Genomic DNA, 225,720 nt, shown 5'->3' on the forward strand with positions numbered 1-225,720 from the left:
CTCAAAAGGTCCATAATGACTGGAATGTTAAACAGTAGCACAAACCACAACACATTATTAAAAATATCGGCTTTGTGTACTTTATCGCTAAGAATGTAATTGATGTGTCCATTAATAATCAATGAAAGACAGTGCATTTTGACAGAACAAAGCTATAAAGAAGGAAAAATAAAGCCATGTCTTCAGAGACTGAGCAGCATTTAGAATGCAGTGGATTCCGACTATACTCACTGGCTCTCCGCACATCTTGCACCACAAATGTAATACGTGCTTGAGATGCATCTGTGTCAAGCGAAAATTGGTGCAGATGTGTGTGTATATGCATGCTTTCACTTTAGGTCAAAGCATAAATAGAGCAACGCAGTTGGTGCACAAGAAAAGCACTGTCAGGCTGTAATAAGTGATGCGCCTGTTGCCTTGAGGGCACGCAGGTATTGCTACAAGCAATAAAAATCCATTTGTACTGGCAACCCTAAGTCATCTTGAACTTAGTCAGGTACAAACTTAAAAAGTAAAAAGGGTGAGTAAGCAATGCAGGTAAGTGAACAATGGAGCGAATGGGACGGCATTTATTATATACTCCACAAGGAGTAACGAAGTAATGCCAAAAAGAGCTCTTATGGCAATACCAAAGTGGTTCCGAAGGAGGTTCCACAGCTGCTGCTGCAGAGGACCCTACATAATATGCAAGGGGCCGACATTTTGTTACGTGGGATATAACATTTAAAACTATCTTGGCTCTTTTTATCTGAAATGTAATTCAATTTGGGTAGCACAAGCAACTTTTTGTGGTAACACCTAAATTTACCTTTCCATTAACAAGTTCACAAATACATATTTTAAGCAATGAAACAATTATTTTATTCTTGTGCACTTAGCACCATTTTACAGCTAGCCTTATTCCACAAGTTGACAGAATATTCATGCCTACAAAGATATGAAGTATTTTCGTAACGAGCAAGATTGGAGTGCTTTATTGCACCCAAACTTCTCAAGGCACATTTACAATAGATTGGAGCATTTTATTACTATTCGTTAAATATATAGGAGTTCTAACATTGTAAAGCAACTCAAGCCACGAGGGACACCGCAGTGGAGGGCTCTAGTTAATTTCATCCAGCTGGGGCTCTTTAATGCGCCCGACTTCACACAGTGCAAAAAAGAATGGTATAGTGGAGGGCTCCAGAAATTTATACCAACCAGGGTTCTTTAACATGCACCGAAACCGCACAGCACATGGATGCCTTGTGTTTTGCCTCCATCGAAATGCAGCAACTGCGGCCAAGGTCGAACCCGTGACTTCAGGATCAGCAAATGAGCGCTGCTAAAGCCTCAGCAATGTGATGCCATGATGTTTAAGTCGAGCTTCTTGTACCAGAAGGCTGTTCCATACAACGTGCACACCCATGCACAAAAGTGGACAAATCATGTGCTTTGACAGAACTTCATGCCAGCTTTTTCTGACGCCGAGGCGGACGTTTCTGAGATATGCATAGGGCACCCAGTTTAATATGCTTGCTATCTTGCCCAAGCAGTTTTGTCAGGTTCATCTTTTCATGCAGAACAACAGTAATCGTAGCGGTTCGTGTGGTCTCTCCACTTTTATTAATGGGTGTACATACCGAGCTGCTTTGTTTCTAAATCTCACAGCTGTCCACAAAAAATGCCAGGAATCAAAAACAACTCGTGCACTAAGTCAAACGTTTAGACTAATTTTGTGTGTTAATTTGCATATCCTCCTTTACAGAGAAAGTATGCACCAGCCAATAAAGCTTCTTAAATTGTTATAAGCATCACAAATAGGTGTGTACCCTTGGTGCTTCCATTAGGTTAAGACTCAATGATTGCTACCTGTCCGCTGCACTGCAGTGTTTACCTATGAGGATCAAATGTCCGATTGCAAAAGATTGCTTACTATGCTAGAGGACATGAAGTGAATTGGAACACACCAACATCTAGAGTAACTGAAATGATCTACAGTATTCTACACATGTTGTATGCTGCAAGCCGACTGCAGTGTTTACCTATGAGGATCAAATGTCCGATTGCAAAAGATTGCTTACTATGCTAGAGGACATGAAGTGAATTGAAACACACCAACATCTAGAGTAACTGAAATGATCTACAGTAATCTACACATGTTGTATGCTGCAAGCCGTGCCTGCGGTGGTGTTGTATGTTCTATCAAACACACTAAAAGTATAGGCATGCTAGAAAATGTCTGCATGCGTTTGTATTTGTAGGCTGTTCCCATTCAATAAAAATGTGATGGAATTATGTCCGTATTGCATCTTATTACTGTTCTGCCTTTAGTTTTTGAGCACATCAGAAATATGTGTTGGGCAACAATTTATTTTCGCGTAAAGCATGTACACCTATAGCAGATGACATACAATGTGTTGAAGATGCTACAAAAGCACTGCACACATGTGGGACACACATCACTTTTGTCTTCCCAGGGAGAATCGCATACATAAATGAACACACCGGAGTCATTCCGCAAACTGATACAGCAAGTTGCTGCATCATATATGGTCATAACCTTGAACATATGAAAGCAATAAAGAAAACTTCACGTAAACAAATATTAATGCAATATATTCATAAATGAGATCACTGTCAGCCAGCAACAAAATTTAATCTTATGGCCTGCTTGTAACAGGCATTATGAATTCTCTAGATATATCCATCACAGTAATAGCTTGATTGCTGATGTAAAGCTCTCAAATAAAACTCTGAACACAGATGAAAATAAAAGCAGAGGCATACAGCAACCATGACTGACGTGCCATCCACAGAGCTGCACGCACATAGAAAAAGCTAAAAGCTGGTGAATGCAGATCAGGTGTTGTTCAAATTTGCTCAAACAGCTGCAAAAGGTACCTATGGGGGTGAGAAGCTCCACTTCCTGCAGCGCAGCACTCCTTGTATAATTATTGTATCCGCTGAAAACAGTGCGCGCCTGCCTTCCTCTACAAGCGCAAATGCTGCCAAGCATGCAGTTGAGGCCCTGATGCAAGTGTTTTAATTTAAAAGCCAGGCTTAGCTTGGAAAGGACGTGGACTAATCCAAGCACCCTTCATCGCCCTTAGTCCTTACCACTTATTGTGCACAAAAGTGAGAAATGAGTGCATATAGTACACTAAATTGACTCCGGTGCTAACAGCCATCAAACCTCGCTACTGCATTCATCAGATGCGCCACCCAGTGACTCGACAGCGGCTCCCTCACTGTCACTTGTTGCCAGCCCTTCTTCAATGACCAGGTGTGGCATGTCATCGGGGTACTGGGCACCTCCGCAGCTCGCAAGGTCAACGTCATCTTCAGCACCAAGAGCCACACGAGCGTAGTCGTCAGTGTCAATAGACTTGCAGAAGTGAATGGCATACTTAAGTTTCTCACGAAGCACAGCACGACAGGAATAGCGCGGCATCTTCAGCAGGAAGAAGCAAGTGTAACTCTCGGGAAGGAAATGGTCTGCAGGGCTGTATTTGTCCAGAACCTGAAGATTGAAAGCATAACTGGTGTCAGATTATAAAAGACCCTGACACAAATGGTTGCTGTGATTACACAAAGCTGCATAAACAACGCTACCACCCAAAAAAAAAGCAGCATTTCTGAATGGCGATGCAACAAGCCTATTGAGCTGACTGCACACTTTCAAACTCAAATGTTGCTTGTGCTCGCTAATCAGTCCGCTAAAAAAGAGTGCCTGATCCATATTAATGTCCAATCTTCTAATAAAGAAAGAATATAAAGGCAGAAAAGACACGAATCAGGTAAATATAAATGGTTTTGTTTTGGGGGTTTTAACGTCCCAAAGCGACTCGGGCTATGAGAGACGCTGTAGCGGAGGGCTCCGGAAATTTCGACCACCTGGGGTTCAGTGACGTGCACTGACATTGCACAGCACACGGATGCCTTGCTTCTCGCCTCCATTGAAAATCGATCCTGGGATTCAATCCCGCATCCTTGGGCACAGCAGTCAGGGGATAAATATAAATGGATTTCCTATGATAGAGAGACACGCACACACACACTAGGCATGGAGTAGCTGGAAATAACAGTGGGGATCAGAGTGCCATATCCGTCTCTTTTCTCCCGGTAAAATGCGAAGATTTTCTCTTTTCTCGTACATGCATGTAGACGCTAATGAGGTTCTAGCCCAGCAAATGAAGCGCTAAACATTTTTTTTCCGCTCACAATTGAAAAGTAGAACCGGCTGCAAGCATTAAATGTTCTGTGTTGTAATGTAAGTTCCTTTGTGAATTTATTTTACTGCACCTGATGTAAGTCTCCCCTGCTAGGGCAGCAGTGCTGCTAACAGTATTTGTAAATAAATAAGGAAAGTTGTGCAAATAGTACTTTTCCCGAACTGAATCGAATAACAAATAGTGTACTCTACTACTCAATCAAATATGAATAGTGCAGCTTCCGTACCTAATCAAATACAAATAGGAAGATTCCAAGGATGCACATAGTCTCCCGCGCATGGAGAACGTGTAAGCATGCCAGATTTTGGGTGTGGGCCACCTAAATTTGGAGGTCACCTCCCAAGGACGCGGGATCGAATCCCGGCCTCGGCGGCCGCTTTTCGATGGAGGCGAAAAGCAAGGCGCCCGTGTGCTGTGCGATGTCAGTGCACGTTAAAGAACCCCAGGTGGTCGAAATTTCCGGAGTCCTCCACTACGGCGTCTCTCATAGCCTGAGTTGCTTTGGGACGTTAAACCCCACAAACCAACCAACCTGGTGGTCTGGTGGGCCAAATTTTGTGGGTGGCCACATTACTGAGTTGGCCATCGTTAAATTAGGTTGGACGCCATTTTTGGTCAAATTCAGATGAAGTCATATTTCAGTGTTCTGGTGGGTCAAACTTTGAAAGGCACCACTGAGTTGACCCGGCTCAACACTAATTTTGGTCATGCTCGGACAAGTTTAGGTGTAGCCCATGTAAATTTTGAGGTCGAACTTGAGTTGACTGCATTCAAATTAGGTTGGACACCAAATATAGTTATGTATATCAAATTTAGGGGGTCCAGAGCGACAATTTTGGGCTGCACAAAGACACTTTATGTATACACTTTCTGCGGAGACATTCTTCGATCACCCTTTCTAGACGCTTTTTTGCACTGTGAGCTTATTCTATCGATGCTTTCGTGAATAATTGTACGAAACAAGCAAGTAGTGCCAGACTCAAGCTTTATCGGTAGTGCTTCAATACAATGTTAACTTGTGGAGTTAAATTTACGGTTTTTCAGCACCTGAAAAGATGCCACACTAGTCTACACTAAGTAGTTGCAACATGAATTCAATGTTAACTCTGAAAACATCAAGTTATGCATGTAGAAAACTTTCTTATCAATGGTGAAGGAGGATAAGCTAAAGCAACATTACAGGACACGAGATGGGTGACAGTGCATATGAGACATGGCCTCTGAGATCAGGCATCAAGGTGAGGTTGCTAAACTTGCCTGCATGAGATGTCATACAGTCTTACTAAATGGTGCGTGCTGACATCGCAGCAGGATAAGTATGCAGATTTGGTATGAGTTATGTTCTTCAAACAATCACTGAAGAATACCACGGCAGGCTTTATTCGAACCTCATGCCATTTATTCGGGAAGTATTTGAAAAGTTGATTACATATTCGATTCGGTTTGAATAATTTCCAAAATACACTTGATTCATCTGAGTAATCGAGTATGAGGATATTCGGCTGGCTACTTAAAATTTTCAAATATTTGCACGCCCCTAATATGTAATAACACTAAACAAATGCCCACCTGTTCTGTATTTAGGTGACACACTGAGGAATCAGTGGCCTGCAAGTGATGTATAATATTGTATATAACATTATTTTAGTTGTATCCATTACAATAACATATGCTAAATTTTGGTTTCAGGCAGTGAGTACAGAACATTCCAGAGCTAGACCGCATGCTTATGCCCATCCTGAAGTGCTGCAAAAGAAATCACAGCAGCGCGCATAGTGTAACAGTGCACATGACACGCTGACCATGAGGACTGTACAAAAACTGTGGACAGGCTTTTCTTTTGATAATCGACTTTACTATGGCTTCAATGGCACTACCTTTCATCCCATGTGCATGAATGAACATCCGTGCAGAGAGGGAGAAAAGAGTGCCTTCAATACTTGCAAAGACTGTGTCCTTCTGTTCATGAAAAAAAAAAAAATCTGTGTGCAAAGGGAGCTTAACTGTCTATGTTGCCACATATGCACATGACCACACACAATCTAACATCAATCACTGACTGAGATCAGACAACAAAAACATGGAAACATCTAAATGAAGCATTCTTTCCCTCTAAAAGGTAGCGGCAAATGACTGTACTACAAATTAAAAAAATTCAAGGGGTACAATTTTGGATTGGATTCATGGCTATGGCTTGGATTCAGGCTATGACTAATGTGGCTCGTCATTATGGAATGCCATTAAGGCATTATAGCCAAATAATCATGACTGAATTCGAAATTGGCTTGTTATGTGGATTTTGGATTTTTGGCTATGACCTGAATTCTGGCTACGACTAATGAGGCTAGTGATCATGCAATGTCGTTACGGCATTAAGCCAAGTAATCATGACTGGATTCATTATTTTGTCTTTTTTAGCTTGTTATGTGGACTGTGTTGGATTGGCTTTGGATCTGTCTTTTGGTCACGCATTCCACGGACAGTCCCTTTCTGCACATGCCACTAATGAGTCAAGAAAAACTTTCACCTTAATATCAGCTCTGGTAAGACCCTTCAGAATGCAAAACTGAATGTAGCAAGCAGGAACATACATACATCAGAGTGCTCAAACAGGCGTGACTGGGCCAGGGCCTCACCTGTAGCACAAAGTCCCTGCCCCGGAAATCGGCGATGGCTCTGGGCAGTCGGGTGCGCCCCCACACAAAGCGCAAGAACAGCGACCGCTCCGCATTGGTGAACTCTTCCATGACATCCCAGAACCACTGTACAAGCAGGCTGTCTGGTTCCACACCTTTGTACGTGGCCACAGCCTTCAGCAGCTGGATTGGAATGTCCGGGCTGCCACAGATCTGCAGGGTTCAGGCCATGCAAGAAGACTTCGCACATTGGGAAACCAAAGGATTGTGATAGGTTCGTTCACTGATGGGCATTTACGTAGAGCCGTAAGGAAAGCTGATATGCTTTTTGTTTTGTATACAACACCCCATACTATGTAGAGCATATGAGATGTTTGTCACAATGTTGCTAAGATGGATGCCAGAGCTTGGCAGTTCATCGTCACTGAAACTGTGTAGTAAAAGACACGGAAAAAAAAAACAACAACACGAAGGCATGGCAACCGACTTTCTTAAAATCAAAAGCAAATCAAACTGAAGAAATATCAAACCAAAACGTGGTTTGTCATAGCCACAATGATGTTCGCATATCTTCATTGTGACTAAGACAAGCTATATATTTAACAAACTTTCTAATAAACCTTAATGGAAGTCAGTGTGGATGTTGTAGTGCTCTTATCTTTCTACCATGTTTCGTCAAACTAAATTTTATTAAACTAAATTTTATGTATCATTTCTGCATTGCTGAATGTGCAGACTTCTTGAATGCCATCCCTAGCTGAAGCTCTTTGTCCTTTAGCAAAAGACATGCATCAAGCCTTGTAAAACCTGTTCTGCATTCCGAAACTGGCTTTTCTTCTATTTTAAAAAAGTAGAGAGTTATCTGATAATTTTTTTTTAATAACCTTTGTTGCTCATTTCAACACATATTCATGCAGAACTGACAGCACGACTGCCAAAGACGGTATATCACTACATTCTGCAAATAGGAAGTCACACACACACGAAAAGTAAAGAGACAAAACGAATGCTACACACATGCATACATACACAAACATGCTAATGTGACATCTGCCAAAACAAAATGTACATTACTGGCTCCAGAAAACTGAGTTTTCTGAACAGCATTGCAACTTCTCCACCCTTTTTTACCATGTGGATTCAGTGCAGCAGAGTATAGTTAACGGACACAATAGCATGGGGGCACACAAAATAATTACGAGACGGCTCAGCACAACTACAGAAAGAACAGATAAGCACATCCACAAGGCTGCAGTGAAGTGCTCCTTATTACCCTCATTAGCAGAACTGGCCCAGCTTAGTGTTAATGCTTAGCAACCACACAAAGGAAAAATGTCTCACCATGGTTTCCAGTTCGTGACCAGTGAATAAAGAAAGCATTGGGACAGGGATGACCTTCGACATGCCTTCTCTCACGGCTGCCACCTGCTCATCAAACTCATGCAGCCTGAAAGTAGAAACAAGGCGCATAATACTTCTGACATGCAATCCTCTACAGTATATAGTGTACACGACCACACAAATAGTGATGCACACTCCTAAAGTTATCCAGACCTCAAAATCCCGCATTTTTTTTTTCTGTGGTGCTAAATTTCGGTGATGACAGGTTTACAATCAAGGAGGAAAGCTTGAGAGTAAAGCGTGCTGACAAAATTTCTGTCCACAGGGTGAAAAGTTTGGCAATGGCAGTAGTGACAACACCATCCGTCAGAAAGTCGCTGCCCTTGGCCATGATCTTTTTATAAGTATGACTCAAAACTTTGCAAATATTCCACGTGCGTTACAGATTTCCAAGCCTCGCAGAATTTTGTATGCACTATTTCAATCCTTCATTAGCGCGCATAGTGTAAGAGATAACTTGAGATAACCCACACGGCATGGCAGAATTGAAAATGACAAAATCATTTGCTGGCAGCAAAAGTACTGCTGCCGGTAAGTGCGGTACCGATCAAAATGACGGACTGCCAAGCAACACACTCCAATACTGTACTTACACTTGAGGATTGGCTTTTGTGAGTAATGCTAGAAAAAATACACACCGTTTCGCTCTTGGTAAGCAGATTTACATTTCACTAATATTTCAGGACTTCTAGTAAAAAATGCTAGAAGTGAGTTTTGAAGTTTCAACTCCTGGCAACCCGAACCAAAACTGTTCCCGCAGAATGCAAAAAGGAGCAGGGTTAAAGCACACACAAACAAGACTTGCCTGTAGTTGAGAGCAAGCCGTACATATTCAGCACGATTCTCCACAGTTGTTCTTTGATATTTGGCACTGAGGCGCACTTCCTGGCCTGTTGCACTGTGCGTGGCAAAAGGCATGTCCAGCTTTTGGAAAGCCTCTGGCTCCATGTCCCGAATGCACATGAGACCTGTTGCATAGCAGAAAAGGACCATTAGCGTGCAACCCAGGCAACATGGTGGACTGCAGGTGGTCCGTACACCAGAGCGCACATCCACACCTGGCACGTAGTCTCTGTCCACCTCGTTGAGATCAGCAGGTGTGAGAGGAAGGCCAACCAGCTGCTTCCACACGGGTTCTGCCAGGTTCAAACTCAACGGGCTGCCAGTGCGGATCGCAATACCCATGAGTATTCCTGAAAAACATTGTGCCCCGTCACCAAAGAGCCAAGTAGAAAAAGTGGCTTTCGGCAGGAACAAAAATAAAAGGTAAGAACAAAATGTACCTAGAAAACGAAACATGTTGAGGTGTATTGGCAATGTCGCAGCTGGATTAAGCAAGAAGCAGTCGCGGTTGGTTCCAGCTTCATCACGGCCGTTTGGAGTCAGGATCAGCAGCGGAAGCGAGCCATTCTGAAGTTCATCACACATCTCGGCAATAGACTCACTGTAGCCTCCTCCACAGTCATCTACACTTTCACCAATAAACTTCACTTTCCAGACACGATGAGGCAGCAGTAGGTTTTCTTGGGTCAGTAGCGACATTTTTGACACCATCTGTCCAAAGACTGACTTTGTTCCATTTGGCCCTGCTAGGCCGTTTTTGGACCTTGACCGCTTGACTTGGATTCGATTCAGCTCCACCACGGGGCCATGCTGCCTGTCTCTGACCATAGTGGCCTGGACTACTTTACGGAAGGCAGCCTCTTTTCCAGAGAGAACAAGCAGGCCTCTGAGCTGGTTCAGTCCCTCCTGCTGTATTTCACTCGATCCAGAGAGGTCGAACATTGAAAGCGAAGGGCAGAACAGCTCAGAAAAGTGGTACAGCAGTGCGTAGCGATTGCGAAGTGTTGGGATAGGAATGTCCTGAAGCAGGTCATACTCCAAAGGAACGGCAGGTGGCATTCTGCCAGAAGCACCAGCTGAACTTGGGTTGCAGGTGGACCAGGCCACAGTGTGTGCAGAACCACAAGACACTCTGTTGATCTTCTTTCCCTGCAAAGCAGCGACCAGACGGGGCTTGTGGATGGCATTGACCGTGCCGTCACCCAGTTGGCCCTCGTCGTTGTCACCCCAGGTGTAGACCTCCCCAGTGTCAGTGCACGCAACACAGTGAAGTGAACCAACAGCAATGCAGATAACCTTCTTGCCCTGCAGAGCAGCCACCCTCTTGGGACGGCGCACGTGGTCATCAGTGCCATGTCCGAGGCGATGGTAATCACCTTTTCCCCACGTGTACACACTGCCCGAACTTGTAAGAGCCACCGAGAACTGAGAGCCACACTCAACTCGCACCACGCCCATGCCTTGCAAGAGATCCACACGGACTGGCACTTTGCAGCCATCAGAGCCACCTCGGCCCAGTTTTCCATAGTCACCATCACCCCACGACCAAACACAGTCATCGTCCGTCACGCACAGTGTCTGGGCGTCACCACTGCCACATGCCACACAACGCACCCGCCATCCTGAAAGAGCTTCCACCTGCAGCAACAAGCAACGGATTAGTGGAGGATAATCTTTTAAGATGAACATACAAAATAACACAAAGGTATATGCACTCTGACAATCCCTCCACTTAAGCTAGAGCCTGTTGCATGTGCATAGCCCCAAAAGAACTAAGGCAGTTTGCTTTGGGACAAGACGAAAGAGACATACCTTTTTTGGCCTCAACTGGTCATCGCTGTCCCCATGACCAAGTCGTCCATAGCGGCCTTTGCCCCATGTGTAAAGTTCTCCACTTGCTGTGATGCACGCACTGTGGGCACCTCCACAGGCAACATCGACCACTTCCTTGCCTCGTAAAACTTCAATCACTCTGGGCCTCTCACATGAGCTTTTGTTGCCATGGCCAAGCTTTCCATCGTCACCTTCGCCCCAGGAATACACTTCCCCCTCAGCAGATAGCGCAAGGCAGTGCTTACCCCCCGAGTTCACCACCACTTTCTTGATAAACACATGCTGCAAGCTCTCCAGAAGTGTTGGGCACGACACAGAGTCTGTGCCGCCAATGCCCAGCCGTCCTCCTGCGCCATAACCCGTGGCGTAGACCTTGCCATCGGCCGTGACAGCAAAGAGAGTCTGTTCACCTCCGACAACCTGCACGGGCCGCAGAGCGCTCAGTGCCTCGCAGGGCATCGGCAGCTTGACCTTGGCCCCTTCGACACCACCCAGCTGGCCTCGATGGTTGTGGCCCCAGCCTAGAATGGTGCCACTCCAGCCCCATGAGAGGGTCCAGTCTTCAGGGCGCCTATTCACCCAGTGAATCAGCTGCTCATCATGCTCCTGCCTGGAAGTGGCACAAAAAAAGTACTTGTCTACATACAGCCCTTGTTGCACTGTGGGAACAAGCCCCTTGGTTGAGGTGCACACAATGGCTCAGCAAACTAAAATATGTGATGTATCAAGTGGACATTACAGCTGCAAGTCATATCCTGCAAGTATCATGAGAGCCCATGCAGTGCTATCAAAAAAAAAAAAAAAGTATTAATATCAATTCAGCACATGAAATTCACCAAAAGCATCAAGTCTACGCAGAAAGGTGAAAAATTCTTATTTTTATCACAATCAGCTATGCAAAATATATAGCTCGACTCCTACTCTTTTCTAACTACAAGCAAAAAATACAACTGAATTGACAATCGATGCCTTCTTCTTCTATTTTTTTTTAACAGTAGCAGCATAGATTACAAAAAAATTATCTCTGTTGTTCTAAAGATAGTTGAGGACTGATAAATAAGATTGCACACACATATTCTGCACCACTGCCAATAAAACATCCCGCTTTCTGGATAGTAAGAGTGAGCAAGACTGAAGCAAATGGTTGATTTTATTCGTGTCAACAGCCCACTGCACAAAATTCAGAACCTACAAACACAGAAGCTCGCGCACATACTTGAACACTGTGTGATCTTCGTGGTCCCTAGACGAGGACCCTTCGTCTTCTGCATCCCGGTCAGCTACAAAAGCTGCATCCGATGGGTCCTGAGCCAACTCCTGGATCCGCTGGCGCACCTCGATGCAGAAGGACACTGGCAGAGGTGTGCGGTGCACAAGAGCCTTGGCGACGCGAGAGGCAGCGCAGTAACGCCGGAACCACGTCCACCGATGGGTGTCACCAAAGCAAGGCAGCGAGTCAAGGACAAGGTCACACGCCAGTGCTGTCAGCACCTGAAATGAGGATGGCTCCCTCTAGTTCTTCCTGTTCTTTTTAAAGCCACAATTACAGTCACTTTCGCGCCTGTTGACTGGGCACTTGAGACTTTATGTATGTGGTAACCCAACACCTAACAGCTGCGAAAGCTACACAAGACTTTTGCTCTCCGTGCTTACGATAATTGGTTCAGTTGCATGCAGACCACTAATGTAAATAGTATAATTCTGAGATTGATGTCTTTGAATTTGAGCTTCAAACTGCAAAGGCCTACCAAGATTTTCATTACCATGACACAGTGTTCAGGTGCAACACATAGCTTAGTTATTTAGCATGCATGACCGCCAATAACAGACAGCGCTAGTCACAGCTTTATTGGTCAATGTGATGTAGTTTTATGCTGCAGGCAGGCTTACAAATCCATCACACAAAGCTTCATGTGCCCATCGATCAAAACCAAAATTTTAGTGTCTAATTTCTGTCAGAGTCAATTTTATATCAGGGACTGAAGAGTGATGAATATAACTGACACTACTCTGCTGAGAAACTCTCAAATAATCTGAAAGGACAAAATCACTACCAAAAGTTATTGTGCAGTCACCCTTTAGTGCATAATTGTAAATGCTTTATGATGTCACAAAAAGTGTTAGATTGGTGCTCTGCATTAATTATTAAGCCAAAATTTCTGAAAACTTAATTGCCTCTGAATGCCCATGCAGATCAAAAAATTGAATTGCCGGTGATTACATTAAATTTTTTTTTAACAATCGGAATCCTTAAATATCTTAAATTGAGTTTGAATGTAATGGCAAACACATACGATTTTCATTCAAGGTTTAAAATATTTGCAAGCCCCTAAACTAAAATGATCCCACAACTAATTTCTTAATCTGATCAACACCACAATTCAAATAAATAAATAAATGTAAAGCATTTTCTCACGCACTCTTTGCTCCAAAATATTGTTGGCGTCATTCACACAGCAATATTCGAGTCGTACTTCTGCCAAGTGAGCCCCATACCTTGAAAAAGTTGCTATGCATTAGGTGTTTCCCGCCACGAACGATGGGATCCTCATACTCAAACTGTCGAAGCAAAGTCTCTGGAAGGGCCTTGAGCAGGCACACAAGAGCTGTGTCACTGGAACCCTGCGTCACAGCAAAAGATTGACAGTGCTGAAGAATCCCCACGGAAAATTCTGAAAAACAGAAAGGAAAATCTAGCACGTACACTTGGGTTCACAGCAGGAAGTTCGGGTGACAAGTCTAGGTTGCTGGGCGTTTGCACAAGAAGTTGAGACACGTTTAACGATCTTCCAACTCCAGCTGTCATGAGCTGCCTGAGCTGGTGAAGGATCCACATCCTTTGTGAGGGAGCTGCAAAATGATGCGTGGTCACCATCCAGACTCACCAGAATTGACATTCTGACAAGCCACGGCTGTTGGTACACCAGACAGACACACACACACATATACAAAAATGTTTTTCAAGCAATGTGACAGCAAAATGCGAAGAACAATATGTATGCCTGAACAAAAGAGGAGATGTCCATCTGAAGCCAAAAGACCTCGGAGGAGGTTTAAACAGTACTCTTAATGCTGGATGTCGATTCTACCATTTTTCCTTTTTGCGAATCAATACATAATTAACAAAAAAAAAAAAAAAAAACATTAGAAACCAGCTGATTTGAACCACTGCTGACATCCAATGGAAAGTGCTTTGCTGTCACTACTACTGTGCCATAGGAGTATGGCCCGTAGCTCACATCACTCGTTTCGTGATCGAGAGCTGCCCGCTCCTTTGGCGGTAGCGATGAAACAGAGTCAGCGTTAAAGAGATAAACAAAAGGCGTCTTTATACACTATGTACTATCAGGTACAGAAATGCCCAGCACGCGGCTCCGCCGACAAGAGCGAGAAATACTGCACTGTTGCGCCATCTAGTGGCAGTTCACCTGGTTCGAGATCAAGGAGGGGCGCATACGCGTCCTAGCTTGAATGTAAGCATGTATACTGACGGTGCCTTCATGCGAGTTGCTTTTCGCCCAGGAGTCATCCGCCAGATGCGGCTATATGAGCATCGCTGTGATCGTCTACTGAATGTGCTACTGAGCTAGAATGACAAGACACTTGTCATGTCTTTCGCCAATTGGACGCAATATTCTCTTGAACAAACGCACATTGAATGGCGGGCTATTTTTATCCGTATTGTTTCCAGCAGTAGCTCTCTTCTCCGTTCTGGGACGCCAAAGCTAGATGGCCGCTGCCTCGTGGAGCAGCACCGAGACTTGCGAAGGGGTGTTAGCAGGAGAAGCTTGACGTTTCGTTGAGCGGAATTCGGGTGGCTTGCCCGGGCAAAACACTACACTAATTCTGACAACTGAAAATAGGCAAAATAACTTTTTTAGAATTAAGATGTAGTGCTGTGATTTTTGTTGTGCAGTAATTACTAATTATGCCTACTTATGATGGTTTTAAACCACATTTCATTTATCCCCCCCCCCACCCCCCTCATCACCTCACTATCGTCACCCCCTATCACCTCACTATGAAGTGAGGTGACGGAGGTGAATGCAAGCTTGAGAATGTTTTTGTGTGGAAGATTTGTACTCGATTCCTTAAGCATAATCGGCACTGTGACTAACGGAAGTCGAGCACTGAGTGTGGAAGTTACTTATGAATACGAGCAGACTAGATGCACTGTATTGAACAATCATGTGCTCACTAGAATATGCAGAAGATAAAGAAAAGCCTTTATGCAAGATAATTCCAACGTGCAGCAGTTGTCAGTGCACTGGCAACTGAGAAGCACCTTCGTGCTTGCACAGTGGGCAACACAATGCATATATTGAGTATTTTCTCACCATACATTGAAAAGTGATCACCACATAATAGAACAACTGCAAGGACTATACTTGGCCAGGTAAGTGCTAAAACAGGCAGAAAACTTGCAATGGCACCAACTCGTGGTATCAGCACAGTTTTCGAGAGGAACTACATATACATATATATGTTATCAGTCAAAATAAAACACCATATAGAAAGAACTCAGGATAAGAAAAGGCAAACACAATGATTTGATAATGAACAATAAGAGCCCAAAATGACCCTAACATTTTTCACCACACTACCCTTTGAAAAACACAGAAGCTGCCACAGTGTTCATCTGTGTGCCCTTTAGACCTGTCCATTTTGCACATTTCCTTGAAATGTCTGTTAACTAACTGGCCCACAGTTCGCACTGCCACAGGAAGAAACGACCATCCGGATGGGCTACTGGCGAAAGCTTGTGACGAGAGCACATGAAAGAACTTCGTGATTTTCTATACTTCACACAAAGACATCGATTTCATGACACTTGTGGGGATTCACAATCCCCTTCCTCCATTGTAACGCCCGCGCGTAATTAACACGCGTGATTACGCGCGCTGGTAGAGAGGTTGGCGGAGGAGAGGGCATGCTGGCCACCCCCCACCGCCTCCCGGGCCTGCGGTGACGCTGCCGCGGGCTTCCCTCTTTCCTGCCGGCGTAACCGGGAGACCTCCTCTCCCGTTTTGTGTCGAGGAGCGCGACTGTAGCAACTCGCTCGGGTTTCTTCGGCGAATGGGCGCGCACGCGCGCGGTTCATGATTTCCGCCGAGGAGACCACCGCCGTCACCGAGAATCGCCCACTAACCGTAGGCACTTACCGCAACGGGATGTGAGCGCGAAGCCGTGTCAGGTGAGAAGACTTTTCCTCTCACCTCCTTGGCGCGCTTCCCTATTAGGTGGTTTTTATTTCACCCCCGTACGCAGCGTTCGCTCGCTACACGGTGGTTGTTTGTTCTTAATTGCTATTCCTTTGCCGTGTACTCGAGCACAATAAACTCTGTTCGAGTACGTAACTCGGTGTTTGTCCCCTCTGGCCCGAACCCGCCGCAGTGGCGATTTCTCGCACCGCGGGTTGGGGGTCACAGCTCTGTCTGCTAGGGCTGGCACGTCGGGGCTAGAAGGTGACTGTAGCGTCTAGCCCCCCCGTGGCGCATTTTCTTGCAAGAATTAAGCCCCCCACTGCACTTGTCACGAGACCGTTAAGCAAAGCGGAGGCAAATTTTAACTGCTCGACGCAAACCCCGAAGAGGTGCAGGCCCAAAAGCCCAATTCCATCGGCCATAAGGGGCAGGGACGCAATGATCACCACCGCCCGGCCAGTACGGGACCCACTGGAAAGAGGCGCTATTATCCGGAGCACGGAACACTGGGAGGCCCCCCGAAGAAGAACGCCCGCCCGGGACCGACTACCCTCAATGCTGGGGGACGCTCGGGCCGCTCCGGTACTGCGACAGCGGTCGCCGCGCCGGAGACCCGCTCGGTTGCAACCTGGACACACCAGAGGGGCACGGAGGCGCCGGTGAGTTATTTCTCGGACCGGCCCTGGAGAGTGCAAGAACGAACGCCCCGTAGCAAAAGCAACCACAGGCTGCTGAGCATGTTCCAGGGCCGGACCGTGGAAGACGAAGATCGCCGCGCTAACGGCGCCTCTCTGCCTCCGGTGCCCGGCTCCGTGTTTTGTGTATGCGGAGGCCTGGTGTTGTCCCGTGTAAGTCACCGTGGCTCCAGACTTCACCGCGGCTGGGACGAGAGGAACCGGGCGGAGCCTGCTGCGCCGCCGTCATCATTCGCGCCACAGCTCGGCCCCGCGGCGGCGGAGATGATGCGTCGGCTCGCCGAGGACCCGGCATACGCGCAGTGGTTGCTGGCGATCGCTCGCACCAGTCCTGGGGCGTCGGCGTCACCGCTGCCGGGGCCGAGCCAGCTGAGCGCCACTGGAGCAGCGGAGGAGCCTGCCTGCAGCGGCGTTCCTGGTGGCCCTTCCCCCGCGCGGCCGGGTCGGTCCCGACTGTCCCTGAGCGCGCCAGAATGGACCCCGTCATCGTCCTCGACGACATCATCGGCGGACCCGCTGATAGATTTCGCGGAGCTGATGGGAGATTAAGAACCAACAGCCCCCGACTTCGGAAAAGGTGATACGGTGGTTTTAAGGAGGGGGGGATTCATAATCCCCTGCCCCCATTATAAAGGGCCGCGCGTAAACACGCGTGACTATGTGCGCTCTTGGGGAGGACCGCGAGGAGAGGGCACACTGGCCACCCTCCCACCCTCCCAGGTTCCCGCGGCGACACCGCACGGGTTTCCTTCTTTCCTAATGGCATACCCAGGAAACCTCCTCTCCCCGAGCCGAGGTGAGATGCGCGTCTGTCGCAGCTCCCTCGGGGTCTTTTGACGGTTGGGCGTGCACGCGCACGGATCAGCATTCCCGTCGGGAGACCGCCGCCTTCATCCTCTGCTCCCGGTCCAGCCCGCACTGACTGCCATGGGCCGTGAGCACGAAGCCGCACGCAGGTGAGCAGACTACCTCTCACTCCTCGTGCGTGCTTCTCCCTTAGGTGGTTCTATTTCACCTCCGTACGCGGCGTTCGCTCGCTACACGGCGGTTGTTCTTTAGTGTATTTTCCTTTGCCGTGTACTCAAGCACAATACACTGTTCGAGTACGTAACTTGGTGTCTGTCCCCTCTGGCTCGAACCCGCCGCAGTAGCGACTTCTCGCATCGCGGGTTGGGGGTCACAGCTCTGTCTGTTAGGGCTGCACGTTGGGGCTAGAAGGAGACTGTAGCGTCTAGTCCCCCCATGGCGCATTTTTGCGAGATTAACCCCCATACACTATAAAGCCAAGTTTTAAGACAAGGAGTAGCCACACAAAGTAACAAAATTAAAGAAAAAAAGAGAGCAAGGACAAGAATGGTCATGATGAAAACAAATGGCAGACATGACAAGACACTAACTCCCCACTCACCAAGGTAGCTGAGCTGTGCACAGGCTGCGAGGGCTGCTGCCAGGCGGGAGGCAATGGCCCGATCTGCACAGCTGCGCAGGTCTAGCAGGCAGACCACCAGCTCCACTGAGGGACGCGACAGAAAGGCCCGATCCGAGAGGCTGTCACCTGCCGAGCCACCGGGGGACACCACTGGGTGCACGGTGAAGCGCCAGCCCCAGCCGTTCACCGAGCTGTCGCTCGTGAACTTCCAGTGGAGCTCGTTTCCCGGTATTCGCACCTCGGCAGACCAGTTGCACCATTCTCGGCCTTCAAGAGAAGATGATACGAACCAGCATTAAGAGGCAATAGCCTGCACATGAACCTGAGTGTTAAACACTTCAAAGCGCCTGTTCGTAACTTAACTGTTCAAAGAGCTATAAACATCAGAACAATAACAGAAAAAACATGATGGGGGAACAGGAGCACATATATTAAATCTTAATCAGCAGAATAAAAAGAAAATGTGTGAAACAAGTCTAAATAAAGCAGCATTATCAGATTACAGGCTCCCCTCACCATTTTCAAAGTATGGCAGTGAGCCCAAGTATTTAAGTAGGAAGTGCTCTTTATGGAGGGAGATGTAGGAAGTTTTGTGATGACTGCAGAATTTGTCAATGTACGCACTACAGTGCTCCTTCCAACAGTCAAGGGGTAATATGTTTACTTAGTATCCATGATGCACTGATATTTTCTGTCAAAGAATAGTTATTTTTGTCAAGGTAATTAGCCCTCAGAATATATGTGCCCCCCAAATTTGCCTTAACATTTTGGGGAAATAGTGTTTGCTTTGAATACAGTGAAAGCTCATTAATTTGAACCTTGCTAGTTCAAATTTTTGAACCATTCGAACTACACTACTTGGTCCGACTAAGCTCCATAAAGGTCTGTGTATAAAAAAGCCCGTTAATATGAACACGAGTCAGTTTTGGTACGAATCATTCAAACTATGCGCCGCCGTGTCAGGGTGGCCTGGCGCTCAGCATATGGCCAAAGAAATGCCTCCACGATTAGGGAGGCATAGTTAGAGGCTGCACACATCCAAAACGAAAACGAGGTAGAAGATGAAACCAGGCAAAACCATAGAAGAGTAGATAAAGCATAAATGGTTCCATGACCGGCGCGGCAGCCGGTGGCGCCAGAGGGTAGGGGTTGGCAGCCGTAGTTGCCTGCTCTTCTCTTCTGCGCAACCTTCAAAACTGGCAACTAAATATTCATTAATTCGACCACTGTTTAGTCAGAAATGTGGATATTTCTGTCGGCACAGTCCCGGCCAATGACCATGAAAGGCGTTGGACTGGCGCTACAAGCTTCAAAAAAAGAAAAAAGGAAAGCAAATCATTAGGCGGGATATTTTTTTTGCGACAGTCATCCGTCCTTTCACCCATCAGTCATCAACCAAAGCATGCAGTCAGCCACGATCATGATGCCGGCTTTTAGCGTCGTTCACTATCACGTGTTACAGTGATTGTGTGGCAGTGGATGGCGCCCGTCCTGAAAGTGGCATAATAAAGCTAACACACTGTAAACGAAGCTTGCAAAACTGAATGAGCACTGGCACTGTGCCAAGTCGCCCCCCCCCCCCCCACCTTCCCGCTAGAGCTAATGCCAAAAGGTAAACACACTGAGGCTATTGCTGCGCAGCATCTTGACGAGCTGCCAAGAAATTCACTGTGGAATGAGACGGCGCAAAACAAAGGGACGCACTATAATACTTTTTTTTTTCTTTAAATTCTCAGCGGCAAACAAAAGGGGAGGGGGGGGGGGGTAATTATGCAAGTGGGTCGTTACGCGGGTAAATGCAAATTGTTCCAGTCAGTTTTTTCGAGGCCAAACGATAATTCTAACATTGGATAATTTGAACTCTTTTCCCGGTCTCGCGGAGTTCGAATTAACGAGCTTTTATGTACTATATGTGCAGTATTGCTTGAACTGAAGCAACTTACAGCCCGTTATTCTTTTCAAATAACCAGAGCAGTATCAGTGCTAGAAGTACTCTGTTAAGCATATGTTCTAAGATATGCATGTTTGCAGATGAATGTGCTATGAAGCAGACACCCAACTGCTGGTTTACTGTGCCTCTGCATATCCAGCTGCACCCAATGTCACTGGCTGTGTATAAGCCATGATGTCAGCTTAAAGGATTTACATTAAACGAAAACTGGGTGAAGCCAGCATTCGAAAAACATTATCCGTTTGACACGAATACTTTGAGATTTGGGATACTAAACACTCAGATAGAATATTGAATACTTCACTATGTGACCAAATATTTGAAATTATCGAATATCTTTACTTAATAGCACCACTATAAGTCAACACTGTTACTATCATAAAAGCATTAAAAATGCTGACCTGATCTGGTGGCAACCGTTCTCCCTGCACCATCCATGATAAAAAGCGGATCGTTGCGCCGTTCTGTGGAGCACTGTCGATCGAATTCAACCTGAAGACTTTCAGCACCTGAAACGGATATCAAAAACGCTGTCAGTACACCGAAACATCGGACTGAAACCCTGCTAGGGAATCACTGCTGAGACCTCACCTGGAATCCTAACATGGCCAGTCAGTGTGGTGTCATCAGTGTAGGGGTGGCTTGACTCCTGTACTACGGGGAGGGGCACTGAGCGTCTGGACTCTATGTCGGAGGCCACGTCCTCCAGCTCAGTTACGCAGATCTCAAGCAGCATTTCTGCAACCTAGGAGTCGAAAAAGCGGAGGGAAGATTAAAAACCGAGTGTCACCTTTACAGTCCTCTCGGTAGGAATTTGACGATGTTACGCCCCTGTTGGCTCTACTTGCTATAGAGCAGTGAAAAACAGTGCCATTTATCTGGGATTACTGCTGCAGTTTATACGAAAGCAATTTATGCATTTTTATGGAGTGATAAATATATCAGTCGCATATATCACAGCTACTATAGCAAGAAGCAAATAGTATGACAGGACTCAAATAAAAAAAGGAACAAAAAAAAAATGATTTCAGTGCGATACAGGTTACCTTCCACAAATGCAAGCTTACACAACTAAGAAAGCCTTACTGGTAATGCTTATGCTGAGGAAAAGGATTACTGTACGAATGGTACCAATGAGAAGAAAACGATGAAATATCCTATAAAATTATAAGCAATGCACGCACTAATCAAAAAATCACGAACCCCACGAGCTGCAACTGTTGTATGTTGTTTGCTGCTTAAGCAAAGGAAGCATCTGCCCGTCAGAACCCTTGAGGCTGATTCCGCGTCATGGGAGGCCACAGAGTTCTCAACTGGCTCTAATTTGTTTTTGTTTTTTTTTTGTTTTTTCACTGTTCTTGAAATATCTACTGTCCCTCTGTTTGCACTGTACTAAGCTGCAAAGGATCTTATTATCAATGCTGAGGAAAAACAGCCAAAGCCCCCCCTATCTCTCCAAACGCCTTCAAATAAAAGCAAAGAGAAGACTCAAATAGCTTGGATACATCTACATACCTGTGGATTTGCCTGCGCCATTGCTTTCAGGACATCTGAAATGGCATCCTTGGCCTTTTCACCAGCACGCCCTGCCACCGCCAGTTTCAACAAGTCAACCAGGGCCCGTGCATCTTCGGCCGTCAACTTTGCCGTGAACTCATCAAGGAGAGAGTGGATAGCTTCTGGTTCTGCCGGTGTCACCTGCGTGTAAGATCACAAGTCTTGTCCATATTAATGCTCCAAGGCCAGAGGGCAGAAATGCTTCGTCAGTTACCTGTTCCGATGAAGAGAATGTTGCTGCAAACACACTGGCAGCTGCAGATGACATCCGTGATGACAAGCTTCCCGAACTTGGCAGCGAAGGGACCGATGAAATCATCTCGGCTGCACGAGTTTCACTCTCATCTGACCCTGAGAGGGCTTCCTGCACACGTAAACAGGCTGGGTGAGGCAATCTGCTCAGGATTCAGCCCTGAGGTGCTATCAGATCACGACACCTGAAAGCATGCAGTTAGGATCTTTCTCCGTTTACATATCAGTCTGTATATTGTAGCATGGCAACACTTTCTGTGCACCAAGAGAGGCCAAAAAGAAGGGCCAAAAAGAAGGACCAAAAACTAGAGAAAGATCGAACAATGAACATTCACGCACTACCAACTAAGATGACACAAGCATCCCACTGTGCATTATGGCTACGATGCGAAATCTCAGAAGGAACATCTACGGACACAAAAACTCAGTTAGGGCAAAGATGCATGAGCCAGAAAATAGTGCACTAGGGGACACACTGTACGGTCTTCAATGCACCCCTACATGAGCACAGATAACGCTTTCGTTTATTGTGCAAAGACCATGGAAATGGGGCTGGTTAAGTGAAAAATATATAAAGACAGGACAAAACTGAAGAGAGTCTGTGGCTGGTGCACAACATTACCTCGGCTATCATGCACCTTGAAGGTTACTGCAAAGCTTGCCTCCTTTAGAGAACAACCTCATTGCGCAAAAAAGCAGAGGAAAGCGTGTTGTCAACTACCTGCATTCCCATTCTGATGCAAGATCTCAGGAATCTTTTTATGATGGGACATACAAAAAAGGAATTGCGAGGGCCACTTAAGCTCCACCTTTAAGAGCATGACACGACAGCGTAAGCTACCAGCGCACATATATAAAGCGGCGTTTTAACCAAAGCTTTATGACCATGCCTGCGTGGCCTAGAAGTAACGTGAATGCAAGGATGCTGGCAGGCTTGTTCCGATATCACTCTCTCATATGAAATGAGAAGCCCAAGTTGGCAGCTCCTGCCATACGTAATGTCAGGCAACCCTACGTCAGTGCGTGGCCATGTCAGCTGCCAGCTATCGCCTGCCAGCGTCATGCCCATGATTTTTCGCTCACAACACCAACACCGGTGGATTTTTGGTGAATGGCGCCTTAACCGTTATCGCATTAAAACACAGACTGTGCCTGAACTAAACTAAGAAAAGAGGTGCAATTTCATTCTATGCAGTAGCGGGTTCGTCACTGTCACTAGTTTTTTGTCTGCGCCGCACACATTGACCAGTGGTAATTATAAGCCAGGTTAAAGGTATCAAGTTGAAAATACTCAAACGCCTAGTTTGCCAAGTCTGTGTGCTGGTATGGCTCTGGCCAAGAGCAAATAGGCAGTTGTGCTTTGCAGTTATATTAGCACTCCATAGGAGTTTAAAAAAAAAGGTCCTTTCTCATGCAATGTGCCTGTGTTAATCTCAACAAGTGCTTTGCACTTATGCGGCCCAAAAGTTGACTCCAGGAGTACAATGCAGTTTGGGGTCATCGCAATGCAGATGCAAGCCATGCTTTGAGATTTGGGATGGGAATATGGAGTGTAATTTGCCTTTATTTGCTCGCTATTCATTGCAGCTACTAAGAAAAATTAATTATTTTCACTATCTTGTTTCACTTGTTCAACAATGCTTGAGCATAATGCATGCTTCAGTTAAAGACCTGGCCTTGATTACGCACAATGTGAAGCAAATTCAGAAGCATGTCCACACTGCACATTTCCATAGCCAGAAATTGTAGCAGCGCCAACGACAGAGTGAGAAGACCAAGCACGACCACCATTTACCGTCGTCAAAAGCTCCTTCCTACTGCGACAATACAACAGTAGCATCCTGCTCTCCCATGTTGAACTGGCTATTAGCGGAGGTACTAGCTATGACCTCTAGCATTTGCAGCCGTCTCTGCCTTCTGTGCATCATCATTTTCTCCAGGACCTCACGGTGAGTTGAATACCCACTGATGAAATTTTAGACCGTACAGCCTTATTCTTCATTGGAAACATAATTCTTCATGACATTTTTTGCGAACAAGACTTACCTCTCTTCTTACATTTATGCACATCCCAAAGTGTGTGGTACCATTCAAGTCAGCACTCCGAAAAGCCTATAGTATGCCCCATTTACAAGATGCAACTGCATTCATTATAAGTGGCAAGTATGCCTTTTAGATGACCATACACGGGAACAGTCTATACATAGAGGAGTGCCGTACCTGTGCGGCAGGTGGCTTGCCAGGTGGCGGGCTCTCATGCACATCAGCTGCAGCTGCTGCAAGGTGGTCCCCTGAGCCAGCAGCAGACGCCCGTGCAGGCTCTGCTGAAGCGGCCACTACCCGGGGCACGAGGTCTTCTTCCGCCTGGCTGCCGGTCGCCTCACAGGATAGCGGCCTGCCCGAAGACAGCTGAGCCACTCCCGTGTGGGGCAGAAGGGCGCTCACTGCTATGCTCCTGCAACGGAGAGTGCGAGGTGGGGAGAACCCAAAACTCGCATTAACCATGCGCACCCAAGAAGTAACAAAAGCTGGCTTCTGGTGGTAGAATGCAACAAGATGGTGTGGTTTGGTTTGTGGGGTTTAAAGTCCCAAAGAGACTCAGACGATGAGAGATGCTGTAGTGAAGGACTCCAGAAATTTCGACCACCTGGGGTTCTTTAACATGACTAACATCGCACAGCACATGGATGCCTTGCTTTTCGCCTCCATCAAAAAGTGACTGCCGCGGCTGGGATTCGATCCCGTATCTTTGAGCACAGAAATCGAGCGTCCTAACCACTGCACCACCTCACATCACAAGACTGTGTGATTAACACGAACTACAAACACCCAATCAAGTGCAAGTGTCACATGCACCATATGCACCGAGAAAACTCAGTTCTTTCTCTCCTAGAAATCTGCATATGAGATCAAATTTATGCTTTTAAATACCACATCTGCTAACCGGAAAGTGGAGGGAAAAAGCAGAATTAATTATCCGCCAAAAAACCATCACTTTTTAAGCTGTACCATAAGTAAGTCCCTGTCAGTAAGCAGATGCACACAGATTTTAGACATTGTAAAAGAAAAAAATGAAACAAGGATGAGAGACATCGAGAAGAGATAAACACAAGTGCTGTGCTACATTCCCCGGTCAGCCATCGAAACATCTTGTTCATTACTGTGGGACAATGAATCACTCTCTCAAGACATTTACCAGCAGCACTTGTAATGAACTGCTCCTTGATTGAGATATGTAGTATCAACAAGGTAAAGGAAAACGGCTCATATTGTTGAAGCTGCTGGAGGGTGTAGTACAGTCGAACCTGGATATATCGAACTCGAAGGGGATTGCGAAATAGTTCGATATATCGATAATTCGATATACAGAAATCAGCTTGTGACGGCACTTACTATGCGAAAAAAACGATACCAAATTTGTCGCGTAATCAACCCACTCGCATAATGAACCCACCCTCCACTTTTGCACCCGAGAATTAAAAAAAAAAAGTGTTAAAGCCAGCTTGCTTACATGCAAGCGATTGAGCGATCTCAGCGGCGAGCGGCAGCGACAGAGTGAAAGATTTCAAACTTGTTGGAACTGCGTCCCTCTCGCCACTCCAGCCACCGCGGCAGCTCAAAACAAGGTTTCTGTGTCGCCAGAAATTGCGCGGCAGAAATCGCGAGCGTTTTTCGCTTGCATGTCGATGGCGCGCGTCACTCCGTTTCGGTCGTCTCATCTACAGCTCATTTCTTGGCAGCGTGCCAAGACGCTGCGCAGCGATAACGTCTACGGCGTTATCTTTTGATAGCTCCTGCCGTGGCAGGGAGCGAACTTGGCAGTGCCCGCGATGGCTTGATTGCACATGCCTGTTTCGATTTATCGAGCCGCGCTTGGGGCGGGCGTCATGATCGCAGCAGCTGACCGCGTGCTTTCGTTGATTCATACATGCAAGGATAAACGACTCCCGCAAAAAAAAAAAAAAAAGAGGTTGCTTCTTAACGTCCGCAGCCGCCATATCTTACGCCACGCCGCGTGTACAGCACAACAATAAGAATGAATGACTCGCAAAAAAAAAAAAAAAGAAAAAGAGAGAGAGAGATCTGCCGCTTCTTGACGTCCGCAGGCGCCATAGCCACGTCAGCCGCCGCGCGCAGAGGGTTCGCTACACACGCTGGAGAAAGCGTCCTACGTCTGAAAACGGGCAGAACTGGCTTGGCGCATGCGTAGCGCGTGCTGAAGGAGAGAGATAGCTCGACAAAAGAATGGGCACACCCACGCAGATGGCTTGCAAACGTCATGTGCTGGCACGCGGGAAACGATAACTGCAGATGCGCGCGCCTTTGGGGAATGAGCACGGCGCTGCCCAGACCAGCCGTCGCCGAACTGTCCCCTCTCATTCCTTCCGCGCGTGGCTTGAAAACGTCACGCGGCGAACGGCCAAGGGGGATGCAATCGTCTTTGGGGAAGGCACACTCTCCAGTGCGTGGTGCGGAGTTCAATATATCGAACGACCGGTGAAATTGAGTTCGATATATGACGCGGCTTTCCTATACTTTTACATGGGATTTTCAAGGGGATATACCATGAGTTCGATATAACCAAAATTCGATATATCCGGGTTCTATATAACCGGGTTCGACTGTATCTTATGAAAAGTTTTCCTCTTAAATGTGTGGACACACTAGACCTTTGCTCTGAAATGATGCATATGACATTAAGTGAACATGAATGATAATGTAGGAAACTAACTAAATGAAATTTAAATTCATCACTGGGTGTCGGTGAATTTCGTGCGGTGGTCCGGTGATCTACGTTTACTAATGCCTTACGTAAAATTACAAAAGTCGAAATACAAAGAAACATGCAAGAACCATTGCAAGGTTTTTCTGTTCTACTGAAATCCCCACAAGTACTGAGCCCTAGTTTCAATACAAGGTTTTCTCCAAAAATATGCACAAATATTGTTATCTGTGCAAGTTAAAGCAAAAAGCAATCGTGACACAAACCATATCAAAAACACTATACTCCTACCTCAGGCTTTTTGTAGATCAAAAATTGTCTTTGCAAACTGACAGGTAAAAAGAGTGAAATTTTTGTTGTACTGGTCCATGGCAAATGAATTACATCATCGACTACACAACCTAGGTAGGAACAGTCTTTGCGTGGCACTAAATTTGACCTTCAAGTGACCTTGACCTAATTAAGTGTTGGTGTCCACGATCCCATGGTGTCCATCCAAAAGTATACTGCGCTTTTCTTCCCCCAAAACCTAACTTTAAAGGGAGGCAACACTGTGCGATGTCAGCACATGTTAAAGGCCCCCAGGTGGCCGAAATTACTCTAACCCTTCACTATGGGACCTCTTTAACTCTTTATGCTTTCACTCTCCCCTTCCTCCCTTCCCTCAAGTCTGACAGATACTGTGCCTTTCCTTTCTTATAAGCCAATGCGCAATCTACAAGCAAAACTATGAAAACATGACCTTGACCTGATTAGGTGCAGGCGTCCACCATTCTCCGGGGTCCAGCCAAAAGTATAAGGCACCTTCCTTTCCACAAAACCTAACTGCCCCAGGGGTCTGTCCTTGGACCCCTTCTTTTTCTCATTTTTATTAATCATATTGTTCTTGACCTCACCTGCCAAGTTCGGCTATATGCTGACGACTGTGTGCTTTACCATGTTGTGGAAAGTTCTTCAGACGCATTAAAACTTCAGCGAGACTTAAATTTTATCCAGTACTGGTGCTCAAAATGGCAAATGTCTTTGAACATTTCAAAATGCAAACTTGTCTCTTTCACTCGTAAGCGTTCCCCTCTATAGACCTGTTACTCATTAAATAATGTTCCCCTGCAAAACGTTTCTGAATATAAGTATCTCGGCGTATATTTCACATATAACCTTACATGGACGAGACAAGTTGAGCATATTACATCGAAAGCCTGCAGAATGTTTAATTTTTTAAAGCGTAATTTCAACAAAGCGCAGTCAAATGTCAAGCAGCTTCTGTATTTCACTTACATAAGGCCAATTCTTGAATATGCATGCCCTGTATGGGATCCCCAGTTTATTTACTTATCTGACATGCTCGAACGCGTCCAAAATAATGCTGTCAGATTTGTGTCTAACAATTACAACTTTTCATCTTGTGTCACATCTATTAAACATCATCTTGGTTGGGAATCTTTAGCTCACCACAGAAAACATTTTAGATTGCAGATCATGTATCGCATTTATTTTGGAAAGCTCAGCATTGATCAAGAACGGTACCTGCTTCAACCTCACTTTTTATCTAGACGACTTGATCATCAGTGGAAGATCCGAGAAATAAAATGCCGGACAGATGTATATAAAACCTCATTCTTTCCACTGACGATAAAAGAGTGGAACCGACTGCCAGCTGGCATCACTGAGTGCTGCATGGAAAATTTATTTCGGGCTTTTTTATCAGATGTGTGACGTAGCGCCCAGTTCCCTTGCGTGTGTTTCCTTCGTCAATTTGTTTTTGAGTGTTTTCATCACTTTGTTCGTCGCGCAGTTGCCCCCTTTAGATGCATGTTTCTCATTCTGCATTATCACTTGTGTCGTGTTATTTTCTTCATTTTTATGTATTTTTATTGTACTACTGCCGTTTCTAGCAATGTTATTTGTCATCTCCCCCCCTGCAATAATGCCTTCGGGCGCTGCAGGAATCTGTAATAAATAAATAAATAAATAGCTTAAAGAAAAATTATGAAAAAAAAATGTGGTGTTACAGAGGCTATCACTGAAAGTCATAGCTTTTGCTTTGTCACTACAGGTTCAAGCCATGCTTAAACCTCCCCAATTTTGTTCTATCATGCCCTCTGTGCTGGCTACATTATTCACAACGCAAACAGCACATTAATGAAACCACACAAGTGGCGGAAGCTTTGTGCTACCAATAGCTCCTCGTACCAAAACAAAAGCAAAGGCCATTTGCACCCCATGCAGCAGAACAGAGAACTGGGTACCTTGCGTGCGTTATCTGGAGAGCCTGCAACACCTGGTGCAATGCCTGTTGCTTAGCCTCGGTGCCATCAAGTGAGAGGAGGATCTTTGTGAGCGATGGTCTTGTCGTTTTGCTTCGCTTTGACTGGGCACTAGAGTCCTGCGAGCTCTCAGGCTCTGCAGCTGTCTCCGACATGGCATCAGAAGAGCCTAGTGGCAATAGAACATGCGCAAATTCAGACCATTTGCCATGCTAAAAAGCAACAGGGAAGGGACAGTCTGGCAGTGCCACGAGGTAAAGGTAAGCGCACAATGAAAATTTCAGCTCAAAACAAGTTCCAACTAATGGCAACTATGGCATAAAAGACTTAATTTAAATGCAAGAACTGAATATGAACTGAATGTTAAATGCACCTGTGTGTAAGCTGCATCCCACTGCAGACTAAAGTTTATCATAAAAGAAATTATCATAGATATGCTTCCCCAATGTATAAGAAACACCTGTTCATTTAGTAAACATTATACAAATGTGCTCAGAATTCCTTTGTTAGAGAGTGCTACAGGAATATATACATTTGAAGCAACCACTGTGCATGATAATCCTAAAACTCTGGCCAGTGTGCCTTCTTGCGCCTTTCTTGTTTTCGTTGTTGATTTCAATGACCCGAACATCATTCTGGCTTTGTGCTAGTCTTGTATCATTTTTTTCGCGTTCTCCTGTACATATTCAAAGGCGAGCAACTTGAATTTTGTGTAGTATGGCACAGCTGTTCCATCACTGCATTTGTGTTTTTTTTTTTTTTTGCAAGTACAGTTGAATCCCGCCACAACGAATACCTCCACAACGAAATTTCCGCGACAACGAATAATTTTTTATTCCCCGTGAGTATCCTATAAGAATGAATGGCCTAAATTTCTCTGCACAACGAACCATTTTTGCAGAGCGTTTCCGCTTCAACGAAATTTTCGCGTTCAAAATCGAAACCGAAACTAGTTTTATTGGCGAGAAGTCCAAGTCAAATCCAAAGCCACATTAAGCATGAAATCACGTGATTGCAGTTCCGCCATTTTGGCTTTGTGTCGTGGTCGCGTTGTTCACTCGCTGCCTTTCTCTTCGACAACGACGAGTTTTCATCCGCAGGACACGATGGCAACGCAAGTGAAAAAACGCAAAACTCTTTCCCTTGAGCAAAAAGCTCAAATAATCGCCCAAGCAGAAAGCGGAAGGAAGAAAGCGGCAATTGCTGAAGACTTCGGAATTCCTGCAAGTTCGCTGTCAACGATTCTAGGCAATAAGGACAGCGTGAGAATGGCACTTGCTTCAGGCACATCCTCGAAGCACAAAAAGGTGACGCGGCCCCTCCATGAAGAGTTGGACAAAGCAGTGCATGCGTGGTTTGTGGAAGCACGAGCCAGCAACGTCCCCCTGTCCGGAAGCATCGTCCAGCAGAAAGCCTTGAACTATGCATGCCTACTTGGCATTGATGATTTTAAAGCCAGCATTGGCTGGCTAAACCGTTTCAAGGCCCGCCATAACATCGTTGGAAAAGTGTTGTGCGGCGAGTCAATGTCAGCAGACGTGGACGGAGCAGCTGCTTGGAAGGCGAGTAACATGGCCGGAATTTTAAGCAACTTCGCGCCTGCAGACATTTACAACGCCGACGAGACCGGGCTATTCTACGAGATGTTGCCGGCTAGGACGCTCGACTTCAAGGGGCAGCGCTGTCATGGCGGCAAACACAGCAAAAAACGCATCACAGTGCTGCTTTGCACAAACATGGATGGCTCGGACAAGCGTCCGCCGTTAGTCATAGGCAAAAGTGCCAAGCCGCGCTGTTTTAAGGGAACTCGTAGCCTACCTGTGCAGTACAAGGCGAACAACAAGTCATGGATGACCCGCGCTATTTTCACCGAGTGGATGATGGCATTCGACCGCGACATGAAGCGGCAGGGCCGTAAAGTTTGCTTGCTTTTGGACAATTGTTCAGCGCATCACTCCGACGAAGTCAAGCTCACTAACACGGAGCTGAGGTTTTTCCCTCCCAATTGCACGTCTGTCTTACAGCCTCTCGATCAGGGCGTGATTCTTAGCCTGAAGCGCGCTTACCGTGGGAGGTTAATTCAGCGGCTGCTTTTTAACACTGAAACCGGCCGAGACACGAAGGTGGACTTGTACGTGGCACTGCAGATTATGTCTGCTGCCTGGAGCACACTGGGGCGCTCAGTAATTGTGAACTGTTTCAGGCACGCCGGACTTGCCGAAGGTCGACCCGTACACTCTGCTGGCCTAACACCAGGCGTTACAGACGACGACGAAGAGGCGTCACCGGCTCCGGGGATCGCGGCCGCCTGGAAAACGCTGGGAGAAATAGGAACCGTGCCGCCTAATCTCGAGCTCGACGAATACATCGGCGCTGACGCTTGTGTTGTTGTTCACGAAGATGTGAGTGATGAGCAGATCATAAAAGCTGCCCGGAATGATAAGGACTCTTCCGATGAAGAAGACGACGACGTACAGGAAGCGCCGGCTGCGGCAACCGCCGTACAGGTGATGGACGCTTTTGATGTCATCAGGAATTTCGTTGCTGTCCGAGACGACGATGTTGCAATGGGTTTGCTGACCGAGTGCGAAAATCGCGTGACGGCGTTGCTCGCCGTGAAGCGTAAGCAAACCAAGCTTACAGATTTTTGGCATTAAACGCCTTTGCTGCTGCTTGGGCAATTCTTTCTGCGTTTCACGTCAAATTTTTGCGATAACGAAGTTCCGCGAGAACGAATTTTTTTTCGTGCACCGTGAATTTCGTTATAGCGGGATTCAACTGTACGCCACTTCACCACAGTTTGTTTTCAAGTACAAAAATGTAAAGCAGTTTTTCACTGGTGAGGCCACCAATAAACATAATGCAAGACAAGACATAGAAGCGTGCACTGTACTTCCAGTGTACACTAACCTAGTGCAGAGGCTCCGAGAGGGTCCTTAGCCACAGCAAAGAGGACGGGGTTGTGGCCGTTGCTTCGTGTCGACTCTGAGGTCATCCAAGCGACACTGTGCGATGAGCCACAAGCTACCCTTGTCACCTTGATTCCATCCAAGCCATGCACCAAGGCGGGTTTGCGATTCACAGTCGTGTTGCCATTGCCTTGCTGCCCATGGTCATTGTCACCCCAGGCATACACCTGTAAGAAGGAGCAACTTGGCCATGAATCTGGATGAAAATATATGCAAAAGCCAAAGCCTGCTACAATAAAACTCGCAGGACTAGTAGTAAAATTCAAATAAATTCCAATGAAGAATTTTTGGTTCTAAAATCAGCCCAGAACACTACCACATCTGGCTTTCGGTGCACGAAGAACACTTAAATATTTCCAAAAATCAGTCAGCTTTGGTTGCTTTTACTGTTTCAACCCCAGTGCTGTGATTTTTGCACTCCACTGGAATTAAAACCATGCTCTCTAAGAAAACTCATACCACTTAACGCCTTGCAGGTAGTTCCTCACACTAGACAAGACAAGACTCTTTCAAGCACATTAAAAAAAAAAAAAAAGAAAGTTCTACCAGAAAAAAAAGATGAAAAGCACATTAAAAAAAAAAAAGTTCTACCAGAAAAAAAGATGAAAATTATTAGTATTAACATTTATTTGTGCCCTGTCGAGGTGGCTCAGTGGTTCGGGCGCTCGACTGCTTGAGCCAAGGACACAGGATCAAATCCCGGCCGCAGATGGCCGCTTTTCGATGGAGGCGATAAACAAGGTGCCGTGTGCTGTGCGATGTCAGTGCACGTTAAGGAACCCCAGATAGTAGAAATTTCCAGAGCCCTCCACTATGATGTCTCTCATAGCCTGAGGGGATGTTAAGAACCGCACGAACTATAAACCATTTATTTGCCAAGCACTTGCAGGAAATAGAAAAATGTTTCCTGGTGGTTCTTGGATTTTAAGAGGCCAAATCATACAGGATATCCATGAATGTGACGCTAACTCTGCACATGGACAGCAGCATGACAGCCGCTTCCATGCACGCAGAACTTGATGGCTACAATGCTTCACGGTCACTGGCATGCGACCGCAAAGTGTATGTGAAAGTATAAGCTCGAATTAAAAAGCAAACAGTCCAACAATGAAAAGTGCACATCATGCCCGCCATATGGAGGGCACAAAACTGAAAAAGAAAAAATTTGCCGGGTTTAACTTCGCATAAACCAACTGAGATGTGCGAAAGCACTGTTTGGCATGGTTTGCTTGGCAGTTTGGCATTGAGAGACTGGCACAAAGTTTGGCAAAGTGTTAAACTTGTTTAGTAGGTTTGATTTTGGGGGAAAGGGCAGACACATTATTTGCCCACTTCTCTGTTGACACCTATACTTAAAACGAACGTCAGTGGTTTCAAATCGCTACTGCAAACTAGCCTGCAACTTGACTAGCAGATGGACGTTAAACGGGAAGCGAAATGATATGCCCTGAACGCTGCACAAAGAAAGTCTGAGTCACAATTTAGATGCAAAATCACGTATATATGTTTTGTCGGAAATACAAGCGTTTTCGATGGACCTCTGGATTAGTGCTTTCACACTAAAGAAATAGGAAAGATGGCCTACAAACCTTTTCCATGCGAGCATGCACTCCATCAACACTATTTTGTTTAGACTCTGCTAAGATGAGAAGTGAAGCCCAAATTATTGCTAGTAACAGAATTAAAGTTTTGAGTGCATAGTTCTGGTTTGGCGAGCACCACTTTTTCATTTGTCCATATTTTTGGCAAAACTGTATGCTTCTTATGTGCTTCAATGCTTCCCCTTCGTGCACAAAGAACAGAGGGACTTGGCACCGCAATATGCAAGTGTCAGTCCATGTGCAACACAATAATTGGTCGTTAGAGAAACACAGCTTTGGAATCTTCCATGGAAAAATTCATGGCATTGCTCTCAGGACTCAGTGGCTCACAACGCCCTAAAGCGGCATGCACTGGCCTCCACAAAAGCAAGATCACTTCTGCATTACTCTGTCGTCTCTTCCCCATGATATGCAATAGGCAAACATTTTTAAACATGATCAGATTCATCAGGTTTATCATCAGCTGTAGATGCTCCTCAACCCAGCAAGCCACATCACATGTCCTGCGTCAGCTGTGCTGGGTCAGAATAGAAACTTGCTCACCTGGCCCTGATCAGTCACTGCAAGGCAGTGCAAAGCTCCAACAGACACGTGGATGACCTTTTTCCCCTGAAGGCCTTCTACAAGTTGTGGTTTCCTAACATGGAAGTCCGTTCCATGGCCCAAGCGGAAGTAGTCACCTTTGCCCCTGAGCAACATAAGAGACAGTTGCAATGAACACAGTTCTTTTTTTTTCCACATTTGCAAAAGCGTAGACAAAAATTTTGATGATTTAAAAGAAAAAAGAAAAAGAAAGTTTTTGAAAAATGTATTGCCCTGGAAACTACATGATCAAAATGTCTAAGATTTAGAAAAATGCAACAGCTGAATGAAATACACAAGGTATCTTCAGGCAGCAAAATAATCTCTAGAGAGAGAGAGCAGACGGAATCCAAAACTGTGCAGATTTGGCACAAGCCATTCGAGCCGCACTGAAATGCGGGAGGGCAGGGTGGAGCACTGTTCCGCATTTGGTCGCTGCTGGAATTGTAACGCACTTATAATTTATTATGTACTGGGATACAGGCAGACATTCTTGTGGAGCAGTGAAGAAGGTAGATGAAGTGCAGCTTGGGACCTGCGTGATGCCCGAGAGCGTGTCTGTCGTGAGGGTCCTCAACCAATGTCTACCGGCCTAAGCTTCAGATAAACAATTTCACAACTGCTCGAAGTTGCGCATGTGCCTTGATGCCATCCAGTGGGAAAGCACAAAACAGAGTGAAGCGGCGAGACAAAATGGGAGTACGCCCAGCACATTCTCGCAAAAATGTTTTTGGCCTCACCCTCATTTTCTGGTTTTGTTTGGTTAATTCGAATGTTTCTGCACTTCCAATGACTTCAAATCAGCGAGGTTTTACTGCACATGCCTAGAGGAAATGCAAGGCTGCAGGACACCTTGGATGCTTTCTCTTGCACTCAGTGAAATCAAAAGAGAAAGTAGAAGATTAATACCATGAAAAATAAATCTGAGAATACCAGCCTCTCACCACAACTACTACTGCACTGCCACTCACCACGTCCAGACTTGTCCAGACCTTGTGAGTGCAAGCGAGAACTGAGCCCCACACTCCAGCTGACAGACGCCCAAACCCTGCAGACGCTCCACGGCATGGGGCAGACTGCAGCCCTCACTGCCGCCGCGCCCAAGCTTGCCAAAGTCCCCGTCACCCCACGAGTAGACAGTGCCGTCTTCAGACAGGGCCAACGTCTGAGCATCCCGGCTGCCACAAGCCACTTGCACGATGCGTTGCCCCGACAGCGCTGCCACCTATTGGTTGAGTGGAAAGCCATCAGAGTCGGGGGGAAAGAAAAAACATGTCTATAAGGTCGTCCAGTCTTGGTGCGAACATGCGAGCAGGTAGTCACTCTCTTCAAAGCACCATCACATCTGATGCAGCATGTGCAGAGAGGCGCAGAGGCAATGTTTCGTATGGCCTGCCCCTGTACTTCAATGCGCGGCTGCGTCAGGCACGACGGCGGCTCCTTGAAGACAGTGACCGCCTTCTCGTGTGTTTGAGCATAAGAGTGGATGACCCTGTACACAGTCCAAATGCTAGTACATGACATTTTAGCGGTAATGTGGGACCCGCAATTCTGAACCAAGCAGGGCAGCCTGCTTTCAAAACACCACACTGGCCACGGCAACATATTTTTCGTTCACACTAACAGCCCATATGATAGGCACAAGAAAAAAAAAAAGAACCCTGTGAACCCAAGAAATATTCAGGCTAACCAGCCCCTCACTGTGCCTATATACAAAGTGTGAATGACAGCAACCAACTTTAGGCAGTAAAACTTTAAATGTGCATGTCTATCACAGTCAATTTTAACAAAATTCACCCAGCTAATTATAGTCAATAAACAACATATAGTAAAACTCAAATTCATCTAGTTTACTGTTTATTTTTTCAACCCAAAGAAGGCCCCCTATTTGTGCAGTAAATCCCGCACATTCCTTTTTTTCCTTTCTGGTCCTTCAGTCTTGCTGCTTTGTGCATGCTTCCTCCTGAGTTATGAATATTTTCATTTTCAAGGAAACACAAGCATCAAAACCAAGGCACACAGTTCTTTTACTTCACACCAACAAAGCTGTGCAATGTGCATTTTTAAGCGTTAATGGAGAACAACCCACACACAGCTGTAGAAGGACAACTTTTCCCGAAGTAAAAGAATATAATGCCGACAAGGTTTTTTTTTGGCACATGGCAACACAGATTAACAACATTTTAAAGCTGTTGTCAGTGGCGATACTGGCAAAACGCAGCAGAGCGGTGGTACAGCTCTCAACACAGATACCCTCAACATGCACTGACTAACCGTGTTGAGAGAGTTCGTCACCTGTTTGGGCCTCAGCTGGGTCAAATTGTCGCCATGCCCAAGCCTCCCATACTCGCCCAGTCCCCAAGTGTAGAGCTCTCCACTGGAAGTGATGGCTGCACTGTGGGAACTCCCACAGGAAATGTCCCTCACACGTTTAGACTTCAGAGCCTCAATGAGACGGGGCCGTTCACAGCTCCTGCAAGGCATCAAAAAGGCGTGGCACAACCTACAACCTTCACGGCACTGCATACATATCACCGTTAAATGAACTACACACTGAAGACTTTTTCCAGTGACATCCGATAGCTGCTGCACTATATCGGTCACGACCGCACCGCACCAACAAATTTCCTAAGCCTGTCATGGCACTCCAGAGCAACTTTTTGCAACCGCATGCATGCATAGATGAACACACACGAACATATCCAACACGAAAAAAAAAAAATTAATGTCATATAATGATATAACTATATAATCTATGTTTAAAAAGTTTGCTAGCGAATGAAGCGTGCTTCAGTAGATGCTTACATCCTGTTTCCATGGCCCAGCTTTCCATCATCTCCTTCACCCCAGGAGAACACCTTTCCATCCACAGTCAATGCAAGTGCATGCCTTCCACCTGTGAGGAAGTTAAATTCGTGGTTGAACATCTGCATCAAGCGGCGCTACTGTCTAGCACTCACCTGAGTGTACGGCCACTTTACGAACAACATATTGGCCCAGTGCTGTCAGCTGTCTTGGTACAGACACGTTGTTACAGTGACCAAGACCAAGGCGTCCATTAGTGCCCTCGCCACAGGCATAGACTTTCCCATCGTGAGAAACTGTAAGATATTTGAATGACAATGCAAGGATCATGTAGCAAAATCTTTTACTAGCTGTGAAATCCAGTAAGTACAACAAAAGGGCCTAGGCTGGAACGGTTAACGTGGGTTTCTTAGGTTTGTAGTACTCCAAGCATAATAACAGTCTTAACTGGTTAGTTTCCAAATTCACAAAAACTGTGGTGTACAAAAAGAAGAAACATGACAAATGGGGGTCACTTGAAGAAATAGTGAAGAAAGCAGGTTACTCTTGATAAAAGAGAAGAAAATGCTTGGTCAACTTTGCTAGCTCTTAGTTTCATTAAAAATATCATGAAAATGCAGACATGTAGGCCTGATAGAAGTAAATAAGCTTTTCTTTTTATTTCAGCTGGCTACAAGATGAAAAGAAATCTTACCAATGAAGAGACTTTTTGAGCCTCCGGCTATATGCAGTGGCTTTAAGCATGAAATGGCCTCTGAGAATTGAGGTAGTTTCACCTGAGAAAAAGGAAAAATAAAAAGCGTTTAAATATTGCCTACATTAGGTTATAATAGAAAGCAATAACGGGTTATTGGCCAATTTTTCATAGTGCAGCTGTATGTATGCCATCCTCCAAGGATTCTCCTAAAGAAAGAAAGCGCAAGTGGAAGTGCATAATAACAGAATATAAATGTATGAAATGTACAACAAGGTCACACTGCATACATCAGAACAGGCTGAGCAATACACGTGCCTTTTGAAATAACACATAGTGAACTATACTTTCTTTAGCAGCAGGATTAAAGACACAGGTCAAAGTACACTTTCAGCAGTGTCTTCAAGTTGCGAGGTCAACTCAAAAAATAAAAATCTACAAAGTCTTAATGCTCTTAGATTCCACATTAAAGGATTTTGAAATTTCAACAAAATAAATCTGGCTCAATGCTGCGACGCACCTTAGAACCTTTGAGACCTCCAAGTTGATCTTTGTCATTGAGCCCCCACACAAAGACCTTAGTGCGGAAGTCCTTGAAATTCTCAGAGGCTCGGGCAGCTCTCTGTGTCTGCAACTGCACGCCCATTGCAGTATCGTCTGTGTCCTCCCAATCCGAAGCCAGGTAAGGATACGTGGGCGAGAAGTCCTCGTCCTCCCCACGCTGACGTCCAAGGATCGAGAGGCCATGCACTTTGCAGTCAATGCCAAAGCTTCGGCATTCGCGGATTCCAATCTCAATGAACCGATAGTACTGTAAGGTGGAACAAAAAATAAAGAGATCCAATGATTCTGTTCACTTTTCAAAACAATGTCACAGCTTTAGTTTAAACAACTTTTTTCTCATGGAAGGTGAACCTCCCCATCGCTGAACATAACATTACCTTGGACGTAAAGCAATACTTCAGTAACGAACTTTGCGAACTTCACCATGAAAGCTGAAAAGCTAAATTCAAAACAATGCTCTCTCACTTTGTTTACTCTAGGACATTGTGGCCATCTGTCATCAAGACTGGCAATTTTCTTCAAGGTGACTTTGCCTCTGTTTTTATGCTGCTAGCAAAAACTTGAAAGAAAAAAGGGAGGTCATCACATGCAATGCAACTAACAACTCAGGCAAACAAGTAGCACTGCAGCCTGTCTGCCTTTATTTTTTTATTTTTTTGTGAAATCTTGCTTGTAAATGAACATGCCTATTTTCTAATGCAGAGATGCTGGCCTAAACTCATTATATTTCCAGTGATGCCTGAATGAAATAAAACCCACAAATAATGCTTATCGTCACATGTGGGATGACAGAGGTGTAAGGAGAGATCTGAAGCGTTAGCAGAGGTTTCCAGAGATCAGATACATGTTCTGAAATCAGACCTGCTAGCTGTCCAGTACCTCTTGAATTAGAACATATACGACTTGCTCATACATGTTAGCAAATTTATAACATAAGCTTGCTGAGAACTTTGCCCATGCTAACAGACAAACACCTCACCTCTCGCATCTCGGAGAGGAGAGTAATCTGGCTGTCAGTTGACTCAACGTGAATGGTGCGCAGCTCCGACATCCAAGTAAGGCACGGTCCACCGCTCACAACGATCAGAGAAGGCATATAGCTTGAATCCGCTTGGTCAACTGTCATCCACAGACGTTCGATCAGTATGCCAGGATGCAGCTCCAATCGGATCCAGTGCTGTGACAAGACAGTCCCACCGAAAAACAGTGGGGCAATCATCATTCAGCACTGCGCAAAAACGTTACGGTGCCTTCTCAGCACAACCCCTCTTTATCCCATTACATTAACTTGAGCAATCCCCAACCCCGTTCTAATCAAAAAAAGACCCCTCTTACCGAAAATGGAGCTTTTCTAAGGTAGCAAAGACTGAAGAGCAAAGTACAGGTGTTGCCAACATCGGCCGATTTTGCCAGTCAACTATTCCATACAGAGGCTACGGTCAACCACCATTCACTTGAAAATGGTGGCCACTTATCCTCTTTGGTAAGACCACCCAGGTTTAAGCTAAGTAATGGGAAAGTTTCTATATATAATTTTCTCAGTCAAAACTGCGTTTCTTGCTGTCATACTTTTGAAAATGCTTATTGTGCTGATGAATTCTGCACTGCGAAAAAAGCATTTGAAACATTCGGTTTGAAAATATTAGAATATATATATATTCACGAAGAACTAACAAAAATAAATGGTTCTGAAAACATGGAACTATGTTGCCAGGTCAATTGTGGTTTGAGCTATCAGCTTTGAAATTATTTGAGAAAATTTACTACTTGCTTTAAGATAAAAAGAAAACAAAAAAACACTATATTTGCTCTCCCCGTAAACGCTGGTATATCTGTTTGTATCCTTTATCAAAGACACACAAAGATGTATGTACGTGGAGATTTTGCACTCAGAGGGAAGCCAAGTTTTCTTCTCTGCTAGTTAGGCAGACTTAGCACTCAAGAATATGCCACTATCCTGCCATGCACCAGCCAATGAACTGGTGTGTCACCACCTGCCATCAGAAGTTAACTATCAAACTGTCAGGAGTTGCATGAGACTTGCTTTGCTCTTACCTTCCCTCGTGGCCCACAGCTCTGCCAGGCTGAACGAGTCCCATCGATGAGAAAGTGAGCATTGCTTTCGTTTGACGACACAGTCATGGCCTTGACACAGTGGCCCCACTTGTCCAGCAAGGTTGCCGGATCACCGTTACGGCACTCAGAGTCCAATGACCGCTTTTTGCGGGAGCACTCACCAGGGTAGCCTCCATAAGTTGGCAGTGCCCCTGCAAGGCATCACGTGGTCATATTCATTCCTTCTAAGAAGTAGGTTTCAACAGAGGTGGCTATCTAACCACAGGGATGCAGCCATTAGGCCTTGACCGCAGTAGAAATATGAATGATGTTCCGGCATGCAAAATACTAAGTCCAGTGCACAGAAAGAGCTTACCAACTCTGGATATTTCATTGAAGGGGTGTTTGTGAACCTGGTTTGTCTTGAAACACCGTTCACAGAGGTTGTAGTTCCTGCAGAAGCGGCACTTGAATCGAGCTCCTACTATAGGGCACGCCTCACACCCATCGCAACTGTAAAGTCAAGAGAAAAAAAATTAAGAAACAAAGATCTCCATTTGTCAAAAAGTAAGAAAGAAAAATAGTAATTGAGCACCTGAGCTAGTAGCCCCATTGCTCACGCCAACTATGCTAAACAACAGCTTGAGTAGTATGGCTTGCGCACCAGTGCCAAGTGAAGGGGGCAGTGTCAAGGGGAAGGAGGAGAAGGATGGTAGCCACCACTCGAAAAATTTTGTGTGCAGGACCAAACATTTTTGTGAAGTATTTCCTCCAGAACCAAACGATAATATTTAGTTATTGCATTTCTGGTAACCCCATGCCTGCATTTTGTTGTCTTGCTTATCCAAAGAGAGTGATCCAACACCACAGAGTCATCAAGGTTGCCCAAATTTCACTACCCCAAATTCCTCCTCAATTCTCCATGCCATTTTACGACAAACATAGTAGTGCCACTCCAGTAAAGGACACGAACAATGATACATGTGAGTTGCAACTAGACCAAGAGAAGGGTCTCTCAGGAGCGAGCCGGATCTTTTGAGCGGCTCTTTCAAAATAGCGGGTGGGCGGCGGTTCTCTTAGTGAGCCGGCTCTCATTCAGTGATCCGATCCGTGCCGAGCGGTTCCTTGGGAGTCGGATCTTCTCGGTGCCACTTCGGCGCCATCTATTAGCGATGCGAGAAAGCAAACGCCCTTCCACGTGGACTCCAAGATCCCCCCCCTCTTGTGCACATGATAGAAGCGCGCGCATGAGGGATGCCTCCCGCCCTTCCTCACAAGAGTCGCAACTCCATCGTAGCGCCTTCGGCGCAAAAAAAGTGGAATAAATGTGTTTTCAATCAATCAAGAGCCGCAAACATCAACTCGCATCCCCTCGCCTTCGGCTGTCTTTTGAACCACTCTTTCTCTCAATGAGCAGCGGCTCTTGAATAAACGTGTTTTCAATCAATCAAGAGTCGCAAACATCAACTCGCATTCCCTCGCCTTCGGCTGTCTTTTGAACCACTCTTTCTCTCAATGAGCAGCGGCTCTTGAATAAACGTGTTTCCAATCAATCAAGAGTCGCAAACATCAACTCGTATCCCCTCGCCTTCGGCTGTCTTTTGAACCACTCTTTCTCTCAATGAGCAGCGGCTCTTGAATAAACGTGTTTTCAATCAATCAAGAGTCGCAAACATCAACTCGCATTCCCTCGCCTTCGGCTGTCTTTTGAACCACTCTTTCTCTCAATGAGCAGCGGCTCTTGAATAAACGTGTTTCCAATCAATCAAGAGTCGCAAACATCAACTCGCATCCCCTCGCCTTCGGCTGTCTTTTGAACCACTCTTTCTCTCAATGAGCAGCGGCTCTTGAATAAACGTGTTTTCAATCAATCAAGAGTCGCAAACATCAACTCGCATCCCCTCGCCTTCGGCTGTCTTTTGAACCACTCTTTCTCTCAATGAGCGGCTGCTCTTGAATAAACGTGTTTTCAATCAATCAAGAGTCGCAAACATCAACTCGCATCCCCTCGCTTTCGGCTGTCTTTTGAACCACTCTTTCTCTCAATGAGCGGCTGCTCTTGAATAAACGTGTTTTCAATCAATCAAGAGTCGCAAACATCAACTCTCATCCCCTCGCCTTCGGCTGTCTTTTGAACCACTCTTTCTCTCAATGAGCGGCGGCTCTTGAATAAACGTGTTTTCAATCAATCAAGAGTCGCAAACATCCACTCGCATCCCCTCGCCTTCGGCTGTCTTTTGAACCACTCTTTCTCTCAATGAGCGGCGGCTCTTGAATAAACGTGTTTTCAATCAATCAAGAGTCGCAAACATCAACTCGCATCCCCTCGCCTTCGGCTGTCTTTTGAACCACTCTTTCTCTCAATGAGCGGCGGCTCTTGGAGAGCCGGCGGCTCATTGAGTGGCGGTTCTTTTGGAGAGCTGCCCGTTCAATGACCCGTCAGAAACCGTTCCGCAAGTCAGGTTTTCTGCTTGCTGCGACTTCAGCGCCATCTATTAGCAGTGCGAGAAAGCAACTCCAGTGGGCAGGCAGGGGTGGATCGAGCCGGCATACAAAGATAAGGATAACGACTGCCGTCTGCACAATCCTCCATACGCCGTCGGCTGCTTCGCCGCCGTGTCGAGGCTCCGTGCCGGCAACATGGCAGCCGCAATGCTGTGTGTATACTTCGGGTGGTCGCCGCCAGTTTTGTGCGTCTTTTCTTTTGCTTTCCATGCTTGCTATGCATATTTTTTTCAAGCTTCATTACAAGGCGAATGCCGTGTGCATAGCCCCTTCCACAGCCTGCCCAACAAAAAAAAAAATCATGTTCGGTCACACACAAACAGCACCAACTGCAGTGCGTCGTGTGCTCTAAACGGGAAACAGATGCCTTGAAAAATTAAAACCACTGAATGGCGAGCAGTGTGCCTTGAAGTAGACACAAAATGAATGAGTTAATGAACAAAATATGGTCAGTGTATGTGGCGATGAAAACAGAAAAAATGAACATGTTTGAGTTAGGGGACCGGGGAAGAAACTTGTCGCCAAGTAGAAAGGAAACAACAGGAGGAGTCGGGGGCTAAGGGTCGTGGGCCTTGACAAAAACTGCCGCAATGTTGAACAAAAGGGTTCATCATCATCATCATCAGCCTGACTATATCTACTGCAGGACAAAGGCCTCTCCCATATTTCCCCAATTAACCCGGTTCTGTGCTAGCTGCATCCACCTGACCCCTGCAAACTTCTTAACCTCATCCGCCCACCTAACTTTCTGCCGCCCCCTGCTATGCTTTCTTTCCCTTGGAATCCAGTTTGTTACCCTAAATGACCATCGGTTTTCCTCTCTTTGCACTACATGTCCTGCCCAAGCCCATTTCTTCTTCTTGATTTCCATTAGAATGTCAGTAACTTGAGTTATTTCTCTGACCCACTCTGCACGCTTCCTATCTCTTAATGTTATAAGAAGAAAGGGCTATAAGAATATAAGAGAAACGATTCAGAGAAAGCATATGGGGGGGGAGGGGGGGAGGCGGAGGGCAGGGCCAAAAAAACGCAATTTACAAAAGAAGGACTAATGCAGACTCAAGCTACAAAGTGCACACTGCATTAAAAAAAAAAAAAAAACAAAAAAAAACCATGCATTTACATTATATTTCAGGCTCTCCCTGAATTTCCAGTCTCCGGAGAGGAGACACTGGAGCTATTTCACTGGAGGGACCTAGAATCAGTTAATCTGCTTTCTCTATATTTATAATTCACTATCTATACTTGTCTACATCCATCACTATCTGTATTTATTAATATAGTCAGCCCACATGAGATTTTGGGCTATCTTTAGATTGATGGCGCCAAGCATTTATTAGGGATAATCCTCAGCATGGTGCATGATGGTCAATGTTATTCAGATAATTTTGAAACGATACGATAAGAAATGAACGAAATCCTTTCTTGGAGAATGGGTGCACCTCCAGGAAATATAGTGGACTTAAAGAAAAAGAATCGCATCTAAAAAAAATGCGGATATTGCTGTATACTAGTATTTTGTAGTCACCTCGAAAGGAGATAGAATGGCAACACAATTATTTCCATACTTTCGTTGAGGACGGCACGGCAAGGTTCGGCACGGCTCACTAACGATAGTGCTAACCAGCTCTCCAAAATCCAAAAGAACCACCACTAACTTTTGCTAAACTACGGTTCACTCATTCTTTAATAAGAGCGGTTAAAAAGACAGCCCAAAGAGAGGAGGGTATAGTGCTCTAGTGAGAGAGTGGTTGCGACTCTTACGAGGAAGGGCTGGAGAGCAGTTGCTTTGTCGCACCGCTAACAGAAATGCGAAAGTCGCACCCAGCCACCCGGCTGAAACAGAACAATTTATTTATTTATTTTTTTTATTTATTTTCAGTACACCCTGCAGCGCCGAAGCATTATAGCAGGGGAGTGGGTACAACATTAAAGTGACGAGCAGATAAACAACAACAAAAAAATCACACGAGAGAAAGAACAAAAAAAAAGCGGGGGGGGGGGGGGGGGGTAGACAAAGGAGTAATGAATTAAAAAAAAAATACAAGAGGAACAACAGTGCATTCGGTCAACAATAATAGTTTGAAGGAACAGTAAAATCACAAATCATTGATTAGCCGTAAAAATACATCTCGGTCTGCACTCACATCAGCTGGCAACTTGTTCCATTCAGAAATAGTACGTGGAAAAAATGAGTACTTTTTGTAGTTAGTTTTACACGCCATTTCTCGTATTTTAAAACTGTGGTCTGTCCTGTTAGAAATATAGTGGGCTGTTTTGAGGTACTTTTCCTTATCAATGCCTGTTGTGTCGGTGTATATTGAGTGCAGAAGTTTGAGCCTTTGCTTCTGGCGCCTTATCTGTAGCGGTTCGAGTTCTATGTGTTTCTTTATCTGTGTTATGCTGACATGTCTGGAATATTGCCTTGATATAAATCTGGCTGCGCGGTTTTGTATACCTTCTAATTTATCAATCAGGTACCGCTGATGCGGATCCCATACTGCAGACGCATATTCCAGTTGAGGCCTTACCAGTGACTTGTAGGCAGTACTTTTAAGAATCTGAGGAGCAGTTCCAAGGGTCCGTATGAGCAGGTTGAGCATTTTCCCAGCTTTTTTGACGGTCATATCAATATTTTTGACGGTCATATCAATTGGGAGGTCAAACGGGGATGGATCAGTGAATGAGAGAGAAAGAGAGACAGAACCGGCTTTCTCTCTCTCCAATAGAACCACTGCTCGCTCCTGAGTGACCCAGTTAACGGTGAGCCATTCAAATGAGCCGGCTCACTACAGTGAGCTGAGCCGTTCTGAGCCGCTCATTAAAGTGAGCCGCTTTACCCATCTCCAACTAGACCTATTGACCTATGGATGCAGATGGTAAATGTACACTGTTCCAATGTGTGGAATGAAAACCTAAGAGCCATATTAGGGCTGCCTCCTATTGCTACCTTTGTCACTTTCTCATAACATTGTTCATAAATGTACAAAATCACTAAATGACAGTTTCTGTCAAAGCTTCAAGGTACAAATACGCATTGTGCTTTCTAAAAAAAATGCAAAGTTGTCCCTAGTTATTGAAGAAATAAATGTTCAAGGCAGCAGTGGCTTTTGGAATGTTTTGAATTGTGAGAAAAGATCAAGATAGATAAGGCTGAACTTACATAATGTTTTCATGGATGATAGATACACGCTCCATTTCAGATACCAGCCCCATCCAATTTGACTGTTGCGGAAAGTCAACAGCCACGTCCCGACCGTTCCGGCTGATATCTAGAGAAACAAGCACATACACAAAGTTTTATTTTGTTATCAAAACAATAAAAAGATAAACAAAAGTTGTAAAACTGATATTTACATCCTTAACCATCCAATTATGTAAAAAAAAAAAATAAACTGCACACAATACTGATCAATGAAGCTACAGATCAAATAAATTTAGCAAATAAGATTTTTTTTTACTTCGAACAGCCAATAAGGAAGCTAGCTGGAACTCCAGCTTGTTTTGCTTGATATTCCAATACAAAGTCGCGAATCTCATGTCATTCACCTAAATTATTTTCAATCTCTTGCGCTCTCAAGGCTACAATTCCATATCAAAAACGAGGTTCATGAGCTGCATTTGAAAATGTTCACCTGAAATGCTTCAGCAGCACAGCTAGCAAACCCAAAACCTACATATTTACATTCCCTTTGACCAAGACCTAGTGCATGCGCTCAAAATTTAAAAAAAAAAAAAAAAAAAAGGAAGGAAAAGACAATTAAGTGGTTGCAGGAATATCCAAACAAGAGCTTCCATACTTTTTTTTTTTAGGTATAGAGGGAGCTGTTGCAAGAAAGACAGAGGAGAGAGAGAGAGAGATCTGCCAGCAGCACCCCCCGGCTTTGTCTCGGTAAACTCACTCAATGCAGAGCACTCACTGGTGACCGTGCCGATGCTGGACCGTGTCACCGAGCCCCACTTGTACTTGGGCTGGTTGACCGTGGGCCGCACGCGCACCCGGTCCCCCACACGCAGGCTCGGCTGTGGCTGTGGGGCTGGCATGAGGCCGGCTGGGGATGTGGCTGACTGCTGCGACTCACCGAGCAGCTCTACATGGATGTATCGCACCCAGTATGCACCCCCTTTGTGCTGCCAGTCGACCAATACATTAAGGTCGTGGAGGCCATCGTGATCCACCTGCAGTGTGTTTTCGTATGTTCATCGCCATCACCAGCAGGACTATACGCACTGTACAGCGAAGGCCTCTCCCCTATATCTCCAAGTAACCCGGTCCTGAGCTACCTGCATCCACTTGATCCCTGTGAACTTCTTAATCCACCCTAGCCCGACTTTCTGTCCTCCTATGTATGTTGAGCAGCACTACGAACCATAGATGCAAGAACATACTGTTACAGCAATGGTGGTGGTGGGTGGCATTAATACACAAGCAGGATTAGCATTATACAGCACAGTGGTCAGTTGCGTTCACGTGCACTCCTCTCAAAACAAATCTCTGCTGGTATGCATGCAAGCAGGTGCCAATGGAAACACATGCTCTAGCATACCCTAACAAACAAGCAAGACCCTCTTCTTCTGCACTTTGCAGAAGGCAGCCACAGTAAAGCTGACAATCGAGCTCCCTTCAAAGAGCCTGCACCCTGCACGATCATAAATAGCAGCAAATGACAAGTTAAGAATGCATGACACCAAATGCCTTGTGGGAAATGAGTGGTTCAAAGGCACTTGAAGCATCCACAGAGTGCAGTGGATAGAATTTCCTCTCCTGCCCACTACTATTCTTGTTTCACATTCAATAATTCACACGAAATTCAGGCAAAATGTTTAATCACATCCAATATCAGTGGCAAGTGGGACTGCTCTTACAGCGTTGGGACTCTCTCACCTTCTGTTAAACGCCTATTTTTTTCACCATATTTATTGATTCTAAGCACCCCTCCTATCTCCTTTTTTTTTTTCACAATTGTGATGCCCAAGGTTAGCTGGCTGCTTAGATTTAAAAAATCTAAAATGAGCCCTCCCTCCTTTTTTTTAACGGCAATATCTCGGCTAGACGGGCCAAGAAATCACAATTTACTTGAATAATAAACTTGGCAAACATTTTTGGCAAATGTGATTACAGTTCACCTAAACTTCAAGCTGTAGGCAGCCCTCTGCAAACTCATTCTGACCTCCGTTACGTTTCTCAAACACTTGACCCCAAATTAATTAGTACACAACTGCGATGCATGTAAAACCTGCCCAGCACCGTCAGTACCAGGCCTATGCAACAACACACTGATATAGTTATCGGTTGCTTTCAGTCGGTTTTCAGCATTCTGTGCCACCATCTGCTACATATTGTCATAACACAACAACACATGAACCCAGAGGTCACACCTAAAGTGATTATTCATGCCGTGGAGTCCATGCCATCTCCGGACACTGACAGTTCTGGCTCTACGACAGAGTGATCAAGCACAGCTACTATGTGATATGCTACAGTTCAGATGTCCTTATGGCATCAACAAAAAATTATGGCTGCATTTAGTTACTCTAGAGGCCTTCAGTTTCTTGTATTTTTCACAAACATTCAACTTTCTCTGGCAAAAAAACAATCAGGAACAATAATGTACTCATTTGGTCAGGCTTTTCTGATATTTGCCACCTCCAACTATTTTCACACATTTCAGCATTAAGACACTGCATTTCTTTATATGCTTTTCTAGCCAACCATATAGAACTTTTTGACCCAAACCTCAGCATGAGGTTCACCACAGCAATAACATGGCACGGCTGTTGAGCAGTTTGCAATGCCAGGGCTAATTGAGCTTGTTTGGGCAAAGGAGCTGTGTGGACAGCTGCTGTCATACGAGCCGTGGCAGACGTGTTGCTTGAATGCAAAACACTGGATGCAGATTGTTATTAACACATGAAAGCTGTCCTCACCTCCACCACACGGCCAATGTCGCCTTCATGAACTTCCTCATACGTTCGGCAACAATGAACCAACATGCCAGGTGCAATCCGGTTGCGAATGTAAACAGCATAATCATCATTGTTTGTGAAATCTGCTCTGCAAAGGTAGCCTGTACTTGATGCTGCCTGCAACAAAGGGACATGAACATTGTAAGATTTATGGTTAACAGAAAAATTATTTTTGCAAATGTCACAATTTTGTGAAGGCCAAGATTATACCTCAGAGGAGAGAAGCCTTTCTTGGTGAAAACGCATAGCACTACATGCAAGAAAATAATGAAGACATCCACAGTACATATTTTCAGAAACAAAATGGTTTTGCTATATACAGTGGAAAGCTTTAACCCATTTCCTAGGACCTGTATTCTATTCAGTAATTTTCTAACATCACTCCTATGGACTTTACATCGAACAAGATAAATAATAATTTGAGCGCATTACCTTATTTACTCAATTGTAACGTGTCCTTGATTATGACATGAACCTTTCCAGCATCTGCTGGCTTTTACCCCTGTCCGTGTTAGATCTTTTTGCCCCGCCAGCTGAATAGCCTTAACTTTAGACTTCTGACGCTTGTGGTCTGCTCACCGTTGTTGCAAGTTGGCAAACTCTTTTATACTGCTCAAAGCCGGCCCTTCTTAGGTGCGCTAAAACCATTCTGGACCCAATTGCTGATAAAAATCTTGTCTCTTTGCTTCTGCCGGTCACACACACAAGTTACAGGAACGCCAAATGCATGTGAGGTCACCCAATTGCCACTTGCTTCTACACATATCAGATCGCTCTTTTTTTCTTGACATTCAAGACAAGAACTGGCGTATTCGGCATGGTATGGCCGATGTCAACCACTGTACAGGAGTACCTGTGTTTGAACCCGACCGCAGCCGGCTGCGTTTCGATGGAGGCAAAATGGAGAGGCATCCGTGTGCTGTGCGATGTAAGTGCACATTAAAACTCCCCAGGTGCTCGAAATTACTCCGCAGCCCTCCACTACAGCTCCTCTTTCTTTTTTCTCTTTCACTCCCACCTTCTTCTATTCCCTTACTGTGTGGTTCAGGTGTCCACAGAAAAAGTGTGATAGATACTGAATCTTTCCTGTAAACCAATTATTTCTTTTCCCACCCAGTGTCTTATGTGAACTCAGTGTCTTCACAACAGACACTTCCTCACAGGATAAAGTTCAGGTCGAAGCCTTGCTGACCAGAAAGTTCAGACGCCACTAGGCCTATTGTTATTCACAACGGCAGCAGGTGATCGATGCACAAGAAAAGCCAATAGTTTGTGACACTGGTGACAAAAAGGGTGTTGCTGGCATAATTTCATATTCATACTTGATTCTAATGAATTCGCCATGTTTAAGTGAGTTTTTTCAGAAAGGAACTGTGTATTAGAACTGAGTATATACTATATAACAGGTCATATTTAGGTCCTACCCCATGCAGGCATCAACACTAAAGCTGAAACACAAGGAACATTTGCAAGTAATGGCACAATTTAAACCATAACTGCCTAAAGAATAGCAGGCATGCCTCAAGAGGAATAAAAACCGGCAACAATGCTAGAACATTTATAAATTTGTCTATTCAGAAAAAAAAAAGAAAAAAAAAAACTGGGCCTAGGTTATAGCTCGACAGCAAATTTGTTATAGAATGTACAGCCATATTCTGACCAAAACGTGCAACAACCCAGTAAGAATGGCAATGCCAGCAAATTTATTATGAAACCAAAGCAAATATTGTTTGCAATGTACACAAACGTTTCTTAGCTTGTGTAGAGCTACAGTTGGATTAAAGCATGAAAAGCACACTTCCTCAAACAAGGTTACTATAAAGCTATGCTGTGGTTAATCCAAAATGAGCTCACAGTTTTTCAGAAATAACCATAACCCTGCACAACTATGCTCATGCTCTTCATATGCCCACCTCTGGCAAGGAACTCGCACCCTCTGCTTCATAAAGGTCATCCGAGAAAGAATCAGACTCAGAACAATTGTCGAGGGATGTTATGCTCTCATCGTCTGACACACCAGGAACTTCATCTTCGTGCTCCAGAAGCCAGGATACAATGGCCTCAGGGCTGGGCATCACATGGAAGGAGCCAGCTGCAGACAGCGAAGAAAAAGAAACATACATTTTTTTCATAATTTTTATAAAAGCAGGATGCTAATTTAAACCCAGAAAAAAGAATTCCTTTTTTCAAACTAAAATCCTGAATCGTTAAGGAACATATTGAATCTTGATTACTCCACTTAGGCAACAATCACATGTGAAGTAATTAAGCTTGAATAAATGAAGCCCAGCTGCTCCATGCGATCAAGTCTACAAGCAGAAAACTTTTCCAATACCCTCCTTCTAAAGCCATGTCTTGAGAGGAAGCCCCTTTCTACGCCTGCTGCATTTTAGTAACTGAAAGATACAATAGTACATATTACAAAGTAATTTGCATTTTTAGCAATATGCTTCCTTTTGCAGTGGCACATTTACTAGTTTTTTGGCACTTCTAATGTATCTCTAAGGAAAAACTGAAATGGAATGGCTGTGGTGCTGTGCTCTTTGCCATGCTAAGGAATCTGTGGCAACCTCTTTGTGCAGAGGTGTGAAATAGTGCTACTGTTTCTCAGTGCTTTCGAGCATGAACTGTTGTACTCCTATGTAGTGTGATGTTCTAAACGCGAATATTGCTGAGACTGCTGTGTTGGCTACATTGCTGTGCCGAAAAAGCTAGAGCACAGTGCATTGTGTCAACTGGAGTTAATTGTTGTCTTTATAAACATTTCTCTTGTTTCAGTGTGTTTTATCATTAATAAAGCTATCCTGAAGCTCTGCTAAATGTACAGTAATTCAGCACAGGAGACAGACATTCGGCATAGTGAATTCATAATTATACCAAAGTCAAGTAGCCCAACATCTTCATTACATGTAGTTCGCAAATACACGTCCCTCAATAGAGGCAGCATTGGGGAAAAGTGAAACTTCGCATTATCAAAGAATTCACTACATAAAGGTTCACTGCAAACAGGTTTAACTGTATTAAGGTAACAAAATTAATCCAGCACAAGATGTAAATGAGTGGGTTAACCAAAACACAATGGCAAAACAGCCAATTCAGATGGCCCTCTTGAGGGCTACAGTAAGGCTTAGTGCGCAACGACCGCCTATATGAAAATGATCAAACAAAACTACTGTTGAAGGTGTAAGCCTTATATCAGGTGAGTTTTAATTTGCTCCGAGACATCACACAGATTCTAGCAGAAAGGAATGGAAACTATCATGAAACAAAATGATTCCTTATCTACTGGCCAACGCAAGCTCTGCCTCTTCGTAAGCCAGATACCACACCAGATGGCATGAAGTTCCTGGTTAATGCAGATCCCATTATCATAATCAATATGTACTGTGAAGGCACTGAAATTTTAATCTTCTTGTAAAAATAAAATAAGATGCACACCATTTTACTACCATACTCCTCTAACAACCCCCTCACCCCCCTTGTTCTGACTCTCGTGATATGAGGGGTGCCCAAAACACGCGCAGGCACCACACGCACCCAGTGCATTGAGAGCCACCGCCACACTGTGTCTGGAGAAGCCCATCTCCACCAGCTGCTGCACAATGGGCACTGCTGCGGGAGCAGCTGCCACGGGGCCATGGGGCGTGGATAGGGAGGAACGTCGAGATGAGGACCCTTTGGATTTTGCCCTGTGTGATCGGCCAGTGGCTTGTAGGCTTGCTACACTATCATTGCCATAGTGGTCTGCAGCTGCACCATCCTCGCTCGTGGGGCTGTCCGCCACTGGTTCATGCTCTGCTGCATTGGTGGACTCAATTTCAGACAGCAGTTGAGTAGAACGCTTCTTGCGTGTCCCCTCAGCTATCAGGAACTGGACAAGAGCAACGGCTGCAGCCTGCAGAGGGATGCCAGAAGAAAAGTTAACGCATCATCTTTGTGCAAAATAGGTTGTAAAGAAAAGCTAGATACCAACAGAACCAACTACAACATGCGCTAAAGCCGGAGCCGCCGCATCAGTGCAGCTGTGGGCAAGGAACAAAGGGAAGCAATGTCTACTATGTCAAGATGGCTGGTGAGGTGCAGCTTCATTCCGGACTCCAATTTTCAATCGTATCCTAGAATGCTGCCAACGCTTACTTAGCGTTGCTCCTCTGAGCTACGATGCAATTTGAGAGCTTTCCCTGCAACTCAGCTTTTCATCACGCATTTATCAACGCTCACGTGTCGGTTCCTGTTAAGTGGAAGCGAAGGTGTGGCAATGGTGATGCCATTCTTGTCGCTTCCCAAGCATTTTCTATGGGAGCAGCCTGAAGCAACACCACACGAATTAGTTCTATCGTGTGCTGCTAAGACTTTGTGTATGAGCAGACCACTCGTTCAAAAGGCGTATTACATAAAAAAAAAATAAAAAATGACCGCCAATCTAGTGCGCTTAGGTCAAACGGGAATTAGGTGCACTAGCACTTCGGGTTTCACTTGTTTCGGGTTGCATATATTCATTACCATGCCGTCATAATTTACCATACTCCAGGAAAAAAAACGACCAATAGACATAAAGCCCTGCTTTAGCCAAGTTGTATGAATTGCACCTGCATGGTCTAAGATGAGCAAAGTTTGACTCTGAATCCAAGGGTTCCAGTGGGTTTGATTCTCACGTCAAGAGTAGTAATGCTCAAGTTGGCAGCTCGTGCCAATCTGGCCGTGAGCTGTGGTCTTGTGACATCACACAAACTTCTGACACAGACACAAATGTGTTGCACAAGTGTCACTGCTGTATGAGCCTGGAGGCTTTAGAGATCACATGAATGGCGACAAGGCTAAGCGGAAGCTTTAGTGCTAGCACGCTAAAAAAAGAAGAAAGAAGCCAACTCAGCTAGTGCTGCTGGCATCCTGTGATGCGTTGAGAACCCACCTCTAGCTCCTGTCTCCCAAAAATGGGCCTCAGAGGTGATGGCTGCGTAGCTGTGGCCATGACCTGCTCGACAAGGGTGAGAGGAGAGTGCATCTCAGCTGCAACCTCTTCCTCAGTGCCGGCCGCTGCTTGATGCTGCTGGTGCTGCTGTTGCTGCTCCGTGGGCACACTCTGGAGCAACACCTGCCTGAGCACCGACTGCTGCGAGGTGAGCACTTGGGTGGCACAGATCATGCTCAGCAGGAGGTGCTGTTGCACGAGCAGGGACACATTCACACCCGATGCTGCACAGCAGAGAAAGGACCACGTGCCGTTTTACTATCACACTCAACTGTTTACACACCCCACCACAAGAAGCCAGTAAAAAGGCACCAAAGAAAATTTATATTGAGACTGCACATTGTTAGGCTAAGGCAAACTACGATCAAGCTTTATACGTCAGATGCTAGCCTACACTGTCGCGTCATGCCCTTATTAGGCCCCATAATTTTTGCCATCTTCAATGATGATCAGTTTGTGCTGATCATTATGGACAGTTCAGTGCTTTGGCATTTCAACAGCTGCGTTGGTAGTATTAGTGCGTTTGGATATTTTAAAAGCAATCTTAATTCTCACGTTGACTCCTACTATTCCCTTAACCAATGCTTTATATTCTTTCGCTTACAAAAAAATGCCAACATGCAAACAACTGTGCATACCTTCAGCTGTGTTTGGAAACTGATCACTATGGACAGTTCAGTGCTTTGGCATTTCAACAGCTGCGTTGGTAGTATTAGTGCGTTTGGATATTTTAAAAGCAATCTTAATTCTCACGTTGACTCCTACTATTCCCTTAACCAATGCTTTACATTCTTTCGCTTACAAAAAAATGCCAACATGCAAACAACTGTGCATACCTTCAGCTGTGTTTGGAAATTGCAGAAGGAGGTCGGTGGTCAGCTTTGGTAGGACAGTCACTGCCCGACTGAGGAGGAGAGCCCAAGTCGAAAGCATGTCATCATTCAAAGGAAGCTTCTGCAGCTGGAAGAGATTCTCATCAGCCTGCAAGAAATAAAATCACAAAAGTCAACGCTTGAGATGGACATAGGCAAATATTACGCAGTCATGCCATGGAAAAAGTGGACACCTGTACTTGTTGAAGACAGCCCCATAAACTAGCGTTCATACGTGAACGACGGTTTTGCATGAGCTCAAATATCTGTAATTGGAATGTGCCTCGTCATCTAGAAGGTGGCTGAGGAGAAAACTTTTATATGGTTGTTCCTGAGCAGGCTGCAACCCAAAGATTTTTATCTGGAGCTCAATGGAAGCTCAGGAAAAAACATCGAACTCTCATCAGGCTGCACAAAGAAACCGATGTCAAATTTCGTGATTCCGCCACTTAGTCTGCGACGTTTTGTTTAATCAGCTAGCGACCAAAGGGGAGCACCATTTCAGCTATCGCTCAGTCTTGAATATGTATGCATGATCATTGCTTTCATCATTCTACCTCTGTGTGGTAGCGTTTCCACAACCTATGGCAAAGACCTGCTGTTGCTGGCGCAGAACAGCATCGAGTTTTCACTTAGACAGGAATATGGTCTGCAACCTGAGCAAAGATGTGGGCACAGCACTCAGAGCCAGATCAAAGAACTTCTCACTGCCCTGAGTCCCTTTTCTAAACTTTTGCGTGACCTAGTGGATACAAGCTATATTTGTGAAAACACAAATATATAGGTTCATACGTAAATCCCCCAGAAACCAACGCATGCCCATTCCAATGTATCTTGGGAAGAAGCGACTCTAAGTGAAATTCCAATTCCATGGGCCTCGCAATCTATAGGGCACTGTGAAGATTCCTTGGTTTGAGGAAGCTGTACTGGCCTAATAGATTTCACCACATAACATATTAGGTCCCTGATGCTTCCACTTCTCTTCATTTTGCTGGTGTAAAGAGAATAGGTAAATCAGTTGCAACAACCGCCATAAGAACTGAATGGTGCTGAACAACACTGAAAGAAGAAACTTAGGTGCGCAAAGTTTTCCCAGTTAAAAAAAAAGAGGCAATGCGGTACATGTTGCACATTCTAAAGTATGTTAATTGTAGTCTATTATTTTTATATTCATGCCTTTTCTGACTTGTGCTTTTTTCTTTTGCTGCAAGTGGAGAGGGATTTTTCTTCAAGTTATTTATAATGTTTAAACAAAACATATTTTACATGCTGGAAAGACTGTCCAAATAGCTGCGCACCAGGGTATGCTACAGCAGAACCGTGCGAATATTCATTCAATTAACATTTTTCTCAAAGATCCCTCAAAGTCGCGCACTATTTCGGCAGTCCCGAAAAAGTTGCCAAAAAAAAAAAAAGGTTGCATATGCGCAAGCCATATTTTGAAAATCAAGGCATTCTGCCATATTACGTATAGGCTGATATTTCTCTCGTGGTTCGTTGTTTTTATATTCCTGCCTTTATAAACTTTTCCAATGAAAATTTTGCTTTATTGTCCGACATACGCAGTGGTATGACACCATTTTCACTTCCCATTTATCGTCCATCTGCTAGTCAAGTCACAAGCTAGTTTGTGATAAGTATTTTAACCGATGCCATAAGTGCGTGCCATTCATTGTAAGTGTGGGTGTCCACTGCAAAGTGGGACAGACACTACGCCTTCCTTTGCCTAAAAACAAACCAACTAAAGAGGTTTTACACTATGCCAAACTCGGCGTTCATCTCTCAATGCCAAAAATTCGCGCAATGAAAAGGAAAGTGCTATCGCATCTACCCTTAATGCGAAGCTCAAGTGTCCAACTAGATTTGTTTCCTCCACTGAGAAATTTAATTTTTTTTTTTTTTCATATTATGTGTGTATAAAATTTAAGTGAACTATTACTTTTGTGAATTAAAGAACGATCAAATGGCTGCACTTTATTACATGTTATGCTAGGGTTGTTTAAAAACTTCACTTATTAAAATTTGTTTTCTACAGGACCCTCAGAAGATTGTCTACTGTTTAGAAAGAGTAAGGAAGACTGTGACCCATTAAAGGCATATTGCCTGCCATGTATATCTGGAGAGCCATGACATGTGGAACAAATGGATGCATGCTTCATTTTAATAGTATATTGTAACTCAAAATCATAGCACATGAATACAATCTTCTCTAAAAAAAGGGTGTCTCAAGCCCACAGTCGACAGGTTACATGTTTACGACCCACGAGATCTCGTTGTGCACCTCGCAGGCCTTAACAATTGTAACTTTTGCTAAGAAAGCGCCATGTCAGTAGCCTGCACATTTCGTTTGTTTTCTCATTCTATCATCGTTCACGCTTTGAAATCAACCGGCTATTCACTATGTCACGCTTTTAAGTCACGCTTTTAGGCCAACGCTTTGACATACTACATGTGGCCATCTGAAGACAGTAATCTCCTGCCTTCAAGCTATCAGTCAAGATGAATTTTTAGACCTCTGTTATAGTCCTTACTGTAATCCCTCAAGGTGCAATAAATACAAGCCTGCAAGCAGTTTTTCACGTTATCAGCATCTGACGTGTAATTAAGTGATATTCTCATCAGTTACAAATCAAACCAGCTTTGCATTACAATCTTCCGCAACCTTGGCAATTTCAACTGCGAGCTTTGGTAATGACTGACATTACCAAACATATGATCAGCACAATAGCGCAGTAAAAAAAAAAAGAAAAGACACTAAGGGCAATCAATCAAATTTGTTTTTCACATACAGAAAAAAAAAAGTCCACTATGGTTTATTTGACAGCAAAAGATGTGCTTAATGATGAGAAAATTGGATATAAAAAAATTCTGCTCCTCAATTAGCTTGCAACACCAAGACCAAGAAGGATTCTATGGTCACTGTTTAGAAGTGAACCATGATGTAGCCTAGCCTCGGAGATTTGTACGCACAAAAGTCATCACATCATCACAGTTTTCTTGTGAAAATAACCAACAGCAGTGACACCTGTATTTTATTGTGCACCTTTTCTACAGCTATAAAAGCTTAGTTTCAGTGATAATAACCTCTTTGTCACTAGTCGTCTATCGATAAAAGCCAGCTTGAACCCGTCTCGTCTCCAGTGCCCTATGAGGTCTAAGGAACAAGTTTTCAACATTAGCAGAAAAATACTGGCTTCCAAAAAGTGTGCACAAGTTAATGTTGAAGCAATATATGAACTCAAAACTTTCACAAAATAGCAAAAAAAAAAAAAAAAAAAAATGGTTATCTAGCTCGATCCAGAATCCAAGCCAAAACATGGGATAATACTAAAATGACTAGCATTACTATATATATTCCTTTTTATAGTCCACTGCAAAAGTTGTCAAAAAATGAAAAAAAAAAACAAAACAAAATCCAGCCCATTGACAATTCCTAGACTCATTATGAGGCTGAAATAGACTACACAGCCATAATATCTAGCCTCTACAGCATCACGCACATGACCCTTCACGCATTTGCCATGTTTGATGTAGATAGCACTATCCCGCGATGTGCGCGAGTGCAAGAGCAGAACACCGAATAGCGACTCACCGGCACCAGCTGGTCGAGGGAATGCTTGGCGAGGCTGTTGCGTGTGTGACAGTGCACGAGCAGCTTTCCTCCCAGTGAGATGGCAGCCACCGTTCCTTTGTCCAGCGGATGTTCGAGAAAGCTGATGGTTCCCCCGAGGCGCACCCTGCGGTCGACACCTCCCAGGACTGCCAGTGCAGCAAGAGAATTGGACTTCTCCAGCAGGAATGCGTCTGCACTCTGGTGACACAAAGCAATGGGAACAGAACAGCAGCATCAACTACTGCACACGACCGGGTGCGTTTACAGTGGCGCCTATGTTTGCCAGGGTACAGGATCAGTTAACTACCCTCTAATGAGTATGAAGCATGCACAGCAACCTTGCCTTGTTTTACACAGCGGTCACAAACACAGATAAAATCTCACCAAGAAGGCAACCAAGAAACGAATGTTTTCAAATTAATGACACCAATAAATTAATTTTTTTTCCGTTTTTTACTGCCTGTGAATATATACATGCGTATGTGTGTGTGCCACACATACATGTTCCTGTTACTGTTTTTGCCCTAAACAGTCAGGGATAAAAGACGTCAGACAGCACTATAAAAAGATGACGCCTCATTAATTAAACTCGTCTTTCTTTCTTTCTTTCTTTTTAACAATGCGGCCATAAATATGAAATGATAAAGAAAGAGTTTATAAAGAAAAGAAAAACACAAATTTAAAACAAATAACTTGGGTGGTACATATCTGGTGGCAATACATAGTTGGTGTCAAAGCCTTGCTGCAGAACGTTGCTCTGACTTCTGCACAATTTTACAAATCGGTTTAAAGTCAGAATCCATTACTTAACCAGCACATCATACCTGACACTGGATTGCAATGAACAACAGCACTTGAGCCTGACTGAGGCTGCTGTACCTCTGGGAATTAGCATGTTAGGCGGACACCGACCTGCAAATGTGATCTCCCTGTGCCTACTCGCTCTGCTCTGTTAAGAGGCCTTCAACACTAGCTCCAGATAATAAAGGTTATTCAACTCAATTTACCCCTAATGCTATCTATAATGCATGAAATGACTCTAATTTTCATTGGAATGGCACAACACATCCCTATCAGCTGCTTTAAGTTTGGTGAAATGCATGTTGTAGTCTAGGTAAGGGTGGAGTTTTTAATCAAGCTCTCATAATTTTCTCAGTTGCAACACAGCTTACTGGCAAACACAGGGGAAAAAAAGCGCTTAAGTGAAACTAGAAAGGATTAAGAACATTCATTACAAGCGTGTGGAGTTTTTAATCAAGCTCTCATAATTTTATCGGTTGCAACACAGCTTACTGGCAAACACAGGGGAAAAAAAAGCACTTAAATGAAACTAGAAAGGATTAAGAACATTCATTACAAGCGTGTGGAGTTTTTAATCAAGCTCTCATAATTTTATCAGTTGCAACACAGCTTACTGGCAAACACAGGGGAAAAAAAGCACTTAAATGAAACTAGAAAGGATTAAGAACATTCATTACAAGCGTAAAAACACCACAGAGAGCATCTTATTTCTCTTCTCACTAATTTGATATCCTTGCTCATTCCCAACTCCCTCTTTTCTGGGGCAGACAAGCATTGAGCCTCTTTAGAGGTGGCAATCGCTAGCCTGTTTATTTTGCCATTTGCTATGCCGGTCAGTTTGTTATTATGCTAGGCAATAATAATTATATAAAATGGTAATAGTATTGCTTACTGATAGTTTTGTGTGATTTGGCCTAGTATCGTCACCTAAGCGATGTGGCTACGGTGTACACACGTCTGTAATTTAAATGCCAACAATGAAGGGGGTAAAAAAAAAAAATCTCCAGAATAAATTTTATAAAGCACCAAAACAAAATCAAGGAACAGTTACAATAAGAAGTTGTGAAACGAGCACTTAACTGCACCAAGCAAAACTCGACAACAACAAAAAAGAAATGTTATAACATGTCTAATAAGCACTTTAATTCAGATCATGGGTCCACAAGAAAATATTCATCTGGCAAATTATTAAACACCTTAGGGAGATGCACCCAGCACCTTGCTGCTCTATATCTAGTCGAAAAGTGGTACAATACTAGAGTGCAATTTTTCGTGCAGTAGCCATGCGATGGTGCGCAGATGCTTGAAATAATTCATCCATCTAGAAGAGGTGCAGCGCAATATTACAACTACGAAATATAGGGACGCACACAGTAACCTACCTCAGCAGTTGCAGGTGTGTTGGAGCTTTCAGAGAAGATATTCTTCAGTCCCAGCTGCAGGTGCTGGTTGACCGGTTCATTCCAGGTGGCCACAGCATGAAGCTCACGCAGGACCGAGATGCACTCCTCGGCAACGGTGCTCGTGTGAGAGGCCGTGAGGAGCACACGGGCACGAGCACTCTTCTTGCTCTTCCATGAGAGGTCTGTGAAAGCGCGGTGAAGAAACTTAACACTGATGTAGGAGATGTGTGGAGGTGCCATAAAGTGGCAAAAGAACGAGAACCAAAGTACAAAAAAAAAAAAAAGAAAAGAAAGAAACATGCCGAGAGAATGTGTGCAGGTATAAACAGCAACATAAAGATCTTCTCGCCTTTTGAAATTTGGCTAAACAAAGAACAGTTGATAGAGAGTTACCAACTAACTTCATTTATAGCTGTACTGAATGATTTACTAGTTCTGCCCAAAGTTAGTTCAGACAACGACCTGCAAGTCTGCGTATGCAAGCAAGGCATCAGTTGAAAGGAAGGCAATAAGCCAATGCTGGATTTCGTAAATTGTATAAGAATGACGAAGGCCCGGTGGCGAAGAGGAAAACCTACTGGAGCGCACGAAAGGGAATTCCCATCATAGCAGTCTCGTCGCATCCTGTGCTGTGGTGGTGTGTTCATGACTCATCTTACAATTTATGATTACAATACAACTTTATATTTGCAAAGGAAATCTTTTGAACTGAGTACCTATCAGCGAAATTCTATACTTTATACAATCCATCAAGACAGACCAAATTTCAAAGCAGTCTAAAGAAATACCACAAAAAGAACATAAGAGAGCCTTATACTCATAGCTTTCAACTCGAAGCATTCAAGCAAACTTTTAAAAGACAGAAAAGTATGTGGCAAAAGTAAGGTGCGAAAAACGCTGCAAAAATTACCTATTGCATGCAATGTCGGGTCATGACTGCAAGAAACCAGCACTTTTCCCAGGAGAGCAAACAGCGCTTGAACAAAAGAAAACCTCAGCTTGCTGTAGTCATCAGATGTCCAGGAAAGCAGCAGTGTCCTCAGAACCCTCAGTGCTTGAATCTACGGGAGAATGGGCAACACAGCGTTAACGTACAGAAGCAGCTAGCTACGATTAAGTGGTAGGCACTGCAGAAAATGTATTTACGCTGCTCTAGTCGCGTGTGTAATGATATGCTGCACCAGCGTACAAAATGTGAAAATACACAAAATACAAATGGTGAGTGAAAATGCACAACGGTAAAAGAGCATTTCTTCTACCAAACGTGCCTAAATTACACTGCAGAATGCAATCACGCCAGGTACAGTCCTTGTCAACATTCATTTTCCAGTATTGCTGCCAGCAGCCGCATTGCAATGCTTAGAAGCGAACCTCATGGGCCGTATACTTTTGACAAAGACTGTACATTTTAAGCAGAAGTCTTCGTTTTGCCAACTTTCTCCAACAAGACACAGAGCCGCTTAGTCCTCCCAGAATTTAAGAATTATGGAGCCCGTCATAGCGTGTTTGCGAGTGATCTGAGAGTTCAAATAAATGCTGTTACAACGGTGGCCTCGGTGAACACAGGAATACGTGGAGCTCTTGATATCCAAACAACATAAAAAATGAGGGCTATAATGTGAAAGGGTAGGCACTCATTCTAAAGGGATGGCGTTGGCTTGTCAGGTAACGTAACTGCACCACTCACGTCTGGAGTTACCGTTCAGACAGACCTTCGCAGCAAGTGTTTCCGTGTAAAGTGACGGCTGAGCATTAGGAGTACCTGAGTGGGAAGCACCAGGGGGGAGGCTGGCGGCAGCTCACTGGGAGCTCTGTTGCAGGGTCCTGAAGCCACATTCAACAGCAGAGCGACCCAAGGTGGTGAGCTGAGGGCCTGGCACAGGGCTGGTGTGGCACACACACCGCGCAGGAAGCCCAAGGTGGCCCATTCGTGATGCTGTTCCGCCAGCATCCACTGCGGTGCACTTGAACTCGCCAGCAAAGAGGACGATCCGGGACCATCTTTAAAGGACAGTCGGTTGCCAACTAGCAGCACAAGTAGGAAAAACTGAGGCGCGCAATTACGCTCCCACAACAGGTGACAGCAAATATCGAATTACATAGTGAGTGTCTCCATTGTCACCACACAAGCTTGAGAGATTGGGGAAAAAAGAAAGAAAAGAAAAGGAAGTGAGAATGGGGCTTGCAAACTTCCCCAGCATTGGTCCTTCGAGCTGAAGAAAGTCAGTGATCAGTGAAAGTCAGTGGCTAGTCATCTGATCATCATGCACCTCCCACCTCTGCTATCCTTTTTACAGGTTCGAACTGTGACACCCTGAAGAGCATCACATTTATTCACCACGTTACAGCTTACAAATCGGGGCCGCGTCTTTGCACTTCTTTCTGAGTCCACACTTCGGAGGCCTTGTGAATGAAATGTTTTCAAGCGTGTTCATCTCAGTTGTGTACTGCGTCCCATGCAGGGGCAGAATGACATGGACAGGGCATTATTCTGCCATGTATATATGACAAAATGTTTGGTAGCTTCCCAGTTGGAACTTCACGCTCAATAGGCATGCAAAATGCATCACTATCTATGCCCATTCCACTCCTCTCCCAGCTAGCGTAGTGCCTTTGTGACAGATATCACCAACCGCTTTTTAGCCTCTGATGCGCCACAGTATTCATGCCCTTCCCCTCGATGTCCTCCCCTACACACCTTTGGTGCAATGTCAGTGCGCATTTAAAAATTTCCAGGCGTTCAAAATTTTTCCTGAGCCCTCGAACTACATCTTTTCCTTCCCTCCTTCACACATTACCTCCCAGTACTGGCTGAGTGTCCACCCAGACCACCAAATGAAGCAGCTACTGCATCCCTTTCCTTTCCTCAAAAAGAAATTTTCCTCGTTGGTGCTGGTCCTGTAACTGCAAACATTCCAGTGCAGACGCAGATGTGGATAATGCAGGACCTCAGACGCGCTTCTCCATGTTCTTCCATAAAGGAGCATGCTTATTCCACGTTTTTCGTTAAGTGCCACCACCAGTTATAACCGGGGGATTGGGCACTTACCATGACCACCCCCTTGACCCGAAGCAATGATGGACCTGAGGAGCCCAGACATCACAGCAATAGCTTTGGGATGGGCAGAGCCGGAGTGGAGGCCCAGGGACACACACAGGGCACGCAGCAACGTGTAGGAACCCTGTTGAAGCAGCACAGATGGGTGCTGGGCAGCGGGGACTGTTGTGGTGGCTGAAAGGATCGCAAAAGCACTCAGGGAGAGACAAGGCCAGCAATAAAGTGAGGAGATGGTCAAATGTCGAGATATTCTGCGTGCCAGCATAACTCTGAGGGCAGGCATGTCATCAGGACTCAATCATGCCAGCTGCTTGGTAGCAAGCTAAGGACACATGATGTTAAGGCTACCAGGGATGCAGACCCATAATGAAAGAAACATGCTATCGTGAGCACAAGTAAGAGACACCTGCAATCGCGTGTTGATCCATGTCAAACTGCATACAGCATATTGGCAATTACCACCTGGAGGTGGGCGTCACCAGATGAATGTGTCCAGTGTCGAGACCGGCAGCTTTCATCAAAGTACTTAGTCAGGTGACAGTCTGTGTCAGTCTTGACACCAGAATTGCATTGCCAGGCAGTGCCTATAAGCAGTTCGGCGTGGACCGACATACACCAGCAGAATTCTTTTACTTTTTGCTCACGATAAGCTCAATAGCCTTGACATTTTGCTGATCACACGGTCGTTTCTTTGACCCTGGCTGCAGCAGCTGCACTTTGACAGGAGGCAAAACACAAAACAGCCTGCACATTATGTGATGTCAGAGTACATTATAGTATGACAATAGGAGAGCTAAATTAACCTGGGGTCCTACACAGCAGCATCCCTCAAAGCTGACATGTTGGTTCAGGATGAACGCTGCATTTCTCATACCAAACCAGAAAGCAAAAGTGCTCACTAATAAATGGTAAATTGTTTCTCTCAAGGGCGCTTGAAGCCACAATAGGAGATGACTACAAAAAGAATGGGCCACCTGAGCGGAAGAACTGCATGTTGCCGTACATCATGGCCACCTGCGTGGACTCTTCTCGCAATTATTGGGTTAGCATTCTTTCAATGGCAGCTTCTTCTTTGAACATAGACCCAAAGACAATGCCAGAGGCACCTTACTAGCTCGAGTATGGACGCACAGCAGTATTTCCTGGAGCAGTATTTCTTGAGCCTCCGGTAAAAGAAAATGCATTAAAAGTCCCAAGCATCGAGCTAGAAGTGTGCTGCCCAGCGTGCCATTACGGGAAGCAAACCATAGCCTTGCTTTTGTGCCACAGGTGAATGGAGGAGTGATGGCAGAGACACAGTATCATAAGAATGACACATCTCTATGAATGCAGCCTAAGTGCGAAATTTCTGGTTATAACACACACAGACTATATGACGCTTTAAATTAGTCCTTTGCAAGATGTATAATCAAGGTTATACAGTAAAAGCTCGTTAATTCACAACTCGTTAATTCAAAATTTTGGATAATTCGAAATAGTCATCGTGGTCCGGTCCGCAGTGCATAGAAGTCTATGCGCGTAACAGCTCGTTAATTCACTCAAAAATTGGCGCCGCCACCCATAATTCGAACTGCGCGCGGCATCGTTGGAAGCTTTCACGGCAGAACGATAGATGGCACAACCATCGGGGCGCCGCTAGGGTGCTGGAACAAGTACTAAACAGTCTTTCCTGCCGCGACTCCTTCGAGGAACGACGTTTTAGTGTTATCGACCACGGTTTCGTGTTGCATTTCGTGAGCCCTCGTTTTGCACGCCGCTTGTTGTGAGCTTGTGTCCGCGAGATGTGTTCGCGTGGGAAATACTGTGCCAAGACGGTGAAGGAGAAAGTGGCTATTTTACGCGAGGTGGATGAACGGAAGGCCAGCAAAGTGGAAATCGCGAAAAAGCACGGGATTCCACCAAGCACGTTGTCGAAGTACATCCGAAATAGGAAGGCCATCGAGGATGCCTATGAAGCCGAAGATTTCGCCAGCAACAGAAAAAGGCTTCGGTTAGCCAAGTATCCGGAAATTGAGACCGCTGTGATCACGTGGGTGAAAGAAATGAGAAGCGCTGACATTCCACTGAGCGGCCCAATTATCATGGCGAAGGCGGCCGATTTCGCCCTGCGCTTGAATGTGGAAGATTTTGTCACCTCCGAAGGATGGTTTCACCGCTTTAGAGACAGACATAATCTTGTCTTCCGGGTGTTGTCTGGAGAAGCCAAAGAAGTGGATGCAGAAACTTGTGCCACGTGGCGAAGCGGTGCTCTGCAGCAGTACTTAGAAAGCTACTCGGCACATGATATATTCAATGCTGATGAGACGGCTTTGTTTTATAAGCTCCAGCCCGACAGAACAGTAACATTTAAAGGGGACAGCTGCGCTGGCGGCAAGCGAAGCAAAGAGCGGATTACTGTTCTGGTTGCCGCTAATATGACCGGGACGGAGAAGGTCCCTCTTTTTGTTGTCGGCAAGGCACATAAGCCTAGATGTTTCAAGAACATTAGGACGCTGCCGACGGAATACTCCGCCAACAGCAAGGCGTGGATGACGGGCGAATTGTTTAAAAAATGGCTCTTGAAATTCGATCGGAGGATGGAGCTAGGGAAGCGTCAAGTTCTCCTCATTGTGGATAACTGCTCGGCACACAAAGTCGACGCCGAGCTGAAAGCCACAAGGCTCGTCTTTTTGCCCGCCAACATGACTGCGGCCTTGCAGCCGATGGATCAGGGGGTGATCAGAAACATCAAATGTTTCTATAGGCGCCACATGATCGAGCGCATGACTTTGTGCACTGGAAACCAGAAGACCAGCACCATCACATTGCTCACAGCAATGCACATGTTGGTGCGTGCATGGGAGCAGGTCACGCCGTCCACAATTGCAAACTGCTTCCACCACTGTGGCTTTGCTGCCGGAAGTATGAAAGAAAGTGGCGACGATGGGAGTCCGGAGCCTCTGCCTACGGCTGTGCGTGCTGTGCTGCAGGACGTCAGTTTTGATGATTACGTTGGAGTAGACAGCGATGCAGCAGTGTGCGGTGCCCTAAGTGATGAGGACATTGTCGCTGAAATTGTTGGGGAGCAGTCTGTCCCAGAAGAGGCAGAAGACGAGGACGACGACGAGGAGCAAGAGCCCGTGCGTCCATCCGCGGCAGAAGTTATGGGAGCGCTGAATGTCGCGCGCCTTTTCTTCAGCTTTGAAGAGGGGGAAGAAGACTCCCTGCGTCGCATTCGCATGCTAGAAGACCGAGTGAGTACGGTAGCCCTCAGAGAGAAGAAGCAGAAGATGATAACAGACTTTTTTGCTAAATAAATGTTTTTCGTGCCCTCCGGGCATCAAACGCCATCATTTTTGCTCACTTTCATTAGTTCGAATTTTGGTTAATTCGAACTGGCCTGGCGGCCCCGTGGAATTTGAATTAACGAGCTTTTACTGTACAGTATATACAAGAAGGCCATGTACTTGGAAGGCAGGATAACAAAAATTAACAACCAGCTTAGCATGCTTAGGCTAAATGTGAATTATTACATAACCAGTACTATAGACAAGACAAAGCGGACGAACGAAAAGCAACACGAGCCCTGCACAACACTCATGTCATCTTTCTGTCAGTTTTTTGTACTTGTGAGTTAGTAGTGCGAGCAGTTCAGTTTTCACTTCGGTTTTGGGTCACACATACTTAACGCATGTGGTAGATTGTGGTAACCACATAACATGGTAACCAAGGGTCCCAGAACGCTCAATTTCCATCTCAAAAGTGCTCCCAAGTTGGCAGCTCCTGCCAATTCGGCCATGACCTATGGTCTCGTGACGTCACACATACTTCCGACACAAGACACAAACCTGCCGCACAAGTGTCACTGCTGCATGAGTCTGGAGGCTTCAGAAGTAAGTACTACGTCCAGTACTAGTACATTAAAAATGTGCATAATTTTAGAGGGAATGAGACGGCCCAGATGTCAAAAATAAATATTGTTTAGGAAATCTGTACTGCATGGCAGACAACATGACTTGCATGAGATTGACAGTATTCCAGAAAAGAAGAAAAAGAAAATGTTGAGAATAAAGTGATTAAAGAAAGGAGAATGTTGAAATCCAGCATACCATCCTCGTCTTCAGAGTCTGAACTTGATTCGACTTCAGGCTGTGGTGGCAGTTCTGCCAACTTGAGGTCAAATTTTCCTTCCTTGCCCATGCGATACGAGTTTGTCGAGCCATTGTCCCACTGCACTCGAATCCAGCCGTCCTCGCCAAGTTCACCAATTACACGACCTTCTCCAGGAGGAGGCCCGTCCTAGGAAAACACAGTTCGCATTTTAAAGTTAAAGATGCTCCAGAATTTTCTGTGCAAAGTGTGATTTACAGGTTACTAACAAAGACTAGCATGATACTGCGTGATATAATAATGTAAACATAGAGATAATCAATTATTTGCATGATTAAACTACTATTTCTTATTGATTAACACCAAAAAAAAATTCCCTATGCTTTCATTCGTGTCAGTGGGTGTTGGCTCCCTTGTCTCAAATCAAGCCACTCATTCTCTCGGCATTAGAGCCGACTCAAAATGTGCGATGTTTACCAGTGACAAGTGCCGTCCGTAGAAGTCGCAGAACAGTGCTAAATAATGTTTAAGATGAGTGACCAGTGCGTGGGGTAAGTAAAAATTAGTGGTATATAAATACTGTCGAGCCTGGATGTATTAAACCCGGATATTTTGAATTCTGGTTATATCGAATTCCCAGGTTATCCCTTTAAAAATCCCATATATGAGTGTGGGAAAGTTGCGTCATTACTTGAACTCCACCTTGATCAGTCGATCAATATAAATCGAATTCTGCAGCGCACATCCAAAGACGATCGCATCCCCCACGATCATTTGCCGCATGACACTGTGTAATGCGACCTTTGCAAGCCCCGTGCGTGAAGAACCGAGAGGGAACCCGTTTGACAATGATCGGTACAGAGTAGACATAGCCCATACAGCTGTGGTGTTGGGGAGATGGGAAAAAACTTGAAATAGTGAAGCACAAGGCTGTGCACATTCAGCTTCCATAAAGGAACGAAAAATTTTGACAATCTTTCTCCCTTTCCTCCCTCTTTTCCTGTCTTCGTTTATAGCAGCACACCGTGCATGCACTGAACAGCTCTCAACACATGGCAGACAGAACATTGGACGCCTTCTCCAATAGTGTGTGTGTGTGTGTGTGTGTGTGTGTGTGTGTGTGTGTGTGTGTGTGTGTGTGTGTGTGTGTGTGTGTGTGTGTGTGTGTGTGTGTGTGTGTGTGTGTGTGCGTGCGTGCGCGCGTGCGTGCGTGCGTGCGTGCGTGTATGTGTGTGTGCGTGCGTGCATGGAAAGTGAACATAGTAATGAAACAAAGCTGGTGCTACTGGACATGCCAAGCAAGCCACCATGGGCACTCCTGCCAAGGTCGCTGGCACTCTGCGAAGTGCTGCACCATCATGTTATTGCAGTGCAGCATATTGGCGTGCAGCAAAGGAATGCTCCATGGACTGCGACGAGAGCGCAAAAGGGAGGGAGGCGCTAATGGCTAACATTTTTTTTTTTTAAATCCTCAGCTGCGAAAATAGGAATGATTGATTGTGCGAGTGGCTTTATTACATGAGTAAATAGGGTATCACTTGTTATAATCATGAGAGGCGTCATGCCAATTTCGCAACCCCTTCGAGTTCGACATATCCGGACACGACTGCATCACAACTTTAGATGTCAAGCAAATACAAACAGAAATTATGACCTTGAGGGTAAGATGTGACAGCATTAAGGACTCCCATTTGTAGCTTCCATCTGCAGCCCCCTTGCTGTTTCTCGCTAGCTTACATGTAGTCTCTGCTTGCTTAAAATTACCGATTACTTACTGTGCCTCTAATATCTCACACACTTTTTGGCACAAAGTGCTATGTTAGCATGTTCTACAGCTACCACTTGTAGGAGACCACCCGACATGTAAAGTCCAACCGAGCCATATGAACGTGCCTGCATGGCCGATTCCTATCCAACATTCCTATTCCTATCCAACAAATGAGCGACACGAGTTGGCAGCCCCTCCCAACTTTGCATATCATGTGGTCTCGTTTAGTGTAACATTAGGCTCTGGAGCTGTCATACGTACAAAGAGAGGAAAACAGCATTGAAATGTATCAGCAGCTAGAAGCATGGCTCGTATTCGAGTGACACTTCAAAAGCACAATGAAAACGTTTGGGACACTAAGCTCTGCTTTAACGGTAATGGCTCCCATCTGCAGCTCTGCTCACCATGTAAACCCTCATTCTTATCTATGCACCTTGCTATTCAGTTAATCCCTTAATTTGTTCTCATGTTGCCAATCACATACTCATTAGCATACATTCGTAAGCTACCTCATTATGTGGCAGACCACCTTACAGAGATGAAAAGCATCACTTTGGTGGAGCCGTACTGGAATGCCTGTGTGGCCTGGGGTAGCGCGTCTGGCTTGGAATTCAAGCATCTCGGGTTTAACTCTCATCTCACCCTCTCATGTGACAGCAACTACATGAGTTGGCAGCTCCTGCCAATCCGGTATCATGTGGCTTCGTTATGTCACACAACCCATTAACAAATCAGCGCCTGTCAACTACCACCTACCACAGGCACGCTCTTGATTTTAACGTGATAGCGTTAAAGAGGACGTTGTGCCAAAAACACGGCATCGGTGTCAGTGTCGGCATTGACGTTGTGAGCGAAAGATCACGGGCTTGGCACAGGGCATAGCCAGAGGAGTGCTTCGGTGTCAGAACAACCCCCGAAATTTTCTGAGGGCTGTATATCTCCCCACCCTGCCTCCTTTCGGCCTTTTCTTCATCAAAATTTATTTGATTGCTGGCGTATAACACCTCCAAAAAAATATTCATCGTTGTGTTGCTAGCAGCTGACATAGCTGAGCAATGATTCTTCGATGGTTTGAGCGATTGAACGAGACCACTTGTTATCACAAAGCTACTCTTAGGCCACATTGGCACGTTCATACGGCTTAGTTAAAGGTGCGGTTTTATATATATGGCAGCCTATTAAAGGTGGAGCTTAAACGTCCCTCATACTTTCAGTTTGCTCACAGAGCCGATGCTGACAATTTCGATGCCAACACCAACATTAACACTAATGCCGATGCTGAAATTTTCCAGAGAACGAGACTTTAATGCTGTAGCATTAGTCAGTGCCATGCTTTCTTTGCCACATTGAGCCTGCTAGCAGTGCAGCTACCTCACCTGGTCTCCCCACTTCCAGTCAACACCTCGAACAACCCTAGTGCCAATTTTCATCATGGCTGCCAGTTCTAGGCCACTGGGTGCTGGTGCAGGAGGCTGTGGCTTTCGGACAGAGTCTTCCAACACAGCACACAGGCTGACATTCTTCTCATGAGGAGTCCGCGTTGGTCTTGGGCCTGTAGTGCGAGGCAAGCATCAACAACAAGTTAGTCAGCCTAATGTCACTCCCTCAGCCAAGCCCAAGTCATTCACAAAACCTGCACAAATAATACAGTCGATTGTCAATAATCCACATGCTTCTCTTTTTTTTGCATGGCAAGCATAAGGGAACTGACATTTGCCTCCACTTCTCTACTCGTATAACCAGATGTTAAAAGCAACTAGGAAGTTTCAATTTAAGCCAGCATACTGCACAATAATTCAATTACTCCCAATAGTAACAGTAACAGGCATGAAGAAACTCGAGACAAAGAATGGTGTGAATGTGCGGTTCTTCACACTGCTGCCTTATTGTGTGACATCCACTACATCACCACACCGTCCTTTCACTACCAAAGACAAAGTGGGTTGTCCACACAGTTTGTACCATTATCTTCGAAGGCGACCACCGCTTAAGCAAGTTCCCACCTCACAGTGAAGACAAGCTGCGCTGTCCCAATGCTTCTAATATATACTGCCATCAACATAAAATGCTACAAAAAAAGAAAAAGCTTAAAGTGCCAAAAAGGTTGGCTGAAAATAACAGGGTGCTAATAACAGACACCCAGATAAGCAAGCAGCCTGTGGTGGAAATGATTCCTGTGCAGACGTGCCTTTCCAGCGAAACCAGCTGAAAGCGAAGGAATGTCAATGTTTTCTCAGATTCAGAAGCTGAAACCAATTGCCCTCCTGGTAGCAAGCATGACGCTACTGGGTTGTCGTTCTTCCAGTTCTGATCTGAAGATGACGATGTTTCGGCATGTTGACAGCGTCCTCCACCCTTGTCTCCTCGTTTTCCATTTACAGGTTAGAAGGGGACTCATCGAGACTTCAAGCTAAATGCAACTGAGACTTGGAGAACTGAAAACCTTCGGCCTTGCAGCCATCAAGGGAAGTGCATCCAACAAGTGCATTGGTTAGCTGTATCTGACTGTCAGATGCATCCAGCAAAAGGATTTCTCCAAATATCACACTGCAGTACCTGCACGTAGCTGAATTGTTTGCTTCAACAAGTCAGAAGATGGTGACAACAGAATGCACTCAAAAAGAAGCCTGGACGTGGCACAAAGAGTATGGTGTGGCGCTGTACACCGCAGCCCGCTTTGAGAGCACCATACCTATGCCAGACTGGCTCTTCAGCTGACGTTACTTCAAACCCCTTTTTCTTGAATAACAATGTGCAAAAGTGAACTTTCACCACAAACACTTTAACCCCGACTCCACACTCTCAAAATAAATGTGCACTGAAACGAAAATGCTGCAAACATTTTGCAGCAAAGCTGGAACATATTTTGAACATTTTTTTTGGGGTGCTTTATGCATAAATAGTGTTCACTTTTTTGCTGTTTCTATCCTTTATGTTCTTTACAGAATCCAATGAAGCAATAAAAGAAATCAGTATTTTTTTTACCAGTTCTTGGAAAAATAATTTGAGAGGTAGAGGGTGGTGTAAGGATCAGGATAACAATGACCTGTCGCAGCTGTCCCAAAAGAAGTAAACATGACAAATGAAGACATGAAGGCCATGAATGAAAAATGCACTTACCCAGCATGCGAAGCAGGGTCTGCAGATGGGCTAACACCCCAGAGCCAAGCAACAGGCTGAGGCTCCGACTCTGGTGCTCCCCTGACAAAAGGCCAATGGCAGAAAGCAGAAACCGGGAGGGAGCCGAGAGGGCCCCGCTGCACCCTGAGCAGCCACTCTCCATACTTGCCTGTTGAACACACACAGTGAAGCACAGGTTAGCTTACTTGCATCACATAGTTCTTGCCGTAAAAAGCACTGTACGAGAAAGAGATCCATAGCTGGCTAAAAACTTACAAGCCTAGGTGCAGTTTACAAAATTTTCACAAGGCGTTACAAGTCTTTCTGCTTTACTCAATTTCTCAGTTTATCTAAACCCTGTTCTCAGTTAAAAAAAAAAAAAAGCACACAGCAAACATTTGTTGCTGTTTTTTAATGCAGCTATATCTATTTAATCTTCAGACACAATCAATCTAGGTGGGGCTGTTATTCTCTTCCAATACTATCTCTTCAATAATGTGAGTACTATCTGGTGCCAAGAACATGCTACATTCAGCATTCCTCTGCTCTTCTTTGGCACACATTATGTTTAAAGTGGACTACAAGTAGGCAAAATACTTAACTCTGGGACAGTTGACCAAAAGGGTGTTTTAATATGTGCACCTTAGCCAGCCACGGTGACAAGAAAATATGACCTCGTGAGAATGGGCATTATCAGTGGTCTTCCTCAATGGCATGGCAGCAAAGACAGTGTGAAAGATTCAAAACTTAACAGATGCACAGTTTTAACTCACTAGCGGACTTGGACGAGCCGGCTCATCATAAGCCAACTGTCAATTCTGGTTCATGACATGTCCAGCTCATCGTGTGCTTTCTGGAATTCCAATTATGGTTTAAGATGAGAAGCGTTCGTCTGAAGCATTTTTTATTTTTTTTCAGATTGTCGAGATATGGCAGCATAGATAATGAAGGGTGGATTGCTTCTGCTTGACGTGAACTGAGAAACCGGTCACTACACAATAAAGATGGCTGAGCATGAGAGCGGTGATGCATCCAACTCAAGTAATACCTAAGACTTCAATTTATTTTGTTCCTCAAGTGAGAACGACAATAGTGAGGACCTTGCTAGCTGTGAAACAGCCAGCACTGAACATACCATGCCGTTTATCACCTTTTGGCGGATGAAATTTCATCCATAATTAAGAAAATTCATAATCAAGAAACTAACATTAACTATCATCATCAGCTGGCATTGATGAATTTAGTTTAAGTTGCTAAATGAACACAAATCACATGATCGCAGCATATTTGTCTTTACTCTTCTCTTCAGTCACTCTCTTCAGGAACCATACCAAATGACTGGAAAGTGGGAAAGGTCATTCCTGTCTATAAATCAGGTAATAAAAACTCCCCATTATATTACTGGCTTATCGTACTAACAAGTGTACCAGACAAGGTCATGGAACATGTCACATACTCTAAAATCATGAACTTCCTAGACTCCAACAATCTTTTTCTTTACTACTCACAGCATGGTTTTTGGAAAGAGTTCTCCTTAGCGGGCCCTTTTCGTTCCTGACTTGAAATCTCGACTGCAACATTCAAACTGAAACTATCTTTCGAGATTTTGCTAAAACCGTCAATAATGTATCTAATCAACATCTGCTACTAAAACTTCAACTGCTAAATCTGGACTATAAAGTTCAATTTGTACCGAGGAATTTTTGACAAATCATTCCCAAATAATACTCGTCAATAGTAACTTGCGTAGTGCCCTACCAGCAACTTCTGGCATCCCCAAAGGATCTGTTCTTGGTCCACTGTTCTTTTTAATGTATATTAATGATGCACCTTAAAGTGTTTCTTGTAATATACACGTTTGCAGATAACTACGTTATTTACCATACTATCAATAATCCATAAGTACAAACTTCTCTACAAAGCAACCTTAACAATGTTCCAGAATGGTGCAGCAATTTTACAAGGATCTTAAATACCAGTAAATGCTAAATGCTTTTTTCTCGTCGTAATAAGTGCTTTCTCTTTCCTTACAGTGTCGGTAATACATGCCGCTAGAGCTAGTGCAGTCAAGTGATCTGTCTTGGCGCACACGTTAAAAATATCACCTCGGCATCTAATAAAACATTATGCTTTCTGAAATGTCACCTGCGCAACCCTTCACCACATGTACAATTAATTATGTACAAAACAATTGTTAGGCCCATGCTTGAATATGCATCACCTATTTGGAACCCAAATCAATTTTCTCATCAACTTGTTACAATAGATTCAAATCTCGCAATCAGATTCTTTCCTTCCCTGTACTTATATGACATTAGTGTTTCATCTCTAAAATTACAATCCGGCTTGTCAATGCTCTTCAGTCAAAGCTGTATAACCAGCCCGTCCTTGTATCACAAATTCTTCTCTTTTTCCCTTCATCAAACACCATAAATCACAGCAGCAACCTGCATATCACATCGTACCAGCCATCCATTTCATGTTGTAACCCCATCCCTTGAACCATTACCTTCACTGCCTTCTTATTTTTTTCTGGACCGCTGGAGACTGTAACGGCCCAATGACATCACAGCTACCACATACCTAAGGAAATACAGCGCTAAGTTTTAGACGAACCACACAGAAAGACGGACGGGACAGGGACAGGCGCCTGTCCCGTCCGTCTTTCTGTGTGGTTCGTCTAAAACTTAGCGCTGTATTTCCTTTGGTTTAACGCAATGTCACACCAACTAGCCCAGCAAGAGATACTGTTGACCGAACTACCACATACCTAATGACATTTTAAGCGCCTTAATTTGACCAAATTAACATTAAATGGATGGCTCCATTCCAAGAGCTTATAATTTGGGTGAATGCTCAAAAGCTTTTGTTCTGCACACTAAACACATTTACCAGCAACCTTTTAGTACATTTCTTAATCCCTTTAGGACCTCTTAAAAGATACAGAGTATATCTCACCTTTGAAACAAGATGCCTTGATGAGTGATCGACAACTGGCAAGTTCTCATCTTCAGTACCGCAGAAATCTAGCAGCAAGGACCTCAGTTCACTGATGGCCCAAAGGTAGAGTCGGGCTGACGCCAACTCAAGGGACATACGCTGGCAAGGTGGTATCAAGCTCAGATTGGCCAAGCAATGCACAGGCCTCTCCCTGAAATGGTAATACACAGGAACACTGACTTAAATTAAGTGCATGGTGAGCTAGCAGTTGCATACACCAAAAATATTTAAATCCCCTTAATCCTTTCTTACTTTGCAGAACAATTAAAATGACCAGTGCAGTTATAATATGGTACAAACTCGGATGTTAAAAATTTCAAGCAATTTTACACATCACCTGAACACTGCAGAGTTATCACACATAAGCGTAGCAAGAATAAAGGTTCATCAGATTCCCAAGTAACTCAGCCAGTCATCCCCACATAAGGAACTCTGGGAAAAATACAAAATACAAGTAGGACAGCTTTTCCTAAGTGCTTGAACCTTTTCATGAGGAAAGTCTCCTCCTTCCCATTTATTTCCTGAAATAGTGGGCTTTGAGATGCGAAATTTATTCTTTGAGTAAGAGCAACTTGGGCTTAAATGAGCAGGCTTCATTAGCACCAGTAAGGCAGCAAGTTGGTCATGCTGGTACAGAGACATGATCGAAATGACACTACTGCACTACATTAGACAAAGCCTGTTCTTTACGAGTTTGTCCATGTAGTCCAGCAAAATCATTTCAATTACGTCATTAGCACCATAAAAGGTTTCCTAGATAAGGTGTCATTTGATAAGGTTACAATAAAATCTAGTGCATATTGATTTGCATTTTTTTTTTTAATACTCTCACTTAAATACTCAAGCCAAACCCAATGGGATCCAAAGCAAAAATGCACAAAGTACAGAGCAATAGACAAAAAAGCAAGCTGTCTCGCTGTACAAAATTTAGCAGTTTCAATTCATAAATTTGAAGTCGGGCTTCAGAAAGTTCACAGGGGCCGCTAACAACATCACATGTTGGCAATAAAATAGCACTGGAATCTGTTGATGCCTTGACATTGTTTTCTGTCATACGTTCACTGTTGTGTTAGCAGACCCCTTCACACCTGTTAGCACACAACAAGACATTTCTTCAGACCATTTAGGTGCTTGGACGTTTGCCCGAAGGCGTCTAGAGGTTACAATATGAATGCAATGAAAATGCATCAAAACATATCATTTCTGGTCCGCTGAAATAATTTTTTCAAGCCAACTGATAAAATCTGTAACTGATTACACAATTTTTCCTGATCCTATTGCATTAAAAGCATCACATGATTCGTTTTGGCAATAAGGGGGTTACAAAATAAATGCCAAATGGCACATATAATTGGATCATTCCAGAAAAAAAAAAAATCTTACAATCAATATTTTACCTAGACAAAAAACGATTTTCTCAGCTCTGTACAGCCAGAACAAGTGCAACTGCTCAAACACAATGTACCATTTTTAACTCTGCCCATATTTGCGGTAGAGCTAAAGAAAATGACAATATTTTGTCCCTAAATGTTCTCCTATTTTTGTCCACATTTTCAGCTTTGTGTCCAACATCTGCCTGGAGCCCTGGAGCTGAAAGCATGCGCTCCGAGGGGAAGCGGGCGAGTAAAGAAATGTACGAGCAAGCCATAGAGTGTGAACAGCTGATACTGCACACAAAATAAAAACACACAAACGAAACAAGCCAGCCAGTTACACACCAGGGCATTTTTCCGATAGGAAGCAGTCCCTGCCACCCACACTGTAGCTTGTACTTGACAGATGGCAGCAGCGTGGATTTTTCAAGGAGAGCGAGAACGTTCTCTAAGCCTTGCAGTCTTGACTTGGCTCTTTCCATCTGAAATTGAAGTGGAAGAGTTATTGTTCGAGTAAAATAACTCGCGCAATGGCTCGCACAACAATTAACCCTGCAGCACAAGCAAAACAGAGACCACCTGGCCTCCTCCACAGTACAGATGACAAAGCTATTCAGTGCCTTGGCATATTTATAAGTTACACAAAGAAACAGGTGTAGAATGTGAGGCATAATCTAGGCAGCTGATACCACTTTTGATAGACCAGCTTACAAAAGTATTGAACTCATTCCACTTATAAGCATCATATATTCTGAAATGGCACTGCGTCTTAAGACAAAGACCAGTGGCATAGCCAGAAATATTTTTCGGGGGTCGTTATACACCGCCAGTCCGTTAAAAAAATAATGGGTTTAAAAAGGCCGAAAGGATGGAGGCAGGGAAGGGAGAGGGATGCAGTGTTCAGAAAATTTCGGGGGTGTTTTAACACGAAAATGACCCCCTGGATACACCCTTGACAGAGACATTCTTTAAATAAATAGCTTCAAATTTTCGAGCAGTTAAATACGGTTTCTTGCAATCCCTAAATTGGTTAATACAACAAAACATTTGTAAATAATCTCATCTAATGTAGCAAACAGCTTAACAAACAGATGCATAATATAAGTAGCCCAAGCATTAGAGGAACAGAACCTTATTGTGAATGTTAAGATGGAGTCCGATGCACTGCACTGCAAAGTAAAGCTCCAACTTTGTAAAAGTGAGCCCATCTTTTTTTTGCTTGCTACTGCTCTGAACTCACAAGAAATGACAGAACAGCATCCAGAAGTTACGCCAACAATCTGCAGGCATGTTAGGGACATACCTACACCAGCTCTCACAAGGTGTACGTAAAACCAAAGGTGTGGTATCTTACCTGGCAGTACATAGCCTTCCTAATGAGCTCCACATCAACGTCTTGAGTAACAAACTCAAAAACTTGGCTCAATAGCTGGTTGTGGTCGACCACATTCATTTTCAGTTTGCTGCCTTCGGACAAACGCTGAAATAAGAACCAAAGCAGCAGATCAATAATTCACCTACAAACTCACAGCTAAAACAAAACCTGCAAGTCATTTACTGAAGGCAAGTTGCATTTAGTCGTGCACTCACAAAAGTAATTAAAAAACATTGAGAAAAAAAAAACAGACATAGTAAGATATCGGAGAGGCAGTCCAGGGCAGGAAATAAGCTATCAGCTTTGTAAATGCATGTTTTAGCTTCCATTCAAGAATAGAGAAAAAAAAATAATTAATACTATCAATCTTTTCTTTAGCAAGCTGGCCAAATGTAAATGCTGGCACTGTATGGACACAAACTCACAAGTCCAGTAGCAGTCTCCTTCGTTCTTCATTCAATAAAAACCTTCAAACCCCCATTATTTATTTATTTATTTATTTAGGAATACTATCAATCCCGGGCGGGATCGTTACAGGCAGGGCACAAAACGCATACAAAAAGTCAGACAATATTTGGAACATGTTCAAAGGCAGGGACAATCATTTAAGATAAAAGGAAGATTGCGGTCAGAAATAAACGTCCAGGCAGGAAATAATGCAACATAATGCAACAAATTATGCTACATTATGCAATTATGCAGCATGGTCCAAGCTGCCAACATGAGAAGGCAATTCTCAGCCTTAAGTACACAACACACTGTATAACTGACAAGGATTACAGGCAACTTCAATGAAAGCACAAATCTTTACGCAAATGCAATTCTTTAGTAGTGTCAAGAAATGTGATTAAAGGGACACTAGAGATACCCAAATATGCTGCCAAGATCTAATGAACGGCATTTGATGACACTGTCGCCGAACATCAGGCAGCAAAAAATCGAATTATTGCTGGGATATTGCGATAAGAAGTTGAGGTTTTTTTTGTTCCCGCCGGTCGAATTCAAACTGTTTTCTCCTACTATGTAGTAGGGTAGGATGACGCACACTATAACGCAAGAGGAGACACCGCGATTGCTGGCACGTGGGGAGCGGTAAATACTACTTCGCAGGTACATGCCGAGTCATGATCCTCATACACACTTAGGGTAGGCGCATCTGTTGCTCCGAGCTCGTATTTCAGGCGCCGCAGGCCTAAACCAAACTATCCGAGCACGCTCGAAATGCCTGAGACGGAACATAACCAAAACTGAAGTGGACGCCTGTGGCGCCGCCAAGTATATATATTGCCACCTAGCGTTGCCAGGTGGCGCATGACTGAGTGAAGAACGACGAAGTGTCGCTTGCGGGTTTTGCGTCTGTGCTGCTCACCGCTGTTGTATCGGAGCTAACCCCTTTGCTATTCTTTATATCCTCAACCACCTTGTACGTGACATTCTGGTGGAGGTGCTGGGTAAGATCACCTATGCAAGAGTCTCCATCCGAAAGACGTCGCGCCAGCCCTGTGCCATTGGACACCCCCGTGCATCGCTGCAGTCGACGGCTCCAGGGACTGTCTCCGGAGTTTCAGCCATCACCCGCCGCCATGACATCTAGTGCTTCTGCTTAGCAGGTAACGGGCGTCGCACCGGCCTGTAACTACACCTTGCAGGCCCCTCGAGTACCGAAGCCTTTTCATGGTGACCTCTTTGAGGATGTGGAGGACTGGTTCCTTCAGTTTGAGTGTGTCGCTGCTTTGAACCAGTGGGACGATACTGCCAAACTAAGGAACGTCTACTTCAGCCTTGAGGATGGCGCCCGGATCTGGTTCGAGAACCGAGAGCAAATGTTAACATCGTGGCAGGAATTCCGTCGTCAACTGCTCGAGGCCTACACTAGCGCGGATCGTCGCGAACATGCAGAACGTGCCATTCACTCCCGCATCCAGATGCCGAATGAGAGTGTCCAAGCATACGTCGAGGACATGACGCGCCTCTTCAGGCGAGCCGATCCCGCCATGTCCGAGGACAAAAAGGTCAGGCACTTAATGCATGGTTTGAAAGAGCAACTGTTCGCAGGACTTGTGCGCAACCCGCCGTCGACTGTAAATGAATTTCTTGCGGAGGCCGCCACAATGGAAAGGGTGCTCCAACAACGTGCCGCGGCTTATAACCGACCTCTCTATACTGGCACAACTGCGGAGTCATTTGCATCTTCCGAGCGGCATCCTGATGCTTTGCGCGAACTAATTCGCAGTGTCGTGCGCGAAGAACTGAGAAAATTCTGGAGCCCCCTGCAGCAATCGCCAGCTTCCGTTTCTGCTATAGTGCAAGGGGAGGTACGACAGGCGCTCAAGAGCCCTCTGGCTGCGTTGAAGACCTCCCGTCGTCGCCGCTTCGATCCGACCGCGAGCTGCTGGTACCGTCCCCTAGGGAAGCCAAAAGCGTTTCTCTGGACATTCCTGTTATTTTAGACGGTCGCACTCCAGTCAATGCATTAGTGGACACCGGTGCGGATTATTCGATTTTGAGTGGTCGCATGGCGACTGTTTTGAGGAAGGTGCTCACTGCTTGGCCAGGTGTGTACCTTCGAACCGCCGGCGGTCATATAGTTACCCCAAAGGGGATGTGCACGGCTCGTATTCAGATTAACAGATATACGTTCATCGTTAGTTGCGTCGTTTTGAGTGACTGTTCCCGTGACCTTATCCTCGGCATTGACTTTCTGCGAGAATACGGAGCAGTTATCGACCTGCGAAATAGACGTGTCACATTTTCGATGGGACAATCTGCCGAACGAGATAGTAACAGTCCTTGCAGTGCCGCACTTCGCGTTTCCGCCGAGAGCGTCTCGCTGCCGCCGCGAAGCAGTGTTCTTGTGGAAGTCACCTGTGACGATTTCCGTGCCGGCGATGCTGTAGCGGAAGCGAACCATTCACTCCTGCTTGCTCAAGGCATCTGCGCTGCTCGAAGTTTATTGTCGCTTCACAATGGCCGGGCTGCACTCCTTGTCACAAATTTTTCTAATGAGCACCGGCACTTGTTTCCGGGAACTGCTATCGCTTTCGCTGACCCTGTTACGCACGATCCGGTCTGTTTTACATCCACGGCAGTCGAAACTAATGAGCCATCTCTTGACAACATCGACATTAACTGCCACTTGTCGAAGGAGAAACGGCGGGCCTTAGAGCTACTGTTGCTGGACTTCAAGCACTGTTTTGCTTCTTCCTTCAAGATTCGTCAAACACCCATCACACAACATGGCATCATTACTTATGAAGACGCTCGCCCTATACGACAGCAGCCTTATCGCGTGTCTGCAAAAGAACGAGAAGTGATCCAGACGCAGGTTCAGGAGATGCTGGATGATGGTGTTGTGCAGCCTTCACAAAGTCCGTGGTCTTCACCAGTAGTCCTGGTCAAGAAAAAAGACTGCACTCTCCGATTTTGCGTCGACTATCGGAAATTGAATAATGTGACAAAGAAAGATGTATACCCGTTGCCGCGCATCGATGACTCACTGGACAGATTGCGACGTGCGAAGTATTTTTCATCTATTGATTTGAAAAGCGGCTATTGAAGTAGACGAAAGAGACCGAGAAAAAACCGCATTTGTAACTCCAGATGGCCTATATGAATTCAAAGTACTCCCATTTGGATTGTGCTCTGCCCCAGCTACATTCCAAAGGATGATAGACACCGTCCTCACTGGCCTCAAGTGGCAGATCTGTCTTGTGTACTTGGACGACGTAGTTGTTTTTTCCCAAACATTTGACCAACACCTCGAACGCCTTCGAGCTGTACTGGAAGCGCTCCGTTCTGCTGATCTCACGCTGAAGCCCGAGAAATGCCACTTCGGGTATACACAACTCAAGTTCCTTGGCCATGTTGTGAGCGCCGATGGGGTGCGCCCGGATCCCGAAAAGACTGCTGCCGTCGCACGGTTTCCCGTTCCAGCTAACAAGAGGGCTGTTCAGCGCTTTCTCGGCCTGTGCGCATATTATCGGCGGTTCATTGCGGACTTCTCTCAAATAGCGGAACCTCTAACGCGCCTCACAAGGAAGGACACCGCCTTTGTGTGGAACTCTGAGCAGCAGACGGCCTTTTCTTTGCTTCGCGAGCGCCTTCAAACATCCCCTGTTCTGGCGCACTTCGATGAAGCGGCTGACACAGAGGTGCACACTGACGCCAGTAGTATCGGTCTTGGCGCGGTCCTTGTTCAGCATCAAGACGGGATTGAGCGAGTAATAGCCTATGCTAGCCGCACACTCTCTCGCGCCGAAACCAACTACTCCACCTCGGAAAAGGAATGCCTGGCGGTCGTGTGGGCCACTATGAAGTTTCGCCCCTATCTTTACGGCCGACCATTTAAAGTCGTCACGGACCGTCATTGTTTATGCTGGTTGGCAAATCTGCGAGATCCATCGGGACGACTTGCACGCTGGAGTTTACGACTTCAGGAATTTGACATAACTATTGTTTATAAGTCAGGCCGCAAACACGAAGACGCTGACGCGCTGTCACGAGCCCCCGTTGACACTGACGATGCTGCAACCGATGGCGACAACGGCTTTCTAGGAGCTCTCAGTGCATCTGAGCTCAGGGATCGACAAAGAGCTGATCCAGACATCCTTCCATTCATCGATTATCTGGAAGGGCGTGATACGACGCTCCCTCGACGCCTATCTCGGCACATTGGTTCATTCTGTATACAGCAAGGCGTCTTGTATAAAAGAAACTCCCAAGGCCAAGAAAGAGCTTTCCTCCTGGTAGTACCATGCGAGCTCCGTGCGGATATTCTACTTGCTTGCCACGATGAACCGACGTCTGGTCATTTGGGTTACTCACGGACGCTTGCTCGAGTCCGCAACATGTATTACTGGCCAGGACTCTCCGCAACTGTGAAACGCTATGTAAGAAGCTGTCGCGAATGCCAGCGCCGTAAAACACCGCCCCTGAAGCCTGCCGGATTTCTCAAGCCCGTTAGAGCACCACGTATTCCGTTCGACCAAATCGGCATGGACCTCCTTGGTCCTTTCCCTTTGTCGCAGGCGGGAAACAAATGGATAGTAGTCGCTACTGACTACCTGACCCGATACGCTGAGACAAAGGCAATCCCTCATGCCACAGCTTCCGAAGTAGCCGAGTTTTTCATGCATAACATAGTCTTGCGGCATGGCGCCCCTTCGTATGTCATTACCGACAGAGGGACAGCTTTCACTTCGCAGCTCATCGACCACATATTTGAGTTGAGTTACACGACGCATCGCAAGACCACAGCGTACCATCCGCAGAGCAATGGTCTTACCGAAAGGTTAAATAAGACGATTGCGGACATGTTATCAATGTACGTCGATGTGCAGCACAAGACCTGGGACGAGGTGCTGCCGTACGTCACATTTGCGTATAATACAGCCCAACAGGAAACAACGTGCTTCACACCATTTCGACTTGTGTACGGGCGTGAAGTTCAGAGCATGCTCGATTCCATGCTCCCATGCCCAGATGATGACCAGCTTCCGCCAGATGCCCAGCAGTACGCCATCCGCGCTGAGGAAGCCCGCCAGCTTGCCCGTATGCACATCGGGCGGCAGCAGACCTCTGACGCGGACCGCTACAACCTCCGGCACCGCCAGGTTCACTACAAACCTGGGGATCAAGTCTGGGTGTGGACACCAGTTCGCCGTCCAGGCTTGTCAGAGAAACTCCTTTCCCGCTACTTCGGGCCGTACAAAGTGTTGCGTCGTGTGAGTGATGTCAGTTATGAAGTTATTCCAGACGGCGCCGCACTTTCAAAACATCGAAAGCCCAGCTCGGACATTGTGCACATTGTGCGGCTGAAGCCGTACTACCAACGATAACGCACGGCCACCTCCTGTGACCACTCTCTTACTTTGCACACCGTTCTCACCGCCCGTGTTCACTTTTTTTTTTTTTTTTCGGAAGGGGGAGTAATGCCACCTAGCGTTGCCAGGTGGTGCATGACTGAAGAACGACGAAGTGTCGCTTGCGGGTTTTGCGTCTGTGCTGCTCACCGCTGTTGTATCGGAGCTAACCCCTTTGCTATTCTTTATATCCTCAATCACCTTGTACGTGACAATATTCATATTTGCCTTGCAACATTTACCTTGTCTTTTTGCCGTCGTTTACGTGTGATAAGAGCATATTATCATATTCGAGACAGAACATACTACCACATTTAAACGGGCAATGTAATCGCTTTTGTCAGCCTCCGGGATCCCTTGCGCATCACGTGATTTGTAGTTGCAAGTCTCGGCAGTTTCGGCTGTGGCGGCGATACCTGTATTCCTGTTCTTCCTCTTTACTACCTTAATTTCAGTAAGAGCAGCTTTTGTAACCAGGAACTGTCACTCTATCAGCCCACTTCATTTTTCTCTTTAGTGTCACTTTAAAAGCTTCTAAGCCCTCTATTTGTATCATGCACAGATTTTTGGTTGAGAATCTTCCACATGACAAAAATAGCGCTAAGTCAAAAAACCACATGGCCTTTCTAAATGCCACAAGTGATGAGTTTTGGTTTGGTTTGGATTGTAAGGTTTAACGTCCAAAAGCGACTCAGGCTATGAAAGACGCCGTAGTGGAGGACTCCGGAAGCTTCAACCGCCTCGAGTTTCTTTTAACGTGCACTGACATCGCACAGCCCACGAGTGGCTTGCTTTTCGCCTCTACTGAAAAGCTGCCGCCAAGGCCGGGATTCGATCCCGCATCCTTGGGAACAGTAGTCGAGCGCCGTAACCATTTTCGCCACCCAACGGGGCTGATGAAAGTTTTATCTTTGTCTTATTGCATCTCCCCATCCCTTCTTGCAAACACTGCATATGTACAATCTCGAGATGGCAAGCGAGAAAGCATGCTTGATGCTGCAGAGAGTGACAGATTCCTCCAAAAATCCCGAAGTCTGACAAAGGCATTATAGCCAATCGACATTTACACATGCAACATACTACACTGTGAACTGAACCCTTAAGCTAAGCTGTTGGGTGGTAGTGCTGGTTGCAGTTGGTTGTTGGTTGCACTGGCAGCAAGAATACACAGCAAAAAAGTAAACCTTTTTCAGTGCTGTTCCAGCACTTTCCAGCTTCAGGTCAAGGCTCTCTAAGGCCTCGGTCTGACTATCATCAGAGGAATCCTTGTCCTTTGAAACAGAGGAATTTTCTTCAGAGGAACCGCTGCACGATGTCCCTGGAAGAATAAAAAAGGAATGTGATAATGAAAAGCTATGACAAGTAAAGTGCGACAGGGGTCCTCAAGTTAAATAAATAAATACAAAAAAAGCTCCTTAATTCGGTCCTTACGGGACCTGGAAAAATATTTATTATTTACTTTAAGGCCAACTGGGTTTCATAAAGTCGTAAAGGGGTTCGGAAACAATCTATCCACTTTTTCTACCAACGTACCTACAACCTGGCCATTTTTTCCGGCATTTGAAGAAAGTCCAAGAAATGCAAAAAAATGTCACCTGACTGTGCTTGTGCGTTATAATACTGCAGCACTCCCAACAACGTTTGGACAAACGTAATGTATGCAGTGACCGTGGCAAAATGAGCAGCCTCCACTGATTTTACGAACTGCACTATGACACACATAAAAAAAAAAAATATGAGCCTGCCTAGAATTAGGTGACTTAACCGTTTTTTCTTCCTTTTTCGTTTCGTCAGTATGATAGCTCAATAAAATCTCCGTCTGAGATTGCTGTCGGTGGCCTGCCCATCGCTTATCGTTTATCGTGGCTCCGGCTTTCTGAGCTCCAACAGAATGTGCTGACGCACTTTTCAGACTACGCTGATAGTGACATTCATCGACCTCTCATTTGCTCCTTTCGAGACAAGAAGCGAATACTTCGTTAATTCAAAACGTATCTGGAAGCACTGCAATACAGTAGTGCAAGACTGCAATAACGTGATATTTTTTTCATATTTCGCGGCCTTTCTGTAAATGCTGAAAAAAGCAATCATGTAGGAGGTAGGTTAATAGAATAAAACTGAGTCGGTTGCATCTTAACCCCGTCTAAAATTTAATGAAGTGCACTTGGCCCTAAAGAGAATAATAAAGATTTTGCATAATTTGTTCTAGCTAATTAACTAATTAGGCAGAACATAAGAAATATTCTGAGAAGCATTACATGATGACAAATAATATGCCGTTGGTGTCAGCCAGCTACAAGCTTCGCATCTTTTTTAAATCCTTGTTTCAAGTTACGTGAAACACAGTGTGCGGGTATGTATATATATATATATATATATATATATATATATATATGCATGTAAAACCTTGTTTACCCGGATCTCAGTAAATCAGAACTTCGGTTAACTCGGACTTGCTGCACGGTCCCGGCAAGACTGTTTATTAGCTTTACCTGCACATCGGTTAACTCGGAGAACTCTGCAGAGGGCTACCAACCGTATGTGCATCCACGGCAGATAGGCAATGGGAAACCTACGCGAGGCAAATCAGTCTATGTGCTGCTCGGCAAAAATGGAAAACAGCGACAAAAAAAGGAAATACATATATCTGGAGGGCAAGAAATATGCTGTTGATGATGATGACGGCGGATTACGTGAGCAGTAGCTGGGTGGCATCAGCCACCACCCAGTGCAATGGTTAAGGACACCCGTACATTCCAAGCATTCCAGAATGGCAAGAGGGTTTTCACTGCTGTTACTGCTGTCCCTCGGATGCACTGGCTGCACTGCTGATTTCTTTGTCCCGAATTTTGTGGTGCGACGGTGACAGTGTGTGAGTTGTGCAAATAAGCACCCATTGCTGTATTCGGCTGTGCTCGGGGCCTGTTGCCGCCGCCGTTGCACTCCACAACGATCAATATCGGGACACCTGCCCATGGTGTGGTAGCAAACCTTCGTTATACCACATCACAATGGAATGTAGAAATGATGATAGCTTTTGTAAAGATCTGAGTGCGGAACAGTGGGAGAGCCGGCTCTCCAGGGGCGATCTGGGTTGCCAACTAGGTCTGATCCAGCACGCCCAGCAAGCAGCGAAGCTCAGCGGAGTCCTGGAACAGAGGCATCGACCCTGTGAGAAGAAGGAAGATGGACCTCTTCTGCTACTAGCACAAGACCTTCCTAGAGAAATGAATGTATTTCCTATACTATCCTATCCACAACGATAGCGACTGCCACTTCAGTGAAGCGACCACAGGAGCCAGCAAACAATCTAGAAACTAAGGTGAAAATACTAAAGGAGCTGAGCCTCGCCGGGATGACGCAGTGGTTAGGGCACTCGACTTCGGTACCCAAGGAAGCGGGATCGAATTTTGGCCGCGGTGGCCGCTTTTCGATGGAGGCGATAAGCAAGGCGCCCATATGCTGTGTGATGTCAGCGCACATTAAAGAACCCCAGGTGGTCAAAATTTCCGGAGCCCTCCACTATGGCGCTTCTCATAACCTGAGTCGCTTTGAAACGTAAAACCCACAAACCAAACTAAAGAAGCCAAATTAAGGAGTTTCTCGGCAGGAGATTATGAAAAAGTATGGCATAAAGAGTAGTACGTCAGGTGACTACATGAAGAATCGAGGAAAAATCGTCGACGCGTTCGACAGAGGCAAATTCACCGGAAACGAAAAACACCTGAGGATGGCAGCGAATCCTAAGCTGGAAGAGGCTCTGTTACGGCAGATAACAGATATGAGCAGTGGGCAACTTCCTTTCAGCAGGCTGCTTATCTGTCAGTAAGCAGAAAGATATGCACAAAAAATGCAGATCAACTCGTTCAGTGCATCAGAAGGACGGTTCACTTGCTTCAAGGAAAGACACGGACTGGTTTTTGTTTAGCGTATGTGGCAAAAAGGCAATGATGGACGAAGGCTGCATTGCTGACTGGAAGGAAACCGAGCTTACCCAGTACCTGGCTTGCTATGAACTTGTCGCTGACGTGTTCAATGTCGATGAGACTACGCTTTTTTTTAATGTCTTGCCGGACAAAACCATCACATTTAAGGGTGACCCGTTCGTTAGAGGTAAGAAGAGCAAGGAGTGTGTGACCATGCGTCTCGCATCAAACGTGTTGGGCACGAAGCGCCTGCTGCTCCTTTTCATCAGGAAGGCAAGCCACCCAAGATTCCCCGATTGCCTGCGCAGTACACAGCTAATCAGAAGGCCTAGATGACCTCGGATACCTTACAGACTTGGCTGCTGCAGCTTGACTGCCACTTTTCCACTAAAAAGAAGGTTTTGTATGTAGTTGACAACTAATGTGTGCACACCAGTGTGACGGGGTTGGAGTGCATCGAGCTAGTATTCTGCAAGTGCTGGATGCTGCTGTGCCAGGAGGCAGGTCGAGATTATGACCTAAACCTCCTCCGCGCTATTCATATTTTAGCACATGTCTGGAGTGGCATGTCGGCAGACATGATAATGAACCATAATAGAGTCGAACGATGAGCTAGTTGGTCATGCATCTCTTGGAAGAAGGCAACGACAAGAAAGAAGTTGGCTGCAGACGTGAAGTGGAGGAAGAAGATGTGCCGTTTCCAGTTAATATAGTTGTCAGTGCAGCGTTGTCATTGTGTGCGTGTGTGTGCCTCTTGCACTTTGTGTTGTTACCTGCTCTGCTGCCTTCTTCCAAGAAATGATAATGAATTCTTTTAGGTACAGTGCATTTGTCTGCCCAACCAATCTGTGATCGACATGACAAGGCTGTTCCTTGAGACACATCAGAGCCCACTGAAAAGGTGGATGGTGAAGAGGTCAGGCAATTGGAGTTTCTCCTCCATAGTGGTGTCCAGCCTTATGAGTACATTGCAATAGACGAAGATGGTGCCATTGCTGGCATGCAACCGATGACCACATATTATCGGAAGTTCTGGACAAAGACAGACAGAAATTGTTTCGACGATGAAAGTCATGAACAGCCGCTGCTGTGATACAGCACTGTGCAAGAGGTCGTCGAGGCCCTCGCTGTACTGGAGGAATGTTGTGTTGGATCACACGACAGTGAGTGTGCACATCACCATCTGATGGGGCTGAAGAAAATTGTTATTGCGCAAATTTTGATGAGGAAACAAACAAATATAATGCAATTTACCATGATATAAAGGTATGTGTATGCCCAGTACATTTTTGTTGTTGTTTTGATGGTAAATTCGATAACCCAGAATTCGGTTAGCTTGGACATTCGTGGTTGTTTTGATGGTAAATTCGATAACCCAGAATTCGGTTAGCTTGGACATTTTCACCAGTCCCTTGAGATCCAGATTAATGAGGTTTTACTGCATGTACAATGGCTTTAAATCATTACTGAAGTTAAGTTTTGGCATGACTCCACCTAATTGTTTTCATGCAAAACAGCGACTGGCATTCCTTACGTTTGGCAGCTCTTAGCTGAAGGATGAGCTGATGTGCAGATGTCTTCCAGCGTGAAGAAGACCCAATTAGTTTCAAGTCCTCCATAATTCTTAGCTCTCTGCTGACTGCTGGCCGCAGCTCGTAGAAGAGAAAACGGCATCGTTCAAACATGGGGCAGCAGACCTCTTTGTATGAACCATTTAAATCTTGCCTTGCCTGTAGAAAAAAAACACACACACACAGATGTGCACCAAAAATATTTTGCAAGATCAGCTCAGTGCAAACAAGTGGTCCCTTTCTCAGCCAATATTTTTTCCTCTACGCATTACAAAATGTGCGTGTTTTGTTTCACAAGTGCAGCTAAGTCGTAAACACCCGAAATTTAATGCAAGAATTTTCAATGTTATCCTTATCTGCACAAGTGCAACATATTAGTATGCATCAATAAGCCAGCAAGACATTCCTCATTTTGCACAGTGCCTGCAATATCCCAAAATGAGCGACACAATGACAAGGCTTCTGCACAAGTAGAGTATGATAGCCACATCTGTACAACTGAAACTGAAATGCGCATTACGACGAGATGACCCTATCCTATCCAGAGAGTGGACTTGCTGCCATTGCTTGTACATACCAGCAATCAGATGTGCTGGTTACATTAGCCAATAGAAGCCTACAGAACTTTTCTCTGTCTCAATGTTAAACATATGACAGCAATTCAGAAGACATATCCAACCTAATGGTCTGGGAGGCATTCAAAACTGTGCTGCCCACCCCGTTTCATCTAACTCTGACACCCAACCCAGCAAGCACTATGCCGTAAATATGAGTTACTTTATAAGGGAGTAATAGGGAAGTAAAAAGGGAGTGAACATTCATCTAGTGCACTGTTTTTTAGGGGCAGGGCAGTGCTTTACCCAAGTCCCTGAGTAGATGTCAATGATTAAATGTAGAGAATGCTTACTGCTGGCAAATTTGGCATATTCCCCCTTCAAAGCAGAGTAACTTGATTTAATGGAAGAGACTAACCCAGCGCTGGAGCGCTGAGGTTAATGTTTTGAGAAGATTGAAACATTGGATAAGCTCTTTATAACTGCACTTGCCATGTCCTGAAGAATCTGATTGCATTGACGACCTTAAGCAATTTGTAAATTTCACATTGAAAATCTACCCTAGTGCTTGGGCAGCATACCTCATCTCTGCTAGGATATGCATTAGAAAACTGTTTACTCCCTTTTTATTTCTGTACAGCGTAATTTATGCTTCCAATGCAACAGCATGAAATCGTCTCATGACATCCAGCCATTACTCTTTTCCTGATATTTGCAACACCATTCTGTTCACACTCATCCAAGCATCACACCCCCTTCTATTTCATAAGGATTATGACTGTATGGTTGCAGTAATGCATTCAACAGACATTTTTCTCTGGTTGCCATTTAGCGATAGCATTCGGTATGTAACGGCATTGTCACTGGACATGATTCTTCAAAATTCTGGCAATCATTAATAGCTTCTTTAAAATTTTTTAAGTAGGTAACTTTTACCTTTCACTTCTCCTTCGTGTTGCCTTTTGCTGCAGCTGCACTAAGTGTATCGGTTTATATTTTTAATCAGCATGTTATACGTCACTTTATAACTACACCAATGCACGTTCTCTGGTTGTGAAAAGTGAGATGCAGGAGTAGAAAATGCAGCATGCAGTATGTGACCGCACCTTGATAAGAGACCACTTGGCCTGTTGAACCATCCTCACAATGTCCTGCAGAATTCCTGGCAGCTGCACAGACTTGATGGACGAGCCTTTCAGAGTGAGCTGCTCAGCAGTGTTCAACAGTGTGGCCCCACAACCCAAGTGTTTGACAGCCACTGCCAACAGCAACCTGTAGCACAAAGTGATCATCCATTCAGACTTAACGCTTGGCAGCACACGAAGCCCCACAAGCAGGTGGAATGTTAACGAAAAAAGATCACCATCAGCTTCACAAGAAATGCTACATACCATGCATGGTAGTACATTTATTTTAAATAAGATTAGTCACAGTGTAACGAGATGACAAAATACACCTGACTGAACCAAACTTGTGCACTTGACATAAGAAGTGCTGATATTACACTGCAAATTTATGCCATTGCAATAGTACCTTAGACCTCTGCTAAAGGCAATTATATTTCAGGGCTGGCCACACAGGTATATGCAAACAGCCATGAAAAATTATCATTTTGTCGGGAGGCATCTAAAAAGGAGAGCATCGCAAATTTTCTTGATTTCATTCCGCAAAGGTGGTGGTCACACTGAATGCCACTCATGTGGTGATTGCTCACTGTGTGTCCATATTGAGTGGCCCGATTTACAAAGCGAACATCCTGAAGCCCGATTCGAATGACGTGGTTGCAGTTTGATGCCCGTCCGTAAGAGTTTGCTTCTGTTTTGACAGAACAGTTTTCACGGAAGTAGATGGATCCAAACATAAGGCAGCAAAAAGCACATAACAGCTCTACCTTACTGGTACTTACCGATGTGGTAGAAATGTGGAGGCTAGCAAAAATAATTCAATTAAATTGAGATCGATGCAGAGAGCTATGGAATGGAAAATGGTAGTTGTAACGTCAAGAGACAGGAAGTGTGCAGAGTGGGTCAGAGAAATAACAGGAGCTAATGACATTCTAGTTGAAATTAAGAAGAAGAAAGAAGAATGGGCATGAGCAGGACATGCACTATGAAGAGAGGATAACCGATGGCTGCCAAGGGAAGGCATAGCAGAGGGCAACCGGAAGTTAGGTGAGCAGATGAGGTTAAGAAGTTTGCAGGGGCCAAGTGGGTGCAGCCAGCACAGAACCGGATTAAGCGGAGAGATATGGGAGCGGCCTTTGCCCAACAGTGGGTATAATCCTGCAGATGATGATTAGCCAGTCCTATGAAGCCACGCATTGTGTTAGGGACTATAGTAATAAAGTGTAGTACTACGATTCTAAAGCCATATAGAATGTTTTCTAGGAACACGACATTTTAGCAAATGCTGACAATAGATGGTCAAAACTTGTGATTCAAGGTGAGTCCTAAAGACAGCTCGTACCTGCCTACTTCTTCAATGGGGTGGTCAGCTCCAAAGTCCATGTGCAGAGCAAGATGATATTGCTCGCAAAAAGCATCAACTGCTCGCAGGAAACAAGACACCAGTGGTTCCTCCAGTCGTCCTTCGGCAATGGCTTCAACCAGGCTCTCTTGGCTCCAATTGACAAGAGCGCCTGAGACCGGTGATGGGGCCGATGAAGCAGCAGCAGAGAGCGCTTTTGGTTCAGTGGGTGTCATGCCCGATACTAAGAAACACAAGAAAAAAGAAGACTTTTTAAAAAATGAACAAACTTTACACGAGCACACCTAGAAATAGCATTTCCTTACTGATACTAAGCTAAAGCTAGTAATTTTTAAAGAATCAAGTGAAGACACACAAGCGAGATTTGAAAGGAAAGGAAAAGTTGCCAACTACTGTGCAGAACTGTTAATTCTGAGAGTTGGCCCACAACAGACAAAGTGATATCTGTTTGCTATGCAGGTGACTTCTAACATCATCATTACTGATGTGAAGCTGCCTGAAGAAAGAGATTTTCTTTTTTGTACTCCTACACAATAGGCAGAAGTTTAGTATAAAATAAGGATGTGCGAATATTTAAAATTTCGAATATGAATCTAATGTTTGTTCGTCAATTCGTATCCAAAAAAGTGATGTTTGGGTTTTTCGAATATTCGGAAATTACTGAATACACTGAAAATTTCCGAATTCACCCGTTTCCTTGCACTGCGCGCTTCACCGCAATGCTTAAACACATTGAAGTGAAGCATCCTCGAAATGTGACTGTGTCATTTTGTGAAGAGGGATCTTCCACTGTTGCAAGGAAAGTCTTCCCAACAGTGTACGCGAAGCGAAGCATTTGACAAAACCATAAAAAAACATTGTGCGAGCGTTCATCAGTTAAAGTTACTGCAATGCGAAGGATTTTCGGCAGCTTTTTCAGTCCCATTTGATAATTTGAGCATTCAGTTTTTTTTTGACATCCTTTCTAGGCCCTCGAAGGCCAAGTTAAGGAGAGTTTACCATGTTCAGCAGTGATATCACGGCTCCACCTGGTTTCACGCAGGTTTTTCCAGTACAAAAAAACAGGTATATGAAATCCCGTATAAAAATAAGCTGGATTTTTCCGCAGGATAAACACTTCTGCGCAATTCTAGTGTAATTTTGTTTGCATATACTATGTGCATTCTAAAATAAATAAGACGGACAATGTTTGCCGTTCCTTTATTTTACTATTTTCTTTTTTTCCCTTATCACATATTCGATTATCAATTCAGTATTCGAAGGCATTTTTCCCCAATATTTGCATTCAATTCGTATTTAAACATTTGCATTCTAAAACTAAAAAAAAAAAAAAAAAAAGTTTGCTATTCCTTTTTTTTTTTTTTTTTTTTCACTGATTGCATATTCTATTATCAATACGGTATTCAAAGGCATTTTTTCCCCCATACTTGCATTCGATTCATATTCAAACATTTGAATTTTTGCACACCCTTATTATAAAGATTTTGTCGTATTTGACACCTGCAAAAAGCAGCTTTTGTGGGGTCTAAAAAATTCATAGCTGTAGCTGGGTTTCTAAATTCCACAGCGATTCTGCGCTGCACAAAAGAGGACAGTGGCAAGAAGCTGACTGCAAGAGGCTAGAATCCCTTGTTCATGCCATAAAGCACCAGAGACCATTCCCCTTCATTTTACTCAAGTTTCACGTACTAACGCTTCATGCTCTCAAGCTTTTAGAGCTTACGGTGAGCAGAAATGAAAACTGAGGCAAACGGCTACCGTTCACATGTTTCGTGGATGTGACACCACCAGAAGGCACCAGCAGCAGTCAAACTCACCGGGTGTGGCGGCACTGGATCCCGTGCTCCGGGCTTCCCCTTTCTCTTCCTCGAATGGGTCGTGGGGGGGCAGCGTCTTGAGCAATCCACCGCCGTAAAGCAGCGTGCTCTCCATCCACGGCAGTAGCTGTGACTCAAAGGCCTCGGGCGGCGGCCCACAGGCCTGCTGCTGCAGGTGCAGGCCCAGCAGGTGTGCGAGGGTGCGCTCCGCATCGCACAGTGGCGATGACAGGCTGCTTGGGTCCACCAGCAGTGGCGCCTCTTGGTCATGCTACGCAAGACGGCAAAGATCTTTCGATATGCGCAGGCATACAAGAATGGTTTAGTTTAGTTTATGAAGTTTAACATCCCGAAGTGACTCAGGCTATGAGAGCCGCCGTAGTGGAGGGTTCCGGATATACAGTACATGAGTGCCTTCCTTTTTGTCTCTATTGAAAAGCAGCTGCTGCAGCCTGGATACACATAAGAATGGAACTGCCTTGGTTTAAATAAAAATGCCAGCCTACGCCTCATGTAACACCTAATTTGAAAGAACTGTAACCGAGTGCAATCATTTGCCTTTTAACCAAGTGTGCTGCAATAGCAAAGATCTTTAATAAGGGAGTAATTATTACTCATTGGCATCCACCCAAGTGTAGCCATACGGCTACAAAAGAAAGCTACACTGATTTCTCAGAACCTTCGTAGTTAAAGAAAAATTCGTCCTGGTCTGGGGATCAAACTCGGGACAAGGACGAATTTTTTTTGTAACTACGAAGCCTCTGAGAAAGCTGTATAGCTTTCCTTTGTAGCAGTATGGCTACGCTTAGGTGGATGCCAATGAGAAATTACTCCCTTATTATTAATCTACTCTGCCTTGGGGATTTCCCCAAAATATTTGATCAACAAAAACCTATTTTTCCATGTTGTAACACTCCCTGCTTAAACGGCCCAGGGCACAGCGGGGTATCTCTGAATATTTCCTGTTGTAAGTACTATGCCCCATCTAGCACATCAATGTTCTTTTAGGCTCTCCTTCTAGCGCTTGAAAAATTCACTTCACTTTTCCTTTGTACTCAGCACAGAAGAATCTTTACAGCACATCCGGTACACCGATTGCAAGGGCAAAAATAGCTGGGATCTCTTTCTTGCTTTATTTTTGTTGGCTTCACCTACTTATGTGCTATACAAAGCGCATAACCCGCAGCAGTGGCATGCTGTCAAATCCAGTGATTCCCCTCCACTCCCCTTAAGTCGGTGTAGGCACTCCTCTTCCCTTGTTTTTTGAAGGCAATTTGTGCCAAGCTTGTTTTTTCACGCTGACCATGACTGCTTCTCCTTTAGCCCCAACCTACCACCAACTGCGATTCCTGGGGAAACCCCCTGTCACAACGTTCGTGCTCTCCAGAGACGCAGCCTGCTCAGCCTGCTCGTATTTAGGCGCATCATTTTACAGTTCTCTCATGTATTTCGCACATCCTGTAGGCACCTTGAAGAAGAAGTTGCATTACCCCTCGAGTCAGATCTCCACTGGAACGGCCTGCTCGTACGTTATAACTGTTTATTTTTGGATACTTCTCTGCTTTGGATCTATAAACTTCAAACAAGCACCAATGAAAGCCTGTCACTGCATTTCAGCTCATCATGCACACGCGTTCAGTAGATGTATGAACAGAGAACACATCAACAAGGCGTTACCTAAGCGCCAATAAAGTGTATAAATTTTTTTTGAGAAGTTTTTTCAAGTAAGAAGTTTTATGTGGTAGGTACTTACATCTATAAAATTTCCCACAAAGAAGCAACGCAGCATTTCTCTAGCTTCCCTTGAGTGGCAGGCAGCTTCAAAAGCTTGTGTTGCATCTCGACCTGAAGAAAGAAGAAAAAAAAGTTAGCATAACTTTACATACAGACTGCAGACCCAACACTGCAAAATGCAGTGCGCCAGCACAAGGCACAGAAACTCTAAAATACAAATTTGCAAAGTTCCCTTCTGTTCCCTGTTCCCTGTTCTCGCTGTTCCCTTGTCTTGCGGTACGACAGTTAGGACAAACAATGCAGAGTGGATGTAGTAACGATGAAATGTCAAGCCCAAAGTACATCCCGCAAAATAGTGTCCCCTGTGCACAGGCTTGAGTAGGTTATATATAGAGTCCAGAACAGAAAGCAAATATTGTGCTTGCTGCGTCACCTGAAATGCTCACTTTTCCTCAACAACAAAATATAAACCTGCTTTTGGACTGAAAGGCAAATTTTCAAATTCTAACTTCACACTTGTAGTGCTTTTGGGTTGAAAACCAAGTTTTCAAACTGCAACTTCATACCTGTAGTGTCAGCTGTAATAACCAAACGTAGCACTGCTCTGTAAATTGACTCCTTACTAGAGCTATGCAAATTCATAGTATGGGACACGAATACAAGCATGTTTTACACTCAGTTCAAATTCTATTTCAGAAAAAGAAAATTAAGGAATTTCCAAATTAAAAATTCCGAAATATTCTAAGCAATACAATACCAAACTGACTTTCATAAAATTGACAGCAGCAAAACCACATTATCAAGGCAAATTGTCTGAAGAGTGAGTTTCAAGTGCCAGGAAGCAGTACAAAGGCATTCTCTTGACTTTCTTTGAGCATTATTGCATTGACCGACCATATTCGGACCTTGCTAGGCATGAACCTCTTGCTAAATTCCCCAAGTGGTCTTTCTGACATAACACCTTACGAGAGAAATAGAGAAAAAGAATTGGTACAGCTAAGCTTAGTGGCTTAGCATATCAATCAGAATGAGCTGACAGTGAGCTGCGCGTGCTGTTCTGCTGCAATAGCGATGGCAAAGCAAAGACTCGATGTCAACACTTGCTGGTCGTACGCACAAAGCACTAGTGCACATTTGTAACAGGCTTTTGGCTACACTGCCAGGCACCGCGCTTTCAACAAGGGGATGATGCAGCTGGTCTTTTTCCTGTTCTGGCAATGCTGTAACCGTGACTCAGCTACTCTGCATGCGCCACACAATGGACCTACGAGTGGCGCCATAAAATGGCAGTAGACGTAGCCTTGACAAGAGGGCCCAGCGCTTTTCTCTGATACCTTTCATGACCACACTAAGCAAGCGTCTCACAAAGTGGGGTGAGAGGCGGAGCAGAAGCAATAATCTTCCTGCCTGCAATGCTGTTTGGGTCAGCGAGGAGCTTGTTTTTCAGTTTTTTCTATGGCTTTACTTCCTCTTGCCTTACTGTTTGTCGTAGGAGGCCCCCTTAAACCTTGCCCGTTTCTACGTCTCTTTTGTGCAGCGAATTCTTTCATCATAAGCTCAGGTCAACTTTTCTTCCTTTCGTTGTGAATAAACTCTTTCCAGCTCAGCATGAGAACCTACCAGCATACTTAGTGAAGACTTCGGCACCGCACGGAGCAGACGGCCCGAATTCTTGAAGATCGTACACCTTGCCTCCAATAACAATCCAGAGGCCACCATCGCGATTATGGTTCTCCACATCTGCCTTACGCAATGTGAGCACATCTTCGACGGGGCCACCCTGATTTGGTGGCGGAGGTGTCAGAGTTCCGCCTCCAAGACCCGGCCACAAAAGGTCCTGCATGTCTTCCAGGTGGGCCCCGGGTGCTAGCTGGTTGAAGCAGTCAAGGCTCTCCAGCAGCGGTGAGAGTATTGGGGTAGCATCGGCCACATGCATCACTTCGGGCACTGTGCTCTCCAGAAGCACGAGGGACACGAGCAGCTCGGGCAGCAGCACACCTGCAAAAAACATTTGATACGGTTCTACACCTCCCGTTCTGATGCAGAAGCCTCCGGTGCTGAACACACTGGTGCTGCCAGCTCACTTCCCCTCTTATTATGCTGAATGACACAGGCTTCAGAGCCGAAATATTGTACTGAACAAGCTTCGCTGCAGCGTGCATAAAACGACTTGCCACACAGAGTTACGCACATGACATTAACTCCAAAGCCTGTTTATTAACTTCAAGGACAACTACAAAGAAACTTTTCACTCCGTAAAATGAGCACTTGCTAGCAGTATGTCAATACCGTATTTACTTGCATAATGAACCCACCTTTTCACAGGAAAAATTAATGTCAGTTTAGAGGTAGGGTTCATTATACGAGAAAACCAATTTTATTTATTTTTTTGCAAGAGACATCCACCCTCTCACCCATCAGTCACCAACGAAAGCCCACATCAGCCGCGATCATGAGTCCTTCATTTTTCACTTCAAAAAGCGTTTGCTGCTTCATGAGTTCCAATGATTTTGTGGCAGTGGGGCACGCTTGTGCAACTGGACGAGCCGAGCAAGTGGCTGCTAGATTTCCAGTCAAGGGCCCTGGCACTCAGCCAAGTTCCCCCCCCTCCCTCACTGCAAGAGCTTACTTCAAAAGATACATATGCACTGGGATGTTATCGCTGCGAAGAACCTTGCCCGCTGCCAAGAAATGCACTTTAGGCTGCGACCGCAACGGCGCAAAACGGAGACGCACAAACAACTTTTTTTGTTGCAGAAGCACTACGCTAGTCGCTGAGCCAGCTGAGCCATTTCGCGAAGCCCCTGATGAGCTAAGTTGCACATGCGCGAGGAACCAGTGACGTTGCACGGAGCACAGCTGGAGAGCCGCATCGGAGCCGCCGCCATCACATGGTGCACAGCTGGCGCGCCGCGGCCACCGCCAACTCCTGCGCGCCGCCGCCGCATTCACCGCAGATGTTGCTTTCACAATTCTACTTGGTATGGCCATTGATCAAACCACAGCCAATTTTTTTTTAAATTCTTTGCGTCAAAAGTGGGGGGTGGGTTCATTATGCGAGTGGGTTCATTATTATTGATACTGTTAACCCTCGCTTCAGGGTCGATACAGGGAGGGCATACAATACAATACATAACAGATTAATAACGTTAAGTTGAAAGCACTTAACATAAAATATCAACGGATCGTTCAAATTTATGTACGTCCGTTTGCTTAACAGCCTCAGCTGGCAAAGCATTCCAAGATTCTATCACATCAGGAAAAAAAGAGTAGCAAAAAACATCAACATTTGTGTCATAAGGCATGATTGCTCTAGTGTGATTTGTTCTGGCACTCCGTTTTCCCGGGGAGTGAATATATGCGAGTAAATACGGTAGTATTTCCGAAACAAAAATGGAAAAAAAGAGAAGCCTTTACTAAGAGCTGGAAGTGGCAAAGAAAAGGAAATAATCAGACTCAAATGTGCTGTAGTTGCTGCACTTTTTGCTTTTTTGCTTTTTGCTACTGCGCCTCAGCCCAGGTCACCATTGGAAAGGTTCTTTCATCCACTTCCAGCGTTTTGACCAATCAGGTGTTGCCGAATGAGACGCAAGTTGTAATGTGGGCACGGTTTTTGCACTAGCCAGGCAGAATTTTCTCTCCTAGCAGTGTTTTACTGTTTTGCACTGGAAAGGCTGCTAACGGCTCACTCCACCCAACAGGCAAACAAATCCACAAACATTTACAAACATTAACCTGATGCAAAAAAAGAAATTATGTTTATTGCAGTTAGGAGACTCTACATAAAAAAAATGTCCTAACAGGTTAAAACTGATAGTGATTAGGTGCTGAATTTTGGCTTTTTTCAAATGAAACAAAGAAAGCCATGGTATGTTCAATCTGGGCAGCTATGGTGCACTACGGAAAGCACATCAAAGGTTGGACATACTGTAAAAGGTCAGTGCCACGGTGCTCGAAATATGGTACCAACAAAGTAAATCACACTCTACAAGCAAAACCTTGTGATATTTGGCACCCATCAAAATTCAAAAGACAGCACCATATCATTGTAGAAAAAAGAACTGAAAACTGCATGGATACTGAAATATACAGCTGAAGAGATCAAGGAGCAATGATGGCAAGAAAAAAAATGGCCGCCACAACCACGTTTCACCATCATTTTGCAGGAAAGTCTTCAGAAATGCCAATTCTTGAAGGAGTTGTTCACCTAGGTGACTGTTTTTTGGCCACGCATTTCGCAGCAAGGTTGCGTCCCTTACAGGATAAATGCCTCTGCCGCTGACCCCAATTTGATCGAGTCCTGCCCTAGCCACAGCTACTGTACCCAAGCAGATTTCTTCCTTTTGTTCCACCCCGAATTCTCTACTGTCCTTTCTATGGTATCCACTCTACTATTCTTAATTAGTATTATTTACCTGTTCTCCACATGATATACAACACAATAGTCCCTTTCTCCCTTTTGATTTTGGCGAGGGCATCAACCTCATGCTTCGAATACTTCCCTCACCCGTGCAGCCTTCTTCTGCCCCTTAACATCATCCTCATTGTTTTCCTTCATAATAATACAGCTTGCAGCCCTTACCCTATGCTAACCTTGTTTTTGCTGTGCTCTTTCTCTCCTTTACCAGATTTTTTTTTTTTCTTTAGCAAACCATTCCTTAAGTTATTATTTTTAATTTTAACAAAGTACTGAAATCTCATTTCGTATGGACTTTGCAAAATGAGTTGAGATTTTTCCTTCCATGGAACAAAACCTTTAAAAAAAAAATAAACAGTCACGCAATCTTTCCACAAAACAATCCCCTGGTAATGATCGCAGTGTGCCGTTCAAGTTCATTTTAAATCAGTGAAAGCAGAACAGCAAAGCCATGCAGATTACAACATCCTAGTTAAAACTAAACGCAATAATGGCACACAAGACTTCATGACAGTTATCATGACTTTTGTATAGCTCTGGACTATCTGTAACCAGCCCACTGGGAGGAAAACAGAAACCAAAGACCAAAACAAATTCCAGGCGGCATCACTGAATCCAAGCCTTTCTTTTGCTGCAATGTTTCTCACAGTCAAGATGTTGAGGGATGCCAAAAACCTCTCGTGCTGCAATTTTACTACAGCATGGGTGACGGACGCCATAAAGAAGCATTTCAGACCAGTGTGACCGCCCCGAGACTCCTAGTTTGCATCACACACCTGTGAGCTCCTGCTCTAAAACGACGGCAGCCAGTGCAAAGTGGTGCGGTGACAGTGAGCCGAGGACGGAGGCAACCGAAAGGATGTCTTCAACGTGGCAGGCTACGAGGCTCACATACTTCCACAGAAGAGACGCAGCCCCGCAGGTCTCAGTATCTGCGACAGATGTACAAGCATGCGCTATGCAGAATAAGAAGAAACAAAAGATGACTGAGAAAAATAGTGAAATTCAAGCGATCCTTGCATGTTTGCAGTCCATGCACGCAAGTGGCTGTGGCAAAAGACAGCCACTTCAAAAAACAAAGTTACGTGAAGATTGAGGTTTCTGCAGCTTCTGACAAAAGACCTTCAATAAAGAAAGCTTTCCCACTCTCCCCACCACGAGATAAAGAAGCCTTCTTAAAAGTCCAGAAATATGCTTTGGTTTTAACCAAGACAATGTAGCTGATTAGCAAAGCTGCCCTCCTAATGTTTCGGTACACACTGTTGAAACGCAAAAACTTTGTGCCCAAATAAGAGCAAACATTTGTACGGAGTAAACATTCGAGTTTCATTATAGCAGGACTGAAAATGTATGCCTGAAAAGATTTGCAGAGGTAAAATTTTGAAAATGCGCAGTGAACAGAAAACGTTTCAATGTGGCAGAGGTTTTGTCGAAGTGGTTTTTGTTAGAACTCTTTAATAGTACCAGTTGCGAGACTTCCAATAAGGCCCATGTATCAGAAAACGAACGATTTTGATTGGTCCAAATTCGGGTGTTTACGAATAGTGGTGGTGCCCGCGGCCTTTAAAGGATCCTGTGTATAAGTTGCAAATTTCCACATTGTTGATAAATGCACTACCACCTAGAAAATAAAATATGTTTAAGAGCTGCAGTAGTAAAAATTCACAGCCGTAGAGTTAATTAAGGTAGAAAAGAAGAAAGTGATATCCAGAAGGCAACGCTGGCAACAGCAGAAAGCTTCTAATGACCACTTCTAGATGGCGCGACAACTCATAGGCACTCGAAAAGTACGTATTAAGTCTAGTCACTTTTTGAAGGACAGTTTTTCAACTGGTACAATCCAAAAGCTGGTGTTTTTGCTACATTGGTTAGCTGGGCAATAATAATTAAAATAAGATGCCCTGCCCACACCGTCTTGCGACACCAGGACTAAGCTACGTAACGTCCACGTGAAGTACCCACCAATGCTTGTGGCTGAACTGGCCTGTTCCTCACGTGGATACAGCTGGCCAAGTAGCAACCTCTGAAATCTCAGCAGCAGGTCCAGCGATGGAGACCTCTCTTTTTGGTCAAGGTTCAGTTTGAGCGAGCACACAGCCATCTTGGAGCCAACACTTGCATTCTCAGGAAAGAAGCTCTGCAGCTTTGCCATGGTCTGAGTGGCAGTGTTCCTGTTTCACAATTGGCAGAACAAAGCAGGTGGTCAGCACAAAATGGCCAGCACTAGCACAACCACTGACCTATCTCACCGCCCACCACGAAATGTGCGCTCTCTATAATAACTGTGTATTAACTAAGGTTCTGTGGGACTGGGCAGGGTGTTTCACCACACATGAACTCCCCAGTGTGATTTGAAGATAGCAAAATTACTTCAAATCTTCCCGCCAAAAGAAGCCTTTGATCCCACGCTACTTAAAAAGTAACCACACGAATCTATGCACACCACTGCTGACATATCTCAGCACTAACCAACACGTCTATCTACCTTCAGATAAGCTGCCCATTATGGACAAGACATTGCCTTAGTAGATTCCCTCAGGCTCACAATATAACAGAAAGGCTGAGCATATTGGCTTGTTGTGTACACAGCCGATAAACAAACTGCGGCACAACAGAAGGCAAGAAGAATGAAAGAAAGATGAAGAATAGGAGCGTTGATGTTGCTTGTTTCCCTTTCCGTATCTTCGTCTTCTGCTTTGCTATTGTTTGTTTACAATTACAAAAAGGAATGGCTGACTAATTGAAAATGCATACAGGACCTTCAGGAAGTGTGGTCCAAGATGGACCCAAAATTACTGCGAAGTAGCTCACCTCAGTAGCTGCTTGACAAGGTGGAGCAGTGGTATGGCAGCCGAAGCATCTTCAGACACCACTTGGCTGCGCTTCGTTTCCGATTCCAGTAAGGCTTGATCTGACATGAGCTGCTCTCCGCTGCTGGTCATCTCTTTGGAAAGCTGTTTGTCCAACATGACCTCCTTTTCCTACAACAGGTAAGGGAGAAATGCATGCCTCTGACAGAGGGAGCAAAGGCTACACTCATCAGTTTCATCGGAAAATAAATTCACACACACAGATCAGCTGCAAATAGGTCACAGTGCAGGCAAAAAGGGTTGCTCGAGATACCTTTAGCAATAACTTTCAACTGATAAACAGTTAAGCTTGGACTTATTGCATTAAGCAATCCTTACTTCTGTGCTGAAAAGAAGTTCGTGGAATAATTTGGAAATAGCATGATACTGCTAGTACGCCACTCCTTAAAAAAAAAGTTTTTTTTAAAATCAAAAACATGAAACCACAGCAACAACAAAAATATGTCTGTAGATAGTCTACAGTATCTGTTTTATCCACAATGGCTTTACTGACCATAGCATCTTCAATGTCTTGAATTTCAACCTTTATTGCTGTTTGCAGCGAAGACTCCAAGCCGCCGTCAGCCATAAGACTTCCCACAAGCAGGTCTGTCATGAACCTTTTGCCAGGAGCTGAGTTGGCTTCGGCTCCTTGGGAACCTGGAAAAAATGAAGGCTCTGCAAAATGTACTACTATACCACTCAGTGCGTACAAAGCAATCCATGTCACAAATACATCCTGAATGTGGCTGCGAGTAACTTTGAGCTCAAATTTGCTTTTTGATAAAAATTACAATGAAAAGCACAAAGCATACAAAACATTAACAAAATGTGCACATAAGCATACAAAACTTGTGCCAGGCTTAACTGAGATGCCTGACACAACAAAATAATTATTCTCATATTTCAAGTAAGTTTTCCGTGGTTCTAACTAGCCAGCGTCATAAATTAAAGACAACATGTAGTAATGTCACGTGCAAGAAATACCACGCACTCAACTTTTACATTCCAGTCACCTTGTACTCCTCACTTCAAAGCACAAAACAGAAAGAAACCTTATAGAAGGCTTAGCAGAGAAAGAGAGAAAGAGTAAATAAATTGGGACACTTTTAAGTATTAACTTCAACAGTAAACAAAGCAGGCAATCCTAGGCAGCCTCCACAAAGTCAGCTGCAGTCGAAGAAGCCTCGACTGGTTTAGCCACTCAGCAAACCCATCTCCTTTTGTCAGTGTAGGCAAAATAAAGAGAATAATGCCACAATATCAAGTGCTCGGTACATGGTATGTTGACCTTTGAAATGACAAGTAGGCTATGAGGAATGTCTAGTGGAAAGCTATGGATTTATTTATTCTATCCAGAATTTTATATGGTGCGTTGAAATTGCCCAGTACATAGATACTTCCACAGTCTACCTCGAACAAAACTAGGCCACCACAGCCAGGATTATAGCTCGCTACCTCGGGATTAGCAGGTCACACAAAATGTCACGAACACCTGCTGCAAGCACATCTGCATAAGTAACTTACACCAATACACATGCCAATTACCCTAGAAAAACTTCCCCGCACAGTAAAACAGAAACATTATGAAGGACACTTTAGCTACGTCTTTAAGGGCATGACGCATTAAGATACTAAGCTACAATGTTACCAGTTGCAGGTCGTAAGCGACCACTCGACATATAAAGCCCCACTTCAACCAAGCTGTATGAACGTGCTTGCGTGGCCTAGGACTGGTGCGTGCCTGACTCAATGTCCAAGAGCACTGGAAGGTTAATTCTTATTCCACCTTCCCAGCTCAAATGAATAGCCTGAGTTGGCAGTTTCTCTTAACTGTAGTAGAACCCCGCTATAGTAAACTCGGATATAGTAAAAACTCTGCTATAGTAAAGTGAAACTGAAGTTCCAGTTCATCTTCCATAGACAACTGTACATTTTTCCCCCTTTATAGTAAAGACTTTTTTGGCAAAAATCGGTTATAGTAAAGTGCTCCTGGCCGCGGCGATGACTCCCACGATATGACATCGCCACCCGCGCACTACCTAGGATCGCGAGGCAAAGATTTTTTTTGTATTTGAAAAAAATAACGCCGTGTTCGTTTAGGTGGCTTTACCACTAGGCTTAGCAGCACTCAGGAGAAGCCTACTTTACAGAGGCCTTGGTGTCGTGAGGAAAAGCGCGCAGCGCGTACGAAAAAAAAAAAAAGTAAAGCTGTCTACAAACATAGCAAGGAGGCGGCGTGGTCTGTTCAGAAAGTAAAGGAGAGTAAAAGTGCAGCAAGAAATATGGAAGGGGAAGAAATGGGTGGACATTCACTGCAATGTGCAGCACAAAGCACAAGGCAGCAAAGGCAGAAAGTGGAGGTGCAGCGACTACAGTCTTACAGCACTTGAGTGCCACGCGCATTTACCATTTATTGCCTTTTAAAAGACAGAAACAGCAAAAAGGGACACCATGTTCATGCAAGGCTTTGGTTTTCCCATGAAATTGAACTTGGTTGCATTCATAATCACATCCTCATACTTAAAGAGGTACTTCTACAAGATGTAAAAAAATTTTATAATGAAAAAATTGCACGAAGAGATGATAAAAGCGAGATGGAAGATATTTCAGAGAGTTTTTTTTATTAAGCAACAGGACGTGTTCAGTAAGTGCTTTTTTAACTACCAGGACCATGTCATCACCGACCACTGATATAGTAAAGACCCTGATATAGTAAATATTTTTGCTGGTCCCAGTGACTTCACTATAAAAGGGTTCTACATATGATATGACGTGGTTTTATTAAGTGGCACAAACCATAGAAGAATCGGTGCTTGGCTATTTTAGCTGTGATCTACAACTTACCAGCACCTTTGCCCGTGATTTTTTGCTCACAACGCGGATGCTCGATTTTCTGTGTAACGTGCCCTTTAACACTATTGCGCTAGAATGCCAACGAGGTCAGGCCCCTACCAGAGGTGTTCAGCAGAAGCAGGGAGAGTGCCCGTGCGCGTTCATCCGCAGTGGGTAGCAGGAAGCTCCAGCCAGCCTGCAGGGCTTGCTGAGCCGCCCGCTGCACTGTGGGGAGGATGTTGGCCCCACTGGCAAGGGCTACCACCCGCTGCTTGAGGGAGCACAGCAGCCGAGACTCAGGCACCAGCCCCAGCCGGTCAGCGCCCACCCCATTGGCAAGTGTGGCCTGGATCTGCAAAAGTGTGCGGGCAAGGCAGCAGCCCAACTGCGTTAGCAAGGCCAGCACAACCCTGAAGACCTATGCCTACAAATATTCAGCCAGCTAACAAAGCCTTGGACTGCAACCATTTCCCAGTGAATGACCAAAACGACGGAAGACAGACTTCTTTACCCTCAAAGCAATATGCAGCAGCCCGAATGTATTAAAACTGAGTGCTGTACAAATAGTTCTCTCAAAGAAATAATGGCCACTGGGAGGTGTACAGAGAAAATCGATCCCTGATGTTTAATATACTATTAAAGCTGAGATACATACAAAATCATTTACTCTGAGCCAGGCAAAGAAATACAGCAAGACATGAAGAGAATATAAGAAGGAAATTAGACACATTACATAGCATGAACTGCACCTCATTATAACACTAATAATTTGAAGCCTGTTAGGCCACGTAAAATATTCAAATTAAGCTGGTTTTTCAATTTATAATGAAGGAAAATGTTAACAAGAAAATGTAAAAAATTGCTTGACATCTGAAGCATGAGATCACTGCAACAGCACTAAACTATTGTCAACTGTTCAGCAATTAACTCTTCCTTAGTGGAAGCTCGCTTGCACCCATCAGAGCCGCTGCATCATAGCTGGCTTCTTCGAAATTCGACCACACTGGCTGACATCTCCACACAGTGGCCACCCCATCTGATGGAGGTACGACAGGAAAGACGCTCGTGATATCAGTCCATAGTAAAGAATCCCCTGTGATCAATTTTAATCCAGAGCCCTTTATTACGGTGCCTCTATCTTCCTTCTCGAAGTCCTTCTTTCATTCCTTTCTTAACAGCATGGCTGAGGTGTCTATCGAGAACTAACACTTACTGGCCCCCTTTCCTTCCCTAAAAACAAAATTTTTTTTTTTCACTTGAAACCAATTATTTATTTTCTTCTTTCTTTCAAACATAAGTCACTGGCTGGCAAAGATCTTTGCTGTTCACTGGAACTTCTAAACTTCGAAATTCTTCGTGTACGTGATGGTAGAGGTCTAAGTTAGCGGCGCAGCAAAGCTGTAAGGAGCATTCACACAAGGGCTCCTTGCGATAGGAGCATAGGACCATCAGTGGGCTAAAAAGGAGAGATGAGAAGAGAGCACATGCAGTCTATTACTAATCTGAGCCTAGTGTGTTGTGTTCTGTATCAACAATACAGGCATGATGCACAGCATGTGCAAGGCAGTAACTACACCACTACACTCTGTGTCGGCACCGGCATAGTCTGAGAGCCCTAAACATTGCAAATGGCAGTCAGGCACCATTGAAGAGCAGAGAGTCGCTGAGTCACTTTGGCAGTGCCACGCGAGTTGAAGTGCAGCTGATGTTCGTGCAACGGTGAGTGAAGCATTGCAAAGACTGGTGACGCTGTAGTTACTACGGGCTCACATACATATTACAGTAGAACCTCGGTAATATGAATCTAACAGGGTCCAGAAAAAATTCTTATCATCAAAATGAACAAAAATCAGTATGCAAAGGTATGAGAAAGCCATTCAAACAGAAATGTTTAAGGCCACATGGTTGCCACTCTCAGCGCATGCTGTGCAACAGACGATCGCGACATTGGTGATGTGCGGGCCACATGCCTCTACGAACTTCTCGTGCTGCATATAGCATGACAGGAAACCGCGATGTCGATGATGTGTGGGATGCCCGCCACCGCAAATTGCTCCCTGTACATACAGCATGCCTAGCGGTCGTAGAGTCAGCGATGAGAGCAGGCCGTGCACACCTGCCCTGTGCGCGACCATTAACTGCTCGCTGTGCATAGCGTGACTGGCTATCGTGACTGTGGCGATTTGCGGGACTCCTCGCACAGTGGGGAACTCACTTATTTCATACAATGGCCACAATCAATGAAGTCAGAAAACAAAAAAGGAACAAAGAAAACTTCACAAAATAAAAGCAATATAAGCGCAGACTATGCTTGGCAAGGCAGTAACCTGACTGTGCTCACCACTTTCCCCCTTTCAGATGTGCTTCTCGGTTACAGAACCCATTGCATCTTTTGTTCTGGCCCTACAAAATGCACACTGACATGACTAATCCATTTTTTAAATGAGTAGTGCACTTCTCCAAATGAAAAAGTAAACATTTTTACAGATTTGGCCCCCTGCCCGAGAGATACTCTACAGCAGCATAACCCACAATAAACTCAGTGTCTAAAGACATGCACAAGTAGTGGTGAGCGAATACAACTAGTGGACCTATTCCCCTTTAATTACTCATTCCTTGCAGAAAACCTTTTGAAGGCAGCAGCACTCCTAGAGGTAACTAAAGAAAGCTTTGGAAGAAATATAAACCTATATGAATTCTGTGGAAAAATTAGTCACCCTCAAATATTTTTACAAAGTGCTTCCCCACTCCATAAACCACCAGAAGAACGGCTGCCTAACATGAACAGATATGGCCAATGTGAAAAGCCTTGGTCATCACAAAGCAAAATAGAGTGAATCATGAGCAGTTAGCACCACAGATGTTCACACAAGAAGCAAATTATCTACTAATGATAAAAATGGTGCCTGTGATGGAAGCAAATAAGTTACGCGCTTGCCTGTGCTTACCTTCACTATGTTCCTTTTTCTTCAACACAGACAGTGGGCACTTCCCAACCCAACAAAAAAAATCGCACATACAAGGTGTCAATGTTGAAAAAATATACAGTGGAACCTGGATATATCGAACACGGATAATTAGAATTTCGGTTATATCGAACTCACGGAGTATCCCCTTGAAAATCCCACCTAAAAGTATAGGAAAGCTACGTCGTATATCGAACTTAATTTCACAGGTCGTTCGATATATCGAACTCCGCACCACGCATTGGACGGTGCATGCGCCTTCCCTAAAGACGATCGCATCACCCTCGGCGTTTGCTGTGTGATGTTTTTAAGCTGCGCGCGAAAGGAATGAGAAGGCACAGTTCGGCGACAACTGCTCTAGGGCAGCGCAGCGCCCTTCCCCCAAAGGCGCGCGCATCTGCGATGATCGCTGCCGCGCGCCAGCACGTGACGTTTGCAAGCCATGTGCGTGAAGGGAAAGAGAGGGGAAAAACGCGATAGAGCGAAGCGCAAGGGTGTGCCCGGTGTGCCCACTCTTCTGCCGAGCTTTATTTCTCCCCTTCCTCTCTCTTTCCAGGTCTTCGTTCGCAGCAGCAGTGTGTGTTGTGAATGCTCTGCGCGCGGCGGCTGACGTGTGATGCGCATCTCGTGTCATCGTGCTGAATGTGCAAAAGCTACGGCGGCTGCGGACGCTACGAAGTGGCACTTTTGCCTTTTTTTCCCGGGAGTGCTTATCCTCTATGGCGGCTGTGGACGTTAAGAAGCAGCAATGTTTTTTTTCTTTTGCGAGAGTCGTCCTTGTCATGCTAAACGTGCGGCGCAGCGTAAGCTATGGTGGCTGCAGAAGTTAAGAAGTGGCAGGCTTTTTTTTTTGTCTTGCGTGAGTCGTCCATTCTTGCATCTATGAATCAACGAAAGCATGCGATCAGCTGTGATCATACCACCGACTTTTAGCATTGTTCGCTTCAAATGGCATTTGCAGCTATCACACTTTCCAATGATTTTGTGGCAGTGGACTACGTCCGCCCCAAGCGCAGCATGATAACTCGAACCAGGCTTGTGCAATCAAGCCATCACAAGCACTCTGCCAAGTTCGCTCCCTGCCACTGCAGGATCTATCAAAAGTATAGTCAAAAGATAAGCATGCCCTGACGTTATCGCTGCGTAGCATCTTAGAGCACTGCCAATAAATGAGCTGTGGACGCTACGGTTGAAACAGAAGGATGCGCCACCGAACATTTTTTTTTTTTTTTTAACTCTCGGGGGCAAACATATGCGAGTGGGTTGATAACGCGACAAATACAGTATCATTTTTCACGATCGCAAGAGGCGTCTCAATCCGATTTCTGTATATCGAATTATCTATATATCGAACTATTTCGCGAATCCCCTTCGAGTTCGATATATCCGGGCTCAACTGTATATGATGATGCTTTTAGTAACATTATTCAGCGAAGGTTATGATTAGCAGTAGTGTCTAAAAGGTGCGGATTGGTGGGTGGCCCTAGTACAGACGCCTCGTGGTTATCTGCAAATAGGCCAGGAACAAAAACTGCGGCTTTGCTCTTCCCTGCACGCCACCTTTATGGAAAAGTTGTCACAGCAACGATGCAGTGTATGCCTCAAAGTTCTAAGCATACACTGCACAACACCTCTACCCAAGTGGCTCAAACTTGACCGACACATTCAAAGCCCCCTGCACCGCCAGCACCGCCATAAATGCGGCACTTATTTGCAGCTGGCGCTTCGGCGCTCTTCGGCTGTCGCCATGGCCTGGAAGCAGCAGGCAAGAAGGCGTACACCGAAAGTTGCTTTGCAGCAATGCAGGCCGCTTGCACCCGCTTACAATGTCATCCCGGGACACTCATAAGGAGAGGGGAGCATACTAACAGAGCCTGTAGTGCAAACCCCTCTCCCAGTGGTTGGACCACTGGTAGAGTGGAAGCAATAAAAAACTTGCCTCGCAGGCCTAAAATGCTATCGAGAGGCTGGCGTTCTTCTCCACTCACAACAAACTGATCTCAGCAGCCTCACTGAATTTTGTTCCACAAGCCCCTTCATGAATCAAAAAAGATACAGCTCACACTGCAGAAGGTGTAATGGTACTAAGGTGGTACCTGAAGCCTAAGTAAATTGAGTGCAGCAGCGGCGATGCACTCCTTTTCCTGTGGAGGCGGTGGCCACGCAACATCGGTTCCCTCACAAGACCACGTCAGAAGCTCATCAATGTGTTCCAGCGTCGAAGGGCACACGTCCACCACAAATGGCTCTCGCAGTCGAAGTGAGCCTTGGTCAACTACAGTCCATACAAACATCTGTCCAGGAGAGTGAGGGACAAAAGGAAGGAAGGAACAATGTTAAGGTAATACAACTAACAGCTGTGTTGTCGACCAATCTACAAAAGCCTTAAGAACAGCCACCTTTTCTAATGAAGATGGAGCTGATGGTTATTAACACTTGCAAAGCTATGGCGGCATCTTGTACCGTGCAAGAAGCTACACTGTGCAACTTTAACAGCCAGGAGTGCAATATGCTGCAGTTTTGACATAATCAGCTCAGTTGTAATCACTCATTTAATTACAGGCTCGTAAATAAGTATGGTTATTGTTCAAGATCGGTCACATCGCATCACCCACACGACTTAATTGTTGCACAGAGATGCCGAGAAGGAAACAACATGAAATTTGAAAAGCGCAAAAAAAGAAAACCTTTCCCTTAAATGTTGTTAGATACCCAACAAATGGTATCTTTCAGTACTCATATCCTGCTTTACTAGTGGCAGTAATAGATGTGCAATACCACTATAATTACAAAGTGACCAAAAAAAAAGGAAGTACTATGACCCCAGACAATTTGTTACAAAAATGTCGGACTGTAGGAAATTATTCTATGACTCATAAAGCATTATACCTGAAGTACTCAATGAGGGAAAGCATATACAAAAGCTTTCATTTAAGCATGACCACAGAAATCTATTATTTATGTCTGCTGCTGACAGCTTCTAGTGTTGCCTGAAGAGTGATCTCTCTACACCCTCCATCATGATCCATAAATGATCCCGACCTGCTCTATATTAGTCCCATATATGGATGAGCAGATGAAGCATGTGTAGTTTCTTACACAGTGAAGCCTAGACACTCTTCAGCATCCTCAAAGGTAAGACATGCATTCGATTCTTTAGCGACAACAGAAACAACAATGTCGTTATCGGACTGCACTGCAGAGGTTTGCTGTACTGTCTACGGTGCTAAATAGGCAAAAGCTGATAGCTTCCAAGGCATCTTCTGACTGCAAAACTTTCATGCAAAACTTTTCACGAGCATTGTCACCTGCAGTGATCAACACTCGCAGCTACACTCCAATGCGAGATGCATTGCAGAGTCTCTCTTGGGAAGCACTAGACATGGGAAGCGCACAATATAAGACAACGCCAGTGAGGCGATGTTGAAACGATATGAGGCTGAATCGCAACCAATACAACAATGCCGAACTGAGCAAAATGAAAGTTTGTTGCACCAAGTCTAAACTTCAGAAGCACGGATATCATGCTGCTGACAAGCCGAGTCATGTTACAATGACAGCTATGACGGTTTGCCCGAACTTCGAAGTGCTGTGCAAAGTACAGGCAAGGACAGTCATCTATGGGTCGTCTAGCAGGCTCGTGGTGCGCTCAAAAAGCACAAGCCTCACAACCCACCACAAACGGGCCAAAATGAGGTAATGCAGAATAAGGCATAACCCCGGGTCGACGCTTGGCCAGCGTCACGCCGGTTTAAACCATTGTTTGCCGGCATTTCATTAAAGTTATAGATACTAAACCCTGCCATGACATTGGGCACATCCACACAACTCAGACTATGAAAAGACACCAATGCCATTAAACAGGCTGTTGGCAGAGTGTCAGCAGGGGTGTTCTGTCTCCAGGCGTGCCAGCAGCTGCAAGCAGGCTTGTCATGTGCTGTGCCTATCAGTATCATGTCGTTGTGATCTATACATTAAAAGCACTGGCGAAGTTTCCTTGCAATGGATGCCGTATCTGGCGGCAGCTTTCAGAGAGACCTCTTCAGCTTCATGTGTGATGATAGGTACACATTAGATTGCTAATGATTGGCAGCTACGCTGTAAGGAGGTACCAAATGCATAATGTTTAATAAAAGCAGAGTTGGGGCCTTCAAGTGACTGCATTTTAAGTGGTAATACCAGAGAAGCAAATATGCCTGAACGAGGTGTTACTGAACAAGAAACAAACGGGTGTTGTGTACCTGCGTGTCACTGCAGGCTACTCCAGCAACGATGTTTCCAGCCTGCAGAGTCATAGGAAATGGCTTCACAACAGGCACAGCACTACTGGACAATGTCCACTTGATGCTGTTCCAGGCGAATACTGGGCCCTTCCGTGTGATGACTGCATAGTATGTTGTTCCAATGGCCACATCTACCACTGAATGCCCTTCCAGGCCTCCAACCACCTTCACGTGGGATGCAGATTCTTGCTGCTCACTGCTGTCCCTGCACAGTAAATAGAAAAACAAACATGAAATGAGTTCCGTTTTGCAGGCAACAGACATCGACCCTCAGCAAACTCAAGCCAACTAAGCCATGAGCCAACGAGCTGTTTCAGGCTATAATTTGTGCAATAGTAAAAACATATTTTAGTTCTGCAAGACTAACCTTTATGCCTCTCTCGTGTAACGGTCAAGAGCACTTAGCGTGATGTATTGTATAACAGCCCTTTGCTTATGTCAAATTTCCTAGTTAGTTGCCACCCTATTATTGGCTTTACAGTGTCCTGGTACCCAACATCATTCTGAACTTGCCTGTTTACATCAATACTACCAGAAAATACTGCCGCCGGAGAACTACACAGACTAACCACGTTGACTGAGCTAACTTGTGCTCAGAGTGGCTGCACTGTGAATTCTACAACAGTCAGTGAACATAAAAGTAGGTTGCATGTGCGCACTACATTTATATCCAGTGATAGCCTGCTCTGGCCGCAAATTATGGCTATGTGTTCTGCAATGCCTCTCCACTGCGCAACGTCATCCTCATTAGGAATGAACGAAGGCACAACATTGAGAGCAAATAAGTGTGGCAATATCCTTTACTGGCCTGCAAAAGATTTTTTGCTGCCCAAAGTGGTAGCACTCTTCAAACCTTTAAATCAAGTTCATGGGTCAAATACTTATTGGACACCATTACTAAAATATCAGTCTTTGGGGATGCGCGGGTGCGGGTCAAGAATTTATCATGTCAACGTGCCCGTGAAATATATTGCACCCCTTACCATATGTACAGCACACTAGACCGTGAAAGAGCCAGGCTGAACTGAGCAGCGCAGAAGACGCGTGTCACATCCACACCCTGCAAACCATCCACCAGCCGCAGGCTGGTTCGGGGCTCCTCCAGTTGGCCTTTGGGCAGCCTACTGCTGTCACCGTGTCCAAAGGAGAACACCAGGCCTGCACACAAAACATAGCACAACTACCGTCCACAGGGTGCAGAAACATATCCACAAACACAACAAAGCATGACAATGTACGGCAGTGAATTCCTACAAGTGGCTTAGCAAGCTCAGCAAATATACACACTGGGATCGGCTTCTAAACCTACTAATGGATGTTTGTTTTTACTAAGCCTGAGTCAAAATGATCTTTTATGATCCCTCCCGATATATACCGGACACAGAGCATATACCGGAAACACACAATTAGTTAGGGTTGTCAGGGGCCAGAAATGGCAGTCGGCGTGCGCCTGGCTCATCTATGCCCGCTGGGGAGTTAGGTAATCGCATAAAAATTAATGCGCTACACTGACATTTAAAAGAAAGGCCAATAAGCAACTTCTTCAGCTCCTACAACAAACACAGCAAATGATTCACTGTATGATGATTAACATGATGCATGATTAACCGTATTCACTTTATAAGTGATATTACCCGATATATTCGCAAAAATATTACTGCCACGCCACTTTCTTATGCGTCTACTTTGCGCACTATTTCTTTTTTGACTGTCTGGTACAACGAAATCTGCTCAACCTTTGATATTCTGAATTGTGCTCTGTCATACTACCTACGCTTTATAGTACTGAATAAACGAAACTATGCAAGCGTGACTACACTGAATTTTTGTTTGCCCTTCATTTTTTTTAGTGCTGTGCTTCTGTTATTTCATGAAACGATGTGAATATTCTTAAAAAACAATTAAACTATACAGCATGTTACAAAGGCAGCAACAAAATGGAATAAGTTGAGGAAATGCTAAATAGAAAAAGAAAATTAGGAACATGCAAGCTTTATTTATTTATTTAAACTGAATACAGTGACATCTCTCTGCTTGATTTTGAGTCAAATTTGTTTAGGAAAAAAGAAGATGAACACTACTTAATTTGTAGCCAGCAAAAAGTAAAATGCACAAATTCCAATAATTAGATAACTAAAGAACTGCAAGAAACCAAGATATTTAACAGCAAAATCTGAAGATGAATATGGCCAACTTCTCATGAAGTTATCTCCAGATTAGTTCACATCACATTCACGTATAAAGTATGCAGTCGACTTCCTTCACGCCAAGCCTTTTGAAACTATGAACAATGGAAAAGAGTAAAAATATCCTTTTTAGGTATGTAATGCAAAAATATCAGAGCACTGTACGCAGGCAGCAAATGTACATTTGCCCGCCCATTCAGTACACTGAATAATGTGCAGCATCACATCTTTCATGTGGTTAGCACTTTCCAACAACTTGCATCCTCACAAATATTGGTATACAACAGTCAGTATAAGCCCTTCAAAGTGTTGGCGCAGCAAATTTATGGTGGGCTGCTTGGTGGGGGTTGGCTGGGGGGCCATTACATTAAACATTAGTAGGCCACACTGAAATGCAGGCATGAATGAATGGCTAAGGGCAATCATATTTAGAGCATAAAAAATTTACCTCAGGAATGGAAACCTTGCTCTCTACCAATACATTCTTTCCTGGGTTGTCACTGGTGATGACTGCACTAACACTAACCCAACTAGCTCGGCTTATTTCTGCGCTTCGGACAGGCACATCTGAGTTATTTGCAAATTGCACGGACATGTTTTCCCATACAAGGGACATTCCATGCATGTTTCCATATAAGCGTAACGTGCACAGCTGTTGTAGAAACATACTGGTACACTGAACACTCATGACAATGTACATATACTGAAGGTTTCTGATGTGATAACTAGGTAAACGACCAACTGCAACGAGTGCACAATACTATCAGCAGTACATGGTCCTCAGCGTTTTTTTTTTTTTTTTACAATACATAAAATTTTCAACATATTATATTAAACAATTCTGTTGTCCACTTCAAACTTGATATACCCACGCTCAAGATTAATTGGAAATGAAGCGGCACACACAAAATTGCATAAAATAGCTGGCATGCACTACAGTTCCAGTGCAATCCTACCGGCGTCAGTGACGACAAGTACGTCCACTTCTCCATATTCTCCGCTTCCACAGGATACATCCACCACCTTGTGGCCTCTCAGTGAAGCTACTTTTGCAGGCACACTCTCGTTGTCACTATTTACACCTGGAAAGAAACAAGCCATGAATGTGCTAAGAAACAGCAATAAATTTCTATTTTCTTTCAGCCACCTTGTCTTGCAAAACTCCAGTCATATTATGTGACATGGACAATGCTACTAACTAACTCAAAAGTCACTGGTTTGCACAAATTTCATAAAACTCACACGGGCTGGCTTGCTGACTGGACAGCAGTGGGTAAGGTATGTCACAACTGACCATCACTAATTTTACAGCAAGCAACTTAAGCAACAATAGTGTTACTGTTGCTACTGCTTGTGCCACACAGTATTGGAAAAATTGAACACAAGCAGCATCAACCAACAGCAACAACCAGCAGTTGAACGCATCAAAGTTCACCGGCGTTCTATGCAGAACCCATTTTCATGCCTGTTATGAACGTGCCTGTGTGGCATAGGGATAACGTGAATTCAAATGTCATGGCAGGCTTATTCTAATGTCACCCTCTCACATGAAAGGAGAGGCCTGAGTTGGCACTCTTTCAGGCACCCACCGACATGGACGCTGATGGCTCGAGCTGGCTGGTGTAGTGAAGCTTCCGATTCAATAAATCAGCTGAGAAGGGCATAAACTATAAGAAGCATGCATGGAAATGTTTACTGTGTGAGATACTTTCCGAAATCCCACGAAACATTAGTCGACCACTCAGCAGTAAGTTTTAGAAGCAGTCACTCTCGACATACCAGCACACAAAAAGTGGAGGCACTGTGTGAAGTAACACTGCTCAATGTGCACAACCTTGATCGTCGTTTTTTTTCAGTCAGTTTCACAACAGTAAATGAATGTGCCAGAATTATTTGCCTTGTAAGAGAAATGAGTTTACAAGAGTTTTTCCTGCATGCAGTGCACTGTAGTCATGCACAGAAGACGTGGTCTTCTTTCAACTCAGTGTGCTACAAATTTCATGCCTGCTGGAATTTTGACGTTGAATCGGACAGTACTAGATTTAACAAAACTGACAAGTTAAAGACACTATAAATAGAATGAGCGCTTACTTTCAATCATTCAATTTTGAGCAGGTAATTAATAGAAAGAAAGAGGGACACAAATTAAGGTTCCCCCCCCCCCTCCCCTTGCCCCTTTTTGGCTATTGTGGGAACAATGCTGGAAATAAGTTCTTTCATACTGGGGAACAAGGCAATAAAGGCGGGACAAGGACGAAACAAGCGCTAGAGCTTGTTTCGTCCTTCTCCCGCCTTTATTGCGCTGTTCCCCGGGATGAATGCATACCAACTCGCCCAGATCTCAGCTTTACTAAATGTGTTCTTTATGGTCTTGGCTGTTTGATTTCAGTAAGTAGAACCTTGGTCAGTGCTATGACAGACAACTCATGTATTTGTCCTCTTTTGTTGTCATGAGGAAGAAGCCTTCAGTTATTTCACAGACTTTTTTTATTATATTTGCTATACTTGTCAGTGCAACCTAATTCAATATGGAGTATAACTAACCCGATCATCATTGGATTCTTGACAGTATTGTTAATGGAGTGGACAACATATCAACGCCAAGCTTCCCAAAACACTTATGTGCAGCAAGCCTAAGAATCGAAGGCCATAGCGATAGCAAGGAAATCACTTGCCATTGTCTAAACAAGGGCGGCATCCCTTTCCCCAGATGTAAAGCTGTCCACTGCTTGTGAATGCAGCAAAGTGTTTGCGACCGCAGGAAATGCCTTTCACTCCTTTGCCACTGAGTGCCCGAATGACGACTGGTGTTCCCTTGGACCTGTTATGGAAGGAAGAGGTCCACAGCCAGACAAAAAAAAAAGACGCAAAAAAAAAACTTAACAATGAGCAGTGTTGTGTCATCTAAAGAGCATTTACTATACACGGCACAGAGCAATGGTTCCACCATCTAGCTTGTCAGACACTAAGTTGCCGCACATTTTTGAATCCTTTTGGTTTCATTGCACAAATATACTCTACAAAAATGCAATGGACCATGAAAGCCAACAAGACATAGATTAAAGAAGACAAAGACAAAACTAACGTTTCATCATCGTGCCGGAGACAGATGACGTTGCTGCAGCTGAAGACATCACCATCCGTGTTAAGAGCCAGGAAACGGTCTTCTCGTGGGTGACTAGCAATGGATAAGACCCCTTGGCCTCCAAAGCCCTCTATGGCATGCAGTTCCTGCACATATATGCATATCATGAATGCTCATTGCGTAAGAACTGCCGTTATCTGCAGTTAGGCTTATGAAAAAGAAATACTCCTACTGTCTAAGTGCGACATTTCTGTCAGTGCAAGCATGAACAACCTGACAGGAAATGTAAAACAACCGGCGTCACAATGCTTTTAAACACACTGACTGAAAACCTATCCTAGACATGTTACCATGACACATTTGCAAAGTCACATCTTTTCAAGTGACAAGGAGCCCAGTTGTCTGCATGAATTGTTACAGTGATTTTGGATACCAAGCAGCTCCGTCAGCCCATTGATTTATATGCCACTTGTTCTTCGTTTCAGATTGCAAAATCCCAAACTGCGAAGAAAACTATTTTCTAGTACCATTTTCAAAATCTAAAGTGCGCGTACCCTCCTACAAACACACCTGATGGATAAAATTTTAGCTGTAATTTAATTTACTTTCTTATGCCTCATCTATATTTGTTTTTTCCTCACTCACTCAAAACACAGATCTCTAACCACTGCAAGATTATGAGGAGCATACCGCGCCATCTAGAGCAGATAGAGCAGTAATTTTCTGTTTCTCAATTTAAGCTTACATATAATTTTTCTTTGTGCACTTTAATTTAGACCACTCGGTAGCCAGTCCTCTAAAAACGGATCTAATATTGCATTGTTGATACATTCTCAACAGTTTCTTTATTCCTTTGTTTTCGTAACAACGGAATGAAAATGTTCATCCTTCACACACTCATAAGCCTAAAACATAATTACTGTAATATCAATAAATGTAAATACAATACAAATCATTTATCGTGTCATCCTGCCCTAGTCTGCTGTTTGCACGACAACAAACACCACCTAAAGGACAAAAATATGGAATGACATAACAACAAAGCAAGCAGCTTACAAACTCATCTTGACGCAGGGCAAACACCTTCCCCGAGTTGCTGAGAACAACCAGGCCCGTGCTCAGGCAACAGATCTGCCTGACCGAGAGCTCGGCGAGATCACCGAACGCCACCGGCTCAGACACATCCCACGACTGCCAGCTCATAGCCAGCACTTCCTGCCTGGGAGTGCCCCCAAACTTCTGGAATAGGGAAAGAAGAGAAGCGTGTGAGGCACAGGCAAGCATGTGACACACCCATCATTTCATCAGAAAGTTGCAAGCACAGAGCACGACTGAAGGTAATTGAAAACAAGCACAATTTAGGTCTACAAATATCAGTACTGCCTTTCCGTTAACGTCACACCACCTCAGCGCTTAACGAACAAGTGAGGCCTCCTTTATTGCTCCGTATACATCCCTCTACGATAAGGTAGATGGCAAACTTCATTAGTTCATAAAAATGAATGCACTAGTTAGTGGCGCTCTGAAAGGAGAACGTGAAAATTTCCTTCTTGATTTTGTGGAGAATATGCTTGACAATCTTTACTACATTAGAGATAAAGCAACTATAAAAAGAGCTGCGTGCAAGTAGATGCTGCTCAGCAGCGGCTTTTGAGGCATGCAAAAATATAAACGATTTCTCTCTGCCACTTCGATGCTTTGTCATGTATGCTTCAATACCGCATTTACCTGCAGACTGGGCGACACATCACACACATTAACACCCCAACATTCAGAAAAGAAAAAAAAAGCCTGAAATTCTGTAAGTGCAAAGAATGCAACTTCCAAGCTGCCACTATTTCAGTTAATGCGGCTGAACAGAACATTCCATTTCCCAGTAGCGGTGGCATCATACTGAATTCATCCACAAAAAGAGTGCACTTTCAGTTTTACATTTCAAAGAAAGCACCACAGAATATGCGAGACATAAACGCCTACATCTCGTTCAATGTTAATTCTGGCAGACGCATTCAACACCCACAGCATCACCGATGACATATGTTAGCAGGAGTCTGCCTCCACTGATGTAAAAAGAGCTAACGCTGTGATTTTCGCTAAAAGCTGCTCTCTTGCTACTTTTTTCAGTATCCTGAGCACCTTTCTTCGACATCAACAACGCATGCTGCCATCAAATCTTTCTGTGGCTCTGTGCAACAGCTAGCACAAATTCTGCCAAGGACATTCGCCAATGTTTAAGAGACATAACCTGCCGCTCTGCTGAGCGAATAGGAACCATTTTGTTTTTACAATGATGCCACTATCGCCACAAACGATAGCATATTGTTAATGCTGTTTGCCTTCCCCTTTGCTATTCATAGCAGAATTTGAAACCTTGCCTCATCAAGTACTGGTGGAGGACCCCCAAGTTTGAAGAGCACGATTTCACTTGATAGCGCTGCACAGCAACAGTCAGGACAACAGACGCGAAAATGCAGGAAAGCAAGGCTAACACACTTACGGGACTCAGATGTGTAACCGACGGCAAGTAGGCACTGGCTAGTCTGTCCAGATGACACATGATGACCACAGCACACTGCTGGAGGTCGACTGACAGCGAGTCGTCATCAGGCAAAGTCAGGAAGCTGAGGAAGCACTCAGTTGGATTCACTAAAGGAATGTCCCCCTAGAAAGTATTTAAAAAGAAAATTAACTGCCAATGACACTTTATAACAATGATCAACCAGAAGCTTTTCTCATTTATTTGATCAACATTCATTGTAAACAAATCTGGTCTAAACACAAATGTCACTCAAATGTAACAACTTTACTACCTCTTACTGACTGACGGTGATTTTTACTGCTTGATTACAATGCATAAATTTCTAGGCAGGATGTGGCAAATAAAGTGGCCTGCCTTGGTCATTTTTTGTGCGTGTGATCTTCAGGTCTTCTTCTGCCTTGTAGCAAAAGCTTACAGCAAAATATGCGGTAACAATTCAGGGAAACATGTTTCCTTTATGGTTGGTCATCAAAAATTGTGAGTGAGCTACACTCCTGATGGTCAGGGCACATCCTAGATTCTGTGGCTTTTTGACAATATAGCACTGCCATCCTTTTATCATCTTCAAGAGGAATTATCAGAGCTTCCTCTCATTGTGACACTGCGTTTCTTTGACTCAAAAGTAAAATAACTGATAAACAGCGTAAACTATGAAATAAACTTTAGGTTGATTTTCCTCAGCTCTCACTCCTTCAGCAATTTCTATCATTCATCCCCTCAGAATATCACAACAAATGAGAAAATATCGATTCCTCCTTTTTTTTGCGCATGAATCCTGAGACCATGAAGAGTAAAATAAAGTTCCCAATTTTTCTGAGCAAGAGTAAAATAATTTTTTAAAACTTATTTTTGTACGAATCGTTTACATGTATATACGAGGTGTGACAAAAAAAAAGAACGAGACTGGCCCAATAAATTATTGTACTTACAGAACCAGTTCTCTGTGGCATTACCATATTCAAAGTAGTCGCCTTCAGCATTCACACACTTCTGCATTCGGTGCTGCCACTGCTGGTAACAGTTCAAAAACGAGGTTTTTGGAAGACTCTTCAGGAGAATCTCTGTTTTTGCCTGAACCTCTTAAACTGAGGTAAAATGAGTTCCCTTTAAGCAAGATTTAACTTCAGAAAATAAACAAGAAGTCACATGGAGCCAAATCGGGTGATTAAGGAGGATGCTCTATCACAGTAATGTTTTACTACTTGACAGATAGGGCCGTGTGAGCGGGTGCATTGTCCTGCGTGCAACAGGCATCCATCACTCCCCAACTGAGGCCTTTCTTTTCCTAATTTTTTCACGAACTGTTTTTAGTACCTCAATGTAGTAGTGTTGATTAACAGTCTGACCACTGAGAACCCACTCAATCATTACAATTCCACTCTTTTTTCGAGCTACACACTTAGTCTCGTTTCTTTTGTGTCACACCTCATATGTATGCATGCTGGAGGTAGGCTTTCATTTTTATAAGTACTGAGCATCTAAAAAATAAACCAACTTTAGTGCACAGAAGAGGACTTTCTGAATGTGACATTATTAAAACAACTGTGCCCTTTTTTCTTGACTGTGTGATTTCTGGGTGTTCATTTTTATTACTTAGGAACAATAACAGGTTTAAAATGAAGCGCAGTTCAGCAATCACCACAAAGCATTGCATATCTGTGCCAACATTTTTGCTATGTGCCAACATCAAAAAAGCAAACACACTTACATTTTCATATGAGCACCTTTCCACCAACTTCTGCCTGGGGCTGCTGATGCTTTGAAACCTCTGCAGAAGCGTCACCAGGGGCACGCTTGTGCCATGGGAGACAGTCCTGAAATGCCAACAGCAGGTGAAGGACACTCACAAAATGTTAATGGTTGGCACCAGCCTAACTAGCCTTGGGCACACAGATAGCTGTCCTCAAAGAAACGGAACAATTATTAGAACACACAGTCCCACACACATTATGCTCTACATTTTTCTTCAAACTCATGAGTAGATTAATCACTTTGTGGTAACAGGCTGAGGCTGCATGCCTTCGGTTACAACGTCAGACACGATGTGCAGCATAACTACTGTGTGAGCTAATAAACACGGAGAAGTGAGCTGGCCACAGCGAACACTGGGTTCACATTAAACATGGAGATATTTGCTTCACATTCTGCATCGCTCATGTTGTGCTTCTGCGGGACTCTCAACACAAATGGACTACGAACATTTGAATCCAACAAATTTCGCCATGTTTGGAATGTACTATAAGCTGCAAATTCCCAACTTATCAATTTCAATAAGTTAGCATTCAGTCATCAGGCCTAACAACACTCCACCAAATTAGGTTAAATGAATAATTCATCAATTGAAGCATTAGACTGCTACATTAAAGCAAAGACTGCTACACAGTGCAAGAGACCATTTGTAGCTGTTACAATATGACCTCAATAAGGGTTGGGGTCTGGCCTACAGCGAGTGCAGGCTCACCTGTTGTCCAGCTCATACTTGCCGCTGTCCCAGAGCTGCAAGAGCAGTAGCACACCACTAAGCAGCCGGCCCAACGTGCCCTGCTGTATGCACAGCTCCAACAGCAGTGACAGAGCCAGCTGCTGGTCAGGCACAGGCACCTGACCACAGCCACGGGAGTGTTGTCCCACACCCACGTTTATGTCCCTGCATTAGGCCAATATGCACATACTCAAGCAACTCGGAGGTAAAAACAAACAAGAAAACTAATTAAAGTAAAGCTCATGCCTTTTAATGGTAACAGAGCCTTTCAGCACAGAAGTGCAATTGGCAACTTAATTTTATGGGATGTGTATGCTGAAAGACAGGTTTACTGCTGTATTGCCTCATGTTCCCGCCAGCCACCTGATACTGACACGAAAGGACGTAGCACACAGGTTCCCTAATAAGTTCGGTTATTTCGGGCAACTAGGTATTTACAAAAGAGCTCAAATAAATTTCTTTGTGCGCACCAATGACTAACAAACTTTTGCAGCCAACAGTAATTCACAATTGCAACAACTTTGTAGTGCAAACAATGCTCACAAGTGATACCCAAATTAGCTTCCTTGCTATACACGGACAGGATACGAAAAATGTCCAAGCAAATCACTAAAGGTTGCTTGCTGCAACACGCACAAAAAAGAATTGCAATGGCACTTTGAGAACTCAATTAAAACTGGAGTGCTCAAATATGAAATCACGACCAACAAAGTAGCGCTGCGCTACCTCGTTGGTACTTTTTACGTCAGGTGTCACACAGATTAGCAAACGGTTGCATAGGCATAAGAATTGAGTGAATCCTTTTCACTGGTTGATACTGGTCGATTTCTGCCCTACAATTATTACTTTCAATGCAGTCAAGGATGCACACAAACACGGCAGAAACAGGCACAACCTTCTGTCAAACGTCATACCCCAAGACAACTGAGCGCAGAAACTTGTCGGCATGCTCGACCACTTCCAGCCAAACAGAGGAGATGGCCTCCTGATGGAACAGAGTGGCCTCAGGCATGGCTCGTAGGGCTTCGAGTGATTCCCGCAACAGCTCCCCACAGAGCTCAGAATCTTCCCCGGAGCGCCATGCCCGCTTCAGGAAGGCAAAGGCAAAGCTGAGCGCCGCTCGAGAGCCCACACGTGCCAGAGCTTGCATCGGCTGCTCCGACTGAAGGTTTGCCCTGCACAAACAAGAGGCACTCCTATGACCTAGCAGAAAGGCGGAGGCCACTTGCAAATAATGCCAAAATTGATGTCGAAGAGAGAGAACCCCAAGGGTGGTAAGCACAAGACCCACAATCTTAACGGAGAAGCCAAATATTTCCTTGAGAAAGATTAATTACATAGAGATTAACCTATTTCATTTGTCTTATAAAGCCACAAAACATCTATCACAGGTATCTTCAAGGTTTGCTAAAATGTCAACACCCTTGAAGGACAAACTCTGCAGCCATTGCAACAGTCACTGACCAGAACTGCAGGGCCGACAGTAAATAAGATGACTGTTACTTCCTTACCCTATAAGAGAAAAGTATGGCTGTGCGAAGATTCGAAATTTTTAGTAGTTTTTGAATAGTATTTACTATTCAATTCAATCTGCACCGAACTTTCACTTATTCAAACGCCATAAACTTTAAGAAAATTAATGAATTTCTAGGTGATCTAAACTGGTGACGAAATATTGTGACATTTCAAACCACAGGATCTTTCATTTGTTACACGGGCTAACCAGCTCTTTTCTCACAGAAATGACTGTCAGCTCATGGCAAAAGCCCACACACAGTAATGCACTATCGACCGTCAAGACGAAGTGCAAAGAAAGAAAGCCATCAAGAAACGAAGTGCAGTACCATGTGCAGTTGAGAACTGGCTGTGAGTCTGACTGTCAGTGATCCTATCCTGCTTCGGTCATTCACAATTTTCGTCAATAAGAATCTAAAAACTGTCCATCTAAGCCACCACGGTCAAGAAAAAAAAAGCATGTACGACAGAAGTGTAAGGTTCGCATAAAGCCCGTGCAATTGTACTGTGTAGAGTACAGCATACACGCTGGACAAGTGTGGTATCATTGTCGCACCTTTTCAGTTCGCAGCTGCTGCTGTGTGGTCAAGGTGCATTGCATGACTTGCAATCTGGCAAAACAGATACACGAGGGCTACCGGGCTACACGCCATCATGAGCGCTGAGTGTCGGGCGGCATTTCACCACTGACACTTTGTCTTAGGCATCATGAAGGAGCGTGGAATGGATGGCGCCTATCACGTTGCAACTGAAGCTGCCAATTATTATTATTATTATTATTATTATTATTATTATTATTATTATTATTTTGAATCCATTTTGCGAGCCACCTTGTTGCATTTTGCAAGAAGTGCCTTGTCTGAGTTTAGTCAACCACTGGCGTCACTCCTGCAGTAATGAGGTATCCACTTTAAAATGCTTTGTAACAGCACTCACTTTCCTTCATGACAGCATGCACTTTCCTCGTTTAAAAATTAAGTCAAGCTGCGATTTTTCACTTTTCTTCCCTGACAGCAAATGCTATCCAAAGGACTAATAACAGGGTTTGTCTACAAAACAAAGTTTATTGCTTTTATTGTTGCGTGGTTCCTGCTTTTTCTTCCCTATTTAATAGTACCTAGGTAGGTACTATAGGTATAGTTCACAATGATCAAAGATGAAAACAAAATTTGCCTGCAATTATTTCATTTTCAAATTCAATTTGCACCTAGAAATTTTATATTTGCATGCCTCTAATTTATTTGCTTGTTTTCTGGCCATGTTTCAAAGAGTACTTCTTTGTAATTCAACCTCGCAGTATTCAAAGAAATGTTCTACTATTTAGTTTGCACTCGGTTCTTAAATTAGAATTTGCTTTGCACCAGAAATTTTGCTGTTCGCGCATATCTAGAAAAAAAGTATCTTAGACCGTTGAAAATCTCGCAATGTTTTGCTTTTTGGAAAAGGCAAGTACCAAAGGAGTGCGCTGACAACTTTAAGGTGACAAAAGCATTAGGCCTACCCTCGAGTATCGGGGCTCTGTGAGACGCTGCAAGAAGCTGGAGAGTCGACGTGGGGTGGCTTACGACGACGCACCAGTGCAGTGTAGTAGCGCATCGCCACTGCCAGCTGTTGCTTCAGTCTCATCGAAGAGAGGGTGGATGTGGCTGCCTCCCAACAGAGCTGATGCTGCTCAGACACCAAGGCCTTGAGGCATGCCCGGAGCTGATCAAGAGCTGCAACAAATGTAGCCACCCATTGTAAACTGTTTGACTGTATGAGCAGAGATAGAACAAAAGAAAAGGGCATCTAGCAAAAGACGTGACAAGAGGGAAAAAAAAAAAAGAGACAAGTTCCCTGGAAAAAGAACTTTTCCCATCGAAGGCTAAAAGATGGTGTGGAATAAATTGGCCACACTGCCTAACTGCACCAATCACTCCATGTCTGAACAGCAGCCAAAGCTGTGAACAGTTAATAGTTTGTGAAAAAACTTTCTTCAGTAACGGCACCAGAAGAAAAATGTTTTGAGCCAGCAGCAGTTTGTTACAAAACTAGTGTAGGATTTTTTTTTTCTTTTTTTTTTTAAATTCATCACTGCTTTTCCCTTTCAAACAATAATATCTAAACGTAGATGGCTATGCCAGTCAAGGTCATACCATATCAATGTTCTTTCCACATTAATCGTTTTCTTGGATGGTTTATTTGACTAAATTCCTTATCATGGTCCTGGCCAAGTTTTCCAGTGTAATGTGAAGTCAATATAAGTAATGATTTATCTGTTCAGTCTGAAGAAATTTGAAGTTCATAAGCTCTTCTGCTCATGATAGCCGTAAACAAATCAAAAGAACATGATGTTGGACTAGCTGGCCGGTTCGAATAGCTTTGGGAAGCTTTCAAGTGTGTCATCTTTGGTTTTGTGTGTGGAGTCTAATACTCGCCATGCCATTTTAGCAATGCGTCAACTGGAATACAATGTGGCTTTGCATTATTATTTGATGCATTCAATACAAACTTCAATTTGCATCTATTTTGCATGTGTTTCATAATAGCAGAACCCCTTTAGAGTAAAGTTACATGGAATGATGAAAGAAAGAAAAATCTTTACTATATCAGCTGTTGGTGATAACATGGTTCTGAAGATGTCTGGTAATTAAATGGCTACTTACTAAACATGTCTTGCTGCTTTACACTAAACAGCAATCAAAATATGTTCCATCTCTCTGTTATCGTCCCTTTGTGCTATTTTCCTTTTTTCAGCTTTTTTGTTTAAATCTTGTGGGAGTACTTTTTAAACATGAAGGCAACATGGCTACAAATAACAGAGCTTCATTTCATGCGAAAACTAAATCCTTACATGAACACTGCATCATCTTCCTGCGTTTTTATCTTTTAAGAGGCAATAGATGAGAAATGCGGCGACAGTCGAGCACTGCTGCGAAACGTCACACGCCACGTCTCCACTTCTTGCCACTGCTGCCTCCTGCTACACGTTTGTTCGTTTCTCACCTTCCCTATTTCTTGCTGCACTTTACTCTCTTTTACTTTCTGAATGGACCGGACAGCACCACCTTCCTTCCATATTTGTAGACAGCTTACTTCTTTTTCGTACTAGCTCGTGCTTTCCCTCACGGCTCCAAGGACTACGTAAAGTTGGCTTTTCCTCAGTGCTGGTAAAGTTACTAAAAAAAAAACACTGTGTTTTGTTTCTTTTTTTCTTTTTTAATAGAGAAAAATATGCCTCATGACGCGCCTGCGGCAATTATTATAAAGGGGCAAAAATGTAGATGACCTGGGACTTCAGTTTCACTTTACTACACGCAAGTATTTAGTATATCCAAGTTTACTATAGCGATGTTCTACTGTATACTATATAAATATGACCTGCAGTCTTACCTTCTACCTCCTACCCCTCCACAATTGTTGTTTTTTTTTAATTACACCACTGAAAAAATACCATGGGGAACCAACCACTGTTCATTTTATCCAAGAATTCATCTACTCCACTCTCAAGATAATGTCTACTGCATTTTAAAGACGAAATATTATCTAGCACAGCTTTCAGACAAAACAAAATATTTTAGCATTCATGATTCAAATTAGCACAAAAAAATAATTTCTAGCTTTGAAATCATCTGGCTCGGAAGCCACAAAAACACAAAGCTTACTTTGCATCGCAACTTATAGACACACCTCAAACAATCTTCAAATAACACAATTACAAATTTTATACTAAATGGGCTATGACTGTGTACATCTTACGGTGCAGAGATATTTCAAATAACCTGTTAATTTCCCTCTACATACTATCCTCCCTAAAGTGTCCATCCCCCCCCCCCCCCCCCCCCTTCCCTCCCTTGCCCGCCCGCCCGCTTGCCCACCCACCCACGCACACACAAACAAACAAATTGAGTTGCTCACAAGGCTGGGGGCCCCATGCCCACACATCGATTAGTGACTTAGATGTCACCACTGCATTCTTCTCCTGCTCCGAGGCCTCTCTCTCGGCCGGTGGAATGCACGACGGGCATGGGCAGCAAGGGCCTCCGGTCTGGGGTCCACATGTGCACCAAGCAACACGTTCTAAAGGCAGAAAAACCAAGAAGAAAAAGGAGAATGGAATGATTCCAAAGAGGTAATCAAAGCGAGAATAAGCCTCATACACAGAATATTTAAATACTGCTAATGCTCCTGGCACTCAATTTTCTTTAATTAACAACCACAATGGTAGAAGCAGACACAACAAAGAGGTGGTACTGCAATTTTATGCAATGGATGCAAGTAAGTAGATTCTGCTAGTAAAGCAAAGCCCTGGTAAACAAGCATCCCCTATTTTCTCAATTTTTAACACATATCACACTGTTCTTGAATTACTGTCAGGGTTTAAGGAGGGCCCTAAACTTCAGTATGTCCCATGATAAAGAGAACTATCCATACACCAACTGTTAGCACCAAGTGTTAGCACCAAGTGCCATGTCCCATTTACTCCACTTCTTATCCCTGTCCATCTGCACTAGAAGTCTGGCCAATTATGAGCTTATGATTTACAGTACTTGCAAGTCTAGAATGTGACTTCTGCTTTCAATAATGGTCCTTAATAACTAGTTGACAAACAAAGAACATGAAAAAAAATTCAGCAGAATATAGCTTCCATGTTTTGTTGACCAAACGTTAAGCAGTTACAGAAACAACATAGGTTGAACAAAGCTGTAAAAAGTTTTAGTATTTATTTATGGTACTGTCCCCCATAATCTGAATAATTGTGATTAATTATGCAATCATTCATTATATATTAAAGTTTCGGGGATACAAACCTCATGGGGTCACAAAAAAATTCTTGTCATCCAAAGTTTATAACGAAAATGTAAAAAAATCCTTAATTCATGAGAAATGCATTCAAACATGTTTACAGCTGACTAGATTTATATGCGGTCATACGGGCACAGCTCACTCACTCCACTGAACACAGCAACTCGCAGTGTTGATGCCAGCAATGTGCTGGCCCTGCACCTCTGAAAACTGCTCCCGGTGCATGTAACGTTACCTATTATGGCGTCGTGGCACACCACTGACTAGATCAGACAGACAATGATTCATGGGCTCCACACGGATGCAAACTGCTCTCTAAGCACACAGAGTGACTAGCGATCACGGAGTCAATGACATGTGGGCAACGAGAGTGCTCGAGACTGTGGTCACGACTCATGCAGTCGCGTCATCCATAGTGGCACAGGAGTGTTCACAACATCCAAATTCTGCACGTTGTACACAATGCACTCTAACAAGCAAATCTTATAAATCTGCTACCGTCTCGAAATTTGTACAATATGGCCTCATATCACTGAGATTCTACTGCATGTCAAACCTTCTTAATATCAAATGCAAGACAACTTGCAAGTGGAACTTTCTGCCACTTGATTTCATTCACATCACATTCAACTTATTGATGCCCTTTACCATTCTCTGTATGTTTGCAACAATGCTTGCTGATTGCAGTGCAACATCCAGGCAGAAATTACTACAAATGCAATAAAGATATTTAATAAAATAAGAATTATAAAACAAGCAGTTTATTGACTTGTTTGCAGCAAATCAGCATTTACGCAATTGTTTAGCTTTGAAGGAAACTCGCAAACTATATATATATATATATCAATTCTACCTTGAAGAAGGACGGTACACCGTCCGAAACTGTTGGAATAAAATAGATAATCGAGAAAGTTGTGTGACATCCTGTTTATATATATATATATATAGTCAGATGCCCAATTTCGCAGTCGCACATCTGGATTACACCATTCTGACAAGTGTTTTCAATTTAAGCAAAAAGCTGGCTTTTTTAATGTCAACTTAATGGTTCACATACCAGTCATTTCCTTTCAGAAGCAAAGAGCGTGCGCAGCTGCGCTTTTAGGCCTATAACCGCATGTCCCGGCACTAATGTCCATGCTCTGCCAAAACCATAAGCATCATATGCTCAACATAACATGGCTGTCCTAGCCTCAAATAAGGAACGGCATAAATTGGACATGTGCTCCTTGTTATTTTGAAGGCTACCTTATGCTGCACTAGAGAGCGTATCATTTTTCCAAAACAATCATGTGCGTTTTAATTAGCAAGGACATGTCCAAAAGTGCTGCAGCTGTAAAACTACTTTTTTGTTTGTATAATTTAGTCCTCCTTCACAGCTCAAATGCAAGGATCATGTACATACTCGTTTGCAATAAACAAATGGATAGAGTGTCTCTGAATGTGCTCTAGAGCTTTCAAATAATTATAATGTTCTGAAGTAAGCCACTAATACATAGCACAATTGTCACTGCATCGCAACATTGATATATACAACATGAAAATCAACAACATACTGTTGATTTTAGCTATGTGTAGCACACTACATTCCCTTCATCATTTTATCATTATGAAAGTTGGTTCAAATTACCTGATACACATGGTACGATGTATGAGTATATGCTCATAAACCCAAGACCCATATATGTTTCTAGCAAGAAAGATGCCGTCAACAGCCGGCACAAATAAATGTCTTACCTCGTCCCTGTGACACCACGTCAGTGGCAACTGCTTGCACCTCACCATCTTTGACTAGCTCATTCCACGACTGCGCCAGTCCCTCGTATGAGAAGATGCACTGTACAGGATGCAGAAAGAAGCAAGTGTTGAGTGCACCTGCTGAGGTGGTTCAGTAGCTTAGCATTCAGTTGCCAAGCAGTCACAACACAGGCCACAAAAGACATATTTGGTTGGATGCAAAATGCAAAAATTCCAGTGCACTGAGTTTCATTGCATCTACAGAGCCCTAAGTGGTCAAAATTAAACTAGAGCACTCTACTGCACCAAAGATCACAGCAAACTGTCGTTTTGGCACACCGAACTCCCTAAACCAATCAATTTGTCAATATTCATCATCACATTCCAAAGCATTAAAGCGTAAAATTATTTCGCTCTGCCATCCGCATCCTTGCAGGACCCACAGGGTTCAGCCCAATGCTAAAGGCATAAAAGAAGCATGAGCAGTTGAGCTAGTTGCATCGTTGTACACAACAATGGAAAACCACTGAAAGTCTTCATCCTTTGCTCCATCCCATGTCTATTTTCGCTGTTATTTATTATAATGCTGGAGGCAATGGGCTTTTGCTGCCGCTATCGACTTATCAAAAACAAGGCAGATGGGCGGCCCTTTCTGCTGCCCTAAAAATAGCTCGACAGAAAACCTCGCCTGTTTTCTTTTCTACTCTACTTGATAAGATACAGGCGTTAGCTAATGGCTCCGGTCATTCTCGGCCGGCATCCAGCAAATTCCGAAAATAACAGCTTAGCAAAGATTGAGTGCCTGGCCACTCTGTCAGCATATACAGGCAGCACAAAATGCTACAAAAAACTTGAAATCAGCTTGGCGCAAATAAGCATGACCTGCACATACACGCTTACCTGAAGATCTCTAGCAAGCCATTTGCTGTCCAACCGTTGTACCGGTTTCACTGTGAACCTCGGCTGGTTCTGCATGTTACCTGTAATTGATAACGACATCGATGCAATAGTAGCAACGAACATTGAACGTCAGAACAAAATCTGAATAAGAAATCAACAATTAATCAATAATCGGAATTATTTAAATGACAAAATGCATATGAAAAAGTCAACGAGTCGCAGACGCCACCAGCGCCAACGCTGAATGAACAATGCTGCTGCGCAATATACTAGCGATTTATTTATTAGAAAGAAGTAATTACAGCAAACTTGCAACAACGCATGCATGGGAAAAGAGAAAAAAGGCTAGTTTCTGGGGCTACGCTTAAGGTAGATAAGCCAAAGCACTCATACACAGTTTTACCGGTTCAAGGGCTTATTCGACGCCACATTCTAGATGATACTTTGCTAAAAGGCCGACTCCCTTCTTAGCTTCGCGGCTCGATTCTAGTAAGAACAACTGTCATAAAGCCCTTATCAGTAGCAGCGTGCCCTGATTATCGCAGAAATCGCTGCTGAGCCGAGAGCGCAAAAAGTAATCGATGTCGGCGGGACAATCAGCTGTGCCGACAGCCTCACTTACATGAAGTTAAGGATGTCATTTTTCCGTTCTCATTGTTTTTGTGGCTGACATCGCATGCTTTGCTTCAGCTTCGGATTCTTCCGAAGTTTCAGCCTGCACCAGCATCAATTAAACACAGCAAAACTGCTTTCAAAGGAAACACGATAACTGAGAGCGCATCAACCACTCGTCTCTGTAACTCACAAAACATACCACTAATGGCTGCAAATGGATGTCTTCGGATTGGATTGACTCTGATTGAAAAAAAAAATGTTTTCTTTGACTTAGTGCAACCATTTAATTAAAAAATTAAAGTTGTGTTGTAAAACAATATTCTTTTAGTGATCACAAATATTTTCAAATAACTCTGAAACTTAGCTAAACATCATCTACCAGCTTTCTGTTAGTTCATAGATAATAAAGCTTATAAATTCCTGTTGGACGGATCATAAAATAATACTACAAACTGAATCGTCGATTGTTTTTAATTTGAGGTAAAATATTTTTGCAACAGTTGAAAGCGTAGCAGACGACATCCTTACTACAGCGCCAATAAATGGTCACAAAGTGGAGAACCTACCAACTATGTTTTATGCACGTAGCGCAGCTGCGTGATTGAGTGATTTCTTATTATTACAACAACATGGTCAAATAAAGTGACAGTATTTATTACTTGAAAAATAAACAATATTTGTGCATTAAAATTTTGTTAAATAATTCATTACTATGTCAGTGCCGTTTCGGGTCTTTATGATTAAAAGTCCGTGCGACATGGCGTAAACAAAAAGAATAATAATAATCTAGCTGTTCCGACGGGGCAGTCGGATGAATGGTGGCGAGTGCGAACTCCGCCCTGCCGACCGACTCTTCCGCCGTGTTCTTCGTTACCTTGTGGGTGCCGTGGTGCGTACGCTTAGCGTGAATGCGACACCATGAACAGCGTGATGGAGGACGTGCCGTCGTTCGCATTAGACGCCCAGGAGGAGATGCGGCTGCTCAAAGATAAGGTCCGGCAGCTGGAGCTGCAAAACAAACAGCTCCGCAGAAGCCAGCAGAGGTCCTTGTCCCCATGCAAAACGGAGGAGAAAAACAGCAAAGAGCTTAAGCAGTCGCTCAACATGAGCATGTCCGACGAAGGCAACGAGAAATCCTCGAAGGAGAGCTCTCTCGAGGATCTCGGCCTCATCGACGTCGATCCCGCGTACGAGCTGGACGAAGAGACGTGGTAAGCTGCGGCGCTTGAACTTGTGTCCAAATTAGGAACTCCCTTTTCATGCGCGACAATCAAGTGTGCTGCGCTCCGTACGGGTATATGCGCTTGTTGTTATGCGCGCTTTCTAAATCGAGAGCCGCGCGGTGTGCTCCACTACGCCCCTTCAACTCTCGCCAGATTTCGGTCACGGTCCGCCGACCGCACGCTGATCGCCCTTCGACGGACCTCAGCGGCGGCAGCGTGCGGCCGGCGTTGTTGTGACAGATGGGCGCGCGCTTCTTTCTGCGGCAGGCTTTCCGAGCCGGCGGCGACGGGGCCCGCCGATGAGACATCGCCTAGCGTCCTCGAATGGGTGCGCGGCGACGCGAGCGAGCTGACTTCCCGGGAGCTCTCCGTCAACGCCGCCCGTCTGTCGCTAGCCAGCAAGCTGGACGAGATCACGCAATGTGAGTCACGCCCCCGCTCACTGCAGTACTGAGTTTACGACAGCTTTCACCGTGCGGGACAGGCATTGTCGAAAAGTTGATCTCGCGTTTTGTGCTTACGTGTGCCAACAACTAAAGGATAAAAAAAAAAACATCGTAGCTGAGCCAAACGCTGCTTTCGTGTAGAATTAACGACGAGCGTCAATGGCAAAACTTGTGTTTAGTGCACGTTTTGAGTGCTAGAAACTAGTGATGCAGTCACCATGCGCAGCTGTGTTGATCGGGTAACTGTAAAGTGATTGTCGCGTTAACGTGCTCCTCTTTTGTGAATTGTGTGCTGATCGCTGATCAAAGAAAATACTGCATTTTCAGTGGCGTCAACAGCCCAAAAACTGCGGCAGATGCTTTCTTGTGTTAAGAGCAACTCAGGTTTGTTCCAATCTCGATTTTGCTGTCTTGCCGCGTGGTACAAGCTTGCCCCCCCCCCCCCCCCCCCCCCCTTTTTTTTTGCATGTTTCTTCAGCAGAGAAATGGGCATGCATGAAAGATGGTTTTATTTACTTTTACATAGTGAAACACCTGTGGAAGTTGCCAGTGTGGCTTTGAAGTTTGTTTTTATTTTGCTTGTTTATAGAGGCATGATTATTTGATTAGCTGTCCATGTTTATAAAGCCTGGTTAAATTCGCTGTCAATCATAGTTTTGACTTTTTTTTTTTTTTGCATCAGGACTAAGCATTCTGTTTATTTTTGTGGTAAAAAAAATGGCTGCTGAAGTGAACTTTTGCTTGGAAATGTAAGGAATGTGAATTTACCTGAATTTTTCATGAAACCTTTATTTAATGTTTGCAGAGTTTCATTGTATATACTTCTTTAAGGAAAGACCTCCAGAATCTCGTTTCATTTTAAGCAATGGCAGCATTCTTGATATAATCCTTTCTTGACATGTATCCTTTTAAAAAAGGTGAAGTGTCACGCAATCTAAAATTGCTTTTGGATAAGTCACCGACGATGACACAGCCTTTGAAGAAATCAATACTCAGTAATTTTACAATCTGTAATGGCGCCCAGCAGTTCTGTAATAAACTATACATTTCTCAATGCTGAAGAATATACATACCATATGCAACTTAAATCTACATTTGTTTGGTTGATTGATCAAAGCAAACTCATGATACGAGGAGTGTGAAATTTCACTAAACTGTAAATGGGCATCACATGCACTTTAGGCTAGTCCGAGTTAGTAACTGCTAGCTTGATTAATGGTCATGTGGCAGTGATGCTTTTTTTTTTTTTTTTTCGCATAACTAATTTTGTATAAGTGTATTTACCGGTGTCAAGGGGTGGCTGGTATAGCAAGTCTTTTAGTTGTGATTTAGCACAAATACCTCCATAAGTTAGAAAAGCCCACTGTTGGGATCTATGTTGGCAAAGTGCTGCGTGTTAGCTGTCTAGATTACATGTTAAAATCAAGGAACTTGATGCGGGCCACATGGTTAGACGTGAAGTAAGTATCGGCTGGAAGTGGCGTTCTGCATGTCTTGCTTGTTCTGTTTTGTTTCTGTTGTGTTGTGCCTGTGTTCCTTTGAAATGCTGCAGTTTTGAGGCCTTGCCTTAGCTGTGGCATGCTGTCATTTTAAGTAATGGTTGCCTTAAAAGCCCAAAATTTGACATGCATGTTTGTTGCTTGCTCTTTCGGCTCTGCACCAATGTCCTTCTTATTATAGGACACCACGGCATAATTTTTCAGGGCCAAACCGAACCTTTGATTCACGCACATTCACACGACCACGACGGAGGCGACCAGCTCTGGACTTGGAAGCAATGCCAACTATTGCTGCCGTGGAGACAGGGCCAAGGGAGTTGCCAACTCAGCCTCCTGCGCCGCCGATGTCCACCCAGGGAGTAGTCTCGCCGAGCAAGGAAGCCGTATTGCCAGAGAGTCCGATACCACCAGTAGTCAATACCCAAACACTCACACGTCCACCGGTTAACGTCCATGAGATTGCTCGACTGCAGGAAGAGAGTGAGTGCGTGTGTTGTGGCAGCATGCCTTTTTCTTCTCCCTTTGCTAAAAGTTTTCTTTGTTCATCCACTTTGCTAGTTAACCTTTTCATTGTATAAATTAGAGTGCCTTGAATGCAATAATATAACTCTTAAATGTTTTACTTACATTTGGAAAACAATTGTGCGTTTCGTTTTTGTTTTGTTCATGTTTGTGATTTTTACTCATCTCTGATTGAGTCATAAATTTGGGTTAATTGGGGAACATTCTTATGCCGGCGCATAGAATATGTAAGGCTGGCGTATTCAACGGTGATGCAGATTCACTACTGAATGCTGTGTCCTTCTGAAATGGAGATATGGCCCGTATTCCAAGTTTGCATCGTTTTGAAAGGGACACTTGTGCCCTCACCTGATTGGTGGAAGCGCCGGAAGCTGATGCCAGTTTGGTTGCTACTGCGAGCGGTAACATTTGGTTCCAGCATTCCGGCCAGTCAAACAAATTCGAAAATGATGAAAACTTTTAATTTGGCCGTAACAATATGGCCCTATATGAGTGGACAGTTTTGCAAATTGATGTTTGAGAAAGGGCTGCACAGAATCTGTGCTTGTGAGCCCTTACTCTGACGTCTGACCTGGCTGTCGCTCTAGCATGTAAAAACCATTTAATCTGAATTGTCTGTTCACTCTTTCTCTGCTGCACCTTTCTTCCTTTGTGCACCAGTATCATATTGGATATTGTTCTCAGTACCTTCGTTCTAATGCTGTGCTTTCTGCTTTACTTCTTTGTGGTCATTGCGGCCTAGCATTTTTTTGCCAATTTCAGGCATTGTGAGGCAGCTAGTAACCAACTTGAAAAATTCGTTGCTACCACGCCCTTACAGTTTTGTAAATCACGAGCACCGAAAGTATTGTGACCATTGGCAACAACACAAAAGTAGATTAGCCTGCTTTTCCAAGAGAAAACAAAAACGAAACATTGAAAAAAAGTGTTTGCACAAGATCTGGCACTACATATCCGAGGTCTCCAACACTGCTTTGTCTGCATATGACCACAAAGGATTAAGCAAAAACATGTTTAATGTGCATGTTATTGCCTCCTTTAGTGTGCATGTTATTGCCTTCTTATCTTGCTGTCTCTTCACTGCTGTGCTATTCGCAAACTAAACATTGCACTTATTTTGCTTACAGCAGAAGGTAAGCTGATTGCTTTGCTAAACTGCAAAATTTTGTCACTTTCTTGTATGCTGGTGGAAAATGAGCAGAATGGTAACCTAATTGTTGAAAAAAACAGAAGCTGTAACATTGTGAGAAGGCTACTTGCCTTTCAGCTGCACTCCTCTTTCACACAACTGGTTGGCTTACCTGTTTGGTATCCTTATGCGCGCGTGGAAAGAGCCTACTTGGGGATGCCGCCACCTCATGCATGGCACCTATTCCACTGTGACCAAGTTGTGCGAGCGTATAGTTTCAGGATGGTTCGCATTCTGCATTGTTGAAGCTAATGAAAACCTTGTGCTCTGATTAAGGTTTGCATGTAAGCTAGGTGCAGTATGGCGATCACAGGACACAAAAACAAAAAGAACATGACAAAAAAAAAAGGAAATCATATTGCACTGCTGGCAGCCGTTCTTTCTATTATTCACTATTATTCTATAGTGTGTGCATGCTGGTAGCACATTTATGTTTAATTTTTTATAGCTTTTTTTTTATTGCATGATTTAGCTACTAGCCTGTTTTGAGTGCAATACGTATACATTTTAAACTGCATGGTAAATGTTCTGTGGAACAATGTCCACATTTTAACGGATGTCTTCTTTGCTTCAGGTCTAAGGCTGAGCTCACCTATATCTTCGCCAAAGCGAATATCCAGTAAGTGCATAGCTTACAGAGCTCCATACATGATGTATTTTATGAGTCTTGAATTTAGCAATGCATTTCTCTGAAACAAATGGCTCTGTTGACAATAAAATATGGACCATTTGCACCTTAATGTAGGTTTTGTAGAAAGGTTAGGTGGACTTGCCATAACTGTAAACAATATGTGTGGCAGTTACCTCGAACCACGTGTACTTTATTTATAAATGCCACAATCCAAATTCTTATTAAAAGCTGTGAACACAGGACAGGGCAGCATTTTTATTTGTCCATTCAACAAACTCATTGCTGTTATCTTCAATACCTCTGTACGAGGTTTCCTTCTCATTCGTTTAATGCTGCCGTCATGCTTATTAAGGGTTCTCCTTTTAATAATATGCCATAACTAGTGCCTAACAGTTTCTTCTGTAACATGAAAATCTCTCGCACTCTCATTGCTGAAGTATGAACGCTATACTGCTGTGATTAAAAGCTGGCTGTCTTATTCCAGAATGATTTTTTTTCTCTCTCTCTCTGTCTAAATGCTGCACTACAGTAATGTTTCAGTTGACACCTTCAGTTAGCTTTACAGCTTGATGAGAAGACTCTCTGTTGCAGCGCCTAGTGGCAGACCCAGTGACTCAAGGCCTGAAGATTTATATGCAGACGACAGGCATGACGTACATCAAAGCAGAACGCACTGTGCAGAAGGTCAGTTGCACTGTTATGCATGACCATAGTCTTAAACTCAATCTTGAAAGCTGTCTTCTTAATTTGCTTCTAAAACTGTCTCTGGATATCTTTCATATAGAGTTTGGAATGATCCTTCTATGAGGTTTGGACTAGTCTTTTAAATAATTGGTTAATTGTATAAATTTATAGAAAAAAAGGCCTGAAGGCATGTGATTGGGAGATGGCATCTTCTGTGAGGAACTGGTGGGTATCATTTGGGACCTGATTGCCTGGAATTGTGGTTCTTTGCGATGGGTTAGCTGTTCTAGATACTGAGGTGGATGCAAGTTGATTTCGCAAAGTTCCGCTGGCTGGATCTTCAGAAAGCAGAGTCCACTCCTTGAGTCATACAGGAGTGGGGTGGGGCAATGCCACCTGATGTGCACAGAGGGTTTGAAGGGCATCAAGTATGGCTTACAGGCTTTGTGCTTGCAAGAGAGCGAGTCCTATCTCTTTTGTGATGTCTTCTGTAAGAGAAGCACGTGCCCTAGTTGTGTTCAGAAATACCTTAGTTGCTTAGCCTAGATTGGGCATGTTCGTAGCGGCAAGTGACATGAATTGAGTCGATCACTATATGAGCCTTACATTCTGCTTTTAGATGCTAAGTTTCAGAAAGCCGAAACAGTTCAAGATGTAGTGATCTATGCACACATATTGCTGCATCTGGAACTTGGTAATTGGAGACTTTGAAATTGTCTTCCTTTCACATTGACTTAAAAATGGTCATTAAGTATGCTTGGAAATCATTCGTATGGTCTTTGAGTATTCTTCTGGTAGTGTTTAATCTGCTAATGTCAGTCTGTTGCATTGTATAGGTGACACTAGACAACGACTCCGGACGCCACCTTTGACAATGGCACGCACCCTGGAAAACCAGAGCCCATCACCTGGAAACAGTCCATACGGGTCTAATTCTTCTCTTCATCAAATATCCCAAATTCCAAGTAAAGGTATGAACTCAGCTAACAGCACATTTGTAGCTTTGTTTATTTGTAGGCTCATTTGTAGGGTCTTATTCATCGGGTACTGTGCAGTGAGTTATTTGTAGTTTAAGCTTAGATGTGGCATGCAGGACAAGCGAAGCATTGTGCTCGTTCTTGATGCTGTGCTGCAGGTGCAACGCGGAGGAGCCTGCCCAACTTGAGCAGAGTGCTGAATGGACTGGGCACTCGCAATCCCAGCGGCCACCAGTCCAAGCAGCAGCAACCATCGCTGAGCCAACGAAATGAACTGGGCCAGCTCCCTCAGCCAGAGGTAAATGCTGCTGCTGTAGCATGAGCTTTGCTGGTTGATGCAGCAAAAATGTTTCCTTTGTGACTAGCAACCGCTGAAACTTATATATATATATATATATTTTTTTAAATAGTTCACTGACCACCAAGCAGGAGTGTCTCGCGGCAAGACGAACACAACCACGAGACACTCATGCTCGATGATGGTATAGTTGCATTCAGTCTTTCTTATAGGAAAACTAGCATAGGCAATCACATGTTTGCGGTCATCATAGCACAGAATGAGGACAGCACCGATGCCTATAACACTTGGGTCAGTATGTGCCTTCGTTGGAGCAGAGGATTGAAATGCTGTAAGATAGGATGAGATGTTGGGCGGAACTTCAGTTGTCGGAAAGACGAGTCGCACTCAAACGTCCGCTGGAATTGGAGCGTCTTTATGTAGAAGGCACGTGAGCGGTTAGGCGACGTCTACAAAATGAAGAATGGAGCATCGGAAGTATGAGCAAAGACTGAGAACAACCGCGGAGCTCCAACATTGAGGTGGCCAAAATGCAGCAATGGCTGCAGTCTTCTGTGGATCAGGCCCGACTTCTTTGAATTCAGAATGAGGCCAGCTTGGCACACAAGCAGTAAAGTGCGAGCATTAGGCAGTCGTGCTCTTCGAATGTCCGGCCTAAGATAACTACGTCATCCAGATAGCACATACAGACCTCCCATTTGTTACTTGGCACTAAACTCTATTTTCTGCGGTCCTCCCTCGTTATGGTACTTCATAAGACACGGAATGTGTCATAGTAACCAGTGACCGGTTTGTTAGTGCATATCCATGAAAGATACAGAAGTGCAGAGCAACATTACTAAAACTAGCTTCAGTGCTGCAGTCGAGCCAGGCTTCTGCACGCCGGCGCGTTGCTGGCAGCTGTGCGAGTTTCAGTGGCGAGCGCTAGAATTCAGAGCATTAACTTAGCTTGCTGTGGAACCTAGCAGCTTTGGAAAAGTGTGAATTTTGTAATTCTGTTTTGTTTTTTTTCATAATCTGTCTCATTGAGATACAGATTCCATTAATGGTAGGGGCATGGTGTGCAAAGTTAGCACTGCACCTGTGGTGATAACAAAAACAATAGGAAACGAATCACTTTATTATCCCTCTCAACGAGTTCATTTCTAACGCTTGCTAATGTGAGTTTTAGTCATTTCTGTTTGCAAGAGGAGTTTCGTTCATGCTTAAAGGCCTCTCTCTATGGTACGGGCAATCAGTGAATGACTAAAGCGCGTGTTAAAGGTCCCAGTCCACTCCAGCCAGGCCCGTTTCTTCTGAAAATTTTGAAATAAGTCTGTGCACAAAGTGAAGAACTTGCCACAACAACCTGAAGAGGAAAAATAAGAAAGACGTGCACAGCACACTCGTTTACTATTGGCCTTGCTGTCATCCCTCTTCATGTTGTGGTGCCAATCTGTTTACAGCAGATTGCAATGCTAACTTATGTGCTGTGCTGAACCAGGAGCTTTTCTCTGTGCTTTTCTCCGTTCATTTGTGGTGAGAGACCAATCGAAGAATTATATTCGTTTCCTGGAATGCTTTCATTCTACTGGGTTTTGAACTTCTTTTTAAGCACTGCACACCTCATGTATTTACATTACACAACCTTGGCTGTCTCCGGACGAAGTTAAACGACGATATAGTGCAATTTAAGATGGTATACAAAAAGACGCGCTTGATTCAATGGCAAGGAGGCATTGCTTAATCTTATTAAGTGCGTCGTGACGAAAGAAGGATTAGGTAGGTAGATTGAAACACTTGGCACTTACCTCACACAGGCAAGCAGTCCTAGTCAAGTTGAAATGCACCCGACTGGTGTGATGCAGCCAGACCTTCCGTCGAACCGCATTTCATTATGCCAGAAGGTATCATAAAGAGCTTTTTTGCCTTCGTCAAACCTGTTGTGGCATCCATAAGTGCAGCAAATCATCACAGTGACTGATAGCTCGAGGTCATGCACGCTAGGGCCATTAATCATGTGCACAGCAGCACACAGCAGCACAAACAACCATAAATTCGCACAGTGTTTCAAAAACTCTGGGCCACAGGCTACCACTCCAGTGCATCATTTTTTTTTTTTTTTTTTTTTGTGCGACATCATAAATGTGTTGAAGTGGAGTTTCGCACACATTTTTTGGTGCAACAAAAGGCAAAAAGAAGAAAAGCGTTCGCTGACTCATTTACCTCATGTAATGCTGATCGCCTACTGGGGACACACCGGGCTGTGTCGGGAAGAAAGAACAGCTGATCGAGGAGTGAGGTGTGGCAGTCTTCAAAGCTTCTCTTTACTTTGCGAAACTTGAGGGACTTAATCGGAGCGAGACACTGCTATTTTATTATCATTAGAACCATGGTAGCATTTAGTATTCTATTTTGCATATCCTACCTACTGTGAATATTTCTAAAGCAGGCCATATCAATTACGTAACCATCGCTGGAAGGCCGTAATGTGAGCACGGTGCCTTGAAGCAGAGGTGGTGCTACAAGGTGAAGTGTGCGTACAAAAGGAACAAACACAGATGCAAATGGGCATTGCTTGCACCTTTTTTTCATGCCTCTTCTGCTTTCTTTTTTTTTTTGTTATGTCTGTTTGTTTAGAGAGGCAGCTCATTGCTTTCACATCTGGTGATCTTTTCCCTTGTGGGGATCCACTGCAGATTGCAGGCCGCTCTGCATTGCCCCTGTCTGCACGCACCCGCTCATCCTCTGTGGCAGCTGGCGCTGCCACAACGCATCCGTCATCGGGGCCTTCTTCAGCTAGGACATCCCAAGCGGGGAGACGTTCCCTTGGCCTGCCGCAGCGGGTGTCCCATGCATCCCCGTCCCGTATGCCACTGCCCACGCGATTTGTGCCCGCCACCCCTTCCACTGGTGCTGCCGCCACCACTACCCCTGCTGTGGCTTCTGCACCCCAGCGGTCGGGGCTGCCTCGGCCCTCCCGGATCCCACCACCATCTTCCAAGAAGAGGTGAGCGTCGCCAAGCCTGCCGCCGCTGCTGCTGCTGTACTGGTTGGGGATGCTGGCTGGATGCCTGCCTTTGTTCACATAGAGACGAATATAGTGCTGCCCGCAGGACTTTGGCATGAACATGGGTGGATGACTTGGCGGGTTCTTTCTTGCTTTCTCCGGTTGTTTCTTATTTACTTGGTTGGCAAATGCTGGAGCTCAGGAATCCTTGATTTGAAATGAGCCAGTGATAGGGAAGTCACATGTTTTAGCAATTACTATTTATGTTGATTTGGCACTGCTCTTTAAATACTGACAACAGTTTGTGGGTGCATTTCATAGTGAGGCTAATATGGAGGGCACCTTTGTGGTTACTTTTTGTGATGGGCAAACGCTTGGAGTTCAGTTTCACCTCATTATTAATATTGGAAGGTGTGGCAGGCTCTGTGGCAAGCTCCAGGCCATGTGGGACTGTATGTGCATTATGGCTGGCCTTCTGGTTGCCCCACCCTCTCTCCTCACCCGTTTCCAGCATCTGGCAGCCTTGCTTTCTATATTTAATTGTAAATTGTACACTATGCATGGTGCCGTGTTTCATGCCTTTGCATGTGGAAAGTTTGTCTGGTTGGACTGCAATAAGGTTGCATTTTTTCACTCGCATGGGATATTTGATTTGAGCTGCTTCTGAAATAAATAGTATGTATCTCCTAAATATGTGCATCTGCTTGTAAGTAAATTTTGCTCTCTCGTGTTTATGTTGCTTCACTGGGTGTAAAATAGTACTCATGCTTAGAAGCACAAGTTATATTTTCTCTTTAACTTGTGGATTGATGGCTTCGGCTTTTTTTTTTTTTTTTTTAACTTTATGAAATCTTCTGCACATTTCACGGGTGGTGCACATACTACATGCATTTAGGCACACATTTTGTTGTCCCTGACAGTGCTGCTCAGTATGTGTTGTGCACACAGAGCATCCATAGGCAGATCATTTCGTTCATGTGCAATGCCCTTTGCATCTTCTTTAAAGCGTTAGTCTGGTAACATGGAATACCTAGTAACATGTGCGTGTCTGGGGTATTACTGCACTTAGCCATGTTAGCAACTAGGCTTCTGAAGAACAGGGTTTGCGACGTGCAGTAAACTATCGTTAATTTGGCCTTCAATCGACCAGAAAAATTGTTCAAATTAACAGAGAACTCGAATTATCGAATGGGCCTGACAACATTGCCATAAACCGCATCATATTCAAGTAATGGCGACAGTTTTTCTCAGTTTCGTCAAGTACTTTGCTCTGCACACAACATTGGGAATGCTGAAGAATTGCCCCAAATTAAGGCCTCCGCTAACCTTTTTGCAATGCGACACAGTAGCAATGGTGACTCTTCACAAAACTACCCTGTCACATTTTGAAGTGGCTTCACTGCGCAGTAAAATTGGTGAAGCATTGCTGCGAAGCATGCAGTTTCTGCGTACTCACAAAATAAGTGACGCACTAAGCAGCATCTGGAACAGCTCAACTGGCCGGTGGATGTGCCCGACTGCAGCCGCAGGGTGGTATGAAGTGAAATCAGAATTATTCGTTCGAGTTTTATTTGAGAAAGGGGGGAACTTGTGATCACTTCATGCTTTCCAGCGCACATACGGAGTGCATGGTCATCACTATTCCGTGCAAAAGTCTATTTCGTTGATAACTGACTGAGAAGGACCATACGTCAATGCAGTCCCTCGTCCGAGTAATAAATGTCCAATGCCATAGAGTTACATGGACACTGACTGGGGACCAAGGTGTCAAACCGGAACCGAACCTTAATTTTTTCCACCATCTCTGAACTGAACCCGAACCGAAACAAAACCGAGGAGTTGTTCTGAATCGGTTCATGGTAGAGTTCCGACCCACTTTTGCTGGCTACTTATCTTCGTTATTTGTTTTTTATCACTGCTTGTAAGCCACTCTTCTCGCTTATTTCCAAGTGCCACTGCTCACCGCAAACATCACAACTATATTTAAGAATCGTCCCTTGCAAGAAGATGACAAGAACAAAGCAAAATATATTGCCACGTGCAAAGCGCCAATCTCTGGCTACAATAGCGCTTGCTGTGCCATTTACAGATGTCAGCGTCGAGAGAGCGTTTTCTGGACTAAACTATATATCCTCTCTTGTCATCGAACCCGGATGACTTAGTTGACAGCATTTACTGAGCACATAATAAATTATTTGCGAGCAGCCATGATGTCATTTCATGCTTGTTGTAAATTATGTGACTAAACATACCAGTCTAGCCTCAAAGTGGTTCTAGAAGAAGGTATATAGCGTGCCTATGCAGCCAACCATGATGCGCAACACGGTAGTTGCATCGCATCGCAGCCGCAGGAGCGTGATAATTAACCCGGTTCTCTGGTTTCATTTTGCACAATATTCATAGGCGAACGTCATCGTGAAACGTTAACGGTAGCGACGCCTGCGATTACAATATTCACAGTCATTACAGTGTTCTAGAATTGTACAGTTATCTTACTGGCAGAATGCCAAAAGGTTTTGACATCCATACTCCTCGCCTTTTCCACGCTGCCAAGACCAGCCACATAGAGCCGAACCTCTTTTTCTTTTCCAATTACGATTTACAACATTTTTTGGTGGCTATTGCATGTGTGTTTTCTGCTTCCTCCACGTGCTTTGCCCTGCATACGTAAGAGCGCCCACACGCGGTGACAATCAGCGCCGTCATTATGAGCGCAAAGAGGACGCCTGAGCAGAGTTTTGAGAAATCGGCAACCGCGTACCAAGATAAAGCCTTTCAAGGCTTTGAGTGACCGGGAAGTTAACCTAGTTCAAATAATACGAATTAACAGGGGTTGAATCTACAAGATTTTGCTCTATGTGCACCTAAATTTTATTTAAGGGAACTTTTCTTTTTTTTCCTGTCAGGGAGATTTTGCTGAACCCTAGCAGGTTAATTCATAACTATTTGTAGTTTATTATTTTAATTGTTAGTTTATTTGCAGTGCCTCTGTTTAGGTTACCTCCCCCCTTCCCCATGTAATGCACCACCCAGGGCCCTTAATGATGATGATATTTCATATGATGATAATAAATGATGATATTTCACTAGGCTTTTGCAATGCAGACCAATCCTTATTTTATGGACATCAGTGGACTTGGTGCAAGTCTTCATAAGTCCTTCATTAAAAATGCATACAACGAATGGGAGGTGAACGAAGGTGGTGCTGTTGATATAACTTATTTATGTACATCATTGGCTTTTGTGGGGCTCCATTAGCTTGCCTCTTATGCTCAAAGAATATGCTTAGTTCGTGTGTGCATTTACTGCACTATTTCATGGCTCCAAACAGTGTGTGTTGGCTTGCACATACTATTCACGTGCGCCTAATATTTATGCTGATTGATAGGTTTAATGCATATTCTCTTTTGCGTTTTGCACATCGACACATTTCTGTCAGTAGCCGGGCAAAGTTCATATGCAAAGGTATATTACGTAGTCAGTCTGAAGGAGTGCTTTTAAATTTTTTACGCGAGTGAGGACCTTGATTTCACTGCACCGTCGGGCACCATTCAACATCCCTGTTTCCATACCATCTCTTGACATAGAACAGAGACTACAGCTGCCTGTGTATTTTGGCTAGACCAGTGACACTTGCAACCTTTACTAGGTTGATCCTGGGCAAACAAACAATTCCGTAGGAAATTTTTCATAACTGTTACAGTTACAGTCAGCAGCGAAATTTTATGGGATGTGACTGGGTGGAAAAAAAATTTAGCAGTACCCATGCTATTCGTTGGGGCAGGGGACGTGCATGCTTCCCTTGCTGACAATAACGCAAGGCACCTGGGTCGCAATACAATGCATAATTTTCTCAAGCATGTGCATTCCACAAACTTTTGCTGCCAACTGTACATGCAGTTTTTCACTACGCTCCTTGGGTGCAGCCAGTGATCTAGATTTGCAATTTACAGATACCTTTCTACTCTCATTGTTCTTGCTGATGTGCACTTTATGCAGAACATCCCTTCGTTGCATTGCTGTCGCTGTGTCTGTCTGCTCAGCAGAAATGACCGAGGATGCAAGTCGCAGTTTTGCAGACGCGCAGCTAGTCATTTAAAGAAATTCTCATTTTTGTAAAAAGCAGTGAATGTATGCTTGTTTAATTTTGGAATATTTACTAGCGGCGATTTTTTGTTCTGGTGCGTTTTTTTTTTTTTTTTTTTTTTTTTTTTCTCTTTCATGAAAACTGTATGCTTGGTTATTTCCTAGGAGTTCTGAAATCTTATTTTATCGTCCTGACAACAACATCGGCTAAATGCCCAAGCTGTATGGTATAATTTGATTTGTAGGCTGACAGACATGGTCAGCTTTAAAAAGTAAAGGGCGTTGACGTGATGCCATTAGGAACCCTGGAAAACATTTCGACGTGGTGTAGATTTACACTCTTCAAAGCCTACGGTAAAGGGCAATGATTGTGGTAGTGGATTAAAATTCAGATGCTATGACCGGTGCAGAAAATCTCTCGACCAATGTCAGTCGTGCAAGCAAAAAAGCAGGGCACCCAAAGATGTTGATGTCAGGACTTGTTTGAAGCCATTGTGTCCAAGTGAAGATACCTGTGTTCCTTAATATTGACAGTAGTCTATTTAAACGTGTGGTGTGGTTTATTGCATGTACTGTATTGCTGTGGCTTGTGATGGACTGCCTTCTTGATTTATTTTGCGCTCTGCTAGTTGCATGTCCTGTTTGCGGTTGTATTAACAAGCTTTTTATATTTTTCTTTCATGCAGAATGTAGATGCATGGAATGTTGTGCTGTAAAGAGATCAAGCTTTGTTGTAAGTTGCTGCTGCCAGAAAGATGGCAGTTGTTACCTGCTTTTGATCCCATATTTCATTGCCGAAACAAAATCGGTCGCAACTAGAAAATCTTCCTAGTCTTCATTTCTTCGTGTGTCTATCACAACATTAAGATGAACATGAAAATTATCTGCTCTACTATCTGTGGGCCAAAGTGTTTTATACAAGGATACTGTGTGGACATTGAAAGTTTTGTTCTAAAGAGATTAATACTAGCTTTATCTTAGCTTTTCAGTGTACCGCCTTTGGTGCCAATGCTGTATATAACTCCGTAATTTGCCAATCCAGTAATTTGTGCAGTCCATTTATGCAGTAATTTTGGCAGTCCAAGTAGCACTGGGAATTAACTGCATAAAAAATGCACTTTTTCACTCTTAAGAAACTGTTTGAACACATTGCTAGGCAGCTACATCATACTGCAGCTTTTTTTGCCTCATTGTCAAGTGCTGTACCAGAGTCCCTCAGTATTGAAGGACAGCGAGTGGAATATTAAAAAAATGTTCTCAGTAGCCACTGTTCACAAGGTTGCTTTGTTTGCTATAGCATGCTCTAAAAATAAAGGACAAGTGCTAAAGGACAAGGCCTTTGCAAATAGTGATTTATTTGCAGCAGATATTAATTTTTTTTTTTTTTCAAACTTCAAAAGGAATACTTTGAATGCTTATGGTGCACAAAAAGAAGATTGAACAGCGCAATAGACGTTTTCGAAGTCATTTTTCTAACAGAGAAGGCTATTACATTAAAGGTATACTGAATAAAAAAATTGCCGCCGAGATTTCCAGCGCAGATGGTAGCTATTGCATTGGGAGTGACCAAAGCAATCCACTTTATGAACAGAAATGAGCGGAAAGTAAGTATTTTAATGAATATTTCTCAAATTGCCGCACCTAGCGGACTCCTGTGAAAGCTCTGACAGAACCGGATATCACGTCACAACTACCCCCATCGCGGCCGGTCGCACCTATTCATTTTTCCTTTCCCCGGTGGCACTCACAAAGCGCAGGGAGAGACGTGTTATTTTTTTTCTGCTCGTGTTCCCTCCTAGCGCGCAAACAATTGTCCACAATACGCGCCCTCCATACGCGTCCCCCTCGACCTCCCTCATGTGCAGCATTCCACACTTCGCAGCATTGTGCACCGCACAAGAGGGAACCGACACTGCGTGTAGCCGATCAACCAACCTCAGGTACGGGGGCGGCGGCAGCGGGATCGTGGGGCCGTGACGTTGCTGAGGGTAGTTGTGACGTCACACCCGCCAGCTCACAGCTGGGAGCGCGCTGCCTCTGACCTGGCGGCCGCTCAGAAAACGTCAAAAATACAGCCATCCACTCAAAACTAACCCGAATTATCTGTCTGTACTAGTGTAATCGTGTCTTAAGAATGCAATTGTGGTGCTTTCTCAATATTCTTGGATATTTGTTCAGTATACCTTTAAAAAATAATAATAATAAGAGAGAGAGTGCTTCAAAGCTCAGTCACACTCATCGAAGCTGTTTGAACTTTCTGCAAAAATGGCCATTGTAAGTTGAGGGAATTGACATGCGGAATCTGATAAAAATAGTTTACTATTAAACCATATAGTATGTGCACAGGCCTAGTTGCAATATTTTAAAATTACAGGCTATGGAATCTGCACATGCTCATGGAATAAAAAGGGCAACTAGAGACTGCAGTTAAAACAGTGGCTTAGGTGTATAGCTATTGCATACTCTTGCTAGCACCTTATATCCTTTGTTCATAATATGAATAAAATGAGGCTTGTAGGGCATGCACTTCAGTTCTAGCATTGCTCCTTTTTTGTAAGGTGCGGCTGATAGCATTGCTTTAAAGAATATTTTTTTTGCTTGCTTCAGCAGGGCGAAAGTGGCTCGTACCAATGTTGCTTGTTCACCTTCAGGTCTGGAATTCCTGCCTTCAGCAGGAATGCTGCAATGCCATCAAGGTTTGCAGAACCGGATGACGACTGGAGTGACGGTTGTTACTGAGAATGCCAATACAGAGGCACAGCCGCAGCTGCAGCTTTTTTTCTCCCCCACCTTATATGTTGCAATGGTTTCTCTAGGTGTACGCATGGCTTTCAGTGAAAGCAAAATCTGGTCCTTACAGCTCATCTTGTTGGCTTCATCTGACCACCACTTTCGTACGCTGCAAGGTTTCCACATCACCTAGTAGTATTTGGGTGGAAAAAAAAAATTGTTTGGCACCTATGTATATTATAACATTGGGAGAGGTTCTTTATTAAATTTTTATGGTAGCTGCATGGCAGCAGTATTGATTAAATTACAAGCTACATTGCTGGAGGTTCAAAAACTAAACGAACTTTTATGCGAGGTTGTGCCATTGTGTTTGGCGTAGCTAGAAAGTTTGTTGCCTCAAACGTGAAACCTAACAGTGAGTGGTCTTATTTAGGAGCATGGTTGATTGCTCCCAGAAGCATGCTTGGCGATTTTTAGAACTGGTATACATTCGCACAATGTTTTCCGATGCCAAGCTGAATATTTTTATGACAGAATTCACTGTGGCTTGGCGGTACTTTGCCCTCCCTTCTGCGGCCAGTTCCCCCAAATCAAAGTTATGATGGCAGACATGTTGCTTTTTATGTTCTCCACATCACTTACATGTCCTGCGACTGCGACAAGTGAAATAGCCGTCAGCCCATTCATTCCTTATGTCTGAGTACAGCGTTTTATTGCTCACATTTTATGCGGTTGCCTGATGTTAGGTACCTTTTCATAGTGGAGATACTCCTAGTTTTGGTTTTCAGAGGCACTGGAAACTACCGGTTGCTGGATCAACTCAGCAGCGCTGAGGAGGGGGTGAAGTTCTCTGCATTTAGAGCAATATTACTGTGATATATTTATAGCTGCCTGTGCTGGACCTCTTTCTCATTATGCTTCCGATTTCTCTTTTTTTCTGGCTTCATGAAAGAAAGCCTGGAGAAGGAACTTCCCTGTTCTAGAGATATTGCGTCTAAGAGTGGTGTAAATGTCTCTTCTTCAAGTACAACATAAAGCAGCGTCAGCAGCGACTGCTGCTATTGCTCGCATGTACATTAACTTTGCAGGGTTTGTTGCGGAAGCTGGGAAAATGTCTCTGCCTGGGTGCATGCTTTCACTGTATCCATGCAGATGCTATGGTGTTGATGAATGCATTGTGTATATAACTGCTGTTTTTCTATGAAACAATAAAAACTGCTTGCTAAAAAGAGTATTCATATCTGCACCCCTGTCAACACATGCACCAAATGAGCTACTGTCCCTGTTGATGCACGCACGTGCGTGTGCACATGACCTCTCAACACCCCATGTAAAGCTATATAGCTTAGGCCTGAGTCTTCTGTTGCCACAATAGTGCTGCACGTACTAATCCGAGGTTCATTACCTTTTGAAAGCGTGTATGGCATCCTTGGGCATAATTTCCCACATGTAAGCAAAGCCGTATGCCACAGGAAGAGGCAACAATGAAAATACACAGTAAGACTGCCAGCCTGCTCAAAGAGCAGATACTTTAATTTCAAAAATATGCTCACTTGCTGCCCTAATTCCTACAAGCATGCTTTAAAGAAAAAAAAAAAAAAAAGCTGCTGTGCAGCACCACAGTTCAGTGCTTCAAATGCTCAAAGGGCAAAGTAGCATCTGCAACACAAAGCAGCCGTGCAGAGACATTGAAAGGGCACAATAGTATCTGAACAGTTACTTTGAAACGGGATGCAAAAATAAGCATTGCAAAATTCACTTTGGGCTTTTGAAATGCCTTAGAAAATATCACAGTGGTACGTGTCACAAAGATCAGTGTAGTACAAGGCACCAGTGACTGCATAAGATATGCGCATGCAAGGACAGCCTTTATGGCTATTGTCGTCACTGTCAGCAACTCGTGCTGCCTCTCTTGAAGAATACAAAAACATTACTCAGGGAAAGGAAATATTTCCACTGCTTCTGTTATTTATACCAGCCATCCCTGCACTATATGCTCAACGAGTGTCCAATACTTCTGCTGAGAAATTAACTGCAGTTCTGTTCAACTTCAGTTCACGATGAAAGCATGAACTGAATGATCATCAGTCAAGCCAAACCAGAAGACATCACAGCATCTGCTACAGTTGCCACTAATTACAATGGTTGGTCATGTTGCAAATAGCAAGGCGGGTTTCAGTTTGACTCAGCCTAGTATTGTTTGGAGATTAATGCTGAAGCCAAACCTCGTCCAGGAAATGATCTTGTACACAGTAAACTAAGTCAGCTTGCTTCTTTTTGCCAACTGATGTTTAAAGAATGACACCTTACCAGGCTTGCTATGCAATGTAAGGGGTAAGCCCAAAAAGTGAATGAACACACATGCACACCAAAATGGGGAATAAATTCCAGGGCAAAAAATGTAAGCGGAAATGAGTGGCTCGTTATGATGCATGAAGGGAAGAAGTCGACAGTCTGCAAGGCCAAGGAAAGCGTAGAGGATTATCTTTTTGTTTATTTTTGCTGTTGACCTGAATTACTAATATTACTAATTCAACAGCAAAAATAAAAAAATAAAAATTATCCTCTACACTTTCTTCGCCCTTGCAAACTGTTGGCTTCTTCCCATCGGGGAACAGTTCTGGTATCACTACACAGCATGCCTCTTAGCATGAACAATGTCTATTAAAATGTTTGCTGCAATTAAAGCATGTGAATGTTAAATTGTTGAAATGCAAGCAGCCACAAAAATCCACACATTACGACTCTTGACATATGCGCAGCACTCATTAGAACTAATGCCACCTTATGTTGAAGGTCACCTTAACCATGGCGACAAAAGCAAACGCTGAAAAAATATGGTGTGGCAAAATTTTGTGACTGGTGAAATCCGTCATCTCTGCTCTAACAAAAATATTTTTCCTTTTGTTCTATTCAAAACTCGGATGCCATATTTAAGTCAATAAATTCATCAGCAGTCTCGAGATTTCATCACGTGCTGAAAGAACAGCTAAATGTGGAGATCTGGAAGCAGCAGCTCAGCATACTTGTGCTGATGTGCCTGTGCAAGTAAAGTGACTCCTGTACATAGATCCTGTAATATAGTGTAATCAACAATATCTTGAATCAAAAGAAGTATTAGTAGAATGTTAGGGCACTGGCAGCAAAATGAAGACTGCAAGCCAGTTGCATATACCTCAAAACCAGGACTAAAGCTGATGATGGCAGGCTACTTCTATTGTACATGGGCACTGCATATATTTTAATTAGGCACAGTGGTTAGTAATACAGCCAAACTATAATGTGAAAAAGGAACTTCTAATCTGTTCTCACTTATGACAGCAAGTGACGTCATCTACATTTTCATTCTGCATTGATAAAACTAGTGTGCAATATTGCACTACTAAGGCACAGGGCTGAGCAGGAACCCACCATGTACAGTAGCGTCTGCTCAGTAGATGAACTCCTGATAAAGTAGCTCACAAAAAAAGCCTCTGCAAAACAACACTTCGATATGGACAGCAACACATCCGATGCGCAACATTAACAACAACATGAGCTTCATGCCCCCTCGATAGGAATGTAATATTGTGTTTTCTGATGAAGGCCACGCAACACCTCCACCTAGCAGATTCAAAACCACAGCTCTAAAGGCACGAGAAAAGACAAATGCTGGTCCCTTAAAAAGGAAGGCACTGGTGCAGTGGAGATACTCATGCAAGCTGTTCAGGTGCTGGCTACACAACCTACAGTTCCTCCTGTGAAAGCCACCATATGAGTGCTAGTAAAAAATGCCACAGCAACATTAAGGCAGGTAAGTGGCAGCAGGTTGTGAGAGCCATTAGTATATGCTCAACCACTGTGCGGCACAGCCTTGAGTAAGACTACACCTGTGGAAGGAACATTCGTTTCGTGGCGGTTGTGCGGATAGTAAGTGCCCAGGTCTCGCTTGGCAATGACGTTCCGAATTGAGTAACCCTTGGTATGGTTCAGGCCCAACTGGTCCAACGGCAGCCACACCTGGGCCGAGTACGACGTGTTGTGGTTGACAACAGCGATGGCATAAGAGTGCACGCCGTCCACCACTGGCGTTATCGGCCTCAACCAGACACTAGCCTCGTTGTCCTGCAAGACACGTGTAGCCATGAACGCTCATTGTCAACATCATTGGCTGCCTTACGTCCACAGTGGCACAAAGGGCTTTCCAAACAACATCCAAACATTCCTGTCCAGCACCAGAACTGATACCATAAAACTTCAGCACATTTTAGTATGTTAAGGCTATTAGTGAGGCATACTAATGAGTCTACAATAACTATTGAAATGAGTGCATCAGACAAGGAAAAAAAATTTACAAAAGTGAGAAATGAAGCTGGCAAAGGAACTATGCGAAGAAATGCGCTTTAACCTGCTTCAAGAGAAGCACTTGCCAGCTCTCTTCGTTCACAGCATTTATAAAGCAAAAGAGCTAGAGAAACAAAATTGAACCTTTTTCAACATATGCCTTTGAGAAAAACATCTATTTCAAGTCATTCTTGTGTTCTTTTTTTCCACTCCACTCCAGCTCCGATTCTCATGCTGTTTATCAAGCATGCAGTCATTTTTATTGCAGACAGGCTTTCATTAAGCACCCATACTAAATCTAATCTTATTTTGATTCCAGACACCTTTTCAAGTGTGACACTTCATGACTCAAATGAAAAATCAAAGGAGGGTGGTTAAAACATTGCACTGAGAACAATTCCACTGATTTCATATTATTGCAAAACAAAATTTCTTGAGGTGCTTTGTTTAACAGATGGCTTTGACAAAAACATGTTTTAGGCATGCAGCACACATGCACATGCAGTTTCTTTAAACAACTAATCAATATTGCATTCACACCTCTAGAGAGAAAGAAAAGGCCACTCCAAATACACCTGCAAAGTTTGCCATTATTGACACAGGTGGCAAATTATGTTTTGAAAGTAAAAGCAGCTGGTACAGTTACTTGGGAAATAAATAAATGTAAAGATGTAGCCATAAAAGCAAATAGGCAGGAACTAACCATGAAAGCCCGTTTTCCCTGAATTCCAAGGGGATCTTGGTTTATGGCAATTATTTCCTTGTCCTGGAGTAGCTTTTTTGCAGCCTCTGGGATCTTTCTCAGGTCGTTGGACATGAGCAATGGACTGGCAAGAATTGCCCACAATGCCATCTGTACCTCTGCTTGCTCTTGTGTCAATCGAAAGTTCCCAATCATCAACTAGAAAACGAAAGCAGAGCAAATGGTTAACGCGTCTCACTAAAAGCCATACTAGGACGCTGTATGCACCAACAAATCTAACAAACTGTTATGACAGACTTTAATACAGGATGATACTCAGACATTCATTACTTTCACCAGAGGTACCACATAAACACTTTCAATGTGTCACTGAGCAAAAGAAGGCACCAGTGCTAACAACCAGAATAAACAAGGCCTCAGCATGGTGTGTCATCAGTTCAAAGTTTTGAATGGACTCGTTGTGTAGAGAGGTGGCTCTCAAAATGCGTTCTACTACAAGCAATAAAACATTGTGTACACAATACCATATCTGCGTCGTTCCAGTGGCCTGGACCAGCATACTTGGCAAACACTTCCTGGTTGTCTCCAAAGAAATTTATCACAGATTCAATCATAAACCAGTTGTCACGTATGTCATGGTAGTTCCTCCAGAGGTTGCAATCTTTCACCAGTTGAGGAAAGTTGGGCTGCCAAAGCATAACAAATGTGACATTAACATAACATATACAAATAGTGCATAGCAAGGACAGGCACCAATGCTTCACTAATAACCAGGAAGCCCTTTGAACCGTGTAGCGCAAGAGAACCTGCTCATAATGCCTCGCCTCCACCACTGAAAAGTTTTTCCTAGGCAAGCCAAGAGAATGTCAGAGAGCACAAGCAATACACTGCGTAAGGCAGCAATATTTCAGCTCAGTATCACGTGAGATAAAAACTTCCCACTGTGAAAACAGCTAAAACATTTAGCATGGGCTAGGTAGAACCAATACCTCGTCTACTTCAGCTAGGATACTATTCCCAATGCATGTTCACCAATCGCCGGTGCATCTGCAATATTCCAGTTTCCACAACAGTAGTAAAAAAAAATTGATAAATCATGCAAACAAATTAAAGCAGCATTTAAGTAGCTTATCTTGCTCTACAGAAATGCAATGCTTCTTGGTTATGTGTCAAGTGGTAGTGCATTTCTGGTGCATGTAAGTCTCCACACTCTGCTCTTGTGGGGATTGCAGTACCTTGCTCTTTAGTTTCCACGTTTACATTACCATTCAACTTAGCACTTTCAGCAAATGTTATTTTTTTTTTTGCACAAATGTCTGCCTCTGGCTATCTCTGAAACACAGAACCAGACCCAAAAAAGGATGAGGACCAAATCCAGGGCCGCAGTAATACAGATATGTGCTCACTTATGTCTAAAATGACATTTCATTCCACCCAAATACGCTCATTTGCTTTCTTGGCGCGTCTGCAGCTTTCATGTGCATTTCAGTCTTCATCATATGTTTTATAGCAACACATTGAGAAACACTGACTAGAGCTCGCACAGCAAGAGGCCAGCCTTTGGATTGTCACAAAATACCTTTTTATTCCATCCTTAGCCAAAATGCCCCTCACATTGTAAATGACCCTTACTTCTGTAACTGAATTTATATTCTTTTCTTGAAATGTTAGCTAAAAGATAAGACCCCCCCCCCCCCCCTTTTCTCTCCGTTATTTTTTATCATTCTTTTTTTTTGTGTGTGTGTACGTAACCAAGAATCCAATCTTCCAGCCTTCTCTCTGCCGAGCCATGTGTCAAACTATCTACTCTGTTCCCTACATTATGACTGCCAAACTTTCTAATTACTCTTTTCAGGTATGAATCAATGCTCTGTTTATGCAGAAAGCAAAATACTTCAGCTACCTATCTGCATGCGAATCCCCGAGCTTTATTTAAAACAGATTCTAATGATGAAAAATCAGATAAGAATAGGATGGGTGCATACATTCTCTGTGGTTTTTCATCCTTATAATGGCTTACCAACTGGCCGACAACTACACTTTTCTAAACAGAATATGCTTTATGTTTCACTCCCTTTTGAGTCATGCCCAACCTGCAGTGCTCGAGCTGCAGCTGTTTCACAGTTTTCAAAAACAATACTACACATTAATCAACCTTGAGCTCCTCTGCTCAGTTCAGTACTGTTTGGAACTTTTGTAGTTCAAGCATTATTACCTTGTGGCTAACAAAAAAGCGATCTCTTCTGGAACCTAAGCAGCGCCATCATCCACAACATATGAGATGAGCCAGTTCTAGCATTATTACATGTATCTCACTGTACAGCTATTTGCAAGTATGATTTGTAAACACAGATAGACCCTTGAGAAGTAACCAAATTAACGAGATAACAATTGAAATGAGATTACAGAAGGCACATTTCTCATTTTTCATGGCTAGTGTACTTATAAAAAAGTTGCGCAAGACGTGTCAGTGTCACGTAAAAATAAACCGAGAAGCCTGATCAACAAATATAAGAGACCTCTCAATTTTCAGACAGGTCGAAAAGAGTAGAGCTCTTTCATAAGTAATACTGATCTCTAAAAAAAAAAAAAAACATAATAATTTAAGCTGATCAGCATTTGGCACACGGTCGTACATAGATTTCAAAACGTACCTCAACTTTATTCAGGAATAAATCGTAGTATGGCCAGCTGCAGGAGTAGACTATGGGGCGGTCCGTCTTGTTCAAGAACTGTGAAAATCTTGTGTAACCTGATGAGTGCAACAAACACTGTTGTAGCTTTACAGCATGCAAGGCGATATGCTGCACTTATAGCGCAACGCACTGGAGCACAATATAAGAACTTTCGGCATAGATACCTTGGCTCTGCTGCTTTGCTGAAGTGTGGCATCCATCCACCTTGAGGTAGTCTATGTTCCATGATGCGAACCTCTTAGCATCTTTTTCCATGTTGTGATCTTCAGTTCCGGGAAAACCCATACACGTGGAGTGACCGTAATTCGTGTACATTCCGAACTTTAGACCTCTTTTGTGAATCTGTCAACAGCAAACAGAAGACATGAAAATGATCGTTGACATTTTGCAGCGAGGAACATGGACACATTTAATTACTTACGTAGTCCGCGAGGAAATTAATTCCACGCGGAAATCTCTCCAAATCGGCCATCAGGTATCCGTCGCGAGTTCGTTGTCGTTCGGACCAGCAGTCGTCAATAATAAGGTAAACATACCCAGCATCTCGATACCCATCTTCAGCGAGGTGATCTGCTACCTTCATAAAGAGCTTCTCGCTGCAGGAACAAGTCGGAGCAGATAAGACGAGAGCACTAAGATGTGTTTCAATGCAGTCGCTTACCTTAAGCAATTATCTGGGTCCTTGTAACAGTCAATATTGCATCGAAACCTCTCCCATGACATCCATCCCATCGGCGGAGTTAATGCCAGGCCATTATCGAGACATTTTGAGGGTTCAATGCAAAAAGCAAGAAGCAGAGCAACTAATAACCTCCGAGTTTCTATAAACAAGGGCATCTGCGCGCTGCATGCGACCTGCAACCAGAAATATAAGCGAACCCTTTGTTTTGGTTTGGTAGGATGGCATAAACATCAGAAAGAAATGCTTGTCCACGTTCAAGGATTAGTTCAAGTGAGAAAAGAACAACGAAGCGCAACAGAAACCAGAACCTTAAACGCGGCTTGGCCAGGATCGGCCTTGGCTCAAGAAAGCTCTATTATAATACCTTGGCATGCCCAAACGGGTCATTTAAAACTGCTTTAATATGCTACAGTAACGTGGGAAGGCAGGCTAATGCGGCTAAAGGCTAAAATCCCAAATGTTAATAAATTAGCTCATCACCGCGACAAGGCGCTGCAGTTTCTCCGTCATCATGTCGAGACTAACCTAGACTACCCTAACTTCGTCCATACCAAGACAAACTGAAGATTTCTCACTTTCGCTTTCGCCAGTTTTGAGTTTTGAGCGCATTATCATTAAAATGTGCAGAGCAGTCCACTGGTACTTGAACCCACAAACTTCTAATATCGGGTCTTGAATATTTGGGGGCTGGGATTTAAAAAATTCCTATGCAAAATCTACTACCCCATTCGAGCTGAAATAACGTTCACAAAGTAGCAAAATATCGTCTATGTTATGTGATAAGGGATTCAACATCGGTACTTGCCTAGATTATCCGAAATCGAGAAAAAACTGCTCTCGGCGGCGTGCACAATTTTCGCAGAAGACAGTCGAAAAGCTATTTTTACATGATGCGCCATCTGTCGAGCAGTGAGACAAGCTCCATCCCGGCCGTTGGCGCGCTTGCCTCGCTGCCCGACAGATGACGCACCATGGTAAAATAGCTTTTCAACTCGCTTCTGCGAAAATTGTGCACGCCGCCGAGAGCAGTTTTTTCTCGATTTCGGAAAATCTAGGCAAGTACCGATGTTGAATCACTTATCACATAACATAGACGATATTTTGCTGCTTTGTGAACGTTATTTCAGCTCGAATGGTGTAGTAGATTTTGCATAGGAATGGTTTAAATCCCAGCCCCCAAATATTCAAAACCCATCAGGGGCCGAGTTACGTTCCAATCACATCACAAAAAGTGTCATAAACCTGACACTTCTAGGGATTCTACCTGACATAAATCGATCGGCTAGCCGCGCTCTTATTGGATCGATTCTGACCGGCGGACCTCCAAGGGGTGGGTTTTCGAGTTTTTGTGATGTGATTGGAACGTAATTCGGCCCCTGTTCTCAGTCTAATATTTTCGGCATCCAAAATTCGCAGCCAAGACTCATGGTATTTGCACTTCATCACTGCTCTCAAAATACTGGAATGAGAACATCTTGATGGGATTGTGGAAATTTTTTTCTCAACGTAGGGCCCGAAATCACGCCCCTCAGGGGTGCTGTGCATTTTCACTCAGTCTAATGTCTGCGCAGAGAATTTCTATTTAACAAGGCTTGGACACCAGACTTATCCTTATTCCTAGGCGCATGTGTTAAAGGACCATAGACATTAAATTTTGGTGGCATTTTTCTTCTTGCTGATAATGCGTAATTCAGTCCTGTATATCGATCCGCACGCAGTTTTTGCCTACGACTGCGAAATAATTTATAATTGAATTTTCTTTTCTCGCCAGTTTCGGTTTCGACAGCAGAGGTGGCTGTGACGTCACAGTCATGTCTTGATGCACGTCATGAAAAAACAGCGATATAAACGCTGATTCTTCACTTGCGGTGATTCCTGTTCTTGAGGCAGGATGGCTTTATCAATCAATGTAGTGAGTTCAAATGATACTGCAATGATTATATCACTGTATTTTCATCCCTCGCATGACCATTGGTTGGTTGGACAACAGTTATTTCCATCGGAAATGGGCGTCTTCTTGCCCGACCCCGGCACGCGGCCGGGGAAGACGAGGAGTCATACACCCGCGGATTAGAGGCTGGAGGAAGTCAATACATTTATTTTCGCAAGGGTATTCGGGGCCCCGCACGACTCCGCCGCACTCAAACGTTCATGTTCAATATCTGTCCATGACGTCGGCAGCCCGGCGAGCGGGCGAACTGCGATCTTTTGCTTGGTCCGTGTTTGCACACGCCCAGACCGGGTTCATGAAGGTGTTAGTTTGTAACTGCCTCCACGCGACAGCTTCTCTATTATTTACGCTAGCATCTGGCGGGGGTACCAGTCTACGTCCCAATTTGTAATGGCCGACGATTTCCCCGTGATTTTGCAGACGCTCGTCGTATGACCGTATGACAAATATGACTGTGACGTCACATCCATCGCTCGGCGGTTGTCAAAACCGAAACAAGGTGAGAAGTCTACTTTACTTATGAACCACCGACTAGCCTACACCAAGATTTTGATCAATTACATTTCTCCTATCGAAATTCGATTATAAATTATTCAGCAGTCGTAGGCCTATATGACGTGATGATCCGTGCACACTAATGTCCTGGGCATCATTACAAACGATAAAACACGAACCCAAAATTAGGTGTCTATAGTTTTAAAGGAGTATAGACACTTCATTTTTGAGCTCGTGTTTTATCTCCTGTAATGACGACTAAGATATTACTGTAGGTGAATAGCCTCATCATATACCAGTTTCGGTGTCAACGGTCGAGCGATGGCTGTGATGTCAGTGTCAAGTTTAGGTCACGTGAGGGATGAATAAAATAGCGATATAATCGTTCCTGTATCGTTTTAATTCACCAGGGCACTAACGCCAGCCTGCATCGAGGACAGGAATGACAAAAGGTGGAGAGCCGGCGATTATATCGCAGTTTTTGTCATGCTGCGTGTGACCTAGGGACCTAGGCTCGATTCTGACGTCACAGCCATCTCGGCTGCTGAAACCGAAACTGGCGAGAAAAGAAATTTCAATTAAAGATAGCTAAGTGGTAGTAGGTAAAAACCGCGTTGTGATTCTTACACAGGCATGTCTTACGCATCATTAACAAAAAGAAAAATGCCAAAATTTGATATCTATAGTCCTTTAAAAGGAACGAACGTATCGATGAAATGCAGCGTCATCACTCCTCAATTTTTCTACCAGTTTCTCCTGGCCTGATCCAGAACTTTGTGATCCCCCGATACAAAGGGGAATGGCCGCATCAGCATCATGCTTTTACACAGCTTCAGTTTGATAAAACCACGAGGTGCCTATTTAGATATAGCAATCCAAGAGCATAAGGAAGAGACTTCCAGTCCCGGCACTGAAGAATATGACGAAGCGACAGCTTCCACAAGGGTGCCATTTCAAAACCCTCGGTAATAATCCCACACTGAAACGCAGCCTCGACCTTGCATCTTCTACTCACGAGAGAAATTTTAGGATCAAGTGGGCATGGCCTCCACTTTTCCATTTCTCCCTTCCACCCTGTTTATCCCTCGACTTCGTTACAATGTCCCCGGATGGGCAGACTTCATCCCAGGTCATTGACAGACATGAAAGCTTCACTTCGACCATGCACTACGGAGAATGAAACGAACACAAGCACGGGTTTCGGTACGCCACGACTGCCTATAGTCACTGCGGCCAGCTCCACTGAGCGCCAGGTTATGCCACGAGAGGAAGTGTAACCACACACTGATAATTTTAGCGGCATATTAAATTTCACTTGAGCTCAAGCAAAAAGGCTCATTCAAGCAAGTTTCAAAGAGCCGCGGGGCATAAAAATTTCACAGCTGTTAGCTTTCTCGAGAACTATGACAGAACCACACACCACACCTCTCGCTGCTTGCTTTAGTGAAACCATTTTTTTTTTTCCAAGTTGCAATAGCATGTCTGCTTCCTAGTTGCACTACAACCATTTCCTCTTTCTTTTACAAATAAGCAGACAATAAACTCCAGATGACTTGGTTTTATTTGAAACCCTAGGCAATGAACTCGTATGGGATCGGCTGGAGCAGCTCTGGTTCTTGCTTGCCATTGAGCTTCACGAAATGAGCCGGCCTGGGTCCTTGAGGCTGAAAATACATTCCACACCAGTGTCAAACCACAATGCACTGCACAAAGAATAGGCACAGCAATGTATAAAAAATTTAGAACTTCCCAGCATTACATACTGTCTGCAGTTTTTTTATATAAAAGCTACAAATTCACGTAAACACATAAAAATTGCATCTCATAGAACTGATTAAAAAAAACAGTGCAATTACAATAGTTATGCATGCCATGCCCAGGCTGCTGCATTTTACCCTTGCTTTAGAATAAAAAGATGGCAACCACTGGTCTAGTTAACCATTTACAACTTTCGCCTGCCATACTTCTTCAAACAGCATACAACTACACTTCTTAACATCATAAATTGATCTGCCTTCCTAACACACTGCCACCTGGTTGTTCGACATCCACCCAAACACAGCCATACGGCTACAAAGGAAAGCTATACAGCTTTCTCAGACTTTATAGTTAAAATAAGTTTAAGTGGGAAAGGTGTTGATAGAATATTTTAGGGGAATCCCCCAAAGAGAAGTAGATTTGAAATAAGGGAGTAACTACTCATTGACATACACGCAAGCAAATTCAATTCCACCCAAGCAAAACAAATTCGTCCCGATTTTTCTTTTACTACTAAGTTTCTGGGAAAATATAGCTTTCCCTTGTAGCCGTATGGCTGCATTTGGTTGGCTGTCAATGAGCAATTACTCCCATATTACAAATCTACTCCACCTTGAGGACTCCCCCAAGATATTTGGTCAAGACTAGCATATGATGCTAATTCGACTATGTTATAGTTCATTCACGTGAAATCACTTACCCCCAGAAGTTTGCGACTTGGTTTTTGCACAGTTACAAGAGACACATGTCATCTATTTCATTACAAGCGACATCGTATTCAGCCTTTTGGCACCATACATACGAAGGCAGTCAACAGCAAGTGATACTAAGAAAAATGGTGATAGTGGGCCACCCTTTTTCACTGGTTTAGCTCCAAAAATTAATAACATGGCAAAAAAAAAAAAAAAAAAAGGAAATATTAAACACAGTCACTGCGGTTGTGACAGGGCCACCCTAAAAAGCATCTCACTGCTGCTCGCAACATACAAAAACTCCAAACGTCTCTTCGATGCCTCAATTGTTTCCATTGAGGCTGCCTTTCTACTGCCAAACTTAAAACCAAGTGCCTCAGGCAGTGACACCATACAAGCAGAAGGGAAGATAGCTGGACACTCCAGTACACGTGGTCTGTCGACGACTCCACCACTCCGCAGAGGGCGCACAAAGTCGTGAGACCAGCTGTGAATCTTGCTCTCCACTTGCACATAAGCAAAGTTCCTGAGTGTGCCTCCGACACAGCTCCTTCCTGACAGTATCATTTTCAGCTTGGTACAGGACCAGTGACGATTTTCCCCCAGCAGATTTCTGCCATTCCTCTGTGGACTTGCTGCACCTGGGGCTGGGTCTTGCATCCCGCTCTAAAGTCGGATCTCTGATGCTTCTCATAGCCAGCGATACAGACAGGAGCTGGCACCCCTGACGAAAGGCCCGCATCCGGAGTGTCCACCTCGTTGTTTGGCAAGCGAAAATGGCGTGGACAAGGGTCTGCTGCGCCACATTTGACTTGGGGAGACTATAGAGGAGATTCTCGAAACCCGCCTTCACCACTGCATCCCACCCAGGCTGTGAATGTTGACCAACCCAGGTCACCCTGAATGCTCTCGATGGGGTGTATGGGCACTCACAGCGCCATCTGGAGCCATAGCACCTCATATCGGCTAAATGTCCACAGTGCTTGCTGGACCTACATCCCTTTGTTGCGGACAACCTTGATCTTCAACGCGCGCTCATGCGGAGCTAAATAGTTCACCGTAGCACTGAAACAGACCCCCAAAGTACTTCGCTATTTCCATCAGAAGGATGGTACCCCCCTGCAAAGCCCATTCTGTTTGCATATGCTTCGAGCAGACTCCCCATGCCATGATCACACTCTTAGTCTGGTTGAAACTCCTGACGTTGAAACGTCCATCCCTGAGCAACATGTCCAGCAGGGGGAATTTTTTTTCTTCTTTTATTGTGTGAATGCATTCAATCGCTTTATTTTCACCTATTGTCCGTCACGGTTCCGTGCACCCGAGAAAAATGCCATCCAAAGGTGCCCTAGTCACTATCACAGGAGTTTCAAAAAATTCTGCAGTGTAGCAAGTTACTTCAAAATAATGCCAGATGAGGGAATACTAAGAACTGTTTTAATTCACTACACCCTGCAATGACATTGCGAAGGTACAATATGGTTACTTTGGGACAGCTTCTAGTGAGTGTGCCTTAGCACCATTTTCGGTCTACCTCGGATGTCAACGGCTAACGAGAATGCCTTTGCAAGAAGTGGGTGAGCGCCCTAGGCAGGAAGCTATGTGAATGTGCAGACAAGCAATCAAGGCAGAAAGCTGGGCTAGTTGCTGTGCCATCCTTAATTAAAATTAGCACCAGTCCTGTCTTCTATGTCTGTTCTAGTTACATGCACTAATCTTTTTAATTAATGCAGACAAGCACTGCACAGGCACCGGATGCTACTTTAATCACCTGTGATTAATGTTGAGCCACTACCAGAAGTGCACCTTGCACTGATTACATCTTTATCATTACAGGGTGGCTGCTCCAGGTCTCCAAGATGTTCGCAAATAGAAAGAAACAGCGCCACTAAGACTGGACAGGAGAGCAGACAAACACGTGTGCTGTATGCTGAAGAACACTTACAGGATGGTACCTTTCGATGCCTTGACTGACGAGGCTAGTCTCAAGAGTCTGGCTTGCTCACAAAGCTGGACCGCTTTGCCTTGTAGTCTTAGGGATTTTACAGAACTCACTTCTCGGAAATTTGCATAAACTGCTTCTTGGGCCTTTTCCTTGTAAATTATTAGGCACCATGACAAAACCACCCTATTTATCAGACTGAAACAGTTTTACGCCGGAATCTTTGATGGCCGCAACAGCAATAGTGAGGCAGGGTGTGCTTTGGGAAGGGACTTCACATCTAAGATGCAACGGTTGGAGTCATTCGTAGTGCACGTGTATTTGCTCTCCTGCACAGTCTTAGTAGCGCTGTTTCTTTCCATTCGTGATCATGTACTAAACAGCCCGTATTCGACCTCTTCTGGACTCCAAGATGTGTCTCCACAACCCACATACGAGGGTTGTTCAGTGAAGACAGACTGGGAGTAGTGCTCTTTGCTGTGCGCTCACTGCACCACCTGTCGGCCTTTTTGGTAAAGTTTGGTAAACACTAACTCCAGCAATTTCCATCAGATGTCACATCACTCTGGCGCTAACGCGGCGGCAGAAATATTCCTTTCAAACAAGAGTTAACATTTCATCGCCTCCATGGGTTGTGTGACCCACGTAGACCTCGCGTGAATGTGTTCCTTAACATTTTAAACTAAAGCTTTCCACACAAAGAAAAACTGCTGGAGCCTTAAAAAAAAAAAAAAAAGTACAGTTGCCGACCGATTTTTCGGACCCTCGAGGGGCCTAGCTAGTGTCCGGAAAATCAAGCAGTAAAAGGTCACTTTATTTAGCGAGCGGCTTGAAAAAGTGGTCAATATGCTCCTGCGGGGCGCTACTTTGCCGTACAAGTAAATCGGCTTGCACGTCGGCAAAGGTGACGTGCTCGCTATACACAGCCGAAAGCACTATCAGAGCTCTGGTTAATTCACTGCTGGTTGGCAGCGCAGCCTCTGGCTCCTCACTGTTGGAGCCCGAGTCATCACTTTCCAGCACCTGGCGAACAATTTCATCATCGGTGAATTCAGCGCATAGCTCGCTGTCAGCGTTAGCAAACTGCTCCAGCGTCACTTTCATGGGAACATCTCCTGCAACGCCCAAGTGCTAGATGAGGCCAGCAGACTGGTGATGGGATTCACTGGCGCTATCATCGAATGACGACAGCAAGAAACCCGTGTGGCGGAAGCAATCCGCCTTTTGCGCGAGTTTTCTGCGCATGCGCGAAGTCGTAGCGGCGACCGATGGAAACACATTGAGCGGCGTCGACGGCGTTTCTCGGCGCCGCCAGTGCACGGGGGCTGGCGGCACCGGGCGGCACGGTGGCCGTCACAGGCTTGGCAAAGCGATGCCAACCACATCTGCCGCGTACGGCTGCCACTCTCTAAGCGCGCCAAGATGCAAGACGCGGTTTTTCAGGTTTCCTTCGCCGAGCCACGGCCAACGACGACGTGAAGCTACAATTAGGGCCACCAAGCGTCAAGATGTGAATGGCCGACCTTAGCTACCTACTGCGTACTCTCGACTGAGCGAAAAACACTTTGTTGCAGGTATGTATGCACCTAAAGGAAATGTGCATAATGAAAAGTATCTACCGGAGTTTGCACCAAGCCTGTAACCCACCAGTGATAGCCGCAATGAGCATTTGTTCGGCGCGTCTGATGGCGATGTATTTTGTCGTTTGTTTTCTTTATGTGCGAAGGGGCCGGGTAGCGCAGATATCACAGGTGGCTGTGTGCGCTAGACCGCAATATTTAGCATGCTTTATCGCGACTGCCGCCTGACTAAAAAGAAAAGAAAAATTGGGCGTTTGTTGTGATGCACCGCCGTTCGCGAGCTGAGTGGTTGAGCTGGTCATGAGGCTCGCGAATGGCAGTGCATTAAAACGCAGTTTTTTTCTTGTTAGGCAGTCACGATAAAACATGCTAAATATTACGGCCTAGCGCACAGAGCCGCCTGTGATATCTAAGCTACCTAGCCCTTTCGCACATAAAGAAAAGAAAGGACAAAATACATCGCCTTCAGGCCCCGCGCAACTAAAGCAATCACGCACCGAAAAAATCCTCATTGCAGCTATCCCTGGTGCGCTACAGCCTGGGTGAAAACTCCAGTAGGTACTTTTCATCATGCATATTTCGTTTAGATGCATACATACCTGTAGTATGTGTTTTTGCCGCTCGGAACATATGACGCACTTGACACTTTTGCACAACGCACAGTATTTTTTTTTTTAAATTAAAGTCTCGCCTTCGTGCACGCCAAAGCATCCGGATTTTGTTCCTTTGGTGTACGCAATCAGATGGACTTCGTTAGGGAGCTTGATAATCGTCGTCTACGTCCAACCGTTTGCAACGGCAAGGAAACCGCCCGCCACAATAAATGAGTCTCCTGGAGGGTTCATGCTCGTTCACTTGCAGAGTGGATCGCTCTGGACGTAGAACAGGGTTGGTTCCTGACCGAGATGCGCATCCAATATGTAGGAGATTCACACGTGTCACCAAGTTGTTGATTCCGCAGAAATCGCGGCGGAGGCAGAAATGAACGTTGGAGGTCTTTTCACAACAGAATGACCATTCTCTGCGCACTGAGAACCTTTTCACCACTGCGACCACATCCGTTCTGACTCCCAAGGCCAGAAACCGGCTACAGCTCTGAATCATCCATTGCCAGAAAAATGCAGCGCGTTTCCTGCAGGTGTGCATTCCGGCCGGGACAATGCCTTTTTCAGGGGGTGTGTATATGTGCCTCTATGCCGATCTTCGTGGATGAAATCCTATATCTGCACGGTTGTAGATGACGCGAGGAAGCGACGCCCATTCCATTGCACCATGCCGGCGCCGCAGTGACCGCATTGTGCTCGGTAACTCAAGACACCCCGCGCATATGCGCCGCTCAAAGTCACAGGAGACGATTCCACCTAGCTCTGCAGCATCAACAAACCCCTGGCTGCTTTGCCCTTTGAGATCCCTCTCTCTCTCTCTCTGCCCCCACGCTCTCCTGTCTGCCAAAAACCTGCACGCTGAGAGCGTCTCATTCTGTCACGTCGAACACGGCCCGTGCTACACTCTCTTACAATACGAAGATAGTATATGCGTACGTGCGTTATGAGTGGATTGTGAAAACGCTCTACCTTCCCCCATACTGCGTAAACATGATATGCTGCAATCACTGTCACTACTTTCCGCTCCGAGGCCAAAAAAGGGGGGAAGCTTTCGCTTTCTACCAGCGTTGGCGTGGCCATTTCGTATGGTGCGCTTTCGCGTCGTCTGCTACACTGCCGCCCAATGTGTTTCCCGCCCGCTCCCGCATGATGGCGCCACATCCTCGCGCAAAAGGCGGATTCCACAGTGTTTCCTCAGTCACCGCCTTCCATGCATCAGAAAGCATGCAGAGTGCAGACAAGTCGACACTGTAGGTTTTGCCGCTGCCCACACGTGACCGATAGAGGTGCTTGAGTGTCTGGATAACGCCTTGGTCCATGGGCTGTAGTAGGGACGTCAAACAGCACAACACACCACACGCGGCGACTGACGACTGCACGATTGGGCAGCACAGCAGAGCTGACGGGACTGTGACGCAAGCGGTGCCTGTTATCAAGGCTATACCGAGTATGCGATAGCATGATCAGCGGATGACATGACACGTGGGTTCGAGGTTGCAGAAAACTAAAATGGCACCAGCATTGTTTGCGTTTTCAATGCACCTGAGTCGCGAATCGAAAAGAAAAAGTCCGGAAAATCGAACGAGAAGGATTTCAAACGTCCGAAATTTTGATCGACTCTATGGAGTGCGTGGTGGTGCCATGGCAAGGTCCGGATTTTCAGGCATGTCCGGAAAATGGGGCGTAAGAAATATCGATCGACGACTGCACAGCCTCCAAGATTTTTTTAATATTGTTAGAGCCTGCAGACAGCCTGAACTGCTGCGCCAGAAGATGCAGTATAGGAGAAAGAGAGAAACAGGATGCCTACAATCAAGGAGATTATCCGTGAACAGACTTTTTCAGGCTATCCCCGAACACCTTGCAAGCGCACAAGCTCTTTATACTGAAGAATAGTGCCTACGACTAGCTATCCAAGCTGAATCATTGTATACATGCTGCATCTAACAAGGCTGTCCATTTTCAGGCCGAGGAAGTAGTGTTCACAGCCCAGCATCAAAACGAAGCCACCATTTATTCTTGCTCACAGCGTCAAAAAAATGAGCTAATATTTGTTATGCACTATAGTAGTAAGCCATGGGAAGCATCACAGTTCATTGTTAAGGATAGTTAGCCAAGTTACGTGCAGAAGCGGAAGCAGTGGTATAAGCAAGCCATCCCAAAGCAGCTTCGTTGCTGCTGTTGCCCAGTGTCGCGCATATCAACCACTTCATTTTACGAGATGAAAGCTAACATTAATGTGGCAACAAGAGTATCATATTGCTACGAAGATCAGCAGTGGCGCTAGGCCAACCATTAAATCATCCTTCACCCTATCGCCATGTTGTGCTGTCCTCTTCGTTTGTCACCACGTAACATTTTGGTGGAGGTGCGGGGTATGTCATCCTCATCCTTGCCTTGGAGCATCGACGCCATCTGTAAGCCGGGACCATTGACCGAGGGCCCTGGGACATCGCCGAGCAGCTTCACCCCAGCCCTTCCTGCCCAGATCTGACCAACTACCACCGCCCAGTTCCCAACCTGGATCTGAAGACAAGGAGAACAGACAGACCAATCAGACCAGAGACGAAGGACCCGAAAGACCCAAAGGACCTAAAGGAACCAGACATCTACACGCAACCCCCGCGCCCAGCCGCTCGTCGCGACCTCGAGCCATCGGTCCCATGGTCTCTGGTGACGGATGGTTGAACAGCTCCAGGGGAGGTGGATCCCCCACGCATCAGATACCGTGGCGGCAAGCAAGTCATTCACTCCTGTCTTTCCTTGAACATCCTCACCATCAACTTCAAGCGAACCGATCGGAATGATAACTCGGTGGCCCCGGGAGGTGTTATAAAGAAGATTGGCAGTGGCGCGAGGAGCCCTCGTGCTAGGCCAACCATTAAATCATCCTTTACCCTATCGCCATGTTGTGCTGTCCTCTTCGCTTGTCACCACGTAACAATATATACAGTAGAACCCAAATATAACAAACCCAAAAAAAGCAAATTATGCCATAAAGCAAACACTCAAGTTCTGACATCATGTACGTAAAATGCATTTTTACAATGAACCAAACTTTGGATACGGGCCGGCTACGGGTAGCCTCTGGGCTGCCACTGTACGTGAACGTTTTGTTGTTGCAACTAAGAAAAACGAAAGAAAATTTACAGGACCGCCAAAGCAGGACTGGGAGCAGCTTATGCCAGCTTCGCTCTGCAGCATTCCTATTTGGCAGCTGCCTACCACATGATCAAGTACGTGTGAACATCTCCGGACCTATAGCAACTAGATGACGGGAGGAGAAGGCAGCATTTTCCGCACCGCGTCGGCCGTGTCCTCCACGTTTTTTTTATGTTTCAGAGTTTGCATGCTGCTCTAGTGTGGTGCTGCGCTGCCCATACAACTTCAGTCGTAGCTATGTTGTAGACATTTCTGCAAGACGACGACGAAGCAGAGGCAAGCTCTGCTGCTTTTCGACAAGCTTGAGATATTTCGCAGCGTCAAACGTGGCAAAAAAAAAAAAAAAAAAGTGGGAAATTGCAGCGCATTTCAAATTTCACGAAGCACGCTGAGCACCATCCTGAAGAACAAGTCCGCCATCAGAGACAATGCGCAGGACTGCCCGAAAGTCTATGGCTGTCGCCTTCGCAAGCTGATGTATTTCTGGGACGACTGCACATGAAATCTGCCAGTCTTCAGCCCCATGCTGTAAAAAGGCAAAAGATCTCGCCTGCACCCTAGACGTCGAGGAGTTTATGGCTGGAAGTGGTTGGCTCCAAAGATTTAAGGACCACTATATCGCCTGAAAAATGGTAGCAGGCGAGAGGAACACCGTGGATGCAGAAGGCATGGCGTGAAGGAGAGGTACAAGTCATGCAACGTTTTTTAATACGGATGAGACTGGTTTGTTTTGACAGCTACTGCCAAGTCGGACATTAGCGCTCAAAACTGAGAAGTGCCATGGAGATAAAATGAATAAAGCCCGAGTCACTGTTCTCACGACGAACATGGACAGAGTCTCAGATGAGAGTGCACTTTGCTCTCAGTGACATACAAGTCGAATTCAAAGGCCTTGATGACCAGGAGTTATATGAGGCTGGATTGGGATGAAGAATTTTCAACGAGCAGACGCAAGATTTGCCTCCTCAACAACTGCTCCGCGCACCATTGTGGCGAAACACCACAGCGGTTTTACAGCCTCTTTGGTGGCTTAATGAGCGACCATTGCGACAATGGACAGCAAATTTGTGTAAATTTTTTTTTTTTCTAGTGTAACAATAAGGCCTCCAAATTCCAACTCTCCAATTGCACGAAAGCACTACTGCCACTGATTATTATCAGCACTTTCAGTCCTCACAGTTTTGTTTGACCCATTTCTCAACCTCCATCCAAAGTGGCATTTATATGCGACAGTTTCTTGCTTCTGTCACGCACGGCACCGGCTGGCCAAATCTCGTGTGCTTGAAAATTTTAAGTGGCAAACAATGTGCCATTCGAGGAAAGCATGTGGTGGGCAGCGCAGTTTAGCACCATGTGTGGTGCAGTGTCGCCTGGAATACTGGTGGCGGAATGGGGCGGTGCACCAAAGGAGCATTCCGGCTGTGAACGCACCAGAGTGAACTAAGTGGTCGCGTGGAACGGCAATTTTGTGTGTGTTTTATGTATTATTTTTTTCCCTTGGCTCCGCCACGCCAACAGGCGGAGGCGGCCCATTAAAAAGGGGACAGCCGTCATCACCACCTATACTACCAGAGCTGGCCAGCTTAGAGACGCCTCGCCTCCGTTGTGGCTTCTACTGGGAATAGGTTTGACCCGAGGACGACAGAGTTGAGAGCTCAGCATTTGCGCAGGCATACTTTGTTGTGGCTCAATTACAGCAGCTAGACTTTCCGATAAGGAGGCAAACATTCTGCCTTTTCTAGTTGACCTTGAAGTTCAATTCCGAAGCGCTAGTCATTGCAACTACAATACAAAACAGAGTTTGTTGTGGCCCATTAAAAAGGGGACAGCCGTCATCACCACCTATACTACCAGAGCTGGCCAGCTTAGAGACGCCTCGCCTCCGTTGTGGCTTCTACTGGGAATAGGTTTGACCCGAGGACGACAGAGTTGAGAGCTCAGCATTTGCGCAGGCATACTTTGTTGTGGCTCAATTACAGCAGCTAGACTTTCCGATAAGGAGGCAAACATTCTGCCTTTTCTAGTTGACCTTGAAGTTCAATTCCGAAGCGCTAGTCATTGCAACTACAATACAAAACAGAGTTAGAGGCCTAGAAAAGACTAGGGTATAGTGGAAAGAGTGCAGTTCGCCACCGGACGCACCCCTTGTGTCGCCGCTGTGGAAAGTTTGGTTCTTGTACACAAAAGTGTTGTCCTGGCTTGGTAAGCGCAGGGAACCTTTATGACAATTTATTTCTTTTCTTCTGCAAGCACGAAGTACATAGATCCAAAAAAGCGCTCAGGCACCACTGTGTGAAGTGTGATGCTGGCTGCGCAGCCTTGGTGACAAACAATCTTCGGCACGCTTTAGGTAACAAATAATTTTCGTCAGCTTGTCAATGAGCTTAAGCTTTGCTGAGCTCTGTTTCGCAGCTCGCAACAAAGGGGCTGCCAAAGCATACACTTCCCATTAGCCTTTCAGAGCCCATCAGTGGCACTGCAGTGCTTGAAAAAGTCTATTCGTACTCCTAGAGGAGAAAGAGTCATTGGTAGGCTGTTCGAATTAATGCGAAGCGATTCTTATCCATCACTGGCTGTTATGCATCAAATAATCTTCAACTGTTTCCATCCTCTCCATATAGCATGGGTGGTACCGAAAATAACACACATGCGATAAGCAGCCCAGCATATCGAGAAGCCTTTTGCAATAGGTACTTAGAACTAATTGTAGAGGACCTAGAACCTTCAATATCTGCACATTAATTAACAAGGAATGATAACTTTTTAGCACCCCAAAAGTGCAGCCATACAGCTCCAAATCAAAGCTATAGACCTTTTCAAAATTGGCCAAAGGGCGCTGCCATATTGAAGACTGGGCTGTGCTCATAACACAGGAAAAATCTGCGGATTCTCCCCCCATACCTGGTTCTCAGCCCAGTCAAACTGGTTTCTCCAAGAGTCGTGAAAAGGTCTATACAGCTTCATGCGAACTTTGTAATAGTAGTAGAAAAATCTGCCCTGATGCGAGAATCGAAATCAGAACAGATGGCTGATTTAAAGTAAATTGACGAAGAACTTGAAGTTGGAATTGCCCATCGCTAAGTGGAGTAGATTTGTAATTACAGAGCAATTACCTAAAACAGTCTCAAGATGGTACCAGAAAATGACACAGGGATTACCACTGTGTTTGGAACGTTACACATAAGCACCAATCCAGAGGTGCAAACACGTAGCAAATAGAACCCTAAAATAGCTCTTTTGCAGGGGCTGCTAAGCACGAAGTAAAACAGCCAAGCAGAAAATGCTCCCTCTAGCAGCAGGATCAGTGTGCATGCTTGTTACATCACCAGATTTCTGCTCTTGCTTTGCATCAGTGCCATCACATGTCTGGAAATTGCCACCTCGGTACACCCCTAAAATATGAGCACTACTGAAGCACAAGTGCTCAGATTCACGATACCTGTCGCTTGCAGGACACCTTGATCCCTTGCTTTCTTGCCTCCGCCCGGATTTCGCGGTTCTTTTTCGACCTCTCCAAGAAGTCCTGACGGCACCTCGAATGTTTTACGTGCTCAATACGCACGTTGATGCGCTTGGGAATAACACGATGCCTGCAAACAAAATCATCACGGCACTGGCTCTTAAGCAACACACACTGAGACACATTTAAATGTGCGTAATATCAGCTGTACCTGACACGCTTGTTGACTGTGACACCAAGCGCATGGGGAGTCACGTTGAACACCCGGCCAGTCTTTCCGTGGTAGAATTTGTGGGGCATGCCCTTCTGGAAAGCTCCATTGCCCTGCAGTACAAAGTTCAAGGCGTGAAGCTCTAATTGAACTGAATGCACAAAAGATGGTGCTTTTCAAAATGTTCACTGCCATCGCACAGGTACATCAGGTACATGTCACAGGTACATCACCAAAAAGCGATCAGTGACACACTGCAATTTTCTTACAGAAAAAAAGGCACGCACATACAATTCCTGGCAAGCATATGACGCTACAGAAACGAGGAAACGCAAGCACAAAACATACAGGCATACTAGACGCACTACGCCGAAACAGACGGCAACTCGTGTGCCGGCACTAGACGCGCCATTTTTCGCCGTTCTCACCTTGATGTCAACGTAGTCTCCCCTCCTGTAGACACGCAGGTAGGTGGAAAGGTGCTCCACACCATGTTTCCTAAACCCCCTCGCGAAGAGGTACCGTGTTCCTCTTCGGTAACCCTTGGTGTTTACCATGGTTGAACCTGAATGGAAAGCACAAATAGGCCTAGCTTCAGAAGGCGCCCGTCACAACACGTGCATTGGCGCAGCTGCTTTCGAGAGACACAACAGCAATTTTTTTCGCTGCGAAATAAACTAGACAGCAGTAAAGCTTCAACGCTTACTTAAATGTGACCAAGGCACACAGTATTACACAGTAATTAACCAAATAAGTGACGACGAACGCAACGTGGCTACATACCGCCGAGAAGGAATTATCCGAAAAGAACCTCCGCAGTAAAGTGTAAAGTCGGTAAAGTTGCAGTCACTTTTAAAAAACGTTTAAATTTTAAAGTTTCTTATACAGTTGAAATAAAATTGTTTTTAAACGTTTATTAATCAAAGAATTTTATTTTGTTCTACAAATAAGTTTTGTTTTTTTGAGATCAGACCGCAGAAACATGACCTAGCAACACGCACCTTGGCAACGATACTGCTGTAAACAAACAGTCGCCGTGCTTGTCGAGGGGTGCTTGAACTGCTGCTACTCGGCTAGCTGGGCAGCATCTTCAAGATGAGACTTTCCCCCGAAATTGATGCTGAAGTCAAGCGCCTCAAGGCAGAGATTGAAAATGAGGAAAAAATGAAGTATGATTCCGCGTTGCAAAGGAAGAAGTAACATTTAAATTTATGTGCCGGTTTCCTTACAGACACATGCTGGAACAGAGCATCAACGACCTTTGCAAAACAGTGGAAGCCTTGGAAGTTCAGTCGCAGAGCGCCGACGTCAGCGACGGTTCGTTTGTTCGCTTCTTTCTGTTCCTGGCCGGCCGCCCTGCTTTCTGACTCGATTCTTATTATTTATTTTTTTTTTCTTGCGCAGAGGATGAATGGAAGGTGCGGTATTACACTCAGGTAGAAGTGAATGAGCAACTTGAGCACCAACGTGACTGGCTGAGGAGCAGGGCAGAAGCAGCGCGCGTGAACAACAAGGAAGGTAAAAAGCAATTTTCAACAACAGGGCGCGTTGTGCAAACTATAGGTACAATTGCGTTAAGAAGTCACCATTGCTGAGATCAGGGGATGAAAACAAAGCGTTTTCGGTTGCGCGCGCGCGTATGTGCATATGGCAGCCGCTGACTTTTCAGCTTGCGCATTGCACTGGCATGTATATCTAGTTATGATTAATCACCTGCAAGAACATCACTGAAATGTTTTTAATGTTGATCAGTCGGAAATTTGCCGCCTGCAGTCATGCCAATATACACACAAAATCCTCGCTATAACTGATACAGTGAATATATCTGCACAGCTCAAGTGATTGTTGTTGTTGTTGGCCTCTTGAAAAATGGCACGTACCCACCATGGCGGATTGGCCAAGGTGTGGCATTGTCCACAAATTCAATTACAAGCACAAGCATGTCGCAAAGCGTGATTGTAAAGAATTATAAAAATGCCGTACCTTTTGCTTGCATATTATTTAATCTTACAGTCCATGGCATGCACCAACCCACAGACACATTTTGTACAATTGTGGTATGTAACATTTCTGAGCTTTTGCTTGCCTTCATAACAGTATCATTTTCTTTTTTTTATGCAGGCCTGACAGAGTACCTTGCAGATCTTGATCTGGACAGCTTGACTGAGGCAAGTTGCTTTGGTACAATGCAGCCATATTCTAACTAGTGAAGCTACAGCCTAAGCAGGCTCCTTTCAGTAGTGTCACTGGCCATGAAAATTCAACTAAGGTCTCACGTAGTAACACAGAGAGCCACCATGAGAGGTGCCGATAGCAAACTGCCGCTCTACCATAAAAAAAAGCTCTGCACATGAAAAGGGAGCTCTGTGACACAAAGATACAGCTAGGCCGCATAGATTATTTAATTTTTCAAACACAAAAGCCATATTTTAACAAACATTTAATGCTTTCTTTGCATTTTTGCGTATGTTCTACAAGACAGCACCTCCTCTATCCTGCAGAAGGCAATAATAAGAGTTGCCGATGCTACCTGCATATTGTTTGATGTTCACATCTTTTCATTATAATAAAAGGGTGTCCACATAAATGAGTGTGGCACTGTGGTGGAGTCATTGTGAGAGGTACGCAAAGCTTTTCAGTGGTATTTTGTAAAAGTTTCTTGGCCAGTACAAAAGTATCGAAACACACTGGTTTAGGTTACCTATGTTGAATGAGTTGTCACTGTTGGGTGTTACCTTTATATCCTTTCACATTCAGAACCAGCTAGTGCGCTATTTGAAGCAGCTGGAGAAAGACAGGAATGCTGTGTACAATGAAATAAGAGACACAGAGTGGAAATTGGATCAAGAGTCAAAGGTACACCCAGCTTTCTAATTTATTACCCTTGATGTATTTTCCATTTGATATGCATCTGTTTTCTCACTTCTTATAATGTGGCTATCTTGTTTCAGGCATTTCACAAGTTTAATGACACTAGGAAGGCATACATGACAGAGATCACTGATGCAATGCTCAATTTGGAATCTCTCCGCAACCGCATTAAGATTGTTGATATGGCTGACCCTAATCCACTGCTAGGCAAGTGTCCGAGGCACCTTAAGTACCTGTAAGTATCACTTGCTGTTGGTAGGGTGCAGTGCTAACCTTGAGCTTCCCTGGCTTTTAAATAGCTCGGACGCAGTCAGCCTTCTCTGTATCATATTGGCTGACTAAGACGTTGAAGCACGTCTTGCATGTGCTCTGCACGATTACAACAGTGGCAGAGACATTTTCTTTCACTGGCTTACGTCAACAGTTAGCTTTCCCTAAGAACACCATTTTTGGTCTTTGGTCCAGAGTATTTCTTCCACGTACTCCTTTTCATTGAATAAAGTAGTCTAGGATCCTGGTACATTTTTTGGCATTCTATTTGCTGCAAATGGGTCTGCTGTACAAATTCCATTAGATTAACTATCTTGCTTCACAGGGGCCACATTAAATTTGCACATTTCTGTAGCAGGGCAAACTACTTAATCACACGAGCAAACATTTCACAAGTACATTTGCGGATTGCTTATGACCATATTTACTTTTGTAGCGTAAAGCTACACTACGCTGGTCAGAGCAGAGTTTAGCGTGAGTGTGCGCCGCCAGTTATGCGCGTGCGCGAGACAGCTCACAGCAGCGTCTTCTTTTTTCAAAAATGTTCGCGCTTCCTCTTCTTCAGTCACACTGCCTCCCTTTGAAAAGAAGTATCGTCCCGATGCTACACCCAGACTGAATTAACAAGTGCGCAGAAATACACAGAATCTCGGAACTTCTTGCTTGCAGGTGATCAAAGTAATGAGGAGAAACAAGGAAGGGTTCTCTGTGATCACTGGCAATACGGCTTAAGCCACACTGCGCGCACAATGTCAGGACGCGAGAAACTGCATGACAATGGTTGCGTTACACAGGGCAGCACCTCGTAATTAAGTTCACCGAATCGACGAACAACTGTGTACGGCCCAGGGCAGCCCCCCGTAATTAAGGTTTTGTAGCGTAAAGCTACAATACGCAAGTCAGAGCCAGGTTTCGCGTGAGTGTGCGCTGCCCGTTATGCACATGCGCGAGAGCCGAGCGACGTTTCATGAGAGGTGCAGGTGCGTCGCCTCCTCGCCACAGCCGGTGCGGTCCCCTCGCCGCTGCCGGCGTGCGCTCCTCTCAGACGCATGAACTTTAGCCGAGCCGTGTTTACGACAGTTGCGCCGCGAGCTATTGCACATGCTTTACGCTACGTATATTCAGGCATAGCAGAGCTAAGCCACTGCCAATTTTTTTTTTTGCATGCATAGTAGTTGGCTCCACCCAGTAACTCACCTGGACTGATACTATTCCTTTGAATTGGGGATCATTCCTTTCGGAGCACTTTATGCACAGTTTCATCAATACTGCACCAAGTGATCATTGTTCTGTGTGGCTAGGCATTGTGCCCTGTACTCACAAATATTCATTCAAAGGGTCGGGCACTGACACCGACGAAAGCCAAGGAGAGTTTCTTTTTTTGCATTCCTCAATGTGAAATTGTAATGCAATCGTGGAAACATTTGCTTAGAAAGTGGAAGAAAAAACAACCATATGCCACTGCTGGGATCTGAGCCCACAACCTCCGAATTCCATATGCTCTTCTGACTGAGCTAAGGCGATGGCTGTTCAATATTCTAGTTTCTTAGGCATTTGTGTTTGATGCATCCTATTCTTGAGTGTGTTCCGTAACGCCAACCTTGTCCATAGTGGTGGACATAATGTTCCGTATAACCGCGAATGTCACATTGAATGATAGCTAATGGGGAGGGTGGAAGCTTTACGATAACCCTCTTTACACTACCTATGTCATCGAGGTTGCCGTAATTGAGGCCCTTGTAAAGCTAATCAGCAAGCAAATATAAGGAAATAAGAGGCGATTTACGAACCACATACAAAGGGTGCCACTGCCACCAATGAAAGCATAGGAGTATTTTTGTGTTACTATAATGTAATCACAGAGGTAATCACTTAGAAGGTAGAAAAAACAGAACCGCATGCCATCAGCAAGGTCCGAACTCACAACCTCCAAATTTCATGTCCAGTGCTTTACCGACTGAGCTACAGCGAATGCTGTTCGATCTCCTGCTTATTTAGGTATTTATGTTGCTTTTGTTGAGTGCAACCTATCCTTGAGTGTGTTCACTTAGGCTCACGTTGTTTTGAACCTCATTTTACCATATTGTTACTTGCATAATTTATGTCATGGATTGTTTCAAAATCATTCAAAGTGGTGATAGCCATCAAACAACATGCACAATTCCACCTTTTTCAACCTCAAAGCAGCAAACATAGCTACTACTGAGCTCAATGGCGCTACCAATACTATTTCCACTGGCTTTAACTCGTGTCTTGGGCATGATGACCTATGAAAGGACTGCAGCTCCTTGAGCTATGCATTCAGTTGGCTTCACGCTGCCTGTCAAGTTTACTCAAAGTAATGTCTCTCCTAAATCTCGAGCATGTTGATTAATGCCATCATAACATCCTTGACCAGATATGTCCCAATATTGGCTCAGGGTTAGCGGAACGCTGTTACCCATGTTGGCAAAACTCGTGACGTTAATGCTAGCAGACGCACATCTCGCAGCAACATCCTACCGGACCAGAGGATCATCGACCCACGCAAAGGTCCCATCCGCAAAACCGCAGCTGTTCGCAGCCTGCCTAAGCTGGCCTCCCCACCGGATTCACCTCCGCAAGAAGAAAGCATGGATCAAGGGACATCCAGCAGCCCTCAGAATTAGCACTGTGCTATTTTATCGTCTCAATCAGGAAATGGTTGGAAAGCACTCACTTGTGAAGCACTGAATAATGTTATATTCCAATATATTTTGGAGAAACACCAGTCTAGGGTAGATTTTACTTATAGAGTAATTACTTCTTGAAGTTTCTTTTATTGAGATGAATTTCTCAATTGTGAAGCTTCTGAGAAAGCTTTCCATTGTAGCCCTATCTTTGTGCACGGGTGAATACCAATTATTGGTGTGGTTTGGTTTATGGGGTTCAACGACCCGAAGCGACTCGGGTTATGAGAGACGCCGTAGTGGAGAACTCCGGAAATTTCTACCACCTGGGCTTTTTTAACGTGCAGTGACATCGCACAGCACATGGGCGCCTTGCCTTTTGCCTCCATCGAAGAGCAGCCAGCAATGAGTAATCACTTATACGACAGCTAGATTCAAAATTGTACTTACAAGACAGGTGTTTTGTCAGACTACATTCTGGCGAATATAGTAGTTTGGGTCCCGGTGTTTAAATGTTCAGCTGAAAGCTCAGTTAGTTGGTGTTAAGACCATTATGAACACAGTACACATAAATAATGCTTAATAATGCCACACTCATAACAATGCTTGCAGTTAAAGCTGCACATATGCTATGGTAGAAGAAAACAGCATAAATAAACAAAGTTCAGAGAGGGATTTGGCAGCATACAGCTCTGTTGGCTCATACTATCATTTTGCCACAAATTACATTTTCAGCTAAATTTTGTGACACTCAATTTTCACGGGAAAAAAAATTCAACCTGTACTTTTGTGTAGTAAAGCTAGATTATCTTTCATATTTCATTTCTGGCTTGGAACTCCTTTGAATGTTGTCATTTATTGCCCATGTAAATAATTCGAAAACCTGTTCAGTCTTCAACAAATATGCTGTGACAATATTGGTGCCTTCAAGCGGGGTCACTAAGCCATGCTGCAAACCATGTAAGGCGCATTTGTATATGCTGCACGTGTGTTCTAGTGTGTTGATGCAGATGCATAGACTGCAAGGCAGCTTGGGGATCTACAGGAGCGTCTGTTCAATTTCTCAATGATCTTTAATGTTATAGTATTAATAAAGCCTCAATGAATATGTGTGGGTTTGCTTGCAAATTCATACCTTTTTGTGAATGTAGTCGCGCTTCTGCTATAACTGACACTTTGCCACTTTGCTTCATTCTGGACAACTTTTGCCATGTCCTGGCTGGCACATTCTTCTGTTGCATTCTTTGAACAATGGGCAGCAAATGCCACAGAAAGCCGATGCAAAGTGTAGAAACTCGAGGTGGATCCAGCACTTTGCAGATTTTTCGTAGAGCTGGATGTGAAGCACTCAACATCTGCCTTCCACGCTAGTGGGCAGATACGAACAAATCCAGCAGACTGGAAACTCTGCAGTTCTACTCATAAGGAGGGCCACACCGAGCAAAGACTAGCGTTAGGCTGGAATGGCCAAAGCCTATCATTTGTTAATGATGCACTAAAGCATTCACTGGTGTTTTCAACGCCGGAGCTTTGGTACACCTATGTTGAAAAAAATTAGTTGTGGTTTAGCTCTGGTTACTCCTAGTTGAATTGTGAGAGCAACGGCAGAAACTTCTTTTGCCTGCTACATTATTCTCCTATCAGTGTAAGGTGCTACATTATTGTGGACACTTCAGCTCATCCTTTAAGGGTATGACACGAGAGCATAAGCTACCAGCCCATATATAAAGTCACGCTTCAACCAAGCCATATGGACGTGCCTGCGTGTCGTAGGGATAACAAGAATGACAGTTCTGGCAGACTGACTCTCATATTACCCTCCCATATGAAAGGAGTGACCTGAATTGGCAGCTCCTGCCTGTGGCATAGGAGTAACGAGAGTTCGAATGTCATGGCCGGCTGATTTTTTTATGAGACCATAGCTACGCCTCTTCACGGCGCAGCTGCGGCCACCCGAGGTCTCGCTTTGGCTGTCAAAATATTGCTTTCGCAATAAAAAAACAGCCAGCCAGCATCAGCAGCATTGACATTTTTGAAGCCCCAGCGCTCGTCTCCCTTTCGCTCATGGCAGTGGCCAGACGTGGTAAGAGAGTTGAGTGACGTCACGAGGCCAGCTGGCAGGGCAGAGTTGGAAGGAGCTCAGCTCTTTTCATACGGCAGGATGAGACTGGAATCGGAACACCTTGCACTCTAACAGCCTTGCACTGAGCAACATTTCCCACAAACCAACTAGTGTTGATATATTTCCTCTTGAATAGCACTGCTCAGTGATGTCTGCGGCATTTTCAAATCTCAAAGGCCTCCTTTGAGAGGTGCTTGCTGCTGTATTCTTCAGTTTCAACAACCATCTAGCATGACAAAGTAAGGTAGGCTAGACAAATAGGCTGCGTTATATTTGCCTATTGAAGATTTATTTTAATGCAATAGGCTTCAAGCTAAGGCATTAATTAATGGCTGGGAAATTTTTGTGATAATACACTTTTTATTTCTGTATGGCAATGAAGATGTGCATAAAATACTTCATAAAAGAAGAGCCTAGATGGAGTAACTGTTGGTTTTTATGTAGACAGCACTGAACAACATAAATGTTAAAAATTTTTGTTACGTGCACTTTCTGCCAGATAATTAATGATGATTGTGATTAATAGTGTTAGCTGACCTAACAAACTTAACGTGCATAGTATACATTGTACCATTCTTCAGTTACCTCGGAGCAATTATATGCATTTTCTTTTTCCAAAACTGACAATGCACACTTGCAGAAACAGAAAATTTTATTTCTATTAAACAACTGCTTAACCAGAAACGTGCAGGAGAAAGGCTTGGAGGCCTGAACTCATCGGATTGGCAGCCAGGTTTCAAGGACGTCCCGGTACTTTTTCCGCTCTGCAAGATGAAGCCATGGCATAAAAATGAAGAAAAGAAACACCTTGAACAGCCCACAAAAATAAAGTTCCGTAATGAAAACATGCAACAAAGACAAGAAGCCAATACAACATGGCTTCCAGAGATGTCCACTAAAGTCTTTTCCTTAAATGGATGTGCTTTAGCAACTCTCATAGCTTGCAGTGTGTGTGTGCAGGAGCCATGGATCTCAAAAGACATCTTTACAGACCATTGCTGAATATAATGCCATGATGAAAAACGGCACAGATTGAGAAACAAAGGAAGCATGCAAGCACAACTCTTTTATTTCCCTGTTTTTGTCCAACTTTTTTCCAAGTTTTCCACCGTGCACCTATAACAGCTCTCCCCCCTAGCAACTCGGCTAATGAGGCCTTTGCTGAGAAAGTAGTTGAATTTAAACATCCGATCTCTAAACACGCTCACTTTTATGTGTTCTGATGAAGTGATGTAAGTGTAACAGAAACCTAACGCTGGCAAAACTGAGAAACCAAAAGAAATTTTTGCAAGCAAATGTTATTTCAGCCCAGACCTCCGTGGATACATCACCCCCACCCCACTTCCCGTGAACTGGTAACCACCATTCTGGAGACCCTTTGCAGCTTGTAATTATGCTTAGCATGGCAACATATGGCCGGAAAAATAATTTCAGAGCCTCATGGCAAGTGAAAAGACCAAATAAACTTTAGATACCAATTGGAAAACTTGTTTATTAATTTGGCCACTGTTGTCACACAGGGCTCCAACTTGTACATGGAGAGGCTAAAATCAACCTGTGTTGTAAATGAGCCCCGCAAATCCTTTTGCACATTGCGAATAAGTTTGCGCACTAACTAGATTGTGTCTTCATCAACAGCTCGGCAAACCTTATACCTCTGCACACAGCAGATAATGCAAATATGCACTCAAAAGTTAGTTCACGCTTTCCTCAGACTTCTTATAACCAGATGTAATGCATCTAGGTGTATACACATTACAAAAAGGCCATTTATTTTTCGGTGTTTATGTCTGAGAAAATTCGGCGGATGTATTTCGGCGTTTAATTCATTTTCGGAAAGCTGCAATTATCAGCAGTAAATTTCTCGGTGTTTATAGAAATAGTGACAGAACAAAAAGAATGCCGTGGTTTATGTCCTTGGCACACATGCTGTGTACAGTTGGCTATCGAAGCAGGCCTTTTACCTGGTTTATTTGACTGCATTAGCATGCTTGTTTTGATAGCATGCATTTCTAAAATTTTGGTTCAGCACCAATCTTTGAGTTGTCAAAAGACGTTCACAACAATATGGGCTCGTTTCACGCAGTTAGTTTGAAAAACAATGGAGCGATGGCAGGAAGACTAAAACTCAGATTAATATTTTTTTGAGATTGAAAAACAATGGAGCGATGGCAGGAAGACTAAAACTCAGATTAATATTTTTTTGAGATTGAAATCATCCTGTCCTGTACTGTGAGTCTCTTTTTGGAGTGCACGAATTCCTTTTTACAAGCTCCCTTAGCCATCTGGTCAACAATATGGACGTCAATTTTTGGGCTACCTGTGAACTGCAAGTGAAAGAGGGCACTGCGCTGGATGCTAATAAGCATCTTGTTTGTGCACCATATAGAATGCTATCAAAATCCTGCAAGCTACAATCTTAGATGCTCATCTCCCATAATCATTAGGCTGTCCACACTTCAATAACCTTCTGCTGGTCCTTGATTCAACTTCTTAACCAAAACGAGGAATTTAACACCATGGAGAAAACAAGCCTTATCCATGTGAAACTTTCTCATAAGTTCGGGAAGAGTTAGATGCCCCGTCTTGAAAGGTCACTTTCAGAAGCCCTTTGCGAATATTTTTATTCTAGAGTCTGTAGTAGTGCCTTACACTTTTGTCTCCCCTTTCTTATGGTATCGGTGCTATTGAGAAAAAGCAAAATGCAGCATAAATGCTTCACATGATAACTAAAAGCCTGAAAAATAACGCCATCATGGAGGGTTCACTGTGAACGGCCTTTTTTTGTTTAAGACTTAATATGTGATAGTGTTGAACTTGCGCCGTAATTCCAGACAGCTCATCGTGAGTCATGCAGTACTCTCCGCCAAAACGGTAAATCCTTTTGTTCATGAGCCTGGACGAATATGACCTTTTTGTGCAATAGATAACAATAATGGTTCCACGCATCACCCAGTAAAACTCGCCACTAATGGCACAACTGTTTCTAGAATCGAGTCAGCTGCCGGTACCTGTAGGTGATAGGCCGTGCAGTCAGCCACCTTGAACCCCGGCAATGGTCATTTCAAACAAAATCCTCAGTATGATAGTCAAAAAATGACCAACTCATCTGAGTCCTCGAACAAAACATGAGCCTTCTTCAAGTACATTCGCCTGGAGACGCAGTAAGAGTAACTAATATCTCTGAAGGACCATACGAGAGAGCCTGCGGGAATTGCTTAAAGAGGCTCAACACGTCATCTCTCTCGCTACTGGACCGAATGTTTCAAAATGCTAAATGAAATCAAGAGACCGCAGGGCAGCACATGATTAGTGTAAGTCTTATGGAAGCCACATAAAAAGGACACTGTATGGGTTCTTGTACATGACTGCATAGGAGGAGGAGGAGGAGGAGGAGGAAAGAAACTTTATTTAAATAAAATAATGTAAACACTCCCAGGAGGACCCCTTAGTCCAGGAGCCCTCTGGCTGTTCCTTCTAGCTTAGCCTACTCAACCAGCTGTAACTGATCTGCGGGTTGCGTGGCTAGAAGGGCAGCCTGACTGCATACTTAGGCTTGATGAAAAGCTAGCCCAGAACATGTGCAGCAAAAATGCCAAGACAAAGACAAGTCCCCTTTGTCAAAACGTTGCCTCCACTTGCAAACTGAGGCTCCCCCTAAACCCTTATTCAGTCTTTCATACTGTGTAGCCATCTTCTTTTTCTTGTTCTACCCTGAATGCTGGAAAAGTTGCCACACAGTCTTAGCCGTGAAGACCACGTATGCTTGATACTGAGCAATACAAATGATGGCTCTTTCAGCTGCTCAGAACTGAAATTCCATGCTACAGCTCATCAGTTGCGCAATGAGCCTCGATAGCCGCTAGTAACTCCTTGTGCTGCTAGAAACTGAACCGAAGCACCTAACCAGCCGCCGGTGCTCCTCATACAAGGATTAGCGATAAAGCCCAGATCTTCACAGAACAACTACGAGCAGAGAGCAAAGATATTTAAACTGCCCTGCAAAAGGTCATATACCACAAAAATGCCTGCACCCAGACAATTCTCTAAGCAGAGAAGAAAATAACAAGGAGGCAGAAGGAGAGCCATGGAATGTGCACTGCTTTTATGCACACATCTGCAGGCACACTTCTGATCTGAACTGCCTACAAGAATGGAGTACACAAGGTTGAGCATGCACGACTCTTGACGTTCTGCCTTCTGTTAAACTGCCTGCACAAGAATGATGCAGCAAAACACAGTAATGGTATACCTGAATGGCAGACCTGCCTATCAGCCCACATCAGCAAGGTAGCCTCAGTCTACTTAAGTTGTTGGTCTAGCCCTTCTGCCTAAGATACATTCTCCTTGGTTTCGACCAAACCTTCCTTCCTTCCTTGGTTTCGCTAAAACCTAGTAAGGTTTTAGCGGCAGCAGGTAATTCATTCAGTCAAGGATCAACAGCTTTCAAAGCCTGTTGCTCAAGCAGAATATGTCAATATTTGTAACCCACACAGGTGAGGTGAAAACGACGGTGCTGTTATGCCAGCATCAATACAGCATCCTTCAACCGATAGTCCAGTTCATGACAGCTGATGGAAGTGGAGATAATCTTCACTACAAAGTGCAAAGTTTTTGCTACAGATGAGCACAAGCTGGGAATGTGCCCACATGTGCATCACTCAGCTGAACTGAGACTTCATTTACGCAGTGTTATGCCCATACTACAGCCTATACGCAGACAGCCAGTTCATGAAAAAAGGTATACATTAAACAAAGAGTTGTCAGATTAAGTATGATGACACACTAGTCTGACAAGTTTGCCATTTACTAGACAAAAGGGCCAAAATTCAGGGCACTCCCAGATCATCTGATACTCGTATACTTAGCATAAAAAGCAATAACAAATAGCTGATTTCCACAACAGAAAGATTTACCACTCAGCCCACTGAAGAAAGCAGGTGCCCTTCCTTGTCTAATCGATTTTATTGAAGTGTGCTAGTCTCTCCAATTTACCCGTGCTATTAGTGACTCAAAAATCTGCATGGCAGTAGTAGAAATTCTAGTGCACTCTAGCAGTAGTGACTGGAAGGTTCTTTCACTGGACGACAGCTGATATACAGCGAAAGTTCTGATCAATCAGACTCCATGAGGGAAAGAACCATTAATCATCTGATAGTAGAGTGACACTGTTGAACCCTGCTGGAGTCATGTTCGAACAACAGGCACCAAAAGCAGTGCAGCCATTTTCCAACTGGACGTGCCGTGTCTCAGCACACTTCAAAAACAATGTGATCTGAGGATATATCTTGATTAGTGAGCAGGACCCTCCTATAACTACCCCCTTTTTTGTTACGCAATGCAATATACATAAACACCTGCAATTATATTCCAAAGATTTGGTTTCAAAATGCAAAATAGTTCAGTTGATAACAAAAATTTCACCCCTAAAACATTTTTTTTTTTCTTTTTAGTTGTGTGGAAGCTATGCACACGTTGCAGTTCAGACATTCATAGCTGAAAGCTTCTATAAGCTGTTGAGGCCCCGGACAGATCATTAACACATTCCACCACAGAAAATAAGTAGCACATATGAGCTCTGCGCAGCCCAAAACCTCACCGGGCTCGGGAAAGTCCTCCGGGTGTAACATAATGTAATGACGAAGGGCGGCATCTCTCTCCTGAGCCTGGTACTCCATAAAGCGGTGGTAGCCAGCTCCAGCAACACCGCACAAAATCATGCAGGAAATGTGCTTCTGGAGGCCTGCGTAAAGGTTTAGGTCGTGCTCTCTGTGAGAAAAGATGCGGGCCACAATTCAAACAACGGAAAACACGTGTGATCACCTGCCACGGCGAAGCCCCAAGTTAGAAAACAACCTTACCACCACTATTAGAGAAATATGGTTCACTTTAGTATTTGCTGACTGCCCGGGCCGGAGGGCAGTTTCGAATGCCGACGGCCATGCGAGCCCACCGTTCGAAGCGCGCACCGATACCGGTCATGGGCAAGATTGCGACTGCTCAAACGCAGCGCGTAGCGAAACGCGTAAAAGTGACAGAATACGAATTCTAGGCTGAACTTTCATTCATGTGCACAGTTAAGATTCAAGGGCAAAAGTACTCTTGCGTTTACAATGTAGCGAACTTACCACTAAACACTGGCTTCACCATAAACCTGTTCGACACGCACGCCGCGATGCCACCGAGCAAGGTAGGCATACCCCAGTACCAAAAACGTGTCATGAACATCTCATGTTCATTTTTCGGCAAAGGACGGAATAAATTCTCGTAATACGGAGCGAGTTCGCCGTACTTCGACTCGCCCTCCATCTTGGCTGCACACAGCACCTACCGCGAGTGATGGAGTAACTACTCAAAAAGGCACAGATGAATAAGGGGGATCACAGAACGCAGACGGAGCGGAGCCTCTTGGCCAGAGTTCATTGCACGACCTTGCGTGTGATTGTGATTTAAACTGTATGATTGATAACTTATTAGGAAATATGTTGCTAAAATAATTTGGAAAAATTTTGGGGTGATGGGAAATGTAATAAAAGGATATTTAAAGACAAATAAAACTTGGAAGTATAACTGGTATTACCAGAAAGAGCACAAACAAATCTTCCCATAATCTTCGGGCAGTAATATTGCTATGCAATAACTCACACGCCGGTTTTAGGAGTTTTACTTGAAACTGGAGGGTGGTTAACCTTGAGTTAACTTCTGTAACCACAACTGCTGCGAGGGTCAGGGCGGTGGAAGCAGTGGAAGAGCACATTGGTTCGTATGTACAGCAAGGCAAACTACCCCGTTCACGAATTCTGGAAGCAGCCGTGCTACTTTGTAACTTTGCACACTAACCGCCGTATCACTAATACCAAAAGCGCTACTTTCAAAAGTATGCCACAAGAATAAGGAAAAGATTAACTGTGCACTAATGCCAGCCATTCCTCAGCCAAAGGGCATACACAACTGTTGTGTAAAACTGTCTGGCAGTACCCTCTATCAAGGAGAAAAAACAGACGTGCTAAATGTCTTTATTGAAAGTCATTGATACAAAAAACAGTCACGCCACTAAAATGAGTGTTTTGTTGGTAGCAATGACGAATGAGCAAAGGAGGTGAATAATTAGCAATGAGGTATGACAAACAGAACGCAACTGAAGACCCGAGACGGCACATGTGGCACCGGAAATTAAAACCCTCTTGGGCCATCGAAAGCCTCGGGAAAAAAAAAAAGTATATACAGGCTCACACATCAGTGCAAAATACAATAGCAATTCTAAAGCATACACGCGGCAAAGTGATCTTCAAGATGGGCAGAGATGCGGTCTTGTCACACTGTATATACTCCAATGATGACTTTTAGTTACAGCTTTACATTAAGTTAAAACAGTGTCTGAGTGTTTCTTCACATGCTCACATGTACAGACTGCAGCCACTTTGGCTGAACACAAGCAGCCAGGAAAGAAAAAAAAAATGTACATAACACCCGTTTTGGGGCCCCATCAGAAGCCTGTTATCTGTTTTCGAGTAATGCATAACCAAGGAGAGAGAAAAAAAAAAAATGTGGAAGTGAATTAAGGTAGAATCAAGAATCGGCAAACTATGAACACAAAGTGGTGCAGCCGCATGGACAGACCTCGGAACAGGAAACAGAAGTAAAACGAGAGATGGATGGGAGGAAACCAAAAATGAAGTGTATGCGTAAAAGTCGAGGATCCTTAATCTTCATCATCCTCGTCCTCCTCAGCATCTTCAGCCTCATCTTCTTCCTCCTCTTCCTCATCATCGTCATCCTCATCCTTCTTCTTGGCCTTGTCCTTTGGTGGTGAACCTCCCTTGGTCTTCTTCCCCTTGTAGGCCTTCAACTCCTACAAAGAGAAACAAAGCACAAACATGTAGAAAACAATGCCCCAGTATACAGCTGGCCACAGGATTAGCACCAGATGTGACAAGCCTTAGCTAAACCAAATTATGATTTAAGGACACAACTGCTACAACTTGCCTTCTCATAACGAGCCTTGTCCTTGGCAGCCAGGCCCTCATACTTGGCCTTGACATCATCGCCGACCTCATTCCATCGACGGCCAAGCTCCTTCGCCACTTCCCCAACTGATGAATCTGGGTTCTCCTGGCGGACATTGGGTCTCTCGTCGTTGCAGAACCAAAAGAAAGCAGACCTGTAAAACATGTTGAAGTGAAGTATGAACAGCTTTGAATGCAAACTTAAACATCACTTATCAGATCTCTAAACTATGCCCACCATGCAAATACTAGTGATTCGAAAAAAAAAAAAGAAAAAAAAAGAAGAAACTGGTAACTCACAGCGGCCGCTTAGGAGCGTTGGGGTCCTTTGCGCGCTTGCGCTTCTTGGACTTGTCGCCCTTTGGAGGCTTGTAATCAGCCATCTCCGTGTCGAAGCGCTTCTTGTCCTTGTCAGCCATCTGGTGGAAGCGCTTCTTCTCACCCTCGCTCATGGTCTTCCAGCGTTCAGCGCACTTCTTGGAGAACTCGGCGAAGACCACGTTCTCGTTCGGGTGCTTTTTCTTATGCTCTTCGCGGCACGTCTGCACGAAGAAGGCGTACGCAGACATCCGACCGCGAGGCTTGTCTCCTTTTCCCATGGCGAAGTTCCTGTCAGCAGATCACAAACCACCTACAGCAAGAAAAAAACCAAACTATTAGCGATGGAGGCAAAATCCGCCAAACGGCTAGGCAAATGCATTCCATCTGCTACAACGTATTTCTAAAGACCGAGTTCAGAGCCAAACACGAGTGGACAATGAAGCACACCTACAAAATGTACACCCCCCCCCCCCCCAAAAAAAAAAAAAAAAAAAATCAAGAGAGCGCAACAACCCAGCGCCACTAGTACCGAAAGTTAAGGTAAAAAAAATATATATATACATATTAAAGGCGCGCCGCGCTTCCCTCAGGAAATCGTCTGCTTCAAATTGCTCAGACCCCCTCTCCTGTCCCTTAGGGCAACTTACCTCTGCCGCGCGCCAACAGTAAAGCACAGTGAGCAGCCGCAAACATTTTAATTCAATTACTATCACATAAGAAAAACTCCCGCCAAATGTAAATTACTGCGCGCGAACGCAATAAGCCTTACTAAACGCACCGACGAACGGAACAGCAACCAAGTAGCAAACTGCCTAATTGGTTCTACTCGCTTCAGAAAAATGAAGACGGAGAAGCCAAAATTTCCTGCCTACAGAACGGTAAACACGGCGAGTGAACTCTCAAAAAGCAGGTGCTATCAGATAGCAGACTACAAGAAACCAAAATATCCCACGCCACGCAGCGCGTCCTAAGGCGCTGCCACGGGACAAGAAATTTAGAACGCAAGCCATTTGCGACGAATTTCAAGCGAATTCCAGAGTGAAAATCCGTCTACGCGAAGCGATTACACCACACGCAACCGCGACGCGTCCGTACCTGGTGCCCGCAAGCGAGGCGCGTAATGGAAGCCGACGCGGGAGTCGCAAGCACTGTAAATAGCTATGAGGGAGGAAGAAATCCCCGTCTTCATCAATGAAAGCCCCGTCGAAATATGCCCTTGAACGTTATCATGGCTTCCCTTGCTAAGACTTGCAAGCCGGGCATCCTTGCAGCAAACTTCCCAAAAACTTAAAAGCGCGCCCCAGCATAGCCGGCTTTTGCTATGGGGCAAGCGTCCCATAGAGTTACAGGGAGCATTAGGTTCCCAATGAGCGTTCGCTCTTCGTCCATAGCAAAAGCATGGGCCCCTATGCAACAAAGGCTGGAAAAAACGGCCCATTTTGACAATTTTTCAGGCTTGAAGAACGTCGATTTTTACACCGGAAAGCTACGCTAAATAAAATTTGAACCCTCTGCTCTACGCTAACGGCCTCAAAACAAATAAAGAACGAGCGAGTTCCACGACAGAAATTTTCTAACATAAGCGATCGCAGCCCCGAGCCACCATAGAAACACCATGGCGTCCATAGGCTTCCTTTGTGAGGCCTCGCCTAGCCAAGGGTTCCTACGGCCCCATAGAGTTACATGTAATACTCCGTACACGAACTTGTGAAATACGTCGTCTTACTAAATAATGTCACGATGAAAAAAAATCGCATTCATCTGCAATGTTTTAGAACACACTTACTGCGCACAAGATGGAGGCTCGGAGGTGTTTCGTTGGGAAGATTTGCAATAAACAAGTCGGCAGTCACTGCAACGATGGCTTCCTCGGATCCTACCCACGGAGCAGAAACGCTACGCCGTTGAATTCTCGCCACAGGAAAGCATAGGGAAAGTCGCGATTGGCTGAATTTGGATTGAGCGCAAAACCTTATCCTATAGAAACCCTAACTGTTATCACGTGGGTAGTGCTCTCGACCAATGGTAGGCGGGAAATGAGGAAGCGCGGGAATCACGCGTGAAGAACGTTGGCGTAGGCTGCGCTGGCTGCGGCTTACAGCGGTAGCAGACGACATCGTTGTGTAGGCAAAACTATGGCGAAACGTACAACATTAACATGGTTAATATCATAATTCAAGTGTTTGAAAACGTTAACTGCAGCTTTTCCTGCCTGTATTGTACTATTTTAAAGAAAAATAGTTCCCTCAATGCTTCAAAAGATTTACTTTGCGGCTTATTTGTGAATAGTAACAACATGGTAACTATTTTAGATTTTTGTTAACGTATCCAATTTTGCTATTTATACGTCTTAGAAACGGTGGAAAGAACAAAGCTTTTTGTTTAGTCATCAATTAGATCCCACTAACCGATTAGACCACACACGAACTAGCAAAACAAATAAAGCAACTTACGAACCTCAACATATGTTGCTCGTTTGCTCTACCATGGAGCCACCGTAGCATGGCCATGCTCTGCCATCGCCTTCTCTCGATGGTTCACGAAGTTTGTTTCGGCACAGTGTAGTGGTGTAGTTTCGGCAGTTTCGGGTTTCGGTGCGCAAGGATTCGTAGGGTGAGTGATCGCCGGCACCGGATGCAACCCAAGTACTGTACGTTCTCTTACCGTGCCTACGTTAATAGTTGGGCTGTGGCTAAAGGTACGTCCGACGGACCCGATCAATGGTCTTAAAGGTACGTCCGACGGACCCGGTGCGTTTTTCTTCGGGATCCGTCCGACGGCTCCGGGAAATATTTTTCAGAGGTACGGCGGACGGACCCGATCGGTAGGGATCTTCCGACGGACCCAACGCATTTTTCTCCGATATGGGCCTTGGGGTCCGTCGGGAAAGCCGGACGGATCCGAGATCCCCAGATGTGGTTGTAGCAACAACATGGTAGCCATATGTAGCCAAATCGAAGTTGGTATGAGGTGTGTACGTGCGAGGTGCAAGAAGTATGTACTACATACTGCATGCGTGAAATGTGAAATTACAAAGAATAGTACAGTGGCAAGAATAGTGCCTAGAATGCGTGATATACTACGTGATGGCATGATGATAGGTTTACGTGAGTTGGACCGCGGCAGGGTGGCAAGCACGACCAGAGCGCAAGCGCATGTAATCGCGGTGTTGACGGCCAGCCCGCGGCCTGCACGCCCGCTCATTTGGTCCTCGTTATTATGTGGATTAACGTCTTCGACGGTCGTTATGTAATTATGTAGTTTTGATTCTTCAAAGTTTCCTCACTTCCATCTGTGATGAGATGCGTCACGTAACGCATCGCTTTCTGCTCGCATTGAGGTTTGGTGCTGCAAGTTCAACGTAACACAAGCGGCGCTGAAAAAGCTGGGCACCGCCGGCGTGTCTCTAGCCCAAGCATCGCGTCATTCGTGTTTGTTGGAGGTGTGGTTTGTGCTTGCCGTGAGATGCTGTGATTACGGATTACGTCCTACTAGACTGCTGTGTGAGACTACGAAGAGTGCTGTGATGAGTGCGCCGATGTCCGGACGGACATCAGTGTGTCCGTTTATGATCGGCGATGTTGCACGTGCATGTCAGTGTTTATTGGGTGCAGTGGTAATTTATTTACACGCGCTATGCAACAATCAGACGAAAATAAGTCATCGACAATTTGTTAGCCTGTACTACAGAGCTCAAAACTCGGAAAATGGGAATGCACATGATGCAGTTTTCGCATGTTGGAGTGGACCGAAAAATAAGTCCCAGCCCACACCGCCGGGATGCGCATTACTACAGGTGAAATGGTTCAGGTTTCTGTAAAATAGCTGCCTGGCACAGCACCTTTCTAAATGTTCAGGCTTTGTACTATTGTTGAAGGCCACTTTATCATTAATAAAGGAACGAATATGCTTTATGTGTTAATGACTAGTGCTTTTTCAACATATTATGTTCATTTTTTTTTCGTTTTTACTTAGTTTCCTTTGTTTTTCATGCTAGACAAACACAAATAGTACACTTTTAAACTTGTCAGTCCAAAGCTGAACATGAATATCTGCCATGCATGTGACAGCTTTAATGCTAGAAAGGTTGACGTGTATAGCATGCACGTAGACGCTGCGACATCTTAGTGGCACGTTCCGCTACTTGCCCCAAGGTCGTGATGTTTAATACCAGTGATGGCAGTCGCACTTTGGTGCAGGTGAAATGCAAATGCTTCTTGTTGGTTTCACCGCGCTAACACATTGAACGACAGAAAATACAAACACCACGGAGCGCGACTGGTCTTTTCTGTCGTTCAATGTGTTAGCGCGGTGAAACCAACATGAATAACCAACTAGGCCCAATTCTCGCCATTTTAGCAAATGCTTCTGTTTTCTGCAAGATGTCAATGCAAAGTACAAAGCCCGGGCAGTCAAATTAGTCTGGAGCTCTCCACTACGGTATTCTTCATAGCTACATATGTCACTTTAGGATGTGAAACCCTACACGCCACAGGTAGGCTGCATTGCTTTTTAGATTTTGTAACCTCTCATCTATGTTTTGCAACATTTGGCTAATTTTAGTTCCCAAACAGTTGCTAAAGATGAAACCGAAGCAGTTCTTGGCCTTGTTTGCTGCTTAGATTAATTTGCTAATTGCAGTTCTTTGAAACTTGCATCAATGCTGGACAGTTCAAATAGCAAGTAGTTGAATTACAGAAATGATGTGGATCATGCATTTCAGTTCTGACAAGTGGTAAGTAACGGTCCCCTCCTTGCATGCATAGGTGCCTTTAGACAAATACATACTCGGGTGTGTGATTGTGACGCATATCAAGGGTCAACAGAAGGCCATGTGGAGCCAGTGTGATATTCTTCATGAAGGCTAAAGTAAAACTGTACAACAGCTGCTGTACCATGCAGAAAAAAATTGATCATTTAGTGTATGATTAACTGACCATGAATAGCATCTTACTCAGAGTATGATGTGATATATATCTGGTTTAGCATTCCAAAATAACTACGGCTATGAGGAACACAATAGTTGAGGGCTCCGGTGTAATTTCGACCATCCGGGGTCCTTTTACATGCACTGACACCTCACGGTGCATGACGGCCTATTGTTTCGCCTCTATTGAAATGCCCCTGCTGTGGCTGGAACCAAATCTGCATCTTTGGGTTCAGCAGCCAAGCACTCTAACTACTGAGCCAGCACAACGGGGCCAAGTATCAAAATTTATGCCATTACATTTCTTTCTAGCCTGTGGTTTTCTTCACAGAACTAATGTATACAAGGAAAAGTAAACAGCAAGAAAACACTAGTTTTATTGCACATTATATTCACATTTCAGCAAACATTCTCTAGGAAAAAATTTCTCATAATGTTTTCATGGAAACCATGAACAAAACAAAACAATGCACTTACTTCACTCGAATTATTAATGGGCAAGGTTGTATCTATGCTACTACACTGCACTTATCACAAAACCACAAGCCCCATCTGCTTTGGCCAATCACTTGATGAAACTAACGGAGACAGATGTCGCACACCACAGACTGGTCGTCTCGCAACATATCTCTGCATATGTTGCATTTCAATTTCATGCCTTTCCACTTAGTTTCAACTGTTGCCAGCATTACTAGTCACCCATCTTTTCTGAAATTCCTTTTTACGCTGTTGGGATCAGCATCCTTGTTAACGATGGTCTCTGGCATTTTGGATGCTATCATTTTCACATCTTCCTCATCTGGAAGAACGAAGGAAATGACAAGCTTTGAGCAGACAAAAAATTAGGGAGACTCCTAATCTCCACCTGTAAGGGTATGGTGTGCCAGCGTTAATGGTTCTTGTCTGCAGATCGCACTGTGGATTCTCGTTAATTTACATGCCCTTTGCTACAAACATTATTACTAATTCCTTAATTAATGTCTCTGTTATCTCAGATATACTCATTAGCATACGGTCGTAGGCTGCCCTGTTAGGTGATAGACAACCTGGCATAGACCTCTGTAAGCCTCAACCTTTCTTAATTGGAGCTGAAACGTTGAAGCTGAAATATTTCAAATATAACTTTGTAAGCTTGGCTTAACAGCTCCTGCCATGTCGTGTGGCCTCGTGACATTTGGCTCGTGGCACTTTTGGCTTGTGCACAGGGGTCATCTGTTAAATACTGGTTAACATGCATGAAAAATACATTTTTACACAAACTGGTGGCAAATGGTCAAGTGGTGCACTGCAGATTCTGAAATGTATACCTATATTCATGCAAGGATCGCATCATCACATAACATGGTCAAGAGTTCTATCAGTACCTGTAGTTACATAGGATTTCAATGCCCATTTAAGGACCACCTCAGACAATGGTTGTCGTTATCTCAAGACCTATTCTAACAGCATACTGACGCCATTCCACTGAGCGATGGACATGTATATGCATACCCTAGATAGCTCATGATTGTGGATCTCATTTATTTCTATGACTTCCAAGGAGTTCCTGTCGTCAGAAACTTTATGAAATCGGGACAGTAGTCTTGAAAGGTGATGAAAAGAAATAACCAGGTTACCTTGACGCAATGCTAAATTACAGAGGGTGAATATGCTGCATGAAGATACCAAGAAGCTTGTACAAAGAAAAGTGAGAGTGAAATGGCAGGATTTTTGAAACATTGAAATAAACTACAAACTATACTTGTCAAACCTGTCATTAAGGAATGGAAATCATGCAGTGATCAAAAACACAATATGGAGGACATTTTAGGTCATCTTCACAAAACACATACCCAAACCTCACACACAGCTTCATACTTATGAAAGAGGACAAACCAATATGCAAGGAGTGTGGAGATGAACTAACAATAAACCATATCTTACACGTGCGCCAGAGTCGAGAAAAGAGGAAACATTTTGTACAATTTGCAACAGATCCCTTTCCATCCCAGCATGATCCTAGGAGAGACGTGCAAATTTCCTGCATTTTTGGTTTCCTAAAATGTTCCTAAACAAGCTACATCCTAAAGAACATTTGTCATTACACACAAAATAAATACATTAAACCTTGTTCTTGGTGCATGGCAGCATTAGTCGCTTAGACACCATAAAAATCAACACAATGCTGTAAGGTATACCTTGGTTAGCTATGTTATATGAGACAAGCTTTCGGCCTGGTGTGGTCCTTATTCACGTGACAGCGCTGTCATGAGGGTCTATGTCGTAGCGATCGGAAAGTGACCTATTCCAATAATTTTACAAACTGAAGGTGATTGTACAGATTTCTAAAGACTGGAGTGCTCAACTGTTTTATCAACGTCCGCCTGCTTTGACAGCCTGGAGTGAAACTGTTGAAGAGAATACATTTTTGAACATTTAACGCGTTTCTGAAGGCGTTGCTTTCAATTACGGGGCCAACAAAAAGCAGGTGAATGTCAAACGCCGCCTAGATAGGCTTTCTAGCAAGACAGCGGTGTAGCGTGGAAAATCGCTCCGCCGATCCATCGCTGGCGCCGCTGACTTGAAAGGCGAACTGTTCAAACTTATATAGCTACTGACCACACCTGAAACACTGAATTGCGCATGATCAAGGCAGAATTTCTCTAACACTGAGCACTGGTAGCTATCGATTTCACGCCCAATATTGTGAAAATCTGTCCTCTCTTCGATCATTGATACGTCGGTTGAACATTTATGCGCCTCGGGGTAGGCCAGCCGTGGGAACATGGATGCGTGGTTGTAGCAACGATCACTTGCATGGCACACTCTGCAAAATTCCAAGAGTCAGCTTCTTCAACGAAATGTGCAGCGCACATTTTCTACCGCGTACCTAAGTCCGGCGATGCATGCATATCCATCCCGATCGTTTCAAAGCTGCGCGGCCGTTCAGTCGGGTCACGCTAACCTCGAGCATGCGGGGGTTTAAACTACATGTACGCAAACTTCAACGACAAGAAAAAGATGCAGCCTAAGCACTTTAGTCTAGTCTTCCCCTATATACCAAAGAACATTGCTGTTCACATGGAATTCGGATCATTCACGCTTCCGGCTTTCCGGTTGTGCACTCTTGCGGTGCGGTGCAGTAGGTCTTCGCCTCGACGAGTCGATGTGCAGGCCTCTAGTAGATTCGGCATGTCTTCTGCCACGGCTCTGAGGTAGAATTTAAACGAAGAATTTAGCTAAAAACATCCTGTTTCCTCGGTCTGCATGTGAGGAACGAGCATAATGCCATTTCACATACATACTTTGGACTGCCGAATGTTCAGCTGCACGGCGAGGTGTGTGTGTGTTGTGCCGGCGCTAGATCTTCGGAGGTCGATGCAGGACCTAAGACAGCGTAAATGCTAGGAATAGCTCGCTCGCATTACGGGCAGATCGAGGTGATAGTTTAGTGCGAAGCGAAAGCTGCTCGTGAATGTGCGTATCTCGATGCCAGCTGGTGGAGCTGGTGCAGTACGTAGCATATATCGCCTGCGGCTATGTGCTTGACAGCGATGTTTGCCGTACACAACCCTAAGTGAAGACCGTGATCTATGTTAGAACGGATGCACTCTTCGTAGCACCTCATCGAGAGTCGCGGCTAGCTGATATCATAGAGGATGACATCCATTCACGCGTAGCAAGCGGAATGTGGCCGCATTCGACGTGCATATAGCCATGAGCCTGTATATCGACGTCCGCCGTATCTTTACGAGAATGGAATGGATACGTCGGACGTACCTTTAGACACTTCGTAATAGTTGCGCCACTGCTCAGTACTCATGCTGCTCGAAATTTATTTTTGCCACCTTGCTGTATTGATCAATACTCCCGCTTTGTATATTATGAGCATTTCACCTGGGAACACATTAGGAATAGCAACGACCGATCTTTGACAAAGAGCATTTTCTTAATGAAATAAAACAAAGTGTTGGGTTTCTTATGGCCAATATTGTATCATTATGTCTTTGCCGCAACAAAAGGGCGTCGCCGATTCGCAACGAAATTATCTGCCTGCGCAACCGATGCGTGCACATCGATACACACGCAGATGCTCGTGAATGCAATGCTGCAAACTCGAACTACGCGCACCTAGAAACGCACCGGAGCCAACCGAAGCAACTCTTCGATTCATAAAACTCCAATATAAATGTTATAAATAAAATGAACTGATTAAGTGAAAGGATTTGCACGCCGATATGGAACAAGTGCGTGCTCGTAGCGGACAGTATACTCATTAGCAGACGACGCCTTAACAAGGTTAAGCAGCTTTGTTGATGCCTCAGCTACCCCCTCGTCGGTCCAGAACAAAAACATTACATGTAGAGTTCCAAATAAAAGCGCTCATGTAAGCTGATGCAAACACAATTTGCCTGAGCAGCCCAAGCGGAAACATTACACTTTATGCAAGATTTGGAAAGGCCACGCTGACCACACCACACTCTGCACAGTGCTCTGCATCGCTGCGATCACAGCGCCCTCGGCCTATTTTCTGTTAATTTTTTTTGTTAAAATGTTTTATGACGTCATAGTAGCTCATCCAATCAACGTTGAGAGCACGGCTTTCTGCCAACACCCTTTCTAATTTTGAGAAGGTGTTGCTTTCTGCTTGCTTTTTCGCGGCCGCTCTCGCTCTCCAGTGCCTCCTTGCACATTCTGAGGTTTCGCTGTGTTTGCTCTCTTCCCACCTTCCTTGCCAGCAGCGTCGATCTTCTTTGGCGCTGCGCTTAGAGCTAGGTCGCCCAACGCCGGTAGTGGTGCTGTTCTGTCAGCCAGGTTCGCAGGTTGTGTGTAAACAAAGTATAGTAGTAGACACCCGGGCTTCGCCAGAAGGACCAGATCCAAACGCTGGCTTAACAACCGGCTCGATTCTTCGCTTGCGTTGTTCTGACAAGGCCGACAGAAACAGAATTCCCGGTACGGAGGTAAGAACTGCGGTTGGAGTCCTCTGAGAAGCGTCCGCCCACGCCGATCAGCGCACATGTTGACTATAGAAGCGAGCCTGTCATGATTTGGCGCCAAATGTTGTCCGTGAGCTCGAGCAGCTCTGATCGTCTTTCCCAGCTGCAGTCGCGATCGACCCTTAGCTGTCGCCGTGTCCTACCCCTGTGCGTTGCCAGCGTTGCGGACAGTTAGGCCTACGTTTTGAGCGACATCGCCTTCCCTTGAGACGCCGTGCCCTTTCCGACGTCCTGTAGTATGCCCGCGACTGGCATGCGTGGCCGCGCCGGCGGAAACTCGAGGTCGCTCTCATTTCGCTCGGCCTCTGCGTCAAAGCTCACGTCTACCTTGCAGCGGTCACGCAAACTGGGCATGGTCCCTAAGTCAAAGACTCCAGTGCCGGTGACTTCTTCGGTAGGCAAGCTTCCCGCGACAAGGCGTTTTGTGTTCTCTGCCGCATCTTTTTTTTTTTATTCGCCGGGTTCATGGCCTGCGCGACATGTGGCTTCCCTGCTCTCCGCAGCTGATCATGCAGCTGACGATTCGAGTAGCCAGTTCAGCTTTACGAACGTGCCTATTGCCTCTGATTCGCCGCTGTCCCGAATTTCATCAGAATTGCTGGCGCGGCTCTCAATTTAGTTTTGAGCCTCGTTTAAATTTCTTTCGCGCACCCTGTTTATCCTCGATTAATTTCAACCTGCACCTTGCGACAGTAATGTGGTCGCGGTTAGTGGTAGGTTTCGAACTGAAGCGTTTTTTGTTTTTTGTTTTGTTTTTCTCATACGTTTGTTCATTCATATGCAATGTTTACCACTTTAGAAACAAGTGAACGTTACGATCGTTGCTTTTGCCTCATTTCACGATGATGTTGAGAACGCGGCGCTCCAGGCAGCAGAGGATTGCACGCGCTAGTGCATTCTGTTTTGCTAGGTAAGCCTGACCTCCACCGCGACCGTTTGCAGAGAGGCCCGATGAACGGATTTAGTACAGAAGAAGAAACGCAGAGTGGTCACAACCAGATCTGCTGTCTGCTGGACGACTCGGAGCGGTGTACGCGCCCTGCTGGCAATGCAAGCTACAGCAAGCGAATCCAGAAGACGGTAGCTCAGCGCAAGCTCAAGCTTAACATCGATCCTAGCGTAAGTTCCACAGGAGCGGGCTAATTGATCGCTTTGTGATGTGATTGTTGTGTAATTAGGTAAGTGGTTCTTAGTTGTCCGCTTCAGTGAACAGCAAGAATTGCCTTCTGCGGCTTTGATATCGCCGCTAGCCACGCAAAACGCCACCGCTGGCGACTGTACGTTTGTTTAGTACTGTGTTACATCTCTGGCTAATATTTCTTTCCCCTCCCCCCCGATATTTGCAGGCACGGCACATCTACATCTGTGACTACCACAAGGGTGTCATCCAAAGCGTGCGTACCAAGCGGAAGCGCAAGGACAGTGAAGATGACAATGGTTCAAATGAGCAAGAAATGGACATCCCTGAGGTAATTTCACATGCTCACTGTGTAACTGTAGAAAGTAGCTCTGGTAACATTTGTTTTCGTGCTTTGCTTATGCACTGCACGCTGTTCCTGCTGCGCAAAGATTTGTATGCAGAGCTTCTAAAAGCACATTTAGCATTACAGCACAGGGCAGGTTTAACTGAACATGCCACAGTATGTGACGTGGCACATTCACATGTTCATAAGCTGACTGCATGCAACCTTATAGATGTCAAGCTTACCGATCACCCTCAGCTGCAACATGTTATATGCCAAAGGCATATCAGATCACATAGTTCTTCACCGTAACCAGTGTTTAGGAACATGGTTGCAGCAGTCATGTCTATTCCAGCTGTTTAATACATATATGGGCCCCTTTGGTAACACACGAGCACAAACACAAGACGTACAATCCATGAAGAAGAGGTAAGCACTAGGGCAGGCGCTGCACCAGCAATTGCTTTATTTTTCCCAAAATCGTCGCATATATATATATATATATATATATATATATATATATATATATATCTTCCAGGGCCAACTACGCTCATTCATTGCTGCCAAGAATAGACTTCGTTCAAATTTTGGCGCACATTTGCAATCAACACATAGAACAGACAGGTTACTTTATTAATGGACCACTCTTGGAGCATGCACTAAATGTGAAGAACATAGTTGGCAACGGTGCACACGTTGTGTCATTATTGATTGCCAATGTGCACCGCGATTTGAAAAGACACCGATTTTGTGGCAGCATCAAAAATTAACATGTGTGGTTGCACATGGATGCTTATGATATCAAGAAAAGAGCAGAAGACTGCATTAGTGATACTTCAGTGTGTCTGTATGCTGCTGAGTATAAGTTCCTGTGCTTGCCTCATTAACTTGTCTCGTATGATTTGTTTGTTTGCTTGCGCAAGGGTGGCTAAAGGCACATATATGTGGTGATTTGAGCAGTTGTTAGTGTAGCGCCTGTCCTTGTGCTTGCCTGTTCTTCATGGTTTGTCTTGTGTTTGCACTCGTCTGTTGCCATAGAAAAATCATGCACCAACTAGCCCCAACAGAAATTTTATTAATATATATGCCTACTCCATTTGTAAAAGGCACCTTGCAGCATTGGGAATTATTATATCGCACACAGCATTGCTGCCATGCCATTTCGACAAGATAGCTGCTTTAAGTGAGCAGTGTAGTCACTATAAACAGGGTTCATAGCATCCTGGAAACCCTTAGAAGCCGCCGATTCCCAAATGCTATATTCAAAGCCTTAGAAGATCCTTAAATACTGGAAAGTCTTTATATCTTCGCTGATGTTTTGCTACTCATGCTATCAGCATTCCCCAACATGTTTTTCCGTTCCAACTCTACCTACAAAAATTGTTTCTGTGGTGTTTGTGGAGTAATGTCTGTTTTAGGCACTAAAAAATTAAAAGGAAAAAATCAATTAAAACATTAATGACTGGACTAGAATTCACCGTTGCCACTACATGTCGCCGGATGGCAGCACACTTGCTTGGTGCTGCTAGGCATAATATGATGTGCGCTGTGAAATCAGAGCAGAAAACACATTTGAAATTTTTGCCACATATGAGAAAAGGTTGCCAGTTAATGTAAGCATTAGAGCTTCATGCTGGAATGAATGGATAAATATCTTTACACACTGCCTATGGGGTGCCTCTGAAAGCCACCTAGTGGTTGCTTACAAGAGTGGATGCGGAAGGCCACTGCGAGAATGGCTTATGTTTTTACGTTCAAGCATTGTTCGCATTGCAAGCACTTGAATGTGTGGATACTATGCCATCTCAATCAGGTGTGAACTGCCCGCCATCACATTGTGTGCGGAGCGCTCTTCTATACGTCACCTCATTGGCCAAATTCATTAGGTTTTCTTTCCGTAATGTGTTGTTCTCTGCGAGGGGACCAATGTAGCATTTAGCATTCAAAATGTACTTGCACCTGTAACATATTCCATAGCATATGCAGTCATAGACAACAGTTTGCGAGGAGTGCTCTTTTATTGTCACCTCATTGGCCAAATTCATTAGGTTTTCTTTTTGTAATATGTTAGCATATAATAAGACCAGCACAAAACACAGGGACAAAGGAACAGAAAAACCAAAAACAACAGGACGGGCGCTGTCTTTCGGTTTTTCTGTTCCTTTGTCCCTGCGTTTTGCGCTGGTCTATGAACCAACTGGCCCAAAGAGCTATTTTAATCAAACATATTTTAATCAAATGTAATATGCTGTTCTGCCAGGTGACCAATGTAGCATTTGGCATTCAATATGTGCTCGCACCTGTGACACATTCTGTAGCATATGCTGTGACAGAAGAAAGTTTTGCAGTGTTCAAATTCATGGAAAAGAAATGATTTCTGCATTGCCTTAGTAACCAAAGAGCTAGTATTCAGTCTGTAGAATAAAGCGGACATGTCATCTAAAAGCCACAAACATTTTTTACCAGGAATCTATACACCTCGTAAAGTTCTTTTCTGTTGATATGCGCTTGTAAATGGAAAAAGTAAACTAGTAACAGCATTATTATTAGGAGCTATTTCAGTGCCTCTACCTGTAATGGTTCAAATTTCCTGGTTCGGCGGAATAGATGTAGGCTGGCTTTCAGCCGGTCGATAGAGACACAGACATTGTTACCGCTAACGCGCAGGGTGAAGGTTTTGTTGTCGCAACGGAGAACTGGATAGGGTCCACTGTAAGGTGGATGGAAAGGCCTGTGGACGGTGTCGTCGCGGAGAAAAGTGTGCGTGCACTACATCCGGACCACCTCTGGCCCCCCGATTTCTGCCACACTGCATATATTTCCGCAATTTTCGCACAGCCTCCGCCTTGTTATCATTCGACCCTGCATAACACGGCCACACGCTAGACTGCATTATCGATAAAACACAGTGCCACCACTTCGTCACCGACGGTGGCTACAAAGACACGCTGCCTGGCTGGAAAGCACGGCCTTTTCTTTCCACTTCTGAGATGAGTGTGGCATTAGTATGCTCGTCCGCTGCCACTGTTAATTGAATAAGCAGTCCTTACATTTTTATGTTGGGATTCGTCCTTCATCAGAAACGACATCCCACAGATGTAAAATACAGTCGACCAATTTTTCGCACCCTCTAAGGAACGTAAAAACGTCCGAAAATTCAGGCAGTCGAAAAAATAAATGCATGCAAAAAACAACCAATTATTGACAGCCGGTGTTATTGCTGCAGTGTCTTGAAGAACTTGCTGATCGTTGTTTGGGTGGTGTTTTGCTTGCATGCGATCATATTCGCCTCATTCTGAGCAAAGGTCATGGCAGTACTCTACACCGGTAAAAGCGTCAACTCTGCGCTCGTAGGCGGCGCAAGCGCTGGCTCCTCATATTCAACATCGGACTTTTCCGAATTCACCACAACTTGACAGACTATTTCCTCATCGGTTCTGCGCAGAAGTAGAGCTCGTTGTCAACGTCGACAAACTGTTCAAAAGTTATTTCCATGGGTAGGGAAACCCCAGCAGGGCGGAGGTCGTTGATCATGTCGTCCATGGGTGGACACACATCAATCACGTTCTCGCTTTCAGGCAAGTCTGCTGCGTCTGTGGCACACTTGACACAATACGTAGTACAACTACGCGCCAGCGAAACACCATATGGTCTGCGCAAACGAAACGGTGGCGCCTCTGGAAATTCCGGAGGAGGTGCTGGTAAACATGCCAGCATGGCCAGACCAAATCGGTGCGTGACGGCTAGTTGTGGTTCAAAGCGATGATATGCTTCGGCTGCAGGTCGATTTCCTTCGCAGACTGGGAGATTGCCAAAATGGCGGCTTTGTATGACGCAGTAAGGGTTTCTGACCGTCCGTCGCGTCAAAAAGTCCGGAAAATCGGTTGGTTTCACAGTGTCGCGCTTGCTTCTTCGTGGAAGAAGGGGGTTTGCAAAGCCACGTCTGCACAGGAATACACAGTAAGCAAGTGGCTGAGCTGGCTCCATTTATGGAAGTTTTTAGCAAACGTGTCACCTCTGGCATGGCCGTCGCTTTGCGCGTTGCTTGTAACATCTTGCCAGCCGCGTGAGTGAAAATGCAGGCTAGATGACAGACTGATAAGGCTGTTTGCAAAACTGTCATTGCAGATAGCCGAGCATCAATTCATATTGTTACTCAATCAAGTCTTCGTCTAAGTTCTGATTCAGAATGCCTTGAAGTGATCTGAAGTCTGCCAGAAAAATTGCTCTACCAGCCTCTTTCATTCCGGACGGATCATGCGGCTGTCATATGTAGTGGGGCATATGTAATTTTGTTACATAATAGGGGATTTTAATTCATTATATTTCTAATGAAGATTCACTAGGCCTGCACCACTTTGTCATAAATGCAAGTTGTTGCATGAGCAGGGGACATATAGTCAAGGTTATACTATATATTGTGGTACTGACCGAGGCATGAAAAACGTTTATAGAAGCTGAAATAGTCAGTGTGTGGATTGCTTGCATGTTTCAGGGCAAGGTATTTCTTATGTCTTCATTTTCTCTCTAATGAAAATCACCAACTTTGTTAAAAGCGTTATTTTCTGCAGAATCAACTCAGTGCGGCTTCACTTGAAATCCTTGAAATTACTGGGTCAGAGTCTTGAAAGTACTTAAAAAACCTTCCTTCTTTTCCTTTAACACCGCCACAAACCCTCTGTAAATGCGTAAAATATGGATATAGGTTTATTTGTGCATTTGTGTCCAGGTTTGCAATGTGTATTTATGCTGTGCAGGTGGACTTGTTCCAGCTTCAAGTGAACACGTTGCGAAGGTACAAACGGCACTACAAGGTTCCCATGCGACCAGGGCTTAACAAGGCTGAACTGGCTGATGTGAGTGCTTGTCACGTGTCGGATACAATCAAAAATACTAGTTGTAGTCTTTCCTATTGCACTGTGAATGCCATGCTGCTCGAGAAATATGGCATTATTGCATATTTATTGCCTGGCATCGCTCATGTGGTATACAAGAGCTGGAATTGTGAAACAGCTTGGCGTAGTTGGCTGTTCAGCACTGCAATACTGGAGGGCATAGCATAACGAGTTCATGTGCTCCGCAGTGTTTGTAGCATTAGGCGGAAGCTCATTTTCAATTGTACTTGACTTGGGTTGCTTGTAGCCTGTGCTATACTGGAATAATTGCTATTGATAAATGTAAGGAGGATGTTTGTCAGATACTGTACTTTCCAAATTTAGCACTGGAAATTGTTCACAAAATGCATGTTCACTTCGATTACATTGTGCTGATTAAGCAGTCAGGTACTCCGAATTCTAAATGAAATTTTGCATTTACAAGATGGAGCCTAATGCAGTGCGTTGTGTATATGAAGTCCTGCTTTGTGACTTACAAAAGCTTGGTTTATGTCAAATGCTCAAAGAGTGGCATCACTTTTCATGGGGTATGCTTCTTTTCTCAACATTTGTGAACAGAATTAAAAATTGGGGGGACACTTGAGCTTCACCTATTTCAACGTTGTTAATGTCCCCCGTCTGCAGCTCTTCTTGCAGACCATCATGCGCATACGTGCACTTTGCTGCTCACATGATCACTAATCCCTTAATCTATGCCTCTGTTATCCCGTACATACTTGATGGCATAAAGTTCGTGGAAAACCAGTTTCTGCCACCGCGGCCGACCACCACCACCCCAGCAAGCGTCACGGCAGCGCCGCCTGGGAGAGGGGGTAATTACCTCCCCTTGGGGGAAGTGGAAACAGTGACGGGTGCGCCACCAAGACATATACACAGATTCTCACGAGAAGACGACAGAGAGCTTCTGTATCCAGCTGGCAACAAGTGGTCATCTCTTGCCGCCTCTACCAGCAAATGCCAGGAGCTGCCCGAAATATGCGCATCTTCTGGATCTCAAGAGCGAAGCGACTGATAAATACTGCACACTGTCGCCACCTCCCACGACAGATGCTGTGACGTGGCTTTGTCCCAAGAAAGCAGCGCGCACTTGATCGGCCATCATATTTCCGGCGCGTGCAAATGTTCGCCGCCGAATTCTCACCCCCGATTCCCCAGTCGGTGAGTTAGAAGCACTTCTAAAATAGCCTTCTCCTTCCAAGGAAAACCTCATTGAGATTGTATAGCTAGCCAGCATGCTCTGTGTTATTTGCAAGTGCAATAAACACTATTCGAGTGTTAAATGCTGTGTCGTCCTTGTCCCTTTGTTCCTTCTGCGGGTAGGTAGTGAAGACTCTGCATCCACGGAAGGGAGCGGAAGCGAGGCAGAAGACTGTCTCCTCATACCGCCACATTGGCAGCCCAATGTGTGGCAAACCAGTGGGACAAGGAATGATAGTCAGTCAGTGGTGTGGAGTGTCTGCCTGGACTTCAACAGCGTTGGGCCTGATTCGAAATGGAGTGCTAGCGAGGCTAATAAGATTTCTTGACAGTGAGGTGAGAGGAGCAGCAGTACGAACAAATGGTCGTGCATGCAATGAGAGGTGCAGCCACGAGGTCCGCACATAGAGCGCGAGTGAGTGCCTCAGCCGGGACTGTGGCCCTATTTTACGTGTATATAGTTGTGAATTCTGTTCTGTCTCTATGGCTCTGGGAGCTGGGTGCCGCAATCTGCCGTCTTGTATTGCAGCCATGATTGCAGAGAAAGCACAGACGTGCTCCGACACCGCGGGACACGGTGGGCACCGATTGCTCAGACGTGAGCAAGTAGGGCCACCTTGGGTTCCTTGGCAGAGATGCACCTCCTCGTGGCGTTGTGTTCTGCACATTGTACTTGGGCCTAGATCGAGTAGGCCTAAGGGCCTTTTTGGGAGCTGCCTGTTGCACATTGTAGAACAGTCTAAACATACCATACAGCATGCGCAGATGTGTCTTGCTTGTTTTATATTGACCTCGCTGTAGTTGAGAAATCTTGCTTAACTAGAGAAAGCTAACTTCTTTCGAATGAACTTCATACTTTTGTGCCTTGAAAGCGAATCAAAATTTCGCCGAACCAGATTATTATGCCGGTAAATGAGCTGCGGATGCGTGTTCAGCGAAGCAACCTAGCTTCATTCGGATGAACAGAATGCTATGCGGTGCCAGATAAAGTTGTTTGGCACTTGCACTGTCCTGCATTTTGCCCAATTTATTCAACCTTTTCGAGACCCGGAAGGATATAAACAGAAAAAGTGAAGCTGCCTGGACCTGCTGCTGTGGTCTTCCTGTGGTGTTCCTGCCCGCATCCCTATGTCCTTGAGTCACCAGAAGTTGCGGAGTCTCGTAGAAACAGTGCGGCTCAAAGGGAGAGGAGGCCAACCCTCTGTCTACCAATAAAGGCGCCTCAGCGGAAACACCCTCCCGTCACTCTTGCTTCTGGGACCTGCCGCTGGACAGCCGGGGCCCCTCTATATATAAAAAAAAAAAACTGTCCTGTGGTCATCATTGCAAGGCCAGTGTGCACTTTGCGGATGGCACCCAAGGAGCAGCTCTCGACAACCGTAGGACTGTAGGCGAACGTTTCAGAAGGGAGGGATGTGGAAAATCGGCTTCCTCCTCCGCCACTGCAGCCGACCACCACCACCCTAGCAAGCATCGTGGTAGTGCCGGCGGACATTGCGACAGGTGTGGCATCAAGGTGTCTACGCGGATTCTCGCAAGGAGACAGCGGAGATCTTCTGGATCCAGCTGCCAACGCGAGCAGTAATCTCTCTCCGCCTCTGCACAGGAATATGACCTTCACTTGAGCCAGAGGTCAAACCATGAAACACTTGTGGTGTCACACCCCAATGGTAACAAAGGTCAAATCGATGAACTATGATGTGAGCATATAGTTTGGTGTCACATGATAATCAATGACTGAGTATATAAAGAGGAGCACACAGCACGCCAGCATAGAGCCCGAGGAGAGGGATGCGCTGTTGAGCGCTCAGATGGCACGGAATCAAGGTTCGTTCGACCGTCCAGTATAGAGCTGTGCACGGGCTCGGGCCGCTCGAAAGCTCTCTCGATCGAGCTCGGGCTGGGCTCAGGCTAAGGTACGTTTGTCTCGGGCAGGCCGGCCCCGACCTCAAACACATCGCACTTTTTCGAAAACGTGAATAGAGTTATTGTGCGATAAGCGTCTAGAATGCACATCATTTTCCCGCGCCCTCCCCACGAGAGAACTTTCAGGGTGTTTCCCAGCATCGACCCGCTTTTCCTCCTCGCCGCAAACATATTTTTGGCAGCCATCAGTGGCTGAGCAGAGTGGCCGCTTGCGGGCTATTTCGTTTCGAGTTTCGCATCTACGCTTTAGTAACACAGTCGCCGATGTTTAGGTATCCGCATTGAGATTCGTGCCTGCTGCCACTTATCAAACGTCTCTGTTGTAGCCTACGCCTGCCTCGACCCAGCCTCGTTTGAAAGGGGAAATAGTTCAAAGCTTCTGCGGCGCAAGGATTTCCTATTGTTTCCCTTGTTGCAGAAAGTTCACATGAAAGGCACATTATGAGCCAGGCGAGTTCGCCGAGTACTTGGCCACAAAATCAACCTCTTGTTTAGGTTTAGAGCTAGCACAGTTTTGCAGAAACTTTCTTCCCTATCAAAGAAAGTTTGTCATTCCAGCCAAAAGTTATAGCACTGAAAGAAACTTCAGCGCTACTGGGTTCATTATTCAGAAGTGTCACAAATGCCACAGTTCAATGCATAGCTTGTTTTTGCACAATATGATAATTTATGTATGTGCTGTGCCTCTATACATACAGCAAATTTGTCAATTTTAAACGTGTGAGCTCGAGATTGCAAGACCTTGGAAAAAATTATCTGGAAATTATTTCCTTCTGTATGATAGCTTCAACTGAATTTATATAGCATGACGGGCTGGGCCGGGTTTGGGCCCGTATTGCTGGGCTCGGGCTCACCTCTAGTCCAGCCGACATCGCCCGCTGTGCTGCTGCTTTAAAGCGAGTGAGAGATAGCCAGTGGGCAGAACGAGCTACCGAGTCCACCGAAGGATGGGAACACCTAGCGAAACGCCGAAAGCAAGAAATGGGTAACCATATGAATGAAGCTATCGCATACACATCAGGTTTAACTGTAGCTAAACCACCAGCAATTTTTTTGCTCACGATGGCAACAATGCAAGCACTGGATATTTATGGAGAATGGGGCCTTTAAAGTTGTCATGTTAAAAGGCATACAAGTTGCAAGAATTGTTCAGGGGTACAACTTGGGTGGCAGTCTGTCGCCAGTTTCCTTGCTCTGCAAGATATTCACTGGTGCCACTGAACAGTGCACATGCCTTCAATGCCAAATGTGCAGTGTAATGCTGCACTTCACTGTATGGAAATTGGGCTGCCAGGAACTCTGCCCAGTTGCATTGCCTTCCAAAAGAGTAGGAGTAACTAAGGTGTGTAGCTGTGTTGATAACCAGTGGTTCAGTGTAAAGCATACATGGAGTTCAAAGCATGTAACGTCTTTGTTCTCTTTCACAGCAGCGAAGGCAAGTTCGCCCTGGCTTCTTTTTTTTTTTTTTTTTTTTAACCTTTGTGCAGATCTTTGGTCTGTGGAAAGCATACTGGTAAGCACTTAACATTGGCTCTTCCTGTTCTCTATGCAGACATTGGCTCGGCACTTTAGGACCATCCCTATCGCCGAGAAAGAAGCCATCACTTTTTTCATCTACATGGTGAAGAACAACAAGAACAAGCTGGACCAGAAGAATGGTGCTGACCCGTGCTGAAACTGTTGGTACCGTGCCTCTGGGGAATGGGTCGAGCTTTGCAGAAATGGCCAATCCTCATTCCAATGACCCCGAGGAATGCAGTTATCACTTCTCTTCATCACTGGTATCATTATCATCCCTTGTAAATATACCATCTATCTGATTCCTCTTGTACATACATTATACATAAGTTGCAGACATTCATGTATCTATTCATAGAAATATACATTCTGCAAAGCCGGTCATGTACATAAGAATAAAAGCAGGATCGTTTATTTAGGACCACAGTTGTGTGCTTTTCTTGAATTGGTGCTCCTTTTAAAAGGTTGTTATAATACCTGGAATATATATGTGTGCCGTTCCGAATGGCCAGTTTTCGTCGGAGGAACTCTTGCCACTTTTGTAAAATAATTGGGATCATAAATGTGTTACAAGTGCCTTACATGGCAACACAGATTTTGACATACTCCTATGTCTATCTGGAATTTCTGTGCACAAAAATAGAAGCTTGGTCACATACACACAAAAGTAGTTTGGCTAGATTCGATCCAGTGCCCTTCATTATGGCTTAGTCTGCAATGCCGTTTTACCATGTCGAAATAGCTCATGCATTGGCCATTCTGAGTAGTGAAGTTATTTATTCCAAGCTTCAATAAGTACTAAGGAGAAGGCCAAAGCCATAATAAGCCCAACGAGGCTCATATCCTCTTTGGTGCGCTTAACACAGAAACACAGTATATAGTTTATGTACAAAGTCATTAAATGTACCAGTCACACATTCAAACATTACTTTGGCAAATTTCGATATAGTGCTTGGGAATAAAAATAAAATGTCACGTGTGTTAGTAGCAAGGAACAATTTCACCAACTGTTATTGATAAAAGCTCAACAAACTGCATTTCTGTCACCTTTTTTTTTTTTTTTAAATAACAGCTTTTTGACATATAAGGGATACCGAGCACAGAGAGACAAGTCAAGGACAAGGGGATAAAAGGTGTGCTTTTATCCGAATAAATATTGGTCGAGAGTCAGCGCTTTTGTTTCATTCTCGTCCTTGTCTCTCTGTGCGAAGTTCCCCTTATATGTATCATGACCAACTTTCCCATCAATGCACTTTCTTAAACAGCAGCTTACTTTAGTGTGTGTATATATATAAGAACAAATTATGACATCAGACTATGCAGCACTTGTTCTTATTCAGAGTGGCCTGGTAGTATAATTTCTGAGCTGGTATGTTCAGTGTGGGGAATGTGTGTGTGTTCCTTTGTAAAATATGTGGTATTAGTGACAAACTGCAGTGTGTTCAGTTTTTAAATGTTTAATATATCTCTCGACTACCCTAGTGTGAAACAGTGGTCTGAAGATATGGAATGTTATGGCGCATTCAGTTAGGGGGACGACAGCAGAGGCGCCGAGCAGCACAGGAGCACACCGAGCGAGGGTGTTACTGTCTTCCCACGGGAACGCTCTGCGTGTCAAGAGCAGAGCGTCACGACCATGTGACCGCATTTTTCTTCCCAGCATTCTCTGCGTGCCCACAGTGGCGGCCATTGCAACTCGAGGAGAGGCCAACACTCCGTATAGAACCACTCGTTTTTGTATGCCTTTGTTCTCACAGCGCGGCGATCTGCCTCCTTCGGCCCTTTCGACATCAGCGGCTACTCTCAAACATGCATACAGCACCTGCGCAATGCTTTCCACTCGCCGAACACAGACGTTTTAAGCCGCCATTTTGAGTGTCGACGACTAAAGAGAAAAAAAGAAAAGAAAGATAGCGCGGATATGACTCTTTATGCCATGTGACTTCCTCTACTCTCGTTTTAGACGAGGGAGCAGCCGGGAGTGCACTCAAGTGCTCTCAGTGGAGGAAAAGCCCTTTGGAAGCCAGCGATTCTACTCCTGCTCTCCCACTGGAGGGCACCCGCTTGTCTGAGAGCACTTTCAAAGTGCTCTCGAGTGCACCTGCTCTCCCACACGAATTCGCCATTAGTAATAATTTTTTTTTCAGGGGTTGAGCGTGCACTACAGGGCTCAAAAATTAATGGTACATGATATACTTAAAAAGCAATTCAAAGCAATCGCCATTTAAATTTAGTACATTAGTGCTCACACTTTCCTTTGTTGATTTCACGCCACGTATCAGACACCAAGGGAGTAATGCATAAAATTGATTGCTGTTGAGAGTCAAATGTGTGTGGATAAACTAATTTACATTCCCCTCAAATATAATTTATATAAGCAAAACTGCAACACACTCTTGCGTTGTGCATTGAACATCGTATATAGTCTTCATGAAGTTCCATCTGCGCCACTCCTTCAGAGGTTGCAGCCGTGCCAGTCAGGCTGCAGAGATTACCGAACAATGAGAGGCCAGACTAACCCATTGCCGAGAAACTTGCTGAAGCAAGTCAAGGTTTAAGTGGAGCAGACTTCTCCTTTCTGCCTTTTTTTTTTTTCTTACCAGCGACATAGGCCCGTCCCCCCACATATTTTGCTAATATGCAAGGCATTTAAGTGTTTCGTGGCTTTTTGGCATGTTTGAATAGAGATATTTTTGGTTGTTTATTAGAGCAAGATACCTAAGAAACCAGAATATGTGCATGAAACAGCTAGGTAATCATTTTTAAAAAGCTGCAGGTGACATTAAAATGCCTCTGGCAATGAATGGCAAAGCCATATTTATTTTCCACTTTCTCAGCCGCTGCTGCCACTGCCCGAGGGAGGTGGAGGTGGCGGTGGTGGTTGCAGGGCCTGCATGTTGTGGCTGGCACCAGGGGCCAGAATCTTGGGCTTGGCTTCCAGCTTGAAGCTGAACTGCAGGAAAAACTGCTTGCTGTCCCGGTTCCAGAGAGTCCAGAACTTGCCCTCAGATTTGTCCACCTCTCTGCTGGGTACCTGCAGTAAAATGTTGCTTACAATGTGCTTGTGGCTATCAAAACACAGTCCTTGAGCTACTCTGCAAGACCACAGATTTTTGTTTTCTTTGTGTTAAACAGCATCCACCATGAACTGGCCAACGTGCCCCATCTTAACTCTTTCAGTACTGTCCCAAAACCATCGTTCATACATGAGATTTTATGACAGAGGCCGAAGACGACTTCGCAAGCTGACTTCAGCTCGGGTGAAGAATCTGGCAAATATCCACCAGGAACTTCAACCAGGAGTCCCAGGAAAGCATACTTTTGACTTCAGCCCTTTCTTGAACAGTTGCATCTTCGTTTGCATACCTACTGTGCCATTCTTTAGGGTTCCAGCAGCAAAAAAATTCAGGTTCCTCGGCACTCTGAGAACAGCTCCTAGAGCAGATTTTGACGGCACGCACTATGCAATCCGCCAGCCATATAAGACTAAAGTCACTGGGACCGGGAAAAGCCTTTACTACACCATGGTCTTTACTATATCAGTGGTTGGTGATAACATGGCTAAATAGATACCTACTGAACACATCTTGTTGCTTAATAATAAAAACACTCGAATGCCTTCCATCTCTCTCATTGTCTCTTCGTCCCATTTTTTCAGTGGTAAGATTTTTTTGTTTACATCTTGTGGAAGTACTTGTCAAGCATGAGAGCAACGTGGCTGTGAATACAACTGAGTTTGATTTCATGTGAAAGCCACAGCGTTGTATGAATACAGCGTCATTTTCTTCTGTTTCTGTAGGTAACAAGGCAATAGACGAAAAATGCGCGCTGCAGTCTAGTGCTGCCCATGCTGCGCCTCCAGTTCTTGCCACAGCTGCCTCGTGCTGCACACTGCTGTGAATGTTCGGTTGTTTCTTCCATTCCCTATTTCTCACTGCACCTTTACTCTCCTTTACTTTCTGAACGGATCACGCCGCCTTCTTTCCATGCTTTTAGACAGCTTTAATTTTCTTTTTTTTTCCTATGCGCAGCATGCTTTCCCTCATGGCTCCAAGGCTTGCGTAAAGTTGGCTTCTCCTGAGTACTACTATGCCTAGTGGTGAAGCCATTTGAGGGAACTTTTTTTTTTTTTTTAATTGCTTCGAGATTCTAGGTAGCCCGCTTGCGACGATGTAATTTCGTGGCCAGACGCACTTTACTATAACCGACTTTTATCAAATGTCTTTACTATAAAGGGGAGGGGAAATGTACAGTTGTCTACGGAAGGTGAACTGGCACTTCAGTTTCACTTTACTATATCAGAGTTTACTTGACGGTGTTCTACTAGTCTTCAAAGAGGGAGGCACAGCCCACTGTGGCCTTTCTAATTGATACGTGGACTGCCAAACACTTCACCAGGCAGTGCCAAAATGCCTAAATATATTCAGCATCATGTTTCTATGCTTGCATTCAAACAAAATGATGAACATCGCACCTTCTTGTATTAGTCACCCTGAGATCAATGTGCATTCAATAATACTGCTTGTCGAACAACCGTGCTGCAGAAGCGAGGACAATGCTATTTTAGTCCAGGATTTTTCAACAGTGCAAGCAAATATTAATTATGCAAGTACACTTGATGAAAGTAATTTTAAAATGAATAATGGTGACAAGCGTAGTGAATATATACTGGAAGTGGAAATCATAAAGGCTTCTTTCACTTGCAGTGTAGTGCAAGCCTATAACTTCTTTTAAATCTTAGTTGGTACCAAAGTACATTGCTAACTTGCCATCTGCTCACCAGACTTTCCTTGAAAAGCACCTGACCAGGTTCATGAAATCTTAATAATGCACCATCTTTGCTAACAGTAACCAGGCTGCTCCGAAGGTTGCAAGAAGAGGCGTGCGGCGGTGTTGCGTTCGTTGACGCTTGCAAGCGCTCATCAGCTCCGACGGTACAGCAGTCAACGTAACTTCACAAACTTACTCTCGCTCTTTGGATGATTAGAACTAAGCGCGTATATGTGTGAGGGCGCTCAGTATGGCAACGGTTCTATTCGCTCCCCTTTCTGGCAACATCCTTTAAGCGGATGTAAGTCGCGTTTTTCGCCTTATAATTATGCCTGCTTACGTTCTGTGCTCTGGTGATAAAACAAACCCATAGAATAGCACAGCATTCTGACATCGTAAGCTCAGGTTATTCTTTTCCAGGACAAAAGCGCAAGCTTTGCGATAGTGTGTTGCCCAGAAAGGAAGGGTTTTGAGTGTCGAAAAATACAGGGTCTGTCCCAAAACGTCCCGGAATTTTTTAAAATATATAAATCATTTATTCAATATTAGTTTCCCCGTTTCAATTCGCCATTGCCAACTTTCACCCAACCATTGAAGGTGCACTGGAAGCTGTCCATGAAAACCTCCTTCAGTGAGGTCGCAGCTGCTTTTACTGCCACCAATGTCCCATGTCTAGTTCTTTTCATGGTTCTTTTGATCCTTGGGTGGTGCCATATTGTGGCTGTAGGTCACCAACTCGCAGATGAGCAAGGTGCGGCTTGACGCATTGTCATGGTGCAAGATCCAATTGTCTCAATTTTTTTTTCCGGATGCTTCGAACCCTGTTGCGCAAGCACTTTACAGCAAAACTCTGCTGACTGTTTGACCCTGTGGCAAGAATTCACCATGAACCACACCTTTTCTGTCAAAAAACATAATAAGCATTGTCTTGATTCGCTATTTGCTGATGCTTGTTTTGTTTTTGTTTTCGGCCGAGGGGATTCTGTGGTGTGCCACTTGTGCTCTGACCCTTTGATTCGGGATGGCACTCAAAAATCCAAGTATCGTCCTCTGTCATCACTACGTCCGAAAATCCCGGGTCCGTTTCGCAGGAGTCATGTAATTCCTGGCATAGGCGTGCACAGGGTTCTTTCTGCATTAGGGGAAACGACGTTTCACTGCTGCCCCCCACCCTCCACCAAAGTCCCTACGTCCGAAACGCAGCGCAAAGATGAGGACTTGTTATCAAACATTAAGCGGCTAAAGTCCTTCTAGGCTCATGGAACGAAATCCCGTGCGAGAGATCTGTCATATTCCGCGAGATGTGTTTTTTTAGCATTCCTGCCATCTGCAATCCCACACTTTGAACGCCACGTGACAGGACCGGTGGTGTACCGTCCAAATTCGCACTTGCCGGAGAAAATGTGATGGATACTGTGCCTTTCCTGTGAACCAATTACAATTATATGTAGCACTGCAATGAACGCCAATAAGAGGCAAATGAGAAGTAAATGATAGGAGAAGAAGGGTAGGCTTTTGCCATTCTTCTCTTAAGAGTCATCTAAGAGACCTTCTAATGAAAAAATTCTAGAGGGCACTTTGGACTGCTAAAGTGGGATGCAGCCAAAGCCTTTTTTCAGATGCGATGTGACACCACTAGAGTTAATGCTGTCGGCTTTATGATATATATATATATTTATATATGAATACATACCATGGGACTGGTGCACATAATCTGTTGACGTGCAAGACTGCTGCATCAGTGCACAAATGATGTGCACTGTCCGCTGGAACGAATGTTATGAAGCACCATCCCAGCTGCTTCATAAACGAACCTATTCGCTGCGAGATCGACCTAAAGGTGGCGCCACCGTCGCTCCGATAGTGGGGATTGGCAGCGCTCGCAGAAACGCATGCGCCGTATGTCTGCTTCCAAGTTTACGGCGGGTTTGTTGGCGATGAAAACGTGTCTTATGCAATGCATTAGCAATTTACTGTTTCGAGTGTCCCAATACTGCAGACAAAAATCCGTGGATTTTGCCAATACAGCAAAGAAAAAATACGGGCGATTTTAGGAAAAGAAGGCACGCAACCAACCACCCTGTCTTTTAGATTTACTGGCATTGCTTTGCACGCTTTTTGCATTGTACGGCGCTCACAGGCCTGATACTTTTGGGCCTGAACATGTCTTGTCTTATTGCCTTTTTAACAGCGTGCGCATGTGAGACAGGCAAATTTAGTGTCAAGCCCACGCAGATACAAGGTTTGTGCTCTGACCTGCAGTACTTTAGAATGAATTTAGGCAGCCTGGTTCATTATATTGTACTTGACTCGAGAATTACGCAGGTTAAATGTAGCACTGACAGCGTACTGCCCAGCGGGTTGCCGTAGACCAGAGTGGATATCAACTCTGGTTAGACAACCAGGCACAAGTATTCCCCAAAAATGAGATTACGCCGACAGTATAGGAAACCTCGCCGCACAGGAAAGCTGACTGCTCACGTGTAGAGTGGTGAGTGGATTGAGTTTGCCGAGCTCACAATGCAGACGCTTCTTGCGGCATATAATCTGGTGTTGCACTGTGAAATGACTAAATTATTTCCTGGAACCGAGGAATTTCTGATGTGTGTTATGTTTATAAATGATAAATTAGTAATGATATTTTTTTTTTTCAATGACAATGGATTTCACCATGCGACAGAAATTTTACACATTAGACAAAATTTAGGACTATCAACGATTACCGTATTTACTCGCATACAACCCGCACCAAAAATTAAAAAAATGTGCTTAAAAAGTGGGGGTGCGGGTAATACGCGAATATTCCGGAGAAGGGGGGTTCAGTGGGTCGACTTCACGGCAACGCGCGACCTGCCGTGCAGAGTCCGCATCCTCATCGACATCAACGTGTGTTGCAGTGCATATTAATATTGCACCATCCTTTTGACCACCGAAGGCCAGTATGGACTGGAAGAAGGCCACGTGGAAGCAGAGACCATGCAGCACATCGTTTTGCGGTGCAGAACACTTCGCGCAAGGGGCGCAAAATCTGTTAGTGTGCAACACCAAGCTGCGCTGCACAGTGATGTGTGCTTTGGCCGACGACACCAAACTGCGCCCGTATGTAATATTCAAGCGCAAGACTCTACCGAGTACACCACTTCCCCCAGAAATTGTTGTGCGAGTGGAAGATAACTCGTGGATGAACAGTGACCTCTTCATTGACTGGATTCAAGCAATCTGGGAAAAAAGACCAGGTGCCTTGTTGGCACGCCGTTCGATGCTGGTGTTGGATTCCTTCCGAGGCCACTGCACTGACGCGGTGAAAGCTCGCCTCGCTGACAACGGCACAGACCTTGTCGTAATACCTGGCAGCATGACTTCCATGCTCCAACCACTCGACGTGTGCATCAATAAGCCTTTCAAGGCTCACGTGAAGCGGCTATATGCCCAGTGGATGGCCGACGGCCTTTACGCCCTTATGCCGACGGGACGCGTGCGAAGGCCAGATATTGCACTGCTGTGCTAGTGGATCTTAGATGCATGGGGGATGATCCCGGCCGACATGGTACGCAAGAGTTTCAAGAAGTGTGCTATAAGCAACAGCCTAGATGGTTCCGAAGATGATTACGTCTTTGAGAGCGGCGATGAAGCCTCGGACGGTAGCAGTGAGAGCGGCGACGATTGACAATTGAACGACAGCACTGACAACGTTGCGGCAGTCGTTTTCAAATATATTTGTTTTGAAAACTAAAATGGTGACTGTTTGCTCAGTTGTAACTTCCTAGTCCTCATTTTTTCAGGTAAGTGTGCGTGTTATACGCGAGGATATTCTTTTTATTTCATGGGGTTCAAAGTTAGGGGTGCGGGTTATATGCAGGGGCGGGTTATAAGCGAGTAAATACGGTAATATTCAGAACTAACGAAAGTGAAAGCTATGAATCAGTAGCTGCAAAGACATAGTAAAAACTGTGCTTGATTGCTGTCATGTTCTGACAACGAATTTTGAAGGCTGAATATTTCTTTATCATTGTAATTATTGTTGAGCAGTGACTTGGGGGGGGGGGGGGGGGGGGGGGGGGTGTCTGTCGTTTACTTCCAAAACAGGTGCCGGATATAAAACTATCCTGAAAGAAAGGGAGTTCATGTGACTATAAATATGTATTTATTTCCAAACTAAACACTGATAGTTAAGCCCTTATGAAGCTATTTTACTCCTCTTGTCAGAAACAACATTTGCTTAGAAAGACAGCACTGACGAACAGGGGTTCTATTGATTCTAATGGGCTACCAGTGTACACTGATCTATGTGTATTATGTAATATTTAGTGTAACAGGTGCTGCAAAGATTCGTTTCTCAAACGTTCGAGCATTTCTCTAAAGCGAAATGTGCTTATTACTACTGCTACAGATGCACAGAATCCTTCAACAGTAAAAAAAAAAAAGAAAAAGAAAGAAGTGAAACGCATACGTGGGTTTAACGCGCCATGCAACATTGGCTATATGATGGATGATGTAGGAACGGGCAATGATGTCGTTGGCCATGTGAGATTGTTTAATGTGCAGTCAAATCCCACAGCCGAGGAGCGCCTTTCAAAATGCCAGGATCAAACCTCCCGCTCTCGAAATTAGCAGTGGAGCGCCCTACCACTGAGACACCGTGGCATAGGAGGGCTGGCATGCGACGCGAACACTCATCCACACTGGGTAGGGTTCGCCACTATGCCGCCAAGTGGCGACTCTGCTCGATCTTGGGGCCAATAAGGTGCGGCTTACGGCATGTCTATCTTCCATTCATTTTTGCCACATGGCAGGAGCCATCGTATTCCAATGATCACTTTTCACTTTAGGTAGCACCCACACACAAAAAAAGCCTGCAGATTGTAAAGTGTTGCATTGTGTTTTCTGGTGCATAAGCAACTAAGGCTACCATGCGCCAAACGCAGGGTAGAAATCATTGGCTTTGTAAAAAAATGTTTTAAAAAATCTTGGCTTTTTAAAAATGTAAACACACAAGACATTTCTGAGAGTGGATTTTCTCCCAAGAGTAACAGGGTGAAACACTACGCACTCAGAGTAAAACAGTGCAAAGTGCTTTTTTCTTTAGTTTGTTTAGTTTTATGCGCGAACATAATATGTGAATAACAGTGAACACTCCACCACACAAATCATCACAATTTAGTGGTTCTTTTTGCAAGAATAAAACTGTGAGGTGGGTATGTCCAATGCAAAGAAGACGTAAAATGAATTCGACAAATTGTTCTTGGTGCGAGCATGGCTTACATTATTATGACAGGCTTTACTAGGTGTAACTTATTTTCTTCAGTGTTCCATTTAGACTGCCTCAGCTTGCAATGTACTAACATCGGTGCATATTTGGATGGCTTATCTAATGCAGGGCTTAAGCAGCACATGCATCTGGTCTTTCATTTTCATCATTTCAACATGGCTCGGTACCTAGCAGGTTCTTACGTTGTGTCTGTGTTTTGGCTCTTTTTATGCTATGATAATGTTGCCAATTAATGGTTTGACTTCACATTTTGGATGAAGGCGAATACACTTAGAAAGAACTCAAAAACACTTTGTAGCATTCGCAAGTAACATGGCAATATTGGGCTTTTGGGCAGTACATTTTTAACTGAACACAGCAGGATGAGATAAGTTTTTAAAACCACCATGGACTCCCTACAGATGGCCTTTCTTCAACTGCATGCACACCCGTTCATCAGCTGCTGCAGGGCAGACTCACCTTGAAAGCAATAGTCTCGTAAGGTTCGGCAGCAAAAAGCAGATACTGCCACTTCTTGTCGGGTGGCTCCACCTTCTGTTCATAGGCCGACATAAATCTGTGTCGGGGCACCACATTGTCATTGACTTCGGGGTAGTCAACTTGAAATAGCAATGACTGCTGGCCAGTCTCGCCATCCCTTTGCTGCACAAGACAAGAAATGAAAGGTTAGCCGAGAATTTTATACAGACCACTAACCCCTGAGACATATTTTCGTACAGAGCACTAACACCAGAGACATACTTAAACCATACTAATTTCATGTGAAAACACTGACACTGTGGCTATGGCAATGCAACACAAGCATCAGTGGAAGGTGAAGGAGGCATCTTATAAAGTCCGTTACAGTCTTCTCCAAAGCTATGACATTACTCCACATCATGAAATGTCAGCAGAGACCAACCGCTCTTTCCTACACTAAATACTGCTGTCTTCTGCATCTGTCAACCCTTCTCCACATTCTGGGCTTGCTCAGCACCGCCTAGAACAAGCAAAAACCTCAGCACTATGTCCTCTCCGAAGTGCACATGTCACTACTTTGGGATGGTGTAGCCGTGACGTTCAATGGAAATGATCGAGCTGGCACAACTATGCAAGTGCCTTGCAGGCAAACTAATGTTTGTACCTTCAATTACTAATGAGTGTGATGCAGACATCAGCATAGTCGGAACCTTTTTATTTGAGCCACTAACAGCAGTGTTTGTAAACGGTACACTCTCTGTCAATGTAACAACAAATGACTGCAGCAGTACTTGTTAATAGATAGCTTGGTCTTGATGTCATGGCTGTCATGTTGGCAAACCGTGCATAGCTTTGGCATTGTAGGCAGGAACAGGTTTTGATAAGCAGAACAAAAAAACAGCAACCCATACGCAGTGCTTCTGGTTTGCCAGCCTGGTGGCTGCTGCAACATCGGTGCAAGCTATGTAATTACACATTACCCTGGTGAACACGTGCCTCATGCTGGTACTGTCGATATGCTCACTTTTTACCTTTCAGAATAATCAAAAGGACAGCAGTACTTTTGTTCTTCACCTTCAACACCCATTTCACATGTTTTGCTAGCTTTAGTTTACATCGATAAATGCAGACTGTGCACTGCAAAAAAGGATGCCAACATTGGATTTCAAAATATGTGCGAAATATTTCCTCTCAAACCTTTTTTTTCAAGGCCGTGATACACAAAAGGAACAAAACTGAACGGTTTTGGGCACAATAGTATGCTCCTGTAAAACATTGAATTGTGTTGCTTCCTTCCTCAGGCAATACAAGTTCACAATGCCAACAACAATGAAATCCGTGGCTGGCAGCAAACTACCTTGGTCACTCTGTAGCCCGGGCGTCCAATTTTAACAAACTTCTTAATGTCGACGCGAGGCTTTGCAGGGGCGGGCTGAATGGGCGAGTCTTTGGCTTCTTTGGCTGCTCGGCGAGCTAAGTTGGCTTGATGCTTCTTGCCTTGTGTGTGCGCCAGATAACTGCCTTCGTTATTGTGCAGCGTCAAACACAGCTTGCACTCGTAGGAACCTGCGTTTAGAAATGGCCCGACCGAGTCGGGCAAAAATATCTCATTTCTGATCAATTGGCCTAATGGGCTGACTGTAGCATGGACTGGTGAAAACATGCTATCCAAAGCTAAACACGCACGCACGCACGCACGCACACACGCACACACACACACACACACACACACACACACACACACACACACACACACACACACACACACACACACACACACACACACACACACACACACACACACACACACACACACACACACACACGAGATAAGTAGTACTAATCATACCCAAATGGTTTTTCATAAAGTAGGGATCCTTCTGAAGATCGATAGTTTCCAATGCAAGCTGCCGCAGACGCTCCCTGCGGTCTCTGTTCGACTCTGACCATGACGCGACGCCACCGGAGCCGGTCTTGCCACCCGGCCGATGTTGGAAGTCCATGTCGTAGACTGTTTAGCTTCACCCTACAGTAAAACAAATTCTGTTCCGTCAAGGAGAATTATAAGCAGTTCTAAACGTCAGTAATTCGAGTTGTTAGCAGGGCATAGAGAAAGAGATTAGCAGGGCACAAACCACATTACACAGTAGGTCGTGGCACAAGCACAGAACTCAGGCAAGCACGCAACAGCAACTCGCAGAAATAGGCTTATTAATAATTTCAGCTTTGAAAAAGCAATGCGGCTGAATATCAAGACACTACAGCTCAAAGAACTTCAGAGAACAAGGAAAGTTACATATACTCACTACGATAGTCAGCCGCTATCGCAAAGAAAGTGTCGTGGTTACCGCCATGACACGCAGCGGCCATGACCGGCTTTATTACTTGGCTTTATTTATTAAGTAATAAAGCCGGTCGTGGCAGCGGCAATAATAGTGATGATGATGATATATTTCTTTATCTTTTCTGATAGATAGATACACGCTTGAAGCTGGACCTTTACCATACCATTGTAATAGGCGTTGTGAAACCGAAACAAGGCCTATCTTGATCGAAACTCCTAAGTGCAAATTTCCAACCAAGACTGGTCGCAGGGTCTTAGAATTTTTGAACATTTACTTTCCACAACAAGTGGTTGGGAGACAAGATATACCCCAAGAGTGAACGAGCAAATTCCTTACGCTTCCGCTCCCCAAAAACATGTACCCGGAGCATCATCATGCTATAGACGACTGGCGAGAAGCAAGAAGATGAACGAATCTTATTCAAGAAAAAAGGAGTGCGCCAAATGCAGGTCGTGGACGGGCTTTCAGTTCGTAACGGGGATACGCAGACTATGGAAGTGGTGATAGCCCTAGCCGCAACGCACTCCGCATCAAAATACATAGTTACAGATTCCCAGGCAGCTTATAAAAACTATATGCGTGGCAGAGTCACGCCGGAGCTAAATATGGGTACCAGGTCACCAGGGAGTTGAAGGAAACGAACGCGCACACACTTCGGCCCGAGCTTTTCTTCCCGGAATCCTTCTACGTCCTCCCTTGCTGATTTAGGCTTCCCCTCTCCGTTAACAACATTCAGAGATATTGCAGCATTTGCGCCTTGAAAGGCAGACATTCACGAAGCCCGCTAGGATCTTAGTAAATCGGAAGATTGTCACCTTCGGAGGTTACAAACTACGTCATTTAATAATCCAACAACACTTCACGC

At 44.5% G+C, this 225,720-nt stretch overlaps 9 protein-coding genes across 19 annotated transcripts; 3 read left to right on the forward strand and 6 right to left on the reverse strand.

Moving 5' to 3' along the window:
- Nucleotides 1-2,336: 2,336 nt before the first annotated feature.
- HERC2 (E3 ubiquitin-protein ligase HERC2) lies at nucleotides 2,337-133,532 on the reverse strand. Of its 2 annotated transcripts, none has more exons than XM_084601226.1 (74): nucleotides 133,343-133,532; nucleotides 132,721-132,800; nucleotides 131,821-131,920; nucleotides 129,196-129,357; nucleotides 126,800-127,013; nucleotides 124,698-124,958; nucleotides 123,763-123,948; nucleotides 123,010-123,115; nucleotides 121,260-121,424; nucleotides 119,819-120,001; nucleotides 118,763-118,908; nucleotides 118,353-118,498; nucleotides 116,634-116,759; nucleotides 114,475-114,649; nucleotides 113,450-113,696; nucleotides 111,305-111,502; nucleotides 106,363-106,594; nucleotides 103,922-104,067; nucleotides 103,370-103,539; nucleotides 102,521-102,729; nucleotides 101,335-101,490; nucleotides 97,762-98,139; nucleotides 96,161-96,252; nucleotides 94,408-94,678; nucleotides 92,570-92,813; nucleotides 91,210-91,375; nucleotides 89,513-89,708; nucleotides 85,237-85,370; nucleotides 78,171-78,296; nucleotides 77,162-77,298; nucleotides 75,402-75,594; nucleotides 72,444-72,612; nucleotides 70,700-70,875; nucleotides 67,555-67,744; nucleotides 63,458-63,640; nucleotides 62,171-62,409; nucleotides 61,319-61,469; nucleotides 60,388-60,590; nucleotides 58,184-58,402; nucleotides 54,556-54,700; nucleotides 53,660-53,943; nucleotides 52,285-52,642; nucleotides 50,661-50,839; nucleotides 48,709-48,864; nucleotides 46,701-46,959; nucleotides 45,944-46,052; nucleotides 40,652-40,788; nucleotides 40,276-40,487; nucleotides 39,200-39,397; nucleotides 38,177-38,467; nucleotides 37,657-37,738; nucleotides 37,118-37,258; nucleotides 36,963-37,053; nucleotides 36,453-36,630; nucleotides 35,129-35,382; nucleotides 34,119-34,263; nucleotides 31,916-32,141; nucleotides 28,988-29,174; nucleotides 24,236-24,470; nucleotides 21,978-22,127; nucleotides 21,722-21,904; nucleotides 20,798-20,951; nucleotides 20,608-20,715; nucleotides 18,235-18,522; nucleotides 13,632-13,777; nucleotides 13,424-13,549; nucleotides 12,144-12,418; nucleotides 10,907-11,537; nucleotides 9,535-10,732; nucleotides 9,310-9,444; nucleotides 9,063-9,219; nucleotides 8,192-8,303; nucleotides 6,851-7,063; nucleotides 2,337-3,502 (listed from the first exon to the last, which is right to left on the reverse strand). In XM_084601226.1, the coding sequence occupies exons 1-74, from the start codon at nucleotides 133,359-133,361 to the stop codon at nucleotides 3,170-3,172; spliced, it is 14,970 nt and encodes a 4,989-aa protein (XP_084457352.1). In that variant the 5' UTR covers nucleotides 133,362-133,532; the 3' UTR covers nucleotides 2,337-3,169. The 2 variants fall into 2 exon arrangements, with proteins under 2 accessions (XP_084457352.1, XP_084457351.1); XM_084601225.1 differs by having other exon boundaries at nucleotides 46,683-46,959.
- Nucleotides 133,533-134,076: 544 nt separating this feature from the next.
- On the forward strand, nucleotides 134,077-150,767 carry ssp2 (short spindle 2). Of its 5 annotated transcripts, XM_084601235.1 has the most exons (11): nucleotides 134,078-134,546; nucleotides 134,826-134,980; nucleotides 135,332-135,388; nucleotides 136,708-136,983; nucleotides 138,789-138,833; nucleotides 139,437-139,529; nucleotides 140,366-140,500; nucleotides 140,665-140,804; nucleotides 143,483-143,793; nucleotides 148,566-148,612; nucleotides 150,531-150,619. In XM_084601235.1, the coding sequence occupies exons 1-10, from the start codon at nucleotides 134,254-134,256 to the stop codon at nucleotides 148,570-148,572; spliced, it is 1,512 nt and encodes a 503-aa protein (XP_084457361.1). In that variant the 5' UTR covers nucleotides 134,078-134,253; the 3' UTR covers nucleotides 148,573-148,612; nucleotides 150,531-150,619. The 5 variants fall into 5 exon arrangements, with proteins under 5 accessions (XP_084457358.1, XP_084457361.1, XP_084457357.1 ...); XM_084601231.1 differs by lacking the exon at nucleotides 148,566-148,612 and having other exon boundaries at nucleotides 150,531-150,767; XM_084601234.1 differs by having other exon boundaries at nucleotides 148,566-150,674.
- Nucleotides 150,768-152,111: 1,344 nt separating this feature from the next.
- LOC146190854 (alpha-N-acetylgalactosaminidase-like) lies at nucleotides 152,112-159,521 on the reverse strand. Of its 2 annotated transcripts, XM_084601237.1 has the most exons (8): nucleotides 159,378-159,521; nucleotides 158,993-159,186; nucleotides 158,753-158,927; nucleotides 158,496-158,673; nucleotides 158,290-158,387; nucleotides 156,160-156,321; nucleotides 155,636-155,833; nucleotides 152,112-154,713 (listed from the first exon to the last, which is right to left on the reverse strand). In XM_084601237.1, exons 2-8 carry the CDS (start codon nucleotides 159,166-159,168, stop codon nucleotides 154,441-154,443), a joined length of 1,260 nt encoding a protein of 419 aa, XP_084457363.1. In that variant the 5' UTR covers nucleotides 159,169-159,186; nucleotides 159,378-159,521; the 3' UTR covers nucleotides 152,112-154,440. The 2 variants fall into 2 exon arrangements, with proteins under 2 accessions (XP_084457363.1, XP_084457362.1); XM_084601236.1 differs by lacking the exon at nucleotides 159,378-159,521 and having other exon boundaries at nucleotides 158,993-159,371.
- Nucleotides 159,522-163,002: 3,481 nt separating this feature from the next.
- On the reverse strand, nucleotides 163,003-175,768 carry RpL21 (ribosomal protein L21). Of its 2 annotated transcripts, none has more exons than XM_084601238.1 (5): nucleotides 175,653-175,768; nucleotides 175,298-175,434; nucleotides 174,870-174,982; nucleotides 174,638-174,788; nucleotides 163,003-163,123 (listed from the first exon to the last, which is right to left on the reverse strand). In XM_084601238.1, the coding sequence occupies exons 2-5, from the start codon at nucleotides 175,424-175,426 to the stop codon at nucleotides 163,031-163,033; spliced, it is 486 nt and encodes a 161-aa protein (XP_084457364.1). In that variant the 5' UTR covers nucleotides 175,427-175,434; nucleotides 175,653-175,768; the 3' UTR covers nucleotides 163,003-163,030. The 2 variants fall into 2 exon arrangements, with proteins under 2 accessions (XP_084457364.1, XP_084457365.1); XM_084601239.1 differs by having other exon boundaries at nucleotides 175,576-175,665.
- Nucleotides 175,769-175,865: 97 nt separating this feature from the next.
- LOC146190856 (coiled-coil domain-containing protein 169-like) lies at nucleotides 175,866-181,787 on the forward strand. 2 transcript variants are annotated; one of them, XM_084601240.1, is made up of 7 exons: nucleotides 175,866-176,038; nucleotides 176,101-176,186; nucleotides 176,274-176,387; nucleotides 176,991-177,037; nucleotides 177,627-177,725; nucleotides 177,821-177,975; nucleotides 180,487-181,787. In XM_084601240.1, exons 1-7 carry the CDS (start codon nucleotides 175,965-175,967, stop codon nucleotides 180,656-180,658), a joined length of 747 nt encoding a protein of 248 aa, XP_084457366.1. In that variant the 5' UTR covers nucleotides 175,866-175,964; the 3' UTR covers nucleotides 180,659-181,787. The 2 variants fall into 2 exon arrangements, with proteins under 2 accessions (XP_084457366.1, XP_084457367.1); XM_084601241.1 differs by having other exon boundaries at nucleotides 175,870-176,038; nucleotides 180,502-181,787.
- A 1,627-nt stretch (nucleotides 181,788-183,414) lies between these two features.
- Nucleotides 183,415-189,136, reverse strand: ND-B14.5B (NADH dehydrogenase (ubiquinone) B14.5 B subunit). Its single transcript, XM_084601243.1, has 3 exons — nucleotides 188,909-189,136; nucleotides 188,380-188,523; nucleotides 183,415-183,544 (listed from the first exon to the last, which is right to left on the reverse strand). The coding sequence occupies exons 1-3, from the start codon at nucleotides 189,087-189,089 to the stop codon at nucleotides 183,495-183,497; spliced, it is 375 nt and encodes a 124-aa protein (XP_084457369.1). The 5' UTR covers nucleotides 189,090-189,136; the 3' UTR covers nucleotides 183,415-183,494.
- A 644-nt stretch (nucleotides 189,137-189,780) lies between these two features.
- On the reverse strand, nucleotides 189,781-193,048 carry Dsp1 (Dorsal switch protein 1). The gene is made up of 4 exons (XM_084601242.1): nucleotides 192,894-193,048; nucleotides 191,087-191,417; nucleotides 190,767-190,941; nucleotides 189,781-190,632 (listed from the first exon to the last, which is right to left on the reverse strand). The coding sequence occupies exons 2-4, from the start codon at nucleotides 191,383-191,385 to the stop codon at nucleotides 190,483-190,485; spliced, it is 624 nt and encodes a 207-aa protein (XP_084457368.1). The 5' UTR covers nucleotides 191,386-191,417; nucleotides 192,894-193,048; the 3' UTR covers nucleotides 189,781-190,482.
- Nucleotides 193,049-200,631: 7,583 nt separating this feature from the next.
- Sap30 (SIN3-associated polypeptide 30) lies at nucleotides 200,632-212,433 on the forward strand. Of its 3 annotated transcripts, none has more exons than XM_084601247.1 (5): nucleotides 200,632-200,969; nucleotides 201,956-202,132; nucleotides 202,360-202,482; nucleotides 207,234-207,332; nucleotides 208,102-208,652. In XM_084601247.1, the coding sequence occupies exons 2-5, from the start codon at nucleotides 201,965-201,967 to the stop codon at nucleotides 208,381-208,383; spliced, it is 672 nt and encodes a 223-aa protein (XP_084457373.1). In that variant the 5' UTR covers nucleotides 200,632-200,969; nucleotides 201,956-201,964; the 3' UTR covers nucleotides 208,384-208,652. The 3 variants fall into 3 exon arrangements, with proteins under 3 accessions (XP_084457373.1, XP_084457371.1, XP_084457372.1); XM_084601245.1 differs by lacking the exon at nucleotides 200,632-200,969 and adding an exon at nucleotides 201,076-201,407 and having other exon boundaries at nucleotides 208,102-208,658; XM_084601246.1 differs by lacking the exons at nucleotides 200,632-200,969; nucleotides 208,102-208,652 and adding exons at nucleotides 201,139-201,407; nucleotides 212,047-212,433.
- A 2,367-nt stretch (nucleotides 212,434-214,800) lies between these two features.
- Nucleotides 214,801-224,965, reverse strand: Sf3a2 (splicing factor 3a subunit 2). The gene is made up of 5 exons (XM_084601248.1): nucleotides 224,817-224,965; nucleotides 224,360-224,536; nucleotides 223,868-224,076; nucleotides 222,511-222,693; nucleotides 214,801-215,046 (listed from the first exon to the last, which is right to left on the reverse strand). The coding sequence occupies exons 2-5, from the start codon at nucleotides 224,511-224,513 to the stop codon at nucleotides 214,846-214,848; spliced, it is 747 nt and encodes a 248-aa protein (XP_084457374.1). The 5' UTR covers nucleotides 224,514-224,536; nucleotides 224,817-224,965; the 3' UTR covers nucleotides 214,801-214,845.
- Between the last annotated feature and the right edge of the window lie 755 nt (nucleotides 224,966-225,720).

Source organism: Amblyomma maculatum, chromosome 4, assembly GCF_055883805.1.
Source record: "Amblyomma maculatum isolate TAMU_Amacu chromosome 4, ASM5588380v1, whole genome shotgun sequence".
NCBI classification, from domain to species: domain Eukaryota; kingdom Metazoa; phylum Arthropoda; class Arachnida; order Ixodida; family Ixodidae; genus Amblyomma; species Amblyomma maculatum.

What these genes read in the sequence shown, in the direction of transcription:
- RpL21 (XM_084601238.1), bottom strand. Translation starts at nt 175,426, where the DNA reads ATGGTAAACACCAAGGGTTACCGAAGAGGAACACGGTACCTCTTCGCG. An exon ending in ACAGTCAACAAGCGTGTCAG is followed by an intron (nt 174,789 to 174,869) that starts GTACAGCTGATA and finishes TTTTGTTTGCAG; the next exon opens with GCATCGTGTTATTCCCAAGC. An exon ending in AGGTGTCCTGCAAGCGACAG is followed by an intron (nt 163,124 to 174,637) that starts GTATCGTGAATC and finishes ATGTATTTTCAG; the next exon opens with CCTCAAGGACCCAGGCCGGC.
- ND-B14.5B (XM_084601243.1), bottom strand. Translation starts at nt 189,089, where the DNA reads ATGGAGGGCGAGTCGAAGTACGGCGAACTCGCTCCGTATTACGAGAAT. An exon ending in GGTGAAGCCAGTGTTTAGTG is followed by an intron (nt 188,524 to 188,908) that starts GTAAGTTCGCTA and finishes ACCTTTACGCAG; the next exon opens with GCCTCCAGAAGCACATTTCC. An exon ending in GGAGGACTTTCCCGAGCCCG is followed by an intron (nt 183,545 to 188,379) that starts GTGAGGTTTTGG and finishes TTCATCTTGCAG; the next exon opens with AGCGGAAAAAGTACCGGGAC.
- Dsp1 (XM_084601242.1), bottom strand. Translation starts at nt 191,385, where the DNA reads ATGGGAAAAGGAGACAAGCCTCGCGGTCGGATGTCTGCGTACGCCTTC. An exon ending in AACGCTCCTAAGCGGCCGCT is followed by an intron (nt 190,942 to 191,086) that starts GTGAGTTACCAG and finishes CATGTTTTACAG; the next exon opens with GTCTGCTTTCTTTTGGTTCT. An exon ending in ACAAGGCTCGTTATGAGAAG is followed by an intron (nt 190,633 to 190,766) that starts GCAAGTTGTAGC and finishes TTCTCTTTGTAG; the next exon opens with GAGTTGAAGGCCTACAAGGG.
- ssp2 (XM_084601231.1), top strand. Translation starts at nt 134,254, where the DNA reads ATGAACAGCGTGATGGAGGACGTGCCGTCGTTCGCATTAGACGCCCAG. An exon ending in TTGTGTTAAGAGCAACTCAG is followed by an intron (nt 135,389 to 136,707) that starts GTTTGTTCCAAT and finishes ATAATTTTTCAG; the next exon opens with GGCCAAACCGAACCTTTGAT. An exon ending in TTCGCCAAAGCGAATATCCA is followed by an intron (nt 138,834 to 139,436) that starts GTAAGTGCATAG and finishes TCTCTGTTGCAG; the next exon opens with CGCCTAGTGGCAGACCCAGT.
- LOC146190856 (XM_084601240.1), top strand. Translation starts at nt 175,965, where the DNA reads ATGAGACTTTCCCCCGAAATTGATGCTGAAGTCAAGCGCCTCAAGGCA. An exon ending in GAAAATGAGGAAAAAATGAA is followed by an intron (nt 176,039 to 176,100) that starts GTATGATTCCGC and finishes GTTTCCTTACAG; the next exon opens with ACACATGCTGGAACAGAGCA. An exon ending in GCGCGTGAACAACAAGGAAG is followed by an intron (nt 176,388 to 176,990) that starts GTAAAAAGCAAT and finishes TTTTTTATGCAG; the next exon opens with GCCTGACAGAGTACCTTGCA.
- Sf3a2 (XM_084601248.1), bottom strand. Translation starts at nt 224,513, where the DNA reads ATGGACTTCCAACATCGGCCGGGTGGCAAGACCGGCTCCGGTGGCGTC. An exon ending in CTTTATGAAAAACCATTTGG is followed by an intron (nt 224,077 to 224,359) that starts GTATGATTAGTA and finishes TTCTAAACGCAG; the next exon opens with GTTCCTACGAGTGCAAGCTG. An exon ending in ACGAGACTATTGCTTTCAAG is followed by an intron (nt 215,047 to 222,510) that starts GTGAGTCTGCCC and finishes ATTTTACTGCAG; the next exon opens with GTACCCAGCAGAGAGGTGGA.
- Sap30 (XM_084601245.1), top strand. Translation starts at nt 201,252, where the DNA reads ATGCCCGCGACTGGCATGCGTGGCCGCGCCGGCGGAAACTCGAGGTCG. An exon ending in AGCTTAACATCGATCCTAGC is followed by an intron (nt 202,133 to 202,359) that starts GTAAGTTCCACA and finishes CGATATTTGCAG; the next exon opens with GCACGGCACATCTACATCTG. An exon ending in ACAAGGCTGAACTGGCTGAT is followed by an intron (nt 207,333 to 208,101) that starts GTGAGTGCTTGT and finishes GATGGCATAAAG; the next exon opens with TTCGTGGAAAACCAGTTTCT.
- HERC2 (XM_084601225.1), bottom strand. An exon ending in GGACAGAGACTACGTGCCAG is followed by an intron (nt 9,220 to 9,309) that starts GTGTGGATGTGC and finishes GCTATGCAACAG; the next exon opens with GTCTCATGTGCATTCGGGAC. An exon ending in GTCACGAACTGGAAACCATG is followed by an intron (nt 7,064 to 8,191) that starts GTGAGACATTTT and finishes TGAACCCTGCAG; the next exon opens with ATCTGTGGCAGCCCGGACAT.
- LOC146190854 (XM_084601237.1), bottom strand. Translation starts at nt 159,168, where the DNA reads ATGCCCTTGTTTATAGAAACTCGGAGGTTATTAGTTGCTCTGCTTCTT. An exon ending in TATTCCTGAATAAAGTTGAG is followed by an intron (nt 156,322 to 158,289) that starts GTACGTTTTGAA and finishes ATGCTTTGGCAG; the next exon opens with CCCAACTTTCCTCAACTGGT. An exon ending in ACTGGAACGACGCAGATATG is followed by an intron (nt 155,834 to 156,159) that starts GTATTGTGTACA and finishes TTCGTTTTCTAG; the next exon opens with TTGATGATTGGGAACTTTCG.